Genomic DNA, 288,358 nt, shown 5'->3' on the forward strand with positions numbered 1-288,358 from the left:
TATGGTAATCCTCAGATCCCTGTGCCCTCAACTGTTTTGCCGATGATTGTCTTAATTAATAAAGGAGGTACAAGAAAAAACATTCGCTTTGTTTAAATGGTTTAACTTCCAATGTTCAACAATAACCTGTAATGTCAATTCTACTTCTTCATACTAGTTTTAATAAAACTCCCGGCATGTTAAATGTTTATCTCTCAGGTATATGACAACCTGCATATGCAATCGGCGTAAAGTTGAAATCGTGAGTTGAATGGCCTCGTGAGTAGTTTCCTTGTACTTTCTTTTTAATTGCTATGTGATACTTTTTAATGTGAGGCTGTCTTAACCTTCTTACTTCCTTTTATTTTTAATTTCTAAATACTAATTAAGACCTGGCATGGAGATGTGGGTGCCTTAGTCCGGTTTTTAAGCTCACATGCAAGTGTCACCTTTAGATAAATATTCTTATGGGAAGGGTTTGTATAAATCTTTGGTATGGTCCCTCAGAAGCAGGAGAGGCGCGATCCAATATGGGAAATAGAGGTCAATATCTTTTAATTGAAAAGTCATAAAATTATGCATGGATTGTAACCATTTTGGCCCGAAACATCCTCGGGCAAAAGGAATCAATGTTTGTCTCAACTCTTGGTTTCAAGAATTTATCAAATGAATTATGAAAGTATCTTTACATCAATCATAGCCTTTGAAATCTACACCCAGTGTAAATTCCTTCTGTGTTGGTGTCCTCATGATGTCCATGGCTGCAAAGCAACTTTCTCTTGTGGAGACATTTTCATGGCGTCTCACGAAATAGGCAAAATTTTATTGCACGCATTGCTTCTAAGGCGTTTTTATGCAAATTTATACAAACCAATGAAATTATGAAAGGGCTACTGTGAATATCCAGAAGTGCGTGTGTATATAATAATTTTCGACCTCCAAATCACTGTGCGATATTTTTGTGCTGTGCATTTATAACCTTTATGTCAGGGTTGTGTGTACCAAACTTTATAAAAGTCTGTCAAGTAGTTTAGGAGGATTTCGCCTGACAAAGTTGAGGGACGGACGGAGGGACAACCCGATTCCAGACCCTCTCTAGTTAACTTCGTTTCGGTGAGGGTGTTTGTGTGGTAGGTGGGGGTGGCCAGGGGTGTATAAATATTCGCATATCACAATTGAACTTGTGATATTCTGTATTTGCATATACAGAGTTATCTGCCCTTGCGGGTAGGTATTGATTGTGTGTGCGTGTGTTAAGCGTAAAATCATATCACTCACAAAAAATCATAAATGACGTCACAATTGATACCTACATGATTCCTACACACAAGGTAGGTAACTCTGTAATATGCAAAGACGGATTATTTGTCAGGATCTAATGAAGGGAAATAACAAAAAATTCACTGATACAAGTTTCAAATTATCTGTTGCACTGCAGTAAAGTCTCTTCTTAATCCCAGAATTGATAAAAATTTCATCCAACCATTGTTGGTATTCATATTACTTCTTCACAAGCAATAATTCTTCATGTGAAAATTACATGTGAATTTCATGTGAACTGGGCAAAAAAGTGAGTTTCACCAGAAAAATTCTCGCATGAATTTCATGTTAAATTCATATATTTTTTTTCATGTGAAGAAATATTGCTTATGTCATTGAGTAAATTCTACAGATGTTAAATTCATATATTTTTTTCATGTGAAGAAATATTGCTTATGTCATTGAGTAAATTCTACAGATGTTAAATTCATATATTTTTTTCATGTGAAGAAATATTGCTTATGTCATTGAGTAAATTCTACAGGTGGTAGCATAACTACACAAAACCTAAAGTTCTTTGATAGGGAGGATGTTTCATCGGAATGACTTTAACATGCAAAAATGTTCATGGTATAAAAAATCGAATTAAAACACCAGTATAAGAATCTAACAATTTTTTTAATTTGCCACTAAATATACAATTTACAACATTATCAGAAATATAAACAAATCACATTAAAGTTTTAAATTATTATTGCTTCCTTTTTTGGCTCTGAATGGCAAATTCATCTTTCAGATCCACATATATATCCCTGAAATACACAAAAACGATCAATTAGTTTTCAGACACACCAACAGACCCATACTCGATACTCCAGGGCTTCCAATCACTTACGATCTCTACACCCCTGGACTATCTCATAGTAAAACTGAAGGCAGCTCAGGGGAAAACGTCTTAACCAATCACAGGCCTGCAAAGATTTCCGTTGAAGAAAGCCCAACTTCAAAGCCACATTCAATCACTGTGTACCATTATACAGCTCTTTTGATGCACATTAAACGACCAAATTACCTGTTCTGTTATGTTACCTCCAGTTTTACTACAAGATAGTCCAGGGGTGTAGAGATTGTAAGTGATTGTAACCCCTTGTGTATAGAGGATGACAGACCTAGTGTACACCAACTTATTTTCTCAGCAACTTATATTCACTTTTTTTAGGATAAAGCATTTTCACAAGCGATTTAATTTCTTGATTTAGAGTTTTTTCTTGTATCTTATTGCTTGCAAAATACATGAAATTTAATCGCATCTGAAAAATGATGATTTATACTGTGTTTACTAAAACGAGCAATGTTATTGCAACTCAAGAAGCATTTCATACATTTCAAATTCTGAAAATTTTTGAAATTTCAGTTAAACTTATGAATACCATATTTTTACTGTATTTGTATGATTTAACTTATTTATTTTTTAAAATATCAGGAAATACTGATCTCAATGGTTCTTTTTTGGGGGGGATAATCTTTTTCTTTTGTGGTTCAACACAAGCCAACCATTGTGATTTCTGGCTCAGGTGTGAAATTCAAAAGGTCAGGGGTCATCTGCCTGATCAGTAGTTTTCTCCCACTCTAAAACCCCTCGCCCACTTAAATCCAGGCCTTCGCAAGTATAAGTTAACTAGTTTAGCAATCAATTTAAAATAAACTTTAAAGTTAATGGCCTTACTTGCTAAGGTAGAAGAAAATGTATCCACTCCTCTCGCGTTTGGAGCGTACCTCGGCCTCTGTAGATTTGGTGACGTGAGAGTCATCACAACTGAACCAGCCGCCCTTCTTGAGATCATAAACATCTGTGACGTAATGCCCTGAAATACACGAATCAGATTCAGGGGAGGGCACTCAAACAATAAATTAATTTGCATAGCAATAAACATTTATAGTATCCCCTTAAAAACCATCTGAATATTGAAAGTCGAGCAGATATTCTGTACAAAATTACACAGAACAAGACAAAAATCCACAGATTGGGATGTATCACCAGGACAATTTATAGTATCCCCTTAAAAACCATCTGAATATTGAAAGTAAAGCAGATAGTCTGTACAAAATTACACAGAACAAGACAAAAATTCACAGATTTGGATGTATCGCCTGGACAGCAATATGCAAAGAGTCAAAAATATTGTTTGAAGTTGGCCCAAGTGAACTTATTTTATAAATAACTGTATTGCTTGGAAACACAATTTCTATTTTTTTTTTCCATCTTGACCTTTGACCTTCTGATGGAGAAAATAATCCTAAGCTTACCTGCCACAGAAGTGCTACCCTGATGATTTACAATGCTCACTAGCTTGTACGAGTACGGGAGGTCACCTTTCTGTATAGACAAGAAATAATTAACATTGTATATTGTTATACCCCTCTAAAACACTTTCTAAATATAAACTCTATAGACAAAAAGGCTAATAAATGAACTGTTCTGTCGAGTGGTCCAAGAACTGTTAAAATTGACTGTTAAAATGTGCTGTTGGACCAGAATGACGTGACACCTACCGTTCATGACGTCAATGCATTGTTTTGGGTCAATGGGTATAACAAAACAATTATTGACTGAGTTTTCGGGCCTGAGATGATTTGTTGCCCTCAATCCCAGTCAACAACTGTATAATACACTATCTAACAAGAAGATTAAACCTGAACAATAAGGACAACAATAGAAAGGCAGAAGAATATCATTATTTTGTGAAGGAATTACTTGTTTCATAAAGAGTTATTGAAGCCATGGAATTTGAAGGTGTCCTCAACATGAATGATACTATATCAGAAGAAATGGATGGGTCTCATTTCTAGAAGGACAGCCTAAATACAAACCTCATTCTCCACTATCGGAAGGTCGAGATAGGTTTCCGTGTCTTCGCCGGATTGTGTTTGTGCTTCCTTCTGTTCAGGATAAGCATTCTCTTTATCTTCCAGCAACATCATCTGGAAATCTGTCAATAAATCAAACACTTGTGAATAACTTTCTCCCAATTTTGAAATTTATTGACTATAGATCTAGACCACATGGCCCCGATTTGTTAATATTTATTAAACAAAGTTAAGGAAATACATGTAGATCAATGTAGTTTGAATCTCTCATCAGGGGATTACTGTAATAATAAATGACAAGATATTGCCAGACATTTCATCAATTTCAGTAGGAACATGTACAATTTCCTATCCTTTCAAAACCCATTCTGAGCAGGAAAATGTGCTGTTTAAGATTTCTGCTGTACAATTCCGAATTTGCATATTACTGAGTTATCTGCACTTGCGAGTAGGTATTGACTTTGACGTCATGTGTTTGGGAGCGTAACGTCATACCTTTCGGAGAAAACGACGTGAATTGCACTCACGAAATAATGACGTAACAATCGATACCTACCCGCAAGGGAGCTAACTCTGTAATATATATGCAAAGACGGAATTAGACACACTGAGAAACCCTTGACTGAAGATCAGACTTAATTAAAGCAGATAACATGCTGCTTTGAATTTCTACTGTACTACCACAAATGAAAGTTTCCCCAATCGAAAATTTATCATTCAATTTCCTACAATGCTTTCCCTGGAAATGAAATTTATTCAGACCTACTTTTAAAGTAGGAATCATGTTGCTTTAGATTTCTACTGTAATATTAGCAATGAGAAAGTTTCCTTAATTGTAGATTTATTCCTCAACTCTGTATAATGCTTTCCATGGAAACATAATCAAATCAGACCTACTTTAAGTATGACTTGTGTTGCTTTAGATTTCTAATGTAATATAAGAAAGATTTCTTTATTGAAAATTTATACCTCGACTTCATATAATGCTTTTCATGGAATTTATTTTTCATTCAGACCTGTATTAAGCAGAAACCATGCTGCTTTAGATTTAAGCTGTGTTATAACTTACCGTCTTCATCTTCACAAAGTAGCTTGGCCAATTCTTTATCCTCTGTATCGTCCACCTTATCAGGTTGACCGACAACTGGACAATCGTCCGCCTGACCATTACACAATCCATCTTTGTCCAGAGTTATCTCCCCCTTCACCTCTGGACACTCGACTGAAGTATCAGTTTTAATCGTACTTTCACACAATTTATCAGACGTCGGATTTGAAAACTTTTTATTTAAATCATCAGTTGAATTTTCAACAAGTTCGGTTTTGAATTCCTCTTCCTTGTTCAAACTATTATCAGGTTTTTCTTTCGCAAAGAGGCAGGTTCGTGTAGATTTTGTTGTGACAGAGTCACTCAATGATTCAGATTTAGAAGACTTCGGAGTCTCTGGTGAAGTAAGATCTATGCACTGTCCACTGTTTACCTCAGAGGTGGATGTTTCACCTAAAACGTTGTCCACTTCCTCCTCAATCACATCCAACTTGACGTCTGACAACCTCCCTTTCCCATCAATACTGCTCTTTTCCTGAATATTGCTTGACTTCCTGATACACAATGGTGATTTTTGAAGAGTTTTCCCTGAGAACAAAGTTTTGTCTATTTTAACGCTGTGTTCCCTAGTCTGTGAAGAAACTGATCTATACACGTCCTCCTCTGGCGTCTTACTGGCTGCTTCACCTTCTAGATCGTCGTCCTCTGGTGTTTGGTGGTAATGTTCAACCTCCGAGGTTTCCTCCATGTGAGGGATGCGACTTGTTTCCATCAAACTTTGCTCTATAGCCAGACGCATTTGCTCCTCTTCTGACATATTCTGGATGGTCTTACCGTAATCTGGAATTAGGATTAAAATTACCTAGAAATGCTTTGAAAGACATAAATGAGAAGGAATACAGATGTTTTTTTGACATGATACAGGGCTTTCTTCAGCCTGATTTGGGGCTGAATCCATTCCCCATGGCAAATCCTTTTAATTTTTCCCAATTCAAGCCTTAAATTTCCCATAATCTAAGTTTATTGAAGACTATCCAAAAACATTGTATGAACTTAGTTGGCTAAGGCTTTAAATATTCGTGAATTGGCTTCAGAAAAGTACATAAACTACACTGAAAATAAAAAGTCTTATTTGTTATCTTTATTTTAAATTTCATACTTTTTCCCAAATCTTGGTTTTGTCGCACATTTTCCCAAACTAAGAGCCACAGGCCCCATTCCCAAAGTGAGAAAAAGCTCTGTTATAACCTGGGCAATTTATGCATTTTCAGCATGGTTTCAGTATAAATGGGAGTATAAATACAGCATGGATATGCTTAATTACTTCCACTCTATATTCAAACTAGTTATATAGTTACAGCATGTTTCTATTATTCAAATTAAGTTGGGATCATACTGCAAATATTTCATCTTTGCTTATTACAGAGTTAGCCCCCTTGCGGGTAGATATCGATTGTTACGTCAGTACTGTGTTAGCGCAATTCACGTCGTTTTTTCCCCCAAAGGTATGAGGTTACGCTCACAAACACATGACGTCACAAACAATACCTACCCATAAGGGCAGATAACTCTGTAATATGCAAATACTGTAATAGAATACTGTGACAGGGCTGCACGTTGAGCACTGAAATATGAACCTATAAAATAAATCTTATGATACTGTATAGCTGGTTAAATTTGCAGATATGATGGTGTTTTGCCAATTTCATGGGACATTGCTCTGGTCGAGGAAATTTGATCCCCAAAATAATGAGAAATGTTTTTATCATAGTAAACATTGATATCCAAATCGCGAAAAAATTGCTGAAATTTCATTTTCCCCAATTCACTTTAAATCACTTAAATTTTGAACCTAATATACAGTATATTAAAATTTATTCAAGAAAATTCAAAATGTACCCATTGTAAAAAAGGTACCTACCATGATCAAATTTCGACGCCTTCTCTTGCTCTGCTCGACTCATCTCCAATGCCTTCTGTAACTCGGACTCTTTGGTCTCATCTACATAATGCTGTAATCAGAGATTGATTGAATAAGTCGTATCATTCATGAACCAGTAGTATAGTTTAGGCTAGAAAACAACTTGATTGTAACTCTCAGATTCTGGATTCCGGCAACTATGATAAAGTTAGCAGAATTTGATATGTTACGACAAAAAGCAGTTGGTAGATCCTTTCTTAATTTTAATATTGTTTTATATTGAAGAAACCATGAGGGTCAAGTAATTAGCAATTGCAACTTTTTGTCATGTATTTTACTTTTTCAGGCAGAATGAACACGATTTCTATCGTGAACAATCTGCTCCTCCATCTTGGAATGTCTATCACTGAGAAGGTGGGTTAATCTAGTGCACGGAATACTAATTCTGAAGGCGAATGGTACAAATCCAGGCAACATCAGTGTTTGTTGAGACTGACAATGCTGAATTATTACCTCATCAGTATTTTTCATAAATCAAAAATTTTCATAAAAATATCAAGGCAGATCCTAGATCGTTAAATTTATAACAACCTTGAAAACTAACCTGTGAGCAATCATTAGCCTCCTGAAGATTGAGTTTCAGCCTTGAAAACTAACCTGTGAGCGATCATTAGCCTCCTGAAGACTGAGTTCCAGCCTTGAAAACTACCTGTGAGCGTCATCCTTGAAGACGAGTCCAGCTAAAAAACGTGAGCGATCTCCCTGAAGACTGATCAGCCTTGAAACTAACTGTGAGCGAGTAGCCTCCTGAAGACTGAGTTCCAGCCTTGAAAACTAACCTGTGAGCGATCATTAGCCTCCTGAAGACCGAGTTTCAGCCTTGAAAACTAACCTGTGAGCGATCATTAGCCTGCTGAAGACTGAGTTCCAGCCTTGAAAACTAACCTGTGAGCGATCGTTAGCCTCCTGAAGACTGAGTTCCAGGGCACGAGCCAGATCCTTGTCCTCTTCATCATCTGGTGCATCCTCTATCATCAGAGGCATATCAGCTTTGATGCTGTGGTCCTCCTGTCAACAGAGAAAGAGGCTACCATTCTATATCCATCCTCTCGCAGTAAATCACAAACTCACTCTTTGGCTTATGTCAGTGCGATACTGACCTGATAGCTTACATCAGAGCCTAACATAAGTGATGGCTTATGGCAGACATTTCAAAAATGTTAAATAACCAACATCAACAATTTCTTTTAGGTTTTTATCATTTTCATGCACAAATACTACAGCAATTCGGCATAATTCAAACATATTTCACTTGATGTTGAATTGAAATTTTGCATCATAATGATTTATGTTGACCAAGTTATCAAAGCATTTGTAAATAAAACTTTGTATTTTGATTTGTTTACAATTCGGACAATTAAACAAGGACATTTTGTAGTTAATAGCTTAGAATATTATGAATTGAATGTTGTGTCATAGAAGCTTCTTTTCATACTAACGGGTACCAAATATGATTCGCCTTATAGAACCATATATGATATAGGTTATTTCAATTCAGCTCTAATGTAAGCCAAGTTTCTTTCTGACGTAATTAAGCCATAAGGTGAGTTTCGAAATTTACCTAATATTACTAGAAGTAAATTTCTAATTCTCTGTGTTTGTAGAAAACACCAACTAGAGCAGACTTATAATCTTCTTTTTTTTGTTGACGTTCATTGCTTAACATCTTTTCTTGAAGAAAGTGTTGTGGTTGTAGTAGAGGTACATTTTAAAGCTATTTTTTTTTATTCAGAAATTTACAAAATCTGGTCATTAAATAATCTTAACTCACCCCCAGATCAAAAATCTTGGCTTTTTTGAAGGGTGTACTGGTCGCTACATCTTCCTTCTCGTCCTCCTCCAGTGGTCTTGTCTTCTTAAATCTGAAACTGTCGCCAAGCTGTAATCGTCGCCGTGGTGCACTGTCCTCAGAAGACAGAGTCTTGTCAGGTCTGTGGATTAAGTTAATCAGGGGTGTGTACAATTCTACTAGCCCGACGTCCGGGGCTAGTGAATTTCAGGTCAGGGCTAGTGGCTTCACGATCATTACTAGCCCGTGGGCTAGTGAAAATTTCTGTTAAAATCCTATATTCACATTGAAATTTCAGTTGTAAATCAGCAGTTTAGCTTTTTATTGCCAATTAGAATTCTACTAGCAGTAAATGTGTCGTCAAAACTGAAGCAAACGATATCGATGCATACCACAGGTGGTTCCCAAACGTAAATAACATTCTTCATCTAGGTGCATCAAACGTTTTGTTATGTAATTGATGAAAGTTAAGCGCTTGAGTGACCCAGATGGCCATGTGTTTGCCGATGTTGCTGACAGACAGGATACGGGAAAATCTAGATTTCTTGACTCTAGATAAGAATCAATTATGAAGTGACAGTTTTATTATCTAGCATCATTATCATTTTAGTGTTATAAATGTGAGTATATGAGGGTTGGATTCAGAAAGTACTACTGCTGTGAGATGGATAGCGAATCATTTTGAAGTGATTAAAATACACGGTAAAATGTTGTCATGTACACTTGCAGATACATAGGTATGCTTAGTTAACACAGTTGACACAAATTAACCCACTGAATGTTTTTCAAAATAACTTTAATAATGGTTTCATAATTATAGGTACAATATTTTTGCATATTTTCATCTATCTTTCGCATATTTTTATGATATATTGAAAACTTGTAAATGAAAATCAGCAGTACTAATTAATAATCATTTACAAAATATTTCATAGTAAATTGTAAAATAGATTTTGTGTAGTTCTTGGAATAAATCTATATGAAAATGGCATTATTTGATTCAAATACGAATGTATCATGCAAATGTTACTAGATAAAGGTTTTTTTCAATGCTCAGAAAATTAGGGAAAATAGGTAAGTGTTCAGTAAAACAGTAGTTTCAATTAAAGATTTTTTTACAGAATTTTCATGAACTGTACTATTTATTAAATTCATCATACCTATAAAAATGAAAACAGTAGGTAATAAATACTGATTGTTCACTTTACATTTTCCTGCTAAGCTTTTAATATCAAAGTTAAACTTTATTAGATATATACGGATTATGTTTTCTTTCTACTGATAGTTTTAAAGGAAATATCTGAGTGAAATAAGAACCATAATTTTAAATCTAAAGTATTTTGCATGTGATGGCATTGTTGCCTTGTCAATATTGAATCAAGAATGTTTTTACTAAATGAATACCTGGTACCTGTGAAACAATCTGTGCGATATCTTTATTAGCAGAATGGTATTTAACACACTGTTAGACATGTACTTGTTCTGTACAGGTTTGTAAAAAATCCAGATCGAGTAAAATGCACATATAACAAGAGGCCCAGAGGGCCTGTATCGCTCACCTGGTTTGTAATGCCAAGTAATGTTCTGAATACAGGTTCATTGTTTCTTTTCTGAAGGAATTTTAATATTAACCTCTAAATCCCCTATTAGGCCCCACCCCTCCTGCCCCCAGGGGGTCAGAGCCAAAATTTATACAAGTTCTGTTCCCCTTCCCCCATGGATGTTTGTGGCCAAATTTGGTCACAATCCAAGCAAAACTCTAGGACAAGTAGCGATTTATAGGATTTACCTCTATTTCCCCTATTGGGCCCCACCCGTCCTGCCCCTGGGGGGCCAGCGCCAAAACTTATACAAGTTCTGTTCCCCCAAGGATGTTTGTGGCCAAATTTGGTTACAATCCATACAGAACTCTATGACTAGTAGCAATTTATAGGATTTACCTCTATTTCCACTCTTGGGCCCCGCCCCTCCTGCCCCCCGGGACCAGAGCCAAAATTTATACAAACTCAGTTCTTATTCTCCCAAGGATATTTCTGGCCAAATTTGGTTACATTCCATGCGGAACTCTGTGACAAGTAGCGATTTAAAGGATTTACCTCTATTTCCCCTATTGGGCCCCGCCCCTCCTCCCCCCCCGGGGGGGTCAGAGCCACAATTTATACAAGTTCTGTTCCCCTTCCCCCAAGGATGTTTGTGGCCAAATTTGGTTTCAATCCATGCAGAACTCTATGACTAGTAGCGATTTAAAGGATTTACCTCTATTTCCCCTATTGGGCCCCGCCCCCTCCTGCCCCCGGGGGGTCAGAGCCAAAATTTATACAAGTTCTGTTTCCCTTCCCCCAAGGATGTTTGTGGCCAAATTTGGTTACATTTCATGCAGAACTCTATGACTAGTAGCGATTTAAAGGATTTACCTCTATTTCCCCTATTGGGCCCCGCCCCTCCTGCCCCCGGGGGGCCAGAGCCAAAATTTATACAAGTTCTGTTTCCCTTCCCCCAAGGATGTTTGTGGCCAAATTTGGTTCCAATCCATGCAGAACTCTATGACTAGTAGCGATTTAAAGGATTTACCTCTATTTCCCCTATTGGGCCCGGCCCCTCCTGCCCCCGGGGGGCCAGAGCCAAAATTTATACAAGTTCTGTTTCCCTTCCCCCAAGGATGTTTGTGGCCAAATTTGGTTCCAATCCATGCAGAAATCTATGACTAGTAGCGATTTAAAGGATTTACCTCTATTTCCCCTATTGGGCCCCGCCCCTCCTGCCCCTGGGGGATCAGAGCCAAAATTTATACAAGTTCTGTTCCCCTTCACCCAAGGATGTTTGTGGCTGATTTTGGTTACAATCAATGCCAAACTCTAGGACAAGTAGCGATTTAAAGGATTTACCTCTATTTCCCCTATTGGGCCCCGCCCCTCATGCCCCCGGGGGGTCAGAGCCAAAATTTATACAAGTTCTGTTCCCCCTCCCCCAAGGATGTTTGTGGCCAAATTTGGTTACAATCCATGCAGAACTCTAGGACAAGTAGCGATTTATAGGAAATGTTGACGGACGGACGGACGGACGGACGGACGACGGACGACGGACGACGGACGACGGACGCCGCGCCATGACATAAGCTCACCGGCCCTTCGGGCCAGGTGAGCTAAAAACTAACAAAAAATAGGGCTAGTAGACTTCTGATCAGGGCTAGTGAAAAATTGATGCTACTAGCCCTTGGGCTAGTGCAAAATTTTCAGAATTGTACACCCCTGTTAATACATATATTTATAACACTTCAAGTTTATCATTAAAGGGCCACTACCTTTCCGAAACGGCTTTTAATTTTTAAAATAGGAGTGTAAAACGAGACCAATAATTTTGTTATTAACTATACATTTACCAGCACACTTATCATCACCTTCGGAACTGTTTAATTAGAATAAATAAAATGTTAATTTTCATAACGCGGGTCGTTTTATGTTTCCCGCCGTCGTCCTAAATGCTGCGCGGTAGTTGACTATCACTGCGCCAGACGGCAAAACAGCGAAATGAATCTCCACTGTTATCGTACATTAGACAGGAAATCTTGCATATGTTTGGTGTTGTAACCTCATCTTAAGCCATCGATATATATTTTCTTTTGTTATTAATGTTTTAAAGAAACCTTTAAAGTTTTGCTCCGGAAAGGTAGTGGGCCTTTAAGGTTAAATTCAGAAATTATACATGTCAAATCATGATGTGATATCATCATTTATTTTGCATTGAAATCTGGAGACCACACAATTCACAAAAAGTAAGTATCCACGAATATTTCATGTTGTGCAGTATATCTCATTTTGACAAGACACTGGTACATTATTAGGTAAGTAGACAACTTGTTTGGTCTGTTTTTGTTTTGTATTTTACAGCCCAGTTTCATGAACATTCCTTAAATTTAATCGCTTAACTTCAAATTTTCCATACAGATTTTAAGGATGGCTCCTTAATTTAAGATTTTTTTCTTGACCTTTGTAATGCTTTCCGGTGGGGAAATTTAAGTTTAAGGATTCCTTAAAGTTAAGGAATGTTCATGAAATTGGGCCCTGTACGTACATTTTGTATTGCTCAGGGAATGACACGACATTGGTGCATGATTAGGTAAGAAGACAATTATTGGTCTGTACATACGTTTTATATTGCTCAGGACAATGCAGCAGGGCCGGGTAAGGTGGAAACGTGGTCTCCTCACAGTGTGGGTCTAACGACAGGAAGCGAGAGATACTGATACTCTGGGCCGTCTTCGTGTTGATATAACTCTGGTCAAAGTTGTATCTCTTCAGGTGGAGCACAAGGACCCTGAAACAAATTATCAGGTAAATATCAGAGACACAGAAAATAACATCAGCAATTAAATCATAATTAAAATATAATTTTTAATAGTACAAAAATGGTCTTTAAAAGATAAATGTCCCTATCATGAAAATGGAATGCTACATGGGGAAGTCAGACAGGCAACTCCCCTGCTGTCCTTTTTCTTGTAATACTAAATTTTTAATTGTGCCAATTGTAGAATAGCCAAATGTATGTCAACAGATGAATTGAAAATCATTAATTTCTAACTTCTCTGTGTGAGATGCCATCCCCCTGTAATCAAACACATTATACAGCAAAACCACCTGTTTGATGAGACCACTTTCTTGGGGTGCTAAAATCGAAATTTTCAACCCAATTTACCCTGTATATAAGACCACTTGGCTATAGAGATAAATATCTTTGTGGAACTTTGCCCCTGGGGTGGTCTCAATGTATGGATTTTTGTCCTCAGGGTGGTCGTTATTTATAGGTTTGACTCCAGTATATATATCTTTCACCTACCTTGGAAGCCTGGTAAATTTATGAGTGACCTCAGATTTATTACTTCCACATTTTTCACAGGTGTACTCTATGGACTCGGATCGGAAGAATAAATCCAGTGCATTCTGAATGGAAGACGGATCACCATTTTTCCTAATAAGAAAAAGAAAATATTATCTAAATTAAAGTCAAATGAAAAATAAAATCACTGACTGACTAAAACTTTTGAAAGCGTTTTCTTTTAACAAAATACTTTTCTCCTTGCTTGCAGTTTGCCTCCCCTTTGAGTTATATTGAACAATAAGAATATTTTTTTTTTTTATACTTTTCCAGCATTTCATAACTGCAAAACAGATGCACATATTGCAAACAGTCATACTCAAGACCATTTTATTTTAAATAAGTTTACAATGTATTTTTCTCATTTTAAGGTTAAGACCAACTTTTACTTTTAGTAAAACATAAGACTTTAAAACCTTCAAATTTGAACTGAACAAATTTAAATTATGTTGTGAGTTCTACCAACCTTCGCCTTGGCATGTCGACAGAGAGGTCATTAAACTGCTCTGCTTTTGTAACCACTTCCTGACAACTGGAAAGAGAACATTACATTAACAGATTAATTGGTATCAATCATCACTATTTTCCCATATATATATATATATAGCTATAGATATATTACAAATGTTACTTGGATTAAAAAAAGACATCACCTAATTCTTCTAGATTGGCGATCATTATTTTCAATCCAGTTTAAGAAATTTCTTTAATTGTAATTTGTTTTATTGTAAAAGAGCAAAAATGTTCAAACTTAGATCTGTTCAAATCACTTGGTTTCAACTACTGGCCTTCATCCTCAGTTCACTTCCTAGGGGATCTAACGACATTATTTTAAGAGGTCATTAAGAGGTCATTAGGTCATGTTCTGATGACCTTTACACACCCATCTACTTTACTTTCAAGTGGACTTTTCTATCAGACGGTGTCAATTGCATTGATTCTAAGGGGCAAGTCCCAATTGGAAAGAGTCTTCAGTGTACCTTATATGTATTGATGCAAGAGTTTTAATTCATATTTCCAATTTCAAATATTGAAAGTATACAAAATCTGGAAAAAGCTAACCTAGAAAACATCTCTCACGTTATGAAATTAATATTGATATAATCCCCGTCTGTGTAGAGACATATTTAAGGAGGAACAGGGATAAAATTTTAATTCAATTTCTGATCAAAGCGTGTAGAAAAAGATTTGAGAAAAGAAGATAACACTGAGAAGCTATAATATAATATTTACAGTTTGCATTGACATGGACTCAATAATCATGCTTTCTAGTATTATCTTTATCAGTGTATAATGTTAGCACAACACGCGCGGCGATTCTATTGTTACTTGAATAGTCAATGGTGTAGCAACGTGGGGTCATGACCCCACTTTTGGCGGGAGCATATGAATGACTCGATTCCAATCAACTGTTCAATCGAATTCGTTGACGATGATGGGAGAGAAAAAATAATATTCATTTACTTGAAAAACTGTAAATATAAGGAATAGATGTTTATTTTGTTGAGGTAATGAGGGTATAATGATAATGGAGCACGTGTAAATTATGTAACCCCGGCGAAGCCTTAAATAATAGTTCTGATCTATGTGTAGAAAACGATTTGAGGGTTGGGGATAGCTTACAGAAACTATAATTCCGATCAATGTGTGCAGAGAAGATTTGAGGATTAACACAACTTGAGATCTTACTTGAGACATGTGATCGAGTGAAGGACCTCCATCTCAAAGTTCTGTACAGTGGGGTTGATGTACTGTGTATCTGTGTCCGACTCGTCTCTGTGAGGACTGGGGGTGGAGCTCGCAACCTTTGTCACTTCTTCCTTCAGCTGGTCCAAAACCTGACCAAGGAACTCGTGGGCGTCCTGGAATATCACCAACAGTAAAACTTTTTCTGTTATTTAGAAAATGATTGCCTATCAACAAGTTCACTTCTAGGTTTACTACATAACACATGAGAGTACTTTCATTTTGTAGATTTCAGACACTTTGACCATTCAAATTTCAGATAGTCAACCATTTGGCCCTGTTGTGGACTGGAGAACAGCCCTTTAATGTCAGATAGTTAGAACATTCGGCCCTAAGTCGGAAGGATATCTGTAGATGTCAGGACAGGTTAGGTTGACTGTTCAGCCGGCCCTAAGTCGGAAAGGATATCTGTAGATGTCAGGACAGGTTAGGTTGACTGTTCAGCCGGCCCTAAGTCGGAAGGATATCTGTAGATGTCAGGACAGGTTAGGTTGACTGTTCAGCCGGCCCTAAGTTGGAAGGATATCTGTAGATGTCAGGACAGGTTAGGTTGACTGTTTCAGCGGCCTAAGTCGGAAGGATATCTGTAGATGTCAGGACAGGTTAGGTTGACTGTTCAGCCGGCCCTAAGTTGGAAGGATATCTGTAGATGTCAGGACAGGTTAGGTTGACTGCTCAGCCGGCCCTAAGTCGGAAGGATATCTGTAGATGTCAGGACAAGTTAGGTTGACTGTTCAGCCGGCCCTAAGTCGGAAGGATATCTGTAGATGTCGGGGACAGGTTAGGTTGACTGTTCAGCCGGCCCTAAGTCGGAAGGATATCTGTAGATGTCAGGACAGGTTAGGTTGACTGTTCAGCCGGCCCTAAGTTGGAAGGATATCTGTAGATGTCAGGACAGGTTAGGTTGACTGTTCAGCCTGCCCTAAGTCGGAAGGATATCTGTAGATGTCAGGACAGGTTAGGTTGACTGTTCAGCCGGCCCTAAGTTGGAAGGATATCTGTAGATGTAAGGACAGGTTAGGTTGACTGCTCAGCCGGCCCTAAGTCGGAAGGATATCTGTAGATGTCAGGACAGGTTAGGTTGACTGTTCAGCCGGCCCTAAGTCGGAAGGATATCTGTAGATGTCAGGACAGGTTAGGTTGACTGTTCAGCCGGCCCTAAGTTGGAAGGATATCTGTAGATGTCAGGACAGGTTAGGTTGACTGTTCAGCCGGCCCTAAGTCGGAAGGATATCTGTAGATGTCAGGACAGGTTAGGTTGACTGTTCAGCCGGCCCTAAGTCGGAAGGATATCTGTAGATGTCAGGACAGGTTTAGGTTGACTGTTCAGCCGGCCCTAAGTCGGAAGGATATCTGTAGATGTCAGGACAGGTTAGGTTGACTGTTCAGCCGGCCCTTAGTTGGAAGGATATCTGTAGATGTCAGGACAGGTTAGGTTGAATTTTCAGCCGGCCCTAAGTCGGAAGGATATCTGTAGATGTCAGGACAGGTTAGGTTGACTGTTCAGCCGGCCCTAAGTTTGGAAGGATATCTGTAGATGTCAGGACAGGTTAGGTTGACTGCTCAGCCGGCCCTAAGTCGGAAGGATATCTGTAGATGTCAGGACAAGTTAGGTTGACTGTTCAGCCGGCCCTAAGTCGGAAGGATATCTGTAGATGTCAGGACAGGTTAGGTTGACTGTTCAGCCGGCCCTAAGTCGGAAGGATATATGTAGATGTCAGGACAGGTTAGGTTGACTGTTCAGCCGGCCCTAAGTCGGAAGGATATCTGTAGATGTCAGGACAGGTTAGGTTGACTGTTCAGCCGGCCCTAAGTTGGAAGGATATCTGTAGATGTCAGGACAGGTTAGGTTGACTGTTCAGCCGGCCCTAAGTCGGAAGGATATCTGTAGATGTCAGGACAGGTTAGGTTGACTGTTCAGCCGGCCCTAAGTCGGAAGGATATCTGTAGATGTCAGGACAGGTTAGGTTGACTGTTCAGCCGGCCCTAAGTCGGAAGGATATCTGTAGATGTCAGGACAGGTTAGGTTGACTGTTCAGCCGGCCCTAAGTCGGAAGGATATCTGTAGATGTCAGGACAGGTTAGGTTGCCTGTTCAGCTCAGAGGTGAAAGACTGGTTGTGTACAATCAGACAGCTTTACTATTCAGTCCAATGGCGGAGGATAGAGGATGAAAACTAAATTCTGAAAAAATTACCAAGCTTATAAACATCTATCAAAATTCATAACTTTATCAAGAAAGTAACCTACATGTTGTTGATAGCCTGAAAATCTTTTGGCAGTTGTGGATATTGCAGACTTGACGTTTCGCAGCATGTCTCGCCTCACATGTTCAGGTACAGTCTTACTCCGAGATCGGAGTAGTTTATACAGAGCACTGCAATTCAAACAAACATTTCTGTCAGATGTTTCAACTCTTATGAATGGAAAACATTATTTTGCCATGAATCTCAGAGAGATTAAACTTATAAATTACACAATAGCAAAATAAATGTATTTTATTTCGAAGAGTGATTGATTAAATACAGGAGTTTCGAGATACCAAAACATTGTGGGTAGACAATATGGCTTAAGTATTTAGTCTATTTACCGTCAATTAGTCCCAATTTTTAGTGAATGCGACGTCAAAATATGACATCACAGTTACCAGAAACTGTAAATTCTACTTCACCAAAGTCATTTTGTCATATCCAAATTGACCTATTTGAAAGATCTTCAGAGCACTTAGCTTGCCATTTCGAGTTTACCTTGATTGCTCAAATTTGTATCATATGAACTATTTTGTGGCCCTCAACAACCTATTATTAATTTTCAACCATCTATTAAAAAATTAGTGAGAACCCTGAAAATATCCCGGATTGGATTTCATTATTGACCAAGTAAACAGAATCCAGCAGTACAGAAAGTTTACATTCCAAATGGTTTGGATCATGGAGGGCCCACTATACACTTTAAATCAAATCCTTGGATTTACCATAGATCTGTCCACAGGGGGATAATGTGGTTTTACTGTAATTTGAAAGGGACATATATATCGTTTGTCCTTACAATGGTATAAAAGGAGGACACATTACCTGTAGAGAGACTGAGAATGGAGAGACTTCATCACTCGGCTATTGGAGAATAGTAAATCGTTGGAAAATGTATCCAGGCAGAATAGTGACTGTAGAATTGCATTCATGTAGCATGTATTCCCGAGGTTTGAGAACCTGAAGTAGAAAATAAAAGTTTCTCTGACTTGACTGTCAATTAATTTAGCATCATTTTTTGCTGGAAATTCCAAATATGGGAAAACAATATGAATTGGGACATGAAATTGTCTTAATATTTCTACGAGTTTAATGTACCGTCATGTAAAAGTTTCTGGGTATAATATTTCTATCCATTCAAATGCAATAAATAAGTACTTGTTTTAGCTATTTTTTGTAGGTAGGTAATTTAGACACTCAACAAGGACATAGTCATTCAGATCCCCCGCCACTGGAGAACTAAATCAATTCATGCATTAATTTTATATGCTAGTAAGAGTATAGGTATTAAAACCCAACTGCAATTGAAGAATATATACAAAACATATTTATGTTTTTTTTTAACAAAGTGAAACCAACTTTGAAAATATTTGCTTCTTTGAAAAATACCAGAATTGATCTTAGCTTTAACAAAGTTCAGCAGCTAAAAGTGTGATTTTTGATTTGTTTTAAACAGCAACGAGTTACATAGGAATTAAGTGAATGTTCATAGTAATTGAGTTTGATATATCTGAGTTTTACTGCATGCATATTAAATAAAAAGTAAAGCATAATACAAAATTAGAAGTCCTACATAAAATGTGTCAATGAAGTTTCATGGAAATATCTCTGCTGGTTTTAGAGTTGTGCTCCGGAAACGATTCTTACACAAAAATCTGCCATTTTCAGCAATGTTTCCATGGTTACAGAAAAAAGTACAAAAAGTGAAAACCTTAAAAATAGCAAAAGGCACTACTAGACCATAAGACTAATGTGCCTATGGAGTTCCGTGCATATATCTCAACCGGTTTTCCAGTTATGCTGCGGAAACGAACCTGGTACAAAAATATGATATTTTCAGCAATGTTTCCATAGTTACGGAAATAGTGCAAAAAATGAAAACCTTAAAATAGCAAAAGGCACTACTAGACCATAAGAACAATGTGTCTATGAAGTTTCATGGAAATATCTCTGCTGGTTTTAGAGTTATGCTCCGGAATGAACCTGGTACAAAAATATATTTTCAGCAATGTTTCCATGGTTACGGAAAAAATGCAAAAAATGAAAGCCTAAAAATAGCAAAAGGCACTACTAGACCATAAGACCAATGTGTGTATGAAGTTTCGTGAAAATATCTCTTCTGGTTTTAGAGTTATGCTCCGGAAACGATTCCTACGGACAGACAGACGGACGGACGGACGGACGGAACCCATTTGTATATCCCCGCCAACTTCGTTGGGTGGGGGATAATTATCTGACAATATCTCAAATGATATTTATGAAATACAGAAAAAAAACAACATTTTTTTGCTCAAAATATAATGATATCACAAACGATATCTATCATCAAGGGAGATAACTCTTTAATATGCAAATGACAGTATTATTATGTTAAGAATTTTTTTCAACAAAATTATCTAATACTGCTAATCCTGTAAAGAATTCTTCAGCTGCAAAAAAATGAATTTTGTTTTTTTCCCCGGACCATGGACAGTAATTACCCTTGTAAACTTTTGGGCTGGGTTTGAAGCTGGTTGTTCCCAGAAGGAGTGGTATTAGACTTGTTCCAAGTGTAATTGATAGAGTCAGACAAACGAGGTCTTTTCTGTAGAGTTGGGTCCGGCATCATACCAGGTGTCCGCTTCAAATTACTGCAACACGATATATTCATACAACTTCAAAATTTTTATGATACAGTCATACGACTGCACTAACTAAAACTTAGCAGGATCTTGGTGGCAAGATCACAAACCAATCTTACGTCAAAAACCGTCTTAAAGTTCAGACTTAGCCAATCAAAAATACCAGTAAGTGTACTTTATTAAAAGTTAACATTTATAAGAGGACATCGGAAAGTACAGTACGCCAACTTTTTCTTTCATGGCTACTACTCAACTTCACTATTTCCATTCCAATACAAGTTCATGAAGATCAATGTTCGTGAGGTGGATAGCATACAAATAACTTGACATTGCGAAATCCCCACAACTATATGAGGAGTTGAGTTAGAATACCTTGACATTGCAAAAGCCCCGTAACTACGAGGAGTGGAGGTAGTTGAACTACTGTAGAATCCTGAGGTCTCAATCTGTTGGAGGTGATTACGGGCCTTCTCCATTCCATTCTGTAGATACTTCTGGCTCTTCTCCTTACAAACCTGGCCTCTGTAGAACAAAATTATGTCATATACATTGAGTAACAGTTGTACAGCTAACGAAACCTATAACTTCTCCTTAGAAACCTGGCCTTTGTTAAACAAAATGATGGCATAAACGTTAAATAACAGTTGTACAGCTATCAAAACCTGTAACTATAAATTGTATAAGCTTGCTGTCTTTTTATTGATGGTTTAGGAAAAGTTAAATTTTTTTGTTTAATTGGTTTATCATCTGATATCAAAGCAGTGTTAGTAACCCCTGGAGTATCAAGGATGTATTTATGATAACATGAGTATTTTATAGACATTTAGGAAATCAATCATGTTCCTAAAACATGTTTTACCTGTTCTGGTTTTCTTTGAACTCATTTTCATCGTCTGTATCTTCAAACAACGATATCTCTTCTGGTTTCTTCTTCACACTGAAATCATAACAGGGTCTAAATCTAATCATGATACTTTTCTTCTAAATAATCTTGATATAACTAATTTACAATTAAAATATCTTCTTTTAAACTAACTTGAAATTTTGAAACCAGTAATGTTTGAATGCTATCATATATGCTCCAAATTAGCCACCGCTTTTCAAACAATTGATCTAAAAGCATGCTGGACATAAGTTTACATATAATGATATTTAAAGGCCCACTACCGGAGCAAAACATAAAAAGTTTCTTTAAAACGTTAATAACATCAGAAAATATGTATCGATTGCCTAAGATGAGGTTACAACACCAAGCATATGCAAGATTTACTGTGTAATATAAGACAACAGTGGAGAGTCATTTCACTGTTTTGCCGTCTGGCACAGTGATAGTCATCTACCGTGCGGTATTTAAGACACCGGCGGGAAACATAAGACGACCTGCATTATGAAAATTAACAATTTATTTTTTAAATCAAATTGTTCAGAATTCGAAGGTGATGATACGTGTAGTAGTAACGGTAAGTTAATAACTTTTGTGTTTCTTCAAAATTATCAATCTCATTTCACATTCCAATTTTAAGAATTAAAAGCCATTTCGGAAAGATAGTGGCCTTTTAATAAGTTATATGACTACCAACTAAGAATAATTATGACAGGAAATTCAAATATGAAACCCACCGATCAACAGTGTATATGTATACCATGTATTGTGTAAATAATTATACATATCTTGGAAACAAATGTGATGATGGAAGACAGTTTTATGACTCTTGTCCTATTTGGCCTTCAAACTTGCTATCTACGGCACATAACCACCTGGCCAAACAAACCAGCAGGTTACACCACTGTGCCACACCAACGTCCCTCAAAATAGGGCATTTCAATGACTAAGTCACAGATAGTCCGATAATGTTTACTAGTAATACCTTGTAAAGTTGGAGTCCTTTGCAAGTCCCAGTTTAGAAGGTGTCTTTGTACCAGTTTGTGACCAACCATTAACACACACTGTAGCGGCGTTCTGTTGACTGTCAGACGCTACAATCACAATATTTACATCGTATTATAACTAGGGCTGTTACGAGTATCCGAGTACTCGAGTATTCACGAATTATTGAGAAAGATCGGATACGAATATTCGTTACTCCTGATATTTGTGGATCGTGATCTTTCAAAAGCAAAAAAATAATACCTTCTTTAATGCTGTCATTGCTCAAAAATGTGACGGAATGTACACTAAAGTCTGAATATCATCGATGTTTTTACTTTGAAGTAGACCGGAAGTACACAAGAGCTGCGTGAAGTAAAGCTAGCAACATGTTATTTTCGTACCCACGCTTCGATGCAATGTTGTGAATTCTTCATAAAATAATAATGATAAAATATAATTATTGACTTCTAGAGATGCAAAAGAATATTATCAATTTTGTTTTCCTTACGGGTCGGAAATATCTAAAAATACGAATATATTATATTAGGCAACTGAGTACTGTAGATGTGAACCCCATGTCAAAAACGAAAGGTAGGCTAATTATGAGTCAAAATCATAAATCACCTGATTAAAAATAAAAACTATAGGCCTAGAACCAAAGTAAATTGTAACTACTCTTATAGATTTTAAATATTTTTTTTCTTAATTTCAATGTTTTTCTGTATTTGACCAAAATAAAAGTAACAATGAAATGTTTTGATATGGTGATTTATGCCTTACCATGATAATTTATATACAGTGTACCTGTTCACAGATGGTTTGGCTTTGATTCATGCCGTTATTGATGTGCAGTAGTATTTTTGAGATGACGTTATTTCAAAATTCAAATGATTTGATTTTTTTACAGTTACAGCTGTGCCTGAATCCTGCTGTACTTCACCTGTAACTCTATTGCTTAATGATATAATGTAAAATTGCTAAAATTGGTTTCATTATCAATACAAACAGTTTTACTTCAATTGAATCTTTTGCTTGTATCTAACTGGTGATTCGTGGTCCGATCTGTGAATCGTCAACCCTGAATCGTGGATCGGATCGCCACATGTTAGACAATCCACAGTCCTAATTATAACTATTTATATCCCCAGAAATCATGGTCGTGTTAAGACATCATTGATTGTAAATGATCTTTTTAACTCATTCACCCCTAAAATTTTATAATGAACTGTTCTAAACCTTGATATAGGAGAGTCTAAATGTGTCTTCAAGGGTGAACAAGTTAATAATTTAAACTGAAGACAAAGTGCTCTCTTGAATTATCACCACCTGAAATAATTGTCACATTGATACTTACATGCAAGGGCAAATAAGGCCATACGAAAAAATATTTGTGTTTCCGGTAACCCGACTGACCCTAAAAAATCAGTGCCTACTCATAAACTTTTTATCAGTTTTGTCCTCAAGCAAACAAATATAAACCTAAATTTTGTTTGGTTTTGCACAAAATCAGAAATTTTGGTACAAATTCTGTAAATTTAAGACACCAATAATTCCCTAGGATTCAAATCCATGGTTTATATAAGGTTGAATAAAGTCTATTTCAGTTTTTCACTGCAAGAAACTGGGATAAAGAGAAAAAATATTAAAAGGAAAAAAAAAAAAAAAAAAATCCCTACCTACTGACCCTTCATTTTTAAAGGGTTTTACTGGAAACAAGAATATTTTTTTATTTGGCCTAACCATAATATACAGGATACAGAAAAAGCAAACAGAAGAATACTTAGAGAATTTTCTGTGAAGCTTTTTTTTTCAAATAAAATTTAACATTTAAGCTAAAATAGCCATATAGAGAAGAATAAGGATATACCTGCTTTTCCAGCACAGATGTCTTTAATCAGTTGGTCTATCACAGACATTGGTTGAGAAAATTGCGTTCCATTCACACTGCCCTCAGGTTTAAACTGGATAGCTGAATGTTCAGATTTGTTTCTCAGGTTGATAACGAGTTGATTTTTACAGATAACTCCTTCAATATTTGTTTTATTCACCTACAAAGAAAATCAAACATTTGGACAATTGTGTTAATAATTCAGTCACAGATGATATCACATAAGAGCCACAACACTGATACCAAATATTTACCACGTTATTTTTTTCTTGTCAATCAAATAAATGGTGTATAAATCAAAAATGAATTCAAAAATTCAAATCTTATTTTTTCTGCTATTTTTCTAAAAACAACTTCTTTACAAATACTGATTTATTTTAACTTGATATACTTGTAACATGAATGAAACATGAAATTTTGTTACAGGGCAATGAAAAGAAAATGGGGAAAAGCAAACTAGGAATGTTAACATAAACTCTGATTACACCAATTGAGTTCAACATTTAGTTAAACTTATTGTGACACATGTACATATAAATATTACAATTTTTATTTTGAGTCAAATATTATTTGAGTAATCATTACCTCAGTTGAGATGACAGATTTGTTTGGCGCCGTACAGTAAAAGACTTCCAGTTTCCATCGGCCATTCACAAAGTGGACACAAACACTTCCAGTCTTCCATTTCCCTGATCCTATTGTAATCCCTCTCTGCTTTACTTGACCTTGGCAGGCATACTTCTTACCGACATCCCATTTCATCACCTATCATACCAAATATGGCGTTTATTTATTGGGATCAATTATTATAATTAGCTTCAATTGTAAACAAAATTATTGTGATCTAGGACATCCTGGATAGGTGTGATTATCACCAAAACTGACCATGTAGTAGAACCGGATTGAGTCAATCATCAGTGACCAAGTATATCAGCGGTAGAGCATTTCATGATCAGCTAGTGCTCAGAGGTCCTGGGTTTGAATTCCGGTCTGACCGCTATATTTTCTCCTTGCCTGCTACACATTGCTATTGGAGAAAACACAATTGCAATAGCATTGCATTTTGAATTCTATTTAATTCCATTTAATGAATTGGTCGGCATGTCTTACATCTAGTTCAATGTTGGTTTTTTAGAGTTACTTCCCTTCACTTACTAGTGCCAGTATCAAATCTGACACACTGCCGATCCTGACCAAGAACAATGTCCGTGTTTGCTTTTTTATTAAACAAAATGGAAAAAGTTACATTTTATGTGTGTTAGTCTGTTACTGAATCAAACCTATATGATCATGCATGAGTACATCATTTTAGTCCAATTAAGATACACTTGAAACTTCAAGTTGATAGAGATTCATTCAATCGCAATCTACCGATAGTATGTTGTAATGTTACACCCTGGATCACAAGAAAAGGGGTCACGCAACAGCTGAAGCAGATAAAATATTAAAAGCATTTTTTTCAATTAATTAGAATGTGTTATATTTCTGTTGTATACATCATACAGCTTAAAATGGAAATGTAACAAGATTCAATTGCCTTCGTTATATTTTAAACGAAAAAAAAGACAAATACCACATACAGTCCATCATAAAACTCAGGTGTTTGTAAAAGTTTCTTATTTTATATTTTTTCCAGGAAATTTTATTCAGGGGAAATAAAATTAATGTTCATGGGATTTTTTTTGCGCTCAACTTTGATTTTTAATCAGTTCACAAAATGAATATTATGCACATAATTTGATGATATAAATAAATATATATATATTGTATTCGAATAGCCCACGTGGGTACGAGAAATATTAATTTAATTAGACATTTCGGTCCCCTTAAAATATAACGGACTTATGCTAAAATCTAGAATTTGGTGGTCAACCAAATAATTATAATGTGATAATAAAGTTCTAAGAATATCGTTCAACCAGCATCACATATAAAAAAATTCGTCATCTACTGTTATATTGTACATAATGGACATTTTCTAAAACAATAACAAATTGGCCGGGATGCAAGGGGGGGGGGTTGCGGCAGGCGGCGGCCATTGCGATTCATTTTGTCTGAATAGCCCAACTCTCATTTCCGACTACCAGTTGATTCAATATAAATATATGATAAAACCCTTACCATCTCGACGATCAGACAGAAAAATAATAATTTTCTACATTATTCCAGTGCTTTCATCTTTTCTCCAAAGATAACTCTTCTTTCGCGGGGAAAACACAGGAAATCGAGACAACTTCCGTCAGATAATTTCGACCAATCAGAGACCGTCTGTCAATTAACTTCGGATACTGAGAAGACCGACTGCCGATTGTCGGTATTGATGAAAGTGATACAGAGCTAATATTCATGGAATATTTACAACATTTGCGTCAATTTATGCACAACAACATGCCATAAGTGAGAAAGAAGATGAAGACGTGCTTGTTGAGCCCGATAGTGACTCATTTGATTTCTTAAAAGGTCAACTTTTCTTTGTGATAACGAGATACTGCAGCATCGCACGGGTTCAGACTTTTTACATTGACATCGAAATAATTTGATCTGAATGAGATGATTTTGGTTGTTGATTACTTTCAGATGTTTTAATAATTGCTATATTTGACGATGATCTGAATCTGAGGTGTGTGATGTTAATAATTTGAGACATTCAGGAGTATTTTACCTCGTTGAAAGTTCAACATGGGTAACAAAAACTCTTGCAGCTGTATCTACAGCCCAAAGTCAAGAAAACCCGAAGATGCATACCGCCCAGCCGCCCAACCTCGGAGCGAGGAGGTGGGGATGGAACCAAAGAATCAAAGCTTGTCTTCTCTTCATGGGGTACCTCACATCAGTGACAGAGAGATCCTTCCAGAAGGTTAATATTGGGCCACACCCACTTTATATATATATATATTTATATATATTTAAAAACATACTTTTAATTGGAATATTTTTTTGAAAATTTTAATGTCTGGTAATGAATTGGGATTGGAAGCAGGTACCATTTCCCAAAGCGGGTTAACTTACAAGTGGGTGTGTCTATTTATGTACATGCATATATGTAAGTCCTGTATTGTGAGACACGTACCTATTGTACAAATTGTATGACAGTTAATCCTTGCTTTAAGGACAGAAGATTAAGAAGAAATGTCAAAAATTTTCTTTAAAATAAAATACAATTTTATTTAATGACTGCATGCCCGCTTCAGAAAGAAAGAAGGCAACCCTCACATTCGCAAGCTATATCAAAGTTGCGCAGACGGATATCAAAAGAAAATAAGTTGCGGTCGGTGCACAAACACTAGAAGCGCTCGCGATGTATTAGCCCAAAACCCCAAGTTACTTAAATCATCATCATCATCTGCGTCCCTGTGAGTACGCGGTCATAATTGAAATATCATTGCAAAATTTGGACATTTGGATCAAGGTCCAAAGTCAAGGTGTATTTGATTGAATTTAAAACTGCATAACTGGCAGAACATTGATAACATGTCTAATGTAAAACACTTTAGTAATTAAATTGTGTTCCACTATGAAGCTTTTCACCCCAGTTGAAATTCTCATAATGCGCATGTGCAGACATCACGAAATTTGCCAGTCCGACGGACATGTCAGACAAAATTTGACTCGGACCGCCTATTTTGAAATCCGGTTTGGACCGACCGTCTGTTAATTATTGAGTACTGAAAGTCGGTAGAAATGGCGTCTCTGAATTATTACGCAGGTGCTGAACCTGGCAAAAAAGTTACCTGGATACTAATAGCAGGAAGTTATATTTACTCCAAAAATTCACGTTAATGTACACGTTTGCTCCAGCAAAATCTTGTTTGGTCCGGCTTACTCACAGTCCTTGCCGGTCCGATTGACCAGCCATTTTTTAAAATTTCGCGGTATCTGAATGTGCATGTTATCTGCAATTGGGGGAAGGCACTGATTATGGGAAGGCACTGATTATGAAATCAGGTGTTTGCAAGCGTATAAACGCCATACTTTTCGTAGAAAAATGAGGTGAATTGAGCTCACAAAATAATGACATAAGGATGGATATATCTACCCGCAAGGTAGATGATATATGCAAAAATGGAATACCAGGTAGTCACATTAAAGTAATTGAATCGTCAAAATATCATTGATTTTGATCTTCACTTGAAATTTTGAGTTAGCTAGCTAGTTGGTGGCTATATATAAACATCGTCCAAACTGGGGGAGGTACAGTAGTTAATCTGCATCTATTCTAGCTTGTACCTTACATTTGCAATAAGATTTCAGTCTTGTCGCTATACTAGGAGGGTTTTGAAATTCTTAAACAATGTATTACGTATATGTAGATACCATTGATGATAAGTCCAAAATTCCAGTACATTATGACATCGCAAAAATCACCCCAAAATTTGATATCAAAATAGAAAGTTGAGACTAATCAACAGTACATCATACAATTTTGACTATAAGTTGATTTAAAACATCAAAACATGCTTCCATCCCTTTGATGTAATCTTATAACTGTTTCAAATACATGAATGATATTCTTTATTTCAGACAATGTTGGTGATCCTTCTATACATCCGCTGGCAAAACCAATATTTTCATCACGGTCGCAGAGTGAAATAAATAGAAGTAAGTCTCGCCGCAGGGCAGATGTCCGGAGCCGACATGCTGGTATAAAATAAATTTGTTCTTAAGCACGGGCTATCCGGGAATGCTCCTTAAATAGCATGTGGAATTTGACAAAGGATTCCATGTATATAGAATGTTATATGTAGTCTAAACGAATAATTTTTAAAGGGCATTGCTAATATTCGTTTTCCAGTATTATTTGCTGAGAGTTGTGAAAAAAAAATTAAAAAGGGAAAAAATGATTTTTAATCTCATTGAAGAAATAACATGAAATTGAAATGTTGTTAGACAAAATTGCCAACAATATAAGACAGGGGATTATGGAAATTTATTATTCAAAGATATGAATTTAATATGGTACTTCATTGTACATAAAGAAGATTAGGGGGGGGAGGAAATATATTTGAATGGTAAATATGGAAAACAAGTTAAACTGATGCAAAAAATCATCAGCCTTTAGATGTCACTTTCAGATTGAATGAATGAAAAAGCAGCATAATAGTCTACAAAGTTTGTTAGTTATTTAAAAATTTGATAAAAAGATATCCCATGTTACAGTCTATAAATCATCCCATCCCTAACACAATGGATATATTGTCATTTGTATCATTATACTGCATGATTACAAAATACTCCAGAAAATATTTAAAAGGGTAGCATTTTAATAGAAATAAATTTACCACATTTAACTCATATATATAGCATTTCATATAATCCCTTCACAGACCTTATTATTTATACCATGTTACAAATTATGTATGTTATGATCAGATGTATCATTCGGTCTTCCATCTGCATATTAAAGAGTTATCTGCCCTTGTGGTGAGGTATCGAATGTGATGTCATGTGGTACATGAGCATAACATCATGTTTTTCAATGATGTAAATTCAGCTCACAAAATAATGACGTCACAATTGATACCGAAAGGGAGATAACTTTAGATTGTGTATTGATGGACTACCCCCTTCACATATCTATAGTTATAAATTATATATAAATATAACCTTCACATTATGTATACATATGATTAATCTGTTACGAATCGGCACCCTGGAATGTTTTAAGTTCACCTTTAGAAATTAAATAACCCCGTTTTGTTGAGTATTTTAATTTTTATACTTTATTTAAAACTGACGAAACTTATTTGATAGTATACTCTGGTATATTCATTAATGATAATAGTGTTTGATTTTAGATCATTTTCTCATTGTATGCAATTTTTGTATTCAACTTATAAAGACATATTTATTTTTGTTTATATAAAGCAACTAATTTCTTTTGAAAATGGGTAATCTGATGTTCTTCATCTTGAAAATAGTGTTGATATAGTTCATACTATAGCAAGGAATCATTCAAATTATTAGAAAAAAATGTCCGAGATACATCAGAACGTAAGTTCACACTATATATAGCTAGGAATCATTCAAATTATAAGAAAAAAATGTCCGAGATACATCAGAACGTACTACTGCTATTAGTTCTTATTATATATTTATATTTATTACAGACAACAAAAACAGAAGGAGGAGTCAATATGACAATAGAATCTTACAAGTTCAGGTAAGGATATGCACCCCAGACCTTGTAGCTCTAATATATCTATATTTTTTATAATTAGGGGTGAAACAATTTAGTGACTTAATGATTCAATTCAGTTCTTATCTCACAATTTTGCTATTTTTTATTGGATTATAGATGAAATTTAGAATTTTAAGTTAAGATGTCTCAACATTCAATCATATGCCCTCCACCTCTGGGTCATGGTTCAAATTTCATGTTGAGTAGTAGCTAGTTACAGAGATATTGACCACAGTTGATGTTATTTTTTTGGGTACTTCAGCTTTCCTCCACTTGTAAACATTGTACACCCTTGATTTACCATGGCTGTTACAAGGATGTTTAACTAGTGAAACAAAATTAATCCATATGTATATATTTATTTTTCTGTGATTAAATTCCAGGCACCTCCACCGACGGCGTTGAAAAAATTCAGCTCTTGTTCAACGATATTTATAGATGATTCCACTGTTAGCCAGCCTAATCTGAAGAACACAATCAAAGCCGTGGCGTACGCTATTTACTTTCATATAAAGAACCGGGAAAGTAATCGCACCATTGAGATTTTTGATGAAAAACTACACCCTTTGTCAGTAAGTAAAAATTAAACATACCATATGGGCACTTAATTTTTGCGGGATGATATTTTCGCAATTACACGGGTCATTGCCATGGTTGTGAAAATTTCAACTGTGAAGTGAAGAAAAAAGAGAAATAGATTATATATACAGCACTCTTGAAACCACATTATGATGTTGTGATTTTCTAAAATTTGACTTTCTGATTTTAGGACTAAATAGTTAAAATTTTCCAGCAGATTTGTCCAGCAGAAATATTGAATCGGATATGATACGTTATATGATAATTTAGGGAACATGATACGTTATATGATAATTTAGGGAACTTATGATTTCAACATTTCCATAATTCAAATGTAGTTTTTTGTGACAATTAGTTTCTGTCATCTCAGAAAATCAAAAATTGATAAATTTCCCTCATTTAGTTTCACTACAGTAATTGATATGAAGTTTCAAACTGTCTCTGATTTTTTGTTGGTTTTCAAACCAATGTTTTTACTATGTATTCCAGTATAGCTACTGAAATACATTGAGGTTTTTATTATCCTGTGGACTTAATGTTTAGGGGGCTTCAATGTGTTCATATATGTGCTCAAATTATATGGGGGAAAAAAAAGGAAAACTTGGAAGAAAATAGGAATAATGAATGTATTTGTCATATTTCAGAAGAGGGAAATAGTTCCTGAAGATTACGACTCTCGAGACCCAGAGCACAAATCTATCTACCGATTTGTCAGGAACCTTTTCAGCGCTGCACAGTTGACAGCTGAATGTGCAATAGTAACCTTGGTGAGTTGATTTAAGAATGTAGTTTCATGGTAAGGGAGACAACCATTCTCAATACCCCAGGAGTTACTATCACTGTTGTTATATCCACCCCTGGACTATCTCCTAGTAAAACTGGAGGCAGTTCAGAAGAAAGAACTGACCAAACACAGGCCTGCAGAGTCTGCTTTTGATGATTACAGAGGGAGCGACGCCCAACTTCAAAGTTACACAGTCAACCATAATGTACCGTATTTGATTCTTTGATGTACATTAAAGGACAAAATTACCTGCGTCTTCTGTTGCCTTCAGTTTTGCAATGACGTATTTCAGGGGAGGATGTAACATCAGTGATAGTAACCCTTGGAGTATCGAGGATGGGGAGACAACTTGTGATGTTGTCGTGCAAATGCTTGCATGAGTTATAAATGCATGCACTCTGACTGTTTATCTAAAAGCCGATGTCTAATTTAGCTGGAAAATGTGATGAAGGCATTTTGAAGGTTGACTTTTATTCGACGGTTTATAGTTTTAACCAAAATTAAATACAATTTTAATATCATGGTTACAAAATGAAATGTCATGACAAACATGTTTGATAAAGATTTGTGTATGGATGGCTGATGGATATGCTATTAGTTGTGAGAAATCGCAGACAATTTTTGGTCAGTGCTCCAGTTAAAATGTGTACACAGGTAAAATACCCGTTGAAAACCTGTTAATTACCCCTAAAATTTGAATGAACGTGTACAAATTACCCGTAAAATACTTGATATTCTCAACCCGTTTAGTATGAGCGCTTATATCCAGAAATAAAATCAGAAGAAATTTAATAAAATTCAGATTTATTCCAGTTATGTTTAAGAGTCTGCATCAACTGTGCTCTTGTTTCAGAGAGATATTTGCACAATTTCTATCTTATCATTGATTTCTTTACACTATACCCACATAACTTTTACTTAATATCTCTGTTAAGTTTTGGGTTTGCACAAAAGTCGGAAGTTTTACCCCTCTCTTTCAAAACTGCACAAATACCCATTGCTCAAATAATTATCTGGAGCACTGTTTGGTCTAAAATAAAGTGTAGCCAGTGACCTTTTGTATACATTGGAGGCTGATTAAAGGCCTCTTGATTCTTCAGAAAAGAGAAATTTTGCAGTATTTCTAAATTTCCTGTGGATATTTTCCCAACTCAAGAAGGGAGTCTTTTAAATAGGTAGAGTATTCTGTGTGTGTTTGGATCAATTTCTACATTTCTTTGATGTGTTCTAGGTATATTTGGAACGTCTGCTCCACTATGCTGAAATCGGTATTATGCCGGCTAATTGGAAGAGGATTGTGCTGGGAGCAATCCTGTTGTCCTCCAAAGTTTGGGATGATCAAGCCGTATGGAATGTTGACTACTGTCAAATCCTTAAGGATATAGCAGTAGAGGATGTGTGAGTATGAAAAGCATTGTTAGCTTCTGTGTAGTATTGTGTTTATATTTTTGAAAGTCTTTTAAATGAAAATATTCCAGTCATAAAATGAACTCAAGTTAATCAAATACAATGTTAAACTTGTCAGTAATATCAAAATACAAAATAAACACTTGCTTGAACTTTCGTATCATGTAACACAATATCGCGATATGTATCATATCGTAAAATTCCTTACGCTCGGCACTATAGGAGATTTCATACGAAGTTAAAGATTCTGTTAGATTTGTCACAGATTTTCCCGTGTTAATTTATTGAGTGATTTCCTATTGAAACTTCTTCAATATAAAGGAATATTAATGAAATGTAACTGTACAAGTCTACAATTTGCAGAAAACCTTTCAAATTTATTAAAATGAATGTAGATCTTATTCTTGTTATGAACTAGTAGTAAGGGAGAGAAGAGCATACAAGAATTATGGAAACGTCTTCCCAGTTAAGACAGACATTTTGTTTTGCTTTTTAAATTCATATTAATTTATATTTCATATTTAGTATGATTTTGTTGGTTGAAGGAATGAGTTAGAGCGACAGTTTCTCGAGCTACTACAGTTCAACATCAACGTCCCCTCCAGTGTATATGCCAAATACTACTTCGATTTGAGAGCTTTGGCCGACGCTAATGAGCTGAGCTTCCCACTGGAGCCACTCAGTAAAGAAAGGGCAGAAAAACTGGAGGTTTGTAAAAGTATCTTTAGGAATCATGTTTTGCATCAATGCTGTTGGTACATTTAGCCCTACTTAGCTGAAATAACATATTTCATGTATATATCTCGCTAAGGCTACAACAGGATCCTATGTCTAGTAGTAAAGGAAAAGTATTAGACTTATGGGTTCAATAATATTGATACAGAACATGTCTCCCCAAAATGTTTATAAAAATTTAAAATGGTTTAAAATTAACTCTTTTAGTACTTATAGAAATTTTGCGCTTGCTACTGGAAATAAATATAAGGTTCATCTTTTGTGAATAGAGCAAATGCATGTTGCTTCAGATATCAATTAAAAAATGTTTTATGACACTGTGATGTTTTAACAACTTGTGGGTATTCTGTCTTTGCAGCTTGTGGGTAGGTATTGATTGTGATGTCATTGTTTTTTAGAGCAATTTTTGTCATTTTCTCGAAAAGAATGACGTTACGCTCAAAAACACATGACATCACAATCAATACATATCTGCAAAGACAGATAACTCTATTATGTGCAAATACAGAATATCGTATATTACCTGTAATTTATGTGTATAAACTTGATTTTGATTGTCTATTATTCCATTGAAAATACTGCAGGGTGTTTGACAGAATCACAGAAATAGATGAAACGTTTAAATGATATGTCTTAACGATTTTTGTTTTGCTTTTCAGGCCATGTCCAATGATGGTACAATTTCCAACCTTTGGCAGAAACCAACCTTACTTCGATCAAACAGCCTTGACGCCATGACAACGAATCCCAGACTCAGTGTGGCCATTTTGTCATGACACCAGCAGCGTCAAGGTCATCAGAAAAGTGTTAGGGTTAAAGTTCACCGTATGGGGATGCTGTTGATTCGGACCTCATATCTCAAAGATTTATTCTGTTTTAAACAAACACTTTTTTATTTCTTCATCCATATCAATAATTGTTGGATAAGATTCATTTTCTGATGAAGTACATATTATACAGATTTTTTTCTGTCAAGACCAAGAAAAATATTTTGATAAATATCAATTTGTATGGTTCTCTTGTGAGTTAAGGTATCTCATTTACTGATTTCTCACCTGTTAAAGCCATGAAATATGTCTCATGTCAATCCCTTGGGTATGACATTTCATGGTTAACCATTTGAACCAGAAGTTCAGGCAAAACAATTATGTGATGAATCCATGCAGTGTATGGCATTCATTGTCAATATCATCAATATTGACACACTGTTGACTGATCTATGTTCATGTTGCGGTGAGAATACTTCTTTTGAGACTGCCATCCAATCCTCTATTTTTATGTGTGGAAGAAAAAAAAAATTCTACCTTGAGTATGAATGTAATAACTAAATAGCAACCCGAGGGGTAAATCATGAACGTTTAACTAAGCCTTGGGTTGTGATTTGTTGTCACACCTACAAGGTAGGGAAAGATTCTCTAAATCCAAAAACACTACAAATATTTAAAAGCTTGTTGAGCCATATGAATCATAGCGTTTTTAAGAGTTTTTTGGCAAATTTACGTATCCTATATTGGACATGAATGTGAAAATTGAATTAGAAAATTTCTGAAATCTTTTCAATTGAGAACATTTAAAAGAAATGGCTTATCTTACAACATTATGTATACATTATTAATGCCTTTTTTGCTCTTTTAGTGTGAGCTATGCCAGTAAGCCATTTATGATTTTGAATCAAATATACTGTAAGACATGAAATTTTCGTGTGAACTTTCTGTTTCGATATTATTTGATGTAATTCATGTTTTTGTGGTTATCACATAGAAATCTTACAATAGAGGCCATTTGTTTGTTGCAGGTCAACGTTTGGTGATTTTTACTTAAAAGGAGAAAAGGAAAAAAAAATTGTTTTTGAACTATTAGAGCTAATACAATTTTTGTGGATTTTATTTTATGACCCCTGAAATCAGAAAAAAATATTCCTCACAAAAATGCCAGCTTAGTAAGAAAATATATTTGTGTTTATATTTATGGTTACAGAATATCCACAAAAACAGTGAAAATTTTTACAAAAATGTATTGTGTGACACAGTGTGTGATCTGCCTTTGCTTTTTACAGAGTTATGTCCCTTGCAAGATATTATTGATTATGAAGTCAATATTTTGTGAGCAACACCCACATCATTTTCTCTGAAAATTATGACATTTTGCTCGCAAACAAATGATGTGAAAATCAATATCTACCCTCAAGGGCAGATAACTTTGTACTACACAAAGGCAGAATACACTTGTCATTGTCTGCAAGAAAGTTAAAGCATAATTATTAAAGCTCAGTATAGCATTGTTCAAACACATATGGTGTTTAGAAAAACTGTCTCTTATGTCAGTCTTGTAGTAAGGATGTGTAAATATGAATAACAAATCATGTTCATTTCATCATAATCATGTTTACATATGCATCGTTATTTACCTGTGTGTCATAATGTTGTAATATTTTCATGGTCACTTGTGATCACAAAGTTAGCAGATACAAGCCATGATCTTTAATCATACTTCATTTTCATGGGAATAAAAAAAAATTATAAGTACACTTACATGTGTTAATGTAACAGTGGATAGGCTTAAAAAGTCAAAGTATCCCAAGATATCTGGTCTCTGCATACTGTAAACCAGATTTGGCATCAAATTATTTTCCCGGTTTTTCCACAAAGTAAAGAAAAGAAAAAATAATCAAACACAAAAATTTATTGTTTAACAGTATTTTCAAATTTTCAAAAAAAAAAAAAAAATCAAAAAGTTTCGAAAAGTTTCTATTAAAACAGTCTAAACTGTATGTTTCGAGTTTTTAAATTGCAGTTGTGTATTTATCAAGGGAGGTAACTCACTGTTTATATAGGATCCAGGTATTAAGGTAATAGGTTGTAGCACAGATTTAAAATTTTGACCAAAAAAGGGCGGTGTTACTGATTTTTATTTATTTAACAATAGTTTTATACCTGTTTTTTTATATAACAGATTATCTCCCTTCGTACAAATTCACAGACCCCCACATTTCAAAATTAGTTGTAAAATTTTCAAGTCTGATCACAATGAAATCTTCAAAACAAAGAACAAATATTTCATAATTCATATCTCGCCATTAAATTTGTTAAACAATTTTTAGTTAAAACTGAGCTAATGTTAAACATTTCTGTATGCTAAAAAAAATTATGAATTTGACACAACTTGCATGTACATAAATCGTATGCATCATATTCCCTGAGCATTTTAGTTTTAATTGATTTTGTTATAATTAATTAAGTGACTAATTAAGGGAATTTTATCCTATTTAACACATTTATTTTATTGTCTTACCACTGTTTGAAATTATCTTTTCCTTGTGTTGATGCAACATTATGTTTCTTAAAAAAAGTACTTAATATTTATTTTCACAGATATTATTTTAATTACTTGTGTAGCTGTTGTGTTCAGTGTCGAAGGGAGTCTTGTATAAGCTTTAAATTCTTGCCAATGATTGAGTTTATGACAGCCTTCTTTCTGATAAATATATTTAATTTTGTCATTTTCTTGAAAGAAACGGTAAGATATCAAAGTCCCTTTTGTAATTTGTAATATTTGAATGTCATTTGAGACATTTTGACCTTTCACGTAATTTTTCTATTAATCTTTTTTAGTGTTTTTTGCATAAAACGAGAGTAAACACATTATCATCAGTTAATTTTCACTGGTGATGATAATTTGATTTACTGTATAATGTATTAACTATGTATGGTGATTTGATTATATTTTCAAAATGAAAAAGTGAAAGAAGGGGGAGGGGATTTTTTATTATTATTTTTTTGAGGGATAGGGGCGGGGTAGGGAGGGTTAGGATATATTCTGTCTGCCTTGAAACTCCATGTATAAGAAAAATATCGATGGATATAAGTTTCACTCAAAGATATAGGACTTGGTTTTAAATATAGTCAGTTACATAAAAGCTATCTTTTATAAAGTTTAACAACTTTAATGAAGCTGTGAAATTCTTGTAATTGTATGTACATCTAGGTCTATTGAGTTCAGTCTGTGGTGTATTGTTTCAGTCCCGGCCACATATGTCTATCATGACTTCAGTCTATTTCACCTGTAGATCATGGTCTTATTCAGTCTGAGCTCTGTGTACATATTAAATTCAGTTTAGAGTCTCAGTACAAGATACTTGTATGTTTATTTCAGTCACAGGTTAGTCTAAGTGCTGAATTTAATTCCCTGTCAGACAGGGTCAGATATTTATTGTGATATCAAGTCTTTTGGTTATATAGAGTTATCTACCCTTGTTAGCATTTTTTATCTATCTTGTTAACAGGTATTATCTCCCCTTGATAGCATGTCTTATTTCCCCTGTCTAGCAGTTATTATCTCCCAAAATAAGCATACATTAATTCCCCTGGTTAGCAGGTTTCTTCTTTCACCTGATCAGCAAGTATTATCTCCCCTAGTTAGCATGTATTATCTCCCCTGACAGCAGGCATTATCTCCTCTGACAGCATGTATTATCTCCCCTGGTAATCAGTTCTCTCCCCTGATCACCTGGTCTACACCCCAAACTCATTCTTAAAATTATGAAATTAATACTTTGATCGGGCAACTCAATAAGTGATGAGAACAAGACTATTATGGGATGCTTTTCGATCAGATCTTTTTTATGATATCGCTCACAATCACTATAAGCTGAGAGAAGTAGATGACTTTACATAACCAAAAGATGGAAGAACTACACCTTCATCATTGTATATGTAGTGATGTACTGTATATTACATTGTATGTATATTACATTGTATGTGTTATATAAAACTGTATATTAATATGAAGGACCACTGTCGTCAGTTGATTTTGTTTACATACGACCTGCAGCGTCTTATGTACATTTTATATCGGTAAACAAGGCATGCTTTTTGGTGCTTCTATGTATTATGCTGCATTGGTCACAATTCCGGGAGATGATTCTGATATTCGAGCTGTTGATTAGGCATACTTGATTTATGACCTGATTTGTCTTAAGTACTAAAGTATCATACTAAGTCTTCTTTTTTTTCAAATACACCAGAAGTAAAGGGAGGACTTATGACCACAATCTTGAATTTCAGTTTTTGGATTGTATCCTTTAACGATAAGGTCTGTAAATTTCATAAATAAAAATTAAATATTTGACTGTAAATATATTTCTCCAAAAGATCTGGATTTTGCATTAACAATAGGCATTATGTTCTAATCTGACTTTATTAAATGTTCATCTGACTTGCTTCCATTAAAATGAATTATTCATATAAAAAATTCTGCAAAGCAATTTGTAATTTCAAATGTGAAGAATTGGAATCTCTTGTTTAGCATACAGTGTATAAGAAATGTATGTCTGAAGGGCTCCGACATTCTTAATATTGTGTTGGAGAAAGATCTGCTAAAGTTCATATAATAATTAGCAGATCATATTGTCTGAACCATTCAGATAGAATAAATGTAGGTATGGCCTTATGCCTAGCCAACTGGAGTTATGATTAGGGAAAGGTTGACATGTTTAACAAATTCACCCCTAAAGACACATTTGAACTCTTCCGATTCAAGGACTGGAATGGTCCATTATGAATTTTTAGGGGTGAATGAGTTAATCCAATGATGCTAGGTCTTTGTAAGTGAATTATATTAGAATTGTGCATGCTCATTTAGTTAATATAACTTATAATACATTATCTTATAACTGGTATACCAAGCTGCATGCCGAATATTATATTTCTTATTTCTAGTCGTAAAATTGTGATGATTTTATTCAAATGAACGGTTGTGCTGCTGTATATGTTAAAACAGCAAATATAGGATGCTACAGTCCCTAGGTACAATCTAATTCACTGTTGTTTTAAAAAAAATATGGATACTGTAAACTGTTATTTTTGCGGCAATTAATTTTCGCTATTTTTCACCATCCGTGAATAAAACGATATTTAACCGCAGACATAATTAAGTTGGTTTACAGGTTTTGAAATCAGATGAAATTTTCACACAGAAATTTTGACAACATTTAAAAATTCCAGTGTAATTTTCAAAACTGAAATAATTGAAAGTACCAGGTTTGGAAAACTTTTTAAGCTTTAATCGGCCATTACCAAACATTTGTAATGTCAAATTTTGAATGTGAACTTTTAGAATTTTAGTATCGTTAAAGTTATATTTGACATAGACTTCAATATTTTCTGTTACATTTAAAACATGTGATATCATATTTTTCAAAACATCTTACTTTAAACAGAATATATTCTGTCTTTGCATATTAGAGTTATCTGCCTTTGTGGAAGTAGGTAAAGATTATTTGATTTTGTGAGCAAAAAAAAAAAAGCATCTCTGTGCATAGTATGACATTGCAATCACAAAGACAATTAATATATCCCCACAAGGGCAGACAACTCTTTGATATACAAATACAGAATTAGAGCCTAAATTTTCATTTTCTAAAATGTTTTGTTGCTTCAAAAAACTCCTGGTCTGCATCTGATGTGTTTAGGTATGTTGTTATTATCTCAAATTATTCACCCCTGAAGTCTCATGAACTATTCTAGTTCAAACTCTGGAAGAGTCCATTTTAGAATTTCAGGGATGAACCGAGTATTTTGAATTTAATTAATGTTAAATGATTGATTGAATCATGTGTAAATATGTAAAATAACATAATGCACAACCATGTGTGAATTCACACATTCTCATCTTTGTATGTCTTATCTCATCAATGAGATAGTCCAGGGGTGGATATAGCGTCAATGATAGTAACCCCTGGAGTATCGAGGATGTTCTTATCTATAAATACATGTATGTTTAAACTGCCTCAGTAGCTTTTCAGACGTGTATTCTTGCATACGTGTAGAATTAGTTGTTCTGGACGCGTGCAATTTGGACCTAACGTAAATTATGGACCAAAGTGGTAAAGGAGCCTTGTGTGTAAGTTGTCATATGATTGTATGCAAGATTAGTTTTAAATTATTAGTAATATGAGGGTTTCGAGATATTAAAACCATGTGGATGGAAAATAAAATACGGTCAATGAGTCTCACCTTCCAGTAATTTGGATGTCATATGCGACATGATTTGGTGATGTCACAATCACTGGAAGATAGGACTTCTACAGGTTTTTTGAGATCCTAAAATGAATTAGGTAAAGTACAATTTACTGTCGATTAGTCCCACATTCTGGTGATTATGACATCCAAATTCATGTAAAAAATGGTGTCGAAATCACCGGAAGGTGGGACTTATCGACGGTAAATTGTACTTTACCCACGTTGTTTTGGAATATCAAAACCGACGTATAAGTGTTATTTCCCTGTGATTGTGTAGTAACAAAATCATGTCAAATATGACGTTCTGATTACCAGAGGTTGAGACTAATAGACCAAAATCGTACTTGACTCACGTCGTTTTGGTATCTCGAGACCATCGTATAGGCTTTTATACATAGGTCAGTAGCAGCTCACCTTATGCATATCTGTCTGATGTTGAAACAAAGGTGTAATTTACATTGTCATTATTGAATTGAAATGCTCTCAAGTCAAAATGTATGAGCTGGAAAAATACAAAATATCCACAAATCACGAGTTTTCTCTTTTGTTCTGTAGGTATTGATTTTGAGGGATTAACAGTCATGGGACATAAGTATTCGCCCCTGATCTAAATAAATTTGTGCAAAATCTATCAATAAATGCAATCAGGAAAATTCAAAGAATAAAAGTGAAAATACATAGAATATATAGAGAAAAAATGACATTGACGAATACTTATGTCTCATGACTGTATTTTCAAAGTGGAAAAAGAAATTGAAGGAATCATGATTTTATGACTTTTCAGAATATCTTTAATTTCCCATGTATTTTAGGATCAAATTGCTGTGACTTGATAGAAATTACAAAAATATATCTGTGATAATAATTCGACTTTTAGTAAGATAATTCTATGGATCTATGATCCATCCGTCTTTCAAACAGCCTATCTGCCAGAAAATTGTCAATTATTAAAATAAAAATATGAACAAAGGCATATTCCGATGTCAACATGCTAGATATTGAGACATTTATAGGGAAGGGAAGTAACTCTTACTGACTTGTACCAATACATATAGTAATTATATGAAAAAGGAATATTGGGATATGAGAATAATTAAGTTACAGGCAGTATTTGACACATTCTATAATGTCAATAGATCCTATAGGACATTTTAGGGGTTTAGATAGAAAATCGTGAAGAATCGTACAAGTTCTCTTCATAATATACTGTCTCTTCTTATACACCTATACAAAATAATTCATACAATTTTTCGTTCTAGGCCCCTAACACATCTAAAATGATGTATATGGATACTCCAGATGGTCCGTCCCGATATATAATAGTACTTCTCAGATTCTGCATCCTTGATACCCCAGGGGTTCTGATCACTTACATTACATCCCTGGACTATCTCATTAAAAACTTGAAGGCAACATAACAGGTAATCTACGGTAGTCCTTTGATGCACATGAAAAGAGTCACACTGTGTGGCTTTGGAGTTGGACATCGCTCTCTCTGTAGTCTTTAATGGAAATTTTGCAGGACTGTGATTGGTTCAGATTTTTCCCTCTGAGCTGCCTGGAGTATTGAGGATGAGATTCCTGTGACTGGGCACAGAAACAAATGAAGGTATACATACATGTACAGTACCCGTTAAAATCAGAGATTTAGACAGAATAAAATCTAAATTATCTGCCGTTAACGCATAATTTTTACCACTACTTCACTAGAAGACTGGCCACCAGACCTTAACAATTTTAATACTAGATTGTCTCCCCTTAGTTTGAATGCAATTCTAGATCTGTCGCATCTCTGGGCGTCAATGCAAAACAGCATAGTCATCTTGGTCCGACCTAAACTTTACTTTGCAGACTACACGATATAAAAAATGTCGTTTGTCATTATATATCCAGAGTACATATATATAAAAATACCCCTATATACTATATAAAAACACCAGGAATGAAATGCATCGCTGGCCAAAATTTTCACCACCTTCGGTAAAAGTTCTGTAAAATTTGTTCTGGGCAATGTCTGCATGTGTCACCGCGCCGATGGTGTTTTTATATAGTATATAGGGGTATTTTTATATATATTTTTACTATATATTATTGACAGAACGTCAAACTCCTGTGGTAAGACGATGTATCCTTGACACAATTTTCCCTTTAATGCGCTCGGCTTTTAAAATGAAATTTGATATAAAATGATGATAGTACAGCTTTTTTTAGCGGTCTTGTTATTGAAGTGTGAAATGACTTCAGTTCTCCAGATTCGGATATCATCATCACTTCCGGCGTTTTCCCCGTAACATCTTTACAGACACGTGTCATTAACTCAGAAAAAAAAATCGGGAAGGGGAATCGTGTCTAAAGCTTTTGTGCATCCTTGTCACAGGGACCTGCCACGAATTTCTAACCAACAGTGTATATATGTGTATTATAATACATACTGTTGGTAAGAAATTCATGCCAGGTCCCTGTGATCATTGTTTGGGAACAGGGGACAATTTCTTTTGGTATTTTTATTTCATCAAATAGTAAGAGTGCTTCTCCTGTGATTTTAAATCTAAGCTTGTGTAAAAGGAGCGGGTCGGTGTGACTTGTACATAGTGTTAAATACGGTCTCTGTCACTCAGCTGACGGAGCATGCTTCTTTGGCTCAGACGGTAGAGCCGTAGATTTCCACGCCGGAGACCCGGGTTCGATTCCTGGTCGGGGCACTCGACAGGATTGTGTATTTTCCCTGTTCTTCTACATTTGTATCTACAAACTTCGTGTAATTACTGCAGATATTTTTTAACGTACATGGTATAAACATGCCACCTAGCAGTCGGGGTTACTGGTTCATGTATGGATGTCATCTGCTAAAATAAAAAAAATAAAAACATTGATCGTAGTGGAATCTTATTTTTATAATTTTTTGTTTAAGATGCTATACCGCCAACAGTATAAATGATACCCATTATTTGAACAATAATGGGTGCGTTTGATCGTGTATATTTATGTATATGTCTAATAAACACAAAAAATAATACAAGATAATTTATTTAGCTTTATATACATGCGCAATCAGTACTTCATTCCATATAGGACATAGTACTGTGCAATGGATTGTTATTCGGAATGCAAAAATTATATTTTTATTTTGAAGTAAAATAAAAAGCTCAAACTTTTCAATGGTGTTTTATAACTGAAGAAAAATACTAATTCGTCTGCTCCTGTTTCTTTAAAGATGCTCCACCGCCGACAGAGCATAAATGATATTCATTACTTGAACAATCATTGGTGTTTGATCATGTGTATATATGTCTAATTAACACAAAAAATCATATAAAATACTTCATTTTGCCGTTGGTGCATGCGCAATCAGTACTTCATTCCATATAGGATATAGTGCAACATAATTTTTTCGGGATGCAATAAATTATTTTTCATATTTTTAACTTGAAGTAAAATTAGAAGCTCAAACTTTTCAATGTTGGTAATGGTGTAAAGTAAGTAACTTTTGTAACTGAAGAAAAATACTAAAACGTCTGCTCCTGTTTTTGATAAGTGAAAAAATACCATTTGTCAGCGGTGGAGCATCTTTAAGTTTGTAATCTAATAAGAGTTGCCTTGGTTACACTAATGATCCGTTTTAGGGATTATAAGTGCCCTTCCTTATATTCAAAACACTAATAGAATGACATTGTGTCTAAAACAGGTCATGACAAAAAAAAACTATCGTCGTTTGGTCTTTCTTCTTTCTTCAACTGGTAATAAAAAATCAAAGCACTTGTAAAACATACAATACAACAAACTGTTTTTTATTTGTCTTTTTCGTGATGTTGACTCACCGCCCCTATCATTGGCCCTATGTGATCAAACAATGAGGACCTAGTTACCTAAATCTGACTCAATCCGTAACTATGGTAACCTAAATCTGTGTTTATGTGTAATGGAGACGTAATGTAGGCGTACATTAAGATGGACGTATTAGATACAGATGAGCAGCGGTATTTCCGTAATCGTGTTATAGGGAAGCATTGTGATAATGTGTTAGCACGGTCAAAGAGTGTTAGTCTCGCTGTCTTCAAGGCTTATTGATTCTGTTCTTGAACTCCAGCATGGATTTTAAAATTCGATGCTGAAACCAACTTCCTTGGAACTTTCGTTGCAATTAAAGGCCCACTACCTTTCCGAAACGGCTTTTTATTTTTAAAATGGGAATGTAAAACGAGATCGATAATTTTGTAGAGTCGCAAAAGTTATTAACTTACCGTTAATAATACATATATCATCACCTTCTGAACAATTTAATCAAAATAAATAAAATGTTAATTTCATAACGCGGGTCGTCTTATGATTCCCGCCGTCGTCCTAAATACCACGCGGTAGTTGACTATCACTGCGCCAGACGGCAAAACAGTGAAATGACTTTCCACTGTTTTCATATATTACGCGGTAAATCTTGCATATCTTTGGTGTTGCAACCTCTTCTTAGGCCATCGGTACATATTTTCTGACGTTATTAATGTTTTTAAGAAATCTTTATATTTTGCTCCGGAAAGGTAGTGGGCCTTTTAACTGTTTTTAGATTTTTTTTCAAAACAATATCAAAATTATTCAAGTGAATTAAATAATATATGATTAAATGTAAGTTTATATATTGTACATGTGGTGCAAGAATATTACATATTGAACGGTCTAGGGGAGATAACTTAACTCTTGACATATACGGGTCATTCCCTTTACAGAAAAAAAAATAAGTTTAAAAGCAGAATAAAAGGGTCTAATTGAAATAGCGTAAAACAGACGTGTGTATTATTTTTTAACCAACATGTACTGTAATTAAGGTAATTAAGTTATTGAATGTTCGTAAACTGGGCATAGTTTTTGCTTTTGTGCACGTGTAACCATTTTGAATTTCCCGCTTTCAGAATCAGAACTCTTTTATTTTAGAGGAAAATAAATCTCCGGAAGTTTTATTGGGATTTCATCTTCATCTTTGCGTTGCAGGTGATCTTTCCTAGTTTACTTATTGTACGAACAGCATTATCATTTTAGGTAGTTATTTTTTCCCATCGTTGTTAAGCATTTTCTGATTTATTTACAAGTTCAAGTTGGACGCTAGCAATTATCAATCAGTCATCTTTTATTTCTCAAAAGTCCATAATCAAACTCGATGCCTTGTAGGTTAGTCCACAGGAGAAGGTGGTGAAAATTTTGGCCAGCGATGCATTTTATTCCTGGTGTTTTAAAATAGTGTATAGGAGTATTTTTTATTTATGTATACAATACAGAATATTATTGATAGAACGTCAAACTCCTGTGGTTAGTCGTCAATAATCCGAAGGCTATGTGTCCCTTAAAGTGAACAGTCGGGCAAGGAGGGCTAAAGTCGGTAAAAATGGTGCGAATGTATTCAGTATAATTTCTTATGAAACGGAAAAATAAAATCTCTCGCCAAAATCTGTCTGCGTACGAAGAAATTAATTTAAAGTATGGGAATTCTCCTCCCGGCTCACTATGTCCGTGGTTACATTTCCACACAGCCTCGCTTTCAATGCTTTCAACTTTTCTTTACTTTAATGGTCAGAACTGGGAAACTAAGCAGATCTTGACCGTCGTATTAATATGTGAGTACTTTTGGAAGGCAAATGAACGCATTTAGACTGGTTTTTCTTTGCCCGACTATTCACTTTAACTTAATGTCTATAGCAAGATCATAAGAAAATTCGATAGTCCAATGCTCAAAATCTTTGAACAAAGAGTAAATCTCTCTTGTAACAATTAAAGGTAGGTTTCGCCCAATGAAATATAAAGACTACGAAATTGAAATTTATCCTATACATAGATATAATCTTCAGATCATTTTCAATGCATACAGCGAACAATATGGGTGGTCAGTTGCCTAGCTTGACCAGGAAAATACTCCTCTAAAAATAGAGCGAAGTCAAGCTTTACATAGAACATGACATATTTTTTCCAAAACGAGGCCGCAGCAACAAACGGAAGCGTGCAACAAAATGTCAGATAGAAGTGACAGTCTTGCCACGGCATGTTTAGTTAAAAAACAACAACAAAAAATCGAAGTGCGAGGGACTGTTTATACATATCATATAATCTAAAACACTTCATGTTACTTACATACGCTCGCTAACTTTGTACACCAAATATACATGTAGTTAGTCTGCGGCTGTTTGTGCGTTGGCATATGTGTTGAAATTTAACTCACCACGTGCAATGCCGTTACACGAGTTCCAACAGATCCCGGCAAGTTCCGCTTGAGATGTGGCTTCTGTTTCTTCTATTGCTACATGCCATATCTGAATTTAATTCCCTATAGATATCCTAAGGTGCTACCGAATCCATTATAATTTCCTCCACTTTGATGCCGATTCAGATATATTTTTTTCATCCATCCATTTCAGCCATTTTGTTTACTTTTAGTGCGTGACAATGCGCATGCGCCAAACTTCGACAACGCAATCCATCGCAGCTTCATTTGCATATTATTTTGTCTGACGGACACCGTAATAAATCAAGGATTTCCTTCAATTTTGTATTCAAGACACATTTGTTCAATCTCAAACACATAAAGAAATTAAATTGAGATATTTTAATATGTTTTTTCATCTTTTCTTCCGCTTATCGCATTTCACAAAAAAATATTTATTTGGTTGGGCGAAACCTACCTTTAAGAGTTTCAGATATGACATCTATTTAATTACAGTAACACTTTCAATTTGTGAACACGTCATTAAGTATTGTTTTTAAAAATGATATTGATCTGCAAAGCAAAGAGATACAGTACAAGTTGATATTTTAGTTAAATCAGACTGTCCATTGTTTAATTATGATATAAAGTGCAATGATGTGTTTAAATTCAGAAAAAATTGGTTGAATATGTAATTAATATGACACTAGCCCTAATGGTCAATATTTGACCACTACTGGATGTACTCTATCAGAGATGTCCTACCTGGACATCTAAATTATGTGCCTCAGGTAGGAATGATGCACTTAACCCTCTTATCAGGGGAGAGATAAAGGTCCTCTTCAGCTTGACTCTATTGGCATCATTCATTGATTACACTGGGTGACTGTGGTAAATATCAGAAAATGGTGATAGATTTTATTCAACATGCTCCCTTAAGGTATTTGGTAAATGAGACAGTTGACCGTTCATAACTTAGTGAGACAGTTGACCGTTCATAACTTAGTCCTTGATCAAAAGAATTTGACATAGTATGTGATAGCAATTCACTCTGAACTTTGAAAATTGATAATTGTACTCAACAGATCCATGATTGCTGGTATGTTGGCATTGAAAATTTAATCCACTGAAAGAAACAAACTTTTTGAGTTATTTTGGATAAATCATTTTCAACTTTTAATTAAATACTGAAAAATACAGTTTGATAATGTATTGAATCTGTGTTCTTCATGGAAAAATATGAAGTCAAAAGATGTAGATAAAAAAAAGAGAAATCGGGTACTTTCAAAAAATTTGGCAACAAAAACTATATAGTTTTGTCCAAACCATTAAGTAAAACTTAGTTATCATATATTGTTTCGTGTAAAACTTATTGCTGCATAAAAATGCATACTTGTTGCAATATTTTATTTGATTCAATCGAAATTTGATAACATTTACCTCACACAAAATCTTCACTCAAACCATAAAAAGAGGGGAGATAACTACTGATGTATTAGTATTAATTACCTGTGTAGAGGGTCTTACCTGGTTTGTTTACACCTGTCTGTCTATAGTTAATCAGATCTTACCTGTACACAGTCTCAAAGGTTAAGCAACCTTTAAAGGGAACACAGACGTTTGTTTTATAGAATATGACACAGAATTAAATCTCGGCCCCTTGTGATCAACGAATTAATGTCACACAAAAACCTTAAAGGGATCAGCCGCTACAGACGTTTGAGTCCATTGTCCGGAGTTTTATATTAGAATAATTATCAAAGTGGCTAGCTGTTCGTTCATTGGCACAAGACAAGTGTGGTCTATCATCGGAGAGGCACAATGCTTCATAGTTAAAACTTACAAGTGGACATAGAGGCAATGGGTATCATCAAGGACAGATCTATGCTATAGCAAAACAGTGTCTCAGGATTTTTTCCTAGAGTCTTGTGTGCATACAGCTTCAAAAAAAATCTTCATAGCAAACTTACAAGTGGACATAAAGTCTTTGGATAGCATAGAGGACAGATCTAGGCTATAGCAAAACAGCATTGTGTCTCAGGATTTTTTCCTGGAGTGTTGTGTGCGTACAGCTTTAAAAAGATCAACAAAGATCGGCCGCTCTCCTGAGATAGACCTATATACACTCATGTTCACACCACGACTGAGGATTTATGCTTTCTCTCTTCAGGAGTTCAAGTGGATTTTAACTGTTTGTGTTCACCTGTAAATTTGGAAGTTATTGGCGAAGTCATAGAGGTGAAATGGCAGAGATGGATTAAATGGTGAATGTACAACTGGTGTGAAATTCTTTAATTATGATCATGTGGATATACCATCGCTGATTATTACAATGGATACTACCTCAACACTACAGAAACAGTGAGTACCGGTATTATTTTGTTTATATCAATATGTGAAGGTTTTAATATATATATATTTGATTAATGTTTTTTTGGGGGCTTTGATTGTCAACTAGATATTTAACTTTATCTTTACTCTCGTTCTAGTTTAAATTCATAAATGAAAAAATAAAACAAGCTAAGAGATTAACTGCAGAAACTAAACATATGTCATCTCAAAAATAAAACTACGTTTTCCACATAGTTCAGCTTCAAATCGTCTCATTTATGATTAAGGTGAATGAAGCTTTAGAAATGTGATACATTAAACAAAATCCATTATACTATATAATTGATAGCCGTTTATATATATGTAATTTGAAAATTCTATAAGTAGAACTAGTTTGTTTTTTATTTATTAGATCATTCAGAGTTCTTCAGACATATATATTAGCTAGATCACTACAATCTTGTGTATCTAAAGCATTTTAATTAAAAAAAAGTTTAATTAGTTTAAGCTTTAATGATATTTACTAATTATTGCTAATTAATGTTAATGTACATGCATGTGCATATCTCAGTGTCAAAGGAACTTTAGATATTGATGGCACTTTCTGAGTTTCTCATTAGCCATGAATGCAAGCTCATAAGTGACAGTATAAGTCTACAGGTACTTTACATAATTCACTTTAAATTTTTTTTTAATGAGGACAACAAAGTAACTGTAACTGTTGACAGTTCATGTGGATAGCGTTGACGTTAATTGTCAAAATTTTAGAACAAAGTGAGACTACCACCGCTAGATAATGCAAAACAAGTAAAATTCATGTGGTACACGAAATACATATATTCATATTTTTAGAAATACAAATTGTCATGTATAATGAGACAATGTAAAAAAAATATATAAAAATTACATGTACATGTATAAGCCCTTATGCTTGTAAAATAAGATAAAGCTGAAAGACTTGTGTTCGAGACATAACGTGACTACAATACTTATATATGTGATTGTTTTGCGTGTTTTTTTTAATGAAAATTTTCTTGAAATTAGAGGTTCATACATGAACACCTGTATAAACGTTGTATATATAATTATATTTTCCCCATGACTGCATTTCCTGTTATATACCAGTTTGCCAGTTAGCTATACATAAAAGGTATTTTGTACGTCACGCTCATGAGCTATTACATATATTTAGGAAGTGACATCTGATGTATGTGATATATACAGTCAGAATACATGCCATTATGTGGAGATTTCAAGATATTAGGTTGTTTAAATTTAAGGTATTCCATTAATAAATTTCAGGTCTCCATGCAAATTCTTTCAGAGTGAGTTTGTATACAGCCTGTCTTTCACAAGAAAAAAAAGGACTTACGGTTTAAATATATAGGGTTATTTTATGAAATTGATCAAAATGGTTTAGAAGGGTTTGTGAAGGTGGGGGCCAAGGAGTCGCAATTAAAGGGTTGTAATTTGATTATAAAAATTAATTGGGAACTAGTGGTTGAAATGACTTGTTTGTTAAAGTGGGAGACAGTTAATATCATGGTTCAAGAAATTAGGGAATTTGAACTTGGTTCTGAAAGTTTACAAATAGGAGTTAAAGGGGCTGGTACATTAATTAACTCATTACCTTGAAGACACATTTAGGATCTTCTAAATAAAAGACTAGACCACTGGTCAGTAGCTGGCAACTGCCCCACATGGGATAGGAACTATAGGGTCATGTTTAAAAGGGCTGGAAAATGGAAGGGAAGGAGAAAAACTTTATCAAAAGGCTGATCATAGCTAACATATGAAGGATATATTAATGTAAAATGGGTTAGAGGTAAATTTCAGGGAGAAATTAAAGCTATGGTCAAAAGGGCTAACTGATTGAGAAGGGACTATAGGGGTTACTTTTAGAGAGACAAAAGTATATGAAGGATATTAATTGAGAAGGTAGTCTAGGGGTATAACTTTGGGGCTGTTACAACAGTATATGAAGGGAATTAATGGAGAAGGGAGTTTAGGGGGTTACTTTTAGGGAAGGCTCTGGTCAAAAGGGCATTTTTTTCTGGAGACAGGATTAGTACTGAGTAATCAAGGTGATCGAAAGGGGAAAAGGGCTGATACAACAATATATGAAGGGAATTGATTGAGAAAGGAGTCCGTTATAACTTTTAAGGAGAAATTAAGGCACTTGTCAAAAACGTATGAAGGATATTAATGGAAAAGGGAGTCTAGGGGTTACTTTTAGGGAGAAAGGGCTGGTATTTTATGACATGGCATGGACATCCCCTTAGTAATCAAGGTGAAGGGATAAAGGGCTGGCAGATGAAGGACTATGGGGTTGTAGAACTATTTACGGGGGATTTATTGCCCTTTGTACCTGGTTGTAATTGTCCATGTTATAATTCAGACTGTATATATAAGCCCCTCAGTGGCTATAATTGGTGAATTGTTGTGTAGATTGGACGGACTATGTGTGACCATTGTGGTCAATCCTGTGGTCACTCTGTGGTCAATAGGACAATCGGTCTTAGAGATGAACACCTACTCCTGGCATTTTAGCTAATACAACCGTCTAACAATTTAATATTGTCTGATTTTATTGGCTTTCACCTCAAAGGTCAAATACAAAGTTACTTACGGAAACACTAAAACCTCGAAGTTATTTAGAACTAAAAAGAACCAAATTGTCTCAATTGTATGAAATGTACAGGAAGTCATATTTGCACTGAAGGTGAAACAAAAATGAATATCAAGATCAGAATTGATGAGAAATTATGTTTTTTGAACTGCATGCCTTAGGAGGTGAGGGAAAGCCATAGTACCCAGAGAAAAAGCTTGGGCTTACATTGCACCTAGCAACTGCCCCACATGGGATTCGAACTCACGACCCAGAAAGCTTATAGCATACGGTGATATATGTCAAGAGAGGGCTTGTGGTAATGTGTTGAGACATAATTCTAACCTCTCGGCCACCATAGGCAACAGATCCATACAGAGATTTATGTAATATTAGCTAGGAGTATAAAGGGTATTTAATTAGGCCTTATATTCATGATATTAATGTAAGTATAGCGTTCTATATAGGGATATTGGCTCATATTGATTTTACAGAAACATTTCTGATCAGATCTGATTTCATCTGGGAAGTATACAGTAACAAGAATAGTGAAATGTAGAACTATACCTATACCAGGTAATGTCGATATTGATTACAGGTGTACTGCAGGTATTTAGCACAGGTAACATATTACGTACCTGTCTGTTGGGGAATATCACCTATTTCATTAGTACACCTCAGCATTGTTTTGACCCGAACTTAAACCAAAATTTGGCTAGAATTCAAAACTCCAATCATAATTGATTTTTCTATTTAAAGATTTTTTTCTTCAGAGTTGTACTTTTATGAGACACAACCATATCAGGTTTTCATGTAATCCTTAGCTATATGTTATGATAGGAAATATTTCAATTTGAAATGAAATAAAATTTTCAAAAATTGAAAAATGTTCATCAACTATTGTGAGTAAAGTTGATTTGAGGTCAACAACATTTTCAATTTTTAATAGTTTTTTTATTTTTGAAAATATATAAATAAATAAAAATGAACAAAAAGTCCATTTTAATATTGGTATCATATTAAGTATTTAGACAATATTAAGTTTAATTATTCTAGATTAATTAGGTTAAATGATATCCTCGTTAATTCATTAGAGAAGTCATATATGACTCAACAAAATGGACCATTCACTACAATTACCAATGTTTTCTTTATAAATCCTATAAATTAACGTCTATAAACCCTCTAACCTTATAAAATCAGTCTGGACTCTCTAAGAGGATAAAGTGGGGTGTTTTAACGATATGAAGCTTGAATAAGCGATTGCTTGTATACCATATTTACCAAGAATAAGCCCTGATCACAAATGCTATGATCCAAATTGAGGGTATACATATTAATTATGGACCTTTGTCAAAGTCTTTGATTTTTAGGTCATCTGACCGAAGGTCAGGATGACCTATTGTTATCGTGTTTTCTCCGTCGTCGTGCGCCGTCCGCCGTGCGCCGTGCGCCGTCCGCCGTCCGCCGTGCGTCGTGCGTAAGACTATTTATACAAAAGCCTACTCCTCCTTCATCCTTGGATGGATTTCATCCATATTTGGTTTGAAACATCATTGGGGAAGGACAATCATATTTTATATAAATGAGCCTGGTCCGACCCCTAGGGGCTGAGGGGTGGGGCTCCAAAAGGGCAAATTTTCTTAATTTAAGCTTTAAAATCCTACTCCTCCTTCATCCTTGGGTTGATTTCATCTATATTTAGTGTGAAACATTATTTGGGAAGGGCAATCATATTTTTATATAAATGAGCCTGGTCCGACCCCTAGGGGCTGAGGGGTGGGGCCCAGAAATGGGCAAATTTTCTTAATTTAAGCTTAAAAATCCTACTTCTCCTTCATCCTTGGATGGATTTCATCCATATTTGGTTTGAAACATCATTAGGGAAGGACAATTATATTTTATATAAATGAGCTTGTCCGACCCCTAGGGGCTGAGGGGGGGGCCCCAAAAGGGCAAATTTTCTTAATTTAAGCTTAAAAATCCTACTTCTCCTTCATCCTTGGGTTGATTTCATCCATATTTGGTGTGAAGCTTCATTAGGGAAGGACAATTATATTTTATATAAATGAGCTTGGTCCGACCCCTAGGGCTGAGGGGTGGGGGCCCAGAAATGGGCAAATTTTCTTAATTTTAGCTTTAAAATCCTACTCCTCCTTCATCCTTGGATGGATTTCATCCATATTTGGTTTGAAACATCATTTGGGAAGGACAATCATATTTTATATAAATGAGCCTTGTCCGACCCCTAGGGGCTGAGAGGTGGGGCCCCAAAAGGCAATTTTCTTAATTTAAGCTTAAAAAATCCTACTTCTCCTTCATCCTTGGGTTGATTTCATCCATATTTGGTGTGAAGCTTCATTAGGGAAGGACAATTATATTTTATATAAATGAGCTTGGTCCGACCCCTAGGGTCAGAGGGGCGGGGCCCCAAAAGGGCAAATTTTCTTAATTTTAGCTCTAAAATCCTACTCCTTCTTCATCCTTGGATGGATTTCATCTATATTTAGTGTGAAACATTATTTTGGAAGGGTTATCATATTTTATATAAATGAGCCTGGTCCGACCCTTAGGGGCTGAGGGGTGGGGCCCCAAAAGGGCAAATTTTCTTAATTTTAGCTTTAAAATCCTACTCCTTCTTCATCCTTGATGGATTTCATCTATATTTAGTGTGAAACATTATTTGGGAAGGGTTATCATATTTTTATATAAATGAGCCTGGTCCGACACCTAGGGGCTGAGGGCTGGGTCCCCAAAAAGGCAAATTTTCTTAATTTTAGCTTTGAAATCCTACTCCTCCTTCATGCTTGGATTGATTTCATCCATATTTGGTGTGAAACATCATTGGGACGGACAATCATATTTTATATAAATGAGTGTGGTCCAACCCCTAGGGGCTGAGGGGTGGGGCCCCCCAAAGGGCATATTTTCTAAGTTAGCTTTAAAATCCTACTCCTCCTTCATCCTTGGATGGATTTCATCTATATTATGGTGTAGAAACATCTCTCATATTATTGTGGTCTTACTATTATGAGCCGATGGTTCATCATAAGATTAATTGGGAATAAAAAAGAATTTGGCAAAATGAGCATGTTAACCCCCTATGGCCTGATTTGGGGCTCCCAAATGGGTTTTCTTAAATTTAAGCATTAAAATCCTACTCTCCCGATCCTTTCAAAAATATTATTGGAAACACCAACATTGGGGAACCACAATTATTATTTTATATAGATGAATGATCCCTTGGAACTGAAAATGCCCCAAAAGTGCAAATTTTCTTATTTTATTGCTTGCCCCACTTCCAGTTATTAAACTTTATATCTCAATGAAAATTGGTCTAGTAGGGTGTTTTCAATTGTAGCCGGAAAATTATTTTGTATTAAGATGCCGCCTTGGCCCAGTTTAAAAACTCATGAAAATTGGTTCTATAGGGGTTTTAATTGATGCCCGAACAACATGCAAACATTTTCGTAAAGTTTACCTTTTTCAGAAACTTAATATTCAACTAAGGAGTTCCTTGTATTGTTTATATTAATCGTTAACCAATACTTTATACTGTGACTTTGTTGTTTTGTGCCATGAGTCAGATGACCGTTAAGGCCCATGGGCCTCTTGTTATATTAGATATGTACTTTCTTAAGATGAAAATGCCAAAAACATTCTCTAATATTCATGTTAATTACTAGTAAAGAGTTGGCTATAGGACACCACCTTGAAGAACTCAACGTTCTGGCAATGGAAGGCTGTTATAACTATAAGGAAATTAAAATGGAATTAATGTCAGAGCCACTTCAGTTAGAGGATTATTTCAGGATATTAAAGTCAACTTTAAATATTTCTATCCAAATAGAAATTCCTACAAAATAATTAAAATGACATTAAATGAACCACAAGCACCAGTTTCCTATTTTGCTGTAATGATCAGCTGACATTCATATTTAATATTGATTGAATTAAACCAGGTCTAGAATTTAAAAGTCATGTGGCATTGTTTATAGCTGGTAAAATATGCATATTCTGAAGAATTTTGCTTGTGAAATTGTCCCAAGTACAGAAAAAGATAATCGTGATGTAGTGATATTGAGTCAAGGTAGAATTAGCAGAAAATGAATGTAATTGCATGTATGAAGTGAATGAAGAAAATTATTCACCTTATAGATTTAAGTCGGTAAATAATATACAGGAAATAAATGATTAATTAGGTCTTACGTGGAAGAAGTGATTAAGTTGTTATAGCTATTGTGTTTCTTGCATTGTGATTTAAAGTGCTGACAGTTTGTAAATGTGAAAGGATTTAACCTCGAATTAATTCCGCGGAATTAATGACATAATTATACAAATTAGGGACAATCTGGCTTGTAGTGTTTATATACAATAAATATGTTGATCGATGTCAAGGAATTGTATTTTGATATTGAAATGAAACACATTTGCTTATTTACCTGGCAGACGTGGTTTTATTGAAAAATATTGCACTTATTGCATTCAGTTTTAGTACCAAGTGTGGACTTTTTTAAACAGGGCTTTTAACCACCATGGGCATGGGACTTATTACCAGACATGGACTTATCACCAAGCATGCGGCTCATTACCAAGCAATGTTTTGATGAATTATATTAGCAAGCATGGGCTTATTGGCAAGCAATGCTGGGGCATATAAGCAAGCAACTGGACTTATTTAGCAAGCATTGGTTTATTAGCAAGAATCATGGCTTATTACCAAACATGGAGCTTATTAGTAAACAATTGGGTCTTGTCACTTATGATCAGTAAGCATGGAGCTTATTAGCTTATTTAATGAAGTATTTGGCTTGTTATCAAGTAGTTACATATTACCATAAATGGGGCTTATTTTTTTTATAAAAACTTTGAATGAAAAACTGACATTGTGTATATTTCCTCCTGAATTCCTCATCCTTTCTTTCTTTCTTTCTTTCGAACATTCTTTCTTTTAGTATTGTTTGACTCAGAAATTCCTCTTTCCTCATCGTTAATCATAAAATGTGGTCAATAAAAGAACTATTTGCCACCAGTAAGTGTAAAATGTATAACTGTTAAAGGGGCCACCTTTAAGACAGAGCTATTGTGACTAAGAAATCTTTGACTTTTACACGATTGGTATTGTCGATCAACAGCTCGGTCTGAATTCTTTATGACCACATATACCTGTGTGTCACACCTATGATGGGTCACACAGGTGAACACAATGGACAGACCTTCGCCCCCTCCGGCCGATAATGACCACTTAAGGACCAAGTTACCTGTGAATTTCAATGTTAGTCTGACAGTTAGAATGTAATTTAATTTCAACTTTAAAATTTTTATTTCATAAGGGTTGGCCGTTTATCAGACTCCAATTCGACCTGGAGTTTTATTGATGGCCATAAATCTGGTGTGGGCTGGACAGAAGTTTCTGACAAAGATATTTTTATAAAGGATTATCTTATAAAAGGGACTATTTACTGATAAGTAATTTCTGGTTATTGACATGTGCTGCTCGTCAATTTCTGATAATTATCGGGTCTCAAAAATGTCACAACGGAAGCCTGAAATATTAATGATATGGTAAGAGGAGCCATTCCGGACAAGCGAAGATCTATGGGTACAATCTTAGCATTATTGAATATTCTTGTTGGCTAGATATTCAATTAAATATATAAAACCTAACTTAAAGCTAAGTATTTTCTTTGGTATTTTAGATAAGTGTACCTTTTAAAAAGTAAGTAAAAATGTTAAGAGGTTCAAATCAATATCATTCTTGATTTTATGGCTTAATTCTCTTTGGTTTTATATGTAGTATACATATAATCATTGAGGAGGCCACAGTGAAGTTATTACGTCTTTGCATATTACAGAGCTATCTAGCTGTAGCTTTTCATTTCTTAGTAGCATGTTCAAAACTTAGGTAGAATAAATGCTATTACTGTCCATAGGTCAGGTAAAGGGTATGTCTTTGAGGGAAAAGAGTTTGAATAGGGAAGAAGGAATGTAGCAGAATTGGACTGGGTCAATTATCGGTGACTGTAGAGTATTCGGCTAGTGTTTTGAGGTCTCAGACTCGAATCCCAGTCCTGCCGCTACATTTTCTTCTCTCATGTTACAGATGGCTAACATCAGGGGTTGAAACTATAGCTCCACACATGTCAGACTACCCCTTAGTTCAACTGCCACTTAGGTTGTCTATGAGGCCAGAAAACCTGCTGGCTTACAGCCTTTACTTTAATTTAGATATCTCGCATCCTAGAAAAACGAAAAATGAAAATATTTAAAGGAAAATTTATTGCATACAATTTCGTGAATCCAGAATTATACATCTTTTATGTGTCAAACATGCAATACACCATATGGCATGTATGAGTTGCCATACTTAGTGTTTGGGCAGTAACAGGAGTGAAGATAATGTATCAGACAGAGTGGGATTCGAACTTGGGACCTCCAAACACTAGCCGAATGCTCTACCGCTGAGCTACCTGCATGGTCACTTATGATCGATCCAGTCAAATCCCACTTGTAACAGGGCCACAGTATAAGAAATACAGTGTGAACCCCTGGTCATAGCTAGAATTAAAGACCAAGTGATTTAAACATTATGTCTTTGAGATAAATCCCCAATGTGATATTAGTTGTGCCCTTAACTTATTTACTTGGAGTCAAATCGTTTCCTCCAGCTTTGAAATCTCCTGAAACTCTTTTGTGTTTCAAGATTTGCGCACACGACATTCTGTAATTAAAGTGGATAAGAAAAACATATCAGTGTTTAAATGCTCAAGAAATTCAGATTGTTTTTTTCACAACAATCGTGTTCGATCACTATAAACAAGATATTTGTTTTTATCAACAATTACGGTCTTGTATATTTGTTCAGAGGCGGAGCATGATACCAAGTGATAAAGATCTGATATTGTTACTAAAAATATACTGATAAAAATCTCCGTCATTAAATGTTTAAAAAAACATTTGAATAAAGCTTCTGTTATTTAAGTTGACTCAACAATGTTCTTCTTAAGTATATTTTTATTCACCATTTGGAAACTTGTTCATTCAACTTTTTACATGAGTTTGGTAATTTGAAAAAAAGAAACCAAAAAACCTGATGGTCTCACATGTTTTATAAACTCAGTAAATTATTGAAAACGGATGAATATTTTTATTTAGGCCCTTGAAACTCTTGTAATCAGTTTTAGATCTCTCAGGATGTTCTGGTTTTGGGGTCCAGTTAAAGAGTATTTGTGAATGGAGAAAGATTGTATAAGATATTTCTGGAAAATTACAAATTCAATTTTCAACAGAAGTAGTTCGGAAAACACTATAAACATCATTCAAGTTACCCTTAATTAGTTTTGGCTGGATTATCGTAATCTATAAGCCCTTCTACCCTTAGTAATAAATGATGTGATTTGAAGGGGAGGGTTCAATAACGGAATACACTCAGATTTTTGTGTTATATCTCCATAACATAAAAAATCTATGCAAGTTAATCCTTAAACATCTGTTTAACAACCAGGGTTGTTCAAGGACATCCTAAGTTAGGATGTTGAAGGAAACTTGGAGTACCCAGAGAAATAGCATATTTTTACTACACTATTACATCAAGGTGATAAGCTTTAGCTATAATACATTGTTACAGGTCTTTGGTTCTAAACTAATAGACTCATCAGGATCAGAAAAGGACTGGTCTGTGCTGAAGTAGCTTAATTTGTCCCATGGTAGAAAACACTAACCCTATTCGACCCAACAAGCGCTCAGGGCGTATACAAATTGAAAAGAATGAAAAGGTACTAATAGAACGAAATTGTATTGCAAATCTATACATTTTTATGTAGTTTTGGTCTTAATTTATGCCTGGGCAATTGAAATCGAGGCCTCAAAAAGGGGGAGGGGCGCTTATAGGGACATGGGCACTTATTAGGTCGAATACGGTAATTGAATCCTTATTTGTTCTTGAGGACAATTATATTTGACAATTTTGCTGTCTTACTACTGAAAGAGGAAGTCACCAGCTACGACAATTCTTGTTTGTGATTCATAATGAATACTACAGGTCTTTAATTCTGAAATTTTATACTTATATTTGTTTTCACTTTTACTTGCACCTAGGTAATCTGTAAGATGATAGGTATTATAACTTTGATACCATGGTGCTCAAGTTATCCGAGATATAACTGCATGCAGGAGAAGAAAAATGGATGACCTTAATATTCATCTAGATAAATCTACTCCTTTATAATGTAAACTGGAACATGAGCAACCCCCGTTTTATATATCCAGCCCAGTGTAATATCAGGACAGCAGCACATCTATCTCTACAAGGCTAAAATTTGGGGAACACCTATTATCGGAAAGATTAAAGAAGGTCACCGAACAATACCTTTTTAGAAATTTTTCTTGATGAAATATTTTAGTCAATTTATTTGCCATTATAAGACCAATATTAACACCTACGCTTTGAAGTATGTCTATAAACCTGATATACTCTCATTATCTGTAATGTGATGGCAAAATTACAAGTGAAAATATGCTATTGAACCTTTTGTTATTTCTACCACATGATGGAAATTGTTTTCGATATCAAACTGTCAATCAGCCGTTCCCAGGAATGTTGTGGCCTTTACATTTGCTGGGATATATACAATATATAGATTGATCAGTACATATTTTATAGATGTAGAGGAAATTGAATTTTGTGTACATGTAAGAAATGGGTAAGAATTTGAATATTTTGTGATTTCTAAACCACCACTGCTTGTATGGTTAATAACCATATAACATGGAAGTATTTTATTATTTCCAATTACCAGTAACCTGTAATCAAAATCAGAAGGTCTCAGTTTCATCCATTTAAGGAATTCCTTAACTTAAAAATCCTCATAAAGAAAGCAAATTAATGCAAAAGCTACAAGGAAAATTCCTTAACTTTTCCCTTAACATAATGCTTTTCTATGGAGATAAGAAGTTGCTTAAAGGTGTCAAGCTGGAGCCAGGCAAACTATAGATGGTAGTTACACATACTGTGAATGTAAAAGTAAAGCCTTGTCTTCCAATGATATATAAAAAAAAAAATTTATTAATGAAACATTCTTAGATAATGTGCAGTACAAGTTAATTATATTTGTAGGTATTATTGTTTCCCCAGTATTTTGAGCACAACCCAATTAAGGTAAAAAAAAAATCTTTTTCAGGCATATTGATGTGTATGCCAGGGAGATGTATTTGTGCCTTGACATTTTCTGGGCCTTTTGAAGGGAGATCATCCAATGTTTTTGTTCACATAACTTCAAATTACAATACAGTTTTGTTTTATCTAATCATGACTGCATAGCATTTTAGCCCACATGGTTTGCCAATAGACCCTGACTGTTAATAGGATGTTAAACCTAATAAAACAAACAAACCATGTAAGAGACATGTAAAAAATTTGTAATTGTCCTCCTTGTATTGCCATTGTTTTTTGCTTAAAGCAATTTATTATAAATATCTAAGATCATGGTTTTAAGATATTTTTGTAGTTACACTGACAGTTGAACTTCTGTCATGATGTATACATATCTCATTCCATCACAACATCAACAAAGTTAAAACTGATTTGGATCTTCAATGTGATGCAATGATGAGATAATGTTTATTATGTGAACATTTCGAACCTGTTTACAAAAAGCACTGAAGGGATAAAAAAAAGAACATTCATAATAGACAGATAGTTGTAATGCACAAGCGACATAGTGTATGTTTTTCTGACAAATACTGGAAACAATGATGTGATGTCATCATTTTTATTTGTGTTTGTAATTTTACAAAATCTGAAAGCAGGATAAATTATTAGCATCAGAGAAGGATTTTACTTTTTAGTTGGCATGTAAATTTGGTCTTGTGGTAGAGTGATGTGACTTTCTTGTTTATATAGCAATGTGTACATGCTTTTGGTCTTTGAGACTGTTATTTTATAAGTTTGCAGTTCAGAATGTAATTTTCCCCAGGGATGAGGTGTACAATTTTTTTTTGTACCTTTCAGCAGTATTTTGAAAATAATGTGCATATCGGTTTGTAATAAGGTGTGAATTTCCCCCTAAGCTAAGGTGTATGTTGTCTTGTCAACCATTGGCTTTTGGAAAGGTGACGTGCATATTTTTATCAGTTTGTACCTGGGTGTGAAATTCCCTTTGGGAAATGTGTACATCTTTTACTCTTCCACATGTTTTTTTGAAGATAATGTGCCTATGACTTTGTAGTCGGGTGTGAGTTTTCCCCGTGGGTAAGGTGTGCAGTCTTTGGTCCAAGTCCATTGTTCCCTGAGGCGGTCCACTGAGTCCAATAACTGTCCACCGATCGGACAGGTTTATGCTGATTGACCAAAGGTAATGGCTTATTAATTAGGTATTATAACATGGTAATTTTTACTGCGTTCTGTGTCATAAATTCCCCATTCCATGTTGTAAACAATCTTCCCTGATGCCCCACAGCCAATGTAATTGTCCAGTGGTACAATTTCCCAATTGGGTCTGTCTGACGATTGTGCTGATCCAGTACGCCCTGCTATGTCCAGTTGTCCAGTCCAGGACATCGGTCAGCTGTGGTCATTATAGTCCAGCCCTCTCGGTGTTTGTCAAGTGATAAACAGGCATGTGGACTTATTCATATTTTTGTTTATATTTCTAATTGAACCTGGACGTTTATAGGTGTGAGATATATACTGAATCACTTGATCGTACTGTTAACAATGGACATTCTGAAATGAATTAATAATCAACGTTGGAGGTAATTTGGAGAGGTATGTGTTAATTTGTGAAACAAATGCAGGATAGAAATAGAATGTTATCTATTGGATAAAAAATTAATTGAATTTTTAGGAAAATTTTAAACAAGAAGAATATCATTTGTGTTAAAATTGTTTCTCAAGCTATTTGACTGGTGGATTCAAATTCTCTCAAGCATTGATTCCTGTGGATATTTACCGACAACAATGTGTGAAAGTGAATTCAATTAGCAACCTGGCAAAATTCTATTAATTCATCAACTACAAGTGACCAGTGTGTAACAAGGTAGTGGTATATATTATGATAATATTTTGTGGATTATGTGAGAGGACCTTACCTTAAGCAGTGATATTACAAGAACATTCTGAGGATTATTTGAGAAAACCTTACCACTAGCAGTGATATGAGAATTGTCTGGATTATCTGAGAGAATCTTAAACCGCAATCAGTGATATTATGAGAATATTTTGTGGATTATCTGAGAGAAATTCACCTCAATCGGTGATATTATGAGAATATTCCATGGATTAACCTCACCACAAACAGCTATAAACAAGGATATTATTTTTCACTAGCTGGCAGGTACAAGGTAATAAAAATATTTTGATGTATGATGATGTATGAGTAGTCTGAATTAGCTAAGTTTTTGTCTGTTTTGATGCTAATGTTATGGCCAACAGTAATGATCTACGATAAGTTTACCTCTGTTTACTTTGAAGGTTTATATAGCTATTGCTTTTTTACAGAGTTTTGATGACTTTTTATCAAATCATTTTGCTTTAAAAGATGGATTCCTCGAGTGTGTATTTGCACTCAATGTTTACTCATTGTTTGTTCTGCACAAATACATATTTCACCTTTTGTTAATTTCTCTTTGGTTGTATTTAGTTATGAACTTTTAAGATTCTTTGAGGCATATTTATATAGCTTTTAATACTGGTGACTTTATACCTTGAGTTTCTTCCTGAAATTGTTTACAAAAATGAAGTTTGTGGAGATGCATATACAGTGTAGCCAATCCTTAGCCAAATAAAAACAGTGCAGTAAAACCTGTCTATAATATACACCTGTGTATAAAGGACACCTGTGTATAAAGTACACCTGTGTATAAAGTACACCTGTCTATAAAGGACACCTGTCTATAAAGGACAGACTCATCAACCTCAATTGGTGCAAGTTACTTTATAATTAACTTGTATAAAGGACACCTGTCTATAAAGGACAGATTTCTCGATCAACATCAATGGGTGCAATTTGCCATATAAATTATATGCGAGCCCTGATAATTAACCCCTGTTTAGAGGACACCTGTCTATAAAGGACTATTCCTTTGCACCTTCGGTGTCTTTAATACTTTTGTACTTTAAAACTTTCAGTATGATCAAGAATTGTTTTTGTGTGAATTAATACACAAAACAGGATGTGCTCTTTGGGCTTGGTTGCATGGTGCAAATTGTGGGTATGCATTAACATGTTGAATGCTTCAAGTCTGGCACCTAGTGCAAAGGAATTTTTTGTCACTTGACAAGAATACCTTAATTTCTCATGATCAGCCTATATCAGCTACAAATTATAAAGATATACATGTCTCATCATGTAGACAATCTGTAAACTCTAATTACCAAAATATATAAGCATGTTTTCTTGGTTTTTATTTGTCTTTGCTAATGTCCCTACATATCAACACAACTCACAGCACATTGTGAGGAGAAATACTGTAAAGTAAAAAACATACACACAAATAGTGATCTGGGCAAGAAAAAGTGAAGGTACAGATAGATCATGAGTGTACAACAAAGTAGATTGTTCCCATTGTTGTATATTGTTTTCTATGTAGATGTGTAGTTCTATGTGCATGTCATGAGCTCTTGTAAGTCTCAAAGAATATGTGATATACCGTATACATGTCAATCCATTTGTATGATAGAATCAAACCTGAAATAAAGGACACCTTTGTATAAAGGACACCTCTATATAAAGGACACCTGTCTATAAATGACAGACTCATGAATCCCAATTTGTGCCATTTTCTTTATAATTAACCTCTGTATAAAGGACACCTCTGTATGAAGGACACCTTTGTATAAAGGACACCTGTTTATAAAGGACACCTCTGCATGAAGGACACCTCTGCATGAAGGACACCTTTGTATAAAGGACACCTGTTTATAAAGGACACCTGTCTATACAGGACATACTCCTACACCCCATTTGGTACAATTTACTATATAATAAACCTTTGTATAAAGGACACCTTTGTATAAAGGACACCTGTCTATAAAAGACATTTTGCTGTGTCCCTATTTGCTAGCCGTTAAGTATCAATATCAAATTTTGTATGATCAAATCATGAAATGAAGCTGTGTGGAGGATGATTTACTCATGATGTCTGCTCCCCGTCCTGTCCTATAACGTCCTGTCTTGTCTTGTCACACTGTCAGATGTCGGTTGAGGAATTCATTAATGTCAGGTATTGTTTATCATACCAATATTTGAGATTAATATTTACATATAAACTGAAATTCTATTCTTTTTAAAAAGATGTCTCGACATAATATCACAAGCCCTACACCTTTAGGTCGGGAGTTCGGATCCCATGTTTGGCAGTTGCCAGGTACAGACTACTGGTTGGTGGTTTTTCTCTGGTTACCTGATACATCCTTGAATTGAATTTGACTGATAGTAGGATGTTGACCCAATCGAACCAAACTATTAAGAAGAGATCCAAGTGGTCCACTGGTCAATTAAGGAATCGTTTAGTTGGTTGGTGATTTTTCTCCTGATACTCTTTGTCTTATTGAATCCTTATAAGAGTTTGATCAAATAAGTGAAGTACCAGCTGGTTGCATTGTCTGCAGTGAGCTTTCAAATTTACATTTTCACATAATCTTATGAAAAAATTCATCTGGACTGTCTAAATTCAGGATGTCTCAGGATAGCAGATGTTCAATTTCTTTTCTAGATCATTTGATTATGCAAGTTATCTTGTTTTGTCCTGACAAAATCAACCATGAATTTTTGTGAATCTTTTAATTCCTTTACGTAATGACCTTTGAATGTCTTATTTTACAAATTTATGGTCAAAAAAGTAACATAATAGAATTGATTCACAGATAACTTTCTGAATGGAAGGTACAGATTGACTTCGTAACTTTGTTGTATCCGTTTACAAGATCTGGCTTCAAAGAAAAATGAAGAAAGCGTGAAGATTCTAAAACCAACAAATTTCAAACAGTGACTTATCCAATGCAGGAGAGTAGAGGATTTTAATTGGTTGCTTCGACACGACGTACTTTAGAGTAATGCAAAGCTGTTTAATTGAAGGGCGAGAAAAAAAACGACACTTACACACGTCAACTACCCTGTTATTTAGAGATCAGTGAAAACGATGTAGAGATAAAGTGTATACAGAATATCTTGACATAATGTGTGTTGTCCTTTTGTAAATGAAACGGGAAGCCGTTAAATGCTGGGTTGTAAATGGGAGCGAAGAGTCATGCTGTCGATACAGATAGTATAGAAATGTACGGCAATTATCAGAAATGGCATAAATATGTAAATTTTTGTATGAGTGCCGTCAAAGTATCAGATAATTCCTCAATGCGATCCTTTTTGATGGCAATCTCTTTGACAGGTGAGCCCTAGAAGAGTTCAAAAGTCAATTTGGAAGGAGCAAAAAAAATGTTTATTTGTTAAAGAATGATTAGAATGTAGGTGTTTTATATTCTATGTTAGATTTATTTTAGTTATTGCTTAAATAAAGCAGTTAGGTATGTTGTCATAAATAATTGTATTGGTTTATCATATATCTCGCATCTGAACAAAAACAAGGGGGTGGGGGGGGGGCCTTGGGGGTACATGTACGGAGGGGATGGGGAGGGGGGATGTATTTACGGATGTTATCCATGATCCTGGTCTGTCTAATTCAGATTTCATTATGGAGGCAAACTGGGCACCAGATCCTTAGTTGATGATTAAATAACGTATTTGACCAATAGTAAGCACCCTTGACCGGCTGACCCTATCAGTGCCCTTTTTGAGACCTCATGCAATTTCACTTTGAATTAAATGCTAAGAAACTATGATTTCTTCTGCATATTGATTTAAAGGCTTTACAATAATTTTAAGAAATTTTAGCTGAGATTTTGTTATATTAATTAGCACTCCTTAGGGTAAGTACAGCCCTAGAATTTCTCTGCAGAATTTCACTGGTAGATTATCTCCCCCTAGTTTGAAACTTAACATTGGTTAGGCAGTGACAAGTCTAGCTTGGAGGTCAACAGGGAGCAGTTATATCTTAGATTCTATTTCAAAATTATATGACATAATAGGAGACAAAAAACTCCAATTTATTGTACATGCCAATATTTTATTAGCCACATGCATGGTTCGTTATCCAAACACGGTCTCTGTTTTCAGTTCAGTCCTTATAATGCACGGTGCATATATATACCTAGAATGATTGGAGCCAATATTGAATGAAATCATACCTGTATGATTTGATAGAAAATGTTTGTCTCTTATTCATCCGAATGAAAGTACCCACTGCTGTCAAAAATGTTTTATATTTAATCATGCATGACCTCACGGTATGGCTTCTGACCTTCGCCTTGGTTACCCAGTTGACAATGGACACGCTTAAAAAATGTCAAACCAGAAAAGAAAATATATGAATAAGTTACTGTCATGGGTCAAGAACCTCTTACATTCAGTTTTTATTGGAAAAATCTGATGTTATGACATATTAAAGATGTATTTAGAAAGTTAGATACTATTCATAGATGAAATCATGCGTTTAATATTGGTATTTAACATATACTTACATGTAAACATGGGGTCAATGTCTTGATCTGGGCGTGAATGTTTTGTTGTGGTATTAAATCGAAAATGTATATACCGTATATAAAACTTATTGATTCTATTTATATACAGTGTAACCTGTTTAAACCGACCCTTGTCTAATCCAAATCCTGTCAAGTCCGATTGATGGAATTTTCCTTCATAATTTTAGTAATTAAAACTTGTGTAATCAGAAACCTGTCTCAACCGACAAAATATGCTGGTCCAGATGACATCTGGCTAAGACAAGTTGTATTGGGCATTTATTTATAAAATTTTGAAACATTGTTGTACACTAGTCCTTGATTTTTTACAACATTTCATAGCCTTTCCGAATTTTTTTACTTTAGCAATGCTCTGAGCTTGTCAATGACATAGTTAGACGACTAGTTTTGTCTGCATGTTGTCACTAATCAGACTGTCTTGAGCTGTATGCTTCAGTGTGACTGCACTATAAAATGGACAAATGATTCTACTATCACAAGGAGACACAACATGAACATACCACAGCCTCCCAAAACATACCCACTCACCACTGATGTTCATAGAATAGAGAGACTTATAAGGCTGCATGTCCTAACTCCAGTAATTGAAAAGATATCAATCAAAATAACACCAAACCAAACTAACAAAATATATTTTACCCAAAATTTCTAAGATAAAACCAAAGAGTGATGATTGAGAGTCTGTATTTAAATGTCGATCAGAGACACAGAATATTCAGTCTTCTGGTTTTCTTGAAAAACAAGATAGTCAAATTTTGTGCTTAACAATTAATTTGTGATCATTTATGCCATATATATATCTATAGCTCCTGAAGTCAAACGCTAATGAAAAATTATATACCTTCAAAGAAATAATGAAGCAGGCTTACAGACACATCTATAAGTGTTTTGGACTTTAAATCAATAGTATGCATTTAGAAAAAATAACTTGGAAAAAAAAAATAAAAAAAACAATACATGTGTATGAATGACTAAATCTTGTGTGACAATTAGTAAACTTTCTGTTTTTCTTATACATTAATTTTTAATGGCTTGCTCAACTGTCCCTCCTGTTTTCAAAACGAAAGAATTCATTAAAATATTTGGGTACAAATACATTACATAGAAGTTAAATCTACATTGGAATCGATACATTTCCGTACAAATATTTAGATAACAAACATTTGTGATTTGTCACGGAGAACTTTGTGGTTACGACTTAATCCTGCAGTGATTCTAACGTATTTACTCATCAGATTTCGGACAAATTAAATAATCTCTTATTTACATGTCGATACAACTAACGATGTTGATTTTTTTTATCGTAGCGTGACTTCGAAACCCTCTGTCAATTTTCTAAATCCTTAAACGAACACGTTGATATGGATAGGACTTAACCATTCGGCAGACAGTAACGGATTAGTGACAAACTTTGGACCATTTGATAATTATAGATCCTCTGTACAAATGTTTTTATACCTAGGTAGGGACTTTTGACGTTGGGAAACAGGTGGAGAATGTCAACAGAGATAGATCTACATAGATATACATACTTTGTGTAGGGTCAATAGATTATGTAAGACCAGTAATGGTTGTTCAAATAGTACTGTACAAACCAGCTAGGGTATTGTCAAGTTTCGCTAAAGTCAGCGAAACAGAGCATGGATATTGTAAAGTTAGGTTTCATTATTTAAAGGTCGTATTGTCATAGTCGTTTTCATTCGTCAATTAACGGATCTACTAAAAGACCTTATTATGATATAATGTTTAGAAGGAGTTTTCATAAAACTACAACTTTTTGAATAGCTTAGTAGTCTTAAAAATCAACTTAAGAGAGTGAGATAAATTCCATATCCAATGAATGGTGCCTCTCCATCTCTATTCCCCCATCATGGCATGAAGTAGTACTGAACAAACTGACTGGGAAATGATGTCATCGGTAGATGTTTCAAAAAGTCAGTGAAGTAGAGCATGCTATATGACTGTGAAGTTATAGGATCGATAAAGAATTTTAAAGGCCATATTGCCATGAGTTCAAAGGGGAGATGACTTCAAACCTTTATTAAACATGTATATCAGTTATTGCGATCTAGCTCAAAAATTGAATAAGTTCGATAAATCCACATATGATCATAAAAGTCATGTAGGAAAAGTTTTTATTAGTATTGATTTGTGACAGGTCGATTTATATACCTCATGTGACAGAATGTGACATTTCAAATCTCGACTGTTTCACAAGATTTATGATTACTAGACATGCATACATTTATATTTCCATAAACGTGTGTTTTGTACATGTGTTGTCATACATTTATGTGAATAATGACGGCTGTCGTGATTATGAATAGATGACTTTACATTAAAACAATGATAGATCACAGGAGTTCAGGATAAGTATTGGTAGAAAATGCCTCGTAATTTGTCATAACGGATAATCAGATGTGGTATTGGTATCGTATTTAATACATTTTAATGTTACACAATCGTACTTTAAGCACTTTTTTCATTTTTGCGTTTGGTTGGAAGAGCCACGTACTGCGCAACTAAACAGCCTCAAAGAACATATAGCTATTTAAAATGTTTTGTACAAAAATTTGGTTTTAATTATTTACGTCCCATTAACAGCTAGGGTCATTTAAGGTCGAGCCAGGTTTATTGGTGGGCGAAATCCTGAGTACCTGGTGAAAACCTCTAACCTGCTGTAAGTGCGTGGAAGCTTGCCCCCTGGGATTCTTTTATAGTAAGCTTGTTACTGATTTATCGTCTACATGACTGGGCCTATAACACACATGGGATTCGAACTTTTGATCTAGAGTTACAGAGGCCTACGTAGTGTATTACACAAATAGGATTCGAACTCATGACCCAGAGGTAGAGGCCCAGGGTATTACACACATGGGATTCGAACCCACAACTCAAAGGTAGAGGCCTAGGGTATTTCACACATGGGATTCAAGGTAGAAACTTAGGGCTTGTGATAATATGCAAATGAGCGTAACCTGGCAACAAAGCTTTCACATTAGTATGCATTTGAAACTGTATACCGGTATGTATTTATCACTGCTATATACCAGCTGTCACATTTTGATTGATGTTGAAACTCAACAGTTAAAATGCTTGTTATTTTATACAGCTGAATAAAGTATATTGTATTTTAAAATATCAAATATACGATATTGTACCTAATGACCATAGTCTCATTAGCATATAAAAGGAAGAATACATATTTTAATATTTAAATTTTATTCAAGCAATGTTCAATCTTAATTAACGACTGGGCAATTTCTTTTACTGCCTGTTTTTAAATTTTAAATGACATATACAACCCACTTACATAATATCATAAATAGTGAAGATTTAACATGAATTGTCTGACCAAAATTTTAGTGCTGGTTTTCAGAGTAATCTCCTCTTGAAATTAAGGAATCATTTATTTTTTTTAATCTTATACATTCATGTATTTATATGCTTTTGAATGAAGTCGTTAATTGACGAAAGAAGTTGCCAGCCTATAAGGTCATTCAGACCAATGTCTTAACAGGTAATCATTCTAGTTTTAACTATCTGTTTTTTTATAATTTAAAATATCAAAACTTCAGAGCATTTACCGTAAGTTTTGTGAATGGTGATAGAGGCCCATTGTAATTGTATATGGAGAGAGAAAAAAAAGCAGGAATTTAATTGCTACAAGATTCCAAGCCAAACAATGAGAAGAAGTTAAAAGTTTACACATTAGATCTGAAGAAATTCAATCTCGCTCATCTTTGTCAAGTCCAGGTAGACAGATTCTTCAAAGGTTAATTGGAAATCGTTTAAAAACTTAAATTAATCTAGAACTCTTTGATAGATATCCTAATTGGACTCATTGAGAAATTCTTTGAAATTTGAGAAATAGTTTTATACATGAACGAAATGCTAGATATTAAGATTTAATTTGTTGATAAAGAAATGTTCAAAGCAGTTCATTGAATTACGTTTTAACCTAAGTTTATTTTCAATTTTAAGGTGTCATTGAGAAATTCCTTGTCGGATAAGGAAGTTTGTAAGATTTCGTTCTCTAACTGGACAATATGTGTAAAGCAGTGCATTGGAATCATGTTTCAACTTCAGTTATTTTGCATGTTTAAACTGTCATTTTTGTTTATCTACAACATGAAGGAACCGTAGTTGAACAGTACACTACTGTTTTACTGAATCACAGAAGACCTTGTACAAAAAGCACCAACTGGTCGCAATTGCCAAGTAGTAGACACATTCACACCTGAATACACATTTAGACTCTTCTAAATCAAAGACTAAACCAGTCCATTATGGGATTAGAGGGATGAATAGGAGTTAATTAGGTACATTGTTCCAACATTTTGTTCCATTTGCCCTTCATTCTCAAGATTTCTAAGCTCAAATTCCTGGCCACCCGGGGCTGTTGCCTGAGGTACTGATCAAAGGACATTGGTTTTTCTCTGGGTACTGTGGCTTTCATCCAATCTTTTACCTGGGCATATGTTCTTAAATGACCTTGGCTTAATTTAAAGGCAGGTATGAAAAATAAGAAAAATAAACAAAAAGCCACAAACTTATGATAAAATGATCTTCCACCCCACCCTGTCCCTGACACCACTGCTAATAATCCGGAATCTGTTCTCGATAAAAAATTCAACAATGTGCGGTGATTTACAACATTATTCTGATTCATTTTTACGCTTCAACACACTATACTGGTGTTGATAACTGAAGCATTGTCAAGCATGTTTCCTCCGATTTTTTTATATCGTAAATCATATCAGAAACTGCACCGACCAGAACCTTGCTGGACCACCAACCGCCTATCACCAAAACCATTTTCTATCCTGTTAAACCGAACAACAGTTTGCACCTATCAGCCGCCTCGCCTGTTCAGAAAGGTCTCGACTTTCTACTGTATTTATAAGTATTGTCTAATGGCCTTTGTACCCTCGGACCACCAAGCTTGTCGTCAGGCATGTAAACCGACTGACAAGACCACCATCCATTTATCTAGACCGAAAATTGTCATTTTATCATGATGTAACGGCATTCATTGAACCGTGAAGCACAAGTCCATAGTAGCGTATTATTATCCGTCGTTGTTGCAGTAAAATTTACAACAATGTCCGCATTTTGTGTGTAGACTTTCATTCAGGTGTAGTGTTCATTTCGAAGTTATGCAGAAACTTACTCCAGGTTTTTTTCAAGGTGATTTTAGAATAGAAAGTTTCTTTATTTACATATATAAAAAAATGCAACTATAACAAAAATTATTATTAGATATATAAAAAAAATGCAACTGTACCAAAAATTTTCATTAGCTTTGGTACACAACAGTGGTCTTGTATTTTTTTTTCAGCATTACATATGTATTTTATTTCAGGAAAATGTATGCCATATGTTGCATATTTAAATCTACAATAGACTTTTGTAAAAAATTTCATCTACTAAAGTTAGCATATTATTAATTTTTGATAAACAGTCTTTTCATGTTTGGAAGATTACATAAAATATATATACAATTTGAGAGTTATGATTTTGGGGTTGAAAATTTCAATATATTTGTGTTTTGTTTACTTGTATATTGACTACAATATTATATTTTCTCAGGATTACCATGAAGGAGAACAAAGGATTTATGGTTGATGTCTATGATGGGAGAAGTTGGCCAGTGGTAAGTCAATAATCATTTTTTTTAAATTCCATTACATTATATGGAGATATTTGTTTTCAGGAATTATACATTCTGACGCATAAGACAGGGATTTTATATTAGTATACATTGTTACACATCATGTTCTACTTGGATTCATTGTGTAACTTGCAGTTCTGGCCCCGATTTCTCAAAGTAAAAAGTGCAGACTTAAGTCAGAACTTTGTTTCGAAAAATCGGGGCCAGGTCCTATTTGTTGAATAAAGCAAATCTACATGGTTACGAGAGCACTTTATCAAGGTATACATTTGTTTTTACAATATAATGCTCTTTATATGGTGTACAAGTATCAACTATATGGTACTGTTGAAAATGTGTCTGTTCTCCTAGTCTTATAAGAGTTATCTCCCCTCCATCACCCTCATGTCACCAGTACCAGTATCGACAGTATGTGAAAATTTGTGATGAAATCTCATAAAGAACATCAGATATATGTGTACGTAGGATGAAATAATGAAGTTTGTGGAAATAATTCTACAATTCCAGACCTGTATGTCTTCTTACTTATTTTACCTTTGATGGTGGATATTTCAATTAATTACCGAAGAACATTAGGTAATGCATTTGCCTGAATCATATAAAAACATCAAAACAGGAGACATTTTACTACATTTTGCTGTACTTATTAAATATATAGCTCCTTGGAGTAGTATAGACCAGCCTACAGGGGAACATTAGGAAAATATATGACTCGAACATGTGTTTAATGTTTCCAATAATGTTGTACAGCTCTCATTAAATTAGCTGGCCTATATTTTGTTTCATTATCAAAATTGCATATCGTACATGTAAAAGGATGTTTCATAGCAGTTTCATTATAGTGATTAATAAACATGTAAACTCATACGAAATTGAGTTAAAAAGTTTCCGAGTTTGTACTGTTTGTGAGTGTACAAATTACTGTATGTACTTTAACAAAGATATTTTATAAACATTCTTTTCAAATACAGACAATGTTGATAGTTCATTTTCATATCTGTCTAAAAATCAAAAGAAAAAACCAAACTTGGCTTTGTTTGAAATAGATTATCAAATAAATACCCGTTCCACAAATCCATCCCCCAACTGTTTTGTTGGTGCTGTGAAGAAATTGTTATGTTTTGAAGGAAATATTTTGTTGGTCAATTGAAGTACATATTTTGTTGGTCATTTGAAGGACACATTTTGTTGGTCAAGTGAAGGACACATTTGAAGGACACATTTTGTTGGTCAAGTGAAGGACACATTTGGTTGGTCATTTGAAGGCATTTGAAGGACATATTTTGTTGGTCATTTGAAGGACAAATTTTGTTGGTCATTTGAAGGACACATTTTGTTGGTCATTTGAAGGACAGACTGTTGGCCATTTGAAGGGACTTTGTTGGTCAAGTGAAGGACATATTTGGTTGGTCATTTGAAGGACATATTTTGTTGGTCAAGTGAAGGACATATTTTGTTGGTCATTTGAAGGACATATTTTGTTGGTCATTTGGTCATTTGAAAAAAATATTTTGTTGGTCCCTTGAAGAAACTGATTTTTGGGCCCCGAGCAGACTTGAAGGGTCAGGGAGTTTGGTGGTCACAAACCCCAGTTTGAAAATCTAATTTATAACCATGCTACTAAGAATGGATGTCATAGTGATAAACTATTCTGATGATAGCTAATTTGGCAAGGTATTAAACGGTTATTGATGAAATTACAGCGGTCTCACCTGGTCTAAGTGGTACTAAACGGTTAGAAAATGTCTTCGTCCCACAGAGAAAACCATTTCAGGGTTTAACAGTACACCTTTTACAGGGCACTTATGATGCCACAAAAGGACCCCCTGGGACCTAGGTTGTCCGGAAAAATTACCAAAGCACCACTTCAATGTATAGCTCTGTTGTAAAATACCTGTGGGTCAGGTGTACCCGACTCAGGTAGATTTTGTAATCAACAGGTAAAATTTTACTATCTAAGGTATGTGATAAATACAGTAAAAGTATGTTCCGTTCAAACAGGTATAAAATTATCAGCATTTGACGGACGTCAAGTGGGTTTTTTGTGACCTGTGTGATCTCTGAAAGTGAATTGTATGTTGTAAAGTGGTAAAAGATATCTGAAGAGACTATTAGTCATCGATTGCACACTGGCTCACTGATAGTGTTATATAGATTCTATGCAATAGCAATATGCTGTCAAACCTGTCTTAGAGCCCACCTCAGTACTTAAAGACCACTGTCTTAATAAGAGGTTCCCAATTGGTCAATTATAACACAATTTAACCTGTGTATAAAGACCACTTGGCTATCAAGACTATTTTATCTTCAATTTTTGGGTGTTTTTTTATAGGCAGGTTTGACTGTACCAGAAAATGGCATTGAATTTTTCAAAACTAAGGGAGATAACTAGGTGATAACCTTATTTACAGACCGGGTAATCAATTATAAGGACTTAACAGTTTAAGGAGGTGGAGGAAAACTGAAGTACCTGGAAAAAAATCACCAACTCATGGCCATGGGGTACCTGGCAACTGTCCCAATGGGTGTTTCAAACTCTAAACCCTGAGGTAGATATAGGGCTAGTGGTGATATTGCTGTTGGAAACCATTAAGGCTCAATTTTCCGTCTTTGCATATTACAGAGTTATCTGCTCTTACCTGTATGTATTAATTGTGACGTCATGTGATTGGGAGCCTAACGTCTTACTTTTAAGAGAAAACAAGGTGAATTTCGCTCGCAAAATAATGATGTCAACCCAGCAGCAAGGGAGGTAACTCTTTAATATCCGAAAGATTGAATACGAAGATAACTGGATGATGATAGGCAAATGTAATGTTTAACGCTGTATTAACATATTATCAAAGCTTAATTTGTTTATTGAACATAACTATTAGGTATAACATTAATGCTTTCTTAGTGCTAATATACATTTCAAAATCATCTCAGTTTAAAATATTTAAATGCTTACTCACATATGGAACATATCCAAATTTCTAAGTATGGGTGATCTGGCATTTAAATGTGCAAATTAGATTTCAATACATTTCAAATGCCATTTACTTTACACTTATATTTTTTGGTGTATACATTTATTTGGTTTATATTAAACCTTGAAAAGTGCATATCAATTAGAAAAAAAATATATTATAAAGTTCCATTTAGATATTCATGATTCATTTAAATGAAATATTGAAATATATACCAAAGGTTATATTAAAACCATCGTCTTGCTTAAAGGTTATAGGAATACCGTGTATTTTCAGTTTAATGGGCAAAATGATTAAAATATTTCATATGTTAGCAAGTTATGACATTAGCATATATATATTATAATGATCAGGCATTTTTCATAAATTCCATAGAAAATTCTTTCATGCATGTAAGTACGAGCTTTAAACATTTTAATGCGTTTGATATGTAATCAATTTTTAGGTCGTAGTATATTTAAATAAATTATTTTAAAGGAATATAGTGACTTCTCATGTATCACAACCTTCAATGGAGTGTAAATTTAAGTGCAAAATTTATTTTGAACTTATTGGGATAATGTTGAATTTGCACATGTATAGTTGCAATATTATCTCATGCACCCCTGAAGACACATTTAGGCTCTTCTAAATCAAAGACTGGACCAGTCCATTATGAAAATTCAGGGGTGAATGAGTTTACTGTCATTACCATCATATAGACAATTGCAATTTGGGCAATCATTTGATAATTCCCCTTAGATTTCATAATGGACTGTTCTTATCTTTGATTTAGAAGAGCTTAAATGTGTCTTCAGGGGTGAAGGAATTAATCATAAAATGCATAACAGAAAAAAATGCTTAAAAAAGATTATTGCTAAAATATGGACATTTAAAATACATTTGACATTTCTTTAGTTGTTAAGGACAACACCCACCATCTTGACTGCCCTTTTACCTGACCTGTTTATTGGTATGCATTAAGATTTAAATTGTAATTTGATTGATTCAGATATCGGTACTGTCGCATTATAATGTAAAATGGGATTATTTTCCGACAGAATTCTCCTACTCGTGGGCCGATTGTACAGGACAAAAGGTTAACTTTTCACGACCGTCCATCTAAATCTGTGACAAATCCACGAGACATCCGCACCAATGGTAGACAATGACTGTTTATTTTTACCTGAGAGGTGTGGTATATCATACCTCTCCTGGACAACTTACCTGGTCACCCTGTAGGCTCTTTGTTGTCCGAAACATTCCTCCGTATCAGAAATCCTATATATTTTGATTTTGAAATGGACTATTGAATATTCAATCCGTCTTTTCTGTACAAAACACCCCTTGATTAGACAGATCTATTTGTCTGTTAAGGAGTATAGGGTCTCTGTTGTTTGGGTAACCCCAAACATTCATTGAAGAATCTTTCAGGAAAGTTCATGAAGAAATGGGATACTAAAGGGACAAAGGACTATGATACTGTTGGTAGTGAAAAGATAGGACTACTTAATGATTCATACTTAATCTACTGACTGTTAATGATACACAGTACAAGGACAAACAGAAAGATAACCCTTACAGTTATAATGACGATTGAATTAAAATTAATATCCCCTTCCTTAATTGGTAGGGGCGACATGGCTGAGTGGTTAAGGAGTTTGAACATTAAAAGCACATATTATAAGCCCTCTACTTCTGAGTTTCGAGTATGAATCCCATGTGGGGCAGTTACAAGGTACTGACTAGGTTGGTGGTTTTTTTCCAGGGCATCTGGTTTTCTTCCAATTCCAAACCCAGAATGTCCTTAAAATGACCCCGCTGGAAATAGGGCACCAAACAAAAACAAACAACTATAAACCAATGCCTGGTAATAAGCCCAACCATAACAAAAGGCTTGAAATTTTTTATGCATATATTTTATAATGCACTCCTTATGTAGCAATTAAAATGGCAATTTTCTGATCCTTATCTCTGGTGATTGGAGACTGATTTAATATTTGTTTACATTCTATCAAAAGTCTGAGTCATTTCAAGTTTAAGAGAAAAGCTGGAATACCTGGAGAAAAATCACCAACCAACAGGTATCTGGCCACACAGGGGTCCTGTATATATGTCGGTAATGAAGCTATAATGTCATGCTGTTTCCAGTTAAAATTTATTCATAATTTGACCTCAATGTGGTAACTGTACCTTGAAAGGACTGTGTGAATTTGAAGGTTATAAATATATTCACTTACCAAGAAAGATATGAAATTGGATTCGGTATATATGTGTATATAAAGTGTCCTTTATGTTAAAATTGCTGTACTCGAGCAGGTAGTCAGGTAGCTCGTAATTTGCCTCTCTGGTAGCTAAAAACATACATTGTCAGCTCTTATTGCAAGTTATAGAGATCTTAAATGTCCCATTCATGAAAAATAGCTCAAAATTTTCCCCATAGAATAATGATACATAATAATTTGATGGTATTTTTTTACCCTTGGAAAAAACTGCTTAGGCATGAAAATGAATGTCTGTTTGACAGGCCAGCGGGGACAGATGATTGTGTTTTAAAGCTACTAGCTTTATTACGGCTCGTATATGTCAATCAACAGCCTGGGAAAGACTTTTCTTCTCTCAAATACTAGTCAGACCATTCGTCTTAAAGTATTAAATGTATTTCACCAGATTTATTTCTTTTCTCAAGGTTTGACTATTATTTCCTTCGAACTCAAAAGCATTTTCTTTGCTTTAAACCTGAAATATTTTAAATATTCTTTAAAGAGTTCACTGTTATCTTGCTGTCACTGTGTTTAATTGATTAGATTAAAACTCAGGCGAAGGATAGTTTTCCGAAACAGACTATACTCAGGTAAAAAAAAATTGTGGCATATTCAGGTGTAATAGAAGAGGTTGTCCTTTACTGTATAATGACTGGGTGGCTTGTCATATAAGCTCACGATTCGGCATTAGTCGGGGTCAGACCGCTAAGTTCAACACCATGATATAGTTTACTTACACAAAAGATTTTTTTCTAGTGTGTACAACTTCACAGGGATGCCAGTACAGTTAACGTGGTTCCCTCATTTTTTGCGAAAACAAGTATTTTCAGTGTTTACGTTTGCTTAACGAGATTAGGATTTTCACCTGTTGTTATTGTTGATCTACCTGAAGGGAGAGTTTGCGGATCTTCTTTATCAGGAGCAACGATTTAAAGGTAAGTTATTAGCACCTGAACAATGGATAGTATTGATTACAATTTATTACCTGTGATGGTAAACAGGTAGGGGAGAGAGGTAGGGTGTAGGTGCTAAGAGGGTCCGTAACACATTGACACAAAAACTTAATGGACAAATGGTCGGAATTCTCACAGCTAAAGGTAACAGATCAATTTATTTCTATCGCATTCTTAGAGTTTTTGTGTTAAATCCATTTATCTATATTGCATTTTCATAGCTTTTGTGTCAACAAGGATGATATGGGTTATAAAAATATGTTTATTGGTAACTTTAATGTGCAAGAGACACAAATGTTGTGATAAAGTTATTGGTTAAAAGACTTGAATGGTCATTGCCTAATTCTTTTATTGACAAGTTCAACACATTTAAAATGTAGAATGTTTATTTCAATACTGTATTTCAAGAATATGAACCCGAAATCTCATGTTTTACCTTGCAACATTACATAATAAATTAAGTATATTCATGTATCAGTTGCTTAAATTTTTTTGTAATATAATGGCTGAAATTGTTTGCTTAGCCATGGAGCCGAAATTATGGGTAATTTATCTTGACAACATTACATAATATATCGGTAAGGACATGTGTATTTGTGTAATATATTGCTTTTAAACATTTTACGATTTCATGTCTAAAATCATTAACCCTGCAGCTAAAGAACCTTGATTTTTACTTAATTTATCTTTTTTTTAAATCCTTTCAAACGCCAGTTACTGCCATGGTAAAAAGAGTTTGCCCCAAATTTGGAGTGTTTTTGTCACGCATATATTAAATGTCAATTATCAGCGTTCTGATTCCTCGTTAGATTACGAGTTCATAGGATGGCTGGAAATGCACCAATACACCAGCTGTCACTCTCGTTAAAGATTGAACATCTGATCTCGACAGAGAAAAAATATTAACGTCTGGGTTTTAGACATGTATTACCAGCATTTAATGATTTGATCATTTAGTTAATGCTCATATTGAAGTCAAAATTCCATTAGTGGTTTTTTTCCCCGAATATCCCTTCATTTGATTTGATTTAAGGTAGGCCTTGGTATATGTCACGATTAAAGGTTGCATATGTGTAATTGTATAGCTATACAATGTAGCATAAAATTGATTCTTTGATCAAATTGATATATATATGATGTTTACCAACAATTCCTTTCTGAACTTTTGTCTTAATTTGCCTCAAATATCAATCATTTGACATTCTTTCTCAATAATTTTCAGGGTTTAACATTTAGCTTTGAAAGAAGTCTCATAATATTTCATTATATTACCCTATTGTTTTTCATTACCCTAGAAAACTTCTGGATCTTGGGCATAATTAAATTGTTTTTTACGTCTGACCCAGAAGCTTTCTGGTGACCCACATTCATTTCATTAACAAGAATGACTTTGACTAAAACTGCCAGAAAATCATCTAGCACATGTTTTCTGGGTTGAATAATGTATCATATTGTATCAGAGACGGAAAGTTAAATGTTTCATATGTAAATATGAAATTTTGTATGGATAATCACCTCATACATCCTTATATATCTTACAAATTGCAGGTGTCAGATATTCTAGCATTTGACAAATTACTCCAAGGGCAGATACGTCTTGAGTTTTACTTCTATATGCTACACAACCATGACCATCCACAAGCTTTCAAACACATAGGCAATTGTAATTAATATCCAGATTAGTATAAAGAGTCATATGCCCTTGTGGATAGGTATCAATTGTGATTGTAACCCTGGTCAATACTATAGCCGCAATATACCTTTCGGCTTGATTCAGGTTGAGCATCATACAAGTAAACCAGAGGTTCCGAGTTCGATCTCAAGCAGAGGCAGTGATTAAGTCTTGCACTCTGTCACATATTTTGAGATAATATTGTGGCTACAGTTACATGAAAGTTTATCATGAGAACATGGCCGAAAATTACAGCGTTTTTTCTTTGAAAAAGTCGACATAGCACTCACAAACATATAGTGTGATAATCCAAACCTTACCTCAAGGGCAGATAACTGTGTAACATACAAACACAGACTGTATCAGTTGACATAATTTGTTTGAAAATAATCACAAAAGAATATGGATTATTATAAATACAGAATTTAATGAGATTATAACCAGGTGGTTATGTTAATACAATCAGACCACTGGACACTGGTCAGCTGTGGTCAGTCCACAGGTGTACCTAATACACTGTGAATACACTGTGGTCAGTGTCCACTGCAGGCAGGTGTAATGCCACCAGGTGGGCTTAATTAATTATAGTCGGGAGTGACCAGTCACGATTAATTAATGAAGGTCCTGATAGGTGTATGTACATGTGCTGTTCGTTTTGATACTAGTTGTTGTGGTCATTCTCTTATTATTTTTTCCCTTGGGTGATATTGTACAATTTTGCTAGTATGGTCATTGTTAAATAGCAAAGTGGTTATATATTATCTTTTAATAAACAGGTCTGAGATTTGAGTTGGGCAAGCTTTAGTACTGATTGTAGGTTGGTGCTTTTTCTACAGGTACTCTGACTTTCTTTACTCCATATTCATGTCATGCTACATAGTTACAGGGAGCCCTCAATAATCTGAACACTTTCGTCCCAGTCTAAACCATCCGGATTGCGAAATTTCTGTATTGCTGGGTTATGTTTGTGTAGCTAATAATCAAATCCATGGCATTCCCTGATATTTCTGTTCGGATTTTGAGTTTTCCGAACTAGTATCTGTGTGTCATTATTGTCGAGGGTGCCTATATAGTGTGTAGTACACCTGTGTCATAAAGATATAACGTTTTGAAGACAAGTAAACTATCAAATATTAGGATGTACAGTCTACTGACATTGACAATTCTTAATCTCTTTGATATATAAATTGATTTCAAGTTCTTATTTGGGTTCTCCATTCAAACATGACTCCAAAGAGTTTGTCAGAATCAATGTTGTATAGTAAGACACAAACTGTTTGTAACAAAATGACTTTTGAACTCCACTACATTCCATAAGAGAAAAAAATCTATAGGTGATTCGATAGAGATTGCTTTTGTAAATTGCACATATATTTAATTGTTTCTATGATAATGTCTTACAAGTGTTATTCAGCTTGGCATTCAAAGATTACTTGAAGAACATCATGATAAGATAGACTCGATATTGTCAAACTTTTTTTTATTTGTCATAGAATAACGTTTTGGTATTGTAAGATAGTCTAGATAGAATCAATATTCTCAAACTAAGAATTTTGGGGTTTTTTTCCCTTCCTTCTTTATTTTGTTCAAGAATAACGTTTTTGTATTTTTGTGATTTTGTTTCTTCATACCGTTTATCTTTGTTATTATACAACCTGCCCTATACAAACATTGACAGTTTACTTTGAGTCATCCGAGTGTCATATACTTGGTACGACAAAGACCTTAAAATATTTCACAGATAAGGTCCTATCGGCCAAACAAAGAGCTAATATAGACTTAAATGTTTGTGCATGTGTAATGCCTCACGATTCAACAGCCCGCCGAGTGTTGATTGTTTTTCTATTATTTATTAAACATTGATGAATATCCGCGTTATTATTGTAAATCTACAGTATATTATAATTACCAGCCGGCTGAATTAATTACCCTCAGATATGGTCATGGATCCTCCGACACTTTACCAGCTAGAGCTGTTATCGGTTGTAAATTATTTATTGTCAGATAATAGAAGATGTATAGGCTATAGGTTGTTTCAAAAATGTGTTCTATAATGACTTTAATAAGAATTTAATTAATTAAATATTTATTTGATTACACATAAAAATTTGAAATTCTGATAAACTAAGGCAAAAATCTGCAAAATTATCAAAAGTTTGATTGGAAACATTAAAAATGATCTGTATCAAGATTTGTTCCCTAAAAAAAAAAAGAAAAAAAAGATAAGCATTTAAATTTATTTGGAATTTATACATAGGCAGCGTTATCTCCCCTTAATTGAGTTATCTTTCTTTGATTGAATTATCTACCCTAGATTGAATTATCTTTCCTAAGATTAAGTTTTAAACTTTTGATTAAATTGTAGCCTATGTAAAATTAAGTGAAACTTAGAGAAACAATGAGGATATAGATGAGCACATGTAAGCATGAGGTTTCTTTACTTTATTTTAGAATTATTTTTGAGATTGATTAGTTTTACTTTGCACACTCAAGTCAAGAAAATATTTTTGTTCTATTTTGGCTCTATCAGACTGGTGTTCTGACAATTATTTTAGATGGGCTATTTTAAGATAGAGATACAAAGACTCTTGCATACACAGTTTTTGTTATATTTTATGACTGCATTTTGACATTTTAAGTTGTTTCCCAGTATTAGACAAGGTATTTTTATAGCCTATGATTTTCCTGCCCAACCTGTGTGTGACAGTACCAGCTATATAATTACATATAAGAACATGCCCTGACTATATCTCCTAGTCATCTTACACTGTAATTGTAGCCTTGCACTGATGATTTACATGTAACTCGTGGATAAATGACATGTATCACGACCTTTGACCTTCAATCCACTGTCCAACTCACTCAGCATTGTTAGCTTCATATCTTTTTCTCAACTTTTTGCGATTTTGATTAAAGAAAAAAAAAGATGTAAAAATATGACAAATATTGAATAATTCCTGATTGTTTTAGTTTAAGGTAAAGGGAAATTTCTTAATCCTCTATGGATAGAATAAAAAAAATTCCCATAAATACTTTTCATTAATAAATTTGTAATCAAAATCACCAATAATAGAACTGCAATATGGCATTTTTTCGTTTATTTATTGTAATTTATGAAATACTTGAGGGCTGTTTTTGCTGAATATATTCAAGAAATCAACATGTTGATCACAGTTGGAAGCCTGGAATATGGACAGCTGTCAATAGTACTGTTACTGAGCCCCCATTTTTCACTGGGAACTCTGGCTTTCTTTATCCACCCAGCCTAGGCATGTCCTCAAATGACCTTGACTGATAATAGGATAACACAATACAGAGATATATGACTACAGTGGTAGATGCATTGTCAGAATGCCAGTGGGTATATGTAATGATGATTAAATGTCACAATAACATGATCTGGACTGTGTGTTGATGTATGTCAAAGTCCTACTGTAGGAATGTCTGGTCTGTATTATTAATATTTACATGACATAGGGAATGTCGGTGAGGTACTGACACTTTGAAATTGTCAGGTTTCGTGGCCATAAAACAATTAAGTTCTCACATATACATTTAATAAAGTTTATGTGACTTATCCACAGTAGGAGATAATGTTATAAAAAGTGAAAGACTCCTCACTTTTTTTTACTGTAGCCCAATACTTTGCACAAGAAAATGAAGTTTATAATCAAATGTCAAAGATCATTATAACACATTCACCCCTGAAGAATCATTTAGACTCTTCTAAATCAAAGACAAGACCAGTTCATTTTGAATTTTCAGGGGTGAATAAATTAAAGGCAGCAGAATTAAGTATACAATTTTGCATTGTACTTTATTCTTAAATGGGAAGTCCCTAAACTAGGTTCAATTGCGTTCAGTTTGATAAGACCATTTGGATCTGTCCCAGGAATGAAAATTAAAATTTTATTGAATGTATATTTACAAAGCCTATCATGTTTAACAAATGAAAAGACTTGGCAAAGAAAAAATACCATACTCAACTTGTGGGTGGGAGCCATTAGGGTCTTTGTTGGTACATATATATTACTTATATATATACAGATGTTTCGATTATTGAATGAATAAACAAAGCTATTTTATCGTAAATAATTTCTAAAATAAAATGTTTTCATCAACAAATCAATTTGGCCTCAAAGAAAAGTGAAATACAATGCAAAAGTGCTTATTGAAGTTTAGGAATCTTAGGTACATAATTTTTTCCTTTTTTTTTTATTTGTTGAATGAATGAAAGATCTATTTTTAAAGAGAACATAATGAAATGGTTTGAGATATTAAAGTTTGTCATGGTGTCCTACAAACCAGTTTTTATGGAAAGTTGAATTCCACAGCCTCTATACAGATTTCAAAAGATCGACCTGGAGCAGATTTTGATATTAAGGTAACTTAACGAAGCGTGAATTTTACCTGTAATTTACCTGTAATTTAATCTGAAAACCACCTGCCCCATTTTCTCAAAGAGTCCAGAAGTCACTGGATTAAATTATTGCTGAATAAAGTGTAAAGAATTTACATTTAAACGTCTGTTGAAATTAAAAAGATTAAATGGTTAAAAAGATTAAATTTAAACCGGGATATAAAATATATTAAGATTGTTATGTCGTTAAGTTATATGAGATTTTGCTCTGCTAGTGTTGTGTCATTCAACTTCTAATCTTACATTAGTCTTCTAAGTTTTTATCTGATTTAAAATTCCCAGCCATTCATAGTTCATGTTTCAATCAAATATATGTATATAGATATATAGATATATATATGCATATTTCAGTTTCAAATTTCACATTAAAGCTCTGTATTCACATATAAGCTGCTGCACTAATAAGTCCTGTCCACAAAAATGGCAAAATAACCTGCGGCCTTTCCATGAATAAGGCATATCCACACACAAGCAAAACAAAAAGACGAATAAGACACATATTTATTAAAACATTTCACAAAGGAGCCCTGTATGAAATAGTTAGCCTTGAAATAAGCCCTGGTCTAATAAATGTTGGTGCAATTTTAATTGTCAGACTCCCCCCCCCACCACAGAAGTGGAGGGATTTGTTTAAGGTTTGATGCTATACATGCTTTAATGGTGTCAAGGTCAAGGTTAACAGGTAGACATTTAATTAGGTCAAGGTCAACCATAGGCAGACATTTCCATAGGTCAAGGTCAACAGGAAGACATTACCATAAATCAGTCAATGTGAAGAAATTATCTTTTGTCAAAAGTAAAGCACAAAGAAATGAAAATTTACAATGTGCAATTGATGTGAGGTAGATGAATTTGAATATTTGTCAGATAATTGGTAAATAAAGTTTCTAGCTTCTGTTATCTGTGTAAATAATTGGTTCCGCTCATTCAAAATAAAATACACACATCAGTCTAGCCTGTAGATAAGAGTACATGTGAGTTCTATACACACTGTTGAATATTTACGACAGACATTTACTATTTAATTTAATATCTAAGGCACCTCATTTGCATATTTATGAGATATAGTGCATCTGTTGTAAACCTGTGATGTGGGTATATGCTGATTTGAATATTTACGACCTTGAGAATCGATGGGTAGATAATAATACAAAGTCACTCTTTAATGTATAAAGTCTAGTAGGAGAAAATATAACACACATCTACAACAATTTTTCACAGCTCTATTGCAGACGTTAACATCACAAAATATTATGTAGGAAGCAAACAGTCTTTTTAAAATCCTCTGAAGTACCACAAAATTGTCTCGAACTTTTCAACATGACCTTCACAACTCGCCCATCAATTAAGTTAGGTTAGGTTTTTATAGTTTTCATTCAACTCTGTTTAAATACACAGGTATATAACTTCTGCTTCAAGTCAATTTGAAAATTTGCCATCTTTGAAGTTTTTTCTGAAGCTATAAACTGTCAACTAATTGTAGCTTAATAACAATACAGGCTTGTTATAAATAAACATCTACATTTAGACCTAAATATCACCATGATACATCAAAAACGTAGTAGTTAATTTGGTTGTAATTTGTTTACTGCTGTTGAAATAGACAGGATGTCGGGTAACACAAGTTATATATAATAAATAAGGCCTGGAGATGTTGACATTCACATAGTCTGTCAGTTTATGCAGGTTTATCAGTGTGTTGTATTAGAGAGGTTGTCAGTTTATGCAGGTTTACCAGTGTGTTGTATAAGAGAGGTTGTCAGTTTATGCAGGTTTATCAGTGTGTTGTATTAGAGAGGTTGTCAGTTTATGCAGGTTTACCAGTGTGTTGTATAAGAGAGGTTGTCAGTTTATGCAGGTTTATCAGTGTGTTGTATTAGAGAGGTTGTCAGTTTATGCAGGTTTATCAGTGTGTTGTATTAGAGAGGTTGTCAGTTTACAGAGGTTACATAGACAATACCCTGAGATATTGACAGGGAATCTTCAGTAGACATTCACACAGGGATTTAACATTACCCAGCCACTGTAGTTGATTAGGAGTGTGACCCAGAAATCAATGTTTACATATGTTTTATAATATGTGTCCTCCAAAACACTTCACATGGGATAGACTACACAGTACACATGGGACCTGTTAGAGTTAAAACCAGGGCTCTGGCTTATGTTATACATAGTATAGTATAGGGCTGTGTTAGGTATAGCAGGCTGTGCCTTTATGTTATAAAGTATAGAGAACTATATCTTGGGTATAGCAGGCTCTATAAAGAGCTGTTTTTGGGTATATAGCTTGTGATACATGTTGAGTTAGCCAGTCCCTGTGTCTACCACACTACACATGGTGTATGTACAGAACAGGTGGACTTCAGTACAGAACTAAATAGGATTTGTACCACTAGGTTGTATACAACACCGGGTACCATTACACCACTACTCGGAGTACCCATGAATCTCAACCTGGACAGCATGGATTCTAAATCTAAATTTTGATTTTCATTTGTGAAATTTGTGTGAAATCTCTACCAGGAATATTCAGGAGTTTATAGGTAAGTTCACAAGAATATCCCTTCAATGGGTTCACCGGTCAGGAAGCTGATCGAATGACCACTACATAAATCATAGTATGAAGTGTCTGTCATAAATAATAATGTAATTCTGAATATTTGGATGGCTGTATGTTAGTCTATGATGCATCATTTCTGTTTAAATTCTCTTTATATTTCTTGGAGAGTAGTGTTTCTTATGCTGGGAGGCTACATGCATGTATAAATGGCCGATTTGTTTACTAACATCCATTTTAGTGGTTCTGTACCAGCGTGGACCTGGACAAGGTTTGCTATGTCACTGAAACCCCAATATCTTGGGAAGATTTGGACTATTGACTATGGCATACATATTCCTACCTTTAAATTCTAATAAAGATATTGTGAATGGTATCTGACATATAAAAAGCTGAGATGTATTTTTGTGTATAGTTAATATAGGTTACCCCATGGCGGGCTGGTTTTAGGCGGGTAATGTAGCTGTCCTCAATAAACTTGTATATGCGATAATCAGTTCTGACAGTGCCTTACATGTTAAATTATTCTGGTAAATATTCTGAATGTTTATTCTAAAAAGACTCTTTATACAAGTGTCAGAGTTAGTTTTAGTATCACACTCAAAGACACCACAGACTGCCTGTCTTATACCATTTTCCCAGCCACTTCCTTCAGTGGTGATGTAACTCAAGTCTCTCCCCCTCCCCCCTACCCCTCCCCCTCCCCCCTACACCCCCCACCCACCACACACACACCCTCTTTCTTTCTGTTCTGAACCTTAAATGTTCCCCCTCTCCCCCCAATTCCACAGAGTGACCCCCACCCCTATCAGTCCAGACCTTTCATATCTTCAAAATCTGAAAGAGTCCTCCTCCTCATCCTTCAATAAATTTCTTCCTTGACCTCTTCCTCCATGTTACTGTGGACTCCTCCTTCTCCTTTTCTTTCTCCCTCCTACTTTTCTTCCGTCCCTCCTTCTTGCCCCTTTCCCCATTCACCACTTTCTCATCTGTTGCTTCTCTATATCTGTTTCTTTTCTTTTTTCCTCTTCTTCTCCCTACAAATCCCTTGTCATCCTCTTTCTACTTCTCTTGTCCTTGTCTTCATCTTTCTTTCCTCCTCCTCTCCCCTAGCTTTCCTCCTCTGCATTCTCAGAGAGCAGGTGGCCATTGTTTCTGACAGCTGATTAAGTTTAACTTCACACAAAGAATTATGGCTGAATTAAATTGAAACTCATATGTTTCACACCTAATATAGATCACGTGTTAAAAATTCAGTTAACAGATTAACATTTTTGAAATTCTCTCTAATTTGACATTTAAGGTTTGCAAACATAGAACTGTTATGAGGGTCGAATAGAGTGCATTGTGACCAGTAGTACATGCATACTGAGGTTTGTGGTGGCTAGGAGGTGTTTATATGTGTACTGTGTACAGGGGAAACAGCTAGTATACCATTTAGTTGAGGAGGAGACAGATCAGATTCTGACCTGTATGGATATTATCAGGTGAGTTCAAGGAATTGTTCTGCCTTTAATTTAATCATGTATTTTGCAAGTAGATGCCTGTGGTGAAAATTGATTTCGTTAAAATCTTTCGGACTCGAATTTTCAATTTATACCTTTCCTTTGAAGACATTGTGTTAGGTGATATATTAAAGGCCTGTAGGACGATTTTAAATAAAATCACGGACAGGAATGTCATCCTTTCACATGGTAAATTTCATTTACATAGATGACATATTAGGTAAGGTTTAATGGCACATGTAAGTCAATTGATAAAGCCTTAATTAATTGATAAATGGATTTCGCAGCACTCTAACTTTGAATTTGTCCGTACTATCATGGTTTGAAATCTGTCTTTGTAGGTTTTGAGGTTTCTTTATCTCAGGTGAACCTTCATTCTAAGTCTGAACCTGCATGATTCCATAATGTCACTGTTTTTATAGTTTTTGTTCACAATTAAAAATTAAAAAGATTTATACTTAGAAATGTAAAAAAAAAAGGGAGTAAGTTCTGTTCAAAAGCATAATTTGGGAATATACTTAGCAGATGGATATATGACTTTTGAGTTTTGTCTTCGGGGGGAAAGACTTGGAGAAAGGAGGGAGGAGCAAGGAATAAAGCGGCATTTAACTGGCCATGGGTTGATCATCAGAGTCCAGGTAACTCAGTTGTTAAAGCAGAGGTCCCAAGTTCGAACCCTGGTCTGGTCGCTAAAATTTCTATTCTCCTTTTCAATACACAATTGATATTTCTTAATCAGGAAGCAAGGGTTACTCGATCAGTGCACCCTCTCTCTCTCGGACCAGTGTCCAGTCATGGTCAGGGAATATGGGATGGTTTGAGAAGTGGACTGTAGATAAACTAATCTAGTCATATCTTACCTGTAAGAGATGAAAGCGAAACACAGTACATCTGACGTAGGTACATCTATCGTCTGTTTTTGTTTTCCTGCGTGACCTTGTGTGACCTTGTAAGTAGATATATAGGTGTTATTTTGGTGACATCACCAAGTCCTGGAATGCTGTACAAACAGAGAATTAGAGAGAGTATTAATGAAATGTCAGTCTGATGTTGACACGAACTATGCTGACCCCCAGGGGACGGAGATACGCTGAACCCTGGGGATGGAGATAGGAGTCTGGAGTGGACATTCCATCTCTGGACAGCTACTGACCTCGGAAACGCTGCATGACCTTACAAAACTTAATTATACAAAACTATTTCATTATGTTGTTCAATTCAATCTTTTTTAATAGAGTTTATATTTCACACAAATGTACTTTAAGTGAACAAATTACAAAAATAATGTACCAGTATTTAACTATATACTAATGTCCGACACCCTAACCACTTTGCCACTGCAACTATAAGAAGTGACGCTGATGAGCATTAGAATTGTGTTCTATAGGCACGATTTTAACGGAACCAGGATGTAAGCACCATCAATCAATCAATAAATCAAGCATTAGAATATTGGGTATATTTCAATCATGAACGAAAACCTTGAACTGACCTGTTATTAATAAAATAAACATTTCAATTATTGTCAAACTAAATAACTATAAAAAATGGACAATTTTTTTTTTTTTTTTTTCAAAATTACTTTAGTTTGGATTTTTTTGATGGCATTAAACAAATCCGTTTTAGCCTAGGAATTTATATTGGTCGCACTATTAGAAAGATTTCTTTCTGTTAGAATTGATTAATATTTGTCAACCTGGGCCCTGGAATTCAGTCGCACTGAGATGAAACGAGATAGGAAATTGGTTATATTGAACACCAGGAGCTGAAAAACAGTTAAAGTCAAAATATCTCATTTTCAAGGCATATCGGCTGGATATTAGGTTAGTGGCTGGCATTGTCTATCGCGTGTGTGTGACGGCTGGTCGAAAACAAAGATCACAAGATCCGACGGATTTAAATTGGAAAAGGAAGTCGGGTCCCAGGTAAAAACGAAACACAGACAAAAGAAAAAAGGTAGAATTAAGTGGCTTCAATCATGCTAGTTTTTATGTGTGGAGACGAAAATAACTTTGACGTGACGTAGATGCTTCCATGTTAGCTGTGCTTTAGGTTCAGACTTAATGAGGTGTTCAGAAGTTTGCAGGTTTTGTATTTCATCCCCTCAAGGTTAATTTGAATATTCGAATAAACGGGATCAGCCGATTTATAATGAGACACACAATAGGTTTATTGTCCTGGGGCAGATGGTCAATTCCAGGCAACTGGTCAGTTTGTCCAGAACAGTTGGAGAAAAATTGAATCTTTTCTCGATAGTGGTCAGCTAGTGTACTGGCGATGAATTTGTTGAAACGTGAAACATTGTTGTCTGGTTCGGGATAAAAAGAGGAACTTTACGCTCAGCAATAGTTCTGCATATTATTAACGCCTGATTGAAGCTGTTATTAGAGGAAAGTCGTCAGGTGTAATGGTGTATTTCATGTACATGGAATAGCAGTACATCATCTACTTCTCTTTGTGTGAAATTACGAGCTGAAGGATGCTACGAGATGTTGTTGGAGATATTCGTGATATGGTAAGTTGTTCAGCATGTTGGAACAGTAATGATGTTTTGTATCCCCATAACCAACTCCTTGTGTTCTGTCGGTTTGTAAAATTTAAACCAGAAAGAACTGGCTTTAATTGGCCTCCTCTGCTGTTGGTGTGAAATTGAGAATGGTTCTGTAGGGTTGAGAACAAAAACTAGGGGAAATTTTGGGAGGGGAGAATAGGGATGGGGGGCAGAACATACAAAGTAATAGTCAACTGAGATAGAAGGGGAAAAGTAAGGATGAATAAAAATAAAAAAAAAGAAAGGAGGAAAATTATAAGAATGTTTCTATTATCTAAAATTGCTCCATAGATGAAGGTCATGCTCAAGGTCAAATCTTTTGATCGATGTGTCACACGTGAAAATTATGTTAAGGAATGAAAAGTCAAATTCTATTAGCAGTACCATCTGATTATCTGATGATATCAGTGACAAATGGTGAAAATATGTTAAAAGTTGTAGCGCTGAATCTGAAAGAGACTTGTGGTCAAGTCAAGCTCCAGGACAAATGATAAAGCAGAAAATACTGAGTAGTCAAGCTCTAGGTCCAGTGATTGGTGAGTATAAGTATTAGCGGTCAAGCTTGGGGACATCTTGATCATGATTTAGGAAGCTTTACCTATTTAGAGAATTTCACTTTGATGTTGCGACAGCGACTGTGACTGCTCAAGGCAGAACTGAGTCAGTGTCAGTAACATTGGGCTATAATCGCCCGGTAAAGTGCTATACCATTGTAATGTAACAATGTTACCAAGGCCTCGTAATGATTGTCCTGATGGTCTCACAAAACCCAAGTAAGACCTTACTGATGGGTTTTGTCAGCTCGCATAATCTCGGGTGTGTCACAAACTCCCTGATCTATTAACGATATACAGGTAAACGATATAGGTGTAAAGGATACAGGTAAACAATACAGGTATACACGATACAGGTAAACCATACAGGTGAATGTTATACATGTAACACGTCTGTTTACATTGAAAAACCTGAGTTTGCATACCTGACCACCACCCCCTCACACACCTGTAACTGGACACTTGTCAACTTTTACCTGTAGTGCTCGTTACAGGTGAGTACTAAAACCCTTTGTACAGATGTATTGAAGCATTCTCTTCTCTCTAGTTTAGGTCACAGAATCATCCAGACTCTCTATCGCCATTCTACCAATGAAATCTGTAGAAAACTTCATCGTGATAACATATGGTATCATATTTCGAAAGGGTTTCCTGTCAGAACTTTATGCTTTGGGATCTGATTACGCTAATAGGTACATTTTCAGTAATACTGATGTAACAGGAGAGGAGAAAATGTAGCGGCCAGACTGGGATTCGAACCCGGGACCCTCAGAATACTAGCCGAGTGCTCTACCGACTGAGCTACCTGGTCACCGATGATCGACCCAGTCCAATCCCGCTACACTCCTCCCTCCTTTCTCGAAGTCTTTGCCCTCCAAGACACACGAGACCCTTCCAAACACCACCACCGTGGGTTATTTAGTTGGGCGCCAATTCTGTAACAGGAGAGGAGAAAATGTAGTGGCCAGACCGGGATTTGAACCCGGGACCCTCAGAATACTAGCCGAGTGCTCTACCGACTGAGCTACCTGGTCACCGATGATCGACCCAGTCCAATCCCGCTACACTGAAATTTCCAGCATGCGAGAATAGGTGATATAAAATAGTTTATAACATATATGAGAGGTTAAGATGTTCCAACAAATTTATTTTTAGACTTACTATAGGGCAGATGTGACCCAATGTCTTGTACTGACTTGATTGCAGGGTGATGTTTTTTCTCTGGGTATTCTGATTTGTCTCCACCTCTAAATATAATTGGACATATTCAAAACAAAGAAACCAAATCATTAATTGTGTAAATGGCTTGGTATGATTACTTTTAATGTCCTATTAACAGCCAAGGTCATGTAAGGACGTGTCATGTTTGTTGGTGGAGGAAATCCGGAGTACTTGGAGAAAAACCACTGTCCATTTGGTCAGTACCTGGCAACTGTTCCCTGGGTCACATTGGGTTTGAAATCATGACCCAGAGAAGGTTTGTGGTAATGTGTCATAATTGTTTTAAAATTTGCTGAAAAGAACATAAAAGGAGCAGTATATGAGATCAACCAGCCTCTACAACAGTATACTGATCATGTACCTATATGTACCTTGCTGTGATTAAAATGAATCATACTTCAATCTCAATAGGATATAAGGCATGGATCTATGTGACACACTTTCCATAGGGTTGCTAAGATCTTCTGTAAATACTGTATAAGATACCTTGTCAATTTCATGTCAATTTTAAGGCTGAGTATGACTTAGGATTTAAGTCTGGCAGACAAATATGACAAGGAAAGATTGATGGTAAGAGATATTTGATATTGATTGTGTCCGATAGGTATTCTTTTACGTAGTTATATGACCTAAAAAGTGTCAATAACTTGTAATAAGTCTTATTGGGTGAATCATTGAAAATATTTCTAATTAAAAATCATTTTTAAATGTCTGTACTTATAAGCCTGGAACTGCATTCAGGTGGCATTTATGGGACGATGAATGACCAAATTAACATTAAGGCAAATCCAGCATGAAGCTCTTTTGCTGTTGTGCAGTTGACATTCATCATTCCTTAATTGCCAGTTGAATTAATGCAGTTAAATGCATAAGTATTTCAGTGGTCACATTTTCGAATCATATATAAACAAATGATTGGCATATTAGATGTTTTCCCCATTTCAAGTCTGACATAATATCATTGGTTCATTGTTCTTTGTGTCAGGCGAATATTTAGTCGAGGACTCTGTACGAGCTGAACAGCTCGATCTAGACAGGAATTTTATCAATAGACGACAAGTAAACTTGTCAATCAGTTCACCTTTTAAAATCAGATAAACTTTATCATCAAGTTTGATAATAACAGTCATACTAAAGGCTGGAATGCATTTCACCTACCTAGAACTGAAAACCTTGAATGATTTCACTAGGTCAATTAAGAAACAATTAAGGATTTCACATGGCTTATCAGAAAACAATGCACAATTCAGGTGCCATTGCTGGGAAGAATGCATTATAAGTTTGAACAAACTCATTTGGTTGGTTTTGTTTGAATTATCAATTTCCTGCATCAAAATCGTGATGTGGTCCTAATAGTGAACAAAAACAATGCTACCATATAAAGAAAATCTGTGGAGGCAGGAGAAAAAGCAATCTGTCAAAAAAAAGTGAAAAAGTAAGTTAGGTGGGGGTCTCTTTGAAAAGAGATATTAAAATATGTAGAATATGCTTTATAAAGATGGATGGTTGGATATGCCTGCAGTATGTTATCAAACATCTTTTTGCATCCGTAGGTATGTTAAACGCTAAGTATACTTGTAGGTTAAACTAACTGGTTTGAATCTCTGAAAGGGAAATCTTTAATTTTCTTATTATTTTTTCGCTCTGGACATGCAATAGGGAATTAAGGTAATGACTTCTAATTCTTGTTTGGAAATTTACAAAAAAAAAAAAAAAAACATGTCCAAATTAAGATATCAACTGAAAAAGAAGAAAGAAAGAGACTGAATTTAAGATTTAATCAAATTTATATTATGATTTATTGTCCAATGTGATTGCTGATTCTTTGCATCTGTAGGAAACTAGTACAATATCAAGAAAAACTGTCACCATGAATGAATATTGTAAGCACTGTACAGCTGATGTATTGAATTACGATAAATATTGACATGGGTAGTCCTGTGTTGGTTTTCTGTTCTCCTTTTTGAAGAGCTCGCCATACTGTTACTTCCATTACAAAATCGTCTAATGTTTACTTGTCAAATAATGCTTAGTCGTGATAAGCATTCCGTCTAATTTGGAAAGTTCATAGTTCTATGAATGCCATAACTCCGAAAAATTACATAAGGCATTATAATGCTAAGTGGTCACTCAACAATAGCTAGGGGTTCTAATTATAGATTTTCCGATACATGCTTGATTGATTCTAGCTTAAAAGTGGACATGAATGGTTTAAAATCTGATTTTACGATAGGCCAAAGGTCAATAAAAACAAATATTGATAATCGGAAAGTGGACTCCGGAATTATGGGCGGACCACTCCCTGTTATATTTTAGCACCTTTCAACTGGACACATTGCTGTTTGGATAAACTTCCTAGTTTTGAATGACCAGTAAGTGGTCACTGGAATGGAGTGACCGCCTGATAGTATCAGCTGTTAATGGTCAAATATTGACCATAATGTTTTATGGTTGAATTTCTTACCCAATATTAGGTCAAAAGACTTTTAAATTCTGGAGTAAGGGTTTGTTGTTGGATAAGGCTAATTTGGTGTTAGGTTATAGAGAACGGGTTAGATTTAAATATCAGACTATTTTCTTTGTCACTTGAGTGGTCTGTATTTTAGAACTGAAAGAAGATTGTACAGTCAAACCTGTCTATAAATACCACCCAAGGGAAAGTCACACCTGTCTATAAATACCACCCAAGGGAAAGTCACACCTGTCTATAAAGACCACCCAAGGGACAGTCAAACCTGTCTATAAAGACCACCCAAGGGACAGTCAAACCTGTCTATAAAGACCACTCAAGGGACAGTCAAACCTGTCTATAAAGACCACTCAAGGGACAGTCAAACCTGTCTATAAAGACCACCCAAGGGACAGTCAAACCTGTCTATAAAGACCACTCAAGGGACAGTCAAACCTGTCTATAAAGACCACTCAAGGGGACAGTCAAACCTGTCTATAAAGACCACTCAAGGGACAGTCAAACCTGTCTATAAAGACCACTCAAGGGACAGTCAAACCTGTCTATAAAGACCACTCAAGGGACAGTCAAACCTGTCTATAAAGACCACTCAAAGGGACAGTCAAACCTGTCTATAAAGACCACTCAAGGGACAGTCAAACCTGTCTATAAAGACCACTCAAGGGGACAGTCAAACCTGTCTATAAAGACCACCCAAGGGACAGTCAAACCTGTCTATAAAGACCACCCAAGGGACAGTCAAACCTGTCTATAAAGACCACCCAAGGGACAGTCAAACCTGTCTATAAAGACCACCCAAGGGACAGTCAAACCTTTCTACAAAGACCATCCATGGGACAGTCAAACCTTTCTATAAGGACCACCTAAGGGATACCCAAACTTGTCTATGAAGACCATCCATAGGACAGTCAAACCTGTCTATAAAGACCATTTATGGGACAGTCAAACCTGTCTATAAAGACCACACAAGGGACAGTCAAACCTGTCTATAAAGACCACCCAAGGGACAGTCAAACCTGTCTATAAAGACCACCCAAGTGACAGTCAAACCTGTATAAAGACCACCCAAGGGACAGTCAAACCTGTCTATAAAGACCACTCAAGGGACAGTCAAACCTGTCTATAAAGACCACTCAAGGGACAGTCAAACCTGTCTATAAAGACCACTTAAGGGACAAAGGAATGATGATCTTTATAGTCAAGCGGTCTTTATACAGAGGTGATATTTATACAGAGGTCAAATTGTGTAGAAATTGACAATTTGGGACCCTGAAGATGTGGTTTTATGAAGCAGATGATCTTTAAACAGAGGTCAAATTGTGTAGAAATTACCTGAAAAATTTTCTTATTAAACAGTTGGTCTATTTTGAGAGGTGGTCACTTAAACATGTTTTACTGTATTTGCAAATTTTAGGGAAAATGACTTATGTTACAAATCAAAATGATATAAAAACAGATAAGAGTTTAAATTCCTCGGATATTTGAATTAAAAGTCTTGTAGAAACATTCCTTACAATGACATGCGGAGAAATGTATATCTGAACCTATTGATTTGTTAAAAAGCTTAGAAATCTTTAGATTAACATAAAACATCTTCAATATCCTGTTCAAGGGAGATAAATCTAACAGATTTGTGTTAACTGTAATTATATTGTCAGTGTGCCAAGTAATTGGCTATTCCCCTGGTAGAAATAAACATCACTTTGTACTTTCATTTTCCAATTAGTTTTCATTAGATACTGGTTAGATTATATGCTGAGTGCCTGTGTTAAGTTGTACTTTCATTTTCCAATTACTTTTCATTAACTATTGGTTAACGTATGTACCAAGTGCCTCTGTTAAATACTGTACATATTATCCAAGATGGTTATATGTATAAATGCCTGTCATATTTTCCCCTTTTATCTAGTGATTTTACCTGCTTCTTCACCAGGAGCGTTCTAAGCGAAAAGAAACAGGGAGGGAGGGTTTTCTGGCACACACACTTAGAAATATGGACTGAAGCCAGAAATTTTTATCTATAAATTATTAACATAATTATGGACATTACCAAGTTATAGCTGTTGAATAGAGGGAGATATGGGAGAGATTTTATTACAAGTACTACCTTATGACTTCTTCACCCCTGAAATTTCATAATGGACTGTTCCAGTACTTGAAGTAGTTAAGTTCATATGTGTTTTTAGGGATGAACAATCTAACTGATCTACTTTTTAACTGATTCATGTAAAGTACCACACATAAATTAGTAGGTAAGAATTTATATTATAATAATTATGATCTATGAATTTTCCTAGGAGGAAGAATCTGTTATCATTTTATGAAAATTTGAAATCTTTATAATCATATTTAGCAAGGTTTATGAAAAGAATCACTATAGATATACATTGATAGAGTTAAGCTAGCACTTCAGCAATGTTGCTGAAATGTATTCTGATCTCTACAAAGTTTTAATTGATGAATACAACATCAAAGATTTTTTTCAAGAGCGTCTAGAATTTACAGTGTATTAATTGATGAAAAGATATAATTAATATGCTTTTCATTACTGCAATGGTCATAGTCAGGTTTAAATAAAAACTGTAAAGACGGCAATTAAAAACAAATATTTAATAATAATAATAATTTTTTGTTTATATATATTTAAAAGTGTCAGCTTGAAAAAAAACAATTTTCTGGAATGACCTCGATATGACAATTAAAAACTTCAACAAATTAAGTGTTATAGCAACAACAAAAAAGAAATAAACATCTTTTGATGCATTTGTAACATATTCTTATGGTTTGATAATTTCACTTGATGTCATATAATCGGTTACAGAGATATCCAAATTTACCTATTTGCTATCCTCTTTGTATCAATTTACCAGAGTGTGTGCTGTAGATTTATGGATTTGACACTGTGCTACTTTTCTAATTTTCTGCTACGTTAATTTCTGTACAAACATTTAAAGTGTGCGGTTCGGAGTTGATTTGTATGTAATATTGTGTATTCTTTGTTGTGTGACGACAGGTGTTTCGGGGACGACAGGTAAATTGAGATGTTTTGTTACGTGATTATTATTTATTGTCTGATCATATTGTGTATATATATATAGTACTCACTGAACAGTATAAATGTGTCGGATTTATAACCGAACGAGACAGGTGAAAATTGTACAGGTAGATATTGATGGGATAGGCTGTACTAACGACAGGTGTCTGTACTATGGGACACAGTCTGAAGTCATTCGCAGTACTTCTGAGATTAAGTCGCAGAGAAACATGTCTGATCTGACAAATGAGATTTTGCGATGATGGTAAGTTACATATATATGTAATACTCAGGATCGTGCCATGAAATGTTACCCATGTCTGTCTGATAATTTGGTTTGGTTATATTAGTTTTACATCTTATTAACAGCCATAGTCATTTAAGGATGTTCCAGATTTGTTGGTGGAGGAAAGTTGAAGTACCAGGAGAAAAAACACCAACCAGCAGTCACTATACCTAGCATCTGCCCCACATCGTATACAAACTCACACCCCAGAGATGGAGGCCTTGTGGAAATATATATACCTGATACCCAGCATTGTATTATGTTGATTCAAGCTCTATCCAGATAGTGTTGTCTCCCTTTCTGTCCCAATTTCAAAAAAAGATGGGGTTTTGAAAGGAGCATTTTTATGTCTTCATTTGTTCCTTTATTAATTCCTCATGATGACATTAAAATATTGAGCATATCTGTATACCATAGTCTATCATTAAGTGCAGAAGAAACAGTTTGGGGATGCTCATCCTCACCAGAATTTCGGAAATTTGGAATAATTTTCCTCAGATTACTTGTTATTTCCCTGGAGAGCTGCACAATTTCTGTAGTATTAAATTCTGTACACTTAAAGCAGATCAAATACTCTTCATCTCACATTCTTTGCTTTTCATATGTAAATCAGTACATTCTTCTGCCGTTCTGGCAGATGACAAGTTTCTCTGAGTCAATGTCACCCTGTTTGACCTCGTGGACAATCCATCCCTTGTATACAGTTGACAAATCGTCGGAACCCGATATATGGGATTAAAACGGAAATCTGTCTTTGTATGAATCAGTTAAATGATTGATTGATTTCTCAAGTTTTCATACTTGTTAAAATATTTTTTGTAAATCTGACAAATGCAGCAATGATTTTAAGGGTTACCACCTCCTGGAAAATTTATTACAGCTTTTAAAGTTTTCAACAATACAAAGATTATACATTGGTATATCAATATGATTAGACTGATGATATCGCACTCTTACTATACAATTCAAAGTTGTATAACTCAGAATTTACATACAGATGTTCCAAACTATTAGTTTTTTCCTAAAATGTCATCCAATAAATGAAATCATCTGATGCTGTAAAACTATGATATTGATCATAAAATTTTATGTTGTTTATACAGTTATGTCCTTTTATTCTTGTAGTTATATCCCTTGTTATGTGAGTTGTCTCCTTTTGCTATACCTCCATATGCTTTGTGATCAAAAATATCTCACATTGTGAGTAAGATTATCTCCCCTTATCCTGCCTACTATATTTCTTTAATTGTGGTTATTTTGAATAGTTGTAAAATTTGTAAATGTTATGGCTCAATCAACAAGATATTTATATTTTCACTATTTATTAACTCTGTTAATTATTTTGATAATAATAATGAAACTTTAATAATGAGAATTTAATCAGATCTTCAGTAAAATTTTATTCATATGTTAAAGATAACACATGGTGTTCTCAGACTATCAGTATGATCAACCTGGAGGTTATTTTAATAATGATAATGAAATTTGTGGTCTCTACAGTTAAAATCATTTCATAGATGACTTCAGGTCATATATGTCAACTAGATGATAGGTAGAACATCATCAGGCCAAAGACCACCCATGGATCGAAAGGAGATGTACATAAAGAGATGGACAACTTTCTCTCTTCTACATATGATAACATCAATTCGTCTAAAATTAAATTAAATTTTTTTTTGAAATACCTGCATTCTATAATGGAAATAATTCATATTTATTCTTCCTCATAATGGAATTGTGCCTAGACTTTAAATCAGTTGAATTGATTTGATTAGCATCAGGGACTATTGCTTTAAGTTTAAAGTCTTTGGTTCGAATCTTAGTAAAAAAAAATTGTATCATTAAATCCTTTACATCTAAAATCCACAACATTGATAATTTGTTCCTGTTTTAGCTATGGCCATAAAATGAGGTGTTATTTAGGTATTATGTAAGAATGTCATACACGTTAACCATTTGGCCACTTTATGCTGAATATATTGTACTTCCGTGGAATTAAACATCGATTTAAGCAGGAATTAAGTCCTTCAGAAGTCTTACCTAGCTACACAAGCACCTGTTTACCAACAGTCTCTCCGATTATCCAGTAACATGCCTATATAAGTAAAGTCAGGCTTACCGACCCTAATCTCTTACCTCAGATAACTTAATCCTAATCTAATTACTTGTAATCTAAATGTTAAAGTACTGGCAAAATAAATTGGTTTCTGATTTATTTGTCAGTTTAATTGGATGGAATTAGGTAGATTTAGGGTTTAGGGTGCCAAGAGTATAAAGTGAGTCGTATGTAGTCTGTAATCCAGTAAGCACTATCAAAAGCCTGAATGTCAAATTATATAGGTTTAATTTTCTTTTCAATCTTCTAAGACTCGATCCAGATAAATGTTGATGTGTTTGGCTATTGCCATAATACCACAATTCACATGTTGAAAATTTTCTCCCTTTTAAACCGAAATTATTAGCAGAAATATAAGCACTCTACTCTCTGAATCACTAACTGTTGATGTCGGATTACAAAGGTTTTTGAATGTTTGGTGTATTGATGTGGATTTACACAGGTTTCTTGACGAGACCCCAGTTGAAATGTTGGTTTACACAGGTTTGCTCTCCCCTGTAAACCTAAGCTGAAACATCATTTTATTAATGTTTTTCTCACCCTGTAGACCCCAGTTGAGATGCCAATTTACACAAGTTTCCCTGCCCTGTAGGCCCCAGTTGAGATGTCAGTTTACACAGGTTTTCCCTTGTAGGCCCCATTTCAGAAGTCCGTCTGTCTGTTGCCAGAAGGTGCTACCTTGGTTTACCTTGCCAATTGTTTACTATCACAGGTAACAAACACCTATAACCAAACACAGATAATACACATTTCCCTCCAGCCTTTATCAATTTTTGTATAAATAAACATACATACAGAAAGATCAACTTTAACAGGAAAGGTATATACAGGCCGCTACAAATCTTTCTTTCCACACCACCGTGGAAACCCGTCCGAAATTTGTCCCGTCCTGAAACTGTTCTAACCAGGATACTAGTGGAACCAGGACAGGATACGAACTTTCTTTCTGTGTTTAATCAACGAACGACCAAGGAAGGAGATAATTTTGTAATTATGGTATCTAGAAATAATTGACGGCTGTTTTGTTTAACAACACGTGGCTGTTGGGGTGAAGTTTTGAGGAGTGTCAAGCTTCGTTTAAAATCTGGCATGAAATCAAAAGTGTGTTCCTATTTCTCTTCCTGGATTCGGAAGGTATAATTCAATTTGATGAGGGGGGAAAAAAATCGAGAGGCAAAGCTGCAGGTAATATTTGTATTGAATTTGTGTGATGGAGGTGAAGTTTTCATCAATGTGATTACGCTGGATTTCACACGGATCCATTAGTACTTCATTCATTGTTAATGAAAAAGTGGATTTAAATTTTTTGTGGATTTTGATAAATATGTGTTCCTTATGAATTTTTTTCTGTGATTTCAAAAGGAATTTGGCAAGTTGTGGATTATTATATGGAAACTAGAAGCATTAGTGAACAGTTTCAAAGCTTCAAAATTATTTGAATTGTCATGGCTTCGGGGTGTTTCAAGTTTGCACTTAAATCAGAGTCTTTCAAGCGTTTTATTTGGAGAGATTCTTATAGCTGGGTAAGAGATGATGGAATCTGATTTCTGAAAGTTGTTGATTAATGAAAGATTTGTAGGGGCCTGTATGTTGATTCAGTATCCTGTCTCAAAAAATGTTTGAAAGATGGCGAAACCTTTTTGATATTGTTTAACTGTATAAGTACAAGATTTATAAACTTCAAAATCATATCTTATAAAATTTAATATTTGACTACAAAGGTAGTTAAAATTGTCTGCCACAAATTTTCATTTCCATGGAAAATTTTTGATTGGCTATATATACTTACATCAATTACAAAATCATACGAATTATATTTTTATATTAATATAAAACTTTGTTGAATGATTTACTATTGGAAGTTAATTATCAGGAGAATTGTTGTTGAAATTTCCATGGTACATTCCTGTATAACCTGCATAGGATTTTTATTTCCCATGAGAGTGCGATCGATGTTCACATTAACAAGATACATCTGTTTCTATAAAATTTTGATAAGTACTTTGATGACTGTGGTACATGCACACCATGAATTCTTATATAGAAATGTGGCAGCTGCAGTATTCAGGTATTTGGATTAAGGCCAAGTCCATCACAAATATGGCTTATTATACCGATTTTTCGATACTTTTAGATGTGTTATGTGAGCAATGGTGGCCATTTGGTTAAAGTGTTCTAACACATTTTATTCCACCTCTTGTGGACCCACTTGGGGCTTTTGCTATGTGCCTATATGGATATTCTCGAGTCTGTGTGAAATGTGATGCATGTGATGCCTATTTGTGTGTTTTGGGAGACTGTGGTATGTTAATATTGTGTCTTTTTGTGATAGTGGTAACATTGTTCCATTGCTCACTGAAACATACAATGTATACCTGCCAACGAAACCAAACAGCAAACATTTAAAAACAGAACATTAAAAACATGTTACATCATTTGATGTTTAACAATTCAGTGGCCGTCTGCTGGAACATGTATTCACAGTAGCAAACAGAGGAAATTTGAAACCATTCAAATCTCAGAATCAATATGTATGTGTTTCAATTTGATTCAGGTTCCTACATCCAAACAAAAACGATCTGCATTAATAAGCATTCCCTATATCACCGGTAACCGTACACTTATATACATGTCCATGGGGAGCATCGATCAGTACATACACAGTACCCAGTCACCCGTTTATAGTCGTTATGTAAACGAGGATGTGCACAGTCCACAGGAATTCCATATTGATTAACGATATAATAATCAAGCTAAGTTTCTCAAATTTACAATAGAGAAGTTATTTTGAGTATCATATTGCCGATATTGTCTGTTAATATAATTGATTGATAATAATGCTACTTAAGTTTCTCAAATTTACAATAGACAAGTTATTTTGAGTCTCATATCTCTCCATATTGTCTATTATATTCAATACAGACTGTCACTTGATTAAGACTGTAAGTGTATGGGACTACATAACTTTATACAGATCATTTGAAGGTTCAGGTGTGCTTTCAAGCTCAGCAGTGTGTTTGCATTTGAGCCAGGTATGTAGTTCTCACTGGTAAAGACACATATAATTTGGAATTGTGTTGTGGGGATTTTATGATCTTAAAACTGACATGTAGGTAAGATTTTAAAATGATTTTGATAAATTTATAACAGAAATATATGAAAGAAATTTGGATATTAGTATACATGTACTAAATCATTTGTGTTAGTTATTTAAACTAAGAAAAAAAAAAGTTCTGTATAATTTTGATTTATTAACGGCAATTACCATAATTAGGGTAACATTTCCAGGTAGAAATTAAACATTTAATTAGCAGGTGAAATATAATGTCTCTTGATTAGGAAGTAATTAAATTAGAGTTAATTTCAACTTCGTTTAAGCAATTATAGTAACAATTCCATCACAGTTTAAGGTCGTTTTAACCTTGTAAATATTTAACAGGTAAAAATGATGTGTCTTTATAGCAATCAGTAATACATTAAAGTGACTCTATAGACATAATTATAAAGCTCAATTTTTATCACTTTCGCTGTTAGATTAGAGGGGAGATCTGAATATTTCCTATAACTAAATTACTTTTTATTCATTATGGAAATTAATAGCTGCATGAATCTGGCCGATTCATTCTCTGATCACCAGGTGAATATGGTAACGAAGGACAGTTCCTACCTGGTATAAATTCAATACTCTTTCCCAGACAACTGTTTGCTCAGCTGAATGTATAGGCTTATTATCTCCGGGCTATAGGAATATCAATATCTGAAGTTCATTATTTGTATAGAGATAGCTGTTTAATTGACTATCAAAGTTCTTCATTGTTTCTTATTTTAAAAATATTTGCCATGCAGGAAAGAATGGTTTTCCAGACAAGCGTTTCAGCCTTTAACTTGCACATTTTGTGCTTAAAATATATTGCCAATCAAAATACAGAGGACTCCACATAATCGAATAACGGTTATTCGAATATTTCGGTTATTTGCATAAAATTCTGCGGTCCCGATTTTTTCCTTCTTTATCTTTGTTTTTCAACTCCGTGTATTTGCATAGACTTTTACATGACCTCCGGTTATTTGAATAAAATATTTGGGAAATTCTAAAAATATAATCGAATATTTTTCAATTTTGCAAAGTATTTTTAGCGAAATTTCGCCGATATATGTTTCAATTTTACTAGAAATCATCATGGTAACAGATTAACGTTAAAGTATGGCTTGTTATTTTATGCATGAATCTGCAAAGGTATTCGACGCTGTTACGATTTACATCAGCAGCGGTTGATCATAACTTTAGTATATTCACTGGCTCAAACATCTAATTAAAGCATTTGCACTTTCAAATATGTTTATTTATTAACGTAACGTACCTTAGTTCGCGATCGGTTGGAGAAACCATGCTTCCTTATAACATTCGCCATGCATGATCAGTAGTCTCGTTCAACCAGAGTCTTGTTGACTACGACAGACATGTGCGTATCAAGCGTCTCGTTGAACGAGACATAAAAGCATGCAAAGTCGGCGTGCAATGACTACCGCAAGTTTCGTACAGTATGTAAGCTTAGGATAAAAAAGATACTTGCTACGTTGTTTCATTGCTACTTGAATATGCATTAATTTCTGAAATGTTATCAAGCTATTCGCCGTATAGATCAACAAACAGGGAGAATTCTCAAAACACATTTAGGTCGAGTGAACGCATGGCTTCATCACCTGCCGCCATTTTCGAATTCATATGTGTAAAAACAACACTACTAGTTGATCGGCACTTTGAAGCTTAATCACGGTCGTAAGTTCATTTTGCCAGGCAAATGTACGTAAATTTGTTTATTATTTAGGTTCTGAATTGTAGACACAAATCCAATCCTGTTTTGTAGAATCTAATAGCATTTGATATTAGCTGTTTCTCAAATATTCACGTGTCGATCTAACGTAAACAAGAATCTAATATTGGAAATTTTTTTGTTATTAAACAATTAAAATCGATTTACAACTTCGAAAATAATTACTTGTTGTTCGTTTTAAGTGTAAATAATTAACACATTTATCAAGTAAACGAAACGAAACCTATTTGCCTATTCACACATATGTGTGGGGTCAAACGGAGGTGCAAAATGTCATTTCCGCCTATTCGAATACTCCGGTTATTTGCATATTTTCTTCTGGAAAATGACCTATGCAAATAAGCGGAATCCTCTGTATATTCTTCATTATCTTGACTCAGAGGAAGGAAAATTTTTGGAGCTTAAAGTGTTGAAGACCATAAATATACTCATGTAATATAGAATTTAAATTTAGATAAAGTTAATAGGATTGAAGACCATAGATTTTATTTTCAAAATGGGTTTGGATAATGCCAATTGCAATCTGTATCAGATGGATGGGGTACCAATGACACACAGAATTAAGGTCTTATACTTTTATCAGTGTGAATGTAATATCTGGTGGAATGAAAGGAACCCTGAAAATTCACAATGAACTGTTCCAGCCATTGAATTAGAAGGGTTTAAATGTGTCTTCAGGGGTGAATTGTCTTAAGCCATTGTTGTTTCTGTGCATACTGTTCTGAATATGTTTTCTCCATCAGTTTTTGAGTCCAAAGTTCATCTTTCCAATGATGACCATCATTAGCCATAGAGGTCCAGGGTCATATCCATGGGAGATGGATCTTCTGCCTTTTGATGACCTTGGCTTCCAGCTGAGGTCAAGTGGTCCTAAACCAAATTGATGACCAGCAGAATTGACCAGTCTAAATCTATTTCAATTATCTGCTGATCAGCAGTTGTCTATCCAGTTACTTAGAGCCCCTGATGGTCAGCTTAAGGTATCACAGCTGGGTATAGTACACATGTTAGAAACAGTGGGATGAGCAAGGTTCTCTGGTAGAGTGAGGAGTTAGGTGCAATATTTATTTTGGCTGTGTGGGTAGGGGTGGGGATGGGGGTTGGGATGAAGAGGGGAGGGGTGGGGGCTTACATGTTACATTAGAGATAATTTCTGAGAGAGCAATATGATAAATATTTTTCAGGAGCAAAATAGAGCAATCCTTTCTTTGATAACAAAGAGCAATATTATCTCTTTGGGTGTAAAAATACTGGCAATATGTTCAGGAGCAAATAGAGCAAGAGAGCAAATGGCAATTATTCCCATGGAGAGCAAAAGAACAGTACCTTTTGTCAGCAAAAGATCAAATTATAAAGGAAGCAAGCATTGAATTTACTGGGTGAAAATTTACAGACTTTTGGTAAACAAAGAAAGAATATCTATCAAAATGTAACTTTGGCAAATAAGTATTTTGGACCAGGTATCATATATCTCTCTAAATCCCTGGGAAAACAGGAGAAACTTACAATATTTTCATTTCTAGATTTCAGATAATATTGTATGCTGTAACATCCTTGTGGAACATGCCTATATACACTTTTCCTTGGGAATAATTTGTAAATTGCAGGGCTGTGCAGGCTTGTTATAAAGACCAGATTTCACTTTGTTTAATGATTCATATAAGATTTTGCGCATGCTTGTCTTGACAATTTGGCAGGATGCCCTGTAAACTATAAATTGTTATACAGCTTCCTAGGTAAGGTGTGGTATTCTGGTGACCCCTTTGACCTTAGTAATTTACATACTGATATAAACACATATATCTTCAATGATAAACATGATACCTAGAGGGCATCGGTACTATTTTTATCTAGCTTTAAAAGTGGAGAAAATTGTATAAATATTTTTCAAAGTTTTTCTGAGACATGAATCTTATATATCACATAATGCCAACATAGATTGACTACTTTCATACACATCAAGAACAGGAGATTAATTGAAAAAGAAAGGATTAGTTAATTAAATTAATATCTGTGTGATTTCAGATTTCATAAATTTAAAATTCAAGGGATATAATCAAACAAAGGAGAGATAAACATGATATTCAAACTGTGTGATTCCAGATTAAACTGATTTCTAATTCAAGGGAGATAATTAAATTAAGGGGAAATAAACATAATATTAAAATTATATTTCATCATTTCATTTAAAAAATATTTTTTTATTTGGAAACAATGTTACGTACTCTCAAAATATATAAAGAGATGAGGATATACCCTTTAGTAGATATATATAGCGTAATTGATATTTCTTCCACTGGTCAAGGGGATACTAAAAGGGTGATAAACTAGAGGGAGTTAAGGGGATTAGAGGGCACTAATGAATCTGGCTACTGAAGCTGACCAAGGGCAGATAACTGTTAGATAAGATGAGGGAGACATTGATGGATGCCATATGGGCAGAGAGATCTACTGTGAGGTATTAAATACATACAGTATGCTACTGAACATCACACCCATCTAACAGAATAGGAAGAGATGAGATGGATGAGATGGGATGGATGACAGATATTTAATCAGATTTCTAGAGTAACTTTACTCATTCACCCCTGGAGAAGTGTTTGAACTCTTCGTATATAAAGTTTGGAATAGTTCATCGTGAATTTTCAGGGGTGAGATGGCTGTGTCAAAAAAGTGAAAGATTTTGTTTCATGTGATCAACTTTTATGCATGTCCATGAAATTATATTTTCTTGACAAAAGTCATTGGTATTTCATAAGAGTTATGGCAAAATATGTGAAATGTTCTCTACTTTGAATTTTGATATCATATAATCAATTCATAATGTAGATCTATAAAGATTCACTCTTTAATTTTCTTAGATGTTATGCATTACAGCTGTGATGAAGATATTGAATAGAATCATGTAATTCTGAATCTGACCAGGAAATAGATACAAAAATTAGTTTGGAAAATCTACAGTGATATAATCGGAGGTGGCTGGAGTTGATGTTGTTGGTAACTGGTGTGATGATGTTGTAGGTAACTGATGTGATGATGCTGTAGGTAACTGATCAGATGATGTTGTTGGTACCTGCAGGGCCTAGATATATAAAGCCTTTATGTTGTGTTTTCTATGGCGATATACACTATAAATACAAGGCGAGCAGGAGAGCACCTGTTTTTGCTCTGTTTACATACCGACTGGAAGTTTGTGTGGAGAAAGGCCTCCTACATGTTTATGTAAAGTGTGCCTGTTGGGTTTGTTGGAACAACTAAACGGAAATTTATCTGATGTGTGTTTTGACTTTGTAAAGTTTTTGATGGCACCAGGTAAGACTATAGTGAAAACAGATATTTTGATGGGGGGGGGGGGGGGGGGGGGAGGGGGGCAAGGGTAGGGATTTGAGAAGAAGTAGGGAGAGGGAGGGGATACATTTTTTCCATTATTGTTACTGATGATGTTGGAAGACTAGACTTTTTTTTCTGATTCCAATATTAACTTTGTGAAGTTTTTTTTATGGTACCTGGTAAGGCTGTTTTGAAAACAGATATTTAGATGAGGGAGATTTGGTAGGGTGGGGAGTGGGGATGATGGAGGGAGTATGGGGGAGGGGGTATGGTACTGTTATTATTGCTGCTGATGTTGGAAGACTAGACTTTTATCTGATCCAAATATTGACTTTGTGAAGTTTTTTATGGTACCAGGTAAGATTGTAGTGAAAATAGATATTTAGATGAGGGGGATATGGGGGTAGGGGGAGGTGTTAGGGGTTAGGGATAGAGTAAGAGGGGGGGGGGAAGCGGGTACAATACCATTATTGTTGCTGATGATGTTGGAAGATTGACTTTGTGAAGTTTATTTGGAAGATTCTGGAAGTATAAGGTTGTCTTAGAAAGGCTGGAGCCGGTGGTTGGGGATGTTGAGGGGTGGAGGTTGGAGGTACTAATATTGGTGTTTGTGCTATTAATGATTCAAATATTGCCTTTATGAAAATTATTTTTGAAGATTTTGAGATTTTGACAGGTGATAGAAAGGGTCCACACAGAGAGCGGGTGGAAGGGGCAGTTATTGTCATGGTGATAAGGGAGGTGGGGGGGGGGGGGGGGGGTGGGGGGGTTGGCCAGCCCAACCCCCTCCCCATGTCTATAGACTTCTGTTGTTGTTACTGAAGCTGACATAAAGATACAGGGATGAAGAGAGAGGAGGTCCTGATGGAGGAGATAAAGTCTTCTATATTACCTAGAGTAAGGGCACCTGTCTGTCGGGTGTTCACTAATTACCATGAGAATGTGTTGTATAGTGTTTCTCTGTCAGCTCTGATAGGGATTCCTCTGTTTCTCACTGTATACATGATGGTGTAGTGTTTGTTAGCTCTTATTAAGATTTACATCATTGATGGAGACCGGTGGTTTTAACAATGGGGAATAAGGAAAGCTCAATGGGAAATAAGGAAAGCTCAATAGGAAATAAGGAAAGCTCAATATTAACTGAGGAAAGCTCATTGGGAAATAATGAAAGCTCAATGGGAAATAAGGAAATCTCAATAGGAAATAAGGAAAGCTCAATGGGAACTAAGGAAAGCTCGATAGGAAATAAGGAAAGCACAATAGGAAATAAGGAAAGCTCACCAACTGTAAGTGTTTATTGTTTATTTGTTCACTTTTGTTTATGTGGTTTTAACAGTTCTAGGAGCCTGACAAGATCTATGTATATAATCTACAATCTTCTGTAGCCTGAATCACAACATTGAAGTGTTTATTTTGGTTCTTCCAGCCTTGATAATGATACTTAACTCTTAGGTTGAACGTGTCTGTAAGATATTTTGTTTATTTTCCTTAAACACATTCAAGGAGTTAAAATCCCATTTCACAATAATCGCCTCACCAGAGTGTTTATTTTCTCTTATATAACTACTTTGATCAGCCTTATAGTCAAACCTACAGATTCTTCTAAAGTACATTTTAATTGACACTTCAACTAGAACCACAAATTTTTAATTGGTTCTTTAATTCAGATCTCGTTATTTGGTATTAGTTGTTTATTTTTCCTGATATATATTTCAACAATTTGAGAGATGAGTTTGAGTATTTCTCAATGGAGGAGGGGTTACAGGTTTACCAATCTCGGTCCAATCCAGTCCTATTTGTCCTGCCAAACACTGTACCAACATTAATTGGGGCATTATTGTCTTCCAAACATTTCTATTTGCTTGAAAATCAAATAATTAATGTAAACAGAAACAATTTGCAAATAGAACCACTTAATTTTCTGATTTTTGTTTCATTTCTCTTCACATACAGTAAGTTATATGTGGTTCTATATTTAATGTGAATTCTACCACTACAACAAACATATATACATGTACAAACACTCTTAAAACCTTATTATTTTTATTTTTTACCATGATGTATCAAACTCAAACCGGAAACCAGGAGATAAAGAAATTGTGGGATCCGTAATGGCCATTAATCACGGCTAATTACCTTGTGTTAGAGGCTAAACGAGCCTGACTGGGATAGGAAATTGAAAATATGCAGGTTATGTGCGACACAGTCCTATAGTTCTGTCCACATCATGGATTTTATACTGGCGTTGTGGGACAATTATTTATTATTGGTTGGCTTTGACGTGATGACTTCAGATATAACTTGAACTCTAGTTGACTTGGTTGATTGGAAAAACCCAGATATGACTCTAATATCATACTGGGGTGGTCATGGTGTCCAAAATATTTGATTGGAAGGTATAGATATGTTAACAAATTAAGCTCTTTGTAGACTCTGAATGAAAGTATACCATATATTTTGCGATTTGAACTAAAAATGAAAATTTTCGCAATTTCGTGGATCAAATTATTTCATGATTATAGCAATACCCCATGAAATTGTGGAAATATCATCCCCACAAAAATACCTGTGCTGTATATTACATTAAATCTTTAATTTGGTTAAATCTCAAAACAACAGGATTACTTTAAGTCTATAAGTCTGATAATGTTTCAAGGAAGGGGAATTGATCCTGTAAAATAATTCTAAAAACACAAAAATATTCTTTCTTGCATCATCAGTCTATAATACATGTAATTTGAGAAGAAAGTTCTCTTTGACTTTGAGATGACCTTGACCATCATAAATTGTCCTGAGTCGGAACAGAGGAACCATACTGAGGCTGTAATAGATAATGATGGTTATTAGATGAAGGGGATATTATCTAGAAGTTCCGACAGACTCAACTAGACAGCTGTAATATCCAGGTTTATCCTTTACTTCAGTTCTGATAAAAGGCGATGGATTTATTGTTTTCTTATCGAGAAAGAAAATCTGGGTAAATACAGCCGAGTAGACTTCTGAACAAAACATATACCAGTTCACCTGCCCAATAATAGTGTGTTCTTTTGTTCACCTATGAAAAGAAAAAAATGTTAGCTTAACAAGGGAGATAAATCTATTTAGATATTCGAAAGTCACATATTGAAAAGACCACTAGTGCCAAATTTTTTGTTCATCATCAAAAGAAAACATAGATTTTAGCTTAACAAGGGAGATAAATCTATTTAGATGTTTAAAAGTCACATATTAAAGAAATCACTTGCCAACTGTTGGTATTTAAGGTTTTGTAAAGACTGACACATATTGTTATCATGTATATCTTCCACCTTGTTTAACAATAAATCTTTGATGTTTTGACTGTTACTGCTGTCCGATTAAGAATTATTGAATCTTTATTGGTTTGAATTGGGTTAAATATAGTGTTCGGTTAAAGGACATAATATCTTGGCTATATTAAATGTAACACATGTTGCTACCATGCAGGTCACTTAATTCTCAATCACCATTGAGCCACCATGAATCAGTGCATGCAGGTTATATATCCATGTGTCTGATAGTGTGTTTTCATTATAGACAGGGCCACAAGCTATGTATCACATACACTTTCCCGAGCAGCTGTAGGTTTGAGGCTTTTTCTGTAGGAACTCTGGATTTTCTTCCTACACAAAATCCTAGCAGGCTTATCTTTGAATAATAAAAGCTGTCCATTGGATATAAGATGTACTTTAATGATACAGTCAAAATGTTACTTCAATGTAATGTCCCAAATTTGAGTCAAATCCACAAGATATTTCTGTAAAGACAAAGTATAAATATTTCAAAGGTTTAATTCTAAGCATATACTTCAAAATATTAGATCTAGCATGTTATTTAAACCCAAAATTACCTGAGGTAAATATATGATCATTGTTAACATTAGAAATTGACTCTGGCATTCCTTGAGAGAGGTTAAGTAATATATCAATGCAATTCTATCTTTAAAATCTGTGATGTTTATTCACATTGAATTATAGAAGGGCAATTTACACCGCAAATTAGTCAAGCATAAATATTTTCATTCAGTTTGAAATTCATTAGGTGTAAAATATCTGTGATTTATCAATGAAAATTAATGCAGTTTACCTGTAATAAGATATATCTCGTATACCTGGACGGCGAGATTGTACCTGTTCAAATTTTACCTGTGAAGTGTAGAAAAAAATGGTAATGATGCGACAAAAGAATAAATGTATGATCTTGCCATCTGTGCAGTTGGTTACCGTTAGTATGGAATTTATGTATAATCTGCATGATTCAAAATTTTTCAATCAGTTGAATTGTTGATATGGAATCGCTTGAACTCACGGCGGATTGAGGAGTTATGTTGTTGAATATGGCAGTATGCAGGATTGTTGGTAAATAAGATTTTATTGATGCAGTAGCAGACCAAATCAACCTGTTAGTATAGAGCTAGTGGTTGAATGTAAGAGTTGTCAGTATTCTGAAGGTGCTGGCTTGCTGTTTCAGAATGGGAAGGTAGCATTTATTCTCTTGCTATGTTGGACATAAAAATTGTCAGATTTCTCAGGATGTCATTATAGTCAGTGGTCAGCAATATCAGGTTTCATGATTTCGGAGAATTACACTCTAAAAAGGGGAGTTTTATATTTCTTGATTTAGCGTGACTAATTTTAGAATCATGGAGAGTTTTAATCATGCATGACAATAGCATATGTATATATGCCATATCAACACTTAGATGTACATATGGATATGATGATGACTATATCATATGGGGCTATTATTTTACAAAATGAAAGTTCATACGGCGATATTTATGTTGATTATGCCAGATGTTTGTAAGTAATCTTTTGAAATCAGCAAAATATTATGCGAAAATATTTCTAAACAAATGTCACGATATGGGTGTTAACATGCAGGAGTAGTGTGTTGTGGCGTTTTATCTAATTTACTGTGAAATTACATATTGTACCGAATCGTTGTATAGGGGTGAGGAATTTTACAGCGGAACTGCATTTAAACAACGAGGATGTAATATGTGTGATCAAAAGTGGGAATTGTAGTGAGGATGTAGAATTAGAGGAGAGAAATAAGGATTTTATGCTAGGATATAGGATTAGAGGAGAGTAAGTTTGAAATCGAAATTTGGGATAAAATTAAAAGTGAAGATTTTACGCAGGAGGACTTTAGGACTTTCAAGTGAAGATTTGGAGAGGATTAATTTTCATATGATAAAGGATTTAGGATTGGGATGGATAGAATATAGGATAGTGGAAGAGAAAAAGTAAGATTTGATGTCAGAATTTAGGACACAAAGAGATGAATAAATTTCTTAGTTGGATTTGAAAGTACTGTCAGGATTTCATGGAAAGTAATTTAGGAGAAAATATTTCACTAAAGGGTTTGAAGTCATGATTTGGAACGAGGTTTGGGACATAAGGATTTAGGATAGCATTAGGATGTAGGATAAAAGAGAAGAATACTAGGATTCTATCAGCTACTCAGAGTTGGGTACTAAAGTAAATATGCAGAGAAGAAATGGTGATGGATTTGGGGAAAGAAGATTATTGGAGTAGGCTCAGGATATAGAATTAGAGGAGAGTAAATAAATTTATAGTGTAGAATTAGGCGTGAGTATGACTGGCTAAGATCACTTCGGGGCAATAGAAGACGGTCGTGCTGTAACTCAAGATAATTGTGTTATTGACGCAGTATTGACAGAAAGCAGGCTCAGTAACAGAAAGGATAGTTTACACAACAATGGTACACAAAACTGCTGCAGATGACAGCGAGTTATGGAGACACCTTGGATATTGTGTACCATAGAATCTGAGGGAGGAGACAGGGAGGTGTTTTATCACAGTTTGTGAGGTTTCAGGTTATTCAAAATATTCTGCAGTCTTTGTCAGTGATGACCAACTCAACAAATATTGATGACAATGTGCGAAAATTCTGCATAATATAACATTTCACGCTCGAGATTCTTTGTCATTTATGAGATATATCGATCAGAGTGCTGTTTTGCCTGGGGAGATATATGTTTTCGGAGATGGACTGGGAGGATATTTCATACAGTTCTGTATTGGGATCAATAAATTCATGGCTCTATGTGCACTACAAAGTCTTGATTTTCGCTGTGGACAGCTGTGAAATCACACAGTATTAATACTTATGATATTGATTTTAGAAATGTCGATCTGTGTCAGCGTGCAACTTTGAGGGATATGTTTGACACAGTTTGTCCAGCATCTAAGGAAATTTGAGTAGGATATTTTTCACACATTCTGAATTCATTTGGGTTAATATCGATGTATCATGTCGTGGAAATCTTGGTTGCAAATTTCACATTTCTCTGGACGTAGGTGATAATTGGATTCTCAGTTCTAGAAATGATATAAAGGTTAGAAGAAGAGTGTTTTGGATCTGAAAGTCTCAGTTTTGAAAGTCTCAGTTTTCACATTTCTTCAGAGCAGTCGTGTTAATTGTCATGTAGGATTTCAGCAATGGTATAAACGTCAATAGATGTTACGTGACTGGATTTCATCAGTGAAAAATAAGGTTGATTGGGTACAAAATTCATCCATTTCTGAAACTGTTAAAATATTTAATGTTCACAAGTGTTCTTGATTATAAAATGGGAGTTAAATTCTGGTGAAAGTGATGACTTCATCGTCTTTAATTAAGTGGTGAGGAGTTTCCAGAGTGTTTTCCTGTATTTGTACAGACGTGTTTATGTGTTAGTTGCAGCGGAGATCTAAAGTGTTGAATAATTAACGTCCCACAGATGATTCCAGGCCTCGCGTATATGTTGTCGGTGGATGTTAGGAATCACAGTCCAATTCCGAGGACACGGACACAGAGACAAATTAACTCTGAGGTCACGGACACGGAGACAAATTAACTCCGAGGACACAGAGACAAATTACTCCAAGGACAAAAAGACAGAGATAGACTCACACTGGAGTAGATAGCCGCAAGTCTACAGTTGTTGATGTCTTAAAATCTTGTGTAAATTTTCCAAGTGTTAAGGAAATGGACAAATGAAGGGAATTAGAAAGAATATCATAATTAACATTATGGAGATTTCTCGGATAAAAGCCTGGAGTTAGTGATGGAAATCATTGGTAATTATTGTCACCAAGACTTTTGGTTGCCAACGTAGACATTTGGATAAGGATGCAGAAGTTTCGATGTTATGACAGCTAATCACTTCTGGTTGCAATCATAAACATTTGGATACGGATGCTGTAGTTTCAAAGTTGTAGTGTCGACCATTTGTCACAATTCCCAGAGTGTGCCATATTGATCAATTTTCTAACAGCCTCTTTTAAATGTTTTTGTGGCCTTTAAATCGATGTTTACTGAACTTTTAACTTGTTGTTGATGTCTCAATGTCTTCTCTGGGGGTAAGGCAGAATGGTTTGGATTATATACACTGCTAACCCCAACCCCAGGGCAACCTCTCCCCACCCTCCGGGTCGTCCACGGGCGAAATCGGAACCCGATAAACCGCTCTTGTGGGATGAGGAACAGGTAGGTTTGAGTCAACTGCATAACATATTTCATCGTGTGTTTATGAAAAAAAAAATGTGAAAAATTGGAATGACGGATGTTTGAATTTCAAATAATAGAAAGATTCAGAATTTAAGTCTGAACTTGGTTGTGTAAGCATGCATAAAACCCTTAAGAATAAGCAAGAAAAACGTGAAACCATTATTAACGAAATTTTGTTGAAGTCTGGTAAATGTTCATATTACTGTAATATAGCTAGATAAAAATTCTAATATATCACTTATTTTATTATAAGCCCACCCATGGCTATATTTCAGTGATTTGAATATCCTACAAAAAGTTATTTCAAATTCATGTGAAGACTATACTCCTGTATTTTACATAATCTCCTCCCCAAGATGTATATTTCATAATTAAGTGGGGAAAAACCCCCAATTTCATATGTTTTTTTTTAGCCACTATTGACTCACGTTTCTGTATATGTTTCCCAATAGGGGCCTTTTTCTGGGCTTAATACTGGATCATTTCAGTACTGAAGTTGGTTATAGATGTGTTTCTGTAATTATATACTATGAACTTTTAATGAGTTTATAAACCGCTGTTACAACACAAGATTTCTTTCCAACAAAACACAGTGCTTGAGGTTTAAGAGCGTTAACCCCAATATAGATTTATATTATCAAGGAATGATTTCTTAATCTTTTCACCAGGAACGGATTTAAGTTGTTGCCAACATTACGTATCATTTTCAGACAGTTTTATGAATTTGATAACAAAAAGAAATTAAAACAAGCCCAGAAAATGAATTTTAAAGCATTACATAAGCTCTACACTTACAACGTAATTCTTGAAGAATTTTCATCAAATTATAAAAAGTCTTTGTTCTATTAAACACAGATCCCGTAATTTAGATACAGTTAAGTTTGTTGGCAGCTGCCATGATGATCTAACATGTACTCAGTATTCGATGAATCTTTTTGGAAAATTAAACATGATGTGAACAAATTAAAAATGTTGGCAGCGTTTGCGTTTTTTGGAATCTCTCCCATTCCCAGTATTGTAATATTTAGGCTACACATTTTGAAGAGGAAACTTATCTTTATATCAAACTATTTTCTCATTTGAAAACAATAAAATTCAGACATGTTTTTGTAAGCTTGGGGTATAGATTCACCTACACATGCCAAGCGCTGCATTATAGCTGTTTCACCAATTTTGTCCTGTCTGTTGGAAATAACCTCAAATATCAGCTAGCTTAAATGTCTACCAAAAAATAGGAATCTAATATGTTTTTTTGGCAGAGATTTTGTTTTCTAAATTATTCAATTGATTTTAATAGATAAGCTTGAGAAACTCAATTATTTCTGCTGAAATGTTTGGAATTGAAAAAAACAAGAATTCATATTGTAAATTTATATTGATAGCTGCCCATGATAATGTAGACAATGGGAATAATTCACTACCATGTGATATATTGGTGTGGGACTATTGTTTCTATATTGTTGATGGAATGACGTCAAAAGATGACATCCCGCACTAACGTCATTTCAGAGTGAAGATTACAAATAGTTACGTACCATCACCACTGGAGATACTAGTCCCGCACAAACGTTATCAGGTATCACATAGTACATGAATAATTACCATTGTTATGTAAGATAATTGATCATTCTACTAAATCTAATTTTCTTGATTGTGTTCAGGTACTGACAATATCAGTTATTCACTATTTTCCTTAAGAGTTATGCCCCTTTAATAAGCCTAACATGAGTATTATAGAGGAGTCAGAAGTGTTTAAGTTCGGACTTTGTTGGCCCTTAATTTGAGACCCATATGGGGCAGTAATGGCTGTTCGATGATTTTTTTCAGGGATCTGAGGTTTTTATGCTATAAACCACTACTAAAGTCATTCGTAAATGGCCTAGCTATGAATTGATGTAAAACAAAATAAAACCAGACATGAACTGTATCCTCTAGCTGGAATTTTAGACTGATTAAATAATAGTATTATTAATACATGTAGCGTTCATCATAACTGCTACTCAATCATGCATACACTTTGGTATTTTTGTCGCATCAGGACTTTATCGAGTCCAATATCCGATGGGATAGCAGAGCTTCTGTTCTACTTGTGTAAATATTTATGAGCTTATTATTTGTCGAGGGTAGAATCTGATGGTATACTAGATAAGGTTAAATGTCTCCAGTATATATAAATACAATGTCACAATATATATATGCAGGTTGATATGGGTGTCATTTTAACCTTTATCATAACCTTCATTATAACCTTCATTTGACCTTCAAACAGGTTTACGAGGCACAAAAGGTCATGTAACCGACTTAAAAAATTGGCGAAGTTAACAATATGAAACAAAATAAGAGATGGTAATGTGAAACAAATGTGTAACCTGAAACAGAATTAATTTAAAGTGATAGCTTATTGTGTAAAATACTAGGTTAGTCTTTCTATAGGTGATTTTTTATATGACACACATTTTGCACCTTTTTACATGCTACCCCAATCACTTGTCAGATGAAGACTATTACCGCATTCACCCCTGATATTTCATAATGGACTGGTCAAGTCTTTGATTTGGAAGAGCCTAAATGTGTCTTCAGGGGTGAATGAGTTTAATACAGTATACATAACACATTATAGTCATTGGAATTTCAAAAACTTGTACATTTAGTGAATCTCTTTCTTGAATCAAACTTCCCAGCCCGAAAAAACCATATTCCTATTCAATAGATGATTGATATCGCTGGGAGAAAATTTTGTGACCATCTCTAATTATCAGGGAAAAACTTTCACACATTTGTTAAGTTCTAATGGTAGCTAGCTATAAACAGATTGTTATACCACTCATTCTTTCAATTTCATTTGTAGGTATATAATCGCGCAGAAATTAATTTGACTGTAGAAAAATTTAATACCCAGCGAATAACAGCAGTTGTTTAGTGCTGTTTTCATTTTAGCAGCATGTTAGTGTTCAAACAAATTTTTTTTTTCAGATTGAATTAATCGCACCGTTTACGTTAAATGTCATATTATCCAGTAAATTAATGTCATTTTCGTTCTGTGTGTTTCAGGTCCAATGCGGAAGTATCCTAGTCTCCCCAGGAGAGCGTGCTAATAAGGTCAAGACAAACATATTACTCGCCCCAACTACACCCGACAAACGCAACAAAAAGACATCTAAACATGCTCTGACTGTAGCTTCAAGTTTTGGGCATGGTAAGTTGATTCTCTTTAGTTCTTTATAAATATGCCATTTTACTGCCTTTTGACATAAACAGATAAGGTCATCTAAGGGTGTATGTGCCAGATATATAGGTGGATGAAAGCCAGAGTACCCAGAGAAAAAACATCCATGTCCTTTGTCATTGCGTTGCATCCTATCTCATATAAAATGGAAGGAACATCAATACAGACATTTCTACTATAAGGCATGGAATTTGAAGAAATGTCAAATTAATTAATTAAGCTAATTATGCTATTGAAATGTAGTACTCCGCTTTTAGTTGTGCCTTTTACTTAAATGTTATTGTTTAATTTTATTAACCGTAGGTATAATTTGAATATAAAGAGATAGAAAATATTCTTTCATTTAACAGTCTTTCTATTGTGGTCAGGTAGCTTATTTACACAAAACAACACTAAATCCTATAGGTTACTTTTTGATAAGATTTTCTCAGCAGAATTCTATACCATGTTATCTCCCCCTAGATTTAAATTTGAAATCAGACTTGTCGCAGAGACAAAAATAATCAAGCCAAATTTCATTCATATTATTGTTGATATTCTAGAGACTGGCCACTCTAGAATGTCAAAAATATGAATAAAATTCGGCTTGGTTATTTTAGTCTACCATATCAACCTAATCAGGTTCCTGTTAATCCTTAAGTTTGCTGAGTAAAGGGAGATAACTCTGTTTTCCTTATTACCAACACTTCAGAGTTGTCAAGTTGTTGAGTGCTAACAGATCTATCCAGTATCCTAGGTGTCTTTAGATGGCACTGTCAAACGAGTTAAAATTTAAGACTTCATCCAGGTGTTATATTAATATCCTGTTTGTAACAGTTTAACCGAGCACCATGCAAATACTGGCCACCAAATTGTTCCATCGCCTCACAATTTATTGTGCAGTAAAATTTAAGTAATAGCTTCATTCCAAAATAAGTGTAAGATTTAAATGAACTTGATAAGATAATCCACATAATTTATTGTTTGATACATAACAATATCAGATTTAATGATTTTAGCAAGTTTGGTGTCATGTATTTAACATATTACCATGATTTTAAGACCTCCAATTCTGGGGTGCAAGTTTGAAACCCCTGTCGGGGGAGAGGGCAGTTGCCTTGCCTTGCAGGTAATTTGACTGTAGGATGAAGATTTTTCTCCGGGAACTCTGTCTTTTCTCTGTCTCTTTAACCTTTACTTAAATGACCAAGGCAGCTGTTTTTAGAACGTAAAAACAAAACACACCAGGAAAATGTTTTAATGTTATATGTTATGTTCTTAATTATATATAAAAAAAATCCAAGATTTAGCACAGTAACCGTCTTTCATATCATACATTATTTTCTTTATAAAATACAAGATTTTCTGCAAGGTAATCATTGATTTTATCAAAAAAAAAATTTAAAAAAGGTATGTTGAAGGTGTCATTTTAAGGTTTTTAAAATTTATTAGTACTCACCGGTATAAGCTAGTCTGTAAAAAGTATTCCCCAGTCACAACACTGTCTACCATCAAAGGCGATCTTCCCAGCAACAAACACTTACATAGATATATAACATATACTTAACGGTTAGAGTTTTATGATGGAGTTCATAAATCATTATAATTTATTTACCTCAATTTATGTGCGTAGTGCATCAAGTTTTTATAGATGTTATATAAGATTTTACTACAAAAATATCAAATTTTCACATAGACTCTACATTGAAATAACAAAATTTTCACTTGGATGCCACAACAAAATTATCAAATCCAGTATTGAGCATTCAAAATTTCTTCTATCCTTTGAAAAATGTAAAGCAAAATTTGAAAATATAGCTTATTTATCAATACACGACTGAAAAATGAATAATGCAATGTTGAACATTAATAAGGTAACTTGTCTTTAGCATATAAGGCTAACATTCAAATGTAAAATTCAGTTGAGTTTCAACCACTTGTTTTTGTTGTGGTGGCAAACTGAAATCCTGAAGCTCAGTCATGTTGCTATGGTTACATTCTAGGGTAATATAATGACACTTCAGAAATGTTCTGGGTGACACAAGACAAGGCCCTTATAGGTTGTTTAGGGAGATAAGGTTTGACTCTCATTTACAATTCTGTGAAGTTTAACTTTATTTTGTCTGACATCCATATACCAAAAGCTGATCGGATTTATATAGGATAGCTTTGATGCATGTGTTCTATAAGTTTACTTTTCGTTTGGTTTGTGTATTTTCTCACTTCTAAATACAGTCAAGGTCATAACATATACTGTCAGGCCCTGATTTCTCAAAGCAAACTTAACTCAAAAACTGACTGAAGTCCAAAAAAAATTACATAGTTATGCAATGTTGAATCTTCAGTTTTTGACTAATTAGGTACTATCTTCCGAAAAATCAGGACCCTGTTAAGTAGGTAAAGAAAAGTTGGAGTTTCCAGAGAAAAACCACTGACATTAACAGTCACTACAATGAAAATCCTTCACATAGGTTTTGAAGTATAGCTATTCTCTGATGCAGAGCTAGTTGTCATAGAATGGAACACCATAAGTATACTTTCTACAGAGGAAATTTTGGGAGGCTGCAGTATATACTTGTTGTGTCTCCATGTGATAGTGGAATATCTCTCCTCAACCTTACTGAAGCATAACTGCCAAAATATCAAGCAGATTGAAGCTCTTGGGACACATTATACTAGCTAGCCACCAGCTACCACACGTTGGCCTCTTATCAATGTGCTGTTGAGAAATTGAAATAAATTATTGGTGCATAAATACCTGAAATAATCAAGAAAATGTCTGTCCAATGTCCTGTCAATGTGTCAGAGGAATAGGTTATAAATGAATCAATACAGAAACTTGAGCAAGTCTAGTTTATTCAGTTCATTAACTTCTAATAACAGGTCATATTTTGTACACAAAAACAAGCTGTCATAAGTTCACATACCGTCATTTCCCACGCACTTGAAACATATATACACGTAAATATATATAATTCCATGAGACAAAATTTCATATTTAAATCTTTATCTCAATAAAACAATGTGTCTGTTCATAACCTGACATGATTCAATTCATGAAGACAGACAAGTTATTGAAAATGATAAATGTATTGCTTATTTTATCCTTTAACGTGTAGAATTGTTTCAATGGTTCTATATTCTGTACAGGTTTGTGATCAGATAAGAATTTTGCAAAGTTTGTGCTGTCTATTTAAACCTGAGAAGTAAACATATGATAGCTCCATTTGTATTTAATCTTATATAGGAAATAACAAGATATTTAGTAAATAAATCGGTAGAGTACAGATTTGAAGATTTTTCGTCTGATATATTCAAATTGTGATAACTCGGAGCATGTGGTCTTTTAAATGAATTCCAAACTGGGTAAATGTTATCAGAAAAAACATGTCGTATTAATCGTGATTATATGACATTGCGTTCCCGCATATTGCGGTCACATATGGCATATATATGTGTGTCGCGCAATAAAGTATATCTAATTAACTATTAATAAATCTCTAAAATATAGAAATTTGATACTGAGATTATTTAACGTAGACAAAGGAATTGGAAACAATTTGATATATTGTGTTGAGTATTTCGTGTGTTGAGCAAATCGTGTGAAGTTATACATGACGGTATCACGCTGTGCAAATGCTTCTCAGGCGTTTCGATCGCTCTGCCAGTCGGGGTGTATATTATAATATCGTGGTATTAAAAACTACATAGTCTTCAGTATTTGTTTTAAGTTCCTTTGCTGTGGTAAATTAAATTGAACCTTAACACCTATGGGGGCAAATTATAAACACACTACCTCATAATGTAGGAATAAAATTGTCTTAATCGTGGAATCCTGCCAATGCAAATATTTTAAACAAACGACAGACATTATTTTTTTAATAATTCTAAATCTGTCGGGTGATGAATTGAAATGTTTGTTTTACAACTATCATCCTTGATTGGGGCCGGATTAGCATTGAAAGAAAGTCTATTTGATTAAAATCTGTCAAAGGGGCCAGCTTTGTTTGGTGACATATCTGTCAATTTTGGCCACCCGGCTGCTTCCATGTTATTTGTTATATAACACTAGAGTTAGCACGTTATCTTAAGACTGTTTTCAATAGCTGACCTACCGAAGTTCTCCTTTGTCTCATAGATACAAGAACTTTGAATTTGTTTTTGTAATTCAACAAAAGGGGCACTTGCATAGGCATTTCATTTAAATTAAATATTGAAGAAAAAAATTCCAAAATTTAAAAAACTTTTTAAGTAAAATAAAAAGAACATTTAACATCTATTTACATATCAGGATATGTTTTTGTAGTTTTGACAGTGAAGTTTATAAATCTTTCACCTTTTTTCCGGTTGTAAATCTTTTATGTTGATTTAAATTGTCGGAATTTTTTACAGTCCCCACCCTACCCCCATATTTCTCCAGCTGTTACATTGTTGGCTCGTGTTCCAAAAGATATATCGGGTAGTTTATCTGTCGATGGATCTGTGATAGTCGTATACTCAAACGTACACCGATAGACTTGATATACTCGAACACCCACCAAACACACGACTGATCATATATATCTACAGTATGGAGAATATGTGCTGGAAAAAAATTCTGGAACTTAAATTGAATATTCTTCATATTGAAGATGAAATTTGTAAGTTTGTAAATTAATTTTTATCTTCAATAAGAATTTTTGTGTTAGAAAAAAATTAAATTTGAGTTGAACATTATTCATGTTAAAGATGAACTTAGCAAGTTTGTTCACTAATATCTTGCTTGTATTTAATCTCCAATAGAATTATTTATAATTTAGAGATCAATTCAATAGAAAGAAATATGTGTATGCAGTTTTATTTATCTTGCATGATTTTTCTATGATTTATTTTGTTTCTTTTTATAGTGCATTTTGGAAGCAAAATTATTTTAAAATTGTATAATTTTTTATTTAATTTTAAAGCAATTCTATATCCATTCATCTTATCATAATAATGTGAACTTGTGACTTTTCACACTTTTGAATGTTATAAATAACTTGTACTTAAGTAGATTTCAAGTTTTGTAGTATATCCATGCATGTGTGATTAATTTGATTAATATTTCACACCTATTAATGTTTTTTCTCTGCATTCTCTGACTTTCATTCAGGCACAAGTTTTATTGTTGCAGGCATGTTAATCAAGCTACAATGTGTTTGAAAGTAGTAGGTAATTTGAGATAAAAATGTCATCTTTTGTTATTCAGTTCATTCCTTTCTACGAGACGACGATGTGGTTCTGAATGAGTTGGAGAAGAAGGATGCTAACAATAAATGTTTGATGTTAATAAAGAAACCAAAGACAGGTGCTAGACAGGTAAGTACTAACGACAAAATAATTAAGGTGTTAATTAGAAAGGAAGTACTAACGACAAGACAATTTAGGTGTTAAATAGACAGGTTAAGTTTATGTAACAAGACTCCTTGATTATAATCAAATCTTTATCAGGTCATATTTGGTCAGTTGGATGGGGCTTTGGTGGCCAAGTGGTTAAGATATCACAAGTTTGAATCACATGTGGGGCAGTTGCAAGGTACTGACACTGGACAGTGGTTTTTCTCCGGGTACTCTGGCTTTTCTCCATAAACAAGCCTGGCACATCCTTACATAACCCATGGCTGTTAATAGGACATTAAATTAGTAAAACCCAATAAACCCTGGTCAGTTGAAATAAAAATTATTTACCATACTTAACTTGCTGTTTCTAGTATATATTAGCCCTAATTATAAATGAATTTTGTTGTTGATGGGTCAAATCTTAAACAAAATCTAGTTTATAGACTTTCTTCTGGTAAACCATAAGGAATAGAGTAGTAATTAGTAAAATGATTTACCCTCAGGGCATTATATAATTGGTCAGTCAAGTGGTGCAATTATCACGTTATCTTGTCCTTCAGGTGTTAGACAATTAATTTAATCAATATAGCAGAGAGATATCTTCTAATTATGTTAAGAACTGTCTGAGTACTAATTAACCTAATTATTCCAGGAGTAATATAATTTAGAATTTTAGTAGACGTTGGTCATATACTGGCTGGCTTTCTCAAGTAGTATCTGTAGATCATGGTGATTCTTGTGCCTTTGATATTTTTTATCGGTGTGTTTCGATGGAATTTTACAAGATGTTCAGGAAGAAGGTAAAATCAATCTTCTTGTTTATAAAGACAACACCTGGCTCTGATTTCTTGAAACAAAAGCGCAGACTTATGTCAAAAGGAAATGGTGCCTGATCAATTGTTTAGTTATACGATCAATTGTTTAGTTATACAAGTTGAATGTAAGAAAAATATGGACCTGAAATAGTGTTTGTTATTGAAAAGTATTCATCAGGGGAAAAATCAATGGAATGTTCATTTTAGGCACCACTTCATGTACATATTGTATATTGAAATGAACATTATTAATTGTCATAATGTCCTGAGATTTTTCCTTGTGGTTGGTGGGTGTATATAAACAAAGACTATGGACTAGATCATACTAACCAGGGCAAGAGTTTTGGACACTTGAAAGTTTTGCTAAAGTTTTGAACAAATTAGTTTATACACTTATTTATGTGTTTTCCTGATTTGTTTGCTTTGTCAAATAATAAATCAATATACAGATAATGTAATTGTGATTACGTAATTAAGATATGATAATCAATTGGATATTATACACTTGGATTTATGTGCATGGAACAAGATTGAAATATATTTTGAGTAGATAAATTTTGAAATTCAATAACCATATTCGATCCAATAAGTACCGTCTCTTCACTTTTTGAAGCCCCAATTTCACCTTTCATGAATTAAATGCAGCTCCTTGGTGCTTTTTTGGTCAAATATGGTATTTGTCTTAAAATAATGATGTGATGATTTTTTGCTTGTATTGCTTTTATCTGAATATTAGGATCTAACAATAACTTTTATATTCAAATTAACAATACATAAAAAAGTAGAATATTCTTTATATTGAATGTGTTGACATGCAATCACTTAAAGATGCTCCACCGCTGACAAATGGTATTTTTTCACTATCAAAAACAGGAGCAGACGATTTAATATTTTTCTTTAGTTACAAAAAATACTTACTTTACACCATTACCATCATTGAAAAGTTTGAGCTTCTAATTTTACTTCAAGTTAAAAGTATGAAAAATAATTAATTGCATCCCGAAAAAAATCCGTGGCAAAATGTCCTATATGGAATGAAGTACTGATTGCGCATGCACCAAAGGCAAAATTAATTATTTTGTATTATTTTTTTGTGTTAATTAGACATATATATACACGATTAAACACCAATTATTGTTCAAATGATGAATATCATTTATGCTCTGTCGGCGGTGGAGCATCTTTAATTATGCAATATAAAGATCATTGTTACAATGTAATTAGAAAGATAATTAATTTTTTAATTTTCTATACAGATGCTGAAGTCACAGAGCTGGGCCAATCTGAGCGTGTCCGACTCCAATTTATACAAACAATTGGATGGCACTTTCCATGGCGACGGACGACGACACGCAAAATATAGGGTAAGGTCTTAAGTTTATAGGTGAAAGGTCACTTTCTAAATACCGGGTAATCACATCTTAACCAAGACAATTAGTATTAATTAACAATTGAACAAATAGAATACAGTTACTGTATGAATAACAGATATTTCCTTTAATTTTAATCATATCATTTCATAAAAAGATCATCATGCAGAGCTCAGCAATTTTGTTTGTTGAATTTTTAAATTATGCTTAATTTGATAAACATACTGACAAGAACAGAGTATTTCTAGATTATTTGATAAAATCACATTGAATTATGCACAATTGCCTTCATTTTGTGGTCCAATAGCTATATGTACTGACTGCTGGTCAGTGGTTTTTCTCTGGGTACTCCAGATTCCTCCATCATTAAACCTTGCACGATCTTACATGACTCGATATGGCTGTTAATAGGACGTAGAACTAATCAAACCAAACCAACACTATTGGTAACTAAAAGTTTATTCTGAATTTTTTCTTCTTACAGATGCGGAGAAAACAGTCCGATCTTCAACAGTTGCCACCAGAGGGCGTTTCAAGTCTATCCAACAGTTTAACTGACCACTCCAACAATAACTTGTCGACCAGTTCATCAGACAAGGAAAATCATTGGAGGGAGGATATCGACGACTGGAGGTCAGAGGTCATGTCTGAACGATCCTACCAATCAAGTACTCTGTCTCATTCACAGTCACAGTACAGACAGAGGGACGGCCAATCAAATTACAGGATACATAATTACGGTGGAAGGGAGATAAACAATAATAAGAAATTGTCCAATGGAAATAGAATGTACAGTAGTCATAATGATATTTATTCACATTCGAAACCGTCGCGGATGTTTGAGAAAGAGACAAAAGAAAACCGTGCGTTGAAAAGTGATGAATTGTATAAGCCGGTTCGGAGGGAGGCTGATATCAAGGAGGAAGAGCCAGTGTCAGAACAAGTGTCAAGGTCACATAGTCTTGGAGACTTGACAACGGGTTTGACCTTGTCTCTTGTGGGACAGCGAAAATATGAAAGTTCGCAGCATGTGGCTGGTGAAAAAATGTCCCTTACACTACCAAAGGATACCAGCAAAACACCGGAGGATATTAAAAATAAATTAGTGAAGTCTAAAATGGAATCTAAAAAAGATTCCAGGGAAGCTACAGCAAAGAAGGAATCAGTTGTGAGTAAAAGTGAAACTAATGTGAATAGTCCTGTGGCTCCGGCGAAGCCACGCCGTTCACTTCCTGTCGTTCCGAGAGGGAGTGATGTGTCGGAAAAGAAGAAACATTACACAGAAATGGTGCGACAGCGAATCAATGTCCACAGTAGTATGAGCGGGTCTTCATCACGACAGTCTGTCAATACACCACAGTCGACTAGCGACCAATCAAAACGTGTCAGTGGAACACCGTCAGACCGCGAAGTGTCGGATCTTCTAGACTCGCAATCGTCTGATACTTCATCAAAGTCTTCACACTCGAAAGAAAGTCAAAATGGCAAATTGGAGAATATATCGGAACATAGGGCCTCGGCTCCAGTGGAGAAGTCCGACAATACGTTAGACACATCAGATTTCGAAGCTGGGAATTACGCGACGATGCCATCTAGTGTTCGTGGTGAATCAGGGGTTACAACTGTGACTTCAGTCAGCAGTACGGCCGATTCAGGATATTCTACAAACGATCCTGAAAACGATGTGTATTCTTCGTCATCGTATTCTAAAAGTTTACAAAAATTCGCCCAGAGTTTGTATACAAATGGGAAGGGGTACGGAGGGAGTCACCGGCGTGACTCGACGAGTCAACGGGAGCCCGTGGACTTTAACTCGCCCTTCAGTCCACCTAATGCGACCAGTAGTCCCACCAAAGTCAATGCTCCTGGATTTCCAAACTCAAACAATAGTGACAGCAAGTTAAGCACAAAGAGTTTGGAGCCAAATAGGAGACATTCTTCAGTGATGAGGTCAGTATCAAATGGTGACATTGACCCCGGGGTCAGGCCAGTGTCGTACGGTGCAGGTAGTCCACCAGCCGCCATGGGCAACTTGTCTGTTTATAGTGCTGTACCCGTGAATAGGGTACCAAGGGCAGACAACTCACACAGCCAACCAAGGGGACGTAACTCTTCACCACAAAGGGGGCATAAATCTGTGGTGTCACCAACACAGAGGCAGGGATATCAAAATAACAACGGACAAAATTATGTTGTATCGCCAAGTAATCAACATCCGTCACCTGCCGTAAGGGGACATAACTCTGTTGGTTCACCGACAAATCGTCATGTGTCTCCAGTGCAAAGGGGACATCATTCTGTAACTTCACCAACAAATCGCCATTTTTCACCTGCCCAAAGGGGACATAACTCTGTCAGTTCACCAACGAATCGTCACATGTCACAGGTGCAAAGAGGTCCAAGTTCTGCGAATTCTCCAGCGAATCGACGGATATCTCCTGCACAAAAAGTGTATAATTCTATGACGTCGCCACCCAATCAGGCTAAGGCTGTGCCTGCATGGAATAATGTCGGCTCCAAAATGATACCTCCTACCTCTAGCAGTACTGGTGCTTATCATGGACATTTTAAAACAATTCAGAATAATATTGACTCTCAAAATCGTCCCAGCCAACAAGGGGGAAATCCGTTCATCAGGAACAGAGAGCAGCCCACAGGTCAGGTCAAAGAAACTGTTGTAGACTATAGGTCAAGATCACCAAGGTCAGATCGTCCAAGGTCACCCAGGTCAGAAAGGCAAAGGTCGCCTCGATCTGACCAAAGGTCACCTCGTGGTGAACCGCCAAGGATTTTAGATTATCCAGTAAACGCATTGACCTTGAACTTGAAACACACTCGTTCACAGTATAATCCATCTACAAGCCAACCAGGTCACTCAACTGTGACTCGACCAATGAAAGCGAACGTTTCTCATTCAAACACATCACAGTACAGTACGTTGCCTGGCAACTTCAAATTCAACACTAAATCGGAAGAAGACAGTCAAAACTGCAATACACCATGTTTGTTCCAGATTCTTTTGTCACATGAGCTGGCATCTGTTCGTTTTACGATTGAAGACAAATCAGTGTTGTTCAATAACATGAGACTATGTGAGTGCTCTGTCGCTTTACCCGTGCTACGCAAATTGCCAAAGAAAGACAACTCTCTTCCTGTTTCACCTCAGGGGAAATATGCACAGTTGGGCGGACCAGGCAGTGCATTCAAACCTGTGAAAATTCCTTCCAGTAACGTTTCCTTCACCATGGTAACGGTAGCTGATGTCTCCAGACAACTCAGTCAGTACTGCGATGTTGGAGAGCTCCAAAAAGGGGACATAATCGTGGAGGTATGTAAAGCAGAGACAAATCAAATTTTGCTATAATTTTTGCAAATCCAACTTTGCATTCTCAAGTGGAAAAATCAAGTGAAAGCTTCAAATAATCTGAAAACTTTCAGTTTAATGTAATTTTTAAGTGGAAAATTTACTCAATACTAGTTAAAATGAAAACAAAAGGCACTTTAATGTTTAGAATTCTGAAAATACTACTCAATACTGTGCCTTATATAATATTGGGTCGATATTTCACCTTTTTACCTTTAGTACATCGACCACCTTCTCACTTTTAACGTTAGTGTTTATCATAATGACAAATACTCAAAGGCAATAATTAAATTTTCACTTCATTAATCAAATTTAAATATATATTTATTTATATCTACAACTGCATACTTACTAGATTTCAAGACATCTGATTTAACAAATTTGATACACTGTTCATGGTTTATTGGACATGTTTAAAATTTGAGAAATTATCTTTTACAGGTGAATGAGAATCTAGTAATGGCAGATTCAGTGTCTGGGATCAAAGCTCGGATACAGGAAGGACCAGAAGAGTTTGTGTTCACTGTAGCAAGGGCAAGGTCATCTACATCTTCCCCAAAGGTATTGATGGAGACTTTTTGAGTTATCTGCCCTTAAATAGAGTTATCTACTCTTAGATAGAGATATTTGTTTTTGAATAGAGGTATTTGCTCTTAGAGAGTTATCTGTCCTTCAATGGAGTTATGTGTCCTTAGATTGAGTTATCTGTCCTTAAATAGAGTTATCTGCTCCAAGATAGAGTTATCTGCTTTAGATAGAGTTATCTGCTCTTCCATGTGTTGTCTGCCCTTAAATAGAGTTATCTGCTCTTAGATAGAGTTTTCTGCTCTTAGATAGAGTTATTTGCACTTAGATAGAGTTATCTGCCCTTGGATGGAGTTATCTGTCCTTAGATAGAGTTATCTGCCCTTGGATGGAGTTATCTGCTCATAGAGTTATATGCTCTCAGTTAAAAATAAAAGAAAGACTGATAAAATGGCAAAATTATTACAACCAGATGTTTAGCTTTTAAATCCAAATTATTTTGATATCTCTGTTATTTCTAGAATCAGAAAGAATCTCAATCTGAGGTGGAAAACCTAAAGAAACAGTTGGAGTCGATGAAACAGGAACTCAAACGAAAGGAACGTGCAATCAGAGAACTTAACGCCATGTTACCATGGAAACCTGAAAGTGAGGCTGTCAACGGTACCCAAGAAATCAATGGCAATTGTTACCCTAGTGACTCGTTAGTTAGTGGACTCAGTGAGGACGAGTTTATTGTGTGAGATTTGTAAGTGGGATTGGTGAAGATAAATTTATCGTGTGAGATTTGTAAGTGGGATCAGTGAGGACGAGTTTATTGTGTGAGATTTGTAAGTGGGATTGGTGAAGATAAATTTATCGTGTGAGATTTGTAAGTTGAGTCAGTGAGGATGAGTTTATTGTGCGAGATTCCTTAGTGGACTCTGTGAAGATGAATTTATCTTGTAAGATTCCTTATTGGAATTGGTGAGAATGAATTTATTGAGAGGTTCTCTTGTGGACTCGGCAAGGATGAAATTGTGTGAGGTTTGATGGAATTTTGTGGCACTGTCTTGCCCAAAGGACGTCTATGATATTTTATAATGTATAAATATGTATTAGCAATATTCTTTAAAGTATCCACCGAAGAAGAAATTTTAGCAATAAGGATGTCAGATCTGATTTAGATTTGTTATAAGGGGTCATTCTACCTCGTATGTCTTAAACGAGTGAATTTTGCAGAGATATTTGTTGGCAATACTTATTCTCAATGAATGTGAGAAAAGAGTGTGTACTGGAGTGAATGTCTATGTAAAGCAATTATGAAAAATCTTATTAGAAAAAAGAGGCATATTTACTGACAAAAAAATATATATAATAGACCAGAATATTCAAATACATACAGCAAGCATTTGTAGCATGTGTTTCTATTTCATAAAGAAAGATTATAAAATAATAGGACCATTATACGGTAATTACAATGTAAGTAACAGTATGGCAAACTCAGAGTCATATTATTATATGGTACATTGAAAACATGTAAAATAAGATTACTTCTAAAATGTATACATTTACAGTTTTCCCAAGGGGATGTTATTGAATCTTTTACAATTATCAAATTATGTGTTACGCATATATACACAATGTTGGCAATACAGTGTCAAATTCTTAGTTGATAGACATAGTATTTTATTCGGGTTAAATTCTAAATTTTATTTCTATTAAAGATGTATTTACTTGGTTCAAATCAAATTTTTATTCCTTCAGAAAATATTTTCTGTTATTGTGTCATTTTTGTGACAAGGGAGGTAATTATAAAATAAACCATAGAATGTTGGAGATTTATATTTAATAAATAAACTATATAGCTTTATCATATTTAGATAAACTTTTTCAATAATATATGTAAAACTTTGGAAATTGTCAAAATTCATCAGCAATTGAGTTGATACATTATAAGATTATAGCATCCAGAAGACTTTCAAATCAAGAAAATGGCAGTTAGAGAGACAGAAATGTTATTGATATTATTTTATTTGTTCCCCCCTATGATTTCATAATGAACTGATCCAGTTTTAGAATCGGAGTTCAAAAGTGTTTTCAGGTTTGAATGAAAACATTTTATAAGTACACTATGTTAAGTTGAAATGTTATCAATTATGCTATGTCTGAGTTTAATTTTATTTTAATTTTCAACTCTAGTTTATATTCGGATATCATATTAACGAAAAAGTGAAATACACATTTCTTGATTAGTATAAAAAATATGAAGATTGTTATATGTGATAAGAAATTTTATACTCAATTATAAAATAGATATTTTCCTTTAATATTTCTCTATCTATTTTATATTCAGTGAGAAAATGGATATTTTCCTTTTTGTTTTTCTTATAAAATCCTTACTGGTCTGTACTTTAATCTAGTACTAGTTACACAGAATAATGTGTATAAATGGTAATATCATACAATTATAAAATAAATGGTGCTGATGTGTTAACAGGATCTATAAATATTCTGTAATCTAGACTTTGTAATTCATAAAATCTGTGCCTTTAACACACTGGATCTCACCTACATTTACATAATGGATCCAACCATAGATTCATATCGTTCGGTCCATTCAGATACCAAGGGATGAGAGAGTTATATTTGTTTTGTAGTAAAAGTATATTGTTATTTTATATTTATTTTTGTATGTCAATTTCTGCCATATTTGAATTTCTATAATAAAGGAAAATTCAAATCTATATGTTGGTGTTTGTTGTTAAAAAAAAATAACTATAAACTGTCAAATTGACGCACGGCAAGCAAAGATCGTGCATCAAAATAAATTTTGCTGTGTCAATGACCCGAGGTCGCGGGTTAATGGATGCCTTGTATACAGAAATCAAAGTGCATTGTACATACATTTAAACTATTTTAGCTTGCTACAAATATGTTCCAAGAGTCATTTTCAAATAAAACATGAAACAAAAATGGACATCTAATCAATAGAAATCGAAATGCAGCTATTTCTTGAAGTACCAAATTAATGGCAAAGCATGGCCAGCAACCCATTTCTTATTAAGATTGAAAGAGTTACCTCCCCTTCAACATTCTTGACTATTAGAGTTATTTCCCTTAGCCTCTTCAGAAATGAAAATGTAGACTTTCATCAGAGATTTAGATAGTAATTAAATTACATGGAAGGATATCAATTCTTAAAAGGTTTTCAAATAAAAAAATGTATCAAGTATTTTTTTAGATTTAGGCTTAATATCTTGAGTATTCTTTATATCAAAACTCGTTTTCTTTTATGATAACTGCCATTCTTCTTCATTCAAACCAGAGATTTAAATATAATTCTGTTCAAACCAAGGATTTATAAGTGAGAAGGATTCGTGACTGTCTCTTTACACTACTAAACACCACACGAGACGCCTATGAACCGGGAATAAAAACCGTTTTTCTCAACAAATACTTGTCTTATCAAGTCAAACGAAACACCAATGTAAAGTTTATTAAATTTTACAACGTTTATTACTTGCTTTAAGGACGGAAAATTTAGGAAATATGTCTTAAAATTTCGTTAAAAAGTACGACAGCTCATGAAATGACGGCCCCGCTTCAAAAAGTGAGACGGTAACCCTCGTATCCGCAAGCTACATCAAAGGCTGCGCCGGCAGATATCAAAGGAAAACGGTCGTCGCCCAACGTCACGGTCAGTGCACAAACACAAAAGCTCCTACGTTGTACTCCCCCCCAAAACCCAGTGTGACTTATCCTTCTCATATACGTCCTTGTTCAAACCAGCAATGGTATTAAAAAATTACAACAACTTTAAAATTTGAAGGGGAATGCTCGTCCGCGGAACGCGTTTGCGGGGGATATTGTTTTGGGCTCCGTCCGAGATTATTTTCTGGGCTATAGCTCAAAAACCATTCAACGCAGCTCCATGAAACTTTCAGAATATATACAGACATTTACAAGTGCCCTGATTGTGGTTTTTGCTATCGTGAACCTTCTATTTTGAGAATTTTTTTTCCGTTACCGGGGAAACTTAGTCAAAAATACCAATTTTTTTCCCTTTTGTTTCCGGACTATAACTCTAAAACCGATCAACGTACGTAGCTCCATGAATCTTTCTGATTATATCAAAAGAGTACACTGTAGCCTTGTCTGCCTTTTGCTGTTGCGGGCCTTCAATTTTTGGATTTTTTTTTTCTTCTGTTACCATGGAAATTAGTCAAAAATACCAAATTACAGTTTCTTTTTGTTACCTGCTGTTATTATTATTTTTTCAGTTTTGCAACCATTTAAGGTTCTACTTGAATATGGGTTTTTATACCAACTGCGGGGCGCGGGGGATGATGCCACGCTTTGCGGCTCCTTGTACTTTTTTTTCAGTTTTACAATATTCGCATACATTATGATTGAATAATTGTTACTTTGACATATATTTTAGTTTGTATACCAATTGCGGGGCGCGGGGGATAATGGATAATGGACTCCATGTTTAAATTTGTCTAATATATTGGCAAATTAAAAAAACAACTAATATATAGGCAGTAAGAGCGGACTAGAGGAAGGCTTGCTCATCAATAAAGTCGGTTACAAAGTAGTCGCTGGAAAGATTAGGTCTCGCTTCAAAAAATGCTTTTGAAATGACAAGAAAATTACGTGAAAATGGGGCATACAATACTATCTTGTCAAAATAGCCTTCTTCAAAACCTGAAACTAACAAACTAAATGCATTTACCAACAATTTAGCCGAACATTCTCAAACAAATCTCAACAATAGAAGTCCTTCATGCCAGACTAAATCATAAGCTTTCTCTAAGTCTAGAAATACCGCTATAGCATGATGGGTTTTACTTAGCGAGACTTTAACTTCTGACGTGAGCCTAATGAGCGAGTCTAGTGTAGACCTATTGTTTCTAAACCCGCTTTCTTAATAGGTACATGTATTGTTTTAATCTACATATGGGAGGGGGATTAAGGCTGTGGGTCTATAGGATGCTGGATCTTGCTTACATGTATCTTTATATAACTTACATGTATGTATTGAAAAAACGATAGCACTGTCCCAGGAATGTGGGTAGGTACCCGATTTTAGAATGGTGTTTTACAGATCTAATATGATTTCATTAGCGTTATTCTTACAATGTTTCATAATGGTATAACTTTTCTTAGAAATAAGAGCTTTGAGGTATTCCTGCATTGCGAAGGGGTGATTTAGAGTGTTATCGTTATTTCCCAAATCCCTAAGTTCCTCCCTAATGCTGTCTAAGGTGTTGCCCTTATTGTCCATATATTTGCATCTTTTTTATTAATTGTACTTAAAAGGTAGCAAGACAAGTCACGTGCTTATACCTCATTCATGCCATTGGCCGAAATATAAATTGTATTATGGGTAACTAGCGATCACGTGATTGAGTGTTTACTTCCATATATAGTGATAGTTTGCTTGCCATTTTTTCGCAAAATTGATTTATTTAAAAATATTTAGACTCCAAAATGTTATTATATATTGCATGCATATCATTTTGACTTGCACATATGTACTGTTTCACTATGAATAATGGCCTGAAATGAGTTATAAAGCTGGTCCTTTCACGCTTTATCTATAAATAATTAATGCGAATTGGCAAATTCAATGGATCTAACCGTCTAATCTAGGATCAGCGAAGATCGGCTACTCCCGGCTAAATTCGTAGAATTCTAAATTTATATATATTTATTTGCTTTAGGTTTCAGAACAGATAAATATATCACAAATAAAAAAGATATCCGTTAAAAGGCCAAATGATATATATGAAATACCATGTCAGAGAAATCACTATATTGGGAGTAAACACACAATCATGTGATCACTAGTTACCCATAATACAATTCCGTATTTCGGCCAATGGCATGAATGAGGTATAAGCACGTGACTTGTGTTACTACCGTGATTTCACTACACAGAACGCGTGATAGGATGAATTCCTCGCGGGTTGGGGTTTCATTTCCAAGATTTGAAATTGCTAAACAATATCACCATATCATTGTTTAATATCCATATTCTTTCCAACCAAATGGTAAACCTTCTGCGTAGCCCATCTAGGACACTTTTGGGAAGCTGATACAGCTAGTATTACATTTAAATCTTGGGAGTCTGTATACGTAGTGTGAGTGACTAGTCAACGGCGAGCTGACAGTGAGCTGAGTGAGTGAGCTGACGAGTGAGCTTGAAATACGATATATAGCTGATGCTGAAGTGATCATGAGTGAGCTGGAGAGAGGGGCAATGGTGTGGAATGAGTCAGAGAAGTTGCTAAACCCACAGGGACTTGTAACGTAGGTTGTGAGAAAGTCTGTTGTGTATACATGTGTACTAGGCCTATATACTATATAAAAGGACAACCTACATTACAAGTCCCTATGGCTAAACCTGCCTATATTATGAGTTTTTTTTAATTGTTTTTGCCTAATACATAGATTATATATTAGGCAAAAAAATTAAAAAGGCCCAATAATATAGGTAGGTTTAGCGGACTACCAGAGAGGGCGTCTGAGGAATAGACAAAATTCAGTCGTATGATGTGTAATGTGTAGACTATTTTGAAAATATCACTGTATTTATCATCACTGTTGTTAAATATTGTTTGTACAATACTTGTGTTACCAACATTTATTTATTTACAAATGTTTACGCCAAAGCACGAATTAATTATATTCTGAATACACCTACAATACTAATAGTGTCCAGAAATGCCGGGACGGGAGTCCTAATTTTCAGTTTTTATTTGGATTTTATATACTGCTTCATTATGAAATATATCAAAAGCTGCATGAGTCGTAGAAATTTGATCCGGTTTCCCGGATTATTTGGACTGTTCCGGGATAAGTTGCTTTGGAGGGGACTCGGCAGGGAATAACATTGCATCCACATTGTTTCACCCCTGACTACACCCCTGTACCCATTACTTAAACTAATTGGTTTGCTGCTAATTGCCACGTGGTCCCTTGATGATGACGTCACTCAGAATTCATAACTTCGATTACAAATTAGCCTGAAAGTTTAAACATGTCATGATTAATTACGTTGGACGACCTGAGCATAGTTATGGTTCTAAAGTTCCAACATGATTGTCGTCAATCGATAAACTCCACTACAAGCTTACTGTAACTATATTTTGTTATTTCATTTTCCATTCCAGTCTTTGATGACACTGTGTGGTGTCTGTGTGGTGCACAGGGACCTGGCACGGATTTCTAACCAACGGTATTTTCTATATCTATATGATAGTATCTAGTAGATAAATACTGTTGGTAAGAAATTGGTGCAAGGTCCCTGTGGTGTGATGGGACCACTTGAAGTGATATACATGTGAGGCATACAATAGTAATATAAGACTCTTTCATATGTGGATATGAAGGATAGGGATATTCTACCGGAGGGTCACAAAATGTAGTAAAACCCGAGGCTTGAAAGAGTATTTTTCTTTCATACCTCGACGTTTTATTGCAACTTTACAACTATAATATCTCGCCATTTTGAAATAAATTCGAAGAAATCCACAGCTGAAAATCATTTTTTATACATGACAAATTATGTGATATTCTCAACAGAAATTCCGTTGTTTGCATCTTTTATAGTAAAACCAGTCAAGTTTGTGAAAAAAATGTTAAAATTTTATCGAGGAAATAGAAATTGTGTTGACGCCGTGACGTCACGAGGCTCATGTACATGTATTGCCCTAGACCAGCCAGTATTACACGTGTAAGTATGAAAGAATATAGTTGGTAATATAGGGCTTCCAATAGTAGTAAGGCTTATTATGGTAGTATGCATGGCTTATAATGGTAATACATGTATAAAGGGCTTATAATGGTAATATAAAGCTTACAATGGTAGTAAGGCTTATAATGGTAGTATACAGGGCTTATAATGGTAATATAAAGGGCTTATAATGGTAATATAAAGCTTACAATGGTAGAAAGGCTTATAATGGTAGTATACAGGGCTTATAATGGTAGTATAAAGGGCTTATAATGGTAATATAAAGGGCTTATAATGGTAATATAAAGCTTACAATGGTAGTAAGCTTATAATGGTAGTATAAAGGGCTTATAATGGTAATATAAAGGGCTTATAATGGTAACATAAAGCTTACAATGGTAGTTGGGTTTATAATGGTAAAATAAAGGGCTTATAAAGGGCTTATAATGGTAATATAAAGGGCTTATAATGGTAATATAAAGCTTACAATGGTAGTTGGGTTTATAATAGTAATAAAGGTCGTTCAATTATAGTATATGGCTTACAATCACAAGGGTCAATTCAATGAAAATGGACGTTGTCATACATTGTTTTGGTGGATGGGCTGAAAGTATATATGTTTTACATTTTCATTGAAGTTGTTCATGTGCTCACAATGGTGGTATAGGGCTTACAACCATATATTGTAGGGCTTATTACAACGGTAGTAGAGCTTTTTTAAAATGATAGTAGGGCTTGCAATGATAGCAGGACGACTCACATTTGTAGAAGGGCTCACACTCGATTGTTAAGCAGACCAGCTCATATGACGCCCCATCCCGATAGACACAGGGACCACAGACAAATAAATAATAAGATGTTCAAAATCATACACCAAAAGTAATATTGTAGGTATCGACTCTTTAGAATTCTTTAAACTTCACTATAGTTGATTTCAGCTTTGTAGCAGTATTTTTCTCTCAAATCCTTTTTTTTTCTTTATCCTGATAATATCCAAGCTATAATTTCTATATATAACAATGATAAAGGGACTAGTCTGTGCTGTTTTGGTTGTTTCTTTAGACGGTAAGCTTGGCAATGGAGCCTTGACGATAACACTATAGAAAAGGCAAGAATTTCATTATTACATGGAGAGACAACACATACCGCAGTCTCCCAAAACATACAGACATCCAAACGCAACACATTAAATACAGGGGGAGGAACGGGACATCCTTAAATGACGCTGTCTGTTTATAAAGGGCGATAAGCATAATAAACTAAACAAAACCAATTGACGATCCGTGGACGGTTTTTCTGACGATTTGCGAACAGAAGATTGTCGGTGCCATTGGTTTCACTCTCACGATAGCCAAATATTGGTGGACTCTGATTTATTCTGATATTCACAACACCTCGACTAAGGAAAAAAATTGCAAGTCCTAGAACGGCATCTCAATATGAAATAACGCCCTCCACAGACGTACATGTACATCATTTGAAGGTTGCTAGATTCTCAGACAGGCTTCCTCTCAATCGATAATATAGTCTCCTTGGAGTCTATTGTTAAATTACATCCCCGAACAAAGTAACTAAGGCAAAAAAATGTCTGTTTAGTGGTACATTGTCCAAAAACAGGCTCGGTAGGTAGGGATTTATTTATCTAGTTAGTTATTTTAGTTAGTAATGGACAGAGCTGGAGTCTGAGATCGAAATCCGGACTTTTAATTTCTTTTCGTAGAAAAGTGGGGAAAAAATAGGGTCAGGGTTAAAAAATTAGGGTCGGTCGGTAACCCTAAACAGACATTTTTTGGCCTAAGACAAATATAAGGAAACTACAGATACATTGTATATCAAAACCCTTTTTATTTACAAACTAGGACGAGTCGGTAAAAGACTCATTTTAATAATGTGTTTCCTGAAAAAAATTCCTCCATGCTAAACGCGGAAACTATTGTCACTGGGCGATGTATCAGGATCACTATTACTGAAGCGTTTGACGTCAATTTGTATTAATAAAAAAGATTCATATTAAATATTTTATCAGAAAACACATTATCATCTCCCGTATAAAATACAAAGCCACGAAACGCTGACAGAAGCGGCCGTTAAACTTAAAATATCGTTCACGGACCGGAAATCTGAAGCTTTGTTGATGTTGCAGCCGTCGCTATGACAACAATTGATGCACATCCAGCGTTTGTTGTTCGTATCACATGGGATATCGTCGTGTTCCAATCTCTGGAGGAAGCACGAGGAATTCTTTGTACACGTTTTAATGATGGACATGGTTTCCGTGGCTTCTGAAAAAAACATTATTTTTTTTATTTAATAATTCATTTATATTCTGATTAGGGAATTTTATTGACATCCGCAAATATTTGTTCGACAGCACTCTATTGTCAAAATTCAGTTGTACTTTTCAAAGGTTTGTTTGCTTTTTGATCGTTACACGGATTATTGATGTTGTTCACGGTATGAATAATTAATAGACGAAGGGAACTGTCAAAACGCAACCATTGCAAAAAATGAGGGTTGCCGTTTACGTAAAGACCATTTAACTACCATGGAAAGCTGACAGAACGTCCTTAATCCTAGGTTTGCAAAATGTTTGTTGCGAAATGTGTAATGCTAAATGTAAAAATGAAATATGCTAGTTGCAAATTACTATTTGCGAAATGCCGACCATCCTTGATACTCTAGGGGTTACTATCACTGACGTTATATCAATCCCTGGACTATCTCATAGTAAAACTGGAGACAGTTCAGGAGTAAAAAAAAACTGACCAAAAACATGCAGATACTTCCTTTGAATTTCAAAAAACACAGTCAACCACAGTGTTCCATTGCCTATATCTTCTGTTGCCTCCAGTTGTACTCCGAGTTAGTCCAGAGGTGGATATTACTCTAGTGATAGTAACCAATTGAATATCGAGGATGCATGCAAGTCGGCTAATACTACTCAAGCTGTACGTTGCCATCAGCTTTAAAATGACAGTTGGACAAGGATGCCAAAAAAAAATACTAAGGTGAAGAATTGTTTTTGGTAACTGACCTGAGAAATCAATGATTGTCTGACAAGTGTCCATGTCGGTGCCACATTCTACCATCGTGTGTTCCCCGACACACATCGTGTTGGACTGTTCATTATCACAAGTATAGCAGCGGATAGACATCGTCACTGAAACAATAACAAAAACATCGTCAATGAAACAACAACAACAAACAGCGTCACTGAAACAACAAAAACAAACATATCCACTGAAACAACAACAACAACAAACATCGTCCCTCAAACAACAACAACAACAACACGTGTACATCGTTAATGAAACAACAACAAACAGCGTTACTGAAACAACAACAAACAGCGTCACTGAAACAACAACAAACAGCGTCACTGAAACAACAAAAACAAACATCTCCACTGAAACAACAACAAACAGCGTCACTGAAACAACAAAAACAAACATCTCCACTGAAACAATAAAAACAAACATCTCCACTGAAACAACATGAACAGCGTTACTGAAACAATAACAAACAGCATCACTGAAATAACAAAAACAAACAGCGTCACTGAAACAACAAAAACAAACATCTCCACAGAATCAACAACACCATCGTCAGTAAAATAATAACAATATATATATAGTGTCGACATATATAACCGATATATTTCACCACTAGGACATTGAAAGTAGGTCAAGGTCATTCAAGTAAAGAAAACAACTAAGTTGAACATGCTTCGTGCAGAATGCTACAGACCCGATATCTGATTTTAGGCCTTTCCTTTTTTGAAAATTTTCACTTATTTCGATTTCTCTGTGTTTTTGAAAGTAGATCTTTCGAGCATATCGTTTTGTTTTAGCCTATTATATCCCTGTGACCTTGATGTAGGACAAGGTCATTCATTTGAACATACTTGGTAGCCCTTCATTCCAGCCCGCTACACGCTAATATCAGTATCCTAGGCCTATCAGTTATTGAGAGGACGTTGATTGAATTCTATTCTATTCTTTTATTACCTTGAGCCTTTCGGCTCATCGGTTTGGAACAAAACATATATACAAACACAATACACAGAATACACACTTGCATCCATGCAACACACACCCAATCTCACCATACATACATGTACACTGACACACAACACCCCTCTTAAGTATACATGAGACTAGTGTAGAGGGATTATGCTAAATGTAGCTTATAACATGTTTTTTCTTATTTTATTACATAATTTAATGTATTTTGCTAAATTTGATAACTCTTTTTTGTTCTCTGTTTCTAAAAGTTGAATAAATTTATACATACTCGGTCTAATGAAATAATATTTCTTAATAAAACGCTTTCTTAAAGTTAAATAGCATTCACATTTTAAAATAAAATGAAATTCATCTTCAATGTCCTCACTATTACAATACCGACATGTTCTTTCATTTCTTTCTAAATTGTTATACCTTCCAGTTTGAAAGAATGAAAGCTTTACAGACGGTGCATCGCTGACGGCAAACGACGATGGACGAAACACAATGACAATAGGTCATTTTGTTTTAGAAAATGAAACAACAACAAAAATTGTCACTGAAACAACAAAAACATCGTCATTACAACAACCACAAAACATCGCCACTGAAACAACAACACAAAAAAACATCATGGCTGCAACAACAACAAAAACATCACCACTGAAATAACAACAAAACCACTGCCACTCCAGTTAAAACAAAAACATCGTCACTGCAACAACAAAAAAATCATCACTTCAACAACAACAAAACATCACCACTGAAATAACAACAAAACCACTGCCACTCCAGTTAAAACAAAACCATCGTCACTGCAACAACAACAACAACAAAAACATTGTCACTTCAACAACAACAAAACATCACCACTGAAATTACAACAAAACCACTGCCACTCCAGTTAAAACAAAACCATCGTCACTGCAACAACAACAACAAAAACATCATGGCTGCAACAACAACAAAAACATCGCCACTGAAATAACAACAAAACCACTGCCACTCCAGTTAAAACAAAAACATCGTCACTGCAACAACAACAACAACAAAAACATCGTCAATGCAACAACAACAACAAAATCATCGTTACTGAAACAACAACAACAAATGTAATTACTTACATCGTCACAAAAGCAACACGATATTAACATTGCTATTGAAATTATTCGGAATATTAGAAATAGCCATTGCTCGTTGTTAGACTCGACAAAAAGAGATATGCTTTTTTGTAGAAATACATTTCTAAGCGGAATTTTGAAAATCAATATGCAAACGCAAACTACTAATCGGCAGTTCTAGATGTGTGATGTAAAATATTTCGTTGTTTGAAGGAATTGTGTTATATACAATGACAGAGTAATTACTTTTAGAGAACATGGATCAATACCAGGCGAATTCCAGACATCACAGGGCTGCTATCCCAAACACGAGAACAGATGCAGTCGGTAGAAGGTACAATGGGGCACGGGAGTTAAGGAATATTTTGTTGTTGTCTGTAATACTGTGTATTCTAGAAGCAAAACAATTTTACGAGTCCCTGTGTTATACTGATTCGTTACCAAGCATCATTTTCGTCCATTTTCATATTTATAATAAAACATACAACATACAGTAAAACTCCTTTATACCGAATTCCTTACACATGTTGTTCGTTATAGATAAAGATAAATGAATTGAAATAACCAAATATTATGATTTGGCCGGACTTCATTTCGTTCCCTAAAATGGATTCAATATAGAAATAAAAAAGATGACCACTTTCTTAGAAACTATTCTTCTTAGATGATATTGTGTCTACAAGCTTTTTTGTGTGTATCTTTTTAAAACATCCGATGTGTTTTTGTTGAAACATTTATATGTATTCCAGGACTGTCTGTTACAGCGCTTCTGTATCTATAGCGCCTGTTGTATTTAGAGCGCCTGTTGTATCTATAGGAGCGCATGTTGTATCTAGGAGTTCATGTTGTATCTAGCAGCGCCTGTTGTATCTAGGAGCGCTTTGTGTATCTAGGAGCGCTTGTCTGTTACAGCGCTTCTGTATCTATAGCGCCTGTTGTATTTAGAGCGCCTGTTGTATCTATAGGAGCGCATGTTGTATCTAGGAGTTCATGTTGTATCTAGCAGCGCCTGTTGTATCTAGGAGCGCTTTGTGTATCTAGGAGCGCTTGTTGTATCTATAGGAGCGCCTGTTGTATCTATAGGAGCGCCTGTTGTATCTAGAAATGGCTGTTGTATCTTAGAGCGCATGCTGTATCTATAGGAGCGCCGGTTGTATCATGGAGCGCCTGTTGTATCTAGGAGCGGCTGTCGTATCTAGGAGCGCATGCTGTATCTATAGGAGCGCCTGTTGTATCATGGAGCGCCTGTTGTATCTAGGAGCGGCTGTCGTATCTATAGGAGCACCAGTTGTATTTAGGAGCTCATGTTGTATCTAGCAGCGCCTGTTGTATCTTGGAGCGTTTGTTGTATCTAGGAGCGCTTGTTGTATCTATAGGAGCGCCAGTTGTATCTATAGGAGCGCCTGTTGTATCATGTATCTAGGAGCGCATGTTGTATGGAGCGCCTGATGTATCTAGAAGCGCCTGATGTACCTAGGAGCGCATGTTATATCTAGGAGCGCATGCTGTATCTAAAAGTGTCTTTTGTATTTATGGAGAGTCCTCTACAAAAATATAGCATTGTATCTAGGATCGTTTTCCCCAACTTTTCCTGTCTTTAGTTTCTTTCTTCTCTAAATTAATTCTTGTAAAACTCTGGTCACAAAATAATTCTATTACCAGACCATCGTATTGTAATTTTGCACAATCGTTGCATTAGTTTTATCGATTAGTGTTCGAAATTCTATATATCTGTCCTTATTTAGTCGGAATCATTCGGTGGTATGCTTGCTATGTATCTGTGTAAGTATCCATCAGATTAAACACAATGTCAGACTGTCACTTCGGTGCTTCCCATTATACTCCAGAAACTCGGCGAGAACTTAATTCGACATGATGTGGAAAAATCGATACAAGGCAGCTCCCCTGGGTGAATGTTAGCCAAATACGGCCGCCAGTTGTCGAGGAGGGAGTACTCATTATTTGATGGCAAAATGAAGATAAATAGGCGATAGGTTGACTTTACAATGTACAGGGTCCTGGGGGAGTCCGAGAGATCGCGACGATGATGGTCTGTTAATACAGACAAAATAATCACAGGGGCTTGTGTCTATAAAACGGATATTCTATTGTGGTTCTGGGGTCACAACGGCTTGTGTCTATAAAACGGATTTTCTATTATTTTTCTGGTGTCACAGGGGCTTGTGTATATAAAACGGAGTTTTTTCTATTATGGTTCTGGTGTCACAGGGGCTTGTGTCTATAAAACTGTTTTCCATGGTGATAGTGAAGGAGTTAATTTCTGTAATGGTCCTTTTATCCAGGCAAAATATAACCACAGGGGCTTGAGTCTATAAAATGATGTTTTATTGTGTATATGGTTCAAACGGAGATTGTGCCACAGGGATCCGTGTCTATAAACAAAGGGTTTTGTATGATATTCATGGTTCGCAAAGGACAGATTGTGACACTGACTTTTAACAGTCTGACTTTCTGTATGATGATCGTGGCTCGGAGGGTATCAGGGGGATCGCGTCACAGATGGTCAGTCAGACCTGACATTAAGCACAGGGGCTTGTATTTATAAACACATGATATATGTCTATATTGTACACGTACATATTTCATAAGGAGTGGGTAAAGATCACTGATAGTATTAGGGGATATATTTATATAACATGATTTTGTAAATTCAGACTTTAACAGTAGCCTCTGCCTACAAAATATGATTTACTGTAACTAAGTGACGTATCCCTGTGTCTAGGTTTCCGTTCCGGTTTGATGAAGTTATAGTATGTCTCGTTTGTAACAAAAGAATCTGAATCTGAGTTTATTTTCTGACACAAGCAATGTTAATGGGTATAATACTAATAATACATTTCGTATAAAGTTCGAGTCGTTTAAAAAATTTCTATCGATTTTACGGATTTTCGTTTTTAAAATAATGACATGAAAATAATCCATATCTCATAAACTATGAAAAGGTAGGCCAGAGTAATATTATTCTTCATAACAATCGGTAGAGATGTTGAAAAGGAAATGAAATTTTTATCGTACAAAATTCGAGGTTCGAGGGAGGCGAAGGGGGTGGGTTGTTGTGGGTGTGGATGGAGGAATGGTAAGGAAAGGGTATAGCTGTCCGGGTATAGGTAAATATTGAGATATAAGATTAAACCTTTATAAACCGGAACATAAGTTTCCATTTTGTCCAATGCCGAAACCTTTGCAATCCGGACATGTACAGTGCTATTCAAATAATCCATTTTCTGGACTCGTGGTAATTTCAGAGATCAACTTTAAACATTAGAAACAAAAATCTTAAACACTAAGTCGCGCGCCCTGTCACAATGTACATGTATCTTCCCATTATTTTCCACAAACTCTCTCTCTCTACATATAACCTGTAGTTACAATCATTACCTTATAATATAAATCTATACTGAGCCCAGCAAAATCAATAATTAATAGCCTATTTTATATATTATGTATGTAACTTATTACACATACCTTTGAAGAACGTTGCTATAAGCACCATTAAGATTGTAGTATTCCACATTTTTTATAACACATATCCCATATATACACGTCGGTATTTCCAGCCTTATGCAATGCTCCTGGTTAGCGCGAACGTTTCCCGCGACAATGGCATGTTCATCACTGATATGCACTCACAAAATAGAAATTCTTCATCGCAATTAAAACTTCAAAAAATTATTTAAATTTTATAAACAGACGATGCACAACATGTCTGCACTTGGATCAGTATCATACAATTCCATTTTTGTCATGTAGAATTGTATACGTCATCGTTGCATTCCATAACGAATTTTGACAAGTATCTCCATCGAAAACGTGTGAGAAACATGTTCTCATACTCGTGGAGTGAAATCCCGAGGTGAACGAACGCCGGGGAAACTCTTATTTATCAGCATTTTCACTCGGTGGAAATCGGCTGTAACATATTTTTTTTTGAAAGTCACAATTGTGTCACAACATCTCACGATTTTAACACGAAAAGACAGAATCCAGCTCTCTTAGCTATACATATAGTTTAGCAAGACCACTGATCCATAGACTTAAACTCCAAGCTTGTTTCTCGACACAGAGACTTGTAGCTATCCCAGCACTGTTTAAAAATTCTCTTTATTTCCCAGCGTATTGTACTGTCACTTCCCATCTATCCATGCGAGTTGATTAAGTTCCGTGCTTTACGACAGTCTCCGACAATGGATTCCGGCGCTGGAGTCTCCACAGCTGGCCTGGAACATTTATCGGAAACATTTGGAGCTCCAGCACAGAGTCGGTGTCGAGTTGAAGACTAGAGGAGAGCTGGCTCGTTTTACAGGGATCTGATAATTAGTTACAAATTATATCATTTTGGATCTGCTAAAGTGTCAATGTACATATAGATATTTTAGACGTTTTGTGGGTCTAGATAAAAGATCAGTAAAATTATATCCTACATTGTACAGGGGCGTAGTCAGGTTTGAAACAATGTGGATGCAATGTTATTCCCTACCTAATCTCGTCCAAAGCTACTTTTCCCGGAACATTGCAAAAAATCCAGGAAACTGGATGAAATTTCTATGCCTCAGCTTTTGATATATTTTACAATGATGCAGTATAAAATCCAAATAAATACTGAAAATCAGGATTCCCGTCTCTGCTTTTCTGAACACTTTTTGTGTTGTAGGTGTATTGAGAATACAATTTAATTCGTGCTTTAGCGTAAACAATTGTAATGAAATAAATGTTGATAACACAAGTTTTGTACAATATTTAAAGTGAACAGTCGGGCAAGGATGGCTAAAGTCGGTAAAAATGGTGTGAATGTATCCAGTATAATTTCTTATGAAATAGAAAAATAAAATCTCTCGCCAAAATCTGTCTGCGTACGAAGAAATTAATTTAAAGTATAGGAATCGCTAAAGCGTCCTCCCGGCTGACTATGTCCGTGGTTACATTTCCACGCAGCCTCGCTTTCAATGCTTTCAACTTTTCTTTACTTTAATGGTCAGAACTGGGAAACTAAGCAGAACTTGACCGTCGTTTTAATAAGTGAGAATTTTTGGAAGGCCAATGAACGCATTTAGACTGGTTTCCTTTGCCCGACTATTCACTTTAACAACAGTGATAATAAATAAATCGACATTTTCAAAATAGTCTATATCATTATACTGCATTTTTCTTCTCATCAGACATTCTCTCTCCATCTCACTCACTTCAGCATCACCTCTCTATTTCAAGCTCACTGGCGACATGTCACTCATACCAGGCAATCCCGGTAACTCTGATTTCTTTGCATTATATCTGTATACAGCTTGTGATACAAGTGATTACTACTACTAACCCCTGTAATTATCGCCACCGACAGCGGCGACAGTGGATTAACCAGGTCCATGATAATTTGGCTTGTTACAATGATGACATGATAACATATTCTCGTACTTATATATGATGTATGAAGAGTTAACTCAAAACCTTGATTTATATGTATCATAAACTGTTCAAAAGATAAAAATATCGACGAGGTATTAGGCTGTCAGGCAAGGGCGGATTCGATAGATAAAAAGTAGCCATGAAAATAATACAAAAATAATGTATTTGGGAATACATAAAACTGTTTACATGTGTAGATCGATCTTCTATTCCAAAGTCCATGACAGATATGACGTAACTGATGAGAGAGGTCCTCGGGGGTTCGAAAACTGCGGATCGATGAAGACAATATGAAAGTTTTAATATTGAAAAAAATATGAACATGATTTCATCGGAAGTCTTTACATATTTACCATTAGCAGCTCTTTATGATCAAGCAAAGGTTAATTAATTAGTGGTATGTTTTAAACAAGATTGTCTTGAACAAATAAGAACATCTTTAAAAGGCGTCTTTTACTCATGTCGTGGCCAGAAATGTGGTCTTCAGTGTTAATGATGAATTAATTATATAAAAAAAATTGGAAGTTCGTCCAAAAGAAATTTCGATAATGCTAATCTTCATACCATGTAATATCTGAATAATATACGATAGAAAAGTAAACTGTAAAGTTCTACGTACAGTCAATTCCCGTACTTCCTAAGACTCTAGATCTGTGTAAAATTAACACATGTAATAGGGATAGAAAAATACCTGTATAACACATAGAAAATAATACATGTATCTCCGTCAAACGGCAAGATCCGGCAAATAGTGTGCTTCCCATTTTTTCGTACATACTGATTTATTTAAAAATATTTAAACGTCATAGTATTATTAACATTGCAAGCATATAAGTTTGACTTGCACTTATGTACTCTTTTATTATAAACAATTGATTAAAATGAGTCATAAAACTGCCATTTCTACTTTTTATCTATAAATGATATAATGCATATTGGCCAATTCAAGCGGTCTAACCGCCTAATTAAGCCCTACTATGATCGGCTGCTCCCGGCTAAATTCGTAGAAATATATCATTCGACAAACCTCGGCCGATTCCGGTATCCTACATATTAGGTCAGGTGGAATCCTAACCACAGGGGTCTGAGAATTACAGTTACCTGATCATAAACTTCATATGATCTGAAACAATAAGACATTTAGAAAGTAAATTCTAAATTTCTGATACACTAGAAGAATTAGTTCTTACATCTGTATATTGAAATTTGGCCACGGGACATTGAGCTAGTAACCTTTTATATATTGATGTAAATAATCAATATACAAAAAAAGTTTGGAACCTATATTTTATTATGTCTGGGACATGATTTAATTTAGTTACGTTATACATATGTACAAGTATTATACGTGTAAAGGGAGGTAAATCATGATTACTTCGATGTCGCGATGCTACATTTTTAGTGGGGGATTGAAATTGAAAACATGACTATTTCAAAGAAATTCCATTTCTTTATTTTTTGCCATTGTTGTTGTTGTTTCTTTTTGTTTGTTTTTTAACAGTCAGAAACGTTATATATATTATGAGTGTTTCTGATGCAGTGCAGATTTTTTTTCCAGAAATAAAAACTGTATTTCTAATCAGACGAAAATGATACTTTGAGTTGCCCATACAGGGAATCCATTCGACATATCCACTGTCAAACTTAAATTTTTACATTTTTACATGGTCCCCCCCAAAAAAGTCTTGAACTATCATATTTGGCATTTATAATTATGCAAGACTTATATTAGATTGAGCATGGCATAGGTAAGCTCTAACTAAAAGTTTCGATAGAGTTGGTAAAAACAAATACATGTTTAGATTTTAGGACTTTTTTTGGAACTATTTATCATTTGAAATATTTATATAAAATGTCCCCATATAGCTTCTTCATTACTGCCTCAACCCACGGGCATTTGCAGACTAATGTAACCTGTCGTTCCTTTGTGTTACCACAGGTGTCTGCTTCTGGTTTTTGAAAAATACAATATGGCCAAAAAATAATATCTGTTTAGGGTTACATTGGCAAAAAAAAATAGGGTCGGTCGGTCGGGAGGATTTTTTTTTTTTTTTTTTTTTTTTTTAGTGTCTTTCACTCTAAAATGATGGCCGGAACCGGAGTCTGGGATCGAAATCCCGACTTTTTAAAAAAAATTCGTGGAAAAGTGGGAAAAAAATTACGGTAACCCTAAACAGGCTTACTTTTTTGTTTGGCCTAACCAACCCCTACTATATGAACTATTATATATGTTGTTTTTTTCCAAACCAGAAGCAGACGCCTGTGGTAATACAGGTACAGTTTTAATGTATAGCTACAGGTTGAAATAAATGTTGGAAATTCATACAGGTCCACAACCAGTGATGAGGTAATAAAAATATGGTAGCTGTTGATTTCGGAAAAAAAAACCCATGAAATATAAAGTAATAGGAAATCGTTCATTAACTCTGGCCGGACTTGAGCAAGGCTACTCTATATCAGAGTCTGGTCTATTGTAACTGTCTAAATCATGAAATACACTGCACATTTTTAATTTTATATTTTATTTTCATAAACATTAAAACATATATAAAATGAACGAAGGTGTGAGTAAATTGAAACGTATTAAAATATTTGAAACAATAGAGGGAAACTATTCCGGAATTTTCGTACATATTCCGAACCCAATATTAGTTTTCAAGATCAAGGTCAATGAGGGGATTCTTCACAACGCTCAGACCCGAAAGATGTTTCGAATGATGGACTGGTGATCGCATGGGATTTTGCAGTTTCTAGCGAATAGGTAATGGTGGAATATGCAAAATATAACTCTAGAAAGCAATTAAGTGCCTTTTCAATTCATACTTTTACCGTGATGACATTCGTTACAGGTGACTGGAGACTGACAGTTCATCAACATGCCGAGTCAGTGTTTACGATCGTGACACTCCCTGAGCACGCGGACGAAATGACTAGTTTATTTAATCGACCTCTAAATAGTTTCCTAGCTGTAACATATTGAAACAATAGGACTATTCTTTATTGTGTCTGTTTTGGTCAAATTATAAAGTCTCTTGAAATTGACTGGATGGATGCAGCCTGACTGCATCCGTTTCAGCGTCTCGTGGGGAAGCCATTATCGGTATTCCCGCGGGTGCTTGTGGATATGAATATGTTTTTGTTTGTTTACATACATCGGCATTATAAAAACTAATTTAAACTGTGTGATTTTTTATGTATTGTTATTATCATCGTGAGCCAGTTAAATGATAAATGATCAGTCTAAGCTCATCTGACCATGCAGTGCTTGGAACAGGAAGCGCTCGAACAGCTCAAGGATTTATAAGTGAGAAGGATTCGTGTCTGTCTCTTTACACTACTAAACACCACGCGAGACGCTTATGAACCGGGAATAAAAACCGTTTTTCTCAATAAATACTTGTCTTATCGAGTCAAACGAAACACCAATGTAAAGTAAATTAAATTTCACAACGTTTATAACTTGCTTTAAAGACGGAAGATTTAGAAGAAATGTCTTAAACTATCGTTAAAAAAATACGACCGCTCATGAAATGGCAGCACGCTTCAGAAAGTAAGACGGTAACCCTCGCACCCTCATGCTACATCAAAGGCTGCGGCGGCGGATATCAAAGGAAATCAGTGGTCGCCCAACGTCACAGTCAGTGCACAAACACAAAAGCGCCTGCGCTGTCTTTGCCCAAAACCCAGTGTGACTTATCCTTCTCATATACGTCCTTGAACAGCTGTTTTATTTTTCAGTTTTCATTCTGAAATCAGAATAAGTTATAATATGACTGAAGGCAAGGCCTTAAAAGGCGCAGCCAGATGTTTCAGTAAACTATAAATTATGAAATGTTAAAAAGTTCAATTTATGGAAAAAACGGAGCCGACTGAATTTTCTGTTTATTTTTTATTCATATATCCACACTCTGTCCTTGTCCCCAAACCCCCATTGGAGAAGGAAATCCACATTTTTAAATTGGGCTACCAGAATGTCATAGTGCAGTAGCCCGCAGGCTGCCTGTTATATTTCAGACATATGCATGTTAAGTTAAGGAAGGAAAAGTGTATGCTTTGAGATCTGCAAATACAGTACCAAAATTCATTAGAATGCAGGCAATTGAATATGAAAATTGAAATTTTTTCTGAGGGTAAACCCCCCAGACCCCTGCATTAGAAACTGCTCACGTCTTTGACACTCATATCCATGGGCCCCCACATCAGAATCAGGGCTACCAAGGGTAACAACATGGCAGCCCTCTGGTCTGCTAAGTTGGTGTCTAGGCCTACCCCTGAAAACTGAAAGAGTTTCATAAAATCTCACATAAAATTACATGTAGCACAATTTTAAAAAGCTTAACTTTTGTATATGCAATTTCCCATTGCTAAATGATATATATTATATTAAATAGGTCCTCTGATATAACTGCTGATATCTATATTCATACACACTACTTCAGTACTTCCCATGCACTTCCTGTACTAGTTTAGTACATTTTAAGTTTAGCTTCGCAATTCTTCCCATGTACTTCCTGCTTCCCTTGCTTTTTAATGACTTTTTTTGAAGGACATCTTAATTAGTGTTAAAGTCTATGCTAACAACTGATGACACACATTCAAATATTGCTGACCGTTTATATGACATGATCTGCACAAATACATACCCCAAATACTTTTCCATATATATATATGCGACGATTTTCGTTGTGTTATAGTCTGTACGTATATACGTGTTTGATAGTTGCCGATCGTAATACTTTAACAATGGTATATGCCAATACAAACTGTGGTACCCGGAACTAGCGACCTGACAGGAAACAAGATGATAATTACTGCATTGATAAATTAGACTACAAGAAGTTGATCAGACTCCGTGTAACTTGTGTTTCCTCTCAAATCACTGAGTTCCTACAGTATGATGGCTGTCGTCCGTCACGTCACATAAAAGGTAAATAGATTGGGTCGTCTTGTGCTGGGTTACCACTTGAGTGAAGAAACAACACAGTTGTAAAGTTCCAATAGTGTATTAAAATCCAAACAGAATATATACATGTACAGAATACAGAGGTATCACATCCAGCCTCTCATCCAGACTCTGGCTCTCTTCAGACTCGCTCATCCTCTCATACGCACTCTCTTTTATACCACTCATCATTTTAAGGGTCTCACTAGAACAGAAAACATCCCTAACAAACTCCTAATTGACAGGAGTTTGGGCACCCTGTTGACACATTTTGGGCACCCTATTGACACATTTTGGGCACCCTATTGACACATTTTGGGCGACATATAATTCGAAATTGGGCACACTAGTCATCAAGATAATCACTAAACCAACACAACACTTATTAAGTAATTATTTATCATAAAGCCCCTAACTCCGATATATAAACACTCTCACAGTGTCAGTTATACGACTCTGGGCACACATGGGCACCCATGCCCAAGTAAGTACTACTATTCGAGTTATGCCCCTTTGGTCCTATATCAAATATACATTACATATATATATATAAGAAATAAAAACAATAACGACTGACTAGTGAGCGCTTTCGCCCCATTCAAGGGAGCTCTTCAGACTCAGTCTGAAGAGCTCCCTTGAATGGGGTGAAAGCGCTCACTATCAGTCTGAAGAGCTCCCTTGAATGGGGCGAAAGCGCTCACTAGTCAGTCGTTATTGTTTTTATTTGGATTACTTTACAATTTACAAATGGGACAGTTGCCAGGAACTTTACTTTACAATTTACAAATGGGACAGTTGCCAGGAACTTTACTTTACAATTTACAAATGGGACAGTTGCCAGGAACTTTACTTTACAATTTACAAATGGGACAGTTGCCAGGAACTGAATATTAGACAATGGCTTATGTCCTGCCTTTGACAATAGTCAGAGATTTTCTTTCTCAATATTGGGAAATTTTGTGCGATAAAAGTAGGAAATGAAAAATTTAAACGGTGTATATGGAAATTTTGGAAAAGGTAGAAATAGACAATTATGCTTCTCTAAGAATTAAGTTTAAGAATGGATACTAAAATACGACACTAGGCCAAAGATACGAGAGGCAGATGTCAGTTTGCTAGTTGCAGAGGCAGGAAAGAATTTGACAACCTGTGGAGTTGCTGCTGTGGAAATAAACCTGGGAGGGAAAGAGTTTACCTGGGATCCTTACGGACGAAATCTATAAGAAATAAAAACAATAACGACTGACTAGTGAGCACTTTCGCCCCATTCAAGGGAGCTCTTCAGACTCAGTCTGAAGAGCTCCCTTGAATGGGGCGAAAGCGCTCACTAGTCAGTCGTTATTGTTTTTATTTCTTATAGATTTCATCCGTAAGGATTTTTCTTTAAATTTATCATATATATATATATATATGTAATATGCAAATATACTTTTCCACCCTATCCGAACCAAGTACAACCACTTTCACCTGAAGTATTATTACTTCTATGTGTGTATATAATATGTTTACATGACGAAATCTGCATACATAAGTATATACTTTTATATATACATGTATATACATTTCTTCTTTTTCTTATTGGTGACACAAATCCATCGATGATAATTATATTTTGCGGATTTGTATATTATAATACAAAATATTTGCACATGTACAAATCTCATCATGTAAATGGGGTTTAACAGAACTAAATTGGCATATGCATATAATAGGGAATAAATTTGCACTGCTGCAGATGTATGTTATCATTTTTGCATCAGGGACAACCCTATTAACATATTATGGGCTAAAACCTTATGTTGATTATAAATTGACAGCCAATCCAGTGGGTACATGTATGATCTCCTTAACAAATCAAGCTGAGTAAGCTGGACGGTTATGATACACATGAATGTACATGTATACAGGTATATAAACAGACATGCATGAATGAATCCACTTTCCATCAGACTTTCAGGTGGATCGAGATCCTCTCGCTCATCTCTGTAAATATAATCCAGTGTTAACGACCCTATAGAATGTTGACTATGGATTTATAAAAATGAGGAATTCCGTAAAGTGTCACTAACTTCAGTTTAGGTTAGTAGTATATTTGTGCCATGTACCTATAACTATTATTTAAATCTTATTATTAATAATGATACATGTATTATTACCTTTATATGGGAGATATTTACATAATTGATATAATGATAACCAGGCCATATACATGCATATTATGTATTTAGGTAAAAAATTTTGAATGATGATTTTCATGCAAGTACTTGTATAATTTTTAAATGTATCAAATACACAATTTAAAGTAAGTGAATAATCCGTTGATTTTTGTTACTTTAATGTATAAGGAGCATGACGGTGTGGCTTAACTTAAGTATACATGTACGCTAGCTCTGCCTTTCAGCTGACTGAGCATATATTGCTTTTTCAATTGGCTCAGATAAGGTACAGCCATGATTATTAATACAATTCATTCTGTGTAGAAGTATATATAATAATCATATTTTGCAAATTGATGATTTTAATATTTATATAGCAAGTATACACTTGTATGCCTGTTCAATATGTATTCATATATCATGAATAAAATGAAAAAAACTTCATTTGACTGAAGAAATTTTTTAAATGAATACACGGCTGCAAAATTAAATTGAATTTGATTGCAGATGTTTATGATGCATATCTAATATACAATTGTACTTTATTATTTTTGAGAATTTTAATTTTCTTTCAGGTGATGAAACTTGTAGAGGTGAAGTGTTGACAAGATGGAGAAACTACGCATACTAGCAAGAAAAGTTGGCAAGACTGGTGTAATTTTGGCAGGAGGCGCTACAGCAACCTATGTGGTATACTCAGGCGTAAAGGCAGTAAGTAAAATGACTGGTTTATACTTACATTTTATAAAACAGTAAACTATTGAAGGGATTGTTTTGGAAGGGACCCTTTGGCCATATGCATTGGCCCCTAAATTTTGAAAATGGCCCATATATTCCATAAAATTTCTTTATGTTTCTTTATAAATGGTCCCTTTGGAATAGTCAACTTCTTGAAAATGACCCATCCATTTTTTAAGCCAAAATGATACCTGCAATTGAATTATTAGATTAAGTTCATTTAATTCCTAGTAACATTAGATTTAATACAGTGAAACCTGTCTATAAATACCACCCTATTAATACCTGTCTTTAAAGACCACCAAAGGGACAGTCTAACCTGTCTATAAACCGCACAAGGGTCAGTTAAACCTGTCTATAAATACCACCCAAGGGACAGTCAAACCTGTCTTTAAAGACCACCAAAGGGACAGTCTAACCTGTCTATAAACCACACAAGGGTCAGTTAAACCTGTCTATAAATACCACCCAAGGGACAGTCAAACCTGTCTATAAATACCACCCAACGGACAGTCAAACCTGTCTATAAAGGCCACCCAAGGGATAGTCAAACCTGTCTTTAAAGACCACCAAAGGGACAGTCTAACCTGTCTATAAACCACACAAGGGTCAGTTAAACCTGTCTATAAACCACACAAGGGTCAGTTAAACCTGTCTATAAAGACCACCAAAGGGACAGTCTAACCTGTCTATAAACCACACAAGGGTCAGTTAAACCTGTCTATAAACCACACAAGGGTCAGTTAAACCTGTCTATAAACCACACAAGGGTCAGTTAAACCTGTCTATAAAACCACACAAGGGTCAGTCAAACCTGTCTATAAAGACCACCCAAGGGACCAACCTGTCTATAAAGACCACCCAAGGAATAAAGGGAAAATGTCTTAATAGTCAGGTGGTCTTTATACGCAGTCTATATTATGTTGAAATTGGTCACCTGGTGCCCAAGGAAAGTGGTCTTATACAGAGGTAGCACCTAAGAGAGGTTTGACTGCGCATGCATGTATAACCATTTTGTTTGATTTTGGCAATCATTTTATAGTACCAAAATCCATGTTGGGTTATTGCTAGCTGATAATGACTGTTGGTTGGTGGTTTTTCCCTGGATACTCTGGGAGGGTCCAGTTATCTTTAGGTGTTTATGACCCTGGCTATTACTCGTAAAACAAAGACAAACTAGTCATTCAGGATAGATGCTTGTAAAATTAGACTATAGACAAAGTCTTATCCCAGCTGGTACATATATATATGTGACATTTGTGTGTGTTCTGCAATTGAAAATATTGTGCAGATCATATAGCATTTCCTATGAAAACAATTAGCTATAAAATATATGCTTTGGAGATCTAGATGGATCATCAATAGATGACAAAATTTTTACAGAACCAATTTATATTTTACTGAAAAAAATTTAAGCTTCATGCAACAGCTGCGAGAAGTATACATACCCCGGTACAACTCGCTTCTAAATATGGTACACACTTAATTTATTACACACATTTTAATATCATTCCATCTTTTGATTAATTTACAATATAATTTGGATGATATTTAACTTAAAAAATTTTCATACTATAAACAATTGTAAAGGAGGAACAGTTTTCCTGTAATTACATTTGATTTAGAGGCATATTTCAGTAATTTGAGGCATTTATTTAAGCAAGCATTATATATTTCATATGAGATTTGTTAGAAAACAAGTCTAAGAAAATTTTAATTTTGCAAGACTTGGGGGTCATAAACATGTAAAGAACAAAAATTAAAAATTTGAGACAAGTTTCATAAAATCTCATATGAAATGAACACAAAATTAAGGCACTTTTCATCACATGATAACAACTATAGATTTAATGTAATGCAAAAATCCAGCGGAGGCTGCCATCCTCGAATCCTGATATCACGTTATTGTTTACTGACGCAAGGTTATGATGTCTCAATGAATATCCAGCCAATGAAAAGTGCTCCAGATTATATCACACTTAGTGACATATGTCAGAGTATTACACAGGCAAAGTCACTGGACATCAGGGGGATTATGTGATATTTAAAAAAAAAATTTTTTATTTAATCCACCACTTACAGAATTATGACATATTCCTTTTATCAATTTTGAAAGGGATGGACGAGGGATACAAAATACCATTACAGTTGTGGAATTGCTCTTACTTAATGCTTTATAACAGGTATAATTTTGCTGCTTACAGTTACAGAATGCATTTGACACAGATGAGGGTAAACTTGCAGACGGTGTCCCGCAGAATTATGCTTGGGCACCATTACCTTCGCGAGCTCAGCTAATTGAGTCGCTCAAAACAGACGAGTTTGATGTGTTAGTGATAGGAGGCGGAGCTACAGGAACTGGTGTAGCTGTGGACGCGGTCAGCAGAGGTAAGTGATATAAGGGGTGGAGCTACAGGAACTGGTGTAGCTGTGGACGCGGTCAGCAGAGGTAAGTGATATAAGGGGTGGAGCTACAGGAACTGGTGTAGCTGTGGACGCGGTCAGCAGAGGTAAGTGATATAAGGGGTGGAGCTACAGGAACTGGTGTAGCTGTGGACGCCGTCAGTAGAGGTAAGTGATATAAGGGTGGAGCTACAGGAACTGGTGTAGCGTGGACGCGGTCAGCAGAGGTAAGTGATATAAGGGGTGGAGCTACAGGAACTGGTGTAGCTGTGGACGCGGTCAGCAGAGGTAAGTGATATAAGGGGTGGAGCTACAGGAACTGGTGTAGCTGTGGACGCGGTCAGCAGAGGTAAGTGATATAAGGGGTGGAGCTACAGGAACTGGTGTAGCTGTGGACGCGGTCAGCAGAGGTAAGTGATATAAGGGGTGGAGCTACAGGAACTGGTGTAGCCGTGGACGCGGTCAGTAGAGGTAAGTGATATAAGGGGTGGAGCTACAGGAACTGGTGTAGCTGTGGACGCGGTCAGTAGAGGTAAGTGATATAAGGGGTGGAGCTACAGGAACTGGTGTAGCTGTGGACGCGGTCAGCAGAGGTAAGTGATATAAGGGGTGGAGCTACAGGAACTGGTGTAGCTGTGGACGCGGTCAGCAGAGGTAAGTGATATAAGGGGTGGAGCTACAGGAACTGGTGTAGCTGTGGACGCGGTCAGCAGAGGTAAGTGATATCAGTGGGCAGAGCTATGCGTACAAATCAATATTTATTTAATATTGTTCTAATTAATTGAAGATTTACTGCATCCATCCATTCAAACTCTTAATGAGGTAAATTTTTAGGTGAGCTTTATGTGATATGGTACACGTGTATAGTTTGGCTCTGATTATTTCACAGGTTTGAAGACAGCTATGGTGGAGAAGTATGATTTCGGCTCTGGGACCAGCAGCAGATCAACAAAGCTAATCCATGGAGGTGTTCGTTACCTGGAAAAGGCCGTCTTCAGTCTCTCATACCAACAGGTACTGGCTGGTCTAGGGCAATACATGTCGCCTGAGGTTTTCTCTCATACCTACACATGTAGTATTGGCGGGTCTAGTGCAATACATGTCGCCTGAGGTTTTCTCTCATACGTACACGTTAAGTATTGGCTGGTCTAGGGCAATACATGTTGCCTGAGGTTGTATTGCATGGCAGCTTGTGCAATAAAACCATTTGACGTCACAGCGTCAATAAAACTAAAAAAAATAATTTTTACACTTCTAGGCCCAGATGTTCAAAAAGTGATTAGGCTAATTGCACAATGGAACAACAATTTTCAAATCAATATAAAAATAATTCTGGTAATACAAATTTCACAATTTTCAAAGAATCCAGAGGTCTTGGATCCGATCCCGAGTAGAGACTGTTGTTGTATTTATGTTAAATCATATACTGTTACATTGTGGCCCTTGTAAGAACTCAGGAATATGACAGTGGTACAGGCAAAGGAATGCGACCTCTTTAAATAATCCCTTGAAACTTAAAAGATTCTATACCACTGACAAATGGTACTTTTCATCCATGAAAAACAGGACCAAACAAATAACCGGGTAGTAGTAATTACTTACTTTACACCATTACCCTCATTGTAATGTTAGAGCTTGTTGTCTTACTTTAAGATAAAAAAATAAAAGATGCTCCACTGCTGACAATTTTTTTCTCTATGAAAAACAGGAGCAGATGATTTAGTTTTTTCTTCAGTTGCAAAAGTTACAAATGTACTTACTTTACACCATTACCACCATTGAAAAGTTTGAGCTTCTAATTTTAATTCAAGATGAAAATATTAAAAATAATTAATTGCATCCTGAAAAAAAATCCCTAGCACTATGTCCTATATGGAATGCAGTACTGATTGCGCATGCACCAAAAGCAAAATAAATTATTTTATACTATTTTTTGTGTTAATTAGACATATATACACGCGATTAAACACCAATTATTGTTAAAATAATGTGTATCATTTATGCTCTGTCAGCGATGGAGCATCATTAATATAAAAATTGTGTCCAGAAAAAATCCATGGCTCTTAAGTCCTAAATGTAAATGAGACTGATTATGCATGCACCAAAAGCAAACAGTAAATTATTTCATTTTATTTTGTGTTAGTTATACATACATTTACATGAGTAAACACCAATTATTGTTCAAATGATGAGTATGGTTTATGCCCTGTCCATTGTTTAACATCTTTCAGGGATCAAAAATGGTTAGATTCCATTTGAATAGGCCTTGAAGGTCCCATAACATTGCATTTACTGCAGTTATGAGAGGAGTCCTTTGTGATTGGTGGCATTTTTTTAGTTTACAGTCTGTGACGGTAATTTTTTTCGCTGCTAGTCATTTGGACTAGTAAACCCTAAATTGTTATTAGTCAGCCTATTTAATCACTAGTCCAAATTAAATATACAGTAGTTTTCACTTCAGTTATGATCAGTTTCAATTTTTGACCCAAATTACAGTCTGGCGTACAGTTTGTAAACACAAATTCTCACAAAATGATGCATCCGGACAGAAATAATCGCATACAGAATGCACACAAAATGTGTTGAAAAATGCAATTTACCACTACTCCTGTATATCGGGTGGGAGCCACAAGTCCAATTGGACTAGTTCATTACATTTGGCACTAGTCCAGCTATAAAATTACTAGTCATGGGCATCTGACTAGTGCTTAAAGTCGCAGACTGAGTTTATCTAACTCTGTTATTATTTTCTTTCAGTATTGTATGGTTGAGGAAGCTTTAGCAGAGCGAGCTAACTTAATAAACATCGCCCCACATCTAGCGTATCCATTCCCAATCATGCTGCCATTATACAAGTGAGTACATGTTTTTATCACATAATCCGCCTGATATCCTGTGATTTGGCTCGTGTGATACATGTTTATCTACAGTCAAACCTGCCAACTACACTTAAACAATTTAACTGTTAGGCACTGAATGTTATTTTGGGGGGGCTGATATTTTCGCTGTTTCCTGGGATATAGCTACCGTGCAAAAATTTGATCCATGAAACAATGATCGATCAATGAATTATAGAATATCCTTCTAGGTGAATCACAAAAAAATTTTAACTTTTAAAATTGAGTTTTCTCTTTTCAAATCCAATTTATAAGATAAAGTTTAACAAATTGCTTTTATGCAATTTATATTTTTTTATGCATGGCTTTTAATGACTGTAACTTCGCATGCACTCAACCTTGATTAGACAAATGACTTAATTATTGATAAGAAAAGTAGAATTACAGTTTTATTAGTGTTGGAAATCGATTGTAAAATCACAATCGATAACCTACTAATTATCAATATCATAATCAGATGTCATTTACATAAAACTTTTCTATATTTATTGTGTTGCCTGCAACACTTTGGTAACACTATTTCGGCGTCTGTGTCATCAGCGTCTGGGAAACGGTTTCCGTAATTTAAGTATTTATTGTCCAATTTCAACCAAATTTGGTATATAGCTTTATATCAATGAGATCTCAAATGAGTTCGATAATGGTCAAAATCCGTCAATATTTGCAAGAGTTACGGGACTTTAAAATCGTCAAAACAGATAAATCCATGGTTTCCGCTCAATAACTTAAATATTTATCGTCCAATTCAACCAAAATTAGTTATTGCTTTATATCAAGGAGATCTGAGATGGGTTTGATACCGGTCGAAATCTGTCAATATTTGCAAGAGTTACAGGCCTTTAAAATTGTCAAAACAGATAAATCTAAGGTTCCAACCAAATTTAGTATATTGCTTTATATTAATTAGATCTGGGAGTGGTTTTTATACTGGTCAAAATTCATCATTATTTAAAAGAGTTCAGGACTTAAAGACTTCACCTAATTATTAACAATATTTTGAACTGTAAATAACCAATTTTTGTGATGCTGTGCAGGCGACACATCCACTTCCATGGAATTCTTGTGAAAAAGCTAGTAGTCATAAACGCATCAATAAATTTTGGCCAAATTTAATCAAACAACCTTTTGGGAATGAGAAAAGATTTTGTATAGTGACTCTGCCCAACACTGTTGTTTCGGTTTCTATTTCACCAAATATATATTTTCCCTCGCTCCTGTTATAATTTGTTGAAATGATTTTCAGATGACCATTGAGGCCCATGGGCCTCTTGTTTTCGGTAATTTATTAATGTGTTCATCTTTAAATGTTCTTTTTAAGACGCTGGCAAATTCCCTATTTCTGGGCCGGGATAAAAGCTTACGACTGGGTGGCTGGGAAGCAGAAACTGAAATCCAGTTATTTTCTAGGAAGGAAGAAAGCGCTGGAGATATTTCCTATGTTAAAAAAAGACAAACTACGTGGAGCTTTAGTTTACTATGATGGTAGGTCTTAGTTTTACAACTTCTGAAAGTTTCTTTATAAACTTCATGGAATCAAAACCATATCTTCTCATCATAGATACTTTCCATTCCTTATGTTATGAATAATTCATTACTTCCATATGTTATGAATAATTCATCACTTCCATATGTTATGAATAATTCATCACTACACTTAAAAATCACATTATGAACAAATATTCATTAAACTATTGAATCACTGTTTGTTACATTAAGTACTAGTACTGGATGTAAATTGGAAGGATAAGTCACTTGGGGTTTTGGACCAATACGGTGCGAGCGCCTTTTTGTTTGTGCATTGACCGTGACGTTGGGTGACAACTGATTTTTAGCTCACCTGGATTGGCCCGAAGGGCAAATTCTTCTCACTTATAAATCCTTGTATAAATTTTGGGTGTAGAAAAAGTTATAACAGTCATAGATTCCTTAGTCGCGTATGTCTGCGTGGCAAATTCTTCTCACTTAAATCCTTGTACCCGATTGAAAAGTATAACAGTTAATAATAGTCCGTATGTCTGACTTTTGAGTTTTGGCCTTAATTCTTGAGTGATTTTACATTATAACTTGGCATGATTCATTAATTTCATATTTTTCAGACTCTTTTTACAGTTTTGTTATGGTACCTACTCTTTTTACAGTTTTGGTATATACCTGATTGCAGTTAAAAGAGAAAATTTTGTATCTGTGGTGTTCTCATCTGTTTCTGTATTAATTTATTTTTCTCCCTTGAAGGCACATTTGAACTTACCTATTTCAAAAGTTGGAACAGTTCATTGTGGAATATCAGGGATGAATGAGTTAATTAATTGTCTTTTCATCTCATTTATTCAGGTCAGCATGATGACGCCAGGATGAACATAAGTCTGGCTATCACTGCTGTCAGGCTCGGAGGCAGCGTGATGAATTATGTCGAGGTGCTAGAAATTCTAAAGACGCCGGACAGTGAGGGGAAGGAAGTGGTCAGTGGGGCTAAAGTACGGGACAGAATGACCGGTGAGTGGACAGAAGGACAAAGTGCTTTATAAGTTTTGAACAAGGATTTAATACTATGGTTTGAGAAGAAAAATTCAGAAACGATTGAGAATATGTACAAGTTTCAAGCGTGAATTGAAAATATTACATTATGAGCCATGAAAACTTCTCAGTAAAAACATTGCCTTTTATTGCAGTATATTTCCTGAAATTTTTCTTATATTTAAAATAAAAAAGTCCTGCTTAAAAATTATGTCCAACCATCATTCAGCATTGATTTAAAACCAATCAAATTGCACTTTTAGATGTAGATTTTAAGTTTAGTACATAAAGTTTTGTTAGTCATTTCATGTCTGTATATTATAGCATTATCTCCCCTTGATTATAAAATCATGTGTGTGTTTGTGTTTTTTTTGTAATTTCAAAATATTCATTCCTAAGCAAATGACGTCACAATTGATGCCTTCTCATAGGGGCAGATAATTCTGTAATATGCTAAGATTTAATGACCTTAAAATTAATTGTACATGTAAAGCATACGTTTCGGAGGATATTGTTTTGAACTCCGCCCATCCTTGCGTCCGTCCAAGATTCTTTTCAGGGCTATAACTCAAAAATCGTTCAAGGCAGCTTCTTGAAACTTTCTGTATACATCAGACAAGTGCCCTAGCTGTGCCTTTAGCTATTACGGGCCTTCAATTTTTGTATTTTTTTCTGTTACCATGGAAACTCAGTCAAAAATACTAAATTACAGTTTCTTTTGGTAACGGCTGTTATTTTTTACTTAATTTTTTACAATGCTCGCTTACATTTAAAGTTTTACTTGAATAATTGTTACTTTCAGCTTGATGTATTTGGGTTTTATTCCAACTGCGGGGCGCGGGGGATAATGCCACGCTTTGCGGCACCTTGTTTTCCCTTCCACTCTAAGACTCCTCAGATTCATCAAAAGTGATTTGTATAAGTTATATTCTGGATTTGCATATTAAAAAATTATCTGTCTTTGAGGGAAGGAATTGATTGTGACATCATGTCTTTGCGAGCATAACATCATACTTTTGGAAGAAAGCGACATGAATTGTGCTCACAAAATAATGACGAAACAATTGATACCTACCAACAAGGGGGCTAACTCCGTAATATGCAAAGACAGAATAATTTTTTTGCTCAATTACTGTAAAATAAATTTGTTTATTTAGGTGAAGAATGGAATGTTAAAGCTAAGTGTGTAATCAACGCCACAGGACCCTACACAGACCGTATCCGTACGATGGCCAACCCAGAGGTGAAGAAGATCTGCCAGCCTAGCCAAGGTGTTCATGTTGTACTGCCAGACTATTATAGGTACGGGCTATTTATAGACATTTCTGATCGTCTCCCCATAGTTTTCATTATTAAAACATAAAATGTAAATATTAAAGATATTATGTAAATATTAAAGATATCATGTAAATATTAAAGATATCGGTGCATTTAATTTGTAAATTCTGATGATTTGTCGGTTTTTTGTTAGGTCATCTGACCTGAATGATGATTATCATTGTATGTATGTCGTCTGCTGTCCGTGCGTCAGACTATTTCTTTCCTTGACCCTGTAACAAATCACTGCCAAAAAGGGAAATTTGCTGAATTTTTGCTTTTAAATTAAAATCTTGCTCCTCTTTAACATGTGGATGGATTGCAGCTATATATGGTGTGAAACATCTTTAGGAGAGGTCAGTCATATTTTATATCAATGATTTGACTTTCAGGGGAACAGAAGTGTGGTGATTGGCTAAGTTTTTGCTATGAAATTCAGTCAGTTGTCTTTTCCTCCTTTATAAAATCAATATTGTCAGATGAATATTAAGGCCCATACCTTTTGAGTGAATCTACATGTTAATACAGATACACATTTTTTTGGCCTTCTTTCCAGTATGACCTGTCAGTTTCTGCTGCATTGTATTTCGGTACTTTCAGTACTTTGATTTCTGTGTTGTGTTTGCAGAACTTTCAGTACTTTGATTTCTGTTTTTATTTCCAGTCCTACCTCTATGGGTTTACTTGACCCTGCTACAAGCGATGGCAGAATCATTTTCTTCCTTCCCTGGCAAAACGTTACCATAGCAGGTAAACCAATTTAAAAAAAATTCAAAAAACTATAATTATATAATTTATTAATCACTATCCTAAAGCATATCTGTTCTAGATCTGTACATCATCTTTAGACAGGTACTCATGATTAAACATTACCACCTCTGGGTGGTGTGTTTGAATCACATATAGAGCAGTTGCCAGGTACAGACAACAAAGTGGTGGTTTTTCTCTGGGTACTCCAGCTTTATGCCTTTACATTCAAATCTTTCACAGCCTTAATTGACCATGGCTGTTATTAATAAAACTAAAATAAACCAAACAAAAAGTTTTAATTTTGTTATATTATGTCCAGGTGAGAGTTAATTTGAGATTGTCTCCCCTTTGATTTGATCAATTATTTTTAAAGTACCTGTTTAGAGATTGGAGCATTCAGATTTACTTAATTATAATATATATTTTTTTTCTTCAGGACATTATACCTTGTATTCTTAGCTTATCTTGATAATTCTGCAATGAATACATGAATGTTTCTGAATTTTTTTCATTTTCAGTTGCTTTTCTTTGAATCTTCTATGATTTTACTTCATTGCAGAATAATGTATACAATGAATTTGAGAGAGAATAAAGAATGCAGCTCTAGACTTAACATTGATTGAAATAAGCTCCTATGATTTAATTTTTTTCACTATCCAGGAACAACAGATGAAGCCTGTGAGGTGACAGATTTTCCATCTCCCACGGAAAAAGAGATACAGTTTATTCTCAATGAAATCCGCCATTACCTGGACCCTGATGTAGAAAGTATGTGTCAAAGAGCTGTGAGATTAATGTTGAGTGTACATAAGCCCCTTTCACACATTCAAGGATGAGGCACAATGTCTGAAATGTCTTTCCCACTGATCTGTATATACCAATGTTCTTCTGGAGTAAAAGATCATACCCAAGTCAGCACAGGCAACTTTAGTCTGTGTAGTTCCTATGAAAAAAATTATATATTTAATTTTTCTCCGGACCAGTATAGTCATGCCAGACAGACCCGGATGGTGCTAGATGTATACACGGCCCATAAACGATGATGGCGGATTGTCACGGACTAGCTGTCCTTGTTGATCCAGTGCTTCATCCTTGATTGTGCGAAAAGGACAAAAAAATTGCAGCATTAAATTGATATTAAACTATTTGAGTTTTCATTTAATAGTGGGTCTGCGTAAAACAACTTCTGTAGTCATGATACTCGACAGTGTAGAATTTTCATTGGTTCTTTCATAAATTGTTCAAACTTGGAAGATTGTTCTATTTTGAATTCTTTTTATTATATATAGTCATGATATGCTGTTTTATAAGCCTATGTTAGTGAAGAAATAATATACAGTTGAAGATCGCAAGTAAAATCATATTACATCATCTTTGTGAACCTAGGACTGTGAACTTTCTATCTATTTGTTCTAATAAAATTTTACATAAATTTCATAAAAATGACGTAGTTAGTCTTCAGTATTTGATTTATTGCCAGCGAAATCAGGCACCAAAGTTCATGGTTTAATTAGCCCTAGACAAAAGCATTAAGTGAGTAAACAAAGAAAAAGTTTTACTTGAAATTTGATATCTCTACAATCAAGTTCGTCCATTTTGCCTGGTACTGGCCGAGTGGTTAAGATGTCCCGACATATTACCACAAGCCCTCCACCTCTGGGATGCGGGTTCGAATCCCATGTGGGGCAGTTGCCAGGTACTGACCGCTGGTCGGTGGTTTTTCTCCGGGTACTCCGGCTTTCCTCCGCCAACAAACCTGGCACGTCCTTACATGACCCTGGCTGTTAATAGGACGTAAAAAATAAAAAAATAAATAAACCAAACATTTTGCCTGGTACTGGTATCGGTTGATAATCTGTCTGTGCTCTCTGTTTCAGTTCGGCGAGGCGACGTATTGTCAGCTTGGTGCGGTATTCGACCCCTAGTGTGTGATCCTAACAAGGCTGACACACAGTCTATAGCCAGGAACCACATCATAGAAGTCACTCCCGACAATCTCATCACTATAGCAGGTACGCCAGGAAAAATAAGCCATAATTCTTAATGTTCAGCCAAAACGTCATAAAAAATAATTGTTAATTCTTACGCTATGCCATAATCTCATTTGTATTGCAGGTATGTCATGAAAAATAATTGATAATTCTTATGCTCTGCCATAATCTCATCACTGTCGCAGGTACGTAAGGAAAAATAATCGATAGTTCTTACACTCTGCCATAATCTCATTAGTATGGCAGGTACATCAAGAAAAATAATCAATAATTCTTACGCTCTGCCATAATCTCATCACTAACACAGGTACATCATGTAAAATAATCAATATTTCTTACTGCTCTGCCATGAAACTAAGAAACCTATGGTGTAACCCATGTCTATCCTATCACATTGTCAATATACTGTGAGTAGGTGGGGTATGTTGCTTGGTATCTTTGATGGCATGCTTCAGTGATATAGCACTATATAAAAAGGGCAACAGTTCCACTATACAAGTAGGCACAAACATACCGCAGTCTCCAAAAACACACACCTGCACTTCATACACATAACACCGCATACATGGGAGGCTGTACTTACATGACCCTGGCTGTTAATAGGACATATAATAAACCAAAGTCAAATGTCTCATAAAAGCTCCTATATAATAAATTAGAATGGGTCTGTTATGAACACGATTACAAATAGTTCATGGTTATAACACAGTAATTTTCATTCTCCATCAACCCATCAATCTTCCTATCAGATGGTTGTAATATGTGCATAACAAATTATGCTTATATTGTTGGTTCTTTGATGTTTGTTATGTAAACCATGTTTTACTGGAGAGGGTATTTTTAATAAAAAAAAAACACCCAAAAAACAATTACCAGTATTGCATAGTATAAACAAAAGTTAATTAGGTTCACATGAATTGATGTATAGCAGCTATTCTGGTACATGAACGATAGTTCTTTATTTATCCGAAAATCAGGTTTAAAGGGCCACTACCTTTCTTGAGCCAAATTTAAAGGTTTTTAAAAATCATTAATAACATAAGAATATATATATCGATGGCTTAAGATGAGGTAAAAATGTGAAGTTTACGCAAGATTTCCTGCGTAATATATGATAACAGTTGGGTTTCATTTCGCTGTTTGGCCTTCTGGCGCAGTGATTATCAACTACTGTGCGGTATTTAGGATGATAGCGGGAAACATTAGAATACCTGCTTTATGAAAATTAACATTTTTATTTATTTGAATTAAATTGTTCAGAAGGTGATGATAAGTGTAGTATTAACGGTAAGTTGATAACTTTTGCGACTCTATGAAAATATCGTTCTCGATTTACATTCCCATTTTAAAAAATAAAAGCCGTTTCAGAAAGAGAGTGGGCCTTTAACAATGTAAGACATTGTAGGAAAAAATGTCTAAAATAGGTAAAGAAATTTATCATCTTTTATATTATTGAATCTATAATTGATTTGACACCATACTTACAGGAGGAAAGTGGACGACGTATCGCCACATGGCCGAAGAAACAGTAGACCGAGCTGTGGAAGTGTGCAATCTAAAGCCAAAAACAAAGTGTCGTACAAAGGGCTTACTACTCGACGGGGCACATGGCTACACACCCACCTTCTTTATCAGACTTGTCCAGGATTTCGGTCTCGAGAACGATGTAAGTATTGTATGATATGCAGTCAAATCTGTTTATAAAGACCATCCAAGGTACCAAGAATATTAGACTTGTAATTCCGCTCCACTTTGATGCTCTACCTTACGCTCCGATACAAGATCTAACAATACACAGTTTGGGGTCACCTCAGCATGATCCCTATGGTTAGCCAATCAGTGCACTGCCTGCCAAATCTTCAGTATGGTTGATTCATTTGGAATTAATAAATGGCTAACAGTATCTATCACATAACTGGCCTATTGGCATACAGCCATGTCATAAATATTGTAAGACACATGTGTAATAACACTATTGTGATGTCACAGCTAGTTTTGATGTCATAAATCTGTATATGACGTCACACAATCGTCTCAGTAGACAAAAACATCGCATCCGAGCTAGATTCCTACTATTTTATGACATGTCACAAACAATTGCAATAAGCACTATTTACATATTTGTAACTTAATGGGTGGCCGAGTGGATCAGATGTCTCGACATATTAGCACGTACAAGCCCTTCACCTGTGGGTCACAAGTTCAAATCCCATATGGGGAAGTTGCCAGGTACTGACCGTTTTGGATTTTCTTTGGGTACTCTGGCTTTCCTCCACTAACAAACCTGGCATGTCCTTAGATGACTTTGGCTGTTAATAGGACATTAAACTAATGAAACCGATATAATTGTATTTTAATCAATCATAATGGTTGATTATCATCATTTTGATTTTAAATGAAGCTTGATTGGTGTCTCAAAAAAGATCTAGACCTCACAATTAATCATATAATAATTTTAAAATCATTACTAATATCAATTTAGAAATTATTGATCAATTGGTAGCTTATTGCATTCACTGTTTATATACAAATATATCAAAATAAAAGTATTTTGAATACAGTAATGAAAATGTATGAAATTAATAAAATTTTATGTATTTACAGTGATGCTATCTCAAAAGATTATAGCTGTTGTATAAAAGTTTAAAGATGCTCTACCGCCGACAAATGGTCTTTATTCACTATCAAAAACAAGAGCAGGCTATTTTTGTATTTTTCTTAGTTACAAAAGCTACTTACTTTACACCATTACCACCATGGAAAAGTTTGAGCTTCTAATTTTGTCTTCAAGTTAAAAATATGAAAAATAATTAATTGTATCCCGAAAAAATTCCTTGGCACTAGGGAATATCCTATATGGAATGAAGTACTGATTGCGCATGTAGTCGGATACGTCATTATTCTTGGTCCATACACACGTGTTATTTTTGCTGTACTCTTGTTTCCAGCCATCTTTTTCATCACATAAAGTCTTAAGTCTTTTAAAATCAGCATCTTCTGCTACTCTCACTTCACCGACCTGCATATTGAATCGTACTTTTGTCTGTGGAACGTTGTTAAGGTTATCGATGCAAAGTAAACAACCTTCTCCCAAAACCGCTACACGGTGACTTGTCACTTGTAACCGGAAATGGGTCGAAGCTATTTGTCGTAAAGCGAAATTGGGAGTAATCTCTTTCATATAATGTCTCATTGAAGAACAGTATTAATTATACTTACACAATATATCATAGCAAAAAATAGATGTATGTGTTAAGAAGTATATGGATTTATTACTGTTGTATTTACGACACCAATCAATGGTTAATACAATTTTAATATGTGAAGTCTTAGAAGAAACGAAAAGAAACGGGTGTACTGTAACTTCTTTCAATCTCGTCCACGGAAGTCTAACTTCGATTTAGACAAAAAAAGTTTTTGAGATTTTAAATGCGATTTATCAAGATCTACAGAGCAAGTTGTGATCTGCAAATTACTGCATTTTTCGGGAGCAACCTGAAATATACCATTATTATTTCTAAATTTACGAATTTTAATGGGATTTCGTTTGTGGTGCGAACGGGGGCTGTGATAAAGGGCTGTAACTGAATGAAGTTAAAAGTCTTTCGCGTCTCGTTGAAGTCATAATTTTTGCTGTTAATCTTCACGTTCGAATTTATCATAGATCAAATAGCAAGTTTGAAAAGATACTACTTTCTGTCAACTTTATTTTTTACATTTAATGGTACATTTTGTAATTTGTCTTGACAGTCAAATACTAAAATCATAAACATGCATATTTAAATTCAGTATGCAACGCATGGACAAACCCATTTTTCTGTGATTTGAAAGAACAAACCCTTTCCCTGATATGCATAACTAAATTTTGAATCCAGAAATTTTTTCTATAAAGTATAAAATTTGACTCAAAATTCTGAACTGCGTTTGAGCCAAATTAAGGGGTAGTAGCATAATTTTGAGAAAAAATATGCTCCACATAAATAAATGTACACCATTTAGAATTTGCAGATCAAACTTTATAAATCTTTTATCCTAGTGATGTACACGTTACTAATTCCAATAAAATCACTCATCTTGCTGTGTGATTTAGAAGAGAGCAGCCTTGAATTTTTTCCTTTGATATGTAGATTTTTCAAAAAAATTCAAAGCCAAATTATGATATCCTTAACTAGTTGAGTTAGTATTAAAGTGCTATTTAAACATTTTATTGGTATTTTCTCTCAACTATATACGTGGAAACGAGCACACGCTCTCGGAACATCGTGTGTTTTTTTTTCTTCCATTTTCTTCTTATGATATGAACTCAAATTTCTACAATTTATACACATGATTAACAAAGTTTAATGTGTGAATTTTTGACTTCTCAGAGGGACCTTGTAACTCTACAAAAGTGCCTCTATAATAGCTTTCTGAAAATGTATATACATCAAAGTCCGAGAAGGCAAGATTTAGCACCATTTCGTCTAGAGAGCATCTGAGTCGAGCTTTTTTTGGTCTCATGTTTACCATCGCCGAATGGCGGAACCTGACTAAAAATATGTCCCCTAATTTTGTGTATACGAGTAAAAACACTCGGATTTCTCCATTTGCACAGAAATGCAAGAGAAGGTTGAGCTAAGCAACAATGTTGGAATAAAATTTGTTGAAATAACCTTTACTTTTGTGTATTAAGAAAAACTGTATTTCAAATACAAAAAAGCAAGCAACGAATAACACTTCTTTTTTTATAAAATAAAGAGAAATTTTAATTAGATGTACTAATTTTATTTCAAAAAAAGGTCATTTAAATAAGTACATTTAAAAATAAATGCAGTTGTACATATTTTAGGCTGCTTGGCCTTTCCTCAGTTGTCAGTGACGGGTCGCGTTTAAAAGGTGCTGGCCTTTCCTCAGTTGTCAGTAGACGGTCGCGCGCACGCAATATGCTTTATTTCAGTATTAGATAACGGTCAAAATAATAAAGCTCTGGTATACTTTTTTTTCACATACTAATAAAGATAGTTGTCTCTCAGACATTCGACAAAGCTTTCTTCTTCCCTCATGGTTTTAACGACAAGTATTCCAACTGATTTTTGGCATGTTATAAAATAATTATGAAAAGTTTCTTTTTAAAGCATACATGTAAACTATCATTTATGAAGAATCATAGTTTTATATTTCATTTAATGACATTATTGAAATCGTTTGTGATTTCTGAAGTATAGAAAATTAACAACTTACCTGCTCTTTCCATCCGTAATGTACTGAATTAAAGTATATATTTCGATCGCGCGGACCGTCTACAAACAACGACAGTGATTTTATTCCCGTAAACCGAAACAAAAAGTTGTGAAGAGAATATATAAACAGTTTCAATAATGAAATAATGCAGTATACACATTACACATCTTCTATAATATACATAGGATATACTGGTTATATTAATGAACTGAGTTAAGTCTGTCTTGTATAATAATTAAAAAAATTGTAAGTGAAATAATAATAAGTTCGTTGTTGACTACATAATTGGAAAAAAAAAGTTTAAAATTTAAAATTATTTGGTCTTTCATAATAGTATCTAGATATAAATTTCTTTCTATTGGATACTAATAGATCATCAGTACAGTTAATTAAATAATGGAAATATCTCAAATTTCGTTTAAGTTACACATACTACAAAATCGTTGTTCTCTTGGTATATTATTTCATCTGCCACGTTCAATCGGTAGTTTTACATTACATGACATTGTTCTAAATTTGCATTAGGCCTTAATATACGTGGAGGAAGAACAATCAAATAGTTTTCAAAAATCAAATCGTGCTTATAAATTCTCTAATTGGAAGATTCTACCTTTCGGAGGGTTGAGAGAACATCATTTTTCCAACTTTATATAAAATCACTTTTGAGGGGATGGAAAATTACTTTTTTTTTCAACCAATGTGAACTAGTGAATTCCCTACTCTAGAAAATAAGAACAAGATTTCATTCTTCAAAAATACTTTTAATACATTTTAGCCACTGTGTATTATAATCATTAGTAATTATAAGTTTGCTATGTGATGATTCTAGCATCTTTGCCCAATAGCCAATCATGCGAACTTTAATACTGATAGTTAATGGGAATCTACCATGTTCCCCGTATACTATCATGAATTTGGGTGTTGCTGTTTCCAAATAAAGAATATGTTTACAAAATTTAAGTTGCCAGGTAGGTGTTCTAAGTCTACTGATTTTATTTAGGTTTTTATATAAATGTGGAAAGTACAAAGGACCTCTTTCACGAACAATGGAAATTTGCCCACGAACAAATTTTATTGAAATTGAATGTTACATGTAGCAACATAAATGCAAACCCTTGAAATACGTTTAAAAAATTCAAAAGGTCCCAGGGGCCTGTGCTATGGCCAAATTAATGTTGCCCAGTAGAGGTGTATGACAGGGTTCCATTTTTGATCCAAAATGGTATCAAAATAATGTTTTATGTCATAAAAAATAATTACATATTATGATCACAAATATGTAGGCAAAATGTGACAAATAAAATTTTGGCTACATTTTAAAGACAGAAAATATCGAAATTCTGGGTGTTATTTTCGGCCATGTCAATTATTAACAATGGTGGTTCACCCACTTCCATTTTGAGTATACCAAAAATATTTTCTAAAAAGTTGGCTCATTACCTGAAGTAAATATTGTGAAAACACACGTAGTAATTGGCGGTCCAAGTCTGGAGACTATCAAGGAACCGTCCTTTAGCCGCTATTATTTTATTGGTCTATATTTATCCTAATAATGTAATCTTCAGCCCACTCCTCACCTACATGTATTCGGTGATGACAAAATGAATTGTTGTATAAAAAAGGAGGTCAAATGGAGATGCATTCCGGACTACTTCAACATTATATGATGATGACGGATAGGACCAATTTTCTCATTATTTTAAAATATTTACAAGTCAGTGGTGAATTGATAGTATAAAACCCCGTTTGATTTCAACCAAAGGCTACTCAACTTTTATTTCTCGATAGATTGAGTATGTCACGCGCGATTTGGAGCCGCGCGGATTAATTTTATGATGGTCCAAATCAGAAAACATTTTGGTGTTTTCAGTACCGAACGTACGTTCGATGAAACATGTACAGGTATCAAAATAGGTTTGGAATACACATACATGTACGTGTGTAAATACAAATGTAGAAAAGTTACATTGTTTATGTTACTACCGTACCTCTTTGAGCAATGCTTCCGTGCGTGTATGATAAATAAATCAATGTTGTACAGTGTACAGTTTTGCAACTAGGGGAAATTCACATAATACCGGACACTATTCTCAAGGTACAGTTTGCTATGTCTCGTATCAGAAATCTAGTTGCTCTTCATCTACCAGTCGGTGTTGTTTTACCGGACACCGAATGCTTTCAAGTGCTCAATACAACGAAAGATTTCATTGGATAATCATACAACATTCTAATAAAAAGATCGGATTCGGAATGGTATGAGTAATATAATTCCGGACACCCGTCATATATTACCGGACATCTCAGCAGGCATGGAGAAATTTGATACAGAGAATAAACGTTTGACATTCTTTTAAAGAAATGTATGGTTGTGTATACTATGACAATATCTCGTTCATTTACTGTAAACATTCTATTTTAGATCGACTAATACCCATGGTTTGGTAAAACTGGCGCACAGAAAATTGGCCTTCAGACACATGATTTTTATAAGATTTGGGTTAATGTTCTGATATTTTTGACTTTTTAATAACAGTTTCTCTGATGCATATACGTCGATTAATTAGCTGTAGATAACATATATCCTGTACAAAGAATAATTTGTTGTGTGCGCCAATTTTTTGTGTGCCGATCCGGAATAATCGGCTAGGTCGATTCGACTTTATAAATCAGTATCACATGGCAGATGACGCTGGCGTTAGTAGGCAAGACGTATGCAAGGTCTAAGCCACAGTGCTAGTCTGGACGGCTTTTCAAAGGCTATACAGAAATGGTAATGTAATAATTAATTGTCTTAATTATGGACCATTGCAATAATGTGTTTGATGTAAAGTTTTAAATGTTTGAATGCCACAGAATGGTCCATTTAAGATTTTTTTCCTTTGCGTAATCTGTATCCGAGACTGGGGAGAGTCACGTAGTGTTGTAAAACCTGAGGCTTGCCGACGGTTATATATCAATTTGTGATGCCTATGGTAAAATATCCCTATCGTTAAAATCCATATATATGAAAGTTTTTTTCTCTCATACCTCGACGTTTTTAGAATTTAACATTGTATATAACACTATTTTCCCGCCATTTTGAAGTACAAGCACAAAACATATCGTGACTGGAAATCATATTCTCCATTCATGAAAATTGCGTTATATATGTAGCTTTGTGAAAATAATTAAGCTTAACTTTTATATTACAGCAAAATCATAGTTTACACCACAGCGTCACGAGGTTTTATTTAAACATGAGTAGCTATATATGAATAGAAATACATGTATTTCAACATTTCAATGTAAACAATTATTTCATGCTTTTACACTGTTCATCTAAAAATCTATTTCACTGGCTAAGCTTTATCATTTAGAATTAGTTTTAGACAGTTTCTTGAGAGCTCTCTCTTTTTTCAGTTCTTCCTTTTTTTCCTTTTTGACTTGGATCTCGCGTTTTTGTTCAACTACTTCGTCACTCGTAAGTAATCTGTGTGAGGTGTTTCTTTTTTTCAGCGAGGACTCTGCACGCTCTGGGGATGGTTTGGGAGGCAAAAACAGTTTTTCAATTTCGGAATTCCATATACTGTGGTCTGCGGGTTCAACATTCACTTCAAGTTGGTCGGTACTCAACAAATTGAGCAGTAGTTCCGGGTGCTCAATCTCGGGTGGAGATAGTAGAGGAGAAACCGAAGGATGTGAAAAATCAGAACCTAGAGAAACTTCTGCTACAGATGCGGAAATTGGAGAAGCATCAAGAGGATGAATTTCCAAAGACACGGAAGAGACGATAGTAGACGATGGACTCGGTGTATGTGAGGGTGTATGAGGATCGACGACAGGAGATGGAACTGTCAGAAGTGATGCGGAAGGAATTTTGATAGAAGAGATGTCGCTGGAAGATGGATTTTCCATGAGTTTTGGTGCAAAACAAGGGGCAGCAGAGACATCGATGGAGGACTGCGTACATGAGGATACTGGGCGATCCGTTGGTTTTGATGGGGCGTAGGACTCTTTAGAGATGGCATTAGGGTTGAACGGGAAAATTCCGCATACCCTAAACCCATTCTGTATGTTTTTGACAGTAAATGACGAATCCCACGCACACTTCACGAGGCCCGGAAAATTCCATTTTGAGACAGAATTGAGTGGGTTTTGAGCCATATAATCAGAACATGCGGTGTTATATGCATTACTGAATGGGCCAAAAACGGACCGGTCAAGCGGTTGCAAAATATGAGTTGTGTGGGGAGGGAGACATAAAATTGAGATATTGTTTTCCCTTGCTAATTCTAAAATAGCAAGGGACTCGTGTGATGAGTGGCCATCTAAAACTAGCAGCTGAGGCCTCTCCTCACCACACTCTGCTAAAAATATGTCTCGAAACCACTGCTCACCAATTTTGTCAGTCATCCAGCCGTTCTCCTGAACGGCCCATTTTGTCCCAACTGGAGCAGCGGACGTATCAAATCCATGAATGGAGACATTAGTCTTCCCCTTAACTACAAACATTGGGGACATGGTTTTCCCCGCAGCATTCACGCATGCCATAATCGACACATTGGTGCGATTGTTGCTTGTTCTGCCAACAACATTTTTTGATTTTTTTTCAGCGATTACGCGAACGGGGGTATGTTCAAAGCTCCGGCCAGTCTCGTCACAATTCCAGATACATTCTGGTTTCTCTTGCAAATTGAGAGACGTGATCAGATCACCCAAACTGGTCATATACTGCTCCACAACTGTGGGGTTTAACATGCGTGCTCTAGATGATGATAGTTTTTCTGGCCTGCGAATGGATAACTCAGGGTGCCGTTTTTTGATACCCTCCCACCACTGATTTGACGGAGTCACGTTTTTGAAAGGAGTGACTTTGTATTTTCTACAGAGATCTCCCGTTCTTGCCAGAAGTTGTCGCCTGGAAATGCCCATTCCCTGTTTCGCTGCAGCCTTGACTGTATTTACTATTTTATCTTCTATAGCGTCGGGAAGCGCGGGCGGACGGCCGAGGCGTGGATCAGAGCCATAACGCTCATTTACCCTATCAGACAAAGTTGATTTAGGGATGGAAAAGTGTTGTGCCGCTTTTCTTAAAGACATCGTTTTCGAAGTCACAGCGTCAACGGCCTTCATCATGTCTTCTCTGTCGTACTGGACCCTCTTCCCTGGCATCTGGATGAATAAATTAGCAATAAAAGTTAAAAAAAAAAAATAAAAAACAACACCAAAAACGTCTATATTTATCATTTGCAGTACAACTTGTTGTAAATATAGTCTCATACATTTTTTTTTCAATTTCGATATTACGTTTAGAATACTATTTCATAGATTGAATAAAAAAAATAATTAAAATTACTCTTAATACAAAAAAAACCCCCAAAAAAAACAAAAAAAAAACCCAAACAAATTGGGCATATATTCTATGCAAAATTAAAATAACATATGATATTCATTCCACTCTCCAAGTACGTTTGGCCCTGTCCGGAATTATGTGGCCATCTGAAATATAGTCATGTATTACCGGACAGCCGATATTTATTATTTTTTAGGTATTTATCAAATATTCTCAATTAATACATTGATCTTAATAATTAATAAAGTATATCTTTGTTTTACTTAACTATTTTCCAATATACAATTCGAAAGATTACCTACCTTAAATGTATTTCAATACACGAGACCCTATGAACCGGTCACCTTGAATTTCACCGCCACAGCAAACTCAGCATCACGTGATGAAAAAATCCGGACCGATTAAACCGAATCGACCAAACTATTGGTATCGCCACCAGTATAAAAATAGTATCAGGGTATTCCCATGCTTAATCGATGTCGAAAAGGCGCTTTATTAACAAGCGTTTACGATGGAGATACAAGAATAATGGTTTACAATCAACATTAATTTGGGAGTGTCCGGTAATATATTAATGTCCGGTATTATGTGAATTTCCCCGATATCCTATATGGAATGAAGTACTGATTGCGCATGTACCTAAAGGCAAAATAAATTATTTTGTATTATTTTTTGTGTTAATTAGACATGTATATACACGATTAAACACCAACTATTGTTCAAATAATGAATATCATTTATGCGCTGTCAGTGGTGGAGCATCTTTAAGATTTGACAAACCTTTGTTGTGATTGTAGGTAGCCCAGCATCTAGCCAGTACTTACGGTGATAAAGCGTTCAAAGTGGCCAAACTGGCCTCTCTGACCGGCAAACGATGGCCAGTCGTTGGCAAACGTTTACACGAGGAATTCCCATACATTGAGGCTGAGGTTTGTACACAAGCTGTTACAATGGAACCAACTTATTATCATGTTGGTTAATGTCATATTCCTCTTAATATCATATTTTGATCATACTAATGAAACTTGACATTAAGAAGATTCTGCTGTACATGTATTTGGAAAATAAATGTAAAAATTATTGAATTGATTATTTCAATTTTTAAAGCTGTTTTAACTTTAGAATCTTTTTGTACACTTTTCCATCCAATAAATTTTTAATTATTTAATTATTTGAGTTTTAAACTGGGTCACTTTTGATCTCCAGAATTTCCTGTTCTGTCCGGTCTCATTCAGATTTCAGATAGTTGTAACAGCAATTATGTCATACAAGCATTTCTGGTTTGTACATTTGAATACACTGCCCTCCAAAAGTTCTGTTACAATGTTAAAATTTGCTGACAATTTGTCTCTGAGAAAGCTTTCGGAAAAAAAAATTAATGAGATGAAGATAAATAAGATGATAAAAACTGATTCCTGTATTAACAAGGTTTACATATATCTGTACTTTATGTATATTTGTAAATATGCATGTGTAACAGAACTTTTGGAAATGCTCATTAGATTGATTTTAGTTGAAAAATATATTCAAAACATTATGAACCATGACTTAACCTTCTCTTTCAGCTTGCAACATAGTTATTTTAAGTTTGCAGCTATACTGAATTATTTATACCATCTTAGGTACGGTACGCAGTGAAGGAGTACGCTTGCCGAGCCATCGACGTCCTCGCACGTCGTACTCGTCTTACCTTCTGTAATGTCCATGCGGCGGAGGAAGCCTTGCCAAGAATTGTTGAGATTATGGCAGAGGAATTGAAGTGGAACAAGAAAAAACAGAAGGTGAAATGTTCATTAAGTTTCTTGAGTTAGATTTCAATTTGCTTATCACTGCTCTTGAATTCTGCTTGAATTCCCTTAAATGAGTGCTGGACACAAAATCTGTTTGATATCCAGAACTCAGAGCGATCGGTTTTGTGAAGATTCTTACTAACAGAAAGTAGGAGTCCATACATATATACATCACTATTTTGATTGATATTAAGAGGTGATCGGTTTTGAGAAGGATAGGTTTTGGGGAAAATTAACTGTATACTGAATTTTAATTGGCTGAATAATTCTCTGTATGCTGAATTTTGATTGGCTGAATATTTCACTGTATGCTGAATTCTGATTGGTTGAATAATTCACTGTATACTCAATTATGATTAGCTGAATAATTCACTGTATGTTCAATTTCAGTTGCTGAATAATTCATTTTGCTAAATTTTGATCGGTTGAATACATATTTTTCAGGAAGAAATAGACCACGCTAAGACCTTTCTAAGAAGAGAGATGGGTCTGGACCTGGGAACAGGGGCTAAGAATGTGCCTATTAACTTCACCAAGGATGAAATCAACCTATATGTGAACCGTTTCAAGACCTTGGACAGTGACCATAAAGGCTACATAACTGTCAACGACCTTCGTAAATACTTCAAGGTTAGTTATTCCAGCCTGGAAAAAGTCAATGGTTTTGTGCTTTGTTCTCTATGTTGCTTACATACATGGGAGGCGTCCTCAAATAACCTTAGCTGTAAGTAGGCCTACCAAACCAAGCTACCAAACCCAATCACATGGGTTTTCTCCTGGCACTCCGGTTTCCTCCCACACTAAGACTCCTCATGCGCTTACATCTGGGCCATCGAGAGTGTTTTTCCTAAGTTGTATAACTTGTTTGGTAATGAATGCATTGTAATAGAAATAAAATTTATATTTTACCAAACCAAACCAAATGTTCTTCAAGACAGACGAAGTTATATCATTATAAGAGCCATTGTAAAATTTCAGTTGTTAGGAAAATAAGGTGAATTCTATGACTCGGCCAAGATTTTGAATACTTTTTAGAAATATATGTATCAGGGTTATCCTCCTTTGACCACAACCTATATCTTAAAAGATGCTCCATTGCCGACAAAGCATAAACGATACTCATCATTTAAACAATAATTAGTGTTTAATCATGTATATATATGTGTTAAATTAACACAAAATTGATATAAAATAATTTGTTTTCCTTTTGGTGTATGCACATTCAGTACTACATTCCATATATGGCATAGTGCATAGTTTTTTCGGGACACAATTAATTATTATTTTATATTTAACTAAAATAAAAAGCATTAAACTTTTCAATGGTGGTAAGGGTGTAAAGTAAGTAACTTTTGTAACTGAAGAAAAATACTAAATCATCTGCTCCTTTTTTTGATAGAGAAAAAATACCATTCGTCAGTGATGTAGAATCATTAATTAATAATTAACATATTTTCCCCAAAATTGCTTATACAACACTTCTACATTTGTTTAATGATGTTTAATTATCTTTGTAATATTGATTCACATTTAGTTGTTTCCGTGTTTTTATTTATAGTTAATATTGATTTGATTTTACACACAGAAAATCGGAGAAAGAGTATCGGAGGACCAACTCCACGACATTCTCAATGAAGTAGACTTAAACAAAAATGCTCAAGTAGATCTCGGTGAATTTTTACAGGTAAGATAAAGAAAACGCTCAACCTTCATATTATATTTTATACACAAAGATACTAATTTCTTTAAAATGCTTGTAACAAACTAAAGAAAGGCTACAAAAAAAAAGAATTAAGCATTTGTCAAAAAAGGAATCTGCTATAATATTTTACAATCTGAAGGAAATCTACAAATGTTCGTCAGGAAATTAATTTTTGTCTTTAAATGGGACAAGGTCTGATAAAGGATATGACTGGTGAAAAGGTCTTGTTTCATCGGTTCAAGCTCTGCCCAAATTTTATATGGAGGTGGGATGGTTTTGTATTAAGCCATTTCTGGTTTTATTCATCAACCCTACAAATTGGGAGATGTATATGGAATCAAACCTCACCACCTATATTGAAAAGACAAATTGTTTAATTACTAAAACAAATCAACATAAATAAAATAAAATCAACATTAAAATAATATAATACAATGTTGTCTACAATTAGCTACTTAGTGCAGTTCAGGCCCATAAAAAGGATGGCAGAGGAATTCAGACTTCTAAGTTAACTCAAATTGCGTCAATCCTGGACCCTGACGAGTGAGACCTGATATTTGTTATCTGTCATTAAGCAGGCCAAAATATATCTCAACATATCTGGTACATACACACAGTAGTGCTCTACTAACTATTTTACACACCAAAAAAATCTTTTTACTCTAAAAAGAGTTGATTTTGTCCTCTTGAAGTGATCCATTTTGAAAATTGTTAAAATTGAACATATAAAGGTTTATTGGTGCAATTTTAATCTGTAAAATAATTAATTATTGTTGACCAGTATATATTGGGCAAAGAAGTAATCTCAACTGTGTAGACAAAATACTGTTAAATTTTCAAGGCAATATATGTATAGTTATAATGATACAGTGACTTAAATAAAAAAAAAAGTTAATTAGATATTAATTCATTGATTCAATATTAACTTTTCTAATAAATAATTTTTTTAAAGTAAATTAAAAATTCATTCATTGATTCAATATTAACTTTTCTAATAAATTAAATTTTTAAAGTAAATTGAATATTCATTCATTGATTCAATATTAACTTTTCTATTAAATAAAATTTTTAAGGTAAATTGAATATTCATTCATTGATTCAATATTTACTTTTTTTTTAAATAAAATTTTTTAAGGTAAATTGAATATTCATTCATTGATTCAATATTTACTTTTTTTTTTAAATAAAATTTTTGAAGTTAATTAAATATTCATTCATTGATTCAATATTTACTTTTGTATTTAATAAAAAAAAAATGTATATTAGATATTAATTCATTGATTCAACATTAACTTTTCTATTTTATAAAAATGTATACATTTGTATGTTTATTTATTGAATCAATATTAATTGGGAATATGAATTGATGTCCTGACCTAGAGCAAATATTTCTTACACAAGATAGAAAGCTATCTTTAAACCATCACAATAAGAGAATAATGTTACCTCCTGTTCTCCGCTTAAACATACAGAGATGTGGCATCAACTCTCTTAAAAATTTTCTTGCTTCATGTAGTAAAGCACAAATGCATCTTTATTTTAGTTTTTTGACCAGGAAAATAAATATTGTTGTTAGATAAAATGTCTTCTATCGTTACATCTGCTTTGACATACAAAGTGGTTAGACTATTTTAAAGCAATATTTTGCTTCATGTAGAAAAAAAACCCACAAATTAAGTCTGCAGATAGAATATTTTATTTATCTGTACTTGGAGTGGGACCCTACCAGTAGTTGTGACGGAACAGTAGTCGTTATTGTTTGCATATTTTACTGTGCGTCCAGATTTCCGAACATCTGGAGCTGCTGACAATACTGCATGATGGTGTTGATGCAAATTATTCAGTTTTTCCCAAATTATGACTACTGATCCATCACTTCTACTGGTAAGGTCCCAGTATATTCCTTTATCTTCTGCGTCATTTAATAAAAACACAAACCAGTAATCCATCTTTATTATATATTTTGGCCTAAAGTGATAGAAGTTTGACTACAGTCTTCTTGTTTGCTTTCAGTTTTTGTTGCATTTTGTTGCATTTGAATTTCATTTGATCAAAGTCGAAATTCACAGATTTGAAATTTTACATCAGACGTTATTTCCTTCATTTCATTCACCCGTCGGTTTATCATTTAATTTAAGTACATTATCTTAAATGGTCTACTTTAACAATACAAGTCGGTTTTGTTCATTGTTTTTGCAACAAGCTCTGCTAATTACCAGGATTTATTCAAGTTTAAGAAAATAAAATTACCCGGTAGTCCGAGCCTCTATTGTAACCGATATTGTTTTCAGTTTTTGTTGTTGTTTTTTTCTTTAGTAATAAAAAAAGTTATGACTCCCCATATTTAGATAACTTTGTCTGATGGAATTTATATTTAAAAAAAACCCATTAAACAAGGTCTCAAAAGGAACTGAAAAATATTGTAAAATCATTCTGGACTAAAATAACATCCTGTTTCAATTATATGTAAGTTACCTCTGTGTACATTTCAATCTTTTCACTCGTTCACCCCTAATATTTCATAATGGACTGGTCTAGTCCTGGATTTAGAAGAGTCTAAATGGGACTTAAGGGGTGAATGAGTTTGAATTGCAATACATGAGTGAATCCTATATAAAGCCAGGAAATTCAGTGATCATAGAAAGAATCATTTAGTATGATTTATTGTATGTGTTTTGAAAAGTATAATGTGGATATCATAATCATTTTGATGGATATCCCTTACATATAACACTATTCCATGTTTTCTCAATTTATTTTATGTATTTTTCTTTTGAATTTTCTCTATCTCTGTAATGAATTGATCCTTCCAAATTTGGCATACCTATATAGTAAATCTCCATTCTTTCAGCTCATAATTTTCTATTGTATATTTTTGGAGAAAACAATACCCATTCAGCAACCAATAGATTTGTATCAACATTTCGGTAAGAAGGAAGAAATGTCACAAAAGTTTAGCAGTTTACGAAATATTGAAATTTTGAAAATGACACATCAGGAAATTATTCGATTTCAAATATCATAAAATGGAAGGGCAAGTAAATTGTCTTATCATCACATTGCAAAATTTGGTTAAAATCCGTTGATAAAGGAAATTGGAAAATTCAAGAAAAAAGTTAAAGTAATACAAATTTGTACAACCCAAGTTATTGGTAAGAGGTGTGTTTTTTTCGAGAATTAAAGGAATGAGTCTATTTACAGCTGGTGAAATTCAAGTCGTCAACGAGGGTACATGTGCACCCAAATTAATTAGTATCAAAAGCAAAAAATATGCATCATATATTTTACTTGCTCTCTGTATAAAAGCTTAGTATATACTGTACACCTTATTAGACCTCCATTTGATTTAAAGATACCTGACTACTCCATCGCAGACACAAACATCGCTTAAAAAAATTATTATCATTTGGACAATAATTGATGGTTAGTCGAATACAACACAAAAAATACCCTTGAAATAAATAATTCTGCTTTTGTTGTCTGCACAATTAATTCCTAATTCAATTCATATAGATCATAGCTTCATGATTTTTTTGGGGGGGATTCAGTAAATAATTTAATTTCTTTTTTATTCTGAAGTAAAATAAGAAGCTTAATGTTTCATTGATGGTAAAAGCGTAAATTTAGCAACTTTTGAGAAGCCTTTTACCAGACAGCATTAGGATATATTTCACTGCTAAATCAATGATTTCAAAAAAGAAATATGTTTTGTATTATTCACACAAGAGGGTAATTTTAATTATATTAGTATTAATGATACCTGAAAAAAGCATATAATCTGATCATGGATATTCTGTTGTACATGATTTGTATAGAGTATTAAGAAAAATTGATTTAAAGAAAATATTGAATTTTATGATTTGAATAGAGTATTAAGAATTTTTTTTAAATTACCACGGTAGACTAATTTAAAGAAGATGTTGAAAGTTTATTTCATAAACAGTATTTATTAGAAATATTACTTCATTACTCTACCATGCCATCAATTTAATGTCTGTTTTTAATTTCCTGTCTTTTTTGATACCAACAGTATTATTTAAGCTTTTAACCTGCATTCCGCCAACAAAGAGCTAAATTTTATCAAATATTTTGAATTGTTTTGCTGTTGTAGTTGATGTTCTATGTAAATATAGCGGTGTCTCTTAACGATCATTGGAGAAATCAGTCAGATGATATAGGCGAATATAAGAAACGTCACATGGTACACACACTTCCTGTAACATGTCTCCATAACTCAGAAAGGTCAAAGGTCAACATCAACTAGAATTACGTATAGTAATTTTCTGTACCGTTTCCTTTGTAATAGGTACTGAAATATGCATAATAACTGGGGATTATTAGATTGCATCAGCTATGAGAATAAATGATGAATAGAATATTCTGTATGTGCATTTTACAGAGTTATCTGCCCTTGCGGGTAGGTATTGATTGTGCCATGTGTTTGTGAGCGTAACGTCATATTTTTCTGAGTAAACGATACGGATTTCACTCTTATAAAATAACGTCACAATGAATATCTACGCGGAAGGGAAATAACTCTAATTTGCAAAGACAGAATCCATGAATCTGAGAGATATGCATAGAACATGGTATATATCAGGAGTTCATCTGGCATAGGGATATGCCATTACAAACGAACGTTTTATTCAAATTACAGGATATTGAAATTGCGACTTTTATCAAATAGATTGAAGCAAAATGTATGGTTGATAATGACCTTGACCTTTAACACTGTTGTTGTAGTGCTTACGTAACATTTGGCGCACTGGGTTTTGCTTGACTGAACTTCCTATTTCATTTTCAGTTTATAATTTTTAAATCTCTCCCGCCAATGTACCTGTCTTTAAGTCTTTTGTCTGGCAAGGAAAAGGGTTTTCATTTATCAGTATCTGTATAATTTATCCAACTTGTGTCATAGTTCAAAAAAAAATTTTATTTCCCCTCTATACCAAACATTCATTTTTTCTGATTTTAAGGAAGACTTTGCTAGCCAGTAGGAATAATACTTTTCATATTAAAATTGATTCTTTGCCTTATCAAAAATTGATGATGTGATTGGTTGAGTTAACATGCCGGCACGTGTAGTTTTGCCGTATATATCCAAATGGCCTGTAATAAATTATAAGCAATTTATTAAGATAAGAATTTATGTAACTACAGGGCCGGTTTATCACTTTCCTGTGGAAATCTACCAGTAGATCTGTTGGATTTGGTATTCAGGTTAATTTTGAATATGATAATCTGTTAGTGTTTTTCATAGTCAGTCATTAAGCTCCTAAGTGTCTATCAAATTTATTTGCGTAATTATGTTAGATTTGTTAAAATTGCTTAATGCTATATGAATATTTTCTATTCAATCTTTTTATCTTAAAATATTGATAGTCATTATTTTAATGGCGAAAATATACAAATCGAAATGCTATCTTAATAATACTATGAATTAATAATTGTTAAATATACATTGTGTTGAACAATATTTGATAATTTGATAATTTAAAAAAAAAAAAAAAAAAAAAAAAACTCAGAGATGCTTTAGTTGATGGTTTAACTTTTATGCAGTGAATACCACAATTTAATTATCGATATTATAAATTGAATGTTAAAGAAGTATCAATATCTCATGAAAATTAGTAGAAAATTATCAAATTTCTTATAGTTCATTTGAGTTTTCTTGTGTGAAATATTTGGGGTTTGATTCCATAAATTGGTTTAATTCTAAGTTGGCTTTTCTCCTTACCTTTCCTGAGCATTGCTTGTGTGTGAAATTTACCTTTATGTTGTGTGTTTGTGTGGCGATTTTTTTCTAAAACATACCCAGATTACAAACATTTTTGACTAGCAGATACATTTATTTTAGTAGACTAAGTATAACAAAAAACAAATCTTTTGCATTGATTTCTAAATGAAATCTTCATTAAAGCAATATCTTAATTGGATAACAATGGAGAGTTTTCTCAAAGAGGGAATTTATTTATAATGTTTAGCTTAATTTCGTGTTAATATCTTTACGAAAATGAAAATATGTGTACTGGTAATTAATATGAAATCAAATATACAGAGAGCAATATATGTTTGGTGCATAAAATACAATCATATTATGAATGTATTTTGATTTTCATAGGGAATTAATATATTTTGTTTTTATCTCATTATACTAAACTGCACATTATTTTGTCCATTTAAAAAATTAAAACTTATCCTTAATTTATTTTAGTAATATTTAATATATATATACAGAAATGGAAAACATTGCTAAACAATCGTCCATATATTGATCCTAAGTTACAGAAGAAATTTCATTTCAATGACTCTTTTGATGAACACCTTTATTTCGCAATTTGATATAGATAGAGACATTGATGCTTGCTTAATATTCCAGTATGTAAAAATATACTGTTTTCTCTACACTGGGACTGGAACATCTTAAGCACCTGCTTTACAACTAATACAACTGATAAGCAGAGCACAATGAAACTTTATTGTCCATGCTTTTCCTCGGTAGAGGCACATTATGCAAATTTGACAAAAACATACTTAATTTTTTTATTCATTATTTTTTACATTTTTTTTATTAAAGAAATGTTCTGATTCACTTATGTAATCATTTGCTGATTAAAATAAATTAATTAAATTTAATTGAAAATAATTCAATACTTTAAAGTACATGGCATAGTAAACATAGTGATTTTCAATACAGAAAATGTAAGTAACGAACATTTAATTAATAGAAACTAACATGAATTGTATGTAAAACAATTTAAATCAAATTATTTGCTTTCTTAATAATAAGTGATTTTTATATTGGTTTTTTTTTTTTAAATTTTAGCTGATGAGTGCATTGAAAAGTGGAAACGTGGCCAACTCAAGATTTGCTCAAGTAACCCAGATGATGCAAGAACGCGATAAGATATCTGTAGAGCGTTCAGGAGGTGGAGTGTAAAGAAGAAGAGTTGAATCAGAGAAATAATATAAGTGATATTTTAGTATTTATTATGGACATAACTTTCTCTACAAAGCTTAAGTTGATATGAGATTGGAAAGGACTATGGGCCCTTTTTGTTACCAATATTTGTTAACTTTTAACTCAGTGTTTGGAAAATCAGTTGTATTTGAAGTATTTAGTATATCCCTGATTCAATTTTAGTGATAGTTTCCTAATTTTACAGCTTGAATAGCCAAGGTAACGATACAGAATGTGCATAGATTAAGCAAATGTGAAATGCAGGTCATTTTAGACTATGTTATTCTTGTATGTGAAACAATAGAGTACGATCTTGAAAAAAAAAATTACTAAAAAAAGATATACAGGCATTTAAATCTATATATTTAGGAAAAAAATAAAATTTGTTAAATAATGCGCTCTATGATTTCGAGATTGAAAACCAGCTTATATTGACAACGTTTCACATTTGCATTATTTATAAACACTAAGATGATTACAATAATATTAAGAGCAACTACGTCTACATTGATACAAAACTACCATATCCTTTGTATCAGGGATGCGCTCGATATCTGGAATTCAACAATTTAATTATAAATTAACAGATTTGAAATTTCGATGAGATTTGAGGGCGGAAAATGAGCACAAAACCATAGATAGTCCTTTAGAAATATGATCTGCTGAATCTTCTTCATAGTGAAGTTGAAAAATCAATATCAACAGTACTGATAAACGTACATGTAATTGCAATACACAAGGTCCTCGTTTTAGTATGAACAAGTTTTTGTGACTACTGAACATGTAACAGTTACTGTGATGACCCGTTTACACTTTACACTTTAAGTACGTTCATTAGGATATATTGAATCCCCGACAAGTATAAAGAAAATATATGAGAATAAAATAAATTACTGCTTTTTTGAATACTTTGAAATTAATGCTCTAACTCAGCATGTATCCTCAATTATGGCTTTTGTGTTGCCTGCAACGTAAGTGCGACACATAGGTAATACTATGTCGGCGTCCGTAAAACGGTTTCCGTGAGATAACTTTAGTAGTTATTTTTCGATTTCAACTAAACTTGGTAAATTGCTTTATATCAATAAAATAACGGATGAATTCGATACTGGTTAAAATCCGTCAATATTTGATAACTTGATAACTTCATTTAGTGTGTGGTGTTTTAACTGCTGTGCAGACGACACATCCACTTCTGTAGAATTCTTGTATATTTAACTACTCTGTATCTTTTTAATGTATTTATGAAGAAGAATGTTGCAGATATCGATATACCGGTATATGAAATAATTTTTTTTTTCTGATTTCATGCGTACATTGTTTCATGGATTTCACACATGTTATTGTTTCTTGCCAATGCCTTTGGAATTGTTGGTAACTCAAATGATAGTTAATGCTATCCTAATAAGCGATACCAAATATGGGATTGTTCAAATGATATTTAATGAGATTTACTTAAGCCGAAGCGATACCAAATGGGAAGATGAAAAAAATAGCCTGCAATATTATGGAGAATGTCGTTAAGTAAGAAATAGCACAGCTGAGAACGTAACTTGATATTGATTTATACATTTACTTACAATGTGCGGCAGAATCTGTTGATAATTTGTGGACGAGTCTTTTTCGCATTTTGAATTTTGAAATAATCTTTATACTATTCTTGAATCAAAATGATTTGGATAAAAATATTTCAAGTCATCAGTAAATTTTTCCCGTATATGATGTTCCTGAACAGTCGTTACTTACATAGTCTGCCGTGTAGCTGTTCTCTTGAGTTTTGTGCCATCCTTCATTTACTCATTTGTTTCGGTGCTAATTAAAGACAGAGAAATGTAAACATGCAAATATAATACAATGGGGCAGATAATTTTTCGTGTGTGGTATATATTTTCGCGTCTTTGCGAGATGTCAGTCGTACATGTATAGCAAAACAAATCACCATCAAAATAAGTGATGGGGATATCTTATGCTATCTAAGTGTAATCACGAATCATTAATTTATGAAAATTTGAATTTTTATGCCCGTCATTATTTAATATATAGCATGGTTATGATTTACGTACATGTGTTTGTGAACAAAAGAATGAAAGATTACAGTCAGTGTTTATCAAGTCGCCATTTGTGATTCATTCACTGTAAATATTTAACATTATGGTATCTAACGCATCGATACCAGTTAGTATGTTCATTTCAAATAAGGCGTGTTAAAGTTAACAAACATTAAGATACATAAATATTGTGATAAATTGATATTTTTCCCTGCCTCGACTATGTTATTACTTTTTGTGTAAGTTAGACTATTTAAATTGCAAATATTGAGGAAAAACAAAGATATTTTAAACCAACGTATTTTCCTGTTTTCAATCCAACCGGCTTATTTACGATGATTTCAGTTCACGATTTACAATAAAACGTTCATCCTCGATACTCCAGTGGATAGTATCACTGTCATTATATCCACCCCTAGACTATCTCATAGTGAAACTGAAGGCTGTTCACAAGAAAAAACTGACCAATTATAGACCTGCAGAGATTCCTTTGGAAATAAAGTTCAAAGCCACACAGTCAACCGTAGTGTACCATTATTCGATTCTTTTGATGTACATCAAAGGATAATTTTACCTATGTTTTCTGCTGTCTTCAGTTTCACTTTAGTCCATGGATGGATATGACGCCAGTTATAGTAACCCATGGAGTATTGAGGATGTAAATCGTTTGACTTGTTGTAATTGTTATGTTTTCACAGCGATTTTATTTTCAAGAATTTTCATTGACACGAATTACGCAAAATAAATCACACGCGAAAATTTGTTGGTTTACTTTATATGAACAAATAATCCTACCTATGCTGCCAGGAGAACAAAAACCGTTTTACACAACCACATCTTCTTTACCTTAAATGTCGTCCTCGATATTCCAGGGGTTACTATCAATGTCCTTATATCCACCCCTGGAATATGTCAACAAAACGGAAGGCTCTGTTTGGATGGACATGTAGTTCGGTTCGTTGATGTACATCAAAAGAATAATGATACACTGTAGTTGACTGTGACTTTGAAATTAGGTTTTCTGTCTCTATAATCTTCAAAGAAAGTCTGCAGGCCTTTGATTGGTCAGTTGTTTTTTCTCCTGAACTGCTTTCAGTTTTGCTATGGCATATTGCAGGGGGGATACTGATGAAGGTGTGCAGTAGCATCGCTGATTCAGGTTTTGCAATGGGGTGGACACCAACCCTTTGACTGATAGCTAGATGTAAGCAGTATTTTGTGACCAAAGTTTTTGTTTTTAGTATTCTTTATACAAATGTTTTAGAATTGTCTCAGGAACTTCACAAAATCTTGATCAAAACATAACCCATCTTGAGAAAGGGAAAGAAAAAGTGCTGAAAAGAAAAATCTGTCATCGTCAGTGTTAAATTAATGCTTTGTTTGTGATATATCTGTAAATTAAGCTTATCACATGTGCTACTGCTGTGGACATAATTTGTTTTTGAATGAATATGTACGTAACTGTCTGTTTGTACCCATAAAAGATGTAAATGCGTCGTTATTAAAATTGTTTCATTTATCATAAAATTTTGATAACGGAAAGTCCTGTAACCTGTTATTATTCTTTTTTTTTTGTTAAATCCTTTTCATTGTACAATGTGTCTCCTACTTGAATTACCATTTTCATTGCAATTCCACTTTATTTTTAGTCTAGTTTTATAGTGAACCTTGTTGAGACATGTCTATTCCATCCAGTGAACTACAAGCTTTCAAAAGTTGTATTTATCGTACGACTGTTAATGTATATGTGTGTACTGATAGAGTAACCATTGTTTTGTCATTAGTGTTGTTCAAGGTTAGCCACACTCTTTGATATTGTTATAGTAAAATGCACATGAACAAAGGATAAAATAAAGAATATTTTATTTCATCATATGAAAAAAAATCTCGCAAAAATAGTAACCATACTCAATAAATGTAATTACTTATGTTAGTCGAATGTAGTTATACATAGCCATTTTTTCTTTTTTTTTACTGCAACTGAAATTTTGCTTGTCACGTTTGCAAAAAACTGAACGAGAAAAGTACACTATCTGCTTAAATTATTTATTGATATGGCAAGATAAAGCATATTTTTCAAAAGAAAAAAATGCCATTTTCAAATGATAACGACGAAATTTATTCTTTGTGGTAATAATCAGCAATTCCTTATTATTTATTTTAGTTTGCTTACTAGCATGACAGAAAGGCTTGTTTAGTTGTGATAGTGTTTTATAATGTGTTAATGCTGTGTGTGTGGATATAATCCAGAAATTGTACTCATGCACTCGAACAATTTGAACAATATTGCCCACAAATAATCACTAGAATGCCATTTTCTTTGTATTATTTTTGTAGTTATTAGTGAGATATTAAGTAGAATTATTCGCTTGGTTTTCAATGAATATTAAATAAAAAAATAATAATAATAAAATAAATATTAAATTTGTTCAATAAATAGCGCCACGTATGTGGAAATAACGATGAAGTTGCTATGAATACATAATGTTCTGTTTATATGATAAGAATTCTCTCATTTCCGATATAAAATCTTTGATGAAAGAAATATATGAAAAAAATTATGTCCCTGACAGCGTGATTTTATGTTTTGTCTGAATATGTATTACTAGAAGCCTTCTTTCATGGCATGTATTCAATGTGAAATGAAATATAATATGCCTTATTTACTTATTATAATTTCTAATTTCTTCAGTATTCTAAGTTAATTTGTTGTATTACTCTGTTATAGTACAACTGTATTAATCTTCTAATATACTACGTTTAGAACATATTACATATGTGTGTAGAAAAGAAGAAAACCATAAACAAATTTACAGTTAAAGATGTAGATACTTTTAAAGTTCCACATTAACAATTTCTATTAAGTTTCATATTATTTGTGCATATTCGGAGGATTTTTACTCGAAGCAATATACTTTCAAGTTATATTTTGTTAGGTTTGCATTTACCGTAGTTAGGGTAAAGTTTAAATTCAAACGCGCGAATTTAACTGCAAGTGCATTTAAACTTAAACATTTTGTATTATATGTTTCTATTACTGTTTACATTTTTTTTTTACTTTTAATACAAGTCAGCTGAATATGGACCTATTGGTAATTTTGCTTTGTATTATTTAATCGATTTCAAATTTATTTCAAAAGAAAATCATAAATTTTAGAACATGATATAAACATTGAAGCCCATCATATTGTGTAAAATGTTTATTTATAATCACCTTGCCGTTTTCACACTATAACGGTAAAATTTATGTCTATATACTCTCAAACCACTTCATATTCGCGACATACATACTTTCGTGTAATTTCACGTGAACGTTTGAACGCTAAAAAGTACAAACAAAGTACAAACAAAATGTATGAAAATAACGATGACTTGAAAATTAAGTCCAAAAATAAATACATATCCTCTATCAGAATTTATTTTAGAAAACGCTTTGGAAAATCGTTGATTTAACATTACAACTAAAACATCAGAATATCTTGATGTAGAATATAAACAACAAATGACATAATATAAAATCTTTATTAAGTCTGTTACATGTATAAATAAGACCTCAATTTCGGACCATAATGTTTTGTAATCTTATGATGGTGAGGATCAAGATAATATTTTAATTTTATATCTATTAAATTTGTTATGTTCTTCCCCGTTGTGTAAGGTATTGTCCACGCTATGTTGTAGAGTCTATTTATATGTTTTTATACTTGAATGATTTCCAACCCACGTTATTCCTCTATTGTTATAAATGTCTCGGATGGCTGACGTTATTTTAATTTAAAATAAAGTTTATCGACTTTTAATCATGGTGTTTTCTTTTGCTCAACATAAACACTGGTGGTTATCCACGGGAGACATATATTGTTCCAGCAAATTAATAATACATTTTATTATACCTTAACTTTAGAACAGTGTCTGTGATTAGTTGAAATACATCACATGACGGGGAAATAAAACATCGTATTTCCCTCGTGGGAAATAAATATCGTACTACGATCCTGGGGCGCGTGCCTCCATGGTGAAAATGACAATTTTTACTCATCGCGGATTGTAGTAATATTTACCCCCAGTGTAGCTTATTGCAAATTTTCGGAATAACAAACAATTTATGTCCCCAGTGACAGTGTGATACTATAAGACTCTTTCAGAAGTGGATATGAAGGATAGGGATATTCTACCCGAGGGTCACAAAATGTAGTAGGGTCACAAAATGTAGTAAAACCCGAGGCTTGCCGAGGGTAGCATATCCCTATTCTTCATATCCACTTATGAAAGCGTATTTTTCTTTCATACCTCGACGTTTTATTGCAATTTTACAATTATAATATCCCGCCATTTTGAAATAAATTCAATGAAATCTACTACTTGAAGTCAATTTTTCATACATGAAAAATAACGTGATATTTTCAACACAAATTCCGTTATTTGCATCTTTTATAGTAAAACCAGTCATATTTGTGAAAAAAAATTATGAAAATTTTACCGAGGAAAAGATTTTGTTGACGTCACGAGGCTTTATTGCATACAGCCTCAGGCAACAGGAGTGTATTGCCCTATACCAGCCAGTATTACACCCGTAGGTATGAAAGAAAAAAGTTTATTTATTGTATAGTTGGTCAATTTCGTGGGTGTAAAAAATCGCGATTTACTATTTGGCACTTATTCGTGGGGGTTTATTTTTGCGAATTATCTTTGTAGTATGTAAAAGCACCATTCATACCATAGGCTTAAGTACGCAAAACCATTTGTTTTCGATAAATTTCGCAAATATTAGCAACTATATAGTACCATCGGGAAATATAAAGGGAAATAATATTCCTTCAGATAAATCAAACTGTCACCGGGGCCTTACTATACAGGTTATTGTAGTGGGATTACATAATATTACACTCAACATGCTTACTGTTAATCATTTTATCTTCGCGGGAAACACATTTTCGCGCAATTTTGCCTCAAATAGGAATTGTTTCAATATATTATACAAAAACGGAATTGTACCATGTGGACACACAGGCAAAAGTGCCACGCATGAATTACATGTGTATAACGCATGATTTTCATGTGATATTCATATGTATCATACGCATGTTTTTCACATGTAAATATAAATCATGCGATTCTCATGTGTGAAATGAATGACATGTAAATCATATGGAAATCATTTGAGACCGACATGATATTTTCATGCGAAAATCATGCGTGTTAGAAAATCATATGATTTACGCACGAAAATGCCACGCATGATTTACATGCGTGGCACTTTTCCTGTGTATGCTCAACAGCCATTGATCGCGTTAAACTAACGGACAAAATTTAGTAAACGCGAATATAAATGTACATAAAACTAAAGAAACCAAATCATGCTTACAATGACATACAAGATTCTACATGCATATGTCTAATAAAAATATTTTCTAACTAAGCAACTTTACATTTGCTGTTACAAATTATAAAACACTACATTTAATATAATTACGGTATACAGAATCATGTGTAAATTGACACAGAACAAGTTAAGAATACAACAGAAGATAACCTTCATTAAGATATAGTATATGACAATTAATTAAGCTCTTGACTCCATACATTCATATACATATTAAATATTACAATTAATTAATTAAAATAGAAGACTCTTCTCCAAATAATAACTTTACAAACAGCTCACACGCACTAGACACTTACTTGACGTCATAAATACATGCGGCTTGTAGTGTAAATGAAATGACGTCATCAATTTTGAAGCATAGCGATGTTCCTGTGATGATGGCGTGATGGAAATGCCAGAAAGTAACTGACACATCATTTGTCTAGTAAGCATGCTCATGCAAGACTCTTTTAGTCTTATATGGAAAATCAATTAGAATATTAGTTATATGCATATATGATTAATAGAATATTAAACTCCTGTTTATATCATATGAAAATTATTTTAAAGCCACTCATGTGATATCATTATAGTATTCATTTCACGTCTACAGTGCATGGAATGTCCTTTGAAATGTTTAAGATATGTATTTGATACTGTGAATGCTTCCGTCCTCCTGCCCAACCCATATCCAGTTTGTAATAGAAGCAATACCAACTGCTGTCGGATGTGTTAGTCCATTTTCTTCTCGTATCAAGAACTTTTTGAATTTCCCATCAGGAGTGAGTTGGTGTACGGCATGGTTCCAGTAGTCGGCCACGATGAGTTGGTCTTCTTCGTCCTTGCACAGCCCACTGGGATGAAACATCATTGCTGGGTTTGATCCAATACATCCCGTATACATGCATTTACAGCTATATGAAAAAGATTGCATTGAATTTAAGTCCTGGATACTGCCTCGTTCTTTGGGATTATCCATTGATGTTGTCTGAATATAAATACCGGATGCAGTATGGACACTCTCGGGGAAACGCTGTTTTTTGTAGAGGTATTTGTCATTTGGACAATTTAAAGATACAATTTCTTTTTCTTTGATCCCATGATGAGTGTGCTTTGTAATTTTGATATTGCAGGATAGTTTAGTTTCAGCTCTATATGAGGTTGACACTTCACTTTTTGTTACCGAAGCTAACATACCAGTGTCCGTCAGCCTTATGCCTATCAAGGCTTCTCTCTTGGAACCTGTGTCCAAGTTAGCAAAGTGGTACACCTGTCCGTCTGTTGTAATGCGATGAATCAAGCTGCTGCCTCTCTTTTGCACATAGATTCCTCGTGATGTGACCGGAGTGATGTACACTACATCTGACATCAATGGTTCCAGTTCCTCCCGTTTGTACTTGGCTTTGGTCAAATCGACAAGATACAGTTGCCTCTCTGTCACTACAAAGGCTCTTTTTGCGCCAAAAGGAGAAACGAAGTTTATTAGCGAGTTACAAAACTTAAATTTCAGTCCCTTTTGAAGATTGTCAACTGGAGTGATTCCGGCCACCTGTCCAAACAATGTACCCATCTTATCTGGAACCCCCTCTACAGAAATAAACAGAATTTCTTCTTTCCCTTCGGACGCTTCAGACTCTTCTTTGGCCATTATACCAGTGTTGTTTTTAAGCATTTCCACAACATGTATAAGTTTTTTCCCGTCTAATACCGTGTCATAATCCGGATTTCTCTCGAAGATTTCTAGAGCGGTTAGACACGTCTCTGATTCGGAGATTAGACCTTCAAAACCCTCGTGGCGTTTCCTCTGGTGTTCTCTTACCACGGATTGTAAATTTATGCTCCAGGCTTCCACTTCTTGTATCATGTAGTTTTTTCTATCATCTATTTCTTTAGATACCATTTTGCAGTTTTCGGATACATTGTTCCGCTGGTTCTTAATAATTCTGATATTCTGTTGTAAGCTTTTCCTCATGTTTTCTTTTTCATCGCCTAGTTCCTGTAGCTTTGTTTTGATGACATCCTCAATTTCACATAATTCATGACTAGCATGGTTTCTATCTATAACACAAGTTGTACATACCAATTTCTCACAAGACCTGCAAAACAGACAAACTTCCTTTTCCTTGTGAGTAAAACAGATTGCTGGTTTAGTCTTTAAATCGTCATGGATAGTTTTCAACTTTTCTTCAGTTATCACGTGCTGTTGTTCGTCAGTTAATTCTTCTCTTGTCTCGTTTTCTGTTTCAACTAAGAGTTCATTCTCATTGCCGTTTCCCAATTCTAGTTTTTCTTCCTCCATTTTGATAGCTGTCGGTTTCCTGACCAAATGTTTGATCAATCAAGTTTGATGGATTCACCTTGAGCTGAAAAAGATTTGATTAAACGTTTAAACATATTATTTGCATTACATTGAATAAACGGTAAATTTGTGAAGATATCCTTTGTATTTTGATGCCGTGTGCCATAACGGGGCGAAAATTTTATTGTTATTATTTCTTCACTTATCTATCAAAACCATACTTTGTGATAAATGAAACTTTGAAATTCATTCAAAGGCACCGACAAGAATGTGTAATGCCTTATGTGGCGAAAATAGGCCTTACGGCTGTGTCGCATGTATAATGTATGCGTTTTATTATTGTAAATGTTAGTCAGACGTTTTAGTGTTGTTGTAGTATATCTTGTAAGCGTTTCAATGACTCGGTGTGAGTATAGTTTCTTTATTTGCCGCTAGAGGCGCTCCTTCTTCTAGTACTATAACAGGAAGCAAACTGAGGAAATTCACGCCCGTGTGAGGATGCCCAGCCTTGCACGATAAAAACCCCTTTGCGGTCTTTCGATGAAGAGTAGGTGTGATAACGCCGGCCCAGAGGATAGGTATAGGTACAAGATATAGTTTGGATATTTTTATATAGATAAATTAGAAGGGCTTCAAAATTATAGAATCTATATACCAGATTGATAGGTTATGTTCCTTCCTTTCCCCCTGCTCTTGATCGGTAGGGCTAGTTACTGCTAGACGATGCCATGATAGGACCTGTTAGGATCTAGGAGTCGTCTTCCAAATTAATAGATATATATGTATAGCAGGCGACTCCTCACTCTATGCTTTCTCTATATACTTTGCTCTTCCTACTCCATTTCCTATCTTTTCGCGTGCCCCGAAACGATAACGTGACGGCACGTAAAACTCTTCAATTCAATTCGGATATTCACACTCTTTGTTCTGGTCGCCGACCGGTTAACATTGAGTCACACTCTCTAGTAGGTATTGCCACTGAGAGAGAGAGAGAAATGGCTGCCGAAGCCTTGCCTTGATCAGTGTCATACCCAGGGAATCATTCCTAGCATAGCTCTCGCTGTGGCTAGTGTGTAGTTTGTGGTGTCGACAATCGGTCGCGAGGTACTCGCGACATAGTATCTCGACTAACGACTACTAGACATCTTTCATTTTGCCCGACACGGAGTACGGACATCGACACCGACACGGACTTCCAAAATTTGGGGGCCGTCACGAAATGTAAAATAAACAAAATTGTAACAAATACGTTATAAATAGAATATACTTGCCGTGTCGTATCTTTAAAATTTAGACATTATTACTGGAAGTAGTTTTAAGATTAAATGGTATCATTTTCTTTCATTTTATAATGTCAGGTTACACTGAAAATCAATCAAACGTAAACTCAATTACTATAGGCAGTACTAATTATATATATTCATTATACATCTGGTCATTTGATTGACTCTGCTTAAAATCAGGGGATGCAATCAAATTTCGTGTCTTTAAAACATACTTCAGGTATAATTCGGTACATTTTTGTTGATATATTTCAAGGACGCAGATGGCATATACAAATACGTACGTTCTTAATATTTTGAAATAAATTGAATACTGCTTGAAACTTCTATAATTCAACAAATTAAACTCGCCTTACTTTTTCATGTTAATTCCACGACCATTTTGAGGTGCGAAACAAGCATATAGTATAAAAAATGTATAGTTAATAAACTTAAACAATGAACACAATTAACAAATTTGAAAGTAACCACACATTTAAAGTCATATAGAAGTGATGTCAACACATTGGCAGGTCGTGAGTAGGGCTGGTTAGAGTAGAGCTAGTGTTGGCGACAAGATCGCAACCAGCAGGTTCTGAACCCTAGAGACCTTTGGCGACGGACAGTTGTTGTGGTGTAGAGTTGCTGCTGTCCAGGGGTTATGTATAGGTGTTGTCTCCCTTCACCTACTGCATTGTAGTACAGAGAGGTACTCTGTCATTATTTCATGTCTGTATAGTGTTACTGGTAGTAACCATCTTTATTTGTATAGATTGGCAACTGACCTCCCATATTGTTCGCTGTATGCATCGAAAATGATCTGAAGATTATATCTATGAACAGGATAAATTTCAATTTCGTAAACTTTATATTTCATTGGGCGAAACACCCAGGGTCACGTAAGGACGTGTCAGGCTTGAAGGTGGAGGAAAGCCGGAGTACCTAAAGAAAAACCACCGACTGGCGGTCATTACCAGGCAAATGCCCCATATGGGATTCGAACTCGCGACTCAGAGGTGGAGGGCTTGTGGTAATATGTCGGGATACCGTGACCCTAACGCAGGGTACTGTTTTAAATTTATAAGCAATTTATATATCCTTATCGCCTTTTTATAGCCCGACCATAATACATATCATACGTGTGTAAACACGACAAACATGTATTGATTTTTCTTTTGTACCTGCAGGTGTTATACTGGCTGGTATCATGCAATACACTCATGTCATCTGAGACTGTATTACAGGGCTGTCCATGCAATACTATTTTCTATTTTCTCGGTAAAATTAAAACATGTTTTCATACACTAGGTTTGTTTTAGTATAAATGATGCAAACAACAAAATTTGCGTTGAATACATCACGCAATTTTAATATTTTCATGTATGGATAATTGACTTGCAGTCATGGGATTTTTTTCGAATTTATTTCAAAATGGCGAGATATCATAGTTGTAAAATTGTAATAAAACGTTGATATATGAGTGGAAAATACTCTTCCATAGGTGGATATGAAGGGTAGAGATATTTTACTATCGGGATCACACAATTTTGTAAATCCCTTGACAAGCCTCGGGTTTTACAACATTTTGTGATCCTCGGGTAAAATATCCTTGTCCTTCATATTTACATATGAAAGAGTCTTTTAAAACTTACTACGCATACATTTTATGGAAATATATATTGTACTATCGTAGAACTTAAAAAGTTTTACATCATTTATCATATACATATACATACCACTGTTCTTGAGTACTTGTCTCAAACTGTTGTGAACTTCCTGTTTATAGTCCCCGTGGCAACATGCCCATTTGTTTTCAGAAACTGAATTTTACTTTCGATTTCATTTCTCGGTAACATATTTGACTTCCTCTTTCGATTTAAATGTTTCGGCCACTAGAAAGACTTTCTTTTACACCCCCAACCCGAATATACCTACAGTTTTTACGATATGTCTAGGTATAGTATTATTACAACTCAAAATAATTACAAATTACAATTATTTATAATTATAAGTAAGTAAATAAATAACTACAACGGGAAACCATTAATTGACAACAAGCGTCCTTTTATGTATGGTTGTAGTCAATATATTTTTTTCAAATTAGGTAATTATTTATTTAATGTTTCTTATACACTAATTTTCTAAATATCAATTAACAATTTATTATACACCAACTTATATAATTACTACATCTCGTATTGAGAACAACCAAACAAGGCAAAAAAAGATATGTCTGTTAAGGGTTATCCGACCGACCCTATTTTTTTTTACCCCCTACCCTAATTTTTTTCCACTTTTCTACTAAAAATATTAAAAAGTCGGGATTTCGACTTCAGACTCCGGTTCCGGCCATCATTTATATGTGCCGTAATTGCACGAAAATTTTGACATGTTATTTTTTCTTCATTAATCTATTGAAAACCGTAAGGTTTGATGAATTAAGCCATGAAAATAATCATTCAAATGGTTCCAGATGTCTGACAAACGTTAGTTGCAACACAGAATTTAAGTACTGTAAAATTGTTGGTTTTTATGCCTTATATATGTTTATATGAAAACATATCTGCAGAAATCACTTTACAATGACTAATAACATTATAAAAATGCTAAATGAAATTGTAGACTACGATTTGGCTTTATGGTCCGACCGTATGTACTCATTTCACTTCACTATAGATGTACATATAATGATTTTTGGCAGTACTGCCAAAAATCATTTTCAGCTCTTATATGTACTCGTAAAATTAAAACTTAAGCATTGAAAATACTGTAATTCTCAAAATGTTAGTAACTTTTGGTAATAAATAACATATCAAAAGCTCATCTTGATTCGTGAGTATGAAAAATACGGCACATATAACTTTAAGAGTGAAAGACACTAAAAAATATTTAAAAATTCCTCCCGACCGACCAATCCTATTTTTTTGCCAATGTAACCCTAAACAGACATTATTTTTTGCCTAAATAGTTTTACATTGACCACAGTGTTAAATATTGTTAAAGTTTTGTAATGTATTATTAAAGGAATATTAGTTAGCTATTGTGTTCTATAATTAAAGTCTAGGTTCTCGTGTAACACTAGATAGAAAAAGAAGTTTCGGTCCTTCAGCTCAAACTCCAACCAGGGTAGCCATATGCATGTTGAAATCAGGCGCATTTGGCACTAAAAAATTCTGAACTTCTAGTGTTTTTACCTATTCATTATCAAAATTGATATTTTGAACCTAAATCTCAATCTGATTTTTTTCTAAATTCATATCATGGTTATCAAGGAATAATTACCTGTCAGAAAACTTTTTTACTTTTGAAATTCATAATTAGTCAGCAAATCAGCTGCCGGGTTAAAATTCTATCCTTGGCTCAATCTTATAAACACATGGGCCATTTTGAAGGTCTTTTTTCATTTAGTTGGTTGTTCCCTATTACTGTAACTTTTTATACATCATCTTTCTAAATATCGCATTACGGTAATTTTTTATACATCAACTTTCTTAATATCGCATTACTGTAATTTTTTATACATCAACTTTCTTAATATCGCATAACGGTAATTTTTTATACATCAACTTTCGTAATATCGCATTACTGTAACTTTTTATACATCAACTTTCTAAATATCGCATTACTGTAATTTTTTATACATCAACTTTCTTAATATCGCATTACTGTAATTTTTTATACATCAACTTTCTTAATATCGCGTTACTGTAATTTTTTATACATCAACTTTCTTAATATCGCGTTACTGTAATTTTTTATACATCAACTTTCTTAATATCGCATTACTGTAATTTTTAATACATCACTTTCTTAATATCGTATCACTGTGTTTTCTATATATCACCTTTCTAAATCCCAAATTACTTTAATTTATTATGCATCAACTATCGAAAAGCCATATTACTAAAACCGTATGGCTACGGCCCCATTTTGCGCTTTCATGCATAATTTCAGTTCTTTATTACTTTTGACCATTTGGTTACCAGTCGTGCTAACATAATCAAAGTACTGAAAGTACTCATAGTCAGGCATGCCTAGCGATATAGGTCATATATACACGTAGCATTAATAGGTAATGTACTACGGTAATACTTTTAATTTCCTCATGCTTTTATCAATGTAGTCAGACAAGTCAACAAAATTATTCAATAGTGTTCTTTTCACATTTGATTATCTTATACTAAAACAATATGCCGAGTGTTAATAAAATATCTTTGATATCATTCAATATCAAATACGGGGTACTGTTCATTTAATATCCTTTACAAATTAGAATTCCCATAGGCACAGTAATAGCTGATGGAGAATTAGAGATTTTCATTGCTGTTTTTATCAGGTCATGTGGTTGTCAAAATTTGTGACAATAACGGTTAACTTCTTGTATCAATCACACAATGTTTCATTATATATTGTAGCATTTACTGCAGTTGTGATAGAGGTAACTTTATGGAATGTACATGCAAGTATTTAATGAACAATTAACACTATTATTTACACTTATAGTTTTATTACAAAATTTGAAAAAGATACTGTATTGTCGTGGAACATTTAAGCAGATTATCATCATGAAACACATTTGTATAATGTAATACAAAATGAATTTTAAGATTTCACTGTTATTGCTGAATCATCTTGCGATGAAATAAAATCATTAAAGCTTAGAAAAAAGTTCAACATACATTTTGTTATCATGTCAGTGAGGCTATTTTACATGTTCATTGGAATGTTATTGAAAACACATTGCTAGTTATGTTAAATTGAGGTAACAATTGCAAATAAAAAAAAATTCCTACAGCTCAAGAGAGTGCGGTGATGCAAAAACTGGGTATGTTCCAGCTTTTTGAGAACAATGAAAATTTTTAAAAATGTATATTTTTTCTGCCATTCAACAGAAGTTATTATCCAGTGATTAATATATGTTTTACTTGTAATTTTACAAATTGAAAATAACACAAAAATCTTATTTTGCATAAGGAAACCATATCTGTTTAACTGTAAAATTCTATTAAATGTTAAACATAACAATGCATCTCTGATATACTAGTTACTACACATGCAGTATCCATTTTAAATCATCTATCGATTTCAACACTGATATTATCTATTATAAATCATGTACTGACTTCAATACTTGTAGTATCCAACATCTAATGATTTCTACGCATTATTTGTCAAACATAAATCATCTACTGATTGATTTCAACACTTTCTTCTATTAACTTCTATACTAACATAAATCATCTACTGATTTCTACACTAGAAGTATCCATCATAAATCATCTACTGATTTCTACACTAGAAGTATCCATCATAAATCATCTACTGATTTCTACACTAGAAGTATCCATCATAAATCATCTGCTGATTTCTACACTAGAAGTATCCATCATAAATCATCTGCTGATTTCTACACTAGAAGTATCCATCATAAATCATCTGCTGATTTCTACACTAGAAGTATCCATCATAAATCATCTGCTGATTTCTACACTAGAAGTATCCATCATAAATCATCTACTGATTTCTACACTAGAAGTATCCATCATAAATCATCTACTGATTTCTACACTAGAAGTATCCATCATAAATCATCTGCTGATTTCTACACTAGAAGTATCCATCATAAATCATCTACTGATTTCTACACTAGAAGTATCCATCATAAATCATCTACTGATTTCTACACTAGAAGTATCCATCATAAATCATCTACTGATTTCTACACTAGAAGTATCCATCATAAATCATCTACTGATTTCTACACTAGAAGTATCAATCATAAATCATCTGCTGATTTCTACACTAGAAGTATCCATCATAAATCATCTGCTGATTTCTACACTAGAAGTATCCATCATAAATCATCTGCTGATTTCTACACTAGAAGTATCAATCATAAATCATCTGCTGATTTCTACACTAGAAGTATCCATCATAAATCATCTTCTGATTTCTACACATAAATTGACCATAATAAATCATCTACTTATTCTACACTAGAAGTATCCATAATAAATCATCTACTGATTCATCCTAGATGTCAATTCTTATTGTTTTTCACAATATTTAGGAAAGTAGGTCACACTGATCTAATTTTACAAAATTCATGTTCGGTATGTTTTGGTCATCCCAGATATCAATTCTTATTGTTCTATAACAATATATAGAAAATTAGGTCACACTGACCTAATTTTGCAAAATTCCCCTTCACCATCTATTGGTCACCCTAAATGTCAATTTTCATTGTCCTGTGGTAATTTTTAAAAAAGTAGGTCACACTGACCTAATTTTACAAAATTCATGTTCGTTGTGTTTTGGTCATCCCAGTTATCAATTCTTATTGTTCTATCACAATATGTAGAAAAGTAGGTCACACTGACCTAATTTTACAAAATTCATGTTCGGTGTGTTTTGGTCATCCCAGATATCAATTCTTATTGTTCTATCACAATATGTAGAAAAGTAGGTCACACTGACCTAATTTTACCAAATTCATGTTCGGTGTGTTTTGTTCATCCCAGATATCAATTCTTATTGTTCTATTACAATATGTAGAAAAGTAGGTCACACTGACCTAATTTTGAAAATTCAAAAATGCAAGATCAGTAAGTTTCGCACTCATCTCAGATATCAATTTCTTTGGTCCTATGATAATATTTAAATATTAAGTATTATTTAAATTTAATGTACTAACAATGACCATATTTTGTTTGTTGTTTCTCCTGAATGTCTCAGTTGACCTATTCTTGTCGTCTGTTGTCCGTCGTCGTGCGTCAAAATATTACAAGGAGTCAACTTATTTTAGGTGTATAGGTTCCATAATAATTGGATTAATATATAAATTGCCACAAGATGAATTTGCCCTTGCTTTCTCACCTTTCAGTTTGCTAGTTTCATATGGCGGCGGGGAGTTTATGTCTTAGATATTTTCTATTTTTTTTGCACTTTGTTCTTTATTTATGCATCAGAACTCAGGTGACCGGTAAGGCCCTTGGGCCTCTTGTACGATGGCCGAGATGAGCCACGTACTCACAACCATAAGTTGGATATAGTTGTACATACAAACTTGACATAGTTAAGAATTTACTTGTCGACACACACATATAAGTAGTGTAGTTGTAGACAGCTGATTTTTTACAAAGTTACTTGTCGACAAACACATATAAGTAGTGTAGTTGTAGACAGCTGATTTTTTACAAAGTTACCTGTCGACACACACATATAAGTAGTGTAGTTGTAGACAGCTGATTTTTTACAAAGTTACTTGTCGACACACACATATAAGTAGTGTAGTTGTAGACAGCTGATTTTTTTACAAAGTTACTTGTCGACACACACATATAAGTAGTGTAGTTGTAGACATTTAAAACTTGTCAAAGTGACTTGTCGACACACACATATAAAGTAGTGTAGTTATAGACATTTAAAACTTGTCATAGTTACTTGTCGACACATCATATAAGTAGTGCAGTTGTAGACAACTGAATTTTTATAAAGTTTCTTGTCGTCACACGTATATAAATAATGCTGTTGTTTCCCAAAATAATTGATTAATATGTGGTAACCTATAGACCTTTTTGTAATGGGTTACATTTATCACCTAGTTTCTCGTAGCATCAACTCGTTTCGTCTCCGTACCTGTAAACGCGTATCCACGTTATCTTTAAGATTTATGTTGGGTGTATGGTATATGTTGGCTGTAGTAATCTCACACCGTGTTATTTTCTCTGAAGTTTTGTAAAGGAAAGGATTTGGCTGAAAATGTGAGTATTTTTGAAATTTTCGATATCAGATTTGTCTTTGTTAAATCTCTCGGATTGTATTTGCTGAAAGGTTAGTGATTATACTATTTATAGGTCTGCCATCCGAATAAAGTGCTCTGATGAAAAGGACGACACTGTCATTCTATTTCCAATCGGAGAAGATGGGCTATTGACAATTGAAGACTTACGTGAGTACATTTTTTGTCTTTTCTATAGATTCTTATCTTGGCTTTATGACCTTGCGTTCATAATTAGAAGCACCTGTTTATAGTTTGTATCTGGTCACCTGGTCCGACTAACTAATTGGGGTGAGCTTATTGCAAAACCGTAGCGGTCGTCGTCCGTTCGTCCGTCTGTCTATCAACAATCGACTTCTCGTTCATAACCCCTCGTTGATATTAAACCAAATATGACAGGTAGAATCCTAGACTGGCTATCAGTCTCTAGAATATTGAAAATAAAATCACTAAAGTGGCTTGGTTACTTGTATCTTTACTAAAACTTATCTGATTCCAGTTTTCAAGCTAGGGGGTAATCTAGACGAACTCTGCTGAGAAAGTGTTTTCAACAACTTAGGGTCTGGTGTCCAGTCTAGTCAGACTCCAACTGTACACTGTTGAGCGGGGCCAAAAGAGGTCAATGCATAGCGAGTAGAATACTTAAAAGGCAGAGATTCTAATTTTACTAATTGTTGCTTTTTGCTCTCTTTGGGCATAAGGGGCGGTGCCAAAATTAGCCAGTTTGGCCGAGCTTGTATTTGAAACTGAGTAACCGATATTACTAATATTTGAATAGCTAGTATCATTCATAATTACATGTGCAGTAACCCAGTGAGCGACAAGGGCCTCTAGGCCTCTTGTTCCTTTTAAATAAGATAATAAAATAAATTGTATACGGACTATGTATTCGTTAACGGATTGTATTGTGAGGGAAGTAACCATTCTTAATGACATATTGTAGATGAACGATACCAACATGTAAAACAGTGAATAAATAAGTTTTTAAATGTTTGCGTTCTTTATTATGAACTGTAAAAATGATTTTGACCGAGGTAAATCTACCTTTTCCAGTTCATATCGCATCATATTCACCAGCACAAAAGTTCATAATTTTTAATATTTTAATATACGATCAGAGGAATTAATAAACAAGGCCAAACATTCTTAATTCTTTAAACTCTTAAGAACTGCACAAAATACATAAGAAAACAAACTTTACGCAATCTTACTGTGTTTACATCTGCATTGTAATAATAAAAGAGATAAGACGACAATGCATATATTTCCTGTGCCTGAATGAGCCCACGTCCATAGACAATGTATTTCAAAATCAATTACATTTATGCTAAAACCTTCCAAAATTGAATCCTTGTTTTTGATAATGATCTTCTGTTCTTCATTTGATTAATTCAAAGCTTCATAAACTTTTTAGTTTAGATCTGTGTATGAATATGTAACCCTGGTCAATACTAGCCGCATTATATCGCTCGGCTAGAGAGAACTTCTCTTTAGCTCGATCGGTTGAGCGTCAGACTAGTAATCCAGAGGTCCCGAGTTCGATCCCTGGCAGAGGCAGGTAATAAATTTATTGTAAATCCTGTACCCTGTTACATTGGCGCCCATGTAGGGACTCGGGAATGGTGCTTCACGATACCTGCAAAGAAATTGTTGTGACCCCTGGAAACTCGCGGACGAGTTGTTTCCTGGAGGGGGAGTATGTAACCCTGGTCAATACTAGCCGTAATATATCGCTCGGCTAGAGAGAACTTCTCTTTAGCTCGATCGGTTGAGCGTCAGACTAGTAATCCAGAGGTCCCGAGTTCGATCTCTGGCAGAGGCAGGTAATAAATTTATTGTAAATCCTGTACCCTGTTACAAATAGATGACCCTTAGGCCTTTCATGCTCGTCTAAATCGTCTAAATGTTCCTCTCCGCTTACTTTAATTCACAGTTTAACTAGGCCAATGACCTCCTACCTCTCTGCTCGTGAAAACAATGTGTTTTGATAATGTCCCGGCAGGGCGACTGGCAGTGCTTCGCAGTAATATGATAGAATTTGCAGCGCATTGGCAATTTCTATAGCACAACCTCAAATTAGTGTGTCAGTGTGCTATAAGAAGAATGTATGTAGTCAATGTCAATTAAAACTGCTTTTTAGGCCAAATACTCCATCCGCGTGAACACGCGTTTTCAATAAATTTTCATAATGTAATAGGATTGAACACTACAATATATGCGCATTATGTAGAGGTTCCACATCAAGTGACTGTTGTTTTTCCTGTTTATCAATCTCGAGTTAGTTAATTTTCAAATTTTGAAAAGACACGAACTTTAGCGAGTGTCTTTTAAAAAATTGAAAATTCACTAACGAGAGTTTAGATAAACATGATAAACAACAGTCACGCGTTGGGGAACTTATTTATCCCATAACTTTAGCTCTATATTTATCCTGTGGTGACCATTTTCTCGTCTTCGTTCAGGGAAACTTACCACCATACATTGTGAAGTGATATCTTTCCGCCATAAAATATAGTGCCTAAACAGACAGCCAATATTCTATTGTTTGATACTTTGAATAAGCAACTACCTGTTAAACAGTAAATACAATGCTATTTAAAAGAAAATGCGCTATGAAAAGTAGCCCGAAGTTGAGAGCCAATCGGAATCAAGAGATCTTGGAATTGACCAATCAGAGGCGCTGTAGGTGTTAACACACTGGAGTGTGTAAACATAAATGATAACCAACTGCTATGGAATTTATCAAATGGTTTTTCCATTTTGAAACATGCATAGTTATGGCATAAACATTTTTTATGAATTGAAAATTGAATATCGAAAACACTGTAAAATTGTTAATATTGTCGGTACATGCTTAGTGCTCAGCTTCAAAAGGGAGGGGGTTGGGCGTTCTGTGTCTCTAGCGGCATGTTTCAGTAAAATAGTACTATAAAGAGGAGCACAACACGAACGTACTGTATATGTTTTGTCTAAAAAGAGGCAAAAGGTCACGCGGCTCTCGGCTGAAACAAGATGCTTAAACTAGGCCTATATATGGTGAAAATACTAGAGTACATACAATGATTACCCATGTTACATATAGTTTATATGAGTTTTGTTTAAACAATAAAATGAGATAGATAGATGTTTTTAACACGACCCACACATTTGATTACCTAATTTGAAATACACTTGTGCACTTCATTTTTCCTGCCACTTTTAATTAGTGATATATGACCCTGCTTTATTATTATCATTAAAGTTGACATACAAATGGGTCGCGTTATATGCCGAAAACTTAAATGATACGACCTGTAACAAGATAGCCGGCCGGGCCAGCTGTCTATTAGCTCCCTTCGCCTCCCATCCCCGTATCATGTTTTAAACTCAAATGCAGATTTACTTAGTGTTTAGAGTTTATACACATCTTCAATCACATAAATATAACTAATATAACATACCAAACTTTTGCAGAAAACGTCTACACAAAACTAGAAAATGTTTTTTGTACGGCTATCACGGTGAGCCAAAAACCGCGGGGAACGGATTAATGGAGACCGGATTAATGAGGTTCCACTGTACAATGTTAAACCTACATTAGGATCTTACCATATCTGTATCATACATGTAGGATTATGAATTGTGTGATTTGCTGAAATGTTCATTGTGTTTTTAAAAAATGGCGAATTTATTATATCAATGAACAAAATCAATTTGTTTATAGGATCTGGTAGATTTTTAAAATTGGTTCTGAATAGGGAACAATTCCCTTCCATATCATTGCTAAGGGTTATGCTATCAATTACATGTGGTCTGATAAAATGTAAATAAAGTAAATGGTACCTGTAACTGTTAGTACACACATACAACGTAGGTCCTATATAAAACAAATTCTGTGACAGTTGCCCGTATTTTGTTAGGTAAAGGTATGCGACACACATCAGCAGTAACAAGATAGCCGGCCGGGCCAGCGGTCGGCTAGCTCCCCCTCCTCCCACCCCTGTATCATGTTTACACTCGGCTGCAGATTTCTGTAGTAATATTAAATTATAGTGGTTTTCCAAAGTGTTCCTTTGTAGTTTAATACTTCAAAAGCATTGTTCAAAAGTTGATGTGTACTAAGACGCACGCATTACTATCACTTGTCAAATGCACAAAATTCTACACGTTATACTTTTATTGGAAAATCTGCCACAAAACACGACTTTCGATGCCCAGTACGGCTATAGGCTTCGGCTATCGCCAAAAGCCAAAAACATGCACCCCGCATTTCCTTTTATTGCATTGCTACCATCCATCCCATGATAGCTATTATAATCGGTCGCTATGTCTGCCATGTTGTTAGGATTTCACATGGTTAACCATAATCTGTTCACTTTGATTGGTTGGCCACATCTACGTGTGTTGATTGGTTACTTGTTGTTGAAGATGTCATGTGTGTAAGGAGTACCGTTGGGGGAATTATTGCAAACAAATTTCATTAGAAGTCAGAATGTCATTTTCTGGTTGTCGGGCATTATGATGACTACAAAACCATTCTAATGTTGTTTTTTTTCATTTCAGCTGGAAGACGTGGAAACGTCACCATGGAGAAAATTCTTCGTTTCTGTACCGGAAGCGAGGAAGAACCAACGCTGGGATTTTCCATGCAGCCAACAATCGAATTCTCGGCGATTGCACTGCCTATGGCCAATACATGTACAAATAAACTTTCATTGCCATTGACAAACCTAAACACTGAACTTTTTGATATGGCATTTCTTAGTGAGTATTTTGGCTATCAATGAAGTTTTCATACCCTCAACCCTGCTGAAGTGACCACGAAGTGACTTGATCTTACGTGATTACGCAATTGCAGATCGTGCTTACTTGTTTTTGTATAGCATATCCAGTTACGTTTTTCAGAGAGAGTGCATTACATTAAAACGGGAAAATTGGGGTTTCCCCAAGTGATAATCTGGTTGGTAGAGGAGCACACTAGCTCTACTGAATGCTGTTATCCATGTTTATTAGCTAAAACGTAGATGTATAATTTATAGAAAACAACATAGGTTCGTACGTTGCAGTTACAAAATAATAGTCAATCTTCAAAATTATATATTTCAAATCATGGATTAAACGGGTTCCAAATGATAAATGTAGCATTTCGTTGATTTCTCTATTGAATATGATCGACAAAATCAGAATAAATATCGTGCACCACATAATTAACTTATATTTCTTCTTTTTTGTGTTTTGAGTAACAAGTTATTTATTTTTTACAGTCCTTGAACAGATTAAAATGGGTTATCCCCAAATTTTGTGCCGAACATTAACTTCCCCTTTTATTCAATAATTATTGTAGTTAGGAGTTAAACATTTGTTTTAAACATTTTTGCAGAAAGACATTTTTACATACTCAATGTAATTTTTCAATAAAGATTTGCCTATTGATTTTGTCAATGTGTCATTGTTTAGCTTAGCGAACGCACCGTTGCTATAGTCCGTGACACGAATTGTTAATTAGTAAAAAGTGCCAGAGGGTAGAGATTATCTGTCCTACTGTCTTGGTAGGGAATTATTTTTTTCTGTCCCTGTAATTTCCCAAAATATTGTAGAATTCTTAGTTAATAATCATGAGTGTGTGGTAATTAGCGTATAAATTGTAGAACTATATTCTTATATCATTAGTGTCCAATAAGAGAGGGAATGGGTGTTAGGGGACAGATACAATTAGGTACGCGGCAGATAAAGGTTGCTGTGCTAGCAGTGATCTCTGGGGCTGGGAGTGATTAATGAGTTTTAGTACCCCGAGCTCTCTGTATCTAAATGTCCTCCTCACCTTGGCCAAGTAGAGATTTATGGGATTTAGGTCCACTCTCTGAGAACCGGACATTCGGGCATTCGGTATCTAAAATGCCCCCCTCCCTACTTAAAAAGTTTAAGTCTATTTTAGGTCTAGTTTAGATAAAGTTCTAGGTATAGGGGTATATAAGGAGCAAGTAAGATAGTTCGGGGTTCAGAAGTTTTTAGCGGGATTGTTAGTTTTGAGTTGGGAGTTTTTGGTAGGTAGTTTATAGTTTGAAGTTTTTAGCGAGCCGGATAGTTTAGAGTTGGAGAGTATAGAGTTTGAAGAGGAGTTACTGTTTTAGGACTTAAGGATACAGCTATATTTAATGTGAATTGTGACTAATGTTTATATTGTTAATAAACATAAAACTCCTGCGAATTGTTGTATTGCCTGCTCCCTGCGGAACGCTACAATATGTTTAAAACTGCAAATACAAAAAAATCAATAAATCAACTTGGATATCTTCATTTTACTTTGTGAAAACCGTTGTTAAACTTAATGCCCTGTGACAAGCAAGAATCCAAATTATTTTGAAATATTCACCGTCATAGAAATACTTAATAAAATTTATGAAACTCAGATAAATCAGTCTATTTACCTGGTACACATCAACGAAATATGTGAAGGTAGGTGGAATTCCGATTGCAATGATCATTAGGTCAAAGTTTAGAACGCGCGTGGAGCTCGAGTTCGAATGTGATATCTATTGTCCAATTGGACTGCACCGGTTCATATATACTTTCATATGACGTTTTACAACTTTCGGTTTATCACGTGAACATGTTCTACTCGTGCAGGCTGTTTTGCCCTGGGTAAGACAGAGAAATCTTACCCTCACCGGAAGTGCATATATCTCTATCCGATGGGGTAGAAATAGACCGTCTGTAGTAGCCCGGTATCTTACAGTCTTGAAATAAAAAGAAAATATGTCTAACATCACGAAATACCTATATTAAAATATACATCAAGAGATTTACAAGAAGCGATAATTAATTTGGTAATATCGTTTTATTTCCATTACATCATCAATTAAGAGATTTGCGATTTTCATAGAACAAGAGATTTACAAGAAGCGATAATTAATTTGGTAATATCGTTTTATTTCCATTACATCATCAATTAAGAGATTTGCGATTTTCATAGAAATCTGCTTTCAAATTATTTTTATATACAAATAAATGACAATTAAATGACATCAAAAGATAAGTAGAATACATATCTAGATGTAACTTAGACATTCCAATTGCAATGATTCATCCGGTAACCTGTTAGTTAGAAAACACATAAATGTGTAGAGGCACAGTGTCAGCATTTTTTCTTAGATATGAATGATACACTTAAAACAGAATGATGAAGGTAAGGTTATGGTCATCGTTATACAACATTACAGCTTCAATGCATATTTTCAAATTGCTTCAATGTTGTATATTGGAGCAAGGCGTCATCCGGGTTAGAAGCGTCGCCCCACTGATGCCTCTCAAATATGCTTGAGGCGAACGAGTCAAACATATCCGAACCCGACCTGCACGTTACTGGGAACGCCATAGCATCAACAAAGTCAGCATCTTCTTGTGTGAGGTATTGAAGACAATTTGTAGCACCTGCAAATAGAAAGTATGATGTAAAGATGGATAATGAATACCACACATCTAATAAAAAATCAGAACAACTGAAAACTGTCCTGAATTATAAACAAAATCCTTTATTTACACACCAATTACCTTGCAAATTTGGAAGTTGAAATAGAATATCTGGTCGACCTCCTGGACATGTTGCTTGTCGACTTTGCGCAATGTAATGACTGTTCCATTGTACCACAAGGTCATCAAGTTCTCTCTGCAGAAGTGGCATGAAGCAAAAACGGATGGAATACCTAACACGAATAAATAATAGCATGATAAAAATAACTTTCAAAACTTGTTTCATCACATAAAAAACTTAATTTTCACAACGTATGACGTTTCAGACATATCCAATACTGTATAATTCTTATAAAAAGGAGATACATTTCATGGTTCATTCGCAGAAGCAGAGTGAATATCATGTTTTCTGTTTAAATTCTACTCTCCTTCTTAATGTCAATAGTATAAAGGCACTGGTTGATGGATAGTACTGGAGCCTTTTCTGTGAACAAAATCTTCACCATAGTAGTATGTAAGCATAAATACACAAAAACATTCCTCCATAAAGTGTTAATATTTTTAAAAATATTAACACTTTATTCTTTTTTATTTGTTTAATATATAATCTTAGTTGTCATACTTACAGGTCAAAATCGTTGTTTTTTACGAAACAAGTCCATTGCAGCAAGATCTTTGAAGAACTGAATCCACCAGTCACTTCTTTGTCGCCGGAACGTACTCCACCAAGCTTCAATTCGCTGAAATATAGGGAAGTGATCTTTTTACGCTAAAATATTATATATAAATTTTCTTTTGAATTTTAAATATTATCCACTCTGCTTCTTCTTTCATATGTTTCAAATTATATTACCTGATTAAGAGTCGATTTCACTACACGAAAGCTAGATATCCCTTGGAAACAGTCTGTAGCTTCATGGCGTAATGTACACTGAATTGCACCAATGTGCGTGTTCTCTGTGCCTGGATCGGCTTGTACAACCAATGGACACCCTATTTGATGGAAAATTTAGTGTTTTTATCTTTACAACAAAACAAATCCCCATAAGTGTAAAGGGAGAAATGTCAAATCATATAGGATACGGGTACTAAATGTTAGTTTAAAATGAATTTCCTTATAATACCAATGCTTGATGTTCTGGAATAAACGCTAACTTTATTGACGAACCTTTCAATTTCTTAACACACGTCAGGAAGTTCTGGGCGACCACTCGCGGATCATTATTGGTATAAGCAACAGCAAGCCATAAAATTCTTCTAGAAAACCTAAAATAAGAAGAATGAAATCATTATATAGAATGAAACAATTTCTACTAATCTTGACAAAACACACACGACTATAACATTTTGTTTGTTATCGACGTTACATAGTCATAATATATATTTTTGCATTTATATGAATAGTCATCATAGTTTTTCACTCTCGGCTTCCGTGTTTATACTGTTGTAAAGATGAATTTTACAAAAACCCTCTTAGAATGCAAATGTGGTGGAACGACTATAAATTTAAAACGGTAATGAAGCAAGAACCAACAAATCAATTACCGATAATTACCCGTAATGAATTTCCATTCCGACTTGGCGTAATATAGTGTTATATAGTAAATTAGATATTGCATATTTTCTCTTGCATTCACTTACCCATCTATGCATCCGTGAATTGGAAATCCATATGGTTTTAGTTTGTCATACCTAAAGAAATGGGGGAAATATTGCATGAAAACACGACTTATGAACACAAATAATATTATAAACAATAAAAAGTAAATAAAACGGTTCTCGTTTTCATGCGAAAGTGATAAATAAAAAGTAAAAAAGATTGAGGATTGAAGAAAGTACCATGTTTGAGGATTCCATGGCGACTAACTTTTGACAAGTACCATATAATTACATGTATGGATGTTTTCGATCAAAAGTTGATGGATCAAATGAAGCCGGCCTGCAATGACCATTATCTATTATCTTTCCATATTTCGCCTCTTTGTGATACGTAGTGTTTTCTAAATATAGCAAGGCAAGTTTTATGCTTGACTTGCATTGGAACTTCTATAAGACATCATATATTTAGAGATTATTACATAGCATAACCCTTTTCAGCCTGGGTGTCCAGATATTGGCCAGAGCGCTAAATGACCAAGGGCTGATCAGAGGTGTGATAATTTAAATGTTCATGTTATAAATTTTTAATCATAAGTTTGTTTTTTTTTATTTCTGAAATAATCAGAAAATACTATAGTTAGAATCATAACAAGTCTTACAATTGTGAAACTGATATTGTAGAATTCGTAGTTAATAGTCATTAGTATGTAGTAATTAACATATAATCTGTAGAACTATATTCCTATATCATTGGTGTCCAATAAGGGAGGGGATGGGTGTTAGGGGACAGTTACAATAAATTAGGTACGCAGCAGATAAAAGTTGCTGGGCTATCAGTGCTCTCTGGGGCTTGGAGTGATTAATGAAATTTAGCTCTGAAACCTAGACTGTATCCCAGAACACCACGAGCACTAACTAACTGTATCTAAATGTCCCCCTCCCCCCTTCCCCGGTCAAGTAGAGATTTATGAGATTTAGGTCCACTCTCTCAGATACGGGCCATTCCGTTTATAAAATGCCCCCTCCTTATTTTAGTTTAGGTCTAGCTTAGATAGAGTTCTGGGTATAAGGGACTATAAGGTTATATAAGGAACAAGTAGGATAGTTTGGCGAGTTTTAGCATTAAGAACATTGAGAGTTTGAAAAGGAGTTTGGGGCTGTCTCCCGTACTGTTTAGGGCTAGCTTGATTATGTGGATTGAGACTTATGTATATAATGTAAATAAATTTGTAAATAGAACTTATGTGAATTGTTGTATTCCCTCCTCGTCACGTTACTATATAAATAAAATGTTGGTTTGGTTCTAAGATAAAACAACAAATAAACCAGTAAATTTCTCTTAGACTTACAGTGCGAATGCAAAATTCCAAAACTCCTACCAACTAATATGGCAAACATGTCTGATAACACGAAAGAAATTTGAATGTTGGAATTATCTCTGATTCTCGATTGTGTCGTAATTGACGTCACCATAAGCTTTTGCATTTTTACCGTCCAACAGTCAATACCCAAACTTTTTAGGGGAGGTGATATCATCCTAGCTGATATCAACATGTGGAATTATGGTATATATATCGCATTAACGAGCGTGGATTTTAACCAATAGAATAAAGGTGATATTATTTGGTAACATACTATAGTACTATTTCCTATTTGTAAGTTATATTTGATATTAATTCTAGGAACACGTTTTCAGAAAAAGAGTGAAAAATTAAATAATTTGGCTAAAATATTTCAAACCAATCAATATTCACGATGAAAGCTGTAACCAACTTACCCATCCATATGCCAAACATGATTTGGACCCATGCTCATGTACACTTTACGTTTAATTCTTCGACGGCGGCGAGCATCGACGCCTTCTTTATCCGTTTCTCTCATAATCTTCATTACGGTATCCCTAATATGAAATTAGCATAAACAGAACTATATATTTATACATCTTTATCGAATAGACAAGAAGTCCTCAGCTCACAGGATTTATTTAGTTATTTTCATAAACAATCTCTTAATTTCAATTGATCAAACCACATATCATTGGGATGACAGCAGTGAAACAAGCAGTCCGAGAATCGCTGAAGCAATACTGATCTTAATTTATTTTAGTGACAGCGATATCTGAACATGATCTTATAACCCTAAACTTAATCCGTACATTGGTACAATATGTTAAGTTGTTTGCATTTTCTTTGCCATAAAATCTTGTTAAAGATATTGACATTTTTCTGTAACAAAAAGGGAAAGTAAGGGAGTTAACTCAAATGAATATATAAATAAAAATCTCTTAAATAAACCATACTGTACCATAACTGATTACCACTAAACCACTCTCGAAAGTTAGCCATTTTCAAGTACCGTCTTATTCGAAAATAAAACGGTACTTGAAAATAAGCTTGTAATCTCTTACTATTAAAGAAAATAAGCCGCGTCTTATTTTCTAGTTTTAACGGTATTCAAGGATTTATAAGTGAATACGTCCTTGGGGTATTTGATCAATTTCGAATTCCACCCGATAAGGATGCTACCAATGGAATATGAGTGCCATTCAAAGTTTCAGAGAAGTGGTTGTTTACACGGAAACGGCCAGCCACCCCTCATTACAAGGAAAACATGAAACTTTTTTTACCTTCGAACATGCATCCCTTCCCTTCGAAGATAGTCAGTCATGAATCTGTAACCAATGGTCGTCGGCATACGTGGTAATGCATCCTGCAGATAAAACTCAATATTCCTTATCTTATATTTACTGTGTCTTGATCTGTATTCCTGCAAATCGATTTCTGAGTATATACCAATTAACAAAAATGAACCTATATCAACACATCCGCATAAATATTACCTGTATTTTAGACTTTATTTCAATTTCAGAATGCATTGTTGGTCCTTTCCTGCTTGCAATTCCACATCTTTTTAGACGTTTGCAAATGGCATTTCTGCTGTAAAATAAAGAGAAAACTTGTATGATAGAGTTTCTTTAAAACAACATCAGTAATGTTTCCTTCATCTTTAAGTATCACATTCTTTTTAGTATATTATCATCTAAATTAAATTCAATCAATTTCGATATTTTTTGTTTAAATGCGAAAAACACTAGATACAATGAACATTCAGTTTTAAATGTAATTCTAATGTATTTTTTCATAAAAAGAAATGTAGGATGGTCAGTTTTACCTCAGTGTGATGTTGAAATCTTTTTGAAGCATAGATGACATTTCAAAGTAAGAGTAATTGTTCCTTGCATACTCACAGAGTGTCCTATTAACTGAAAAAATGGAAACTATTCACAATTTACTGTATTATACGTCAGATTTTAACTGAAGGTTTATTGCGACAACACGTCAAGTACTTATCTTCAATTAAACGTATGCACATGCATACCACTGCTGCCAACGATAATCTAAAATATACAATTCATCGATATGAAACTGACGAGTGAAAAACTGTTCATGAAGACTTCAACTAAACAAGAAAGATGTATGGCATGTAAATTTAAACTATTTCGCACTGGTAGACTTACCCATATCATAATCCATCTCTCTTTGAAAAGAGGATGCAAAACCGATCACATGTCTGCGATAAAATGAATGATACAAATAGCAGTAAGAAATTTGGCCCTTTCGTTGACATTTACTAAGTATTCATACGTTTTATTGAGATTAATTAATCGATACTGAGCTAAACAGTTACACAACAGGGAATATATTGTTTTAATAAATCAAGTAATATTAATCACTATTTGACATACATTCAATATAGTATCTAATAGAATATCTGGTTAGTATACCACACCTTTGAGTTATTTGTAAATGTGAGATTAATGTTGCTTAGATTAACTATAACTAACACTTTCTAGATGGCAGATTATATCGTTATCCATTTTCAAAGCATGCATGAAACCGTGTCAAGAAGAACACAAAATATAGTAATTAACAAGGGAGGTGTTGTGTGACTGCGAGATAGATATGACTGAATACAAAGGACAAAAATAAGATGAATGCTTACCTCAAATATAGTTTCAAACGCTAGCTGCAACCTTAGATAACCAATGACTAATCTAACAAGGATACGACGGACTCCTAACCCGTTCCTTTTTAAAATGAATAGGCTACATTCTTGAATTTAGTCCACTAGGAAAAGGTCAGTAGGTTATCAAGTAAAACAAATGAATTACAAGTATCGTGGGAAACACAATATCACTTATATGTGTGTGTCGACAAGTAACTATGACAAGTTTTAAATGTCTACAACTACACTACTTTATATGTGTGTGCCAACAAGTAACGTTTTCAAGTTTTAAATGTCTACAACTACACTACTTATATGTGTGTGTCGACAAGTAACTTTGTAAAAAATCAGCTGTCTACAACTACACTACTTATATGTGTGTGTCGACAAGTAACTTTGTAAAAAATCAGCTGTCTACAACTACACTACTTATATGTGTGTGTCGACAAGTAACTTTGTAAAAAATCAGCTGTCTACAACTACACTACTTATATGTGTGTGTCGACAAGTAACTTTGTAAAAAATCAGCTGTCTACAACTACACTACTTATATGTGTGTGTCGACAAGTAAATTCTTAACTATGTCAAGTTTGTATGTACAACTATATCCAACTTATGGTTGTGAGTACGTGGCTCACCTCGGCCATCGTACTCTTGTTATTGTTATGCGACAATTTCAGAAAAATAGGTCACACTCATGAGTCATGATTATAGACGTCTTTCTGTGTTATAACTATTTTATCTATCGATCATTCAAAGATTCAAAGTAATGTCAATCAAACCAAACATAAATTCATAACAGGTTTTACATTTAGAATTTTAAAATTTGTTAACATTTACTACACTTATGCTAAAAAATGTGCTAGGCCTCATGTTGTCTACAAAGTCTGAAAAAGACATTTGTCACCAACCAAATTTTATCAGCAACTTAAAGCTCCAGGAATGTTAAACTGGATAGGAACCAGTGTAAACAGGTACACCGGAATAAGTAAAACAATACACACAAGCATGTGCGTTTGTCACTTGGCCTCCAATGTAACAGTACACGAGGCGCATTAATCTGAAGCCGTTGTCTAAGCTATTCACAGGCTCCATTGGCGGAACAGCGAAAACAATTACCAGTATATGGTTTTATTTCAGGGAGGGAAATTGATCAGCCATTTCTTATCTGAAAAAGCACGGATATTTGGCATATCTTTGATAAAGACAAATCAAAGAAAAAATAACTTCTACCTAAAACTTTCATTTTGATTTTCATACATTTTTCTTCCGCATTGAATGATGCTGACTATAAAATACAGCTTCGAAATCACTGAAAAGCCAGGGACTATCTTCAGCAGCGCATTGATTTCACTGAAGGTAGTAAAAGGCAGTGAAAGTATTTTTCTCAAATGGTCGCTATGCCTATAGTCAGGCAATGCCTAAGGCATGCAGGTCGGAGTCCCTTGTGAGTTATGGGGGGTTAAGCAGGAGGGGCAATTTTCTGTTTTGTCATTTTTTTTTGGAACCAAGTTATAATTTTGAATGATTTTTTGCTCAAATTGACACTCCTCCTTTCCTACCAAAAATGAATATCAGCCGTAGCTTATTATCAAGATTGTAGGGTATGTTTGCAGATAATAAAATAGAACACACGCGTACACAGGGACCTAGTTTAAAAGAACGCTTAACACTGGTTATCTCGCCTTGACTGTAAGACAAATATTTTTTTTACAATTCAAACTGTATTTTATACATGACTGGAGATTAGAATTTATTATATTATATGAATCAGTTTATCATTGATGAGTAAATAGATATCTCTTGTTGATGTCACTTTTTTTAATTTCATAGATTTATGAGACAAAAATTTGGTTACACACTTTTGTGACACCCCGATACGCAGATTCACGCATTTTGCAAATATAATTTTTTCATACACCTATGAAATGAAAAATTTGTGACATCATTGCTTCAATTTGAAAGTGTTGACAAAGAAGGTTGAAACCGTAAATTGTGTTGTCAATAACTTAATGGGAAGAAATCACGTACCACGTGATACCTGATAACGTTTGTGCTGGACTATTGTTTCTATTGGTGACCCTCGATAACGTTTTTTCAGCGAGAAGATTTCAGAGTTACGTTCCATAATCACTGGAGATACTAGTCCCGCACAAACGTTATCAGGTATCACGTGATACGTAAATCAGTCTCATTGAACTAGATGAGTCATATATTTTCCAAACATATTTGAAATATTTTTTTTCAAACATTCTATGTTTGACACTTGCATAGATAAATATTTAAAATGGTATTTAGCTGTCAGATTGTTATCACTAGAATATCAATTTCTGTTGTTTCGGAAAAACTTAATTATTTATCACCTACGCTGCCCCAATTAATATTACATTGTATAATTTGTTTTAAAGTGTCGGTATCTTCCAGTCTGACAATTGTTCTCACAGGCTACCAATGAACAGTAACAAGAACAATGTTAATAACATTTGATGAAATCATCAAGCTTTGATCTAATTGACTCCAAGCATTGTTAGTTTAATTTATTGACAATTTATAATTTTGAATCTTATGTTTGTTTCAGAATATAATACCATTCCTTTACTTATAGTTTTCATCCAAATAGTATCCAGATTCATAATAAGAATTGTACATTTCTATACAACATTTTCATTTTACACTTAATAAAACTATTACCAAATACTAAATATGTGGTCAGAGGTAAAATACGAGAACAAAATAAAATCTGGCCCGTATTCCAAAATAATAATCGGAATAGATGATAACACCTTTGTTAATGACGTCATACGATTGTCACCTTTCAGGTATGATAATCAAACAATGGAAAGAATACCTAGCACGGGCGGTGGTAAGACAAAGCATTCTACACTTGATAAGATGTATTATAAAGATTAAAGTTCCTTTAATTAATGTTTAAACACCATGAAGAATTATATGAGTATGGTGTATATTTAGTTAACACTTAATATGTAAATATCTCACATTTCGGTCGTTCTTATGACGTTAGATTTTATTTCAGTTTTATTTCACAGGAATTTATTTAATAACAGTGTGAATTATTGTATTGACATTAAATCTGGGATAATGTGTATATTACAAATTCAAGAAAAAAAGCAAAAAATGAATGTGAATCACATTAGTAAATGGTGTGAGAATAAAACTTTATTTTCATCACATTGCGTTAGATATCTTTAATATGTAATAACATTTATATTTATATGTGATCTAATTGTTAAGATGAGACCTGCATTGTATCTGTCTGTAATTTCACGCTAACAATATTACCAATAATTCTCTTCAAGAAACAATTAAAATCACTGAAATATTGTTCGGGAAAATATAAAAGTCCTATATATTTTGTTTTGATATGTATATTTTGGTTTGTTTTCTTGAACGTCATTTTAACAGCAATGGTCATTTAATGATGTGCCAGGTTTATATTCGTAGAAAGCAACCGACCACTAGTCTGTACATTATGTACCTTGACAATTGTCAACCATCGAGTTCGAACTCGCGACTTAGAGGTGAGGGTGGCTTGTGATAATATGTTTAGGTATCTTAACCACTAGTTCCCTTATGTTTATGTTAAAAAGACAACAAAAATCCTAAACCTATAACATAACATATATTTAATAACATTTATGCACAAAAATATCGGTACTTTAGTGTATCTCTAAGGTAACGTTACCACGAATCTAAAGGTCACATGCTATAAAACGTTGCTGCGAATTTACTAATGGAATAAGATGAAACGAACATGGATGATCATGCAATCATATCAGATATTCAAGACGGATTTCGAACATTATAATCAATTATGTACGACGTCTTATATATACCATTACATCGATGTCACCGAATTCATGGACGTTATTTTTGCATTGATGTAATTGTTTGGTTTGTTTAGTTGAATGTCAAAACAACAACCAGGGTCATAACGATGATGAAACGCCATCTTTACATAAAGATTAACATAACAAAGCTAGTGAAGTTGGAGATATTCAGCAAAATTATCAGCAGGGATCGGTCCTAAATTCGTGTTGCAAATTCACTCAACAACTTTACTTTGACAGGATGATTACTTTGAAACAGTGTTTTGCACAAGGCGCATGATGAAGCTACACAGGAATTGATAAAGTCACTAAAAGTATTACGTCATACGAATGTTTCCGTTCCGTGTTCTTCAATGTCAAGGTCTTCTTCACTGATGTGACGTAGTGTTCCGTTGCTAACAATAAGAGGCGTTCCTTGTCGTGCACTGAGAGGAGCGTTTGGGAACGATAGTAACGACATATTGCGATACGATGGATTTGGTGGCACATAACGGTATACTGGAACGAATTCGTTCCGCTTTTCTCTCTCTATAAAACATTCCCAAATATACCCGAACAGTTCTTGCAATATCGCGGTGTTTGCGTTCGCAGATAGTTCTTTCAGAACGTAGACGCCATCTTGGCGTAAGTAGCGATGGATGAATTTATAAGTTAGCTTTTTAGAACACACGGAGGTACCGTATACACCCATCATTTGTAAATACTTTTTGATGAAACTTTCATTGAAATATGGTATGACGAAAATAGCGATGGTACAACACAGATTAATAAGAGCTAATATGGATAGTCCGAAAAACCAAAACCACAAAGTTAAGAATATCTTTTCGTTGTACAAGTTTATCGGAAGCACGCACTGTAAGGTGTAACGCTGTACATTGCTGAGCTGCCGAAACTCCACATCACATAATGTCACCCGTGGGAACCTGGGAGACATTGTCCAATCTTTTCCTTGAAGGAATGCTTGTATCACTTCATATCCGTACACGTAAAATTTATTCCCAAGGAACTCGTTCAAGAAAAACAATTGTCCGAATGCATTTACAAAATAAAGAAACCTTATAAAAGTCATTAGACTTATATAAAACGTGCCAAAGTGCCTACCACACCCTAGGGAGCAGTACTGACTAAGTCTTTCCCTTATAGGGGCGTACAGTCCCGCCCTGTAACGATTTATCCCGGTACACCACACATCCATGTAGGTCGCCATATTGCGCAGGCGTTGTTCCCTCTCTTCCGGTGAGGAATGCCGGAAGTGCTTAGCGAGAACACAGAACTTTTTCAAATCCAAACCTGCCATGGCTGTTGCATATCTCCATATGAAACGTGGTGCGTAACATAGCAACGCCATGAGAAACAAGGCTAAAGGTACCCATTGGTAATAAGTGATATCAATCGACTCGTCTTTCCGCGCTTGATAATTTGGAGGAATGGTTTTGGAAAATGGCATATAGTATGTATTTGACACCCAGCAGACGTTCTCTGTATAATAAACTTCATTTTCAGTAAATTCTGGCGGACACCAACAGTATATAGGTTCTCCCACATATTCCTCGGTCACTACATAGATCTGGAAGAACAGAATGAATATGATGCTGTAGTAACGCGACATTCGGTCAATATAGTTGTCGTCAAACGCCTTCCGGTATCCAGGGTTGACGATAAGAGGACCGAGAATATAGTCCAAACTGAAACAAAAAATTAAATATATTAAGTCTTAATTCTGAGATAAAGTTAACCTAGCACTTCCCATCACTGATATTGATGTATACATTGTATCAAAATAAAAGCAATCTCAGATGGGGCAAAAATCGACCCGTATTGCACCTACTCCTTTACACGGATGCATAGGCTCGCAAATACCAGACAAAGAACAAGTTACATGTTAATATATGAATGCTTCAATTAAGTTAAATGTGTCTAACGCAAAACAATGTTTAGGTTATAAGGGGCTTTAAGCCGCAAAACTGAATTTAGAAATGAGCTTATAATATTAAAATATCTTATTTGTAATCGTTATATATCAATTCAATAAAACACCAATATGAAAACCATAGAGTATAATAAGTCTTCCATGTGGTCTGTTGACCCAAAACAAACGACATCGAATAAAACAGACATAATAAAACTGGAAAAACAGCTATAAGGAAAGATATTTTATCTATGAGAATTGTCGGTTCCTTTGTAAGGCTTAACGTCCAAGAAACATCCAAGGTCATTCAAGGACGGACTCCCTTGTGCTCGATATGTTAATGTCTATATGTTTGTGAAGGCTGCGGTACATTGGTGTTGTGTCTCCTTGTGATAGTGAAACTTTTGTCCTTTTTATAATGCTATATCACTAAAGTATGCCGCCAATGTCGGTACATGAATCGAACAGAACATCAACTCCGATCCGGTCATATTATGACAGAAAAGGTCAAAGGAAATACACATGTATATTGTTAATACATTATTTTTACAGCTGATCAAATTCTGTAAATATTTGTAGAGATACATTGTATTAAATCAATTTTGAATATTCATTTTTACATTATAATGGATTAGTAATCTGCGTGCAAAATAGCGCAGTCATTTTTAAATACACTAATCATTCTTCCTGTTGTTTCTACTAAATGGTTTGCTGATCTCTTTTCGTGTCATTTTATGAATTTCTCATCAAATTATATACACATGTACAGCAGAAACAAAACAAAACTGCAATTAAGTTAAGCTATTTTTTTCTCATAACACAACTGAAATATCTTTTATCTCGAAACCCATTATGTGATAGCGTACCATGTATCATTTGTTATTATAACTGCATTTAAATCACAAAATGATTCAATAAAACGGACTAAAGTAATTAAAATTACAATGGTTCAGACACAGACAGCGTAATGTTTCATTGAGAACCCATTACGATGTAATATAAGGAAAACTGAATTAAAGTATGAGCTGCCTTAGAAGATCCTGTATCATTATGTCATACATATAAAACTGACTTTAATTATAATGAACATATGTTTTCTCATTATTATCGGAAGTAATTATATAGACTTTGGTAAGAGGTAGATACATTTAAATGCTTAATTCATTCAGTATTCGAATTCTTCATTTAATGAATGTAACGACGTTCCTAAGAATTAAGACCTACTTGCATAAATACCTATGAATATTAATATTATTTTCTGATATATTGTAACTGACACTAAACAGGAATTAGTACCATTAGCATTATTAACTTTCTATTATATAACGTTATTATCTCCTTTTTTATTTGTTCGATAATGTTACGCCACAATGTTGTTTCTATAACATTAGACACATTGCCTGAAGATGGGGGCAACACTGAAAGCTCTAGTGATACTAATGTGACTTATTGCATTGATGGCTTTTTATAATATTTATATAATATCATATAAAATATCAAAGAAACACAATTTAACAAAGAATGACAATTTATTGACTCGTGCCCTATCCGGGCCTCGAACTCACGATCTACGGCACCCAATCGCCTAGCTAAACATACCTGCGCCTTCTACTACTGCCCCTCAAAGGGGATGTGGATGTGGCGCAGTGGTAGAAGGCGCAGCTATGTTTGGTAAGGCGATTGGGTGCCGTAGATCGTGAGTTCGAGGCCCGGATAGGGCACGAGCTAATAAATTGTCATGCTTTGTTAAATTGTATTTCTTTGATATATAATATTATTATATATAAATTCATATTAATCAGTTTCTATTTTAATAAAAATATATTGAATAAATGTAAACCAACTTATTTTCATGTATTTCACATGGGAACAGTAAAATAATCGATTGGCATTTCTTCATTGGGCGTGGAAACGTATAACGCAGGCAACAAAGGTTACTGAAGTGGTGGTTCAAGTTAAAAAGGGTTAATAATATAGACTAAATAACTCAGTGGAATAAAGGTATCTACGTAACAATAACTGGTGTAGTAGGCCTATCATCTTCCAATTACACCGTAACATCAATGACAGCCTTGATTCAGAACATATTTGTTATAGCCCTCATAGAAAATCATCAAAATAGAAAAACTTGAATAATGCTCATAGTCGACATTTCCTCCTACGATACAAGAGCACAGTGTGTAAGTGTTTACATTCATTCTTTTATAATCTTGTGTCTCTTTGCACTAGAACTAGACAGTTGTTTTATGTTATCTTTCCATTCATTGGTCTTTTATGTTGTCACATGACACAACATGCACGCGCTTAATTACACGGGGAAACGTGCAGGCATGCTTCTTTCCTAAAAACCTACATTCGACGGGCATCTTGTATCTCGTAGCGACAATATGTTGTTAAGAGAGTTCAATCAAACACATTCTTTATTGAGGTTAGACACACAGGACTATGATATCGTCTATGTTCTTTGTTGATTAGTTTCAGAATTCTTGTGCATAAACACTTTCTTAAAATTGAAAACAAAACATCTCGGAAAAAGTTAACATGGTAGGCATACAGGACTGAAAAATGGCTAGATTTTTCGTTAATAAGTTGCAAATTACATTGGTATAAATGCTGTTTTCAAATTTGGAAAAAAATCCCGAGTTTTCTGAAAAAAGTCAGCGAACCACGTCCTGATGGTCATACATTGGCCTAAATCTTGTCACTGATAGATATATATTGGAAAATTGAAAGTCGACTAATCAAGCCACTTTATCACAGTAGACCCAGAGGTAGATGGATGGTGGCGAAATGCTTAAACACTTTTTTTAATATAAGTTAAATTAAATCTGCCATGGCCATCACCTCTGTATAATACGATCGGTTTACCAGGGTTCCAAAATGGTCAATTTCAACACAATTCGATCTCTTTATCAAGATGACTTGACTTGGTCATTTTTTTCTTGGTGTCTTGGATGGTCTTTATTTACATGTTTGACTAGCTTATTTTGAAATTATTGTAATTTCTTTTTTTATCATCAAGCCTATACTAATCATTTTCTTATGTCCTTCTGAATCTCGTCAGTGATAAAAAGGTAAATAAACAAAACTGATTACAAACATACATGTAGAATAAAATTTGGCAGCCTTTCGTAACGAACCCATTTAGATCGAAAGATCAGTTGTGGATTTCATATTAATGAAATGAGAAATGACTTTTTTGAGAACAATGCTTGTTAAACCACAGGTAGATGAACTTTAGTCAGTGAAAGAATCAATCAGTGTGGGATATAATCGTTCATAAAAGTTCACAACTTTCACTTTAAAAAAAATGGCGATAATGATGAACTCCTTTGGAAATAGTAAACAAACATATGCAATAATGTACTGATTACGCACGTAAGGATATGTTCGGGATTATGCAAATGTAATTAAGAATTAAGAAAATGAAATTAGCTGTATAATGGAAACAACAAACCATAAATTAAATTGTAAAATACACTTGAACCTTGATAAATAACTTAAAAGACTTAATCTGTATATGATATAAACAATATTCCAAAATAATATAACATTTTTATGAGTTAAATATTTCTATATTTTAGATCTGAAATATATTTTTTGTGTTCAGATAAAAAGTTAAATATAGATATTTTGAAGTTAACCATTATAAATCGTTCACATATCCCCATACACGAAGTTTACATCAAAATGTAGTGTCATACTTTACACACTGTATATATCATATTCTTTGGGTATCCAATGTCTCGAACATTTGATACACATCAAACTTGTCATATTGAAAACATTGTAATTGATAGACCCTTACTTCAATCCCCTTAACCCTCTGTCCCCTCATATACTCACAATGTGACCACTGGCATGGCTGACCATCAGCTGTACTGTCAAGAAACAATGTTCAACGTCTAGTCCGGAGGCTGAGCATGATGACCAATGTCCATAATTTCATAGTTTGTTAATCCTACGTTCCGCCATGTTCTATTTGAGCCGCGAATTGGCAGAGGTTTAGTTCAATGAGGAAAACTTCGTTAGGCCTATCTACAGGTGTATATATATATATACTAACATACAAGAGCATTTCTACGATGGCTCGCAGGCGCCAGCGTAATATTGTAAGCTATTTGTCTCAAGTGGACTACATGTATATCACAGGACTTAACGCTACATAATGAGGATTTTGACCTCAGGAGTTAGAGCTTGGAATTTATTTGATTGCTATTCCGTTCCTTTGCTCGCGTCCTTTGTAGTGGTATCAACCCTTTAAGCACCCTCTCACATTTGCAAGACCTTAAAAAGTAGAACAGTTGGGTGGTGCAAGCAATATCAAATATTGTATCATAACCAAATAATCGATGTTGCCATTTATGTTTTTCTTAGGAATGGTCTAAAATATTATTTATTGATTGACTGCCAAGTTTTCATAATGATACTTGTAAACAACGTTTCAAAGCGGGTAACAATCAGTATCCTTATTTATCGGGCTTATCTCCCCTTGGGAAACATAGTAAGAGCTGCCATTTAGGTTAGCATATTTCACGACATATCCCGATATATACTCATATATAGCAAACGTAGTCGGAACAACTGATGTACACTGTACATTTTTTAATTCTAGTTGGATAGTTGCTGCATGATACAGTCTTCCTTGTAAATCGACTGATATTTTGCGTATCTTTTGTTCAGTCCTATTAACAATTCCACATAATGAGAAATAGTCATCTTGAAATTTAAAAAAAAAGCAATAATATTTATGTTTTCTTCAATATTCCCAATTTAATCTTAAAATCGTATTACATGAAATGTTGAGTGTACATTTATTTCATGGGTTGCGTCAATCATAAATATGTCGTAGTCAGAATTAGTTTCTGTGTTAGCCGATTGAGCTACCTCTGTATTAAGACAACTTGCTTAATTAAACCACTTTCTCGGGTTCCTAGATGGTCAATTTTGTCAAATTGTGACCTGGTTAAAGATCACTGTGCTATATAGACCATTTTCATTGTCCCTTGGGTGGTCATTATAGACAGGTTTGGCTATAACATGTTACATATATAGGCCTATATACGCAATGTACTAGTCTCGGTTACAGTATTCATCTGACGATCCTCTGACTATAAAAATCATTCTATCAATACAAATCCATATTATCTTTACGTTAACATGTGATTTGTAAACAATGTAAACAATGTAAACAAGAAACCAACATTCAACCGTCTTCAACAAAACTGAATAGAGAAATCTATTAAAAGGTCTTTATAGGATTGAATGGATCTCGGTCGTGTTGTTCCATTCATTTAATTTTCGTAAGGTCGATAAGTACAAAAGCATGTCAATATTTTTATAGTGAAATCAATAGTGAATGACTTTAAAAACATACTATGCCTAGCCTTAAAAAATACTATATGTATTTATTGAATGTTCAGCCTCATACAGACTTTTAACATTCTCTTAATCGTCTTTCTTCCACAGCAACTTATTTTCGCAATTTCCATTTCAAAACAAGATCGGGTAATAATAATTTGTTTCAGATATGTAAAATTGTCATCGAGTAAGTGCAGTATGTTTCAGTGAGATAGCACTATAAATGGAGTCACTATTACAAGGAGAGACAACATGAACATACAGCAGTCTCCCAAAACATGAACGCACTCCACACACGTAACGTACCGAGAAACACTGGAAACGGTCATTTTATGACCATGGCAGACGTTAAACTAATAAACCAATCGACGACTAGGTATAAGATCAGAAAAAAATGTTGTGGAAAGAGATACGAAATGAATAAAAATGCATGTACTCCAATATATAAACATATAAGGTTATAGAAGGACAATCTCCCTTGTATAAATAGTATTGTGTCTCCTTGTGATAATGAAATTCTCTCCCTTTTTATAAAGCTATTTTCTTGGGGAAGACTTGTTTTTCTTATATCCTTGATTATATCTGAATATTTGTCTAAATCTGTCTTTTGCATATGTTTTTATCCAATTATTCATTGTTCTTTTCGACTTGTATACCACCATAATTTTTATTAAAATTGTGAAGAAGATTAAGATGATAGATCATATTCCGAAACATTCCTAATTACACTTTCTGTTTTGTTTTTTATCTTTGATCTGTATAACGAATCCCTCATTATCTAGATTCCAATATGTCTTATCGTGCTTAGTAGTAGCCACAAATGCTTAAAACATGCCACATTTTGATGCAAGTCAAACGCTTACATCGAGAAAAAAACCCAGTCAACAACTAACGATAGGTTTCGGCGAACGGTGCCATTACGGCCTCGAAGTCGCGAAAAAGATTTACAGAGCTTGTGAAAGAAATATCAGACACCTTAATAAATCCGTCACGGGTAATACAGGTTAAATTTCGATATTTTCATACGAAAAAAACCACAAAAACATGCAATTACATGTCGATGATATATCACTGTTTTTAAGGCCACACAACTAAGTATGATAAGAATATGTAACATGATTTTCACTTGAATATCGCGCCTTCCTTGTTCTTGTCGTCTGCCTGACCGTATGTCAATTGTGTACATCCGTACCTGATAATGGTATATCAGTTCCATCTTAAATATAGCTATTATACGCTCCGCGGGACTGTGGGAGTTTACAATCAACGATAATTAACTAGCTAATCTTAATTTAACACGTTAATACGCGACAGTATCAACAGTCAATGGCTTAGAAAAATGGCCTCCGCATTCATTGTGTTGTTTTGTTTCAAACAATGCTGTCCATCCAATTGTGAACAACAGCGGCCGGTTTAGAATGGTGATCCTTCTACACTGTTGGGTTTTTATTAACTCTTCGCCTGTTCTTCTTCTATCCGGCAGCTCTAAACGGGTGACGCATAGATTTAAAACAATACAAAGATCCGCAACATTCATAGGTTATCATAGGTAAAGCGTAATCGATAATTGTCACGCAATCAATTAATTACAGGCTTATAGAAATATTTAGAATATGATTAAGATTATTAATATTTGTAAATGAGGTGCTGGATCAGCAAGGTGTCAAACTAGGAATTATGTGACAGAAATTGGTATTATTTTATAACATTAAGTAAATCAAATGTTTCATATTTGTTAATGGATACAATTGTTGACGTCTTATGAAAGTGATACGTTGATTTATTAACCTTTAACATGGTAGAAGTAACCGATCAAGAAGAGAACATAGTACAATGTACATGTATATTGTAATATAGAATTTGTAAATTTGGTTATCATTTAATGTGTTTAGTGGAATATACTTATTTATGATAAAAACTACTTAATAGAACGAGTTGGGTAAGAAAACTTGATGATATTCTTTATAATTTTTATGTCATATGTGTATTCATTTTAAATAACATTGCATTGTATGAAATTTAGAAAAGCTTAAATATGTTTCGATACCTTTATCTCAACAAAAATACGTGTATATTTTATCGGCTTTTAAGTCAAAATTTTTTTTTGCTTTACTTTATTCAGTTATCGCCATTGTTTACATCCAGTTGTGTAAATTGTTTTTTTTGTGTTTTTATTTTGCCCTGTGTTATCTTATATATAAACTAAATACACGTGCATGCTTAAAATAATAATAGGGTTTCATTAGGGATACTTACTGTTCTCACTAGATTGTTAATGGGTGTACTTTGGTAAAAATTTATTTTACGAATGCTTTATAGAAAGGGTGATTACAACAGAACAACATAATCGAATGAAGGTTTTCATCTGTACATCAAAAGATGAAGGGGTATTAACTTCGCAATTGATATGTCTTCCAATTTCACTTGAAAACATAAATATTCTTGTATTACAACATCGTAACATATAAATCTACATTTCTTATGTACTAAATATTTGAAGAACACCAAAATCGATGTGAAAACCTTGAAAGTTTTATCTGTATATCACGTGGTAATGGGGTTTTAATTCACCATTGAATTGCCTCCCAATATCACTTGAAAATGTAAATCACCTAAATGATATTAACAGTAACCTATATATAAATCTACATCTTGAACTTATCCGCGATAGAATAGTGTAGCATGAATGCGTAAAACATCACACAACAAAAATAAAATAAAAAAATGTAGATAGAAAGGAAACCTGAGTACCAATGGTAATACTTACAGCACCTTCACGCGTGGACTAATATTAATAAAAGGAAATGCACACGCGCTGATGTTTATTTTATAAATCAAATCACATCATGATGTAATATGATGGAACCGGAACATATCTAGATAATAGTGTTACCAGTATGAAACAGGAGTACTCATAATAACAATGTAGAGCTACTGCACGCGTGAATAAATAAAAAAGGAAACGAAATGCACGCGCGCTGATTTTTTTTTATATCATTGCGTCGTAACGTAGCGTGATGAACTCAGAACAATAACAGCTATAGAGTAGTGTTACAATGTAAAACATCGCATCATGAACCTGAATACCAATGATAACGGTATACATCACATACACGCGAGGATAAATATTAATGAAACAAAATGCACGCGCGCTAGTGTATTTATAAATTGGATTACGTGATGACGTAGCTGTAATGGGTCTGGTACCGAAGCGAGTTAAATGTTATTTATATAGACTAGTCGTGTGTTTTCATACCTCGAAACAGTCTGCCAGATAAAACTGCTAGGTAACGGGAGGGTTCTCAGCTTGAAACATAATGAGCGATGTAGAAAACAGAGCGAGAGAAACTAACTCAACGCACCTGGATAATTAATTCTTATACTTCACAAGTTGTTTGTTTCCATGGCAACCACGAATCGAATAAAAATAGCTACCTTTCTTACTTAGTTCTCAAAGTATGGGTAGCTTCGTCACGAAATTAAAAAAAAAACCCATATATCTATCTATCTTTTGTTTTATATGTTTTAGAACTACAGCTAGTTTACTAAAATAGTTCTCCAATATCCGTGCTGGTGGTCATTACAATCTAGATTTCTAGAGCCTTAAGATGGGAAAGCTTCAAAATCACAGGAAAAAAATCAGCTTCTTACCATTTTTACGGTAACCATTACAAAACCATAAACTGGTAATATATTTAATGATGTGAATCCTACCCGACTACCAATGCTATCTTTGATGCAACTTTCATCTTTAATTAATGTAACAAAAAAATATCTCCCAGCAGATTATTTTTTCTTTTTAACTTACATAAGTCGACGCTACCGATAGACATTTGCACTGACTTTGACTTCCCCTAAAGAATACAATCGTTAATTTTGCAAAACACAGTCACAATATGTTATTATTAAAGTAAGAGGCGTGTTTGAAAAGTTGTTATCGTCTGCGAAAATGCACCATACTGTTTTAATATTCTTCGTTAAGGCAGACGAAATTACCAAGACACGCGCTCCTAGGAGGAGATAGCTGCCTGCTTTCCTGTTGGATATATAAAACGTACAATACACATTATCAAGATCATCGACTTCTTTGAAGTTTTGAACTTGTCCTTTCTAATGTTAATGGTAACTTTGTTAAAGAGATAAAGTCTAATTAAATAGTTATTTTACAAAGGGGCTATTAATTACCGAAAAATCAGACCCTGACTCTCTACACATGCATGTCTATAGATAAGCGTGCATGGCGTAGAAAATGATCAATTAAATTGCTGTCTATGCTACGCTGATAATAGCCATTAATTAAATGCAATAGAAAGCTAATTATAAAAACACTGATGTTAAGATAATGGTTCTTAGATCTTATGTTAAGATATTAGTGGATAATTACCAATGTTAAGATACTTGTTTTAAGATATTATTATCACACATCGATTAAAATTATATTATTTCGAAGAATAATTAATTGCTATTTAATTAGTCAAGATAATTATTAGTGCATTTTAAGACAGAAAATATTAGTTAACAACTAAGAAATTGTTAGCGGAGAAACGGTTTTTATTAGTTCTATCTAGTAAAACACTGCTAGCAGCGGAGAAGTGGTTTTCAACAATGCCAGCCCCGTGCTTCAAGACCGTTACAAAACATTACCTGGACATCAGAAAGCTGATACGGAAAGTCTCAAGCTAAAGAGAGTAGAAGTTGATGAGGAAACACCTTTGTTTATAATCACGCTAATCTGTTACCCATCAGCCGTCCAGTATCACACGAGGGAAAGTTCGATGTCTGGAGGCTAAGTGCACGGCCAAATTGTTCCTATGGCGATGGATTCCGCTTGAAAGTAATTAGAGCTGACTGGTAGAGTACTGAAACTTTGCCAGCATTTCATCTTTGGCTGTCTTCTCCCGTACGTTATCTACAGTTTCCAGACATTCGTTTTTGAGAATAACATCGGAAATGTTCTTTTTACAGCAAAGGAACAGATCGTAACAACTCTTGTGATTTATGACTCGACCAATGTTTGCAGTAAAAGATGAACAGAAAGGAAACCGCTTGGCATTGATGGGTCGACAAGACGCTTGCATCTGCAATGCCAATAACAGCGCAAGATTAACGTTGATGCTGTGTGTGTTACTGAAATACAAGTGTATTGAATTATCGTAGGCCTGGAGTTTTTTTTTTCAAACACAAAAATGTCTAGCCTGAGATAAGATGTACTATATATCAGACACTTACATTTTTATGAACTTTTATGTTATAACATTTACCCCTAGATCACAAATAGGTCAGATTTATTTCATATTAAGTCTAGAACTGATTTGATAGTTCAAATTTGATGAATTGTTTGCGAATAGCGTGCCGTATTCACACCTGTGCAAATCATAAGGTAAATTCTTAAATTTTTATAGATATACGCCTGCATTAGATTTTTTTTGAAATATCAATCAATCTGAATATTTTCAAATGCTGGTAATTTTTGGCAGATATTCACATAAATTTGCAAGAAATCGTAAAAGGCGACAAAATTTGAGTTATTTTCGACGATGCTTGAAACCTTACCTTTAATTACGCGAATATCACATCACATAAGATTTTGATTGAGTTTTCGTCATTTGATTCTTTAAATCTGTTATATCACAGTGAAAAAAACCTTGGTGATAAGTTTTTCTAAACAATGAACATTTGTACTTGTTAATACCTAGTGTCCTTTGGTCATGATTTCAGAAGTCCAGTTTTATCTGCGTTACAGGTTTTTCTTCCAATAATAATGGTTTTGTTGCAGGATTTCGCGTTTGATTTATATTTTATTATGCTACTATTTAAAGCATGGAAATATGTAAACTTCTACGTATTTAAATCTAAATGCCAGGTAAAACAAAAATAAAAACCTAAACCTAGAATTTAAAAACAAGTACCTTTTGAATTTGAAATATTTTACGTTGTGGTTCATTGTAAACTTGGGATTTTATCAAATACTGTGTTACTATTTAAATGATTTACTGAGATCTGGCCTGTAGGTGATGTGTAAGAGTTCTACAAGATATATTATGGTTGATTTATTATTTTCATTTTTTTTTCTTTTTTAAAGATGCCTCACCGCTGACAAATAGTATTTGTTCTCAATAAAAAAACAAGAGCAGACAAATTAGTATTTGTCTTCAGTTACTAAAGTTACTTACTTTACACCATTACCACTATTGAAACCTTTAAGATAAAATATTGAAAATATTTAATTACATCCCGAAAAAATCACATGGCACTATGTCCTATATGTTATGAATTACATATTGTTTTATTATTATTATTGTTGTTCAAATGATGAGTGTCATTTATGCTCTCTCGGCGGTTGAGCATCCATTCAATGTTACTCAATACCTTCAGATAAACCGGTAGCAGTTTATAATCACGTCATTGAAAGAACATGTGCAATTCTAATGCCATATCTTAGTATACAGCGCAAGGTAAGAGTTTTTTTCTCTCTTATACTTGTTTGGGTTATCCCGCAGTTGCTAGGGAAACGATTACTATGTCTTTTACCGGGGTTGGGAAAAGACCGCTCACACGCACTACACAATGACGTGACGTCATCAATACATCCGGTGTATTGTCGACGACGTCATTAATTTTGACACACTGTGACGTTCCTATAATGGCGGCGCTTTGGAAATCTTTCTTAAACTACATTTTCATAATTAAGCATTGATGTCACTGGTTTTTTTTAACTTCATCGGGGTGTGAAATAAATTTTGTTTGCAAACTGTGTGAATCCGCGTAGCGGATTTTCACAAAAGTTTGCAAACAAAATTTATTTCATAACCCAATGAAATAAAAAAAATAGTACATCAATGCTTATAATTAATTTTTCAGACTACTTGATAACATGAAACACGTTTAAATGTATGATTCCATTGACTTTCCAATGGATTATTTTTTCAAAATCAATACGCAACATCGACGTCGCTATTGTTGCGTCATGATAACGTCAGGTTTTCGCGCCATTCTCGGATTTTTTTCTTCATAGTATATGAAGAAAAAGTATCTGCCAATCAGAAAGTTGGATTTAGTATGAAAACAAATAAAAATTAATTATTGTGTCATGAAAGTATGGGAGAAAAAGATCAAACATGGGTCTATCAAGTGGACAGGGATATCTCAACCCTCGTGAAAGATATTCTCACGAGCACATGCCCATTGCAGTGCAGTGTTGACCAACAAAAAAATTCAGTCGGGTTGAGATATCCCTGTCCACTTAACAGACCCATGTAAGATTCTATTAATCATTATTAGCAGGATTTGGTTGGTTGTTATGTTGACATCATATTAACATCAATAGTCATTTAAGGACAGTCTCTCATTTATGAAGTGTGACTGTCTGTATGTTTTGGGAGACTGTGGTATGTGCTATCTCTCCTTGTGATGGTGACACTCTTGCCCTTTTTATAGTGTTATCCCACTAAAGCATACCACCGTGTATACTACTAATAGTTGGTCGAAACATTGTAGCTAGTACAATTCTGACTACCTGTGGGACAGGACGATGAAATGTCCGCTAAAGTAGTCTCTTTTTATCTCATCCTTGTTTAAACATTTCATGCGCTGTTATTCATAGCTAAACTAGAATAAATGAAGTGTGTTACAAAATTTATTGATAAATTCTTAATAAAAAAAAACAATACATGACAACACGTATTATTATTAAAACTAAAACAAAACATTGTATTTCAAAATAGATAATATTATACAAATATAATGCAATAAACATCAAAGTAAAAAAGTCATAAAGTGTACATACACATTTATAACATAAACTGTTTACAGCTATCGAGCTAGATTTCAGAAGAATTGAATTATTTTATGGCTAGTTAAGCTCAAATAAATCTGATTTAAACTGACCCCTGAATCCCCCTAACAGACTATCAACTAAGATACTTAAAGTGTACACGAGATTTAAATGTTTTGACAATTAAACAACAATTGATTGATCAATTAACAATGGAGATCAAACAGTGAATAATTATTGTTTAATTTAATTTAAGCGACATCGATAACGTTTATCGCATTAGTCTTATGGTTGTATATTATCAGACCAACAAACTTAGATGTTTAATATAGAATATCGAGTCATGTTTTATGAAAAATTTATTCTGATGTCATGTAGGGTATATGTTATATGCGTGGGATGTGCAATACACAGTGTATGATAAGTATTGATCAAACATTTTATGTACACCTTCTACAGGGTATAACCATTTTAATGAAAAATAGACCTTCGAAATGACCCCAGTGTGCATAAGATTGATTTCAGGGTAGAACAATACCCGGGCCACTTGCTAGTTATGAGTTTCTACACTAAAAATGTTGTCTGATGTGTAATTATCTCTAGATAAAATTAATATTTTGTAAAGCTAGATTGAAATTAATTTTTTAATCGATATTTATTCAATGAATAGATACAAAATCAGAATTTCAGGATTTTTCAATGCAAAATGTAACTTATTTCTTATGGCTACCAGACCCTCGATTTCTTGAATGATGTTTTTCTCCTTATATTACATAAATGAACATTTTTGACTTGAGTCGGTTTTTACGGCTTGTTTCGAAAATTCGGGGACTGCATAAAGTGTGAGATGAATGACCCTCTTAATCATGCTAATTGAATTTGATACATCCATAATTTAATAGTACATTCCAAATATTTATCAGTGTGTTGTCTATGGAATTCATGTAGTTGATTGGTCTATGTACAACAAATATATCCTCCCATCTGATTTACAATTGTAACAAGCACTAAATCTGTAGATCTTATTGATTCAATAAATCAGAGTGGTGGGTCATCATTATTGTGGGATCACGGTATACGTTCCTGCTCTTTTATCGCGGCCGTACTATAGTTATACTGACTGGCTACTTGTAAAAGACGACTTTATGTGGTGAAATGTATTTTCTCTTTATCCTCAATGACTTTATCTTTTTATGTTCTTTTAATCAATTATAATTAGAATCATGTCACTACAATGTTTTAATTTGGGAGACAGAAAAGAATATCAAAGATATATTAAATTTATGGTTTATCGATATTTTTTTGTTTTCTTCAGGGAGATACCTTTGCTTTCCTTCATCAACCGTCACCATGTATAATCTATATATGTTTTATATTTATTGTATTGGTTTGCACCATCTGTATAAGGCTTTACATGATGTTTAATCTATTAAGGTTTAACATATTTTTATCAACAACATGTTTGGAAATTCTTTCTAACATCTCCCTAAACAAAGCCCGACTATTGGCATTGAATCGAGCGTTCGCCATTGTGTGAAAGACTTTTGTTTTTGTCCCTCAAAAGTATACACAATAGTTTTCTCTTGGTGTCCAACACCAGGAACCTACTAAAGACCTGAAAGGGATTTTAGAATATTGATTGCATGTTATATCTCTTTGTGTTCTGCAACAAATAAGCAATATCATATATGATGGCCCCGAGTTGAGCATTTGCCCCAGTGACGAAGGTCTTTAGCTCTGTACATCGGCCAAGATCCATCATAGTCAATAAAAGTGGTAGTTTTTGCTCCTGTTTCACGCTCAGCATACAGGGAGTGGGACGACTGGTTTGCTCGTTGTCAGAATAATTTGGCCGTGTAGGATGTGCTTGTTGAGTGTTTTCAGTGGCATGTTAGAGATTCACTGTTGCAAAGAGACACAAAACGAATACACCACAGTCTCCCAAAACATACAGACTTTGACAAACTACAACACATGAAAGACCATCCTTAAATGACCCTGAATGTTGATAGGACGTTTTACCTCATAAATCAAATCACATACGATGAAGCACCTGTTCAACAATAAATAAAATTTATGAGATTTCTAATTAGTAATTTGTATGTACTCTGTTTGGTGTGAATTATGGTAAATAACCTTAACTTCAAACAGAATTCGTCTAATGCTACACTGTCAAAATGTTATATGAATAAAACAAAAAAGTATTGTCGTCGTATATTTTAATAAACTTCATTTTTCAGCGTTCGGTCAAAGCTGCTCGAAGTGCATTTTATAGCATAATGAAGAAATGAACAAAAGAATATTTTTATAATAAAAATAAAATATTCATAAATATTTACAAATGTATGTTAAGTTTTTGTACTAACTGCACATGCACCAATATATGATTTTAATTACAGCTATGTAGGAGTTGTAACAAGCCGTGCTTAATGCAGTTCTACTAATGCATACCGACTTGTTCACTGACCGAGAAGGAACCATAAAATAATGAAAAATTGAACTAGGCCCAAATATGTCGTCTAGGAGTTCTGTCGGCAAAGGTCATAAAAATGCCGTGTCAGGTACCAACTAATAAAAACTAGATTCCGGAAACGGAACAGGACACAAACCCATATTTCATCGTGTTTAATTCATTAATTCTATCAGCGTGGCGATAAATTTTATAATCTTGAGTATATAAATCTACATTTTAGCGTGTTTTGTCTTCGATAGGTGCGACATCATTATTTTGTAATGTATCCCTAGATATCGCATGCGGCCGCCATGTTGGTATTGACACCACTGACCTTGTGACCTTTAATCAGCTCGCGCGAGATCTCGGGACTGATTCTGTTGTGCACTGACAAGAAATGTAATAGATGATTAATTACGCTATTGTTGAGTAACGCCATAACAGTGAAGGTCGCAGGATAAAACCTTGGCTAACAGATAGAACTTTAGATAATGAATCTGTCACCCATATTCGTCCAATTACAATTTGTTCAACCGATTGTACGATTTTAATTTGTATCCGACCTGTTACATATTTTATAGATTCGTGATATTATATTTTAAAAATCTATTACAATATTACAATAATAACTTTATTTTATGTAAGATTTTTTTACTTGAATGACTTGAAACATGTTCAGTGAGTTTTCAGTTTGGCAAAATAAACATTCGTATTCAAAAAGTGTTTAGCGGTGAATAAGTCTTTGATGGATAACAAAATATATGTGTTTATTTTTCAATCTGATTCTGTCGTTTTAAAGCATTTCAGTCATGTTAGCAATTCATGACTATCATGCATGCATCCTCTTCCAGTTATTAGATTGTAACAATCTCTAGATATCTTATTTCTAATAAGTATTTGATTCATGTCACAACGAAGCTCAGAACTGAAACTAGAATATTAATGTGATTTGGTGTGATAATTACGTCACGGTACTATTTTCCTATAGATTCACGTCCTGTGATTTATGCTAACTGTCATACACGTAAAATGTAGGTATAATGTGTTAAATCGTACAGCAAATTATTCAATAGGCCAATAAACGTTTGAGTTTTACTGTAAGACCATGGGGGCCATTGTTTGATATGTCGGACGTTCTTCAATCAGCCATCCATATTTGGGTCACAAAATACAAATCGACGTTGGTTGGTGATTTAATTCAGGTTGATGATGATCACAACTGAAAGTAATATTAATTAAAAGCTACTATTTAGAAAATAAATTGTGTTGTTTGTTTGTTATTTTTTACCTCTTATTTACGCTCAGAAACATTTAAGGACGGCCTGCCCTGTATGTAATGTGTTTGTGTGGATGTCTGTATATTTTGGGAGGTTGCGTATGTTAGTGTTGTGTCTCTTTGCGATATTGTAATCTTTTGTCCATTTGATAGTGATATCTCGCTGAAGCATACTGTCATGTAATAATATACTGCAGCCTCCCAAAGCGTACAGACAATCACACACACAACACATTACATACATACAGATGAGGCCGTTCTTAAAAGACCTTATCTGAACCAAAATAAATCAAACAAAACAAAAGTATAGAGACTGTGTTATCGAGCCCACACATAATACACATTAATTGCGAACGTGCTCTACATCTAATTAACTGCCTTCGACGATGATGTTCGTCCGGGCTTAGTTGTAATGATGGTCATCTGTCAGTAACCCGAGTTTACCTTTGCCAACAAACATGACAGATGTTATGGCAGGGACGTAGAGCACTACACGTAACAGGTCCCTTCGTCACTCATTTCGAAATAAGTTTTGTTGGGTTTATGTTATTATTTAAGGAGGGCCTCCCGTGTATGTGATGTCCTGCGATTATTTTCATTTAGAACTAACGGACATCATCATGCAAACCAAAATATTTTCGCATTTTAAGAACTAACGACGTTTCGCAATTTACAGTTTAAAAAATTACTGTAATTGTATTTGAAACTTTTTCGCAAAATTGAATTTCGCAATTTTCAATCACCGCGAAATTAAATCTCTGACGCAAAAATAAGCAAACAATATACAAACAATATAATGACCTTTAAGAAAAAGAAAATAGATTGGATCATAAGACTCCATACATGGTTTCTAGGTTTAGGACTGGGATTAAATGAGAGTTGCTTCCCCTTGAACATTTCAGTTTTACATGAACGCGGAGGTAGTAGCATTTTGGTTACACACGTAGCATGAAGACTGCCAAATCTTTTTATTGTTATTTTTCAATTTCCAGTCATCGACCTCTGCTACGTTACTGACAGAACTTACTTGAAACAAACATACAAATGAAATGCGACGTGGGAACTCATATCACTGTATTACTATATAATAGGAAATGTTCACATTCAAGCTTCAATGTAAAAAATTCCTAAAGTAATACAATAATATGAGATCCACTGTTGCATTTTATTTGTTTTATATATTTTCTATATTTCTGTTTCACATTCATTCTGTCACTTTAATAACATGATTGTATAATTTGGACGAAAGGGCTTTTGCGCATAAATTCATCACATTTCTACAACATATTAGTTGATTTGTTATCAAAATGATGTATAAGATATATTATATTTCATCTTTGAATTAATTGTACTTCCATTATCTTACCTTGTATTTCATGGTTTCATGAATTATTCATATTTGATCTTGTAAAAGAACTGTATAAACAAAACAAATGTGAAATTTTGTAAATTATCATCTAAGTTCATTAATCGTAAAAGGCGACGAAATATTGTGCCTTAATCTTTTTCTTTTTCCTAACCATCTTTTTCCCTTATGACGTCTCCCTTATCACTGTCTCACGTTTGGCCTCCCGTCCACCAAGTGAAGGAAACTTCAGGCCTTGTACGCTAGTCGTAATACGCCAGATTCTGTGCCTGATTTACTCTCAGTCTTTAAGGAATGGGACGACTGGTTTGTGACCGGGTGGGGTGTGCTGTTTAGTGTCTTTGGTGGCATGTATCAATGAAATAAAACTATAACTAGGACAAATCTTCCATTATTACACAAAGACATAAGACGAACATACCGCAGCCTCCCAAAACATACAGATATTCACATATGCAATACATTACATACAAAGGGACCCTTCCTTTTGATATTGTCCCTTATTTATTGCTCTTTTGCCTGCCTAGATATCACTTACTATAAAAAGGGTAAGAGTCCCACTATGGCAAAGAAATACGACACATATGTACTACAGCCTCACAAAACATACAGACATTCACACAAACGACGCATTGCAAACAGACCCAGAATCATACAACCTTTTGCATTTTACTGCGACAAGTATAAGTATGTATCTTTAAAATAACACTGAAAATCAAAATGATTATACACATTTTCTTTTCTATTTTTATCATACATTTTAAGATTTGATTTAAACCTTGAATTCTCTCAAGAAAAGAAGGCAGTTAGTCGGATGTATCTGGCAAACTTGTCCTCCGACAAATAAGTTTCATTTGTTCTTCAGCGTTTCCTTTTCCAAATTCGCCGTTCTTGAACAAAGAGCCTTCAAATATTCCGACCCACTAGTCTGTATGCCATACAACAAAACAATTATATCGCTGTAGAAAAGTTCAAGATTTCATTTTCGTGTCTAATATATATAGTAAAAAATGATATATTTTTTTATATAAATGTAAAAATCAAATAGCAAATACATTTAGTAATGTTGTCTCAGAGCGTAAAAGTATGTAAAACTATTGTTTTTATCTAACTAGATAGTGATCGTTATTTAAATAAATTAGTCTTTGTGCTGATAATATACATTATAGATTGTTACTTATTACTTATCTAATTTAAAGACCTTATTGGTGTTTTTAAGAAAATTCTATTTTTTATTTGTTTCGGAAAGGTAGTGATCATTTAACTAATATGACGTGAATAAATAAACCAACATACTTGTGTTTTAGTTGATGGCCGTGATTCTAATCAAACTTTAGCCTTATCATAAAGAAAAATTTGAATTGCTGTAATACATTGAATTGAACAGTAATATCCTGCCATGATTAACACATGTACATCTTTTTACTATTTCTTGACTTGCAGTACTGTATACTAAAGATTGTCCGGAATAAGAATCAATGTAAAAATGTCGTCTCATGATCCTATAACAAGGTGGAAATAGGTGAATTAATAATATTTTATTATATAATTCATTTTTAAATAGAATCATTATCAGCGCGTGAAACCAAATAACATCAATCTTAAAACAGATAACAATGCAAAATGTATTTTTAAATGATTTATTAAAAATAATCAAATGATAACAATATATGACTTAATTTATCGTGATTTCCAGGAACGACCACTCTAATAATAATATTGTACAATCTCGGGCAAAAGCAAGAGTAGTCGACCCTTAAACTCCTTGTGAAAAAATGGTATCGTGACAACAACAATAAAAAATTTTTTTTTAGAGGACAGAACACTTATGTATTCTATTTTATCCTATAATTATGCATATTTCACAAAAAATCGTGTGATTGTGTCTTCAGCCCAGTGATTAAATTACAGATCCTTATAACCACTCCGTTAAATAGAGGATCTGACAACTTTCCATAAGAGGTCATGTTCGGATGACCTTTATACCACATGCACCTCGATCTCATATCGAAATGCATTTTCTGCACCTTACTATCTCAGTTGAAAACGCCATTTCGTCCCAGTATGCATAGACATTTATTATTGTTGTGCTCTTTGAGCGAGATGACTATATACACATGAACATGGAAAATATATATATATTTTTTTTTCAAACTAATTCGTCTCCAGTCAAGATTCTGGCAGCAGCAATTTGACTAACCATGTCCAAAGATCACCAGAACGTGACCCTTAATAGGATGTTGTCAGATCCTCTTATACAACGAAGTGATAATAAAGATCAGATTGTTTAAACACCTACTGTACGGCGACTCTCATTGGTCATTTTCAACCTCTCTTGATTCTGATTGGCTTTCAACTTTGGACTACTTTTTACGGCGCATTTTCTTTTAAATTACATTACGTAGTTGATTATAAAAAGTATAAACAAAATTATTGACTTTATGTTTGAGTACTATATTTTATTAGCGGACTGATATATATGATGCGATATGTGGTGGTAACATTCCCGGAATTTGACCAGAAACTGATCACAAGGGTATAAATATAAAATCAAAGTTATGGGATAAAGAAGTTTATCACCGCGTGACTGTTATTTATCATGTTTATCTGAACTTGAGTTTGTTCATTTTTAAATTTTGAAATGACATTTTCTACAGCTAGTGTCTTTTCAAAAATTGAAAACTAACTGACTTGAGTTTGAAAACGTGATAAGCAACAGTCACTTGTTGCGGAATCTATCTTTATTATCAGAAATGGTTTCATGGAGATATGTTTTAAAGATGGGTTCCCGCATTATAAGTTGCACTCAAAGTCACTTATCGGAAAAGAATTACGAAAAATTCCTAAATGCCTAAAGTTATAAACTTTGTATTGTTACAAAAATTACCAAGTAATTCGAAGTATAAGCAATTGATATGTAAATATAAAGTATTTGAGTTATTAGTTACACACAAATAAATACAAAACCCACGTGTAATGAATGTGCCGACAGTTCCCGATCGGCTAGCAGACTAATCATGCAATCAACGGCTTATAAGACATGGATATACATTATTGTGCAAATCAAAATATGTATTACAAGCAAAACACAAGAAAAGACACTCGTAAACAGATGAACATATAAACAACATGAAAAGAAAGTTCACTTCCAATCACGTAATTTCATTTAAAAAGATACAAAAAAGCACGAACGTCATATACATAATCATGAGATAATTAGCACGTGTAAACTATTAAGGCAAACCAAAAACTGCTTTGTGGTTTATTCGTAGTGTATTTGTATTGTAACACCACACCAAAACCATTCTATTAAATTCAATCCTGAACAAAAGAAAAAAGGTGCTTACACAATATTAAAAATGCATATCTTTTCCTCCTTCTGAATTCGCATATTGTGATAAGAAATTTTGAAACTTGTTAAAAATTAAATATTTTACATTGAACTACAATCAGGTGGCAATCGGATTATGAATAATGGTCAAAATTCCACTGTGGAGAATTATAACTGTTTATGAAATATTGATAGCATTATCCTTCTCAGGCACATGGAATAACCCGGAAGGATTAAATTACAAAAAGGAATGGAAGGATAAACAACAATCGAGAACCTTCGGCAATTTCCGTAAACGAAACAATACTTTATTTTGTCGTTTACGGAAAGCGTCGAAGGTTCCCGATTTGGATTACCAAATGACATTTATGATTGACGCGATGAGACTATTTCGATGAAGCGTGCTCTAATGAAGAAGAAATGGGGGAATCCCTACTCCGAATACATGCTTGATTAGTACATGCTTATATTTGATTGTTTGAACACTGGATGAAGAGGGACGATTGATTGATAAATAACAAGTTTCGGACAATTCAACATCATTCAGTAAGTGATGGAATGGTTAAAACATCAGCCTCCCCTGGGCTATTTTGAACACGAAAATATTGCATTACACTGTATTCTGTATTTGCACGTTGCATAGTTATCTGCCCTTGCTTACATAAAAATAACATCACAATGGAAACCTACCCGCAAGAGAGGTAACTGTGTAAAATACAAAGACGGAATAATCAAACAGAACATCCACGACATTTTTCCTGGAAAGATCGTTGATAAATAATTCCCTGCATTGATTATCCTTAAGATATTACTTAAATAAATGAGTAAATTGACCTAAATCTAATTCACAATATATTCAAATACTGTAAACCATGTTTTTTCGCGAGATAAAAAAAATTCGCAAGAGAGATCGATTGAGAATTCGAGTATTTGGCGAAAAATATTATGACACGTACATATATGTTTGCAGGGTTGTCACTGAGAGCGCTTCGTCACGAATATGTTGAGAAAACCAAGCGCGAAATATTGTGTATACAAAAATGTTTTTTTGCAGTAAATCTAGAGGATACTTGCAATATTCCAACCTTAAATGGAGTCTTTAATTTACATTTGAAATTTGTCCAGGAGTGGAATCACAAGAAATACTCTTTATGTCGAGCATGCAATGAGCCAGTTCCGTTAACTAATCGAACAATGCTGTCTGCGTTAGGTCGGCCATATTTCCGGATCGTATCTGCCCGGTTTTTGGTCGTCATATTAGTTTGCTCTCGGAAATCCTCCCAGAGGTACTTTATGATCTCAGACACTCCAGTGGACTGCGAGTTGCTGCTGATCAGCTTCAACAAATAAACGCCGTCTGGCTTTAGGAAACCTCCAACAAATTTTGTTATTAATCTCGGAAATGCGCTTTTGTTTTCCCACTGATCTAAGTTCTGCAGTAGAAGATATTTCTTTATAAAGCTTTCTTTGTTTTGAGGGACGACTGTGGAAAATAAAAGAGCCATGAGATTAATGAAGCTTAACACAGCAAGCATGGTAAACCAGAACCACAGGAACACGAAGAAACGTTCGTTGTAAAAGTTAACGGGAAGAACACACTGGAGCGTCCATCTTTGAACGTTAGTCATCTGTCGAAGGTCAAGGTCACATAGGGTCACGAGTGGAAATCTCGGCGACATCACCCATTCCTCGCCTTTAAGAACAGATGCAATGACTTCATATCCAAACAGATAAAATTTGTTTCCTAGAAATTCGTTTAAGAAAAACAATAATGCAACATTGTTAACAAAGTACATTGTTCTTATAGCAATAGCCAGACTGACTAAATAGTTTCCGTAATGGCGGCCACAGCCAAGGAAACAGTAATTCCCGAGCCGTTCACGGAGAGGACCGCAAACTCCGGATCTGTATGGAGATGAGCTACTACTGGCCCAACGTCCAATGTACTTCGACAGAGCTCGTAGTCGCTTCTCACGCTCTTCTGGACTTAGACTTTGAGTCAGGTGAGTTAGTTTTAGAGTGTTCTTGAGACCAATTCCAGACATTTGTAGACCAAGACGCCAGACAAGCCTAGGCAGCTTCAGAAACATCGCAATCAACAGCAGCATTACCGGAACCCATTGGTAGTATGTGATCTCTGTCGACCAGCGCACTTCGTAGTTCGACGGGATTTCCCGCGCAAATGGAATGTAATACGTGTTCGACACCCAGCAAACTCTATTGGTGTACTTTACTTCTGTTGCTGTGAAATGTGCGGGACAGAAGCACTGTATGGGCGAGCCGACGTAATGTTTGGTGACGACCATAGCAGTGAACATCATCAGGATCATGTTGGTGTGGTAGTGGCTCAGCCTGTCGATGATGTTGTCATCGTACAGGTACCGGTTACCTTCGGCGGACTTGCCGTTAGACCGGATCACCTGGTAGATCCTGTCGAGACAAAAACAGAACAGTAATGATTATAATATACAGTGGACCCCTGATAATCCGGAAAACTCTTAATCCGGACGGAAATGTTAGGGAACAAATCGTCCTAACATTATACATTGACTGAGAACAAAAAAATTGGCAGTCCGGGAAATTCGTAATCCGGACGACCGAGGGTGTCCGAATTATCGAGAGTTCTGCAGCATGTATGTACGCATTTCGATTGAGTCGGTATGTATTCTCGTAAAATGATACTTATTCAAGGTTAAGATCCATTTGTTACTGCTGACAGCATTAAGTGAAATAGCTCTATAAAATGAACACTAGTTTTCGTTATTGGCAGGAGACATAACACAAACATACTACATCGTCCGAAAATATACAGACATTCACAAAAACATACTACAGCCTCCGAAAATATACAAACATTCACACAAACATACTACAGCCTCCGAAAATATACAGACATTCACACAAACATACTACAGCCTCCCAAAATATACAGACATTCACACAAACATACTACAGCCTCCGAAAATATACAGACATTCACACAAACAATACTACAGCCTCCAAAATATACAGACATTCACAAAACATACTACAGCCTCCGAAAATATACAAACATTCACACAAACATACTACAGCCTCCGAAAATATACACAACATTCACACAAACATACTACAGCCTCCGAAAATATACAGACATTCACACAAACATACTACAGCCTCCGAAAATATACAGACATTCACAAAAACATACTACAGCCTCCGAAAATATACAAACATTCACACAAACATACTACAGCCTCCGAAAATATACAGACATTCACACAAACATACTACAGCCTCCCAAAATATACAGACATTCACACAAACATACTACAGCCTCCCAAAATATACAGACATTCACACAAACATGTTGCATACAGACGAGGCTGTCCTTAAATAACATTGGCTTTTAATAGGACTAAATACAGCAACCGATCGATTAACAATTAGATGTTTATCCTCTCCATATTGTTTCATGTGTATTTTGATTATTTGCTTAGCATTACTGTATGTTTGACCGCGTTGATTGACGATATTATTTGTGACGCGCGCGGCCAGTTACTGATTAACTAGATAATGCAGAGTACGTCAAAGAAGAGAAACTTCTATAACAGATCCGAAGGAGCTTACTTCTGATTGTCACAGTGAGTTTTTAAAACATATGAATGGAAGCAGATTTTTTAATCCTCCATCAAAAGATGGCTTTACATTATCATGCAACAATATTTACTCAATTAGTACTTTCTTATATAATATAAACCTCATTACATTACAATTTTCATCACAATACATGGATTAGGATTTATCTTAATTCGCAAGTTGATGTTTAAATAAGCCCCATGCAAATAAAGGGTTTCCCCAAATTATAAAGGGGTAATTCAATTTGATATATTTACTGTCAAATAAATATGTAAATTGCCCTTTGTCAGTAAAATATGGCCGGGTGAAGTGTGTTGTTCTTTACTGGTATGGTTCAGTGAGATTGCGCTAAAAAAAGGGAAAGGGAAAGGGTTCCAACTAATACAAGGAGACACATCACTTATATACCAGTTTCCCAAACCATTCATACACTCATGTAACCAATTTTTCGGTTAACGCTTCTTATATACCCTCTTAATAATTGTCACTACCATACAGGGACTTGTATTTATCTTCATTCGCAAATTAACATTAGGATAAAGGTATGTTACAATTGGGCGACAATTTTTTTTAGTATAATGTGTTGTTTGGCATGCTTCAGTAGTCCCACTATACAAGATGACACAACACGAATATACCAAAGTCCCACAAAACAACCACTGCGCACTTCACATACAAGGGAGGCCGCCCTTATTAATAACCCTGACTGTTAATATGACATTATTTCAAGTAAACAAAAAACGTCTGCTTTTAATTGCGGGGTGAAAATTTTCGCTCTACTTAAATATCCACAAATAATGGAGACAGAATGACCGATGAAATTTGTTAATGTTAAAAAATTACAACTGCGCGAATATTTGTCTCCGCAAAAATACTAATACATAGTACTATAGGGAACAACCAACTAAATAAAAAAGACCTTCGAAATGGCCCCTGTGTATACAAGATTGAGCCCAGGATAGAATTTTAACCCGGTCGCTGATTGGCTGGCTAATTATGAATTTCAAAAGTAAAAATGTTTTCTGACAGGTAATTATTCCTAGATGACCATGAAATGAACTTGGAAATTCATATTGAGATTTAGGTTCAAAATATCAATTTTGATAATGAATAGGTTAAAACATAAGAATTTCAGGATTTTTTAGTGCAAAATGCGCCTGATTTCAATAAAGCTACCCTGGTTGGAGTTTGAGCAGAAGGACCCAAACTTTTTTTCTATCTAGTGTTATATGAGAACCTAGACTTTAATTATAGAACACAATAGCTAACTAATATTCCTTTGTTTTAATAATACAGTACAAAACTTTAACAAAGTTTAACACTGTGTTCTATGAAAAATTATTTAGTTGGTTGCTCTCTGAAATAACTATCACGTTAAATTGACGACACATGTTTCTAAATGCTGGTAACAATGCATGCATAGCAACACAATAAAATATGGAATCGGTGGCATGTTGCAGAATTCCATGTCGCATGTTGTCTGGGCATGTTAACGAGTAAATTACTTCATTATTGTCTGGCGAGAGTTCAACAGACTGCACATTAAAGGTTTGTAGAACCATGTCGCCTGTGAAATGCACATGCAATTATGAGGCTCAGGGTAAAATATTTGACACACAAATAAGACACGTAAATACGTTGTCAGGTAATGAATGAATATCATAAGCATATTTTAATTTTTTATACTGCATAATTATGTGTATACGCAGGTAATAAGTTTCCATCTCCGTGGTCAAAGTTATTTCAACGATTTTTAAATATCCGCTAATAAAATGAAGGTACGACGACGAATGATAAGATATTCGCTTTGTGCGAGGCCTCTTTTATACGAATTTACTATCAAATTGACAGTTTCTTCTCATATTTAGTGCTCAGCAGTAAGGGAGCGGGACAACTGGTTCGCCCGTTTTCAGTGCAATGTGACCGGGTGAGGTGTATTGCTTGGTGCCGTCGGTAGCATGCTTCAGGGTTATAGCGCTATAAAAAGGACAAGGGTTCCATATACCGGTCCATCAGAGCACACACCTCGTAGTTTACACATGCAAACCACCACCACATAAACGCGTACGGAATGTTGTCCTTAAATGACACTGGGTGTTAATAGGAAGTTGATTTATCAATAAAATAAAACACACACAAAAAAAAAAAACACACAAAAAAAAAAACAAAAAAAAAACGCACATGAATTAATATCACAAAGCCTTATTGTTATATTCTATTATCACATAACTGCTTTAAAGACAAATTTTCAATTCAGTTTCTTATACGACAGACTAAATCCGGAATATTGTTATTGAAGTAAGGGTCTTGCACTGACATGATTTTTAGTATGTACATTTTTTTATGAGATAAAGTTACATTAATTGATTTATACTTACAATGTTACTAGAGGCATGCTGTATCTTTAGTTTTCCTCCAAGTTACCTGTCTGAAATAGAAAAAAAAGTTCATGAACGGTTGAACAATTCATTATTATAATGTAAACTTACTAGTTTTCGCGTATTTCGTTGGTCAGAGATACCGCGAAAATCGATCTCCACAAACTTATACTGATCAAAGATAAAGTATAACAATATTGGTGTGAACTGACAACGCTGTCAAAAATAAAATAGTCACGTAGGTTTAACTTTTAATTTTCACGTAGGTTTCTGACGAATGATGTTACACCAGTTACTTGAGTAAAATGACTCATGTACTCCATAACTCCATAATTCAGTATGATTACATATCATTTTCTAGAACTCTCATCCTAACACCCCCCCCCCCCCCCAAAAAAAAAAAAAAAAAAACATATTTGGTCGAAATGGACACAACGATACAACTGAATGAAACAGAGAAACACAGATTTCACCTGAAAATGACATCGAATATATTTCCAAAGAGTAATGTGGTTATTTAAGATTTCCGTCATTCTACTAGTTAGAGACGAGTAATGCAATGGCAACTCTACAACTCTTACACATACATAATGATGTTTTTTTTTTATAATGTCTGACATACAAAGCTAATAAGATGATTTCATTGTAAGATATTCGAAATGATGTCGATCGACGAGCATATAGATGTAATAGGTGGAAACGGGAAGAGGAAAAATATAGTCACATCTCAAAAACATAACTATGTCCGATTTTGTAGATGACACCAATAACACCCCTTTTGTTGATAAAAAATTGATATGTTCAGATATCGTATTTTCCTGTTCTGTAGGGTATTATATTTTCAGTAAGAAGATGTAAAGAAAGCAAACTTCGTACAATTAATGGTGAAAATTTCCACTCATTGCTGATCCCCCGGACACTGGACCTCGAAATGATATAATTAATACGGAGATTGTCACACTAAAAACATCGTATTTCTCGATTCAATAATGAATTATATTTGCAATAAGAAGAATTCCAATTTTGTAAACAATGAATTTTGGAAAATTCCGTTTTTATTCTTGATGACTCTTACATAGAACTTAGGAATGAAATAATTACCGAGATCATCACACTAAAAATATCGTATTACTCGGTTCTATATATTTTCAGCAACAAGATGTTAAATAATTCAAACTTTGAATACAATAAATGGTGGAAGTTTCCACTTTTTCTTGATGTCTCTGACACTAGACCTCGAAATGATATAATAATTACGGAGACTATCACGCCACCGGCCGTTGTGAGGAATTTATTAAGATCTAAATTGTAACGTAACCCCTGCTATTACGTGCCGATATATGTTTCACTTAGCAACACAAAGGCTATCATTTTATATATAATGAATATATTTATCAATGACGTCAAAGCTTGACCCATCACCTTGCAGGACACGAAGTATGTAATCTAAGGTATATTGTTGCGATTGTCTTTCAATGGAAAACAACAGAAATTTGTGGAAAATCCATACACCTGTGACTTTTTTTGGAAATTTCCGATAAACTTGATACTTGTTTTAGATGAAATGCGTATTTCAGTATATAATATATATCTATGTTTAATGTTGCAGTGACCTGTATGCCATTACTACTTCTTCGTCAATATCATTTTACAGATCTACATTGTAATATTCTAGTTTGCTAAAAATAAATAAGGAAATGAATTCCAGGGTTGAATGTCAGTTGATTTACTGGATGCTAAAAAATACCCAAACTGTTTGAGATAGGCCCATGTCATAGGAACGTTACTGTTGTTAAATACAGGTGTAAAATGTTACTGTTAACCTATTCGCGGGGAATTATTTTCGCAGATCTTCAATGTATAGAGATAGTCATCTGAAATCATTTTCTATGTATAATTTCCACAAATTTGGGTGAAACAGCGAATTCAGCGATAATACACATCGCAAATATTAATCATAAAAATAACCCTTAAATCCACTGTGTGAATTACTTATATATTGAAAAAATGAATTTTGAATCCGGTTAACATGCTTGTCCAAATCTATCCTTATGTCCATATTTGATTTGATTCAGTTTTTTATTCAGTACCTTTCAAGAAATCAGGAGTAGTTTTAGAATATGAAATATGAGAAAAATAATTCTCGGCGAATTTCTAAATCTAATTCATTCAAAAACCCTAATGCTTTTAGTATAATTTTCTACTTTAAAATTCACGAATTTACTGCAGTCTCCCAAAACACACACCACACTTCATTCAAGTTACACACCGCATACATAGGATACCGTTCTTACATGACCCTGGCTGGTAATAGGAAGTTAATGTAATCAAACAAACAAACTGTGTAAGCACGTGGTTTTATATATAGATTTGTATGACAAATGATGAAACAAAATCCATTTCCGAAAGAATCATTGTTCAAAATACCCACAACATCAACAATTTGTTCATACAACGCCAAGGCGATTTCACGGTCTATCAACACTCCACATTCACATCTTACCACATGGTATTATTAATACAATATGGCCAGACATGTGAACAGTTTACAATGATAAGGAAACATTTGTGTTGGTCATTACTCACTGGACATTTGTCAGTGATCACTGGACAAGCTATTATTGTAGTCCCGGAATTTACCGCAAACAGTATGGTGTGAATTCCGTGGCATGGTAGCATACCAGAACATATCAGGGTCGAAACAGAAAGGCGAGGGAGACAAAGAGAACCGAAATGAGATGAATATTCGCAGCGTTGTTTGTTTGCAGTAGTGGACAGCACCTGTTGTCTATTGATACAATCAGTGAGACATATACATGTGCGACAATATATATGTGTAGCCTGCTTTACATTTGCGTATTGACTTGGAAAAGGCATATTCTCTAAAATGAAATGACAATGTTGAAACTAATAACAGACTAAAATCCATAGGCTCCATGAGAATAAACGCTATTCATTTGTAAGAAATCATCAGGATAATTCAGTTGAAATCAGTGTGTTTCCTTTTGATTATTATTTCCATTAAACATCCAATATATACTATGTATTAGACGAATGAGTAGCTGATGATGCGAAAAAAAACCTTTGTGCATGTGTGGTTGACATAAAATAGGGTTTGTAATGAGGCCATATGTTTTCCTCACGTACTTAGATAGGCATGCACGCGAGCTGTCGTCACACCTTGTGGTAGGAAATGCACATGCATCAATCACATATCACGTGACTTACGCCCCAGAGTATGACACATTGTCAACACTCTAACTTTATCGTTACACGGTGTTCTGTTTATGTCACTCACGTGTGTACATCCGGTAATGCACGCGCAGGGGTAGTCACTCTAATACACATCTCCGATACTGAGTTGATCATAGGTTACAGTCGTGTGCAATGTTGAACAACATATTAAACGATATGCTTACATTTATTATTATGAAAAATTGACGATATAATTTCATTATGCGTAGATGCGTTAATTCATCCGCATTTGGAAAAATTGCTCTTTATTATCCTCTTATCGTTCTGTATATTAAATTGATTTAAACAAGATAGCATGCGCCTGGCATTATATATTTTGTCCATTAAATGCATTTCTCACTGCTAATCAATTAGCATCCTCATGTCTATTGCCTTAATGGCTTCCCATATAAAACGCATCTTAAAACTTTATTATTGTTAGTTTAACGCTGGAATCAGAGACGTAAGAAGCCAAAGTACTTACTGATGTGTAGTCCGATCTTGCTATCAACATATCGCCATAAACATCAGAGCCCTTTGGATCAACCAACATGTTTAAGATGCTACACAGCTGACAAATAACATTTTTTTCCCTATCATAAACAATAGCAGACGAATAAGAATTGTTCTTCAGTTACAAAAGTTACTTACTTTACACCATTACCACCATTGAAAAATGTGAATTTCTTATTTGAATTCACAAAATTAAGTAATAAAAATTATTAATTGCGTCCTTAAAAAAGTCCAACCACTATGGAAAGAAATATACGGATTGCGCATCCACCAAAAGCGAACTAAGTCATTTTATGATATTTGTGTTAATTGGACATCTGACAAAGGTGGAGAATCTTTAAGAAAACATAAATGCGATTTCAAGATCCTTTACACAAAATAAGAAATTTTCACGACAAAGAAAGACTATTTCCTGTGCTTCACAAAGGATCATTGTATCACTATGTCTTTACAGGTTCCGTTTAATATATTAGTTTTTCAATACAATTAAAAAAAAAAAAAAAAAAAAAAAACATACACAAATAATATTCTTTCGTGGGTATTAAATTTCGCGATTTCTATTTCAAAACAAGTTCGCGAAGATCACAATTTGTGGGTTACAAAATGAATAGAAATTCCTATCAACACATGATGTATTCAGTTAAAAAATAAAAATGAAAATGAAAATTACTTTCAATATAAGTGATATGTAAATGTTGATTTGCGGAGATACACTTTTGCGGATTTACTCGGATCGGAAAATTCGCGAAAGTAAATCGCAGCGAAAATAGGTCGATTTACAGTATACAAAGCTAGCACTTAATCCCCGGTGACCTAAATTGATAGAGGCAGCCACTTCCCAACCCCTATACAACATGTCATAAAGTGACTTATGACTCGATACAAGCAGGTACTAAACTGTGTTGTTTTATGTAAACGAATGTTGCACATCAAAAGATAACATGTATTGGGATTGGTCTACTATTAATCACCTACATATTGAGAGTTCAGCATCGTGTGACAAGTAACATCATTTATAAAGTGGTTCACACCAGGAGTTGGCTCTCGTGTAAAGTAATATCGTATCATGCCCGTGTCTCGTAGTCACGAAAGATAAGTTCAATCACGACGAGATAAATATACAAATAAATAACAAATTACATGATGGTTAGAACAATGGATTGTACCAAAGAAAAAAAGATGTGCAGAAATCTATCTTTGATCACTTTTTTATCAGTTTTATTTTTAATTTAACACTTTTCACGCTGTCTTTAAGCGCTTATTTGTGTATAACGCTAAATTTTGAAAACGGACATTTCCGGTATTGAACCACAGACTTTCGAATTTCGCTAATTTACATCCGCGTTGATAAATCATAATTTACATTTGTTCGAATTTACGCTAAAACTGGATTGCGCGACAAGAAGTACGTTTGCATTATTGGAATTATCGAAACGGCGTGTCGGTTAAAGCCAAGTGTGGTTGAAAAATTCTAGCGATATGAAAAAGACATAATTTGATAGGAGATAGAGATCCATGAAATCTAGCATTGGCTAATTTTCGACCGTTAGATAAGTTTGATGCTTTTAAAGCTCCTTTATCAGTTCATTTTTTAAGTTAAAAGGATGAACTGCCTTTACCACAAGTTTAACAATTTGTGTCTGGTCGGGAATTGATAACTTAAAAGAAACCAATGGTAACACCAAAAAGAGGATATGTCAGTTTGGCAACATCACACAGACTTCATATTCGCGTTAGAAAAAAATCGCTTATCAGTTGCTTTTTCGTTGATTAAGTTTTATGTGCTACATTGGAGAATTGTCTTTACGACAAGTCCAACAGATTGTGTCTCGTTGGAAATTGATGAAATAAACGGCTATGGTAACATTAAAAATGGAAAATTTAGGCTAGAAACATCGCTCAGAATACAGTTCTACATCTAGCACAAGCCGTGTAGGAAAAGGTCGTTTTGATGTGCTGAACACAAGGTAATTGAATACACTTAGTATGACGTTTAAGATTAATTTTTCTGTGTAACCATAGTTATATAAATTCATGATATAGTGAAAAAGTTCAGTGTTCCACTAATGAAGACATATTCAACGAACGGTTACACTCGAGAGAAAGGAAAAGAATAAGAGATAATAAAAAGGGTTATGAGAAATAGATAAAATTCCAACTAAAAAAGTAGATGACATCTTGATTAATGCACATTCCACCTTTCCATAAAAAATAAAAGTGGAGGCACCTGTTAAGCGTTATCCATTGTCGAGTCGTCTTGGATAATTTCTAAATCTTGTTTTTATTGACACCGCTCGCCTCGTAATTGCTTGCTAATGCACATATAAGAAAATGTCTCGGTCGTGGAATTGAGTTTGGTGAGACAGGACGGTATTCACACGTGGTTATATCGCATAAAGATGCTTAGAGGGTCACAAATGACAAATCCGAAGGCCAATATATTCCTTGATGGGTTTGGCAGAAAGTTTGAGTGTTTTACTTAAACTAGCAAGTGGTAACAATTTGGCACCAATCTTGTCTCGCGCCTGGGCGTTGTTGTCAATGATGTTCTAATAGGTAGATTGTCGTCGTCAGGGAAATGTTTTGTCGGAATTGTCGCCATCAGGGAGATGCTTGGTCTAGATTGTCCGCGTCAGGGAAATGTTTTGTCTAAATTGTTGTCATCAGGGAAGTGCTTAGTCTCAGTCGCCAAGAACATGTTTTGTAATATAATGATGTCCCGATATTCAAATGGTGTCTGGGCACACGTAATGTGTGGTAATAACATTATGATAGTCACCTGTGATGACTGACAAGCCAGTGAAACTATGGAGTGGATGCATTACTGACCTAGATTACTAATGGCTCAGAGTAAAACATTAAAGTCAAACCTCGCTAAGTCGAAGTAGATGAATTACTCACATAGATTACCGAGACACTAATGTTTCTTAATGGTTCAGAGTAAAGTAGTACAGTCAAAACTCGATAACTCGAAGGCGACAAGACTATCCAAGTATTCGGATACATAAGTGCTTGAAAATATAGTAACAATTTTTGCTGGATTAATAACCTTTAGATTCAACAAGGTTGCTTCGAGTCTAACGAATTCGAGTTTCACAGACGAAGACTCAACATTGTTTTAGCTTGTTTTAATCTCCTGCTATGTATATGTCAAACGTATTTTCAAATTTAAAGATAATTGATGTCATTTTGCTTATGGTTAGATTTTGAAATAGAATTCAAAGCACGATGGAGAAAATAAAAGATTTGTACCGAGGAAAAAAAATCATTATTCCAAATTACGAGAGTTCGAAGATAAATCAGAATATACAAATAAAATAGAAAACAGGAAAAATAAAAATGTTTACATATCGGAGTGTATACCAGTGTCAGAAACTCTTTAGGACCACCAACTCAGCTAACATTGAGGACGTTCCTTCGATGAAATGACGCACATACACCCACATACACTCTTGGTACATATTATAAATAGCTCGAAAATTTATAGTTTTTAAGGAAACCATTAAAAGCAGGAGGCATGTTAACGAGATCGGACATTTCCAATGTCTGAATTGAACGCCTTATCAAAATATTCATAATTGAAATTATGAATTCTTATTATATGAACTATTGAAAGAAATAATGGTATAACTGCGATGCAATTGAGATCGATTTAATAGTGTTTGGTAATATTATATAAATATGTATTTATTCGTATGCTTTGTGGGTTCGGCTGCAATATAATGGTTTAAGTATTATGTAACTGAGAAAAGCTTAAAAAGGAAATGCTACGTCATTGAAAGTTATTTCAATGAATATTTACTGAGAATGACAGAATGTGAAATCCATTTACAATATATCTATATCAATAAGAGGTCGATTTTTACAAAACAATAAACAAGAACTGGTATCTGGCTCTGTGATATTTTGGACAGATTTTGAAATTGTAATTGATGTATATGTCAAAATCATAAACGTATGACGAAGTCTTTACGTGAAAAATGAAGAGCTGTTGCCTTAAATTCAATTGGAAGTTCTTTCCCTATATAAATTGAAACCAAATAGGCCAAATTAAATAGCTTTTTGTGATAAATTTCTTTTACCTGACACTGCCTTACTCTGGTCTTTCGTTCAATGTTTCCTTGGACGTGAGATTATGAGAGCCATACTAAATACCAAATAAAAAAAATTGCATTCAGGAATTGAAATAACAGGTTATATTGTTGTTAGTATGATGTGACTATTTGAGCTGACTCCATGAGGTAACAGTATCCCTCCTATCACAAGAAGACATGGCAAAACAATACCCCAGCCTCCCAAAATGTGCGCGCTTGCCGCACACATCTACCGCGTTTACGAAGAGATGATTTCTTAAATGCAATACGCTGTTAATGATATATCAATAAAAGAAACTGAAAACTAATCAAAACAGAATTAAAGATAAAAAGATCAATTGTTTACATATTATCCTTCATCTTGGAGGAAAGATATCTATCGTGTGATTGACTCTACACCCAAGCTATTAATTCACTGCACATTTGCAACTACCACTTGAAAACTTCAAAACGTTTGTAAATAACTCTTTTTTGCCTCTAATTAAACCAATAAAATAAATATTTTTTATAAACTGTTATGCTAGTTGTACAAAAGTAAAAACTTGATCACATATACTTACAATAATCTGATGAGTTTGATGAATTCTTTGATCAGTTGAGAAGTATAATTTATATATCACTTTTTCAGAAAATATCACTTTTTCGGAAAATTCTACTTATTCCGGAACTCAAACAATGTGATTATGCACCATCAGGACTATGCCCCATCAGAATTTCGTTTTTACGATGCCATATTAATCTTAAACCAGGTGGTAAGAAGTCTCGTAAAAGTGTTAATGTTGAGTATCCAACAAATTTCGTGATAGGACTTGTATCTCTTAATTATAATATCCAGGTAATGCCAGGTAAGATAGATTTCAACTGGCTGATCAAGACGGATTCAACAAACTTTTAAAGTTGATGTTATTGTCAACAATGAAATCGTTTTAAAAGAGCGATCTACGGCTGACGTATTTAAGATACAAAACTTCAATTTAATCAATTTAAAATGATTGAGGAAGAACAGCGACAAACTACTGCTTAAACTTAAAGGTACATTATCACTCGAAATGTATTTCATAGACGTTGAAAAGGTGTCGCGGACATTTTAAAGACAGGTACATAAACAAATTTTCTTTTCATGTTTACTTTATTCACAAACTTCTATAGAAGTTGATGAATATTTTGTTATCATCTAATTTGAATCGAGTTTTAATTCGATATATGTCTATGATAGTTATTGTTACATTATTAGACACAGCTGAACCATATGTATTATAATAAAAACCTATACAATGTAGTTTGGTTAATCATCCTATTAACAGTCAGGGACATTTAAGGAAGGCCTCCCATGGGTACAATATGTTGCGGTGTGTGAATGTATGTTTTGGGAGGCTGTGGTACGGTATATTCATTTTGTGTCTCCTTGTATTAGCGGAACTCACACGACACGAGTTTTCAACCAATAAATCGAAATTTGGAAATTTTAGCGATTTTTTTCTCTCGAAAAACAGAGTTGGGAGAAACAACAATATCCCTAAGACTGAAGAAAAATTATTAATATATATATATATATAATACTTGATAAGATATAATTCGTATCTCTTATAAGTCTACATTTATCATGATATGTTGCCTCATATTATATCATAAGTAGTTTCACTTCATATATTCGGAGTCGTTATCTCACAAAGCAGAACTGATCTCGATCATACAAATCTGCAATGGAAAAAGTCTGGGGTAATCTACCTAGACATAGTTATGATAAATCTAATTCTTCTTAAAGACACACCTGCTGTCTTGACCTTCTTTCAATAAAACATTATCATGTAAAGGGATACCTGCTGTTTTACAGTAGTTATAAAATAATTGGAACTTTAAGTACTTGTCACTAGATAACATAATCACAATGATTGCTGATAACATCCTGCTGGGTCAGAAAATAATAATTTAAAAGTAACAAAAACTTATTACGACCAACCCACAGTATAGTTGTGTAACATAAGAACGTCTTTCAAAGCGAAAGTAAGCGAAACAATGGCAAATACGACATAGGAAACTCGGTCTTCATTCAAAATTCAATAATGTCTTTATATCAATTATATTTTTTCATATAATTAATCAATATCAATTTTCAATGCGTATTGAACGTACAAAAGTATATATTTCAAATGTGATACTCCGTGAGTTAAATGTTATTATATACAGCACAAGTATTGCATTATTTTTGATAAGATAGGCGTTTGATAATGTCATAAACAATGTAAATATTACATAATATATAGTTTTTACGTGATTATTGATATTGTATAACAGTTGAGAGTAGGTATAAGTTGTACTTTAAATCAAAACTCGATTGGAAAAACAAATCTTTCCGTGACTTGAAGTACCACATAGGTAGCTTAAGGGCGATTTTGATTTAAATAGGAGGTGTGAGACTATTTCAAACCAAACGCCAAGTGGTGCCGAATTCTTTTCCTGAATCTAATCTAGGTAACAGCAGGTCGCACACGGTTTATGTAGTTACACTTGTGATGCCGTTAAGGAGTTGTGGATTATATCAGAATCATTATCATATACTACCTGTTTTTATTGAGTTTTATGACAATATTTATCACTAACAATTTAACACACTGAAAAAGTAAGACATTAAAATTCCATCATTGGATTAAAAGTTAATACCATGAATTTATTTCAAAAACAATTTAAAATATCGACATTTTCAAATCAGATGGAATGTAGATCGTTAATTTCACTCAAATTTCATTTTCATGATGGCAGGAACGCTATCTTAATTGGAATTTTGTACCAATAAAACAAATCTACTTATGGCTGAAAAAATAACAATAAATTCAGACTGACTGGAAGTGCTTTTTTGCATTTACTTCCGGTTAACCAGTTTTCTAATTTTTATGTTGATACCTATATATAATGTTCTACGCTACGTTTGCTGTTTATACATAAGATGTTTGTTGTTTCCGGTTCACCATGCACGCGACCAGCGTTTGTTTCTATCGCCTTACATGTCTATGTGAGTTGTCACGTGACGATGGCACGCGCGTTGCCAGTACCTCTGACTCATCACTACATGTCGTACCCTGGTCGCCCTACCTCTGTAATGTACGGTTGCAGTCAGCATCAATGAACACTCCGACACGGGAGAGTAGATACGCGGAATGTTTTTATGATTATGCTGATTACGTCATCAGTATCATCATGCTGCATCTTCAAGGTCGGCTCGCTGTGCGGTTTGTTATTTTTAGAACCTCAAACTATTTTTACGTCTTTCTCCGAAACATTAATTAAAACACAAATTAAACGTATTACATAAACGTCACATCTCACAAATCAAATGTCGACCATTGTATAGCTTACATTGTAATGTTAAGCCTTAAGCTTTCAAGACATTATTAGCAAATTCAAAGAGCAGAAAAATACTGTATGTCGAATAAATGAAGAAAACTTGATGGAAACATATAATATATTGAATTTTTAGAAATATGTATAATTATATATTGTAATATGTAAACATATATCATATGCACATGTCGTCATTTAAAGCGAAATTATTAAGATTATTAACCTTGCTTTAATAAATCAATGCCATTTGAAATGTACAACTATGTAGTTATAATAGTATCAAGTTGTTTTAGTTGAATCAAATTCACATATAATTTCAAAACATGTTATACTAATTGGAATAAGGTCTTCCAAAACACGCAGCACACACTTCACACATTGGAGGCCATCCTTACATGATCCTGGCTGTTGATAGGACGTTACAATAATCAAACAAACAATGTAAATCTTACCAATGCTGCATGACCTTGAAAAATATGCGATTCTCAAACCAGAAAACGTTTAGCTAATCAAGCAGGTGCTGAATTAATATTACACTCTAGTTATGTGAAAAAACGTATCGTTTTGTGTTCATTGCGAATGACATTTTATGAAACTCGATCGTTTTGAGGTTTTAATTTTTCCTTGCCAAAGTTCGCAAAAACAAAAATTTGTTAGGGTCGTCTCATAAAATCTCATATGAAATGAACACTATTTATGATCCTATATACATATATATATTATCATTGGTCTGATTGATCAACAGGCATGTACTTTTATATCTAATAAATTAACAAAAAAACAACCATAAATTAATTTTGAAAACCGGACCATATTACCAATTTTTATTTTTGATATAATCATCTTTTTGATACTAATCACATATTAATTTTACCATTATGGCCCATAGCAGTATTTAACTAGCATTACCAATTGATCAAAACATAATCATTTGTACTTTCCTGATCAATTTACTTCCTATGGTATAGTCTATCGTACTTGTGGATTAATTTTAAGTGACATTAGACGCGTGTGTGTACCAATTAGTGTACAATAAAATCTATATAAATAGATATCAAATTCATTAGTAAGTAATAAGCTCGCCTACACGCATGGTATCAAAGAACGCGATAGCCAATTAGGCAAAATTTTGTCACAGAGGTCAATTAATTAAATTTTGATTGTAATTACGTCGACAAAAATGATGGAATGAAGTTGGTTTATTGAATCGTATATAATATGTTTCCTATCAATAGTTATCACACCATCATTTAGTAGAATAAATGATAAGCTGTATGGTGGTTCATTCTGTTGTTATCATTTAAAATATGACCGAATTCAGCTTTTGACGAAGTTAGTCTACAAATGAAAGTAGTATGAAACCTTCAACGAGGAATTCTAAAAACAAATTAAAATTTTCACTAATAATAAATATTACGTCACCATTCACATGTTTATCAGAATATGTGAAACGCTACTTTAGGGATTCATTCTGTTGTTACCACTAAAATGTTCCCAAATTCGACCTTGATTTTGCAGCGGATATCTTCAAACGCTTTAACCCTCCGAAACACGTGATTCTGAACAAATCGTTTTAAGTAATTATAAATTACAGTATATATTTCTATACATTTTCTTAGGTTTCAAAGAATGGTTTATGCAATGATATGTGTTACATAACCTATGAATGTTTCATGTGTAGCTACGCTGTAGCGTTTCATATAATCAGCAGTGCCAAAATCGACATCGATCACCGATCATTTCTAAGTCTTTACATTTGTTGCCTGGTCATTTGTCTGATAGTGGTGACAGTGTACACATAGTACTATTCATTGAAACGTCACATATATTGTCACTCAAAATAGTGAACGATTGACGATAAATTGGATAAGTGACACATTGTGGCCACCTATTGGCGCCGAAATACAAAATAAGTTATTTTGAGCATATCCTTGTATTGCTATTAAATTCGATCTCCTTTTTGAAAATATTCCGATATCTCAATTTTTATATATCACCATCAAATACATATTTATACCAAATAACCATTTACATGTATATCTAAAGTAATTGATGTCATATCAACATAAACATATACTATTGTCAGTCCTATTATTTTCTGAACCATCATAATGATATATGTAACAAAATAATAACCTTGTACACACAATTCTGAATTATTTATGTATACTGGATGACAAATGAAACAGCTACAAAAGGGAATATCATCAATATTGCATCACATACGTAAATGAGAAAGATAAATTAACTTAAGAATTCATATAATATACCATCTTCTCACATGTCTAGCACTATATGACGAAAACACATATCTTTATGCTATGAGTATCTCCAATTCAGTTTTATTGCTATCGACTTTCACCAATACAGTGCATATAGATTTTCAAATTTTTATCTCAGATCAAAAAGATATATCAACTTAATTGATTAAGGTATACTGTTACGTGTTGTTGTATCATAAAAAAAATCATAGATAAATTATTTTAATTGCCTTAATTAAAGCTATTATAAAACACTATGGTATCTCATTTATTTTATATGATAAAGTGCAACTGATTTATTGGTACACTGTAAAGACGAAACGGAAAAAGCAATTCTCGTCATTTATCATAACAAGATATGAAGAATACTAATTCATATTATGATGCACAATATCAATTAAAAAGGTATTATAAATATTGGAAAAGTAAAATAAAGATATTCATCGTTAAAAGACCTACCTTCATTAGTTTGGTTGTCCGACTTCACAATACACAAATGAAGCAGAAGATACTGGGATACACAAAACAAAAACAAAGATGGCAGATGCAGCATACTTACTTGATATATTTGTCTCGTGTCACAGATCGGGGTCATCAAAGGTCAACTAGAGACGTCTGCCGGAAGTTACGTAACCTCTGATGGCGTAATAATATCTGGAGTTTCTTTTGTTTGATGTGAGGGTGTATTCTCGTCCTCTGGCTAAGATCAAAACCGTCTCTGCTTCAACGATTACTGGTGACATATGCAGGGCGTAAGAAAACCTCGTGTTTCTATATTTAGCAGCTGGTGCTTTCCATTGGCGATAACGAGTCTGTGTGTGCACATGAGGCTGAGATTTAGGGCATACAATGTTGGCAACGTGCCAAATACCATCACATGTTGTCATATACAATGCGTTATCTGTCTATAAATGTACAATATAAATATATCTACACGTAATCATGGCTGTAAAAGTAACTTTCATTCAGGTAAACCAGATGATTTAATCTTAGGTATTACTTAATAGTGTGTTGTCATGTTATAGAGTCACTTTCATTTTCAATTGAAATTTACAGTGCGAAGTAATAGTCACTGAACGACGCATGGACTCGTACAGTAAGCGATAGAAAATACACTTAATATGTACAGACTAGATATTGTGAACTTTGTTTCTGAGGAAAGTAGCAAGTTGAAATGCAATAGTTACAATCGCCATGAGTTTGGTCCATTTTTCTTGAATTACCAAACTGTTGTTACACACAAAACAGCGTAGGATTGTCGTGGTATGAAAAACACATGATGTTTGTATTACTCAACTAGCATCTTTCGGTATCTTTTAAAACTGCCAAGGGGAAGCAAGCAGAATAAAATGTTCTATTCAACACAATATAGGATCATATACTTGCCCACAGACTCAGATGAACAGTATTTTTTTGATGTACCGAAAACACAGGAACTTATATTATGCCTTTCACTTTGACCTTCACGGGAACTAATGCAAACACTTGCAGAGCATGCATACCAGTAATAAAAAAATTATAACTTCAGGCAATATTCAAAATGATTTATTCTGGTTATAACATTTTAAATGACAACAGTATACTGAGTAAAGTAAATCCTCGATAATCCGGACATCGATAATCTCACACTCCAGACGGAACAGATTTGATTATTAACTAAATAAACAAAGTCCGTCATTTCTGAAAAATTGCAATCCGGACGGTTTCGACTGGGACACAAGTGTCCGCATTATCGAGGATTCACCGTATGTCCTAATCAAATATAAAACTTTCTACTCCATTAATCCACAGATATCTTGTGTATCCTATTGGTAAATCCTGATGCAATTAAACCAAGAATGATATCATATTACAAATTTACAATGCCACTTATTGCGGAGGGTAAATACACAGAAAGGTGTTGTATATATCAAATATATCTTATAATAAACAAGATCACACTTGACACCATTTTATATAATGTTATTTGTAGAGTACACTTCACCACGTGGATCGTTTATCCTTTTCCCTTTGAACTAGTGTCGTTAATTTGTCTCTTCACCCTGGTAAGTAAAGGATGGCCATTGTCTGATATCAAAGATTGCTGGAAGTGTCCCAGTGGCAGTCACAGACCACACACCTGTACAAATCGTATCACCACACAAAAGTGGTGGTAGTCCAACTTCTTTTGTTGGTTGGTCTCCACCCATCTTTAAATTATGATATACCATTGACCTATATGTCTTTAATTTCAAAAGTACATTATTTATTTTGATTCTCATTGAAGAATCACAGTTTATATTGTTTTCACTTTTTGTGAGAAAAGAAAACTTTTTTGCTCACATCATCTTGGTTTTACACTTCAATATACATCGCTGTTGGTGTATCGATAATTTTGGGGCTATATATTTTCGCGCGTTTTTACTTCTCATATATGCATATGTGATAAAGAAATTAATTCGTGTATAAGAACGAGTTTACACTTTTTTATGGAAAAAAGAATTTTGCTTCTGAGCAACAGTTATGCCTAGATATGGCTAGTGCGTGTGATGTAACAGGTTGCGCTATCTTGAACTTGCTTGTTACAAAGTGACCTCCTTAGCAGAAAGGTACAGCGTATTCATTGTGACAAATTAATGTTGACTCGAAACTCGACAAAAATAATTTCTCAACAAAGGTACAGATTTTGCACTATTTTGGAAAGTGACACTACCGAATGGACAATCAAATCATAGCCTTATTATACACATTTCACCCTAACTAGTGCAAAATACAGAAGGCAGTCTATCCCATTTACATTCTGTTGATAATGGATGTCATATATAACAGTGTGTGGTCGCATTGATTGATGTATTATCAGTGCCATAATGGAACAAGGTTTGCCTATATTCTGAAATATGATACTCAACGAGCGTTGCCTATCCAATTTGTATTGAACTAAAGGAGTTTTGCTCAAGACTGCTGGTGACAAAGAAATACTTTCTTTTCAGATTCGAACCATGCTTCATTTTTATTCCGTAGAAATGATTAACAGTCTACATCGAATCATTAGCCTTCTGAATTGGTGTTGGCACTTTTAATGAATTTAATGATAATAATATAATATAATAGAGTCTATATTTGTGTACCATAATAACCTATTTTGATCCGAAAGGATGTGAAATTTTTTGAAAAGGAATCCAAATGAATATTTTAAACATACCAAATGCTATTTTTCTTCTCTTAAATTTATCATTTGCTTTTTTTCATTCTTTAGAATTGGGTGTTTTTCTTGAGCACTGAATACTGTATTTACTTCAGGTTAACAAAAATAGCTATGTACAAAATGGAACAATTTGCAAAAACTTAGGTATTGATTAACACTAACTAACAAAATTATACTGAATAAATCGTTCTTTCTGAATTGAATCACCATCAAATAAAACTTCCACGAAATTTATTTATATATTACTATTCAATTTAATGACTACCTTAGGGATCAAAATTTCTTTGAAGAAATAATATACAGTTTATGCTAATGAAATATACTTAACTGTCACTTTTGAGTCTGATTGAATGTGGTATTGACAGCAAGGATAATATAGCTCTAGAAAATGATAGTTCCAGAAAATGGGGGAAAGTCAGAGTACCGAGTGTAAAAACATCGACATACGGTCAGTTCCTTGCAGCTGCCACAGACTAACACGCAACCCAAAGATGAAGGATCCTCATACATTAATGAACAGATATCAACAGAGTTTTTAGAAGTCTAACCACAAATAAACGGTACCGCTGATGTGCTTGAAGCAGTGTTTCATGTACAACAGTAACAAAATGGAAAACTGACTAGAGTGTGCATTATACACCCTACTAGCCATAAAATATGGGTGGTCAGTGATCACCAAGAAAATTAGTATTGACCACTTTCGTGGAAAACCATGTATGATGCAGAGCACAAGTGATGGTCAGTTGTTCGTATATCGTGCAACCATGTATATAATGGATTTTCTCACGTACAAACTTATTGGTACTTAAAGTCTCCGTCAGAGAGGTTGTAAGTTCATATCTCTCGTGAACAGTATTCATACACGCGTTATATGTCGATAGACGCATAAACCTACGCTACATAGACTTATTTGACAGGCGTTGGTTTTTACGTGAAATGAAAATAACGGTAAAGCATCATGGAATTTGCTGCTGTGTTTTTTGAGACCGGTAGTGTTCTAATTGATTTAGATTCACTGCCTTTGACAAAAAAACACCACGCCAATTTATTCACAGTTTTTATGTGTAGCAAGACAATGATGCACAGGGATATCAATTTGATTTACTGATCAGTTTGTAATTGTTACAGGAATCTTTGGCCGGTTCCTTGTTGTTTATTCATTACCACCTATTGTTTCCGTATTGAAGTACGTTGCCAACTAGTTAGCTCGTACGGCTTTAGCAAAAAACCAACATAATTTTGCCGTTGTTAAATGTAACTAGGAGTTTGAAATATAACCTTTTATTTAGGTGTTTTGTAGCAAATCTCAATTTCTTAACGGATCTGTTCATTTATGTCAATTATTTTTCTTTGTATGTGCCCAACCTTTTCCGTCTTTTGCATATTACCTAGTTACCGCCCTTGTGGGTAGGTACCCATTGTGACGTCAATATTTTATGAGCGCAAAAAGAATAGCATTAATGATCGTAAACACATGACGTCACAATTAATGCCTACCCACAAGGATAGATAACCCTGTTATATGCTTATACCGAATATTTAATCTGGCACTTGAGAGAAACTTGTTCTAACACTGTGCCTAACACAACAGCAAAGGAATGCGGTGAATGTTGTATAAGGCTAGTATTGGTCTGTGTAAATTGCAAATATTGGATTTCTTTTGAATTGATCACCAATTAGTTCGTATTTAGCTTTTAATGATAAACCATTACGTTCGATGTTTTGTAAACAGAACGCCTTCAATTCGGGTCCTTACAATTGAGAGAGAAAAACTAAATTAATGTAATTGGCAAGCAAATGTTGACAAATAAATTGTCATTTAATGCATGAGGTAAATTATGCGTCTTGAAAGGCTAACTGAATGTCGTGTAGAAGCAGAAACGCAATGCCAATGTTTATTTGTACATATCAGAATGAATTTCTTTTCCGAGGATCTCAATACTCACTGTATTTTAATTTTTTGAGGCACACAAAAGGGTTAGGCACTAAACATAACACTTTCTGGATTAAAGTGTTCAACAAATCGGAAAATGAAATAAATCCCCTAATCTACACATAATTATAGACCATAAAACGTTTATATCTTTATATACTGTAAAACAAACTTTCTTTCGCGGTTACCGAATTTTCGCGATTTTCATTTTTAAGAGCATTCAGATGATTTCGATTTGTGCAAAGAAAAATCAATATTATTTCAGGAGATATCAAATCGATATGGTTATCTTTCACGAACTTCCCTTGCTTGTGAAATTAAATCAAGAGCGAAAAAAATCTGGTTTACCGCAATCAATAAGACAAATATTAATAAAGGTTATTAAATTTGATAAACTTTTTAAAGATATCTTTTTATAATATATAATTTCACCTATCATGAAAAGTAAGATGTTGCAAAATTGTAATTGCAAATTATTATATAGAAATGCCTTTGAAAATAATACAATAACCAAGTCCATGTCATTTAATTAGAATAACAGACATTTATTGTCGACAATTTCTTACTACTTCAAAATATGACAAGAAATGCATATACTAGTATTTATCATTCACCTATGCATCAATTTATTTATCTAGCTCTCTACTTTTCAACTCATTCATTCATTATTCATTCATTCATCGTTCAATCGTTTTCATCATTCATTCATCCCATTTATGTATTCATTCATTCATTCATCGTTCAATCGTTTTCATCATTCATTCATCCCATTTATGTATTCATTCATTCATTAATCATATAGATTCATTCAAATATCCATTCATTCAAACTTCATAATACATTCAATCATCCATTCATTCATCGTTCAATCGTTTTCATCATTCATTCATTCATCCCATTTATTTATTCATTCATCAAATCATATAGATTCATTCAAATATCCATTCATTCATACTTCATAATACATTCAATCATCCATTCATTCATCGTTCAATCGTTTTTATCATTCTTTCTTTCATTTATTTACTATTCTATTTCTAAGTCAGCCAACATCTCATCACTTGTGATACATTTGCACGATAGCATTAAACGAAAAAACGTGCGTTTTCATAACTTGAAATTAATAATTAATTTAAAATGTAATTCTATTTAAACTACGGTAATGTTTATCATACAACATTAACTTTACAAATAGTCAAATACTACCACTATCTTTTAATAATATCAAATATAATGTTGACACAACTTTGTCGAACGATTTGCAGTAACAACAAAATATTGAACAAATGAATGGTTTTGACAATAGGGATTATGTAATATATCAAAAGGAAAAATCATTTATAAGGTTGCTTCTTTTAGCGTGACTTCCGTTTTTTGAAAGACGATTTTTCGTCAGATATGTTATCATCCGGTACATCTAATCTGACCTTTTTCTCTTGCTTGGTTTTTGTTTGACTTTCTAAAATGCTTGTCAACACTCCATTTTGTACAAGCAAAGGAACAGTTTCATCAGCGTCTTCTGGCCGTATTGTTCCATTGTTCCTATTGCTGGGAAATCGCTTTATCCCCTTATGTCCCCCGCGATTTAAAAAGTCTCTCCACAAATGATGAACAAGTTCAATCAACAGAAAAGTATTTGAATGTTTTGAAATTAGTTTTAATATGAACAGGCCATCTCTACGCAAGTATCTCTTTAAAAACCGATTCAATAACTTTGGAAATGCTCTTTTCCCGATATATTGATCTTCATTTTTCAAAAGTAGGTATTTCCGCGCGAAAGTCTTCTGATTCATTGGAACAAATGTCGAAAGAAGACTAAATGTAAAATTACAAAATGCAAGCACAGCTAGGATGGTCAACCAAAACCATAATAATACAAAGAACATTTCGTTGTAATAGTTGACAGGTATAACGCATTGTAGTGTATACCGATGAACATTCGAGATTTGTCTCATTTCAAAATCACAAAGAGTCACTCGGGGGAACCTTGGAGAAAGTTCTTTATGTCCTCCTTCCAGAAAATTAATCACCGCTTCGTAGCCAAAGACATAAAATTTGTGACTGAGGAATTCGTTTAAGAAGAACAAATGCAACAAAACATTAATTGCGTAAAGAAACTTCACGAAAATAGCAAGTGTCACGATATTGTTTCCATGATGGCGTCCAATTCTGATGCAGGATTTCCTCGCAAATATTTCCCGTAGATTTGGACACAGTCCTGCTCTATATAGATGCACACTGTAGCAGTACTTCCCGATATACGTTGCTAAATGTTTCAACGCATTTGCGCGTTCTTTCGGATTCTTCTTGTTCTGGGCGTTGTAGCATATTTCTAGGACCGTCTTGATGGTGATGCCGCACCTGTTGATGTGGTACTTCCAGAACATTCTTGGTAAGTACATGGTGAGGGCCATTAGAAGCAGAATGATCGGTGTCCACTGGTAGTAGGTGATCTCGTATGTGGCTCGCAGTTCGTAATGGGGAGGGATGACATTGGTAAAGGGGATATAGTAAGTATTACTGACCCAGCACACAGCATTTGTATAGTATACCTCGTCCTCTGTGAAATGTTCAGGACACCAACATTGGATAGGGTCTCCTACGTACTCCTCCGTCGTCAGATATGTACTGAAAAAAATGAAATATTCGAAATATCACTTAGGTCCCTTATAATATAGCTGTCTACGGATGTAAGACTATCAAGCATGGAAAGCTCGTAAATGGGTGAAAGATCCGTTGTGTAACTCCTCTTCGTCTTGATACTTTCGGCTAACTATATTTTATCTAACTATGCTTATACAAACTAATATTTACATTTTGCCACTGCGACTCCCATTACTCTAATGATAATCGTGATCTGCATTATGAGCCAATAAATGCAGCCTAGACATGGTGTAGTAATATCTACATAAATGGATGTGAGTCTTGTTTACTGACACCATGTTAGTCCGCGCGGGAAAATTGACATTGTAGTTAAATGAACCATTTTGGTTATGAAGTTTATGAAAAAAATGTCTGGATATTTGACAGTAAACTGAAAAGCTACTAAAAACATTGAAATTTTGTTATCTTTTCAATATTTTATAGTGACTATTTTTTATCACATTGAACTTGGCTGTTGAGGTTAAATGGCTGAAACGGAAAATTCAAATGTTCACTCGCATCTAAATTATGTTTTACGTTGAACTAGAACGTAAAATGTAAATATAACAATTAAAGGATTGTTAGATTGCATTTATTGGAGATATAAATGCAATCTAGATTGCAGAGGGCGCTATTCTATTTATCTGCCACCCAGATTGCATTTATATCTCCAATAAATGCAATCTAACAATCCTTTAATTGTTAATTAATGACTGTTAAAACAAGCCAGATAATGCATAGATGAAATAAAATGTTTCATACCGACTGCTTGAATTTAAAAATGAAATATTTGTAGGGCATTGATGTCCCCTGCCAACATATGAAAACAGGTTTGGACGGAATGGGATGGGATGGGATGGGACTTACAAAAGTATTATAACACTGATCTCATTGCTGGTGTAACACATGAAATAACTGAGAAAATGGCGACAGCTAAATTTACACAGACTAGAGAGATATAAATTTCACCTGAAGAAGAACAGCAACATGATTGTGTAGTGGTGACTGAGTCTGTCAATGTAGTTGTTGTCGTGGACAGTTCTTGGCTCCTCGTAGGCCCCTATAGGCCCCAGGAGGCTGTCAATGCTGTAAGAGAAAAGACATTTGAGCAATGAATCTTATCCATATAAATTTGGAAACCAAACTATATTTACATCTTCCAATTCAAAAAGATGAATTCCAAAGATGTTTGCTCTGTATAGCTCTTAAACGCAGATTTGTGGACATAATGTGAAGTTTTAAAAACTGGTTTATTAACAATACCATTTATCTAAACATTTATTGCCACTTTTGATTTCATTTGTATGATTGTTTATGTTAGCTGACAAAAGTATATGATGCCCACTGCTGCTATACATACTAGGTAACAACAGGCATGATGGGATATCCTTAGATAAGTCCACTGATAGACATCTGGACCTGTAAAAAAAGAAAGTGAAATAATTAATCAAAATGAAAATAATTACATGTATAGATGTAGCAAATAAAATATGTTAAGAAGTAGAATATGCATACAGGTAGAAGTTGAGTTTCATATGGTGGAGAGGCTTCTAGACCTGATATCAAAATAAAGTGAAATGTGTAACTAAATTGAAAAGGACGGCAAACGTATCAAATAATGATATGTATATACATGAACGTAAAAGTGAGTTATCATTTGGTTTTGTTTTATTTTGTCTCCCTATCATGAGCCTGTATTTGTCTCCGGATAGTGATTACTGTCCGAGTCACTGTGAAAGATACTGCCAAATACATTGAGTGGTACCCCTCGTCTGGTCAACATGCATGCCAGTCATCATAAATGGTGAGGGGACATAATCAAGAACCTTTTTCACATGGATGAACACTCACCTTAAGGTTAAAAAAAGGCGTTATCTTGTCCTTAACCTTGTTTTCTTTATAACATTTAAAACAGAGATTTGCTTTAAAACGCAATTGTGTCGATTAAATTTGATAAAAGAAAGAAAGGGTTTGATATTTGTTACCAAACGTTTGATATATTCAAACATAATTGATGTTTTGAGTCATTTGAGATCGAGGATCGAAACAGCTGTATGTTTGAGTGGAAGATCTTTTAAGCTGATAACCTTGACGGACTTGAAGTCCAATAACGGTGACAGACTAATTAGCATGTACTAATTAGGTAATATGTATATCAATACACCGCCATGTTCATTTTTTTCTCTATTACGAAGTGAGGACAGATTAGATCAAATAATCAATATAGGTACTCTGATTAATTGCTATGGGTTCATTAATTAAATATATTGTATATTTCGATTTCATTTTATGACGTTATTATATAAATGTTTCCTTCAAGGTCAGAGTAGACACATGTTGTAAATATAAAGATTTAATTAATGATTGAATAACGTCTTTTAAAAGTCTGTAAAAATCTCAGATCGTCTTATATGATCTAACGGTATAAGTTTTCTGAGTCCTCACAACCAACTTTTGAGGGCTCAAATAGCATTTAATTGCTACCAGGCATAATAAGACGCTATGTATACCAATATGATAATAATATGATTATGAATATACACATAATCAACAACAATTTCAAATCATAATCTGGCTTCATAGAGTCAGTTACATCAGATATATATCCTCCAGTAATATACAAAATATGTTATAATAGTATTTACTGGTAATTGATAACTGTTATTTCAGCATTATTTTTCATTCCTTTTTTATTATTTTTAACAAATGTATTATGATGTGCTTTCTACATTATGCTTTGTTAATCATGTACATATTTATATTTAAGAGACGAAGCAAACATAACCTTTGGAAGTAAAGAGAAAAACAAAGACAAACGTTCAGATTATATATAAAGCAATATAAACCATGAAACTCATGAGTGGATTTGTGGAAGTTTAACCCAATCTGTCCAAAACTGCATTAGGCTATCCTACATTTGACAACATGTTATGTACAAGGCTATACTTTTATGGTAGTGTTCGTTACTTTGAACAAAGATGTCTATTTGAGGGCATGGCCAATAGAATTAAGCGTCACTTATAGAACAAGTAGTTGTAAAGTACATCAAGGAAGCCAGAACCATTAGTTCTGAAATGGAGCACTAAACATGGACGAGAAAATATCTCCGAATGTGAACTGTTAATCTAATCATCTATTAGAATGTATAACAGTATTATAACAAGCTTTTTATCATACATACAAATAACTTTATGCATGTTTGTTATTCTCGATGTTTGTCTAGAAAGTTAAACAATGAATATATGCGATAAAAATGTTTTATAATACAGGTGTCCCTCCATTTCGTTGTGGGGGACTCTGACCCACAGAGCTGGTTTGTCCAGGTAGGCGTTCACGGTAACAAGTATAGTCTTGGCTGTGTAATGGTATCAAAAGAAATCTATTTAACAACCAATGTTATGATATCAGCATGCATAAGGGGTACACATTGTGTATGATAAAACCACAAAATCGCATGTCTTTACAAATTAATGAATAGAGTTATGAAGTATTTACCACAGCGTATACTCGTTAATAAATCATTCACACTCATTCTAAACGGTTTATCATTTATATAAATTTATCTTAACAATGCTAATACCCTGTTTAATGTTGTATGAATAAAGATGTATTCAACATATCTTCACTAAACTATTTAGATGATTGATGAATCATCGATGAAAAATACATTTTCTAAATTATAAAATTCTTGAATAAATACTATTTAATTAGCACTTATGGTTGTATAACCACTTAGTAACCTATTATAATTACTAAATGTCGATGGTTTAAATCTCGTTGGGAATAATATAAAAATTCTAAATTACCGTCCACAAAACCTCTCTAATGTGTTACCTTTGCGTCATTAGGGATGCCTCGGTATGGTTTTATTTTGCTAAATGTCCGAATATCAACAAAATGACTCTTAAGAACAGTCATAAAATTGCATACAACATGGTGAGAATTACTTTCGTTTGATTCTTTTTTGTCTTTGAAATATATCGGTAAATAACAAATAAAACTCAGCAAGAGAAACCAGAGGGAGTAAAGTGACATCCGTCTTTTCAATCATAACAAATTCTTTATCATAAAATATAGTTTAAATATCATATCAGGAACTTTTCGTAGGCTTGCATTTTTTTTTAAACAAAAATATTTGGGTTAAAAATGAGGGACCAATGACATCACCTTAGCTAACACCTTTAAATAATTGATACATTGGTTGATTGTTTGATTATATTAACGTCCTATTAGCTGCTAAGGTCATGAAGGACGCCTCCCGTGGGTACGATATTTTGAGAGCGTTTTGGGAGACTGCAGTATGTTTCTGTTATGTCTCTTTGCGATTGCTTAACTTGCACTTTTAATAGTGTTGGATCAATGATTAGCGGAAATTGTTGACTTCTGATATAAGATTTGTGAACAAATTAAAATGACTTAGTACTTACAGTGACCTTTAATTATTAGGGTTAAAAAATGTTGTTATGTCATAATCTGAATAAGTGTTGCTTAAAATGTTATCAAACGTGTGAGTTAATTAAAATATATTATAAATGTAAATGAATACTCAAGGTTGGTTTGGATATTTTTTCCTTTTCAAACCAAATTTCAAGCGACAATTTACTTTGTATCTAAAGTGAAAATAGAAGACTGATATAATTTGCTATGATACCATAGATAGTCATTGTTTTCTTAATAATACAATTAAAATGTGTCCAGCTTCCTGTGATTTAAGCCTCTTACCTCCAAGTTGAAGATTCCTTATTTCATGAAGGTACCATCATACATCTTTGTGTTGTCGTCTTCCACCGTTTGCTTTTCATTACTTACAAACAAACATCATATAATTATAAATTCACTGGTGCCAGTATTGCTTCGACCGAGTTGCAAGATGGCGGCCATCACACTAAGTTTATTTAAAGTTCATACCTACGTTCTCGCTAATGATGATATATACATCTGCCGCTAGACCTAATCCATTGTGATACCTGGCTTTGTCTAAGACGCCAGATGGTGTAGGGTTGCTTCGTATTACCAAAGATTGACACGCGTGAGAAGTTCATCATTGTTCAAGTTCGGAACTTATTAGTATTACGGTCGGCATTTTATTAACCTTTTGAACTTAAGCAATATTCGAAGGTAGATGAATCGATGAGATCACTATGACAAGCTTGATTTGTTTAATGAATATTTTTTTTCAAAACATATTTTTTTATTTTTTTTTTATCATAAGAAATAAAGATATCTTTTGTTTCAAAGATCAGTATTTGAATCTATTTTTTGTATGGAATAGTTACGTTTGGAAATATAATGTATTCAAATGTGTTTTTATCTAAATAACCGACAAAATTAAATAATACCAAAGTATACCAAAGGCATGCAGTGCAATACGATAAAATGCTATGACATTTAATAATTCGTTAAGTTTTTAAAATACCCATCTTCTAAAAAGTCACTATTGAATAATTCATAATAATTGTTTAATATTTTAGGTCAATAATCGGCCACATTAAAAATGTCAGTAAAAGCGATACAAACGAATGTACGATATATAATCAAAAAATGATTCTCGTGTTAAGATAACCAGTTACATGCATATACGGAAAAAAACAGACTCTAACTTAAGATTATTTAACTTTGAAATTTTATATTTTGAATATAGTGGATGAGTTCATTACTTCATAATGCAAAAGTACATATACTTGTATAGTAATATTGAAAAAGAATACAATGCCCAATGAAAACCTTTTAATTGCCTGTTAATTGGTTTACGTGGGGATAAGTATTTCGTTAAGACATTTAATATTTATCAACTTGACACAATAACAGTGGTGTTAGAGTTGAGGCGTGTATATAGCGTGCTGTTTGTAATTAAGTATCTGCTATATTCCTAAAGTTGATTTATTATTAATTGTTAGACGATTGCAACGTTGAAACAATACAGACTGTGATTTTAAGGATTTTTTCTTGGTTTGAAACGTTGTTTAGATGTCGAAAAGAACCATATTTGTCAAAATATGTATTTTTCATAGGAAGTTAAGCACACTATTTTTATCAACATTATAGCTAAATCTGCATCGATAAATTCAAGTTAACTGACAATAATTCTCAAATCACGATGTCCATGAATTTTGCAGCTTTCACCCGAAGTGCTTTGCATTACTTAATATAGGAAAAATCTAACATGACACGGCGATAATATCATAAAACAGTCTCAGATCTAAAAGTTTAGACTTAGCAAATCACAGACGACGTTACAAGTAATCGCGTAATTTCTATTGGCTAAACAAAAAATAGGTCTAAGACAGTTTCATGATCCTGGGGTCAGGATGTTCTTTTTATGAATAAATACCTTCCGAAGAGATACTGTGTCACAATATTATTATACAATATAAGAATATATTTTAAATAAAACGTTTGGTATCAAAACATTTCACCTTCTAAAAATGGTTTTCAGTTTAGACAGCCAATCACAGCTGACGTAACAAAAAGTTACGCAATATTTCAAATAATTCAAAGCAAAAAAGATTGGGTTTAAGACAGTTTCATGATGCTGTGGCAAATAGTTTTTTTTAAATAACCAATATATAAATCAATAGCTTTCAAAGATATACTGTGTCAAAATAATTTGATGTGAGTAATTTTTAATTTGTTTTGAATTAACAGGTTTGTATCAAAATATTTCACATTCTATAAAGATATTAAATCAAGAATAACAATTCATATTAATACTCGGTCGAAATTAAACATTGTTATCAAAAACAATCGAAACATCACACACTGCTTCCGTGTTCAGATGACAAGAAACACGCATGCGCAACAATTGTTATGTTTCATTTATTCGGAAGCATTTAAGTTTGGAAATATGAGTAAACAAGTGACGGAGTTAATTACTATATATTTTAAATGATAGACGCCCTTTAAATTCATATACGGTAATTCTGAAAAGGAATATAACCGCTATCAATTCAACTTTAATTGCCTGTTAATTGGTCATTGTTGAGATAAGCATTTTATATCCTCATTAAGACATTATATATTTATCATCTTGACACAAGTATAGAAGGAAATTTAATTGAGTCATGCGGATAATTTGCTTCTACATAAAAGAGTTTGTAACATTTCTTTCTTCGTGTGTTTTGTTCTGATATAATTATAGTTTCGTGATTTAAATGGTATGAATAGGTTTGTCGTTAGAATAATTGATACGTAATATACGTACCTGTACAAATGTACATTACGCTGAACTTTTCATATTGTTTTTTTTTTATTTAAACATATTTTATTGTGTAATTTGTATATACAATGGGATTGGACACAAGTTTTCCAACTTATATGAAGCTCTCTCCCTACAGAATTATAATTAATTATATGACAAAGAACTCAAAAATGGCAAAAATATACATATTTACATATTTACAAGATTTTAGAGAGAGAGAGAGATAGGGGGGGGGAGAAAGAGAGAGAGAAAATTTGTTTTAACATAATAGATTTCTTAATCTATTGATATGTATTTGTAATCACTCCCGATGCTGACGACCGAAGTTGTACTGATCGCTGTTCTTGTCACGCTTCTTTCATATTTAAACGGGTGATTAAAAGCTGCCGAAGATATAGAAAGCTTTTAGTCGTTTTGCAGGACTTTAAAATGACATGAAGGACCAAATACTTGTCTTATGGAGTCTTCTATGATATTTCTCTCATACCTACATATCTTATTGTTGTTAAGTATTGCTGAAAATTGGATAAAATGGCTTAAATTGAAATTTCATTTTCAATTCAGCTCATTAATATCAATACTGACTTACTTAACTTTATATGTATGACCGGACTTGCTGCAGTGTTATTCTAAAAAAAGTTTGCTTAAAATGTATTTCAATGATTTCTTAAGTTTTTCTGTCATCGCCACCAAATTGAATGAAACATTTTGAGAGCACCTGATCATTAAAGACATGTGCACATCATGCTGAATTCATTATTAAAATGTTTTCTGCCTAATGAGATAACATGTTATTGCATCACTAAATTCAATGATAATGGCAGTGTGAATCTACTGGTATTGGCTTTTTTTTTTTTTTTTTTTTTTTTGGGGGGGGGGGGGGTCTTTATAAATGTTTTAGTTGCTTTTAATAGCAGATTTTCAATTAACCTCAGCTTAATCGTGTTCACAATTGTAGAAAATAAATTGCTGTCGTGCATTTTGACACATTTCCCCCCGCTGAAAACATTGCTAAAAGTGCACAAGCATGGAAGCTTTGCTCGGTTTTAATAAAAGGTTCCTTCTATCGTTTGATTGTATCCTTTGCTGTTTTATTTGTAGCATTACAATATATACAGTTTTGCGCTACACCGAACACAAATGTAAACTAAATATTTAAACGTACTCACATAAATTTTCTAAATCCTTTAATTAAGATGTATTTGAAAATCGTCATTAATCATGTTTTACATTGCTATCTTTTATCGTATTTAGTTACAGGTATGTGTTAATGAATGGTATCAGGACTATAAACGTAGATCGTAAACGTCTTGTCGTGTCGAGCTGGGTAGGATAGTGGACTGGTATATCTGAGTCAACAAAGATAGCTAATAGCTACGTCATTGATATATGGGGGTATCGGATGTCGTCGATCACTTGATTACCTCCCCTATACAGAGCTTAACTTATCTATATATTGTATCGGTGTAATATGAAATGATTATTTAAATTTATCGAAAATATTCAACGATTTAATTTTGTAAAGATTAGTTTTCTTGTCCTTGTATCACCAGAACTAGAAATTTGATCTCACTTAATTGATGATTGAAACCCTATAGAAAAGAAAACGAATACTGTGGACCTATGATAGTCACGAATTTAAACCATAATATTGACAAGTATGAGTGAAAGACGTCAGTTTTCATACTACGTCGGTCTTGTAACATATAAATTAACATCTACGAAATGATGTATTTGCAAATAAATTAGACCAAGTAAGCATGCGAAATAATGTTTTTGATGAAACAACTATTTCATTCAGGTCTGTGTTTAGATACTAGCAACAATCTAATGTCCTCTAAAAAGCCACTTGTTTTTGCGTTTGACATGGAAACCAGATGTCGACAGTGTGTTTTGACACTAGTAACATGCCAATGTTCTATTAGATAATTTTTCGATTATTTTTGCCTTTGACATAGAAACCAGTGTGTTGACCAATGTCATAATGTGAACAATCTAATTAAAATTAGAGTTGTAATTCCGCTCCATTACGATGCCCTACATTATCGTGGAAAAGCATAACTACAAGTCTTATTTTTATTAAGTTGTAATATTAACAAAATACACTATCCAGCGGGCGAAGTTTGTGTTTAAAACTTTTGAACAGACGATTGGTTGAACTTATGAGGTCATGAGTAACTTAAGATATCTTTAAACAGTATGTCAATATTGATACCCCTGCTAGTATAATTGTATAGACCTTGGCTGGTGCGTGGGTATAACCGTTGTACAAATAGTATAGGTGAAGTATAGACGTAAATATAGATGTCCCTACTTCGTGACAAGTCATGTCTTACAAACTTGAGCTCCAGTAGTGGTAACGATGGCCCGACAAATTACCAGTAGCCTTACACCTCAGCGTACACATAGTGGTAGCTTCGCGCGATGGGGAATTTCCCTTTAAGTCAGTCGGTAGAATAACAGTCCAGTAAGCCCAGGGTCGCGGGTTTAAGTCTGTGGTATGATATGAATTTCTGTAATAGTATTGATATCCATATATAAATGTATAAACTGCATTCTGTATTTGTATATTAAAAAGTTATCTGCCCTTGCGGGTCGGTATTGATTTCACACGTCATGTTTTGTGAGTATAACGTCATACTTTTAGGGGAAAAACGTCGGAAATTGCGCCCACAAAATTATTACGTCACAATGGATACCTACCCGTAAGGGAGCTAACTCTGTAAAATGCAAAGACGCAATAAGCTCCAAACAAGCACACCATTTGCGACAAGGAGAATTAAGATGTTTGTTGAATGAAAAGTGAGACAGTCGGTCGCTTTGCCTGCCATGTTGTTGGGATTTCACATGGTTATAAATAATCTGTTCATTTTGATTGGCTGGTCAAAACGATTTACTATTTTTTGTTTCGGAAAGGTAGCCTAGTGGCCCTTTCATGAATGTCATAAAGTTGATTATCTTTTACGTTGAATTCTAAAACATTTAAATTATCATTCTTCAAAAGTGAATTGTCATAAGAACTATGGCAGCTAACTGTGAACAGAACAATTCGTCAAGCTTTCCTATTATTGCTTCCTAATAAATAATGCTGTGTGGTAGCCTTCTTAGCTTTTTGTGAAGCTAATACTTGTCAAGATTTAGTTTTACTATTGAACAAGACAGTTTGTGATAATGTTTGTACGTTATATACATTTTGTTAATTTACAAGTAGAGCAGTATGTGTGTTTTTTCTTATATACATTTTTATATTCATCTCCGACTGTTTATTTTGCTCCCTCAGATAAATGCCAGTGTATAATATGAGGTAATTTTCACAAAAGAGAATAATCTCCAGGTGACGGAGTAAAATCTCACCTGAGGTATAACTTTTCACACCTGTATAAACAAACAATCCAACACAGATTACAAGTGTTTGTATAACATACTTGGCTTTAAACAGCGATATCTCATGGTAAATCCCCTTCAAGGAATCTTACGTAAAATAAAATCTCGGTACTAATATTTGTATTATTAAAATTCTAAGTTAAATAGGGACACCCTGTGTTGATCTACAAATACAAGTTACTTAAATGGGTGTAAGACTTATGGCCCAATTCAATATGTACGATATGTTATATTCAATATAAGATCATGAAGATACAAAGAGGTATCTTTTCCTACTGATAATTTTCTGTAGATTTATGAAAGTTGGCTTATTTGTTATGTGTAGT

At 34.3% G+C, this 288,358-nt stretch overlaps 12 protein-coding genes across 35 annotated transcripts; 4 read left to right on the forward strand and 8 right to left on the reverse strand.

The window, feature by feature from the left end:
• Nucleotides 1–1,898: 1,898 nt before the first annotated feature.
• LOC138310629 (ubiquitin carboxyl-terminal hydrolase 37-like) lies at nucleotides 1,899–26,424 on the reverse strand. Of its 2 annotated transcripts, none has more exons than XM_069251911.1 (21): nucleotides 26,292–26,424; nucleotides 24,756–24,935; nucleotides 24,150–24,330; nucleotides 22,281–22,389; nucleotides 21,272–21,349; nucleotides 20,785–20,934; nucleotides 20,272–20,421; nucleotides 18,617–18,751; nucleotides 17,793–17,919; nucleotides 15,487–15,659; nucleotides 14,264–14,329; nucleotides 13,759–13,890; nucleotides 13,072–13,239; nucleotides 8,908–9,067; nucleotides 8,022–8,144; nucleotides 7,077–7,167; nucleotides 5,177–5,995; nucleotides 4,111–4,229; nucleotides 3,547–3,616; nucleotides 2,966–3,104; nucleotides 1,899–2,051 (listed from the first exon to the last, which is right to left on the reverse strand). In XM_069251911.1, exons 1-21 carry the CDS (start codon nucleotides 26,292–26,294, stop codon nucleotides 1,991–1,993), a joined length of 3,234 nt encoding a protein of 1,077 aa, XP_069108012.1. In that variant the 5' UTR covers nucleotides 26,295–26,424; the 3' UTR covers nucleotides 1,899–1,990. The 2 variants fall into 2 exon arrangements, with proteins under 2 accessions (XP_069108012.1, XP_069108011.1); XM_069251910.1 differs by having other exon boundaries at nucleotides 21,272–21,367.
• Nucleotides 26,425–26,455: 31 nt separating this feature from the next.
• LOC138310631 (cyclin-Y-like protein 1) lies at nucleotides 26,456–41,400 on the forward strand. Of its 2 annotated transcripts, none has more exons than XM_069251912.1 (8): nucleotides 26,456–27,027; nucleotides 28,692–28,811; nucleotides 30,278–30,330; nucleotides 30,732–30,920; nucleotides 31,575–31,694; nucleotides 32,943–33,109; nucleotides 33,664–33,826; nucleotides 34,513–41,400. In XM_069251912.1, the coding sequence occupies exons 1-8, from the start codon at nucleotides 26,850–26,852 to the stop codon at nucleotides 34,627–34,629; spliced, it is 1,107 nt and encodes a 368-aa protein (XP_069108013.1). In that variant the 5' UTR covers nucleotides 26,456–26,849; the 3' UTR covers nucleotides 34,630–41,400. The 2 variants fall into 2 exon arrangements, with proteins under 2 accessions (XP_069108013.1, XP_069108014.1); XM_069251913.1 differs by having other exon boundaries at nucleotides 28,692–28,769.
• Nucleotides 41,401–48,632: 7,232 nt separating this feature from the next.
• On the forward strand, nucleotides 48,633–134,876 carry LOC138311067 (dentin sialophosphoprotein-like). 10 transcript variants are annotated; one of them, XM_069252497.1, is made up of 8 exons: nucleotides 48,633–49,414; nucleotides 73,180–73,243; nucleotides 120,565–120,709; nucleotides 125,946–126,055; nucleotides 128,148–128,255; nucleotides 128,746–131,589; nucleotides 132,067–132,186; nucleotides 132,672–134,876. In XM_069252497.1, the coding sequence occupies exons 1-8, from the start codon at nucleotides 49,386–49,388 to the stop codon at nucleotides 132,891–132,893; spliced, it is 3,642 nt and encodes a 1,213-aa protein (XP_069108598.1). In that variant the 5' UTR covers nucleotides 48,633–49,385; the 3' UTR covers nucleotides 132,894–134,876. The 10 variants fall into 10 exon arrangements, with proteins under 10 accessions (XP_069108598.1, XP_069108601.1, XP_069108599.1 ...); XM_069252496.1 differs by lacking the exons at nucleotides 48,633–49,414; nucleotides 73,180–73,243 and adding exons at nucleotides 113,265–114,353; nucleotides 116,701–117,492; XM_069252500.1 differs by lacking the exons at nucleotides 48,633–49,414; nucleotides 73,180–73,243 and adding an exon at nucleotides 79,154–79,408.
• A 6,841-nt stretch (nucleotides 134,877–141,717) lies between these two features.
• On the reverse strand, nucleotides 141,718–149,234 carry LOC138310920 (ly6/PLAUR domain-containing protein 2-like). Of its 2 annotated transcripts, none has more exons than XM_069252245.1 (3): nucleotides 148,485–149,234; nucleotides 142,908–143,033; nucleotides 141,718–142,152 (listed from the first exon to the last, which is right to left on the reverse strand). In XM_069252245.1, the coding sequence occupies exons 1-3, from the start codon at nucleotides 148,531–148,533 to the stop codon at nucleotides 141,911–141,913; spliced, it is 417 nt and encodes a 138-aa protein (XP_069108346.1). In that variant the 5' UTR covers nucleotides 148,534–149,234; the 3' UTR covers nucleotides 141,718–141,910. The 2 variants fall into 2 exon arrangements, with proteins under 2 accessions (XP_069108346.1, XP_069108345.1); XM_069252244.1 differs by having other exon boundaries at nucleotides 141,718–142,155; nucleotides 148,485–149,229.
• Nucleotides 149,235–153,044: 3,810 nt separating this feature from the next.
• Nucleotides 153,045–193,848, forward strand: LOC138310414 (glycerol-3-phosphate dehydrogenase, mitochondrial-like). Of its 4 annotated transcripts, none has more exons than XM_069251629.1 (18): nucleotides 153,045–153,177; nucleotides 158,090–158,225; nucleotides 160,457–160,640; nucleotides 161,545–161,669; nucleotides 163,413–163,510; nucleotides 164,871–165,034; nucleotides 165,884–166,045; nucleotides 167,224–167,368; nucleotides 168,048–168,133; nucleotides 168,794–168,901; nucleotides 170,011–170,145; nucleotides 171,612–171,790; nucleotides 181,474–181,605; nucleotides 182,299–182,457; nucleotides 182,911–183,096; nucleotides 184,052–184,150; nucleotides 184,620–184,711; nucleotides 190,995–193,848. In XM_069251629.1, the coding sequence occupies exons 2-18, from the start codon at nucleotides 158,124–158,126 to the stop codon at nucleotides 190,996–190,998; spliced, it is 2,160 nt and encodes a 719-aa protein (XP_069107730.1). In that variant the 5' UTR covers nucleotides 153,045–153,177; nucleotides 158,090–158,123; the 3' UTR covers nucleotides 190,999–193,848. The 4 variants fall into 4 exon arrangements, with proteins under 4 accessions (XP_069107730.1, XP_069107726.1, XP_069107729.1 ...); XM_069251625.1 differs by lacking the exon at nucleotides 184,620–184,711 and adding an exon at nucleotides 188,280–188,369; XM_069251627.1 differs by lacking the exons at nucleotides 153,045–153,177; nucleotides 184,620–184,711 and adding exons at nucleotides 157,305–157,437; nucleotides 188,280–188,369.
• LOC138310690 (uncharacterized) lies at nucleotides 177,404–181,297 on the reverse strand. The gene has a single exon (XM_069252018.1). It carries the CDS (start codon nucleotides 180,601–180,603, stop codon nucleotides 178,693–178,695), a length of 1,911 nt encoding a protein of 636 aa, XP_069108119.1. The 5' UTR covers nucleotides 180,604–181,297; the 3' UTR covers nucleotides 177,404–178,692.
• Nucleotides 193,849–197,379: 3,531 nt separating the features above from the next.
• LOC138310415 (uncharacterized) lies at nucleotides 197,380–203,955 on the reverse strand. The gene is made up of 2 exons (XM_069251630.1): nucleotides 203,840–203,955; nucleotides 197,380–200,905 (listed from the first exon to the last, which is right to left on the reverse strand). Exon 2 carries the CDS (start codon nucleotides 200,839–200,841, stop codon nucleotides 199,180–199,182), a length of 1,662 nt encoding a protein of 553 aa, XP_069107731.1. The 5' UTR covers nucleotides 200,842–200,905; nucleotides 203,840–203,955; the 3' UTR covers nucleotides 197,380–199,179.
• LOC138310416 (uncharacterized) lies at nucleotides 201,163–215,293 on the forward strand. 3 transcript variants are annotated; one of them, XM_069251631.1, is made up of 4 exons: nucleotides 201,163–201,425; nucleotides 209,837–209,866; nucleotides 209,960–210,054; nucleotides 214,426–215,293. In XM_069251631.1, exons 1-4 carry the CDS (start codon nucleotides 201,382–201,384, stop codon nucleotides 214,647–214,649), a joined length of 393 nt encoding a protein of 130 aa, XP_069107732.1. In that variant the 5' UTR covers nucleotides 201,163–201,381; the 3' UTR covers nucleotides 214,650–215,293. The 3 variants fall into 3 exon arrangements, 2 of the variants coding, with proteins under 2 accessions (XP_069107732.1, XP_069107733.1); XM_069251632.1 differs by lacking the exon at nucleotides 209,837–209,866 and having other exon boundaries at nucleotides 201,165–201,425; XR_011206425.1 differs by lacking the exons at nucleotides 201,163–201,425; nucleotides 209,837–209,866 and adding an exon at nucleotides 204,005–204,058.
• Nucleotides 215,294–216,782: 1,489 nt separating this feature from the next.
• LOC138310649 (uncharacterized) lies at nucleotides 216,783–224,436 on the reverse strand. 5 transcript variants are annotated; one of them, XM_069251935.1, is made up of 13 exons: nucleotides 223,848–224,433; nucleotides 222,934–223,018; nucleotides 222,449–222,501; nucleotides 222,103–222,193; nucleotides 221,771–221,867; nucleotides 221,558–221,640; nucleotides 220,709–220,831; nucleotides 218,974–219,024; nucleotides 218,501–218,598; nucleotides 218,186–218,325; nucleotides 217,959–218,072; nucleotides 217,414–217,565; nucleotides 216,783–217,293 (listed from the first exon to the last, which is right to left on the reverse strand). In XM_069251935.1, exons 3-11 carry the CDS (start codon nucleotides 222,462–222,464, stop codon nucleotides 217,962–217,964), a joined length of 810 nt encoding a protein of 269 aa, XP_069108036.1. In that variant the 5' UTR covers nucleotides 222,465–222,501; nucleotides 222,934–223,018; nucleotides 223,848–224,433; the 3' UTR covers nucleotides 216,783–217,293; nucleotides 217,414–217,565; nucleotides 217,959–217,961. The 5 variants fall into 5 exon arrangements, with proteins under 5 accessions (XP_069108036.1, XP_069108035.1, XP_069108037.1 ...); XM_069251934.1 differs by having other exon boundaries at nucleotides 222,449–223,018; nucleotides 223,848–224,432; XM_069251936.1 differs by having other exon boundaries at nucleotides 221,771–221,864; nucleotides 222,449–224,436.
• Nucleotides 224,437–226,563: 2,127 nt separating this feature from the next.
• LOC138310694 (innexin unc-9-like) lies at nucleotides 226,564–239,211 on the reverse strand. Of its 2 annotated transcripts, none has more exons than XM_069252022.1 (2): nucleotides 238,699–239,211; nucleotides 226,564–228,469 (listed from the first exon to the last, which is right to left on the reverse strand). In XM_069252022.1, the coding sequence occupies exons 1-2, from the start codon at nucleotides 238,704–238,706 to the stop codon at nucleotides 227,107–227,109; spliced, it is 1,371 nt and encodes a 456-aa protein (XP_069108123.1). In that variant the 5' UTR covers nucleotides 238,707–239,211; the 3' UTR covers nucleotides 226,564–227,106. The 2 variants fall into 2 exon arrangements, with proteins under 2 accessions (XP_069108123.1, XP_069108122.1); XM_069252021.1 differs by lacking the exon at nucleotides 238,699–239,211 and adding an exon at nucleotides 232,540–232,721.
• Nucleotides 239,212–248,548: 9,337 nt separating this feature from the next.
• On the reverse strand, nucleotides 248,549–270,695 carry LOC138310310 (innexin unc-9-like). 2 transcript variants are annotated; one of them, XM_069251468.1, is made up of 3 exons: nucleotides 270,250–270,695; nucleotides 256,250–256,299; nucleotides 248,549–252,683 (listed from the first exon to the last, which is right to left on the reverse strand). In XM_069251468.1, the coding sequence occupies exons 2-3, from the start codon at nucleotides 256,264–256,266 to the stop codon at nucleotides 251,387–251,389; spliced, it is 1,314 nt and encodes a 437-aa protein (XP_069107569.1). In that variant the 5' UTR covers nucleotides 256,267–256,299; nucleotides 270,250–270,695; the 3' UTR covers nucleotides 248,549–251,386. The 2 variants fall into 2 exon arrangements, with proteins under 2 accessions (XP_069107569.1, XP_069107568.1); XM_069251467.1 differs by having other exon boundaries at nucleotides 270,150–270,269.
• Nucleotides 270,696–275,533: 4,838 nt separating this feature from the next.
• LOC138311060 (innexin unc-9-like) lies at nucleotides 275,534–282,644 on the reverse strand. The gene is made up of 4 exons (XM_069252489.1): nucleotides 282,173–282,644; nucleotides 278,811–278,869; nucleotides 278,420–278,536; nucleotides 275,534–277,435 (listed from the first exon to the last, which is right to left on the reverse strand). The coding sequence occupies exons 2-4, from the start codon at nucleotides 278,825–278,827 to the stop codon at nucleotides 276,163–276,165; spliced, it is 1,407 nt and encodes a 468-aa protein (XP_069108590.1). The 5' UTR covers nucleotides 278,828–278,869; nucleotides 282,173–282,644; the 3' UTR covers nucleotides 275,534–276,162.
• Nucleotides 282,645–288,358: the final 5,714 nt, after the last annotated feature.

Source organism: Argopecten irradians, chromosome 16, assembly GCF_041381155.1.
Source record: "Argopecten irradians isolate NY chromosome 16, Ai_NY, whole genome shotgun sequence".
Classification (NCBI taxonomy): domain Eukaryota; kingdom Metazoa; phylum Mollusca; class Bivalvia; order Pectinida; family Pectinidae; genus Argopecten; species Argopecten irradians.

Excerpts from the sequence above, each read along its gene's own strand:
- LOC138310629 (XM_069251910.1), bottom strand. Across the intron at positions 7,168-8,021 it reads AGGCTAACGATCGCTCACAG|CATTATGTAGATGAGACCAA; the intron begins GTTAGTTTTCAA and ends CTCTGATTACAG. Across the intron at positions 3,105-3,546 it reads GGGTAGCACTTCTGTGGCAG|GGCATTACGTCACAGATGTT; the intron begins GTAAGCTTAGGA and ends CGTGTATTTCAG.
- LOC138310649 (XM_069251935.1), bottom strand. Across the intron at positions 221,868-222,102 it reads GATTTCAACATCACACTGAG|CAGAAATGCCATTTGCAAAC; the intron begins GTAAAACTGACC and ends TTTATTTTACAG. Across the intron at positions 221,641-221,770 it reads AAATAAAGTCTAAAATACAG|GATGCATTACCACGTATGCC; the intron begins GTAATATTTATG and ends TTTTATCTGCAG.
- LOC138310415 (XM_069251630.1), bottom strand. The coding sequence starts at position 200,841 with ATGGAGGAAGAAAAACTAGAATTGGGAAACGGCAATGAGAATGAACTC.
- LOC138310631 (XM_069251912.1), top strand. The coding sequence starts at position 26,850 with ATGGGTAACAAAAACTCTTGCAGCTGTATCTACAGCCCAAAGTCAAGA. Across the intron at positions 30,331-30,731 it reads ATAGAATCTTACAAGTTCAG|GCACCTCCACCGACGGCGTT; the intron begins GTAAGGATATGC and ends ATTAAATTCCAG. Across the intron at positions 31,695-32,942 it reads AATGTGCAATAGTAACCTTG|GTATATTTGGAACGTCTGCT; the intron begins GTGAGTTGATTT and ends GATGTGTTCTAG.
- LOC138311060 (XM_069252489.1), bottom strand. Across the intron at positions 277,436-278,419 it reads ATGTTGCTGTTCTTCTTCAG|TACATATCTGACGACGGAGG; the intron begins GTGAAATTTATA and ends CATTTTTTTCAG.
- LOC138310690 (XM_069252018.1), bottom strand. The coding sequence starts at position 180,603 with ATGAGACTATATTTACAACAAGTTGTACTGCAAATGATAAATATAGAC.
- LOC138310414 (XM_069251625.1), top strand. The coding sequence starts at position 158,124 with ATGGAGAAACTACGCATACTAGCAAGAAAAGTTGGCAAGACTGGTGTA. Across the intron at positions 161,670-163,412 it reads TCAGTCTCTCATACCAACAG|TATTGTATGGTTGAGGAAGC; the intron begins GTACTGGCTGGT and ends ATTTTCTTTCAG. Across the intron at positions 181,606-182,298 it reads TCCCATACATTGAGGCTGAG|GTACGGTACGCAGTGAAGGA; the intron begins GTTTGTACACAA and ends ATACCATCTTAG.
- LOC138310920 (XM_069252244.1), bottom strand. The coding sequence starts at position 148,533 with ATGTGGAATACTACAATCTTAATGGTGCTTATAGCAACGTTCTTCAAA. Across the intron at positions 143,034-148,484 it reads TATAGCAACGTTCTTCAAAG|TGACGATGTCTATCCGCTGC; the intron begins GTATGTGTAATA and ends TTATTGTTTCAG. Across the intron at positions 142,156-142,907 it reads GACAATCATTGATTTCTCAG|AAGCCACGGAAACCATGTCC; the intron begins GTCAGTTACCAA and ends TGTTTTTTTCAG.
- LOC138311067 (XM_069252494.1), top strand. The coding sequence starts at position 111,048 with ATGGGGAATAAGGAAAGCTCAATGGGAAATAAGGAAAGCTCAATAGGA. Across the intron at positions 120,710-125,945 it reads AGCTTCAAGTTTTGGGCATG|TTCATTCCTTTCTACGAGAC; the intron begins GTAAGTTGATTC and ends TTTGTTATTCAG. Across the intron at positions 128,256-128,745 it reads GACGACACGCAAAATATAGG|ATGCGGAGAAAACAGTCCGA; the intron begins GTAAGGTCTTAA and ends TTCTTCTTACAG.
- LOC138310416 (XM_069251631.1), top strand. The coding sequence starts at position 201,382 with ATGAAGAGTAGGTGTGATAACGCCGGCCCAGAGGATAGGTATAG. Across the intron at positions 201,426-209,836 it reads GGCCCAGAGGATAGGTATAG|TTTTGTAAAGGAAAGGATTT; the intron begins GTACAAGATATA and ends TTTTCTCTGAAG. Across the intron at positions 210,055-214,425 it reads ATTGACAATTGAAGACTTAC|CTGGAAGACGTGGAAACGTC; the intron begins GTGAGTACATTT and ends TTTTCATTTCAG.